The sequence below is a fragment of the Drosophila miranda genome (assembly GCF_003369915.1).
Source record: "Drosophila miranda strain MSH22 chromosome Y unlocalized genomic scaffold, D.miranda_PacBio2.1 Contig_Y7_pilon, whole genome shotgun sequence".
Classification (NCBI taxonomy): domain Eukaryota; kingdom Metazoa; phylum Arthropoda; class Insecta; order Diptera; family Drosophilidae; genus Drosophila; species Drosophila miranda.
The window spans coordinates 91562-372522 of NW_022881652.1; the positions used below are offsets into that span (position 1 = coordinate 91562).

Genomic DNA, 280961 nt, shown 5'->3' on the forward strand with positions numbered 1-280961 from the left:
TTTTGTTAACAGGAGGACAACTACAACAAAGCACCGGCCGGCATGGCAAACGCAATGCAGAACATTGCGCCGCATACCGGCCGGCTCCGTTGTCCCCCTGTGCAGGATTAGTGGCACCATCTGGGAACTTTAGTGGCGATGGCTGGACTTGGAGATGGCGTGCATCGTGGGCATTGATGGTGTTGTTGGCGAGCGGCTCTGGTCCGGTCGCCCACGTTGGATCTGTCGCTGGTTGGTGTTGGCTGCTGCACTCGAGTGGAACTGGTCCACTGTCCTTGTGTTGGCATTGGCATCGTGTGATTGATGCCAACGAGTCGAGTTATTGGCCGCATCCGAGTGGCTGCTGGTCCGGCCACCAGGATGCGTTGTCAGGGGGATTGGCCTGGCCTCCTCGGCCACGTTCATCGTCGGTTTTTAATGGCGTTTTAAATGGCTGCCGGTCCGGCCATCCAGATGAGATGTTTGTTTTTGGCGTTTGATTTTTAATTTATGTTTATTTGCAGGTACTGCAATTTATGGCTGCGGCGTCAAAGTGCGTATTTGGTGCTGGTCGTGGTGATGGCTGTGTGGATGCTGCTGCTGCTGTTGTTGTCCGTTGTGGCGGCACACCTCCCGTGCTCTCGTCCCTTGCCTGCAGCAGGTTTGTCAATGTCGTTGTAATTGCTGCCAACTTTTCTTCCAGTTCTTTAATTTTTCTGGCATATCTTTCTAGGTTATGGGCACAGCTCCCATCGCACTGGGCGCCTGGCTGCTGCTGTAGCTGGTGTTGGCGTGGCTCCAGAGCACGATTTGGGATCGGCTGCATCGGCAGGACCCGTTGGTGTTGGCGCCCCTCGGCCAGTGGCTGGGGATGTTGGTCGCGATGCTGTAGCTGTTGCCGATGCTGCCGACCCGGTTGGTGTTGGCGTTGCTGCTGCGGCTGTAGGTGGAGTGGCTGTGTGGGTGGCTGCTGCTGCTGCAACTGTCGCTGTAGTGGCTGCTGGTGACGTTGTGATGGCTGCTGGAGACGATGTGCTGGCTGTTGCTGCTGGAGTGGCTGCTGCATTGGCTGTGGCTGTTGCCGTATTGGCTGAGGCTGCTGCTGCTGCTGCCGTTGACGCTCCTCCTCCCTGACGACCCTGTGGGCCAGGAGCCGCTGCCTGGCTGCCTTGTAGGCGCTGATGTGGGCGCCCTGGCAGTTGGCGCATTTGGGATTGTCGGCCCTTGGCTTGCTGCACTCCGTCGTCAGGTGTCCACCCGCGCATTTCATGCAGACAGCAGCTCGTCTACAGTATGCGCGGGTGTGACCAAACACCTGACATCGATGGCACTGGGCGGGGTCACGGGAGACTCCAAGTCACTCAACTGTGACGGGCCTCCCACCCAGGCGTCGCAGCGTCAACACCCCGCATTGGCCACGGTCCGGTTTGGGGGCAATCTCAGCCTCTCAGAGATTGAATTGACGGCTGCGATCGAATCGATCGGTGATTGCCCTTACAAACCGAACCGTGAACCCCTCGTTCAGCATAATGCTGCGAATCCAATCCGGCGGCATGGAGTGGGAGAGTCCTCGGATGAGGATCCTCAAGCCACGTTCCTGGCTGGGCTGATGCCCGAATTCGCCGTGCCGGATGTCATTGTCGGTGGTAGTGGCAGGGGTGTTTGTGATGGTGATGGCGGTGGTGGTGTTGGTGTTTGTATTGGCGGGTGTATTTGTATTTGTAATTGCGTTGGCGTCATTATTTGTATTGATATTGTCAGTATTGTCTATGTGAATGGCTGGTGATTGTCTATGTATTGGCTGTTGTCGATGTTGGTGATGGCTGTGGGTCTGGCTATTTGCATTTATAGTAGTGGCAGAGGCTGGGGCAGGGGCATGTGTTGGCTGTGTAGATTGCGTCAGAGAGGCAGGAGCGGCAACTGTGTTGGTGTTGGCGGTTTTTGTTGTCCGTTTCTGCTGCGTTTGCTGTTGCTGCCGCAGCTCGTGCTGCCTCAGCTGCTCCTGGACAATGGCCTCCAGCTCCTCCATGGTTTGCCTCTTCTTCTTTGGCCTTTTGATTGGCGGTCGCTGCTGGTGATGGTGTTTGTCGTAGTATTGGTGCTGACTGGGCTATGGCTCGGATCGACCCGCTGCTCGAACTCGAACCAAGTTCGACTCGCAACGTGTTCGATCCGTTCGTGTGTGTGTGTGTGGCTGCCCGTTGGCCGTTTTGGCGCTCTGCTCCTGCGCGTCGGTTTGCTGGCTCTCCTCCGTCTTCTCCCTCTCCCGTTACTCTCGAACGATTTTGTATGTCCGAGAGCGTGAGAGGCGGGAAAAGCGGCAGCGAGAGCGGCGTCCTATCGGCCTTTCCCTTTGCGTTTGGCGGGGTTTTTGGATTTGGCGGGGTTACGGGATTTGCAGTTTGTATTGGTGCTGCTGTTGCTGCTGATTTGATGGGGCTCGAGGGGGGAGTGGCTGTGGCCGTGCATAAATCGGCCATGGCAATGGCTGGGTACTCACTCGATTTATGGCTGTGGCGTCGGCGCTCTGCACTGGCTGGGGCGTTGGTGTTGGCGTCTGCGCCGAGGGCTCTGCTGCTACTGCTGCTATTGGAGGTGTTGGTGTTGGTGTTGTTGGCTGCTGCTGCTGCTGCTAGGGCGCCTCTGCGGGCCGCTCTGCCGCCGTCGCTGTGTCGTCTGGTTGACCCTCGTCTGGCCATTCCTCTGGTCATGGCTGGCTGTTGGTTTGTGTGTTGGCGATCTGCTGCCTGTTTGTTGTTTTTAATTGAAAAGTCTCTTGTGTGTGTGTGTTTGTGTTTAATGTATTTATTGGCACTTTTATTCACTGCTTCTCATCTATCACAGTTATCTCTTTTTGGTTTGTGATGTGGACGGGAACAAAAGCTTGTCATAGATAGTAATGGGTGTGGTGGAGGAAGGGCGGCACGGCACGGCACGGCACACAACAGACACCACAAAAAGAACAGGGCAAAACAGAAAAAACGTCAATGGCGACACGGCACAGAAAAAACAAAAGCCACCACGACACGAAACGGTTATGGCACGTCCGACGATCGGGTGGACGAGATGAGAGTGGCGGACGAGGTTCATGGTGGAACTCTCACATGTCCGCCAACTCCCATACTCTCCCCCTCAACTCGAAAGGCCCGATCGCCGATCGTCATTTACCGGTGCTGTCACCCCCGGTTCCACTTTCACTCACCCCAATATTGAGTGAGATGAAAGTAGTCCGAGGGCAGCAGCACCGATAAGAAGGCAATGGAAATTTAATGGCTTTTCTGATTTAGTGGCTGTCTGTGTTGTCGTTGGTTAATGGCTAGTGTTCTTGTGTGTTCTTTGTGCTGTTTGTGTTGGCTGCTCTGTTGTCGGGGGATGGGATGGGATGGGAAGGGGAAAGTTTGCCTGCTCCCGTATAACCGCCCGGATACTTTAAACTTCCGGATCTTACGATCCGGGCGCGAGCCGCTCCGAAGAGTCGACCGCATAGCATCTTGTGGGCGGTTGTAATGGCTTTATTGGGGCGTTTGGCAGAGTGGCGAAGGATGGCAGTGTTCATTTTATTCCTGCACATTTGGCATTTAGTGACGTTTGAAGTGGGTGGGCGGTGGGTGAGGAATTGGCTGGGCATAATTGCCGAAGTTGGCGGCCGATAACACACTGGCATTGAGAAATGCAATTTGAATTGGCTTTTTGTGTGTTATCGGCTCGGGTGTTTTTTTATTTGGCGTGGTATTTTTGGGTCAATATTGGCGTTGCCACTTGTCAGGTATTGGGGAATGGGTGATAGTTGGGAAAGAAGAAGAAGAGGGAAAGGTAATTATGCTATGTAACGAACCTTAAGAAGGTTCGCCTTTTTATATCTCCAGTTTCCCTTAAATATATCGTTACTTAGCCTTAAGAACAGAGAATGCATACGATAAATGTACCACCAATAAAGAAACTCATTCCCCATATCGTTTCGCCTACCGTTTCACGACAGCCAATCCCACATTCTCGTACCAACACATTACCCCCACCTCTAACGAAAAGCTCCCGAAGCACTGACAAGTAGCCGGTAAGAACGCCCCCCACACCAACACATTGCCACGCGTTTAGCCATAAGCTCCCGAGACACGAACCGTTAGCCGGCGACAACTCCCCACCGGGCCAACACATTACCCCCACCTCTAAACTTAAGCTCCCGAAGCACAGACTAGCCGATAAGAACCCCCGCCCCTTCCCTTCGCAGCCAATCCGAAGCCGACGAAGACGAAGACACGTAGATACTGATAAGTTAGAGATCGGCGGCAGCGAAGTTTTCCCGAGCGCGCAAGCGCCGAGCAGACTTCACTTACGCGGAGACCCGGGCCGAGTATAGACGTTGTCCCGCGTGACAACTAAGATACAAGTTAAGAATCCTTCCGGGAACGTGACGAAACAACAAAAAAATATTCAATGTAACAAATTACCTGTATAACCAGCAAGCAAATAAATCATTATTGTAACGAGAACCAACCCCGTGTAAGTCATTTTTGGGGATCCAAACCCCTCCCCGGTCACCAACAACTACTCGCCAGCGAGCCACACTCACCTCCACTAACCCCCGATCAATCCTCGAAACCCCCCCCTCACGCAGGTGTGACACGCCCTGCGCCCCTCTCTCGACCCCCACAGGTGTGACTCGCCCTGTGACCACCCTTTCCCGACCCACGCAGGTGTGCCTCGCCCTGCGTCCGCCTCTCTCTCGACCCACGCGGGTGTGCCTCGCTCCGCGCCTTTCTTCTCGACCCTCACGTCCGCCCAGTAAGACGAGCCGACCCCCCTTTCGGAGTTCCTGCGAACTAAAAATGTCTTGTAGGAAGACCCCTGGACAGGACTGAGCTTACCAGCCTGGAAGAGGAGACATTACAAGTGGCGCCCGAGCAGGGACCCGAAGGAAACTCTAACGAGGGGTTCGTGGGTTAAAAACCCACGGCAGTCGGGAGTGCAAGAGACAGACCAAAAAAAAGAAGGGGGGAAAGATAACCCCCCCGCGTGTACGCCTACGTGCATACGCGGCCGAACGCTCGACCGCAGAAAAAAAACCCACCCCACTACCGCGGCGCGTAACCGTGCTCAAATCCCCACAATTCTAACGGTGAGGATCGCGAACGAGTCTACGTACGTGTACTAAGTGACAGTGAAAAGAAAAGGGAACACAGTATCTCAAGATCCCGGACGCTGAACCAGTCCGTAGGAACAGCGACGCAACGACCAAGAGAAGCATGGAGCCCTATACGGGGGAACAATCAGGTGAATACGACGGGGACGAATTGATCGTTAATCCGGGGGTCAGCACCGGCTGGATCCACAAACGCCGCCGGGAAGAACTGGAAGCCTTCGCGGAAGAATTCGGGTTCGACCGCGAAGGGACAGTTGAGGACCTACGGAAAAGGTTCGCCACGCTGGTCGAAGGACCCCTCGAACAAGAGGCCTGGATTCGACTGGCGGAACTCGAACGGCAATACGCCAAACCACCGGGACGCGCAAAGTGTGGACGTTGACATGCAATGACTGCATCTTTCAAGAGGCGATGCAGTTACTGCACCGTCAAGTGGCCCGTGTGACACCAGCAGAAGGCTGTTACGCGCGGATCCCAGGCAAAACGCAGCCCTCCTCCCGCCCAACCGACCGAGGGGCGCTGCCGCATGACGCGCGGTGCGTAGCCGAACCAAACGCGAACATGCAAGAAAGATAGCTATTAGACTAACATTCGAGGAAAATTAGTACTGAACTTACTAAGAAACTAAGCATGCAATCAAAGTACAAATACCACTACAGTTACTAATTAATAGAACGGTGTGTAAGGATTAATAATTTAATAAGGGGAAGAGAATTAGTGGTGGATATAATATGGTAGAGGGAATTCTGTACTGATTCTATACGGTCCTGGTGTACTTTGTACTGAGGGCACCATACACAGGAGCCGTATTCTAAGATCGGACGAACAAGCGAGGTATAGAGAGTCTTTGTTATATAGGGGTCGTCAAATTCCTTCGACCACCTCTTTATAAACCCAAGCACGCTCATGGCCTTATTTACCATGGTAGAAATGTGTTCGGAAAACTTTAACTTGGGGTCTAACATAACACCCAGATCATCCACCAGGGTAATTCTCTCAAGAGAACCACCAAATAGGGTGTAAGGAGCCAACAAAGGGCTAGAACGATGAAATGTCATAACTTTGCATTTCGAGGCATTAAGGTGTAACAAGTTTGCACAACACCATGACTGAAAGTTATTGAGATCGGATTGCAAGCGAGAATGAAATGAAATGTCCTTGTACTGGACACAGAGTTTAACATCATCCGCATACATAAGTACTCGAGAGTATGTTAATACTGAAGGTAAGTCATTAATAAAGAGTGTGAAGAGTAAGGGGCCTAGATGGCTGCCTTGTGGTACTCCCGAAGAAACCTTTACTGGGAAAGAGAGGGAGTTTTTGAAGAGGACTCTTTGAGACCTAGAACAAAGATAGCTAGAAATCCATCTCAGGAGGTTGGGCGGAAACCCTAAAAGGTCAAGTTTATGCGCTAAAAGGGAATGGTTTACAGAGTCGAATGCTTTACTAAAGTCGGTGTAAATAACATCCGTCTGTAAGTTACATTGAAAGCCTTTAATAATGAAAGAGGTAAACTCTAACAAGTTCGTGGTGGTTGATCGCCGCCTTATAAATCCATGCTGAGTTGGAGATATAAGTGACTTGCAGAGATGTTGCAAGTGCGGAGTTAAAACCTTCTCAAACATTTTAGGAATAGCGGATAACTTTGCTATACCTCTATAATTTTTTGCATCAGACTTGCTACCTTTTTTATGGAGAGGAATTATAAACGATTCCTTCCAGATCGGGGGGAAGCAAGAAGAATCAATGGATAGGGTGAATAGTTTAAGCAAAGGTCCACACAGAGCCTCGGCACAGTACCTGAGTACACAACCTGGAACCCCGTCTGGACCCGGTGAAAACACCGGCTTAACTAGTCGAAGATCATGAAGTAGGGAACATTCATTTAACAAGGGACTGAAAATGCCGTTCGACCTCGGTAAACCGTATGGGTACGGATGACCAGAGTAGCTTTCCTCAGAATAGGTGGTTTGGAAGAATTGGGCAAAAAGATCGGCAATTGCCTGATCATTATTTGCCGACGTATTACAAAATGATAGCGAGGATGGGTGTGCGGACGTTCTACGCTTACTGTTTACGAAGCTGTAAAACTGTTTAGGGTCCTGAGAAAAACGTATCCTGCATCGAGATAGGTAGTTCTTATAGCATTGAGCATTAAGAACTGAAAAGTTTGACCGAGCTAATACATAGCGAGAGTGAGAAGTAGGAGAACCCACTTCTTGAAATTTTTTATAAAGTCTTGATTTTAAGTTTTTTAGACTGGATAACTCTTTGGTAAACCAAGGGGGTTTTCCAGATCTAGTCGGACAAGAAAGCGGGACACAAGAATCGAAAAATGTGCCAAGAGCATTGTAAAAAATGTTTGTGCCTTTTATGATATCAGTGCACAAGTACAAAGCGGACCAATCAAAATCCCTAATGAGGTTATTAAGCTTCGCAAACTCGGCTTTACGAAAGCAGCGGACACGTTCGGGCAGCCTACTCGACCGATCCAATACAGTTGGTCCTATATCTAGCGACACCTCGAAAGTAGGGTGGTAGGCGTCTTCAGGTATAGTGAGCGGAAGGGCTCGGGTTAACAACACTATGGTCGGATCCAATACAAAGCACAGATCAAGCAATCGACCCAAGGAATTTTTCACATGGTTGACTTGAGACAGGGATAGGTCAAGCAAGCCGTCAACAAAGTCATGTCGTGACATGGGCACTAGGATACTAGACTCGTTTACCGAAGACCAAACAGTTCCTGGCAAGTTGAAGTCACCAAGAACTATCATACGATCTTTATCAGATAGCGAGGAAGAAACAGCGGTTAAAGCGGACAAGTGCTGCTCATAAATTGAAATATCCGAAGAAGGTGGGATATACGAGCAAGTAATGAATATAGCGAAAGCGGGAAGAATCAGTTTTACACACAGGAATTCCAGTTCCTGTTGAACTTGGACTGTGAAGTGTTCCGACGTGAAGTAAGAGTCCACTGCAATTAGAACCCCCCCTGCCCGTCGAGACGAACGGTCCTTTCTAAAAGTTGTGTACCGACCTGCCAAAACCTCGGAACTAAGAATGTCCGGCTTTAACCAGGTTTCAGTAAACACAATAACGTGGGAAGCAAATGCAACACTATCCCGGAAAAGAATGCTGAGCTTACTACGCAAGCCTCTTACATTCTGATAGGTTACTAAAAGAGAAGTTAGTTTTTTGGAAAGGTGGAAGCAAGACGGGAAGTTGAGGTTGAGGTTGAGGGTGGCACACTGGAAAGGTTTGGAAGGGATATGGGGGGCCTATTCTTCTTCTTAGCCTTAAACTCCTTCACCACCAAATGCTCCGGCCAAAATTTGGCGGAGCAAATGGTGTCAAATTGAGTTGGGGAGATGCTTATCTTAAACGAGGCTATCTCCCTGGCATAAGAGAAGTTAAATTTCTCCACCTTTAAACCCACGGCTTTTATTTTGCTTTGAATAAAAGCAATTACATCATTAGATGTGAGGTCAGGGGCCAGCCGTGAAACAAAAACTTGTCGTTTTGGTGGGACTCCCACCAGTGGTTTAGTCACCACAGGCCTAGTACCTGTGGTGGCAATATCCGGAGGTCCGGAACGTCTATTTACTGGTGGGATCGGTATAGACAGGACAACTAGCGAACTTGCGGACACCACGGACACGGACGCTGCAGACGTACTTGGCTGCACATTCTCCGAGGCGATGAACTCGGCTACCGAATCTGCGTCGCCAGCAGCTGTCGTTGCCCTTGGAGTGGCAAACGAGATCAACTGCTGCACACTTGGAGTGGTCGGAGTCAGTTTTTCGGCGGCGCACGGCTGAGTGACGGTTGGCAATTGCAGATCCCGCGGAGTGACCTTTTTGCGCCTCGGAGACTCATTCAGCAGTTTTAAACCGCTAAACTGAGCCTCCATGGCTAGGAGCCGATCGTATTGGTTTTTAAAACCAACGGTCAGCTCCTTAAAGCCACTCCGCGTCTGCCTCATGAAAGCCACCATGTCTTTCTCCACCGCACGGCATGCCTCGCAACTGTAATGCAAGCCATTACGTTTGGCTATAGCATCACTCACGAGGCCAGAAAATCCAGCGCATTTTGCGTGCACTACGCTGTCGCAGAGCCAGCAGGGGACATTCGGCTGATCGTGGGTGATCTGCTTCTTACAGCTTTTTTTGGCACAGACCACAGCGTATTTCATTTTATTTTATTATTTATTTATATATATACTATTATTTGCAAAACAAATTGGTATCAGACCAATGTGCCAGACAACGCTCAAAGCGGAATTGGTAAAAAAAAGAGAGCAGAGTGGAGAGCGGTTATAGCGAGAGCTACTAAGCAGAGAGCGCTATTGCTCAGAAAGTTTAAAGAGCGAGAGAGAAAGAACAGTTATTGAAGTTGAGGTGATAGCGAGAGAGTGATAAAACAACAAAAGCTACCAGACGAGAGCGGACTGCAATGCAATGTAATGCGTACTCACTCACTGCAACAACACAAACACAAGCACAAGCACAAGCCGACGCCGAAAGATAAAAAGTTAAATAATGTTTTAACAACCCGCCGCAACCCTCTACTTCCGGGCAGGCGGAGAGACGGAAGGCAGACACCAAAAGCGGTCTGCAGATCCCTGGGGCCCCCGAAGGCAGACCAACCGGCCCGCCCATCGTGGTGACCGCAGCCGCCCCCCCAAGACCCCCGTCCCCAGAGGTCCGCCCCTCTCCCATGAGGAGGCTCCTCCCTGAAAGCGATAGACCCCGGGGAGGTAACGACGCGTTGGAAGCCCATCGATACAGTCAAGCTGCCCAGATGGCGGAACGGATTAGGAGGTTGGGGATCCAATTCGACGGACAGGATGATCCGTTGTCTTTCATCGAGCTGTTGGAAGAGCGCGCGCTTTCGTACGGGATAGACACCAACCACTTGCCTCGAGCTATGGCGGAAATCCTTATCGACCGAGCCAACCGCTGGTTCCGCACCAGCAGGCTGCAAGGCGCCTCGTGGGTCAACTTCCGGCAAGAATTTTTGGCCTTTTTCCTCCCGCCGCGGTATTTTGAACAGTTAGAGGATCAGATCCGAGCCCGCAAGCAAGCGACGGGCGAGTCATTCAAGGACTTCATAATCGAGCTCAGGTTGCTCATGCACCACGCCGGGTACGATGATGCCCAAGAGCTCAACAGGATTTACGATAATACTCTGCCGGCATATCAACTGTACGTGCGAAGACACGAACTGCGAAGTTTGGCCCAACTAACGATGTTGGCTACGGAGTTCGAATCCATCCAAGAGCGGAATAACCCCACTGCTCCCACTGCCCCTCGGCCCGGCCCAAGATACACTAGACCGACGACGCACCAGACGCAAAACGAGGTCGAAGCAAACCGGACCTCCTTTCGGAAGCCCCAATGGGACACGGCAGGACCGGCAAGGAGACCATCGTCAAACCGCCCCGACACTCCAGCGCCGGAAGTCGCTCACCGCATCGCCAACCCACGGATGGCCTGTCGCCGCTGCGGCGAAGCCGGCCATGCCTCCCACAATTGCCCCAACCCCTCTATCCTGTTCTGTTGGGAATGCGGTAAGCGAGGCGTAAGGACCATCGATTGCTGCCGCCAAGACTCGTCGGGAAACGACCAGCGTCCCCGACTGGCACGGGAACAGCCGGTAACGACGCCTCCCCAAACCCAGAACTAAGCCACCCACTACAGATACAGGACGGCCGGATAGTGGCGAGGGTGACGATAGGAGGACGGGCCACAGAGGCCACTGTGGATACCGGGGCGTCCCGGAGTTTCGTCAGCGCCAACCTCGCCCGGCATCTCGGCAACGACGCCGGCCTCAGGGAAGCGTGCGTCCAGATCCGCCTGGCAGTCGGGTCGGTACGCGAAGTAACGCAAATTCTGTTGGCGTTCGTTAAACTGGACAAGCGCGAGGTACAGATACCGCTCCTAGCGTTACCAAACATGCTAGAGCAGGTCATCGTGGGGATGGACTTCCTCTGCGCCATCGAAACAACGATACAGTGTGGCACCACCCTCCTCCAACTCCGCGACAGTCGCCTCGCGACAAATACACCGGTAGTTACCGCCAGCCAGGTGCACACCCCGGAACACGCGCCTACGAAACCCAAGGCGACGAACGATACGCCACGCAAACAAGGAATCAGGAACACGAAGCCCAGGACCCCGACGGAACGCCCTGACCCCAGGTCATCCAACCAGGGCAAAATCTCGGGTAAGGCAACAAGGGACGCGAACAGACCCACCAGGACCCCCGGTCCAACGTCCTCGACGAGTGGTGGAGAGCCCGGAGCAACGATCGAACCCCCACGGCGGCGACGATCGTCCAGCGGCCCAGCGCCGAATACAACGACCACGTTAGCCGCCCCGGCGAGCGAGCGCGGTAGCGCAGCCCTTTCGATAACGGAAACTCCCACATCCGAAATCGTCCTTACTGCCCGAAGTTTTCCCAGCCGAGAACCGGGAATATGAGCGACCGGGGCCCCGACGCGCCCGTGGCCGGAGATCAACTCATCAGCACCAACGCCACGGGGCGCTGCCGGAGCCACCCTCCCCGCGTCGCCGAAGGTTTCACAATAGAAGGCACCAGAGCGGAAATCTGCGTCACCCGAACGAGCCACTGGTCTAGTACTAGCGGCATCATCGAGACCCGCATGTTCGTGCATCACGCCGAATACGACACGACCCATGTATTCAGCCGGAGTCCCGAAAATGCCCTGCCTACACCCGAAACTACCCCGGTGGTCGCTAATATGAGGGAGTACCCTCGTGGTATCGAACCGCCAAGCGCGTTCGACATGACCATACTCCCCGAGGGCCGAGACCAGACCCCCGCTCCCGGAACCAGCCGGCTAAGCGAAGAGGAGCCAGAAAGGGTCCCCGACCCCTGGCCTCCCGACGTGGCGCCGCAAATCCAGGAATTCCTGGACGAAGAGCTGCCGAAGCTCGCAGGCCTACGAGGGACCACGGACCTCACGGAGCACACGATAGTTATGAGGGACCAGCGTCCCATAAAGCAACGGTAATACCCAAAGAACCCGGCTATGCGTCGGATCATCGACGAGCAGGTCGACCAGCTGATAGCAGAAGGCCTGATCGAGCCCTCGCGAAGTCCCCACAGCGCCCCCATTGTCCTCGTCCATGTGTGTGGACTATCGACAACTAAACGAACATTCGATCCCGGACGCATACCCGTTGCCGAGGATCAACTATATACTGGAAAGACTCCGAAACGCGCGGTTCATCACCACGCTGGATCTGAAGAATGGATACTGGCAGATACCGATGGCCCATGACAGTAAGGAGGCCACGGCGTTCACGGTGCCCGGAAGAGGCCTCTATCAGTGGAAGGTAATGCCTTTCGGGTTACATTCCGCGGGAGCCACGTTCCAGCGTACCCTCGACACGGTCATCGGCGCAGACATGGAACCCTTCGCTTTCGCGTATCTGGACGACATCGTCATCGTCGGCAAGGATTTCGCGGAACATTTGCGCAACGTCAAGAGAGTCTTCTCGCGACTGCGCCGGGCCAATCTGCGGATCAACGCAGACAAATGCGTATTTTTTCCAGCGCCGCATAAAATACCTGGGTCACATGGTCAGCGCAGAAGGCATTCATACCGACCCTGACAAGATAGCGGCCGTCAAAGACCTGAGACCGCCCACTAACCTGAGGGAATTGCGGCAATGCATAGGCATGGCGGGCTGGCATCGTCGATTCGTCCCCAATTTCGCCACCATAGTGCAACCGATGTCATTGCTACTAAAGAAGGGGAGAGCATGGGCATGGGGACAGGAACATCAGGACTCCTTCGACGAACTCAAAGTGCGACTCACCACCGCCCCGGTGCTCGCCTGCCCGGACTTCAACGTCAAATTCTCCCTGCAGACCGACGCGAGCAACGTGGGTGTGGGCGCGGTCCTCACCCAAGAGATCGAAGGGAAGGAACGCGTCATCGCCTACGTCAGCCGGCGCCTTAACAAGGCAGAGGAGAATTATTCGGCCACCGACAAGGAATGCCTATGGGCAATCCGGAAATTGCGCTGTTACTTGCAAGGATACCGGTTCGACGTGGTGACCGACCATCTCGCGCTGAAATGGCTAAACACCCTTGAGAGCCCTTACGGGAGAGTGGCGAGATGGGCGCTGGAGCTGCAGCAGTACCAATACGACGTACATTATCGGGCCGGCAACCAGAACGTGGTCGCCGACGCGCTCTCCAGGCAACCTTTGGAATCCCTTTCACGCGTCGAAGAAGAGGGCACGACCTGCCCGTGGCTCAGAAGAAGGATCCAACAAGTTCACGACGAGCCCCAAAAATACCCGGACTACACGTACGAAAACGGGCAGCTTTACCGAAACCTGGGGCACGGAGCCGACGATGACGACCACGTGCCGTGGAAGCTCTGTGTGCCCAAGGACTGCCGAGCGAGAGTCCTCCGAGAGTGCCACTACCAACCGACGGCAGGCCACCTCGGCGTACGAAAAACTATCACGAGGATATCCCAGAGGTATTATTGGCCGGGATTTTATCGCGACGTGAGGCGATATATCCGCGGTTGCGTGAGCTGCCAGAAGGTAGCCAAGGCTACCCAACGCAAGCCAGTGGGCAGGATGCTCACTCGCAAGGCCGAGGAACCCCTCGCCACCCTGTGCGCCGACTTCGTCGGACCGTTACCCCGATCCAAACGGGGGAACGCCATCCTGCTAGTTTTCTTTGACACCTTCTCCAAATGGGTCGAACTGGTGCCCCTTAAGAAGGCAACGACGGCTAGCCTCGAACGAGCTTTCAGGGAACGCATACTGAGTAGCTTCGGTGTTCCGAAGTTGTTTGTCTGTGACAACGGCACCCAGTTCACCAGTCGGTCGTTCAAGACCTTCCTGCACACCGCCGGCGTGGAACTCCAACACACCGCGCCCTATTGTCCGCAAGAGAACCCGACGGAAAGGGCAAACCGGACCGTGAAGACGATGATCGCCCAATTCGTGGACGATCACCAAAACACGTGGGACGAACTCTTGCCAGAAATGACGCTGGCGATCAACTCTAGCGTCTCGGAGACTACCGGTTTCAGCCCGGCATTCCTCGTACACGGAAGAGAGCCCCGACTGCCCGGCGCCTTATACGACGAGGTCACGCCGGGGACGGGAAGCGCCCAGGAAACTCCTATGGGTAAGGCCGACAGGCTAAAAGAAGTGTTCGCCATCGTCAGAAACAACATTCAAAGGGCCAGCCAAGAACAAGGGAGGCACTACAACCTTCGCCGACGACAGTGGCGTCCCACGATCGGTTCGCTAGTACTTCTACGGCAGCATCACCTCTCAAACGCCGCCGAAGGCTTCGCGGCAAAACTGGCCCCTAAATTTGACGGCCCCTATCGCGTGAAGGGTTTCCCGTCGCCAAACATCGTTCAGCTGCAGCACCCGAGCAGCCGGAAACGGAAGGTCGCCAACATCAACGATCTGAGAGAATTCCACGACCGCGAACCCGACGAACGTGCCGGGGAGGCGGACGACCCAGGTACGGCCGAACAAGCGCCGGACCACGACAGGGGCACAGGTACCGGCTGAAACGAAGGGAAAAGGGGGGGAAGGGGCGCCCGTGCCGGGGAAAAACCCGAGCGAGGCAAGCGACGACTGCCCGGATCCCGAAAAGTACCGACACTAGGTCGACCGACGGCGTAGCCCGCGACAAGCGTCTCCGGCAGTCCGAGACCCCACCATCACCGATCAGTGCCATTCCGCCACCACAGCCGAACGGTCGAATCGATCCCAACCCAAACGCATCCGAAGATAACACAAAACCACACAACATGAAGGACCTACTGATTTTCCTCACTCTGCTAACCTCGACGCGCGCGCTGGTCAAGTTGAATGACTACACTGACGCGGACTATATCCCAATAGCGGACGGGGGCGTCCCCGTTTGGGCCATTTGGGCCAACCACGGATACCTGCACCACACTACGAACGTGACTTCATACGAAGATTACGTCGCCGAAATGGAACAAGCCGCGGAGCTGTTTAGCCTAGACCGGATGGCGCAAGTGATAGCAGCCGACCTGGACCACATCAAGAACCTGGTGGCCACGCTAAGGGTCCACCATCGGGGAACAAGGAGTATAAACCTGCTCGGAACAGCATTGAAGGTAGTGGCCGGAATGCCCGACTTCGACGACTGGGAGCAGGTCAAATTCCAACAAAAGCAGCTGGCGGAGTCCAGCCGTGGCCAAAACGAAATCAACTCCAGTATTCAAACCCGGATCAACGAGCTGACCCGCCTCGTGAACCACATCGCCAAGGAGGACAACGCCGACCGGGCCGAAGCCATAATAGCCCGGAACAGGATCATAATAACGGATCTGGAAGACCTCATCCTGGCCTTAACCCTTGCCAAGATCAACGTGATCAGCCCCGCCCTTCTGGACGGCGCTGACATTAAGGAATTGGGCGAGCAACACCTCGCTAACATCAGCCTAGTGGAGCTACTAGAAGTGTCAAATATTTGCGTCTTCCAGAGCGCAGACCTACTCCACTTTCTCATCAAGTTTCCCCAACCGAAGCTGGCCTGTAGGAAAATGCTTATTTTCCCGGTCCAACATCAGAACAAGATACTGGATTCAACGAGGGAGACATCGTGGCAGAATGCGGGCCCCAAACCCTTAGCATCGGGGATTGCGAAGCCACCATCGGCGCTACGTTTTGCAGAGAACGCGAGGGGATCACCTGCGCTCAGCAGATGGTGACCGGGTCCGTCGCGCACTGCGCGACTTCGCCCGGTCACTTGGATCCGATCGTCGTGGTGGACCACGGCACCATCATCGTCAACGACGCAAGGTTCACCGTTGTAGATGAGGCGGGGACCACCCAAGTGTAGCAAGGTAATAATTAGTGAGGCATTCAACTAGTATTTAAAATAGCATACAGCGCGCATTGGTATTTACCGCACCATCGATACACTCGGTGGGAAATACCAATAGTGAGATATCGGATAAGAAACATCGAGAAGAGAGTGAGGGCACTTTGTAAATGGCGATTGTGAGAGACGGACGCGCAGCTAATAAAAAAGAGTTACATTAAATCACCGGACGGCCTACAATTTCAGAAGTGGGATACGATCAATCGCCGCCAGTGAAAAATAGCGAAAATTTTTATTATCTCGTCCGTCGAAGACGCCATCGCTGAAAAAAAACATGTCGGACTTGGTCGGCACGGAGGAGTTCTCGGCCGCCCAGCTGCGCGAATGGCTGGAGTACCTCAATCTACCAAAAGGTGGAAGCAAAGCTGCCATGGCAGCGAGACTTAACGAAATACCAGTAGAGCTGCGGGGACAGGGACCACCGGCAGCCGAAACATGCGAGAACGAGAGGGAAGATGAGGCGGCCGCAGATCAAGACTCGACGAAGAGCGAACGCAAAGAGAAGAACGAAAAAGCACCGCAAGCGCCTGGGCACAACAACAACCATGGCGAATATCGAGCAGAGGTTGAAATGTTAAAACTGCAAATCGAGCTGCTGAAGCTGCAGAGCGAGAGGGAGAAGGAAGGGAGAGGAGAGAACACAACACCAGCCGCCAGCAATGACGCTGGCGTCATGTTGCTAAATGCCGCCAAAGACATGTTGCCAACATATCATGGCAACATTTCTGGAAACAACGATGACGTCACAACTTGGATCGCGCAGTTTAAGGCCGTCGCAAAAGTGAACAAACTGAAGGATGAGAAGCTACTAATGCTGCTAATGTCGAAGCTTAAGGACAAAGCATTGGTGTGGCTGCATTCGAGTCCGGAGCACATGTCGCTGCCAATCGATCAATTGTTGAACGTCATGGAAGACACTTTCCATCCCAAGGAAAGCAAACTGTTGCTCCGTCGCAAGTTCGAGTCCCGTTCATGGGCACGTGGCGAGGAGTTCTCGATGTACTTCAACGCCAAAGTGTCGCTGGCATCCCGCATAGTCATTGACGACGAGGAGTTTATTGACGGAGTCATCGAAGGTATCCCAGATGTAGGCCTGCGTAGGCAAGCCCACATGCAGTGCTTTGGCGCTCCATATCAACTACTCAAGGCGTTCGAGAAGATCATGCTGCCAAAGAAGTACGGTTCAACTGAAGGGGCAAACACTGGAGCCTCGCCAACACCCATTCGCTGCTACAACTGCAACTCTTTGGGCCACGTGGCAGGGGAGTGCCGCAAGCCCAAGCGCGAAAGAGGAGCGTGCTACGGATGCGGCAGCATGAGTCACCAGGTGTCACACTGTGACGAAAAGAAGTACAAGGTACATAACGATTATATATACAAATTTAATATATACATTAGCAATTACAATAACAAATGCTTGTCCTTAAATTGCCTCATCGACTCAGGGAGCCCAATAAGTTTTATGAAGTTATCGTGTCTAGAGCACCAGTCGGAAAATAACCTAAATAAAGTGGAAGAGCGCTCACGATTAAGTTCGAACGAAATCAAAGAAGATGATTTAAGTTTATATAAGTTTAACAAAGACAAGAAAAACAGAGAAATTGAATTTATTTTGAATAAAAATGCGGATTACGCTTATGTTGGACTAAATAATAGCAAACTTAACATCTTTGGTAAAATACCCAGTTTTGTAATTATTAACAAAAATCGAATCAACTTTGAATTACTAGTAGTGGCAGACGAGTCGATGGGCTATGAGGCTGTGTTAGGTAGGGATTTTATGAATTTATGCAAATTTAAAATTGTAAGTGACATTTGCAAGGAGAAGGAGAGTGAGACAAAAAACGAGTGTGAAATAAAAAATGAGTGTTTAGAAAAAAATGAGTGTTTAGAAGAAAATGAGTGTTTAGGAGAAAATGAGTGTTTAGAAGAAAATGAGTGTTTAGGAGAAAATGAGTGTTTAGAAGAAAATGAGTGTTTAGGAGAAAATGAGTGTTTAGAAAAAAATGAGTGGAAAATAGAGAATGAGTGTTTAGGAGAATATGAATGTGAAGTTAAAGATGAGGGTGTTAAAGAGAATAAGCATGAAGTAGAAAGTGGAGGCAAGGTAGAAAATGAGTGTTCTGCAATGGTTGAGTGTCTGGAAGACAGCGATACCTGCGAGAGCGTAAAAACCAATTTCAACGAACTACCAAGCCAGTATCCAGACAAAGAAAACGACTGGGAGTTGAAAGTAGGGACAGATTGTAGCCAAGAACTCGCAGGACGACTTAAATACATGTTTAGGACAGCGTATGTAAACGCAGAAAGACCAAACTTACCACAAACCAAGTGGGAAATGAAGTTGAATTTCGAACACGAAAAACCGTTTCATTGCCCACCTAGAAGACTGTCGTATAGCGAAAAAGCCCAAGTACAGAAAATGATAGACGAATACACAGAAAAAGGTTACATCAGAACCAGTGAGTCAGAATACGTTTCGCCTATAGTACTGGTAAAAAAGAATTCGGGAGAGTTGAGACTGTGCGTCGATTATCGCACACTTAATAAAGGTATGATAAAGGACAATTACCCAACACCTCTGATAGACGACCTACTAGATAAACTGTCAGGGAAAAGACTTTTCACCAAGTTAGACCTGAAGAATGGATACTTCCACGTATTTATGCATAAAGATTCAGTTAAATACACATCGTTCACGACCCCCATGGGACAATACGAATGGTTGAGGATGCCGTTCGGGTTACGAAATGCATCGGCGGTGTTTCAAAGATTCACAAACAACATTTTTGCAGATATGGTAAAGGAAGACAAAGTTATAATATACATGGACGATATTATGGTAGCAACTAAAGATAGTGATAGTCACATGGAAATTTTACAAGAAGTGATGAGACGATTGGTAGAGAATAAACTTGAATTAAGGATTGATAAATGCGAATTCTTACAGTCAGAAGTTAAGTACCTGGGCTATTCCATATCGGGTAACGGAATTAAACCAGATACGAAGGGATTACAGGCAGTAAAAGGGTTCCCAGTCCCCACGAAAACGAACGAAGTGCAGAGTTTCTTAGGGTTATGTTCTTACTTTAGACGGTTCGTAAAAGATTTTTCTACGAAAGCTAAGCCCCTTTATGATTTGGTCAAAAAAGACAGGAAGTTTGAATTCGGTATCGTAGAACTAGAATGTTTCGAACAACTCAAAAGTAATTTGTTGGAAGCACCGATCTTGGCACTTTACAATCCCAGAGATCCGACAGAATTACATTGCGATGCAAGTTCGTTAGGTTTCGGGTCAATTCTAATGCAGAAGAAGGGTGATGGCAGAATGCACCCGGTGTTTTATTTCTCCAAGCGGACAACAATTACCGAAGCAAAATACCACAGCTTTGAACTGGAGACACTAGCGATAATTTATGCACTACAACGGTTTAGAGTATACGTGCAAGGCATACCCTTCAAAATAGTGACAGACTGCAACGCGCTAACTATGACTCTAAACAAAAAAGAACTCAATCCACGCATTGCCCGCTGGGCGTTAGAGTTACAAAATTATGACTACAAGTTAGAACACAGGTCAGGAAGTAGAATGCAACACGTAGATGCGCTAAGCAGAGCCGTTCAGATACTCACGGTAGACACAAACACCTTTGAAGAAAATTTAATTATATGCCAAAACAGGGATAAAAAACTGATGGAGCTGAGAGAAACGTTACAGAAATCAGAACACAAACATTATGAGATGAGAAACGGAATAATATACAGGAAAAAAGATAACAATACTATCCTATTCTGCGTACCCGAGGAAATGGAAGGCCACGTACTCTATAAGTACCACGATGAACTAGGGCACGTCGGTATAGACAAGATGACCGACGCTATATCGAAAAGCTACTGGATCTCAAACGTAAGGTATAAAGCCAAGCGACACATTGAAAACTGTCTAAAATGCATAGCGTACTCAGCAAAACACGGAAAAGAGGAAGGGTTTTTACACAACATACCAAAAGGGTCAGGACCATTCGAGGTAGTACATATCGACCATTTCGGGCCAGTCGACAAAGGCAGGGCCAACAAACATGTTTTAGTAGTAATAGACGCGTTCACCAAATTCGTAAGACTTTATACGACCAAAACCACTAGCACAAAGGAAGCAGTAATTGCAATGAAAGATTATTTCCGAGCTTACAGTAGACCCAGATGCATTGTGTCAGACAGAGGAAGCTGTTTCACGTCAAAAGAGTTTGAAGAATTCTTAGAACAGAGCAATGTTAAACACGTAAAGATAGCAACAGGGTCGCCACAGGCCAACGGGCAGGTAGAAAGGGTGAACAGAAGTTTGGGACCCATGATTGCAAAGCTTGTTGACCCGGAAAAAGGATTACATTGGGATATGGTAGTGGAAACAGTAGAACACGCGATGAACAACACAATTCAAAGAACAATTAATGAACACCCGAGCAGAATGTTGTTTGGGGTCGTACAAAAAGGAAAGGTTTCAGATTTACTAAAAGATCATCTAGACGAACTAACCGAACAGCGGGCAACAAGGGATATAGAAAAGATTAGAGCAGTAGCAGGCACTCATCAGGAAAAAATACAGTCTTATAACAAACAAGCAACAAATTCAAAGCGAAGGGAGCCACACGTGTACGTAGATAATGATCTAGTTATGGTGAGAAATTTCGACACTCATACAGGGGTGTCTAAAAAGCTTATCCCGAAGTTCAAAGGACCTTATAAGATATCAAAGGTGTTAAAAAATGATAGGTATTTGCTAGAAGATGTAGAGGGGTTTCAACAATCAAGGATCCCGTATAAAGGAGTTTGGGCGGTGGCAAATATGAAGCCGTGGATTGAAAATGGTAATAATGCAAATGTCACAGGGAATCAAAATGAAGAAAATGATTGTAACACGTAAACTTAGAATATTAAGAGTAAACCACACCCAACTGTAATAAATCAACCTATCTAGAAACTAAATTAAATGTAAGGAGTTCAGGAGCACTCCGGTCAGGATGGCCGAATTGTAGCAAGGTAATAATTAGTGAGGCATTCAACTAGTATTTAAAATAGCATACAGCGCGCATTGGGATTTACCGCACCATCGATACACTCGGGGGGAAATACCAATAGTGAGATATCGGATAAGAAACATCGAGAAGAGAGTGAGGGCACTTTGTAAATGGCGATTGTGAGAGACGGACGCGCAGCTAATAAAAAAGAGTTACATTAAATCACCGGACGGCCTACACAAGCAATCTCGGGATCGTACCTAGTTACGTATTCCCACCGGGTCTCGTTTAACGGGACCTGGTACGTGAATCACCTCGGCGACTCCAAAAGAAAGGCGGTGGTACCGGCGATGACTCGAATAAACGTAACGGCACACAAGGAAAAGCTAAGCTTGCCGTTCCTACGGGAGTTAAGCCTACAAAATTCAAACTACATCGACGACCTGAACGAGACGGTGACGATAGGGAGCGCCGCCTCCTATTTGTTCACCCTCGTCGTCGCCATCCCTCTCTGCGCCATCATCTGGGTGCTATACCGCCGCCTCAAATCCCAAGGCCTTCGGAACGAGCATACAGCACGAGACGTGGAGGCCGCCCCCCGTAACCCCCCGGCCAATGACGAACCGGCCAGAACAACAGAGACGGCGCACGGTACTGTTGCCCCCGGCAGAGCCTTCCCGCGGCGATACATGCCCAGAGGCCGGCCGAGCCCAGCGATAAGAGCTGGTCCTACACCTGGCCCATCGGCGCCCGAAATCCTATCGGAGCCCGCGTGCGACGCATAGCTGCGCTGCCCGTAAAACGAAAGTTACGAAGGGAAAAGACGACGAAAATGAAATATCCACAAAAAAAAAAAATAAATAAATAAAGAAAGAACGAAACAAAAATATATAAATGTCAATTCGGCAGATTCATGCATTACACTCATTACACACATTCATAAACCCATGCCCCAAACGTCCATAATCGTCCCACGGATCCATTTACCATAGCTTAGATTAAAGAATTGCAAGCCCGCTGACGCCGGCTCCCGTGGGTGGCGCCGGCAGCGGAGGGAAATGCATGACGTTAGAAATACAAGAAATAAGTCAGATTCCGAACGCCGAGCGAGCAAGGCGATTTTGATAAAACCCTCCTATACCAGAAACAAAACAATGTAAGTTTTCGTCACGCCCCCTGGGAGGCCCTAGAATTAAGAAGATTAATATAGATTAAATAGAAAATAGACACTCTCCCCCTCCCCGAACTCTACGCACCGAAGAACCAGCCATGAACGCCACCGAGAACACCCCAGCTAAGGCGCACCAGAGAGCCGCTGCATCAGCAGAGTCACCCGAAGTCGTAGACCTCACGGATTTCTCCGACGCCGAGGAACCGGAGTCCGCTGCCAAGGCGGACGAGGAAGCCGCCCCGAAGCCAGGAGTAGCCGAAGAACCCCACACCTCCGATGGGGACATGTACGCAGATATGGAGCTAGACGCCGACGAGGCAGGGGCAGCCGACCACGAGGGTCCCCGAGACAGCCCCCCGCTGTTCTCCCGCCGACCATCCGGGTTCCGTCGAGAGAACCTGTGGTCGCCGCCGCCGTATAAACGACGAGCCGCGCCCTGCTCCCCGGAGCCAGGGTCACCGTCATTCGAAGAGGAGTTCGAAGATGCCGGTTCTAGCCAGCACAGCTTCCCGGAACCAGAAACGCCATCATACGCGCCGATGTTCGAACAGAAGTTTGAAGATGCCGGTTATCACCAGAGCCGCGATCCCCGAACCGGCCGTGGCATTTACCGCCCCGAGAGGGGGCTGGAGCGTTACACTCCGAAACCATACAACGCGTACTACGACGACGGGGAGAGAGAAGAGGAGGAACCCTACGGTCGGCAATTCATAGCCGAAACAGAGACCTTTCACCACACGGTCACGCCATGGGGGTTACGCGTCACGCGTAACCACCAGATGTCCGTAGACGTCTTTGTCCCTCCCGGCCGGAATGTCAACGCGTTCTTCAGGACATTCCGAGAAGCCGCGGAACCAATCGACTAGCGCTCCGAACCGGCCGCCCCAGCCAGGGCAAGCCCCCCGCACGCCGAAGCGCGACCGCCAACGCCCGCATCGGATCCTCCCCGATGCCCCAATCCTCCCGAAGAGTCGGCGGCTGCCACGCCCACGCACGCCGAAGCGCGACCGCCAACGCCCGCATCGGATCCTCCCCGATGCCCCAATCCCCCAGAAGAGTCAGCGGCGACCACACCAACGCACGCCGAAGCGCCCAACGCGGAGGCAGCGCAAGGCCCTCCCACTGAATGGCCCACCGGGGCTACAGAAGAGGGAAACGCCGCTCCGGTTCGACAAGCGGAGCTGACCGAACCGGAGGAGCAGTGGGAAACGGGGCCGGACAGCGGGTACCCCACCATAACCCTACGGAGGGTAAAACAACCCGTTGCGGAGGAGACGGCGCCGACCCCCCAAACTGGGGAGTGGGAAGGACAAGACGAGTTGCTGGTGGACTGCGACTTGGATGAAATACTACGATTTCTTCAAGACGAATCTACGCGGGAGGGGCAAAGTCCAGCGGACTTCTCCCTGATCGAAGAGCTGAACCAGCCCACCCAGTGGGTAATCGCGCCGGCAGATTGGCAGGTGAACATCCCAGGCCGGGCCCTACCGGCGGGCCTCATCGAGGAGATACACCAGCGGCTGCTGGAAGCGGAGAGGCTCCGCTTCCGAAGCTGGTCCTGGGATCAGTGCTACCGGGTCCACAAGCGATCCCGGGCCGCGCCTGTCTGCGTCGACCTCCTCCCGGAAGAAAGGGGGGGGTGTAACGAACCTTAAGAAGGTTCGTCACAGCGCGCTACATCGCGGGATCGTCACCGCCTCATTTTTCCCCTTTTTATATCTCCAGTTTCCCTTAAATATATCGTTACTTAGCCTTAAGAACAGAGAATGCATACGATAAATGTACCACCAATAAAGAAACTCATTCCCCATATCGTTTCGCCTACCGTTTCACGACAGCCAATCCCACATTCTCGTACCAACACATTACCCCCACCTCTAACGAAAAGCTCCCGAAGCACTGACAATTAGCCGGAAGAACGCCCCCCACACCAACACATTGCCACGCGTTTAGCCATAAGCTCCCGAGACACGAACCGTTAGCCGGCGACAACTCCCCACCGGGCCAACACATTACCCCCACCTCTAAACTTAAGCTCCCGAAGCACAGACTAGCCGATAAGAACCCCCGCCCCTTCCCTTCGCGGCTTCGGGACGCTCCGCGAAGCGGCAGCCAATCCGAAGCCGACGAAGACGCAGACACGTAGATACTGATAAGTTAGAGATCGGCGGCAGCGAAGTTTTCCCGAGACCCGGGCCGAGTATAGACGTTGTCCCGCGTGACAACTAAGATACAAGTTAAGAATCCTTCCGGGAACGTGACGAAACAACAAAAAAATATTCAATGTAACAAATTACCTGTTTAACCAGCAAGCAAATAAATCAAATAAATTCCCGACCCACGCAGGTGTGCCTCGCCCTGCGTCCGCCTCTCTCTCGACCCACGCGGGTGTGCCTCGCTCCGCGCCTTTCTTCTCGACCCTCACGTCCGCCCAGTAAGACGAGCCGACCCCCCTTTCGGAGTTCCTGCGCAGAACATTGCGCCGCATACCGGCCGGCTCCGCTGTCCCCCTGTGCAGGAATTAGTGGCACCACCTGAGATCTTTAGTGGCGATGGCTGGACTTGGAGATGGCGTGCATCGTGGGCAAAAGTTGGAGATGGCGAGTGGCTCTGGTCCGGCCGCCCACGCTGCATCTGTCGTTTGTTGGTGTTGGTTGCTGCACTCGAGTGGCACTGGTCCGGCCACCCAACTGCATTGTCGTTGTTCATCCCGAACGCAGGCTTCGTCTACAGCGAACGAAGGTTTGGCTTCACGCTGCGCGCTGCATGGAAGAAGCCTGTCTATGCGGCGCAGAACGCGAGGATTGGCAGCACTTCCTATGTGCTTGTCCCCTCTATGAAGACTTGCGAGACCTCGATGGACTTGGAGTGCAGTACACGGATGGCGACTGGACCTTCTCCGATGTGACGGCTTCTCAGGAGAGAATGCGGACTCTCGACGGGTTCGCCGGACTGGCGTTCTCCAGGCGACAGCAGCTGCTGAACGCGCAAGCGGCGCACGGGCTGGGTGGATTCCCTATCCAGGCCGGTCGGGGCTAAAAGGGAGGATCGAGCTGAGTCCTTAAGATCGGTACCACGGGTTGTGCAGTTCCAAGGCTGCACATTGAGGTCGGCCCCCTAGTGGGAGTATCGTGGTGGCTGTGGTTGATACCCAAACGTTACGCGGGGAGAGCCGCTAGGCTCCTCGTGGAGTTGCGCTCTCAACCGGGTGCCGAGACCCATAGATCGGAAGACGTGTTAGATACACCTCGCCCCTCACCAAGGGGGATTGTATGCCCAACCAGGATACTTTCAATTGGTACCGGAAGAGTCGCTATGTACATAGCTATAGCTTCTTTTTAGGGGCGCTAACTGGCGCATCGTACCAGGTTCCTGCGTATGTAGCGGTGGTGCGTGATGGCGTGATATATGTATATATATCGCACTAATCGAGGCTAAGCTGCAAATAAACATTAGACGCCGTGGTTGAAATCCCTCCCTGAGGAACCGCCACGTAAAATAAAGCTGAGAGATCAGATTCATTCTGTTGGCATTGGCATCGGTGTGTGATGCCAACGTATCGTATTATTGGCCGCATCCAAGTGGCGAACTGGTCCGGCCACCAGGATACGTTGTCGATTCTGTTGATTGGCCGCATCCAAGTGGCTCTGGTCCGGCCACCAGGATGCGTTGTCAGTTGTATTGGCCTGGCCTCCTCGGCCACGTTCATCGTCGGTTTGTAATGGCGTTTTGAGTGGCTGCTGGTCCGGCCACCCAGATGAGGAGGTGTTTGTTTTGGCGTGTGGTTTAATTTGTCTTTATTTGCAGGTGCCTGTCGTCGATTTGGATGTAGTTGCTGGCGACCCTTGTCTGGGTTGTGTTGGCGTGCAGACGTTTGCAGGTGAGTATTTGCGTATTGGCTGTCTGCTTCTCCCTCCTGTTTCTTCTTCTTTTGCAGCTCTGTCTGATGATTGGCAGGTAAGTGTGGATTTCATGTGCTTTGGCCGTTTTTCGTGTTGTCGTGTATTGACTGTTTTTTTTTTTTTGTTGCAGTGGCTGTCTCTGGATTGACGATTGGGCACATTAACAGGCGCCGCCCGATCGCATGCCCTCGCGTGCGCTGGCGATTTGGGCCCTCCATATATTTCGCCCAGACCATCCAGCACCTCAAATGGATCGTGATCGTCGTCGCCATCGTCTAATTCAGTCGCGTCGCATTCAATGTCGGACTCTGAATCCGATATGGCTGCTGCTGTATTGGCGGCGACTGATGGTATTGGCAGAGGGGCAGGAACTGCTGCTGCTGTTGGTTGGAGTGGGGGCATGGCTGTTGTGCCCTTGCCATTTGCTGCAGCCAATTTGGTGAGTTGCTCTGCCATCTGGTTAATCCTCCTTTCCAACTCTTTTATTTGCTGTTCGTATAATTGCAGATTTTGAGCGCAGCTGCCATCACACTGGACGTCTGGCCTCTGCTGCTGCTGGTGTTGGCGTGGCGTCGGAGCATCATTCGCAATCGGCTGCATCGGCTGGACCCTCTGGTGTTGGCGCCCCCTGGTCGATGGCTGGGGATGTTGGTCGCCATACCGATGCTGCTGCCGATGCTGCCGATCCAGTTGGTGTTGGCGTTGCTGCTGCGGGTTATGGAGTGGCTGTGGATGTGGCTGCTGCTGGCGGCGTTGGATTGGCTGTTGTCGCTATTGGATTGGCTGTGGCTGCTGATTGCGACGCCCCTCCCCCCTGGCGACCCTGTGGGTCACGAGTCGCTGCCTGGCTGCCTTAAAAGATGGGCATCCCTTGTATGAGCTGATGTGCTGGCCCTGGCAGTTGGCGCATTTGGGAGCGACGTTCCTTGGCTTGATGTACTCCGTCGTCAGGTGTCCACCCGCGCATTTCATGCAGACAGCAGCTCGCCTACAGTATGCGCGGGTGTGGCCAAACACCTGACATCGATGGCACTGGGCGGGGTCACGGGAGACTCCAAGTCTCTCAACCGTGACGGGCCTCCCACCCAGGCGTCGCAGCTTCAATACCACGTATTGGCCACGGTCCGGTTTGGGGGCGATCTCAGCCTCAAAGAGGTTGAATTGGCGGCTGCGATCGAATCGATCGGTGATCACCCTTACAAACCGAACCGTGAACCCCTCGTTCAGCATACTGCTGCGAATCCAATCCGGCGGCATGGAGTGGGAGAGTCCTCGGATGAGGATCCTCAACCCACGTTCCTGGCTGGGCTGATGCCCGAATTCGCCGTGCCGGATGTCATCGTCGGTGGTAGTGGCAGGGGTGTTTGTGATGGTGATGGCGGTGGTGGTGTTGGTGTTTGTATTGGCAGGTATTTGTATTTGTATTGGCGTCATTATTATCTCTATTGTTAATTGTGGTATTGTCTGTTTGAATGGCTGGTAATTGTCTATGTATTGGCTGTTGTCGATGTTGGTGATGGCTGTGGGTCTGGCTATTTGCATTTATAGTAGTGGCAGGGGCATGGGCAGGGGCAGGGGCATGTGTTGGCTGTGCAGATTGCGGCAGAGTGGCAGGATCGGCAACTGTGTTGGTGTTGGCTGCATCTGCCGTCCGTTTCTGCTGCTTCTGCTGTTGCTCCCTCAGCTCGTGCTGCCTCAGCTGCTCCTGGACAATAGCCTCTAGCTCCTCCATTGTCTGCCTTTTTTTCTTCAGCTTCCTAATTGGCGGCCGCTGCTGCCGCTGCTGGTGATGGCGGCTCCGTCGTCTAGCCTGCTTCCTCTCACCCTCACCCTCATCGTCACTCCCACTGTCGATGAGGGCGCGGCGTCGTTTTGGTGTTGGTGGGATTTGTTGTGATTGTGGTTGTGTAGTTGCTGCTGATTGCCGCTGTATTGGTGCAGGCTGGGCTATGGTTCGGATCGACCCGCTGCTCGAACTCGAACCAAGTTCGACACGCAACGGGTTCGATCCGGTCGTGTGTGTGTGTGTGGCTGCCCGTTGGCCGTTTTGGCGCTCTGCTCCTGCGCGTCGGCTAGCCCGCTCTCCTCCGTCTTCTCCCTCTCCCGTTACTCCCGAACTGTCCGAGAGTGTGAGAGGCGGGAAAAGTTGCGTCTTTTCGGCCTTTCCCTTTGTGTTTGGCGGGATTTTGGGATTTGGCGGGGTTGCGGGATTTGCAGTTGGTATTGGCGCTGCTGTTGCTGCTGATGTGATGGGGCTCGAGGGGGAGTGGCTGTGGCCGTGGATATATCGGCCATGGCAATGGCTGGGTACTCACTCGATGGATGGCTGTGGCGTCGGCGCTCTGCATTGGCTGGGGCGTTGGTGTTGGCGCCTGCGCCGAGGGCTCTGCTGCTGCTGCTGCTATTGGCGGTGTTGGTGTTGGTGTTGTTGGCTGCTGCTGCTGCTGCTAGGGCGCCTCTGCGGGCCGCTCTGCCGCCGTCGCTGTGTCGTCTGGTTGACGGTTTGTGTTGTGTGGTTTGTTGTTGGTTTGTGTGTTGGCGATCTGTTGCCTGTTTGTTGTTTTTAATTGAAAAGTCTCTTGTGTGTGTGTGTTTGTGTTAAATGTATTTATTGACACTTTTATTCTCTGTTTTCTCGTCTATCACAGTTATCTCTTTTTGGTTTGTGATGTGGACGGGAACAAAAGTTTGTCATAGATAGTAATGGGTGTGGTGGAGGAAGGGCGGCACGGCACGGCACGGCACACAACAGACACCACAAAAAGAACAGGGCAACACAGAAAAAACGTCAATGGCGACACGGCACAGAACAATCAAAAGCGACACGACACGAAACGGTTATGGCACGTCCGACGATCACAACCTCTCGAGCGGGTGGACGAGATGAGAGTGGCGGACGAGGTTCATGGTGGAACACTCATATGTCCACCAACTCCCATACTCTCCCCCTCAACTCGACCGGCCCGATCGCCGATCGTCATTTACCGGTGCTCTCACCCCCGTTTCCACTTTCACTCACCCCAATATTAAGTGAGATGAAAGTAGTCCGAGGGCAGCAGCACCGATAAGTAGGCAATGGAGAATTGGAGTTGCCGTTTGCTTTAGTGGCTGTCCGTGTTGTCGTTGGTTAATGGCTAGTGTTCTTGTGTGTTCTTTGTGCTGTGTGTATTGGCTGCTCTGTTGTAAGGGGATGGGATGGGAAGGGGGGGGGATAGATGCCTGCTTTCGTATAACCGCCCGGATACTTTAAACTTCCGGATCTTACGATCCGGGCGCGAGACGCTCCGAAGAGTCGACCGCATAGCATCATATGGGCGGTTGAAATGGCTTTATTGGGGCGTTTGGCAGAGTGGCGGAGGTTGGCAGTGTTAATTTTGTTCCTGCTCAACTGCTATGGGTATGTATTGTAGTTTGAAATGGGTGGGGGTGAAAAGGGGAATGGCTGGGCGTAATTGCCGAAGTTGGCGACCGATAACACACTAGCATTGAGAAATGCAATTTGTAGTGACTTTTTGGTGTGTTATCGGCGCGGTATTTTCCTAATTGGCGTGGTATTTTTTTGGGTCATTAATGGCCTTGCCACTTTTCAGATATTGGGGAATGGGTGATAGTTGGGAAGGAAGAAGAAGAAAGAAAGGTAAATATGCTAAAATAAATAACTAAAATTAATTAAATTACATTACAGATAAGGACAATCTATCTACAATTACTACAAATAAGGACTACAAAACTACAGAGATATTGTAACGGACCTGCTTCTTGGTTCGCTTGAGTTTGCTGGGCTCGCTCAGGGAGCCCCCAACGACAAATGATAAGACCTTCCTTTTCTTTAATCGAATTTCTCTTTATTCGTAGTTATATTAGGACTTAGGGCTAGATGCTACAATTCAGCTTATCTATGGATCTCCACCACGCGTGGGCTCTCGTCGGGTGTGGCAGCGTTGAGGCTATTGATTGGGACAGTTTGACCTCCGCTATTGCTTTGGCCCGCCACGCAAATCCGCACTCTACGTCTCGCGCTCCCCTCGTAGCTTCCGCCGGCAACTGTGGATCACCTCTTAACTTAGACTCACTCTGGGGGCAGGCGGGGCCCGTCTTCCTGTTGCTATTCACTTCACTGCACTTCTTTGAACCGTACCGGGTACTACTCTTACGTTTCGGCGGGGTTTCAACGTGCGCGCGCGATCACTTCTCCACGGCAAAAGAGAGCCGCTTCGGTGCCGCAGCCTCCTTTTATAGCCCCTTGACGGGCCCCGGCTCGGCGTTGGTAGTTTTCCATCGCCGTCTCCTGGTTTCCACGGCCTTCGTAACGGGGCCTGGCCGGTGGCGTGATCCCATGCCCATATTTGGTCATGCGTCGGATCGCTGCCGGCCCGATCCCGCCGTCTCCTCTGCCTCTCGCGTTTCTCTCGCTCCGAGAGCGGGACACTTCTCCTCTCGGGGCTCTTGGCCTCTTCGCCGCATCCGGATATCCGTGGGTATCTGGTCTGACCTTCGCCTCATCCAGCCAGCCATCAGCCTTTATCCGACCGTCCCACCGTCTTTATCCGGTTATGCTTTGGTCGAATTCGGCCTGTGGGAACCGCGGTTCCTCACACCCCCGGAATACTCCCGTTTTCCGCGACCTTGCGACGGAGTGTGCTTTCCCCATTCAAACGGCCCCATTTTACGCGCGCTCCTTACTGCATCTGGGATCACGGGCGCCCTGGCGCCCTGGCGCCCTCTGGCGCCTTTGCTCGGGCGGCGCTGCCAGCCCTTGCAATTTTCTGGCTGGGGCCGAGTCCCCGCCTATCGATAAGGTGTAGGGGCGTTTAGGCGATCCACTCGATATCTCTCCCCAGTAAGTATTTCACTTTTCTCTTTTTCGTCTTCTCTTTATTCATTTATACCTTTTTATACCCTTTTTATACCCGATACTCAAAATGAGTATTGGGGTATATTAGATTTGTGGTAAAAGTGGATGTGTGTAACGTCCAGAAGGAATCGTTTTCGACCCCATAAAGTATATATATTCTTGATCAGCATCAATAGCCGAGTCGATTGAGCCCTGTCTGTCTGTCCGTCTGTCCGTCCGTCCGTCCGTCCGTCCGTCTGTCCGTCCGTCCGTCCCCTTCAGCGCCTAGTGCTCAAAGACTATAAGAGCTAGAGCAACGATGTTTTGGATCCAGACATCTGTGATATGTCACTGCTACAAAAATATTTCAAAACTTTGCCCCGCCCACTTCCGCCCCCACAAAGGACGAAAATCTGTGGCATCCACATTTTTAAAGATACGATAAAACCAAAAACGCAGAATCGTAGAGGATGACTATATGTTCTAGAGTGTAAAATCTCAACCAGATCGTATAATTATTATAGCCAGAATCAAGAAAACAATTTCATTCTTTCCCCCTCGTTTTCCCTTACTTCTGTTCGCGGAACACCTCCGTGCGTGTGGCCGACATCGCAATGCGGTACCGGGTACCCCGCTCGCTCACCAGCTTCTTCACCCTCCTACCCACGAGGCGAATCTGGGTCTGCGCGCGGACCACCGCCGCCGGCCACTCCTCCCGCGGGATCGCCGTCCAGTGGACCGTGGCTGCCGGTGCCGAGCTCTGCCGTTGCAGGGCCGGTCGCTTCGGTCCTGCACAGGGCTCCGGGCAGGAGCCGTTCTCTGCCGTTCGCATCGCCGCCTCCGCCGTCGCCGTGGCTGCCGCTGCTTCGGCCGTCGCCGTCGGGACCGCCGTCGCCATTTCCGCGGCCTGCGTCTCTGCTGTCACCTTCGCCGCTTCTGCAGTCCGCGTCCCTGCCTCCGCCGTCGCCATTGCTGCCTCCGCCGTCGCCGTGGCTGCCGCTGCTTCGGCCGTCGCCGTCGGGACCGCCGTCGCCGTCTGGGCCGCGCTCCTCCGTACTGGCGGCTCTTTCCGCCTGTCGCCGCCGCGCCTCCATCCGCTCGTCCCTCCGCCGCCTGATCGCCCACGCCCTCTCCAGCACTTGGTGCATCCGGCGCTGCTCCTCCGGCGTCGCCTCCTGAAACCTCCGCCTCACCGCCTCGATTTTGTCGCGCAGGGTCAGCGGCCTTCCATTCCTCGTCTCCGGCTCCGCCCCTTGCTGCCGTCTCCATCTGGCCTTCTCCTGAGCCTGACCTCGTCGTCGTCCTCCTCCTCCTCATCCGATGGCACCGTCGGCGACACCGAGTCGTGCCCCGATGGCGCCGGTGACACCAACGGCTAGGCCAGCAGTTGAAGGAACTGGGAGCCATCGCACCAATCCTCCTCGTCGCTACGCGAGAGCAGAGACGCCCGTCGCTGACGAGAAGTACAGGGGCGATAGCCCCCTTCTCCCACGATCGCCTGTTGCTCCTCCAGGAAGGCCCTAATATCCTCCATCTTCTTCCTGCCATCCTCGTGGTTGAGCCCGCGTTTCATCTCCATTTTTTTGTTCTTGCTGCTTTTCTTGCGTTCTTTCTGGTGATAATTACCTTCAAGTGTTCGCTGTTCCGTTTTCCACCCGCCTATATACACGCGTTGCATTGCCAATCGTTCCCTCTACCGGTGCCGGTGCTCCGTGTTTCGGTCTCTTCTGCCTGGTTCTAACGGTTGTTGCGTTTGTACTCATGGCCCTCAGCCTCGTCTCTCTGCCGGCCGCGCTCTCTAACGGCATCTTTCCCCTGGTTGTGTGAGTGCCGTCGCGCTCTCCGCTCTCTATCCGATTTCGCCTTATCCCTTTTTTTTGGATACTGTTGTGTTCTCGCCGCGTTTCTCTGTTGGCTCATGGATAACACTTTTCCATCTTTGATGGACCCACCCCCTTCCCGTTCATGATTATTTTGCTTTTTATTCCCCCATTTTATTTTTGCTTATTCACAATTTTTATTTAGCCCTTTATTATTGTTTATTTTAATTGCTATTTAATGGATTAATGGATTGCTAATTATTTACTTTTAATCGTTATAAATATTGCTATTTATTCTTACATGCTACCGCCGACCTGTCTTCTTCATCCCGTGCTGCTCGGACCCTCCTTGGCCTGGGTGAGTTCTCCCGACCCGGATGACTTTTACTCAATCCTTTCTCCCTTTCCAGCTCGCCCTCTGCCCTCAATGCGGGCCGCTTGCCGCGATTCCGCTCGTGAACAATGGGTCCTCCGACCCTCCGCCCGGGCTGGAATCTTGGGCTCACATCCCAGGGCAACTCCTATGCGCCACCGGCCGGACTCTTTTGACAGGTGGCTCCCTCACACAGTGGCTCGGACCCGAGGATCATCCGGCTCCTCGCCCGGTAGTCCACGCATGAGCGGCACCCGTCGTTCCGGCCCGACGCTCGTAGTTGCCCCGTGAGTCCGCGTTGAGGCGTGAGCCTGGCCCCTGGGTTTTTCCTGGTCATCCACTGTCTGAGATTACACTCCCCGACCCTGGATTCGCCTCCCAGCTTTGGGTGACGCGTTTCCTGTTCAGGTTTGCTGAGCTTTTCCTCTTCTCGTTTTATTTTCCTTTCTTTTTACTAATTTTCGCTTTTTTTCAGATTTCTCCAACCACAGTCTTCCTGTTCACCTTTTTTTTTTTAATCTAAGTGCACAAGTCCATCACCCTGCGTGCTGCCGAGTCTCGTGCGTGTCCTGCGCGGCACCCTTCCCCAGTGTCCTGCGTGGCACTCTACCGTTCCTGGTCCTGCGTGACCCTTTAATATTTGTGGACGTTGACATGCAATGACTGCATCTTTCAAGAGGCGATGCAGTTACTGCACCGTCAAGTGGCCCGTGTGACACCAGCAGAAGGCTGTTACGCGCGGATCCCAGGCAAAACGCAGCCCTCCTCCCGCCCAACCGACCGAGGGGCGCTGCCGCATGACGCGCGGTGCGTAGCCGAACCAAACGCGAACATGCAAGAAATATAGCTATTAGACTAACATTCGAGGAAAATTAGTACTAAACTTACTAAGAAACTAAGCATGCAATCAAAGTACAAATACCACTACAGTTACTAATTAATAGAAAGGTGTGTAAGGATTAATAATTTAATAAGAGGAAGAGAATTAGTGGTGGATATAATATGGTAGAGGGAATTATAATCCGAGCATAAGACCCTAAACGGTTCATGCAAGGAATAATTCGATCTACAAAGTGGAAGGAACAACGGTATAAAATTTCTAGTCAGTCTAATAGGAATCGTGAAGTTTATGCGGCTCAACAGATCAGGGCTGTCTATGTCACCCCTGATCAAGTTGTGCATAAATATCACACCAAGCATTTTTCTACGGTTAACTAAGGATGGGAGGTTTACTAATATTAGTCTACTAGAGTAAGATGGGAGTCTTACACCCGCATCCCAGTTAAGGCCCCGCAGAGCAAAGAGTAAAAAGTTTTTCTGTACTGATTCTATACGGTCCTGGTGTACTTTGTACTGAGGGCACCATACACAGGAGCCGTATTCTAAGATCGGACGAACAAGCGAGGTATAGAGAGTCTTTGTTATATAGGGGTCGTCAAATTCCTTTGACCACCTCTTTATAAACCCAAGCACGCTCATGGCCTTATTTACCATGGTAGAAATGTGTTCGGAAAACTTTAACTTGGGGTCTAACATAACACCCAGATCATCCACCAGGGTAATTCTCTCAAGAGAACCACCAAATAGGGTGTAAGGAGCCAACAAAGGGCTAGAACGATGAAATGTCATAACTTTGCATTTCGAGGCATTAAGGTGTAACAAGTTTGCACAACACCATGACTGAAAGTTATTGAGATCGGATTGCAAGCGAGAATGAAATGAAATGTCCTTGTACTGGACACAGAGTTTAACATCATCCGCATACATAAGTACTCGAGAGTATGTTAATACTGAAGGTAAGTCATTAATAAAGAGTGTGAAGAGTAAGGGGCCTAGATGGCTGCCTTGTGGTACTCCCGAAGAAACCTTTACTGGGAAAGAGAGGGAGTTTTTGAAGAGGACTCTTTGAGACCTAGAACAAAGATAGCTAGAAATCCATCTCAGGAGGTTGGGCGGAAACCCTAAAAGGTCAAGTTTATGCGCTAAAAGGGAATGGTTTACAGAGTCGAATGCTTTACTAAAGTCGGTGTAAATAACATCCGTCTGTAAGTTACCTTGAAAGCCTTTAATAATGAAAGAGGTAAACTCTAACAAGTTCGTGGTGGTTGATCGCCGCCTTATAAATCCATGCTGAGTTGGAGATATAAGTGACTTGCAGAGATGTTGCAAGTGCGGAGTTAAAACCTTCTCAAACATTTTAGGAATAGCGGATAACTTTGCTATACCTCTATAATTTTTTGCATCAGACTTGCTACCTTTTTTATGGAGAGGAATTATAAACGATTCCTTCCAGATCGGGGGGAAGCAAGAAGAATCAATGGATAGGGTGAATAGTTTAACCAAAGGTCTACACAGAGCCTCGGCGCAGTACCTGAGTACACAACCTGGAACCCCGTCTGGACCCGGTGAAAACACCGGCTTAACTAGTCGAAGATCATGAAGTAGGGAACATTCATTTAACAAGGGACTGAAAATGCCGTTCGACCTCGGTAAACCGTATGGGTACGGGTGACCAGAGTAGCTTTCCTCAGAATAGGTGGTTTGGAAGAATTGGGCAAAAAGATCGGCAATTGCCTGATCATTATTTGCCGACGTATTACAAAATGATAGCGAGGATGGGTGTGCGGACGTTCTACGCTTACTGTTTACGAAGCTGTAAAACTGTTTAGGGTCCTGAGAAAAACGTATCCTGCATCGAGATAGGTAGTTCTTATAGCATTGAGCATTAAGAACTGAAAAGTTTGACCGAGCTAATACATAGCGAGAGTGAGAAGTAGGAGAACCCACTTCTTGAAATTTTTTATATAGTCTTGATTTTAAGTTTTTTAGACTGGATAACTCTTTGGTAAACCAAGGGGGTTTTCCAGATCTAGTCGGACAAGAAAGCGGGACACAAGAATCGAAAAATGTGCCAAGAGCATTGTAAAAAATGTTTGTGCCTTTTATGATATCAGTGCACAAGTACAAAGCGGACCAATCAAAATCCCTAATGAGGTTATTAAGCTTCGCAAACTCGGCTTTACGAAAGCAGCGGACACGTTCGGGCAGCCTACTCGACCGATCCAATACAGTTGGTCCTATATCTAGCGACACCTCGAAAGTAGGGTGGTAGGCGTCTTCAGGTATAGTGAGCGGAAGGGCTCGGGTTAACAACACTATGGTCGGATCCGATACAAAGCACAGATCAAGCAATCGACCCAAGGAATTATTCACATGGTTGACTTGAGACAGGGATAGGTCAAGCAAGCCGTCAACAAAGTCATGTCGTGACATGGGCACTAGGATACTAGACTCGTTTACCGAAGACCAAACAGTTCCTGGCAAGTTGAAGTCACCAAGAACTATCATACGATCTTTATCAGATAGCGAGGAAGAAACAGCGGTTAAAGCGGACAAGTGCTGCTCATAAATTGAAATATCCGAAGAAGGTGGGATATACGAGCAAGTAATGAATATAGCGAAAGCGGGAAGAATCAGTTTTACACACAGGAATTCCAGTTCCTGTTGAACTTGGACTGTGAAGTGTTCCGACGTGAAGTAAGAGTCCACTGCAATTAGAACCCCCCTGCCCGTCGAGACGAACGGTCCTTTCTAAAAGTTGTGTACCGACCTGCCAAAACCTCGGAACTAAGAATGTCCGGCTTTAACCAGGTTTCAGTAAACACAATAACGTGGGAAGCAAATGCAACACTATCCCGGAAAAGAATGCTGAGCTTACTACGCAAGCCTCTTACATTCTGATAGGTTACTAAAAGAGAAGTTAGTTTTTTGGAAAGGTGGAAGCAAGACGGGAAGTTGAGGAAGAGGAAGTTGAGGTTGAGGTTGAGGGTGGCACACTGGAAAGGTTTGGAAGGGATATGGGGGGCCTATTCTTCTTCTTAGCCTTAAACTCCTTCACCACCAAATGCTCCGGCCAAAATTTGGCGGAGCAAATGGTGTCAAATTGAGTTGGGGAGATGCTTATCTTAAACGAGGCTATCTCCCTGGCATAAGAGAAGTTAAATTTCTCCACCTTTAAACCCACGGCTTTTATTTTGCTTTGAATAAAAGCAATTACATCATTAGATGTGAGATCAGGGGCCAGCCGTGAAACAAAAACTTGTCGTTTTGGTGGGACTCCCACCAGTGGTTTAGTCACCACAGGCCTAGTACCTGTGGTGGCAATATCCGGAGGTCCGGAACGTCTATTTACTGGTGGGATCGGTATAGACGGGACAACTAGCGAACTTGCGGACACCACGGACACGGACGCTGCAGACGTACTTGGCTGCACATTCTCCGAGGCGATGAATTCGGCTACCGAATCTGCGTCGCCAGCAGCTGTCGTTGCCCTTGGAGTGGCAAACGAGATCAACTGCTGCACACTTGGAGTGGTCGGAGTCAGTTTTTCGGCGGCGCACGGCTGAGTGACGGTTGGCAATTGCAGATCCCGCGGAGTGACCTTTTTGCGCCTCGGAGACTCATTCAGCAGTTTTAAACCGCTAAACTGAGCCTCCATGGCTAGGAGCCGATCGTATTGGTTTTTAAAACCAACGGTCAGCTCCTTAAAGCCACTCCGCGTCTGCCTCATGAAAGCCACCATGTCTTTCTCCACCGCACGGCATGCCTCGCAACTGTAATGCAAGCCATTACGTTTGGCTATAGCATCACTCACGAGGCCAGAAAATCCAGCGCATTTTGCGTGCACTACGCTGTCGCAGAGCCAGCAGGGGACATTCGGCTGATCGTGGGTGATCTGCTTCTTACAGCTTTTTTTGGCACAGACCACAGCGTATTCCATTTTATTTTATTATTTATTTATATATATATACTATAATTTGCAAAACAAATTGGTATCAGACCAATGTGCCAGACAACGCTCAAAGCGGAATTGGTAAAAAAAAGAGAGCAGAGTGGAGAGCGGTTATAGCGAGAGCTACTAAGCAGAGAGCGCTATTGCTCAGAAAGTTTAAAGAGCGAGAGAGAAAGAACAGTTATTGAAGTTGAGGTGATAGCGAGAGAGTGATAAAACAACAAAAGCTACCAGACGAGAGCGGACTGCAATGCAATGTAATGCGTACTCACTCACTGCAACAACACAAACACAAGCACAAGCACAAGCCGACGCCGAAAAATAAAAAGTTAAATAATGTTTTAACACAAATCAAAAGGCATGAACTCGCGTAATAGAATAGGTTTCCAGATTGTTGTCTGGTTAGGAAGTAAATTTAGAATTTAGTTAGGAAAACACCGGCTGTTTATTCAAAACAAAAGGAAAAAATGCGGAGCGCAAAACAAAAACACGTCTGATCACTACGAAAGATACGAAAGATACTTTAGGGCGACCTATTACAGCCATTCTCCTTCACCCCTGTGTCTCTCGCTCCTCGGGTTGGGGTTTCAGATCTCGTATGTGTGCCGTTCTCTTCTTCCTGTCGCCCTCCTTTCTTAGGTTGCAGATAACCGGGGATATAAAGTCCTCTATCTGGTATGGCCCATCGTACCTTGGTGCCAGCTTCGCGGCGAATCCCTCCGCTTCATTGGAAAGGTGGTGCTGTTTGGCCCACACGACCTCTCCCACTTTGGGTCTCCACGGTCTTCTTCTCAGGTTGTAATGCCTGGCCTGATCCTGGGCTGCCCTTTCCAAGTTGCGTCGAACCAACTGAAACAGCTCCTTTAATTTCTTCGCATTTTCTTTCGGCGTCTCTGTGCCTTGTCCGGTGCCTACCGTCTTTTCGTCATATAGGGCCTTTGGCCCTTGCACCACGAACGCCGGTGAATATCCCGTTGTATCCGACACTCCCGAATTCATGGCCAGCATCAGCTCCGGCCATTTTTCATCCCAACACCTTTGATCACCCTCGGTGAACTGAGCTATCATGGTCTTTACCGTTCTGTTCGTTCGCTCTGTCGGATTCTCTTGCGGCGTGTATGGCGCCGTAAACTGGTGGCGAACTCCTAGCTGCTCCAGGAATCTTGTAAATGCCCTGCTTGCAAACTTCACCCCATTGTCCGTAATGAAGACTTTGGGCGTGCCAAAACGGGCTATTATGCGCTCTCGACAGTGCCTCTGCTGTGGCCTTCCTCAGCGGCACCAACTCGGTCCACTTGGAGAATCGATCCACCAGCACCAACAGCATCGAGTTCCCATGTTTCGACCTCGGCAGAGGACCCACAAAGTCCGCGCATACCGTTGCCCATGGTTCTTTCGGCACCTGTGTCAACATTTCTCCTGCCGCTTGTAGCTGACTTGGCTTAAAGCGAAGACATAGTTCGCACTTCCGCACGTAGGCCCTCACGTCCCTGTACATCCCTGGCCAGTAATATCTTGCCGCCACCCGTGCCGCGGTTCTCCTTCCGCCGGCGTGGGCTGCTTCCGGGCTATCGTGGCTTTCCTTTAAAACCCTTTCTCGGGCATATTTCGGCACACATAACTTCCACGAGGCGACTTCTTCGCTCCCTGCCCGGTGAGGAATGTGCCGGTACAAGTTTCCCCCCTTATCCACATAGTCGGGGTACTTCGGGGATTCTTTTCTGATCTTTTCTACCATGCCCTCTAACCACTTGCAGGGCGGCTCGCCTACTGGTTGTGTTCCCTCCTCATTTCTTGTCCGACGGCCTCGCTCCTCCACCGGTTGTCGGGAGAGTGCGTCGGCTACCACGTTGAGCTGTCCTTTCCTGTACGCGACTTCAAAGTCGTACTGCTGTAGCTCTAATGCCCATCTCGCCACTCTTCCCGACGGACTTTCTATGCTATTTAGCCATTTCAGAGCCATGTGGTCCGTGACCACCTTGAAGCGATATCCTTCCAAGTATGGCCTCAACCGGCGGATGGCCCATACAATGGCCAGACATTCTTTCTCGGTCGCCGAATAGTTCCTTTCGGGTCTATTTAGCGTCCTGCTAGCATATGATATTACCCGTTCGCCCCTTTCCGTCTCCTGCGTGAGAATCGCACCCAGCCCGTAATCACTGGCGTCTGTCTGCAGAATGAACTTCTTCGAGAAGTCGGGGCACGCCAGCACGGGGTCCGCCACTAGTCGTCTTTTCCCCTCCTCGAACGCTTCTTGCCGTTCTTGTGTCCAGACCCATTACGTCTTCTTCTTGAGGAGCCCGGACAGGGGCTGCACGAGGGTGGCGAAGTCGGGCACGAACCTCCGGTACCATGAGGCCACTCCCAAGTACTGTCTCAGCTCCTTGACATTTGTCGGCGGTTTCAATTCGGCTATGGCTGCGACTTTCTCGGGGTCTGTACATATCCCCTCGCCGGTCACCTTGTGGCCTAGATACCGCAGCTCTTTCCTAAAGAACTCGCACTTGTCTGCGTTCAGCCGCAGGTTAGCCAAGCGCAGCCGTCGAAACACCTCTTTCAGGTTTCTTCGGTGTTCTTCCTCTGTTCGCCCGATGACCACTATGTCATCCTGGTACGCGAACGCGTGCGGCATCATTTCTGGCCCAATCACTTGGTGTTGTAGTGTAACCCAAACGGCATCACCTTCCATTGGTATAGCCCCTGTCCGGGCACCGTGAACGCCGTGATCCGCCAGCTGCTCTCGGCCAGGGGGATCTGCCCATATCCATCCTTCAGATCTAGGCTACTTATGAATTTCGCTTCCCGCAGTTGATCGAGGATGTAATCGATACTGGGCATTGGGTACGCGTCCTTTACTGATCTCGCGTTAACTTGACGAAAGTCCACGCACAATCTCCATTTGCCATTTTTCTTCTTTACCATCACTATAGGCGAACTGTAGGGGCCCTTTGACGGCTCTATACATCCCATTTCTAATAGTTCGTCCACTTTCCGGTTAATCTCGGCCTGCATTTTGGGGTTCTTCGGGTAATATCTTTGTTTAATCGGTTGCGGGTCACTCATGGTGATTGTGTGCACCGCATCATTAGACACCCCCTCGATCTTGGAAAATGCCTCTAACTCTCGGGCTAAGAATTCCTCCACTGGCTCTTCCCTCGCCCCCTCATTCTGCCTCATGCCCGCTGACACCCCTCTGGCGGCCACTCTTAGGGTCGTGTCCGATTCGTTGTCGGACTCCGGAGCCGTGTCTCCAGCTTCGGCCTTCGCCACGGACAGTCTTTACTCCTGGTCTCCTCGTTCCCGATCTTGGGCAGGGATCACCACCCTGTGCCCTGTACAGGTCACCACTGCCCCGACCGCGCGGAGAAAATCCCATCCCAACACTAACTCATCAATCACACCCGGCAATACGAGTAGCACCATTGGGATCTCCTTATTCCCAAAGCATACCTTCGTTTCAATCTGGCACGTGACCTCCTGGCTATGGCCATCCGCCAACCTCACCCTTTTCCTTGCCGCCGCCTCCCGGCCTTCACCCTTTAGTCGGTCCGCCAGCTCGCGGCTCACGAAACTGCTGGTAGCTCCTGTATCCACCGTGGCTTGCAGCTCCATGCCCGCGACCTCCACTACTGCGGATAACTGTTCCTCCTCGCTGGTCAGCCTGCCGACTAGGCTTGAGGGACCGTTTCTTGCGACCCTGGCACGGCCCTCCGCGGCGTGCGTCGCGGGGCGTTTCCCGTCTTCCTGCAGCATTGCCATGCCGAGATGCCCACTTTTCCGTGTCTCCAGCAGTAGGTGAGAGGTCGGCCGTTGCACTCCCGGCTCCAATGATCCGCGCTCCCACACCTTCGGCACGCCTGGGCCGGATTCTTGACATATCCGTTCTCGATATTGCCGTTGGTCGGTGTCGGCATAAGGACACGCGCTCCCCTTTCCTCCCTTGCTGCTCCGTCCAGCGGGCCGTCTTTGCATCGCCGACATGCCGTCGTCTCCGCTGGCTTGTGGAAGGGATTCGCTGCCCGGGCTTTCACGGTTGGATTCTCCCGTTGGAACTCTAGGCGGTCCCTCTCCAACGCCTCGAACTCGTCTGCCAGTTCCATCATGGTGTCGAGGTCCTTGCACCGGTGCGGCCTCATATACGCTCTCAGATCGGGCATGCTATTCTCACGAATCAGCTCCGTCTGCTCCTCTTGGGGACATTTCAGGGGTCGCATAAGTGTCTGCATCTCTACCATATACTCTCTGAATGGCTCGCCCCATTTCTGTTTCCGCATCCTCACTTCCTGCAGCAACTTCTCAAAGTATCCCCGCGGCAGAAAGTAAGCCTGGAAGCTCGACGAGAACTCTTTCCACGTTCTCCACTGTCGATTGTTCGCCACGAACCACATCAGCGCCCGCCCTTTTAGCAGCTCCGGCATCGCCCTTGGGATCAGATCCGGATCCAGACCGTACGTCTCGGCGGACCACTCGACCTGCTCCAAGAACTCGAGAGGCTTCGTCGTCCCGTCGAACCGGAACGACCACTCTCTCACCTGTTTCGCCACTCTAGCGTAGTCCAGGTGTGCTGGCCGTATTGTGACTGGTTCGGTTCTCCCTCTTTCGGTCTCTCGGCTTCGATCCCTTCCTTGGTGGCGGGGCCTGCTAGGCGTCCCCGTGTGCGAGCGTTCCGGTATTGGCACTGAGAGACTCGCGATCAATTCCCTCTGTATGTCGACTAGGGACCTCCACAGCGCCGCCGCGGCTGCGCCGGGTGGGGGTGCCAGGTGCTCGTACGCGGCTTGGTTGTCGGCCGCCCGGGGTGTCGGCGAGGACCTGTCCGCCCGACACTCCCATACCTCAATCAGATCGGCCCACTCCGACTCATCTTCGTGTTCCCTCATCCACTCCTTAAATGTTCTTCTCATTTCGTCCACTGTGCCCTCCAGCCGCACGCCGAAGGCGTGGCCGCATTGGACAAGCTCCTCCTTTCTCAACCGGTGGATCCATTGTCCCTTCCCCATTCTCTCGTCTATATTTCTCCTCCCTTTGTCCTACTATTTGTCGTTGTAGGCCCCACGTTGGGCGCCAGTTGTAACGGACCTGCTTCTTGGCTCGCTTGAGTTTGCTGGGCTCGCTAAGCGGTCGGCCGATTCGTCGCAACGTATTTTTATTGTTGCCCCCAACGACAAATGATAAGACCTTCCTTTTCTTTAATCGAATTTCTCTTTATTCGTACTTATATTAGGACTTAGGGCTAGATGCTACAATTCAGCTTATCTATGGATCTCCACCACGCGTGGGCTCTCGTCGGGTGTGGCAGCGTTGAGGCTATTGATTGGGACAGTTTGACCTCCGCTATTGCTTTGGCCCGCCACGCAAATCCGCACTCTACGTCTCGCACTCCCCTCGTAGCTTCCGCCGGCAACTGTGGATCACCTCTTAACTTAGACTCAGTCTGGGGGCAGGCGGGGCCCGTCTTCCTGTTGCTATTCACTTCACTGCACTTCTTCGAACCGTACCGGGTACTACTCTTACGTTTCGGCGGGGTTTCAACGTGCGCGCGCGATCACTTCTCCACGGCAAAAGAGAGCCGCTTCGGTGCCGCAGCCTCCTTTTATAGCCCCTTGACGGGCCCCGGCTCGGCGTTGGTAGTTTTCCATCGCCGTCTCCTGGTTTCCACGGCCTTCGTAACGGGGCCTGGCCGGTGGCGTGATCCCATGCCCATATTTGGTCATGCGTCGGATCGCTGCCGGCCCGATCCCGCCGTCTCCTCTGCCTCTCGCGTTTCTCTCGCTCCGAGAGCGGGACACTTCTCCTCTCGGGGCCCTTGGCCTCTTCGCCGCATCCGGATATCCGTGGGTATCTGGGCTGACCTTCGCCTCATCCAGCCAGCCATCAGCCTTTATCCGACCGTCCCACCGTCTTTATCCGGCTATGCTTTGGTCGAATTCGGCCTGTGGGAACCGCGGTTCCTCACAATATATACAAGGTAAAACAAACAATAATTACAATACATTTACACAACAATAAACATACTTAAATATCATTTATTTTTAACAGGAGGACAACTACAACAAAGCACCGGCCGGCATGGCAAACGCAATGCAGAACATTGCGCCGCATACCGGCCGGCTCTGTTGTCCCCCTGTGCAGGATTAGTGGCACCATCTGGGATCTTTGGTGGCGATGGCTGGACTTGGAGATGGCGTGCATCGTGGGCAAAGGTGTTCATTGACGAGCGGCTCTGGTCCGGCCGCCCACGTTGCATCGGTCGTTGGTTGGTGTTGGCTGCGGCACTCGGGTGGCACTGGTCCGGCCACCCAACTGCATTGTCGTTGTGCTGGCGTTGACATCGAGATGTGATGCCAAAGATTTGTGTTATTGGCCGCATCCAAGTGGCGAACTGGTCCGGCCACCAGGATACGTTGTCGTTTTTGTTGTTGTTGGCCGCATCCTAGTGGCTGCTGGTCCGGCCACCCAGGATGCGTTGTCAGTAGTATTGGCCTGGCCTCCTCGGCCACGTTCGTCTTCGGATTGTTGGTGTAATTTTGAGTGGCTACTGGTCCGGCCACCCAGTTGAGGAGGTGTTTGTTTTGGGGTTTGATTTTTAATTTGTGTTTATTTGCAGGTGCCTGTCGTCGATTTGGATGTTGTTGCTGGCTACCCTTGTCTGGTTTGTGTTGGCATAGGAGACGTTTGCACGTGAGTATTTGTGTTTTTTATTGGCAGCCTCGTTCATGATTCTCCTGATTCTCCTTCTTTTGCAGGATTTGCTGGCGTCCGGCGGCTCAACACCAGGCCATCCCGCCCTCACATAATTGGCATGAGAGACGGGTGTGACCCAGTGGAGCGGCAACAGGCGCCAGCATCTGCGTCGTCGTTTGGAATGGCAGCTGTGAGCAGGTATTTGCGTGACGTCATTGTGATGGTGTGGTGGCAGCGTCATCAAAAAGAGGCCTCCTTTTCCGCCCAATTGGCAGGAAATTGTCAATGTTGGTGGCGAGGCAGCTTCTTGTTGGTCAGCTCTGTCTGGTGATTGGCAGGTAAGTGTGGATTTTGTGTGTTTTGACAGTCTTTCTTTGTTGTCCGTATTGACGTCTTTTTCTTTGTTGCAGTGGCTGGCCTCTGGATCGACGATTGGGCACATCAATGGGCGCCGCCCGATCGCATGCTTTTGCGTGCGCTGGCGATTTGGGCCCTCCACACTTGGCCCAGACCCTCCAGCTCGTCGAATGGATCGTGGTCGGTCCATTCGTCGTCATCTTCGTCGTCAATTGCTTCGCAGTCCATATCGGATTCGGAGTCCGATATGGCTGCGGCGTCATGGTGCGTATTTGGTGCTGGTCGCGGTGATGGCTGTGTGGATGCTGCTGCTGCTGTTGTTGTCCGTTGTGGCGGCACTCCTCCCGTGCTCTCGTCCCTTGCCTGCAGCAGGTTTGTCAGTTTTGTTGAAATTGCTGCCAGTTTTTCTTGCAGCTCTCTAATTCTTCTGGCATCTCTTTTCAGGATATGGGCACAGCTCCCATCGCACTGGGCGCCTGGCTGCTGCTGTAGCTGGGGTTGGCGTGGCTCCGGAGCACGATTTGGGATCGGCTGCATCGGCTGGACCCTCTGGTATTGGCGCCCCCTGGTCGATGGCTGGGGATGTTGGTCGCGATGCTGTAGCTGTTGTCGATGCTGCCGACCCGGACCGCGTTGGCGTTGCTGCTGCGGCTGTGGGTGGAGTGGCTGTGTGGGTGGCTGCTGCTGCAACTGTCGCTGTAGTGGCTGCTTGTGACGTTGTGATGGCTGCTGGAGACGATGTGCTGGCTGTTGCTGCTGTATTGGCTGCTGCATTGGCTGTGGCTGTTGCCGTAGTGGCTGAGGCTGCTGTGTAGTGGCCAGTGAAGCAAACCCAGATTAAATTCCCTAATAATTTCCCAGATATAAAGCAGATTCAAATCACGCGCCAACTTGATTAGTTCGAACACCAAGGCTTTAAAAACAGCTACTTCGAATATGGAGCTTTAATTGCTCGAATGTTCTTGTTCGTCTCTCGAGACCGAATTCCATGGAAGGGTCCCGTTAAAGCTCGTCTATGCCGCTTAAGCCGACAGCGACGGTGAACACGCGGATCAATTCCATTTTTCTCCCAAACCACTTCGGTTGTGCCTATGCCAATAGTGCCAAACTCTAGTGGAAGTTCACGTGTCCCTGTATTACATAATACATACCAAATTACATAACTGCAAGTCGGCGGAGAATCGACTAAAAAGCTATATCAAGCTGTATTGTGTGATGAAAGTGCAAAGTGCTACGTAGAGAAAAAGAAGGTGATTATAGAAGAAAGCAGGTTTGGTACATTCACTGAATTCCGAATCTATTACAGAATCTCTTGGTCACTGGAGGTCTGCCGTGCTTTGGCGCTCTCACGCCTAACCCCACCACGCAACCTCCAGTGTCTTATTTTTGGCCGCTTCGAATTACCAGCGTTTCCGTTGTACGGACGATCTGTATCGACTTTTGAATGCCCTCTACGCGTATCTTGCGAGATGCAACTCAACATCCTTGATGCGGAATCGACAACGCCTAGGAATTAAAGTGGAAATTTATGTCAGCTAAAATTGTGCAGAAGATGTGAATACAAGATCAGGAATCGGAATCTAGGGTGACCTGTGTCGTGGACAACATGTGATCATCGATTCGTGAGTACGAACATACCCGCGAAATAGCAGGGTATAGCAGCGGTGCAGCGTAATGAAAGGGAGAGCGTGATAGCTCACACGCCAAGAGCGAGCTTTAGTTAAATTTTTATAATATGGTGAGAACCAGGAAGTATAGGGATAGGAAAGACCCCAACCCCATCCGGCGAGCTGAGCCCAGAGCGCAGTATAGTGCACTAACCCCGATTCCCTTTCCTGCTGAGGCTGCATTGCCAACAAGATTTAACCAGCCCGTAGCCGTAACATTATAAAATGGCGCCCAACGTGGGGCCGAAGACGAAACGACGTGTTATAATCGGAAAAGTGTAGAAAAGATACGATTATTTCCAGATGAGGATAATTCCGAACGGTTGGAGTAACCTTCGTGCTTCACGGTTAAGCTGTGTTAATACATCCATTAGCCTGTTAATTAGAAAATTCGGTATATCGTGTAGACGTGTAGTCAGCTTTTGGAATGGAGATTTCAATTCGACTGAGTAGGGATTGGTCTACCAAGAAATGACGGCGTGAACTGTATAGATGTCTGAAGAAAATATTTTAATAGAATAAAGATGTTAGTGCCGTGTATCTGAGCTGTGGAATTTGCGATTGCAATTCAGGATTTTGTATTGATCGACCCAACCAGACGCACGACCACTTTCAACTTTATAGGAACATGACTTGTTCGGTACTTGTAATGGCGGGTCTTAGAGAAACTTTGAGTTCCCGACGAGTATCAGACATAGTCTAATAGGAACCTTTAATATCCATTTAATTCAATAATCATAGAGGCAGAAGAGAGGAGTTACACATAGCTGATTGAAAAAAAAAAAAAAAAAAAAAAAATTAAGTGGAAATATGGCCAGTAAAGATAATAGCTTTGAAACTGCATTAAATCAGCATGGCTATTGTCGCATTTGCCACGATTAACTTGAGAAAGATCAATTGTTTGCCACGACACCGTGTCCACATCAATTTCACCATTCCTGTTTGACCGAGATGCTTAAGAAACAGAATACTTCCTTAATATGGAATGAAACCGCAACCAATGCTTTTGAAGAATTGAAACGAAGATTAACATTAGCTCCAATCCTCAGAACTCCTGATTTTTCTAAGAAATTCATTGTGTGATGCTAGTTCTTTTGGTCTCGGGTGCGTCCTAGCTCAAGAGAATAAAGAAGGCTTCGAAATGCCAATTGGATACATGTCGGTTAAGTTATCCAAAGCTCAACGGAATTATTCCGTTACAGAACTAGAATGTCTAGCAGTTATTAAGGGAATTAAGAAATTTCGAGCTTACATAGAAGGCCAGGAATTCTTAGTAATAACCGACCATGCAGCATTGCAGTGGTTGATGCGACAAAAGGATTTGTCTGGAAGGCACGCGCAATGGGCTATACAGTTACAGGGTTTTGATTTTCGCATTGAACACCGGAAGGGTTCACAAAATGTTATTGCTGACACTCTGTCAAGGCAAAATGAATCGTCAGTAGATGAGTTTATAGATCTAGGGCCGATCATCGATTTAGAGTCCGAGCATTTCACTTCGTTGGAATATCTGGATTTAATTGAACGCATTCAGCAGAACCAAGAGAAACTTCCAGATTTAAAAATAACAGATGGCTATGTATACAAACGCACCGAAGCTTCGATTGGAGATTCTGAATCTGACCACCAGTCGTGGAAATTATGGGTACCGTCTGGCCTAGTCAGTAGTGTTATCAAACAAGCCCATGATTCTCCTAGCACATCACATGGCGGGATGGGTAAAACCGTTGAAAAACTTAAGAGATACCTGTTCTGGCCCAAGATGTTGGTTCAAATCCGAGAGTATGTGAATAATTGTGTCATTTGTAAACAGACCAAAAGTCCCAATATAGTATTACGACCACCATTGGGAAAGCCAATGCAATCAGAGAGACCGTTTCAACGACTCCACATGAATCTGTTAGGTCCATACCCTCGTTCAAAGGCAGGGAATATCGGATTATTAATAATCGTGGATCATTGTACAAAATTCCATTTCCTCTGTCCATTGAAACGATTCACTTCCGGAAAGATTTGCGAGTACTTAGAAAATTCCATCTTCTTGGAGTGCCGGAATCCATCTTAACGGACAATGGTTCTCAATTTCGATCAGGATTCTTTGAGGCTTTTCTAACTCGATTTTCAATTAAACATATTTGTACCGCTTTTTATTCGCCTCAAGCGAATGCAAGCGAGCGCTTAAACCGATCGGTTTTGGCGGCGATCCGTGCGTACGTGGGGAAAGATCAAACTACCTGGGATCAACGACTGAATGAGATTAACGGTGCTATTCGATCCAGTCTACATACAACCACCGGATATTCTCCTTACTTCCTTACGTTTGGGCAAAACATGATTTTGAATGGCAAGGATTACGAATTGCTCAGGAAACTTAACTTGCTATCAGATGATTCTAGAGTTAATTACCCCGATGCTCTGCAGTTGACAAGGTATGCAGCAAAGGTCAACAATGCAAAGGCTCATGCAACCAACGCGAGGGTATACAATTTGAGGAGTAGAAACATACAATTCAACGTCGGAGATCAGGTTTACGTTCGCAATTTCTCCCAAAGCAACGCGTCTAAACAATTCAGCCATAAATTAGCGCAGAGGTTTGTGACAGCAACAGTAACGAAAAAGCTAAGTCCTGTTTATTACGAATTATCGAACGAGAAAGGAAAGAAAATGGGAGTATACCACGTGAAGGATATTCAAACCCGCTAATTCACTGTCCTTCTTTTCCTTTCGATTACGATCCCTGTCCATCACTCCGGGACATAATCTGGTGGTGGAGAGTGTAGTGGCCAGTGAAGCAAACCCAGATTAAATTCCCTAATAATTTCCCAGATATAAAGAAGATTCAAATCACGCGCCAACTTGATTAGTTCGAACACCAAGGCTTTAAAAACAGCTACTTCGAATATGGAGCTTTAATTGCTCGAATGTTCTTTTTCGTCTCTCGAGACCGAATTCCATGGAAGGGTCCCGTTAAAGCTCGTCTATGCCGCTTAAGCCGACAGCGACGGTGAACACGCGGATCAATTCCATTTTTCTCCCAAACCACTTCGGTTGTGCCTGTGCCAATAGTGCCAAACTCTAGTGGAAGTTCACGTGTCCCTGTATTACATAATACATACCAAATTACATAACTGCAAGTCGGCGGAGAATCGACTAAAAAGCAAGATCAAGCTGTATTGTGTGGTGAAAGTGCAAAGTGCTACGTAGAGAAAAAGAAGGTGATTATAGAGGAAAGCAGGTTTGGTACATTCACTGAATTCCGAATCTATTACAGAATCTCTTGGTCACTGGAGGTCTGCCGTGCTTTGGCGCTCTCACGCCTAACCCCCCCACGCAACCTCCAGTGTCTTATTTTTGGACGCTTCGAATTACCAGCGTTTCCGTTGTACGGACGATCTGTATCGACTTTTGAATGCCCTCTACGCGTATCTTGCGAGATGCAACTCAACATCCTTGATGCGGAATCGACAACGCCTAGGAATTAAAGTGGAAATTTATGTCAGCTAAAATTGTGCAGAAGATGTGAATACAAGATCAGGAATCGGAATCTAGGGTGACCTGTGTCGTGGACAACATGTGATCATCGATTCGTGAGTACGAACATACCCGCGAAATAGCAGGGTATAGCAGCGTAATGAAAGGGAGAGCGTGATAGCTCACACGCCAAGAGCGAGCTTTCGTTCGAAGAGAATTCGGACATATGCGTGCGTATGCACACACATATAAACGTGGATTAATTTGATCATCGACATTCTCTTTTCCTTTGCTTGCATTCTTGTGTTTGCACTTCAATTAAATTTGACTTTAAATGTAAAATCATATAAACATATACAGTTATATTAAGGAATATCTTTCCTATAGAATTAATTTCTTTATCATATGTCTTAAGTCCTTTCCTAATCCACTCAATGTTAAGCCTTGATTCACTCTGGCAATGTCGGCCAAAATATCATTCTTTAATTCTTTACTATTTTATATAATTAATATTGTTCCACAGCTACCGAAGCAGTTCATTGGGCCCAACGAGCTCGTCAAGGAAAGTGTTTGAATTTGGTAATGATCATTAGTTTCGTATTGAATGGAATGTTGACCTTCGTGAGTAAAAAGGCTCAGTTTGCTATGAATTGTGTTTTTTATCTTAAGTTAATTAACCTTTTGTTATATATGAATCTTTTGAATCTTGATTAATCGAACTATTTTGAATTGACATGAATTTGGAATAAATAACAACCATTCTGTCTAAGTACATAATGCCAATGATGCATCGAGTGTAATAATGCGCGGTAGTTACGTTAGGGGCCATGCCAACATCGTTCCACGCATTGCCGAAGGTAGGGAGGGTATAGAGGAACTAGTGATCTCCTTCACCTAGGATCCCTAAATTAAATACGCGACTACCGGATTCCTTCTTGCCATCTATGCCGACCGGGGATTGATTACATTTGTTTTTTTTTTGTTTTGATCAAAGTAGATTCTGTGTCAGTGCACTTAAATTTTTATAATATGGCGAGAACCAGGAAGTATAGGGATAGGAAAGACCCCGACCCCATCCGGCGAGCTGAGCCCAGAGCGCAGTTTAGTGCACTAACCCCGATTCCCTTTCCTGCTGAGGCTGCATTACCAACAAGATTTAACCAGCCCGTAGCCGTAACATGATAGCTGCTGCTGCCGTCGATGCTCCTGGACAGCGACCCTGTGGGCCAGGAGCCGCTGCCTGGCTGCCTTGTAGGCGCTGCAGCCCTTGTAGGCGCTGATGTGGGCGCCCTGGCAGTTGGCGCATTTGGGAGCGACGTTCCTCGGCTTGCTGCACTCCGTCGTCAGGTGTCCACCCGCGCATTTCATGCAGACAGCACCTCGTCTACAGTATGCGCGGGTGTGGCCAAACACCTGACATCGATGGCACTGGGCAGGGTCACGGGAGACTCCAAGTCTCTCAACCGTGACGAGCCTCCCACCCAGGCGTCGCAGCTTCAATACCTCGTATTGGCCACGGTCCGGTTTGGGGGCGATCTCAGCCTCAAAGAGGTTGAATTGACGGCTGCGATCGAATCGATCGGTGATCGCCCGAGTATACCGGACCGTGTACCCCTCGGCCTGCATGCAGTCCCGGAACCAGTCAGAGGGCGTGGAATGGGGAAGACCTCGGATGAGGATCCTCAATCCTCTGTCCTCCACAGGCTGATGCCCGAACTCGCCGTGCCGGATGTCATTGGCAATGGCAAGGGTGTGTGTATTGGGAGTGGCAGTAGTTGTGTTGGTGTTGGTTATGGCGATGGTGCTGGTGTGAGTGGCGGTGACGGTGTTGGTGTTTGTATTTGTGTTTTGTGTTTGCTGCCGCTGCTGGTGATGGCGGCCCCGTCGTCTGGCCTGCTTCCTCTCACCATCACCCTCATCGTCACTCCCACTGTCGAAGAGGGCGCGGCGTCGTTTTGGTGTTGGTGGGATTGGTGGCCACCGGATATTCTCCTTACTTCCTTACGTTTGGGCAAAACATGATTTTGAATGGAAAGGATTACGAATTGCTCAGGAAACTTAACTTGCTATCAGATGATTCTAGAGTTAATTACCCCGATGCTCTGCAGTTGGCAAGGTATGCAGCAAAGGTCAACAATGCAAAGGCTCATGCAACCAACGCGAGGGTATACAATTTGAGGAGTAGAAACATACAATTCAACGTCGGAGATCAGATTTACGTTCGCAATTTCTCCCAAAGCAACGCGTCTAAACAATTCAGCCATAAATTAGCGCAGAGGTTTGTGACAGCAACAGTAACGAAAAAGCTAAGTCCTGTTTATTACGAATTATCGAACGAGAAAGGAAAGAAAATGGGAGTATACCACGTAAAGGATATTCAAACCCGCTAATTCACTGTCCTTCTTTTCCTTTCGATTACGATCCCTGTCGATCACTCCGGGACATAATCTGGTGGTGGAGAGTGTAGTGGCCAGTGAAGCAAACCCAGATTAAATTCCCTAATAATTTCCCAGATATAAAGAAGATTCAAATCACGCGCCAACTTGATTAGTTCGAACACCAAGGCTTTAAAAACAGCTACTTCGAATATGGAGCTTTAATTGCTCGATTGTTCTTTTTCGTCTCTCGAGACCGAATTCCATGGAAGGGTCCCGTTAAAGCTCGTCTATGCCGCTTAAGCCGACAGCGACGGTGAACACGCGGATCAATTCCATTTTTCTCCCAAACCACTTCGGTTGTGCCTGTGCCAATAGTGCCAAACTCTAGTGGAAGTTCACGTGTCCCTGTATTACATAATACATACCAAATTACATAACTGCAAGTCGGCGGAGAATCGACTAAAAAGCAAGATCAAGCTGTATTGTGTGGTGAAAGTGCAAAGTGCTACGTAGAGAAAAAGAAGGTGATTATAGAGGAAAGCAGGTTTGGTACATTCACTGAATTCCGAATCTATTACAGAATCTCTTGGTCACTGGAGGTCTGCCGTGCTTTGGCGCTCTCACGCCTAACCCCCCACGCAACCTCCAGTGTCTTATTTTTGGCCGCTTCGAATTACCAGCGTTTCCGTTGTACGGACGATCTGTATCGACTTTTGAATGCCCTCTAAGCGTATCTTGCGAGATGCAACTCAACATCCTTGATGCGGAATCGACAACGCCTAGGAATTAAAGTGGAAATTTATGTCAGCTAAAATTGTGCAGAAGATGTGAATACAAGATCAGGAATCGGAATCTAGGGTGACCTGTGTCGTGGACAACATGTGATCATCGATTCGTGAGTACGAACATACCCGCGAAATAGCAGGGTATAGCAGCGTAATGAAAGGGAGAGCGTGATAGCTCACACGCCAAGAGCGAGCTTTCGTTCGAAGAGAATTCGGACATATGCGTGCGTATGCACACACATATAAACGTGCATTAATTTGATCATCGACATTCTCTTTTCCTTTGCTTGCATTCTTGTGTTTGCACTTCAATTAAATTTGACTTTAAATGTAAAATCATATAAACATATACAGTTATATTAAGGAATATCTTTCCTATAGAATTAATTTCTTTATCATATGTCTTAAGTCCTTTCCTAATCCACTCAATGTTAAGCCTTGATTCACTCTGGCAATGTCGGCCAAAATATCATTCTTTAATTCTTTACTATTTTATATAATTAATATTGTTCCACAGCTACCGAAGCAGTTCATTGGGCCCAACGAGCTCGTCAAGGAAAGTGTTTGAATTTGGTAATGATCATTAGTTTCGTATTGAATGGAATGTTGACCTTCGTGAGTAAAAAGGCTCAGTTTGCTATGAATTGTATTTTATATCTTAAGTTAATGAACCTTTTGTTATATATGAATCTTTTGAATCTTGATTAATCGAACTATTTTGAATTGACATGAATTTGGAATAAATAACAACCATTCTGTCTAAGTACATAATGCCAATGATGCATCGAGTGTAATAATGCGCGGTAGTTACGTTAGGGGCCATGCCAACATCGTTCCACGCATTGCCGAAGGTAGGGAGGGGATAGAGGAACTAGTGATCTCCTTCACCTAGGATCCCTAAATTAAATACGCGACTACCGGATTCCTTCTTGCCATCTATGCCGACCGGGGATTGATTACATTTGTTTTTTTTTTGTTTTGATCAAAGTAGATTCTGTGTCAGTGCACTTCAATTTTTATAATATGGCGAGAACCAGGAAGTATAGGGATAGGAAAGACCCCGACCCCATCCGGCGAGCTGAGCCCAGAGCGCAGTTTAGTGCACTAACCCCGATTCCCTTTCCTGCTGAGGCTGCATTGCCAACAAGATTTAACCAGCCCGTAGCCGTAACATGATAGCTGCTGCTGCCGTCGATGCTCCTGGACAGCGACCCTGTGGGCCAGGAGCCGCTGCCTGGCTGCCTTGTAGGCGCTGCAGCCCTTGTAGGGCGCCCTGGCAGTTGGCGCATTTGGGAGCGACGTTCCTCGGCTTGCTGCACTCCGTCGTCAGATGTCCACCCGCGCATTTCATGCAGACAGCAGCGCGTCTACAATATGCGCGGGTGTGGCCAAACATCTGACATCGATGGCACTGGGCGGGGTCACGGGAGACTCCAAGTCTCTCAACCGTGACGGGCCTCCCACCCAGGCAACGCAGCTTTAACACATAAAATTGGCCACGGTCCGGTTTGGGGGCGATCTCAGCCTCGAAGAGGTTGTATTGGCGGCTGCGATCGAATCGATCGGTGATCACCCTCACAAACCGAACCGTGAACCCCTCGTTCAGCATACTGCTCCGAATCCAATCCGGCGGCGTGGAGTGGGAGAGTCCTCGGATGAGAATCCTCAACCCACGATCCTGGCTGGGCTGATGCCCGAATTCGCCGTGCCGGATGTCATCGACGGTGGTTGTGGCAGGGGTGTTTGTGATGGTGATGGCGGTGGTGGTGTTGGTGTTTGTATTGGCAGGTGTATTTGTATTTGTATTGGCGTCATTATTATCTCTATTGTTAATTGTGGTATTGTCTGTGTGAATGGCTGGTGATTGGGCATTTGTTGGCTGTGTTAATTGCGGCATAGTGGCAGGATCGGCAACTGTGTTGGTGTTGGCTGCATGTGCTTCTGCTTCTGCTGTTGCTCCCTCAGCTCGTGCTGCCTCAACTGCTCCTGGACAATAGCCTCTAGCTCCTCCATTGTCTGCCTTTTTTTCTTCGGCTTCCTAATTGGCGGCCGCTGCTGCCGCTGCTGGTGATGGCGGCCCCGTCGTCTAGCCTGCTTCCTCTCACCCTCACCCTCATCGTCACTCCCACTGTCGATGAGGGCGCGGCGTCGTTTTGGTGTTGGTGGGATTGGTGGCATTTGTGCAGGCTCAGCATTGGCCCGGATCGACCCGCTGCTCGAGCTCGAACCAGGTTCGACTCGCAACAGGTTCGATCCGGTCGTGTGTGTGTGTGTGGCGGCCCGTTGGCCGTTTTGGCGCTCTGCTCCTGCGCGTCGGTTTGCTGGCTCTCCTCCGTCTTCTCCCTCTCCCGTTACTCTCGAACGGTTTTGTATGTCCGAGAGCGTGAGAGGCGGGAAAAGCGGCAGCGAGAGCGGCGTCCTATCGGCCTTTCCCTTTGCGTTTGGCGGGATTTTTGGATTTGGCGGGGTTACGGGATTTGCAGTTTGTATTGGCGCTGCTGTTGCTGCTGATTTGATGGGGAACTCTCACATGTCCGCCAACTCTCATACTCTCCCCCTCAACTCGAAAGGCCCGATCGCCGATCGTCATTTACCGGTGCTCTCACCCCCGGTTCCACTTTCACTCACCCCAATATTGAGTGAGATGAAAGTAGTCCGAGGGCAGCAGCACCGATAAGTAGGCAATGGAAGATTGTAGTGGCCGTTTGTTTTAGTGGCTGTCTGTGTTGTTGTTGGTTAATGGCTAGTGTTCTTGTGTGTTCTTTGTCTCCGTGTATTGGCTGCATTTAGCATTTGAAGTGGGTGGGGGGTGGGGAGGAATTGGCTGGGCATAAATTGCCGAAGTTGGCGGCCGATAACACACTGGGCATTGAGAAAGGCAATTTGAATTTGTAGTGACTTTTTGGTGTGTTATCGGCCGGGTATTTTTCTAATTGGCGTGGTATTTTTGGGTCATTAATGGCGCTGCCACTTGTCAGGTATTGTGGAATGGGTGATAGTTGGGAAAGAAGAAGAAGAGGGAAAGGTAATTATGCTAAAATAAATAACTAAAATTAATTAAATTACATTACAGCTAAGGACAATCTATCTACAATTACTACAAATAAGGACTACAAAACTACAGAGATATATACAAGGTAAAACAAACAATAATTACAATACATTTACACAACAATAAACATACTTAAATATCATTTATTTTGTTAACAGGAGGACAACTACAACAAAGCACCGGCCGGCATGGCAAACGGAATGCAGAGCATTGCGCCGCATACCGGCCGGCTCCGTTGTCCCCCTGTGCAGGATTAGTGGCACCACCTGAGATCTTTAGTGGCGATGGCTGGACTTGGAGATGGCGTGCATCGTGGGCATTGATGGTGTTGATGGCAAGTGGCTCTGGTCCGGTCGCCCACGTTGCATCTGTCGCTGGTTGGTGTTGGCTGCTGCACTCGAGTGGCACTGGTCCGGCCACCCAACTGCATTGTCCTTGTGTTGGCATTGGCATCGTGTGATTGATGCCAACGAGTCGAGTTATTGGCCGCATCCGAGTGGCTGCTGGTCCGGCCACCAGGATGCGTTGTCAGGTGGACCTCGGCCACGTTCATCGTCGGTTTTTAATGGCGTTTTAAATGGCTGCTGGTCCGGCCATCCAGATGAGGTGTTTGTTTTTGGCGTTTGATTCTTAATTTATGTTTATTTGCAGGTACTGTCGGCGTTTGGATGTTGTTGCTGGCGACCTTTGTCCGGTTTGTGATGGCGTGAGAGACTTTTGCAGGCGAGTATTTGTGTTTTAATTGGCAGCCTTTTTTTTCCTGATTCTCCTTTTGCAGGATTTGCTGGCGTCTGGCGGCTCAACACCAGGCCATCCCGCCCTCACATAATGGCTGGAGCATACAACGTATAGCGATACGCTATCATAACGAGCTGATCTTCTTGTAGCGACCAGAGGAGCACGCGCTGGTTCCGGCTTCTATTTGTCGTGTGCAAGGGGGGGGGGGGGGGTGAGGATTTACCACTGTGCTACCTGCTCGCATTGGATACCTATAATAATATTGATTTCGCGTGCTGTTTTCCTCCCTAACACATGATCGATCGGACTGGACATACAGAAGAGAAATTACCAAGAGTGACAAGCTATGCCCACATAGAGGTTGCTCTGCAAAGAAAACAGAACATGCTGAAGTACGGGTTGCGCTGCTGAGTAGCTGTAGGTGCAGCAGCGTTTTGCCCACCCTACCTTGACCATCTGGGCCGCAAAGCCATAGTAGTGGCCGATGATCCCTAAAACCCCCAGACTCACTTCATTTCCATAATCCACTCGGCATGGCGCCCTAAAATAATTTAGTTCACTATCGATTTAATTTTAAAACTTATTTATTGTTTCACACAGAGGCATTTCCCTACTCTATTTAAACTCCCAATTGACTCCAAAACTAATTTAGCGAACAACAGAATTCAATAATATTTCAGGTTGGAAATTAAACAAATACTAATAATAATTAAAACAGAAGAATTATAAATAAATAGAAAAATACCAAAAAAAAAGAATTAATTATGTATATAATATAAAATAAACAGTATATGTATATAGGAGGTAGCCGCTAAACTGGCATACAATTTTAAAAGAGCATTTATGCCAACAACAAAAAACCCACGGTTACTGTTCTTGCTATCTCTTCCGGCATGTGGATCTGCCCAACTGTTTTACCTCTCCCCTTCCTTCCTTTCCTATAACTCTCCTCTCACGCTCATGTATGCATTTTATTTAGAGTAAAGCAATATTCTTTCACTTACGTGCCATCCATCTCCAAAAGCGCTTTTGTCGAAGACGATCCGCTTGCTGTAATTGCTGTAAATGTAATTTTATTGGGAGAGCACAACAACAAAAAGAGAAAAGAAGAGAAAGAACAAGGCGCGCAGAGGCTTTCGGGGGACTGCTTTTTTTTCTTTGCTTTTGTGCATTGATATTGTATTTCTTTTCCCTTATGCCTTTCTTTTCTTTGGGCTCCACATAGGGCTAGCCCTTACGGTTTAAGGGAAAAGAAAAGCAAGACTGAATTAACGGCGCTGCACTGCCGAAAGGGGAGCAAGGTATTTGTATTCGTACTCACTAAGACTTTGCCTACTGGCTCATGGGTATAATTTTGATCTGGGATTTTATTCCCTCTATTTTTTTTTCACTAAGCCAGGTCGGCCGAGGGCAAGATATTTACGCAAAAAAAAAATTGGGGCAAAAAAAAAATGTTCGATATTCCGCTTTAGTTTCGCAGCTTCCCGGCGCCGACGATGCTGCTGATGCACTGAGTCGGATCCACAGCTGGAGCGGCGGACTCTTCTCTGCCTTGTGCTTCTCTGCGCCAGCGGCGAATTCGATCGGTTCTTGTGCTTTTTTTCGGGAGCGCAGTCTCTTCTCTTCCCTTTCTATGGCCAGCTGGTTGTGGCTGTGGCCGGCTCGGTCATCGATCCCAATTATCTTTTTCCGCTATTCTCCCTTGGAAATCTGCTTGGCACAAAGTGCCAATTCTGTAATAGAATAAAACCCATGTTCCATTTAACACTACTTAGCGACACCTAAGCCCCAATGTCCAACTTACCGCTATGTGGCGATTGGCACTCTTGTTATATTAACTTGCATATGGCCGTCCGAAACAAAAAAAAAGAGACCACTTTCGGATGCCTTGCCTCCGGCGTGGGGTCAGAATGGAACGCCCCCTTAATGGGGTGGCAAATTTCTTTTCGATTTCTTTATGGTATAATTGGAAAGCAACACGATTCCCCTTTTTTTCTTTTTATACCCGATACTCAAAATGAGTATTGGAGTATATTAGATTTGTGGTAAAAGTGGATGTGTGTCACGTCCAGAAGGAATCGTTTCCGACCCCATAAAGTATATATATTCTTGATCAGCATCAATAGCCGAGTCGATTGAGCCCTGTCTGTCTGTCCGTCCGTCCGTCTGTCCGTCCCCTTCAGCGCCTAGTGCTCAAAGACTATAAGAGCTAGAGCAACGATGTTTTGGATCCAGACTTCTGTGATATGTCACTGCTACAAAAATATTTCAAAACTTCGCCCCGCCCACTTCCGCCCCCACAAAGGACGAAAATCTGTGGCATCCACAATTTTAAAGATATGAGAAAACCAAAAACGTAGAATTGTAGAGAATGACCATATCTTTAGACTGCGGAATCTGAATTGGATCGTATCGTTATTATAGCCAGCATCAAGAAAACAATTTCATTTTTTCTCGCCCTGTCCCTCTCTAACACACACGTAGCATAGGCGGCTTTGCTTAGAGTAAAACATTAGCGCCTAGATCTCAGAGACTACAAAAGCTAGAGCAACCAAATTTGGTATCCACACTCCTAATATATCGGACCGAGACGAGTTTGTTTCAAAATTTCGCCACACCCCCTTCCGCCCCCGCAAAGGACGAAAATCTGGGGATATTCAAAAATCTCAGAGACTATTAAGGCTAGAGTAACCAAATTTGGTATCCGCACTCCTGTTAGATCTTACTATAAAACGTGTATCTCAAAATTTCGCCCCACCCCCTTCCGCCCACACAATATTGCACATTCGAGAAAACTAAAAACGCAGAATCATAGACAATGACCATATCTATCAGATTGCTGAATCTGGATCAGATCAGATCATTTTTATAGCCAATAGGAACAAATCAATTTTCAGTGGCTACGCAGCGCCCGACGTCACGCTCAGACTGATTTTCTGTCTCTCTCGCACGCACTCTTTGTCGTGTCGTTTAATATTAGCGGCGTCTGCCGGAGGAGAGCCATACTGACTTAGTATCGGGTATAACCGTAGAGTTGCGGTGTCCGCAGAAACTCACAACGTTCCCCCTCGTTTTTCTTTGATTTGGCACTGGCGCGAGGTTTAGTTTTGTTTTTCCCTCTTTCCACCAAAAACACTACCTTCTGAAGTGGGGCCCAAAATCGAAAAGGGACCCGTAGCTGGGCTTGCATCCACGAAACCTCCTAACAGCGAAAGTGCCAACCACCATTTCCCTCGAGTTAACATAACCGCTGCCTGCTCTCTCCCGAGTCCGACCGTCTGCCCAAAAAGTACCCGCCGATCACGAGCAATAGGGGCGCTAAACGCAATTACGATATTCCCTGGATTTAAAATTTTTGATTAGTTTTTTTGTTTTTCCGTTCTTTTACTTTTTTTTCTGTTGTTGTAGTAATACTTTTGTAGCTGGTTCAAGCGTCACTACATGGCATGAGAGACGGGTGCGACCCAGTGGAGCGGCAACAGGCGTCAGCATCTGCATCGTCGTTTGGAATGGCAGCTGTGAGCAGGTATTTGCGTGACGTCATTGTGATGGGGTGGTGGCAGCGTCATCAGAAAGAGGCCTCCTTTTCCGCCCAATTGGCAGGAAATTGTCAATTTTGGTGGCGAGGCAGCTTCTTGTTGGTCAGCTCTGTCTGGTGATTGGCAGGTACGTGTGATTTTCATGTGTTTTGGCCGTCTTTCGTGTTGTCGTGAATTGATGGTTTTTTTTTTTTTCAGTGGCTGTCTCTGGATCAACGATTGGGCGCATTAACAGGCGCCGCAGCGATCGGCTGGACCCGTCGGTATTGGCGCCCCCTGGTCGATGGCTGGGGATGATGGTCGCCATACCGATGCTGCTGCCGATGCTGCCGATCCGGTTGGAGTTGGCGTTGCTGCTGCGGATTATGGAGTGGCTGTGGATGTGGCTGCTGCTGGCTACGTTGTATTGGCTGTTGTCGCTGTTGGATTGGCTGTGGCCGCTGATTGCGACGCTCCTCATCCCTGGCGACCCTGTGGGCCACGAGCCGCTGCCTGGCTGCCTTGTAGGCGCTGCAGCCCTTGTAGGCGCTGATGTGGGCGCCCTGGCAGTTGACGCACTTGGGAGCAACGTTCCTTGGCTTGCTGCACTCCGTCGTCAGATGTCCACCCGCGCATTTCATGCAGACAGCAGCTCGTCTACAGTATGCGCGGGTGTGGCCAAACACCTGACATCGATGGCACTGGGCAGGGTCACGGGAGACTCCAAGTCTCTCAACCGTGACGAGCCTCCCACCCAGGCGTCGCAGCTTCAATACCTCGTATTGGCCACGGTCCAGTTTGGGGGCGATCTCAGCCTCAAAGAGGTTGAATTGACGGCTGCGATCGAATCGATCGGTGATCGCCCGAGTATACCGGACCGTGTACCCCTCGGCCTGCATGCAGTCCCGGAACCAGTCAGAGGGCGTGGAATGGGGAAGACCTCGGATGAGGATCCTCAATCCTCTGTCCTCCACAGGCTGATGCCCGAACTCGCCGTGCCGGATGTCATTGGCAATGGCAAGGGTGTGTGTATTGGGAGTGGCAGTAGTTGTGTTGGTGTTGGTATTGGCGAGGGTGCTGGTGTGAGTGGCGGTGACGGTGTTGGTGTTTGTATTTGTGTTTTGTGTTTGCTGCCGCTGCTGGTGATGGCGGCCCCGTCGTCTAGCCTGCTTCCTCTCACCCTCACCCTCATCGTCACTCCCACTGTCGATGAGGGCGCGGCGTCGTTTTGGTGTTGGTGGGATTGGTGGCATTTGTGCAGGCTGGGCATTGGCACGGATCGACCCGCTGCTCGAACTCGAACCAGGTTCGACTCGCAACAGGTTCGATCCGGTCGTGTGTGTGTGTGTGTGTACGTGGCGGCCCGTTGGCCCGTTCTTTCTCGTCGGCTTGCCGGCTCTCCTCTGTCTTCTCCCTCTCCCGTTACTATCGAACTGTTTTGTGCGTCCGAGAGCGTGAGAGGCGGGCTATGGCCGTGGATATATCGGCCATGGCAATGGCTGGGTACTCACTCGCTGGATCGCTGTGGCGTCGGCGCTCTGCATTGGCTGGGGCGTTGGTGTTGGCGCCTGCGCCGAGGGCTCTGATGCTGCTGCTGCTATTGGCGGTGTTTGTGTTGTTGGCTGCTGCTGCTGCTGCTAGGGCGCCTCTGCGGGCCGCTCTGCCGCCGTCGCTGTGGCGTCTGTTCGACCCTCGTCTGGCCATTCCTCTGGTCATGGCTGGCTGTTGGTTTGTGTGTTGGCGATCTGCTGCCTGTTTGTTGTTTTTAATTGTGTGTGTGTTTGTGTTTAATGTATTTATTGGCACTTTTATTCTCTGTTTTCTCGTCTATCACAGTTATCTCTTTTTGGTTTGTGATGTGGACGGGAACAAAAGCTTGTCATAGATAGTAATGGGTGTGGTGGAGGAAGGGCGGCACGGCACGGCACGGCACACAACAGACACCACAAAAAGAACAGGGCAACACAGAAAAATCGTCAATGGCGACACGGCACAGAACAATCAAAAGCGACACGACACGACACGGTTTTCAAACGTCCGACGATCGCGACCTCTCGAGCGGGCGGACGAGATGAGAGTGGCGGACGAGGTTCATGGTGGAACTCTCACATGTCCGCCAACTCCCATACTCTCCCCCTCAACTCGAAAGGCCCGATCGCCGATCGTCATTTACCGGTGCTCTCACCCCCGGTTCCACTTTCACTCACCCCAATATTGAGTGAGATGAAAGTGGTCCGAGGGCAGCAGCACCGATAAGTAGGCAATGGAGAATTTGCATTGGCCGTTTGTTTTAGTGGCTGTCTGTGTTGTCGTTGGTTAATGGCCAGTGTCTTATGCTTGTGCTGTTTGTGTTGGCTGCTCTGTTGGCGGGGGAGTCGACCGCATAGCATCTTGTGGGCGGTTTAAATGGCTTTGTTGGGGCATTTGGCAGAGTGGCGAAGGTTGGCAGTGTACATTTTATTCCTGCACAACCGCATTTGGCATTTAGTGGCATTGAAGTGGGTGGGGGTGGGTGGGTTCAGGAAATGGCTGGGCGTAAATTGCCGAATTTGCGACCGATAACACACTGGTCATTGAGAAATGCATTTAAAGTTTGAAATGGCTTTTTGGTGTGTTATCGGTCAAAGTCTGGTATTTGCGTGGTATTTGTGGTAATACCACGTGTCAAGGGGAATTATGGGAATGGCAAATAGGTTGGGAAGAAGATAAAACTAATTAGAAAACTACGAAAATTTACAATTAACTACAGAGAAAACTACATTCATTTACAAAAACTTATTCCTAATATCACAGGCTAGTAACTAAAACTATGGACAAACTATCTACGGACATGCAAAAACTACAGAAACAACAGGATTGACATCTACAACAAGAACATTGATGCAGACAAGGTAAAATAAACGATAATTGACATACATTTACAACATATAAACATATTAATTATATTTATTTTATTTCTAACAGGAGGACAAACAACAACGGAGCACCGGCGGGCATAACAAACGCAATGCGAACATTACGCTGTATACCGGCCGGCTCTGTTGTCCCCCTGTGTGTTGTTTATTGGCTGGATGTGTGTATTGGCGTGCATCGTGGGCAATGATGGTGTTGTTGATGGCGAGCGGCTCTGGTCCGGCCGCCCACGTTGCATCTGTCTGTGGGTTTGGTGCAGCAGACCGAGTGGCACTGGTCCGGCCACCCGAAGATGCATTGTCCAGTGTGTTGGCGTTGGCATCGATGTGTGATGCCAACAAATTGTAGTATTGGCCGCATCCAAGTGGCGAACTGTTCCGGCCACCAGGATACGTTGTCGGTTTTAATTGTTGGCCGCATCCGAGTGGCTGCTGGTCCGGCCACCCAGGATGCGTTGTCAGTAGAATTGGCCTGGCCTCCTCGGCCACGTTCGTCGTCAATTTGTAATGGCGTTTTGAGTGGCTGCTGGTCCGGCCACCCAGTTGAGGAGGTGTTTGTTTTGGCGTTTGAATTTTAATTTGTGTTTATTTGCAGGTGCCTGTCGTCGATTTGGATGTTGTTGCTGGCTACCCTTGTCTGGTTTGTGTTGGCATAGGAGACGTTTGCAGGTGAGTATTTGTGTTTTTTATTGGCAGCCTCGTTCATGATTCTCCTTTTTCTTCTTCCTTTTGCAGGATTTGCTGGCGTCCGGCGGCTCAACACCAGGCCATCCCGCCCTCACATAATTGGCATGAGAGACGGGTGTGACCCAGTGGAGCGGCAACAGGCGCCAGCATCTGCGTCGTCGTTGGAATGGCTGCTGTCTGTTTGGAGTGGCGTGACGTCATTGTGATGGTCGGTGGCAGCGTCATCAGAAAGGGGCCTCATATTCCGCCCATTTGGCAGGAAATTGTCAATGTTGGTGGCGAGGCAGCTTCTTGTTGGTCAGCTCTGTCTGGTGATTGGCAGGTAAGTGTGGAGATTTTGTGTGTTTTGGCAGTCTTTCTTTGTTGTCCGTATTGACGTCTTTTTCTTTGTTGCAGTGGCTGGACAAAAAGTCCCTTCCTCCCCCCGACCACCGCCACTACTACTATCGACAAGCTTTCTGCTCCCCAATAAATGTCATTAATTTTAAACGCCAATAAATAACATTAACTTATAAAAACACAAACCTAACGAGAGACAAACTGTGTAAAGAGACAGAAATGGCCAATAAATACATTAAACACAAACACACACACACAAGAGACTTTTCAATAAGGGAAAACAACAAACAGACAGCAAATCGCCAATACACAAACTAACAACAACTATGACGAGAGGAATGGCCAGACGAGGGTCGAACAGACGCCACAGCGACGGCGGCAGAGCGGCCCGCAGAGGCGCCCTAGCAGCAGCAGCAGCAGCCAACAACACCAACACCAACACCGCCAATAGCAGCACCAGCAGCAGAGCCCTCGGCGCAGGCGCCAACACCAACGACGATGCCAATGTAGAGCGCCGACGCCACAGCGACGGTGGCTGCATCAGCAGCAGCAACAAAAACGCCAACACAGACTGCACCGATCGTGAGTACGCAGATGCCGCCAATACACACACAGACACAGCCATTCCCCCCCCCCCCCCACCACCGCCTTGCCAATAATACCCAAAGAAAGGCGCCAAACACAAAAGAAAGGCCCAACAAGACGCCACTTTTCCCGCCTCTCACGCTCTCGGACGCACAAAACAGTTCGTGAGTAACGGGAGAGGGAGAAGAGAGCCGGCAAGCCGACGAGAAAGAGCGGGCCAACGGGCCGCCACGCACACACACACACACACGACCGGATCGAACCTGTTGAGAGCCGAACCTGGTTCGAGTTCGAGCAGCGGGTCGATCCGTGCCAATGCCCAGCCTGCACAAATGCCACCAATCCCACCAACACCAAAACGACGCCGCGCCCTCATCGACAGTGGGAGTGACGATGAGGGTGATGGTGAGAGGAAGCAGGCCAGACGACGGGGCCGCCATCACCAGCAGCGGCAGCAAACACAAAACACAAATACAAACACCAACACCGTCACCGCCACTCACACCAGCACCATCGCCATAACCAACACCAACACAACTACTGCCACTCCCAATACACACACCCTTGCCATTGCCAATGACATCCGGCACGGCGAGTTCGGGCATCAGCCTGTGGAGGACAGAGGATTGAGGATCCTCATCCGAGGTCTTCCCCATTCCACGCCCTCTGACTGGTTCCGGGACTGCATGCAGGCCGAGGGGTACACGGTCCGGTTTACTCGGGCGATCACTGATCGATTCGATCGCAGCCGCCAATACAACCTCTTCGAGGCTGAGATCGCCCCCAAACCGGACCGTGGTCAATTCGATGTGTTGAAGCTGCGACGCCTGGGTGGGAGGCCCGTCACGGTTAAGAGACTTGGAGTCTCCCGTGACCCTGCCCAGTGCCATCGATGTCAGGTGTTTGGCCACACCCGCGCATATTGTAGACGAGCTGCTGTCTGCATGAAATGCGCGGGTGGACACCTGACGACGGAGTGCAGCAAGCCGAGGAACGTCGCTCCCAAATGCGCCAACTGCCAGGGCGCCCACATCAGCGCCTACAAGGGCTGCAGCGCCTACAAGGCAGCCAGGCAGCGGCTCGCCAGGGAGGAGGAGCGTCGCAATCAGCAGCCACAGCCAATCCAACAGCGACAGCAGCCAATCCAACGTAGCCAGCAGCAGCCACATCCACAGCCACTCCATAATCCGCAGCAGCAACGCCAACACCAACCGGATCGGCAGCATCGGCAGCAGCATCGGTATGGCGACCATCATCCCCAGCCATCGACCAGGGGGCGCCAACACCAGAGGGTCCAACCGATGCAACCGATCGCGAATGATGCCCCGACGCCACGCCAATCCCAGCTACAGCAGCAGCCAGGCGCCCAGTGCGATGGGAGCTGTGCCCATAATCTAGAAAGATATGCCAGAAAAATTAGAGAGCTGGAAGAAAAGCTGGCAGCAATTACAACGAAACTGACAAACCTGCTGCAGGCAAGGGACGAGAGCACGGGAGGAGTGCCGCCACTACGGACATCAACAGCAGCAGCAGCATCCACACAGCCATCACCAGCACCAAATACGCACTTTGACGCCGCAGCCATATCGGACTCCGAATCCGATGTGAAGCAATTGACGACGAAGATGATGACGAATGGACCGACCACGATCCATTTGACGATCTGGAGGGTCTGGGCCAAGTGTGGAGGGCCCAAATCGCCAGCGCACGCGAAAGCATGCGATCGGGCGGTGCCTGTTAATGCGCCCAATCGTCGATCCAGAGACAGCCACTGCAACAAAGGAAAAAGACGTCAATACGGACAACAACGAAAAAAGGCCAAAAAACATGAAATCCACACTTACCTGCCAATCACCAGACAGAGCTGACCAACAAGAAGCTGCCTCGCCATCAACATCATCAATTTTCTGCCAAGGGGACGGAAAAGGAGGCCTCATCTGATGACGCTGCCGCCTGACCATGGCCGTGACGTCACGCCAATCCGAACCAACAGCTGCCATTTCCAACGACGACACAGATGCTGGCGCCTGTTGCCGCTCCACTGGGTCACACCCGTCTCTCATGCCAATTATGTGAGGGCGGGATGGCCTGGTGTTGAGCCGCCGGACGCCAGCAAATCCTGCAAAAGAAGGAGAATCAGGAGAGAGGCTGCCAATAAACACAAATACTCACCCGCAAACGTCTCTTACGCCAACACAAATCAGACAAGGGTCGCCAGCAACAACATCCAAACGCCGACAAGTACCTGCAAATAAACAAATTAAAATCACACGCCAAAGCAAACACCTCCTCAACTGGGTGGCCGGACCAGCAGCCACTCAAATCGCCATTACAAACCGACGATGAACGTGGCCGAGGAGGCCAGGCCAATCCAACTGACAGCGCATCCTGGGTGGCCGGACCAGCAGCCACTCGGATGCGGCCAACAACAAAAACGACAACGTATCCTGGTGGCCGGACCAGTTCGCCACTTGGATGCGGCCAATATCATGATTCGTTGGCATCACTTTTCGATGTCAACGCCAGCACAACGACAATGCAGTTTGGTGGCCGGACCAGATATCTCTGTAGTTTTGTAGTCATTATTTGTAGTAATTGTAGATAGATTGTCCTTAGCTGTAATGTAATTTAATTAATTTTAGTTATTTATTTTAGCATATTTACCTTTCCCTCTTCTTCTTCTTTCCCAAATATCACCCATTCCACAATACCTGACAAGTGGCAACGCCATTAATGACCCAAAAATACCACGCCAATTAGAAAAATACCCGAGCCGATAACACACCAAAAAGTCACTACAAATTCAAATAGCATTTATCAATGCCGGTGTGTTATCGGTCGCCAACTTCGGCAATTAATGCCCAGCCAATTCCTCACCCACCTCCCCACCCACTTCAAACGTCACTAAATGCCAAATGCGGTTGAACAGGACTAAAATGAACACTGCCATCCTTCGCCACTCTGCCAAATGCCCCAACAAAGCCATTTAAACCGGCCACAAGATGCTATGCGGTCGACTCTTCGGAGCGTCTCGCGCCCGGATCGTAAGATCCGGAAGTTTAAAGTATCCGGGCGGTTATACGGGAGCAGGCAAATTTCCCCCTTCCCATTCCATCCCCCGCCAACAGAGCAGCCAACACAAACAGCACAAACATAAGACACTGGCCATTAACCAACGACAACACAGACAGCCACTAAAACAAACGGCCAATGCAAATTCTCCATTGCCTACTTATCGGTGCTGCTGCCCTCGGACCACTTTCATCTCACTCAATATTGGGGTGCGTGAAAGCATTGATGGAGCCAAAAAGCGAATGTCAACACTATCAATCATCGCTTTGACAGTTTGAGTGCTTGTTTTAGTATTTGTGCTATTGATTATGTGACGTACTCCTCCTCCACACTGGCACACGTGGAAAGCTCACACTCGTACGTGCATCGGGGGCTCATCAATTGATACACTTACAACAAATTGTTTGTACGGGCACACGTGGGCGTGGCCCTGCCCTGCGGATTGGCTGTGGCTTGGCTTGGGGCTGGGTCGGGGGCCACTTGATTGATGGAGCCACCGACCCGAGCCATTTTAAACCAGAAAATGGGTCTCGCCTGGGAGACCGAACAGAGGGATACCCTTTCGAGGTGGATTTCGTTGTAGTGCGTTTCGTTTCGACCCTTTGGTGGTGTACCCCTCGCCAAGGGTATGCCGAACAAATTGATTGTGCAGTCATTCACACTCATGTACTCATGGGTGTACGTCTGTGCTGATTATAGTAATTTAATTTCTTCGAACAACAAAACAAATTTGAACAACAATTTAAAAACAAAGAAACAAAACAAAATTGAAATAGGGGCAAAGGGATGACGGGAAAAAGGAAGGCCACTCCCCACTAACGTGGCGTAGTGCTGAACGGGCTGGGACTAGCCCGGAACGTGGTCAACTGGCGGTGCTTCTGGTAGTCCTCACGCTCCTTACGGAGGCGCTGCTCCTCCTGCTGCTGGCGACGGGCCTCCTGCTTCTGCGAGGTCTGGGCATTGAAGTTGCTGGGCAGAGGCTTCAGAGCTGGACGCGAGGACTCAAACTCCAGCCGCTGGCGGCGCCTCATCTCCGCCGGAGCAGAGTTCTTGAGCACGTTGGGGGTGACCGGCTGGGTGACACGGTGGACGACGGGCTTGGCCGCCTGGCGCTCGTGGATCTGGGGAAAGTTGGGCACTGGACGGCTGTGGAACTCGCGCTGCTTGCGCTCCGCCTCGAGGCACTTGCTCAGCTGCTGCTTCCTCTTGCCCTCGTAGATGTCCTTGAAGCGGTAGACCCGGGGGGTGTGGCAGCCGGCCTTGGCCACCTCCTTCTCCTTGAAGGCCTGTGGCATGGGCTGATCCACACTGGCGTCGCCCCAATCGAATTTTATTTTCACATCAGACATTTTTACTTTTTTCACAACGATTTTACAGATTTTTTTTTTATTTTTTTTTTCGAGATGTGCTTCCTTCCAAAGCCCGACTGTTTATGACGAACGGGTGGGGTTCCTGTAACGTCCAATTAAAGGCCTACTTCGAGGCCTGCACTGAAAAAGACGTCAATACGGACAACAACGAAAAACGGCCAAAACACATGAAATCCACACTTACCTGTCAATCACCAGACAGAGCTGACCAACAAGAAGCTGCCTCGCCATCAACATCATCAATTTTCTGCCAAAGGGACGGAAAAGGAGGCCTCATCTGATGACGCTGCCGCCTGACCATGGCCGTGACGTCACGCCAATCCGAACCAACAGCTGCCATTTCCAACGACGACACAGATGCTGGCGCCTGTTGCCGCCCCACTGGGTCACACCCGTCTCTCATGCCAATTATGTGAGGGCGGGATGGCCTGGTGTTGAGCCGCCGGACGCCAGCAAATCCTGCAAAAGAAGGAGAATCAGGAGAGAGGCTGCCAATAAACACAAATACTCACCCGCAAACGTCTCTTACGCCAACACAAATCAGACAAGGGTCGCCAGCAACAACATCCAAACGCCGACAAGTACCTGCAAATAAACAAATTAAAATCACACGCCAAAGCAAACACCTCCTCAACTGGGTGGCCGGACCAGCAGCCACTCAAATCGCCATTACAAACCGACGATGAACGTGGCCGAGGAGGCCAGGCCAATCCAACTGACAGCGCATCCTGGGTGGCCGGACCAGCAGCCACTCGGATGCGGCCAACAACAACAAAAACGACAACGTATCCTGGTGGCCGGACCAGTTCGCCACTTGGATGCGGCCAATATCATGATTCGTTGGCATCACTTTTCGATGTCAACGCCAGCACAACGACAATGCAGTTTGGTGGCCGGACCAGTGCCACTCGAGTGCAGCAGCCAACACCAACCAACGACAGATGAACGTGGGCGGCCGGACCTGAGCCGCTCGTCAATGAACACCTTTGCCCACGATGCACGCCATCTCCAAGTCCAGCCATCGCCACCAAAGATCCCAGATGGTGCCACTAATCCTGCACAGGGGGACAACAGAGCCGGCCGGTATGCGGCGCAATGTTCTGCATTGCGTTTGCCATGCCGGCCGGTGCTTTGTTGTAGTTGTCCTCCTGTTAAAAATAAATGATATTTAAGTATGTTTATTGTTGTGTAAATGTATTGTAATTATTGTTTGTTTTACCTTGTATATATCTCTGTAGTTTTGTAGTCCTTATTTGTAGTAATTGTAGATAGATTGTCCTTAGCTGTAATGTAATTTAATTAATTTTAGTTATTTATTTTAGCATATTTACCTTTCCCTCTTCTTCTTCTTTCCCAACTATCACCCATTCCCCAATACCTGACAAGTGGCAACGCCATTAATGACCCAAAAATACCACGCCAATTAGAAAAACACCCGAGCCGATAACACCAAAAAGTCACTACAAATTCAAATAGCATTTATCAATGCCGGTGTGTTATCGGTCGCCAACTTCGGCAATTAATACCCAGCCAATGAGGGGGAGAGTATGGGAGTTGGTGGACATATGAGTGTTCCACCATGAACCTCGTCCGCCACTCTCATCTCGTCCGCCCGCTCGAGAGGTCGCGATCGTCGGACGTTTGAAAACCGTGTCGTGTCGTGTCGCTTTTGATTGTTCTGTGCCGTGTCGCCATTGACGATTTTTCTGTGTTGCCCTGTTCTTTTTGTGGTGTCTGTTGTGTGCCGTGCCGTGCCGTGCCGCCCTTCCTCCACCACACCCATTACTATCTATGACAAGCTTTTGTTCCCGTCCACATCGCAAACCAAAAAGAGATAACTGTGATAGATGCGAAAGCAGTGAATAAAAGTGCCAATAAATACATTAAACACAAACACACACACAAGAGACTTTTCAATTAAAAACAACAAACAGGCAGCAGATCGCCAACACACAAACCAAAAGCCAGCCATGACCTGAGGAATGGCCAGACGAGGGTCAACCAGACGACACAGCGACGGCGGCAGAGCGGCCCGCAGAGGCGCCCTAGCAGCAGCAGCAGCAGCCAACAACACCAACACCAACACCGCCAATAGCAGCAGCAGCAGCAGCAGCAGAGCACTCGGCGCAGGCGCCAAAACAAACGCCCCAGCCACGCCAGAGCGCCGACGCCACAGCCATCCATCGAGTGAGTACCCAGCCATTGCCATGGCTGATATATCCACGGCCACAGCCACTCCCCCCTCGAGCCCCATCACATCAGCAGCAACAGCAGCGCCAATACCAACAATACCAACCGCAAATCCCGCAACCCCGTCAAATCCCAAAAACCCGCCAAACACAAAGGGAAAGGCCGAAAAGACGCCGCTCTCACTGCCGCTTTTCCCGCCTCTCACGCTCTCGGACGCACAAAACAGTTCGTGAGTAACGGGAGAGGGAGAAGACAGAGGAGAGCCGGCAAGCCGTCGAAAAAGAGCGGGCCAAAGGGCCGCCACGCACACACACACACACACGACCGGATCGAACCCGTTGCGTGTCGAACTTGTTTCGAGTTCGAGCCGCGGGTCGATCCGGGCCAATGCTGAGCCTGCACATATGCCACCAATCCCACCAACACCAAAACGACGCCGCGCCCTCATCGACAGTGGGAGTGACGATGAGGGTGAGGGTGAGAGGAAGCAGGCTAGACGACGGGGCCGCCATCACCAGCAGCGGCAGCAAACACAAAACACAAATACAAACACCAACACCGTCACCGCCACTCACACCAGCACCCTCGCCAATACCAACACCAACACAACTACTGCCACTCCCAATACACACACCCTTGCCATTGCCAATGACATCCGGCACGGCGAGTTCGGGCATCAGCCTGTGGAGGACAGAGGATTGAGGATCCTCATCCGAGGTCTTCCCCATTCCACGCCCTCTGACTGGTTCCGGGACTGCATGAGGCCGAGGGGTACACGGTCCGGTATACTCGGGCGATCACCGATCGATTCGATCGCAGCCGTCAATTCAACCTCTTTGAGGCTGAGATCGCCCCCAAACCGGACCGTGGCCAATACGAGGGATTGAAGCTGCGACGCCTGGGTGGGAGGCCCGTCACAGTTGAGAGACTTGGAGTCTCCCGTGACCCTGCCCAGTGCCATCGATGTCAGGTGTTTGGCCACACCCGCGCATACTGTAGACGAGCTGCTGTCTGCATGAAATGCGCGGGTGGACACCTGACGACGGAGTGCAGCAAGCCAAGGAACGACGCTCCCAAATGCGCCAACTGCCAGGGCGCCCACATCAGCGCCTACAAGGGCTGCAGCGCCTACAAGGCAGCCAGGCAGCGGCTCCTGGCCCACAGGGTCGCTGTCCAGGAGCATCGACGGCAGCAGCAGCACCCTCAGCCACTACGGCAACAGCCACAGCCAATGCAGCAGCCAATACAGCAGCAACAGCCAGCACATCGTCTCCAGCAGCCATCACAACGTCACCAGCAGCCACTACAGCGACAGTTGCAGCAGCAGCCACTCACACAGCCACTCCACCCACAGCCGCAGCACCAACGCCAACGCGGTCCGGGTCGGTAGCATCGACAACAGCTACAGCATCGCGACCAACATCCCCAGCCTTCGACCAGGGGGCGCCAATACCAGAGGGTCCAGCCGATGCAGCCGATCCCAAATCGTGCTCCGGAGCCACGCCAACCCCAGCTACAGCAGCAGCCAGGCGCCCAGTGCGATGGGAGCTGTGCCCATATCCTGAGAAGAGATGCCTGAAGAATTAGAGAGCTGGAAGAAAAACTGGCAGCAATTTCAACAAAACTGACAAACCTGCTGCAGGCAAGGGACGAGAGCACGGGAGGAGTGCCGCCACAACGGACAACAACAGCAGCAGCAGCATCCACACAGCCATCACCACGACCAGCACCAAATACGCACCATGACGCCGCAGCCATATCGGACTCCGAATCCGATATGGACTGCGAAGCAATTGACGACGAAGATGACGACGAATGGACCGACCACATCCTACAAAAGGAAGAAGAATCAGGAGAGAGGCTGCCAATAAACACAAATACTCACCCGCAAACGTCTCTTACGCCAACACAAATCAGACAAGGGTCGCCAGCAACAACATCCAAACGCCGACAAGTACCTGCAAATAAACAAATTAAAATCACACGCCAAAGCAAACACCTCCTCAACTGGGTGGCCGGACCAGCAGCCACTCAAAACGCCATTACAAACCGACGATGAACGTGGCTGAGGAGGCCAGGCCAATCCAACTGACAGCGCATCCTGGGTGGCCGGACCAGCAGCCACTCGGATGCGGCCAACAACAACAAAAACGACAACGTATCCTGGTGGCCGGACCAGTTCGCCACTTGGATGCGGCCAATATCATGATTCGTTGGCATCACTTTTCGATGTCAACGCCAGCACAACGACAATGCAGTTTGGTGGCCGGACCAGTGCCACTCGAGTGCAGCAGCCAACACCAACCAACGACAGATGCAACGTGGGCGGCCGGACCAGAGCCGCTCGTCAATGAACACCTTTGCCCACGATGCACGCCATCTCCAAGTCCAGCCATCGCCACCAAAGATCCCAGATGGTGCCACTAATCATGCACAGGGGGACAACAGAGCCGGCCGGTATGCGGCGCAATGTTCTGCATTGCGTTTGCCATGCCGGCCGGTGCTTTGTTGTAGTTGTCCTCCTGTTAACAAAATAAATGATAGTTAAGTATGTTTATTGTTGTGTAAATGTATTGTAATTATTGTTTGTTTTACCTTGTATATATCTCTGTAGTTTTGTAGTCCTTATTTGTAGTAATTGTAGATAGATTGTCCTTAGCTGTAATGTAATTTAATTAATTTTAGTTATTTATTTTAGCATATTTACCTTTCCCTCTTCTTCTTCTTCTTTCCCAACTATCACCCATTCCCAAATACCTGACAAGTGGCAGCGCCATTAATGACCCAAAAATACCACGCCAATTAGAACGAGGGGGAACGTTGTAAGTTGCTGCGGACACCGCAACTCTACGGTTATACCCGATACTAAGTCAGTATGGCTCTCCTCCGGCAGACGCCGCTAATATTAAACGACACGACAAAGAGTGCGTGCGAGAGAGACAGAAAATCAGTCTGAGCGTGACGTCGGGCGCTGCGTAGCCACTGCAAATTGATTTGTTCCTATTGGCTATAAAAATGATCTGATCTGATCCAGATTCAGCAATCTGATAGATATGGTCATTATCTATGATTCTGCGTTTTTAGTTTTTCTCGAATGTGCAATATTGTGGATGCAACAGATTTTCGTTCTTTGTGTGGGCGGAAGGGGGTGGGGCGAAATTTTGAGATACACGTTTTATAGTAAGATTTAACAGGAGTGCGGATACCAAATTTGGTTACTCTAGCCTTAATAGTCTCTGAGATTTTTAAATATCCCCAGATTTTCGTCCTTTGCGGTGGCGGAAGGGGGTGTGGCGAAATTTTGAAACAAACTCGTCTCGGTCCGATATATTAGGAGTGTGGATACCAAATTTGGTTGCTCTAGCTTTTGTAGTATCTGAAATTTTAGAATAGTTTTTCTAAATAACGATACCGAAACAACTTGGGTGACTGCAATTTTGTATTTTAATACGACGAAAAAAAAGGAGTGCGTGCGTTCGATTTCATGGATTGTTCTCGATTTCTTTCATATATTAAACAATTTCTTCTGTGTCTACCTTACCTACGGTGGCAAAGCGGGGCGAATTCGCCAACAGCGAGAGAGCGAGACTTCATGAAATACTATCCTAATAACAATTATTATTATCCAAATGGCGCTACACCGGCCCCGTTGAAGGCCTGGAAGGCTTCAAACCATTGGCAGAAGCGCCAACTTGTGGATTGGCCTCCTGAACGTGGCTCCGCTGCTCGTCCTTAAGTCGACCACTCTGACCCTTCCGTCCTGCCCGGCGGCTGTTCCGACCACCCTTCCGAGGAGCCACTGTTGAGGGGGCAGGTTGTCCTCGGCGACGATTACGAGGTCGCCTTCCTTTATGTTTGGCTCCTCCTGGTGCCACTTGCATCTTATTTGCAATCCCAGCACATACTCCCGGGACCATCGCTGCCAGAACATTTGCCTGGCTGACGAGACAAGCCGCCATCGCTTTAAGCAGCTCAGACCCTCCTCGTCCGGGGTCCTGGGTGCTGGGGGTGCGATGAGCGGCCCGCCTGTCAGCAGGTGCCCGGGAGTCAGCGCGTCTCCGTCGCTTGGGTCTGGGCTTAGGGGTCCTAGCGGGCGCGAGTTGAGTACCGCCTCGATCCCGCCCAGCACGGTCTCCAGCTCCTCTGCGGTGAGGAGAGCGCTTCCGACTGCCCGTAGGAGTTGGCCCTTGGCAGACTTCACACCGGCCTCCCAAAGTCCGCCCATGTGCGGTGCTCGAGGCGGTATGAAGGCAAACTCGCACCCGCTTCTTGACGCTAATTCGCGTATCGCGTCCGCTTCCGCCTCTATCTTCCTCCGCAGTTCGCTGAAGTGGCGACTTGCTCCGACGAAATTTGTCGCGTTGTCGCAGTTCACGCGTTTCGGACATCCTCGACTACCGACCAACCTTTGGAATGCCAACAAGAAGGAATTAGTCGTCAAATCGGAGACAATTTCTAAATGAACCGCCTTGGACGCAAAACAGACAAATAACGCTATGTAGGACTTATAAGGGGGCCTTCCACGAATTTTCAGAGTCGTATAGACTGGGCCACAAAAATCAACGCCACATTCTGAAAATGGGCGGAGAGCACGGAGCCGGTCTGCGGGTAAGTTGCCCATCATTTGGGTCTGGAGTAGCGGCTTGCATTTAAAGCAACGAATACACGACCTAACTGTCGCCCTGCAGACCGCCTGAGCATTCACTATCCAAATGCGCTGTCTAAGGATACTCACGAGTGCTCGTGGGCCGGCATGAAAATTCGTTTGATGCAGATAGCGAACGTATGTCTGCACAAACTGCGAGCGTTTTGTCAATAACAAGGGAAACTTGTCATTATATGACATAGGAGCGTTAACTAGTCGCCCCCCAACTCGCAACAACGAAAAAGAGCACCATGTCCCAGCCTCTTCATGGATGAAGGGATTCAAGCGCTGAAGACTGGGGCCTAACTTGGTGCCTTTACGAACCCTTTCAATATCTTCTTGAGACTCATTTTTCTGTGTTATTTCGACTATTTTTAGAAACGCCTCGTCGTATTCTACGGATGACGGAATTTTTCCAAAGTTGAGACTTTTGTTTTTGCATTTTCGGATGAAGCGGAACACGAAAACGAACACTCTTAGCAGTTTGAGGTGTGACGAGTATCCCTCGATTACATCCACTAAGTAATTTGGCTTGGCCGCGACGGTCAGTCCGACCGATTTCTTCCGACTTTCCATCTGTATCTCTTCTTCGGAAAGCTCGAAGTGTGGATTTCTGGGCCAGCTCTCTTCTTCAAACTTTAAGAACTCTGGTCCACCAAACCAGATCGACTGCACGATTTCCCCTACGTCACAACCTCTCGAAACTATGTCTGCTGGGTTCTGTTTTGTTGGCACATGCCGCCACGTAGCTTCACTTGACCACTCTTGAATCTCCGCTACTCGGTTCGCAACGAATGTTGACAACGACGAAGGGTGGGATCTGATCCAAAGAGTAACTTCTGAATCTGACCAGAATATCATTTTATCAATTGGAACCTTGAGCAGTGATTTGATTCGGTGACAAAGGTCTGCTAGAAGGTGAGCGGCACATAACTCAAGCCTTGGGAGCGTTTTCGTCTTGAGTGGCGCTACTTTGGACTTTGCAGTCAACAAGGAGACCTTGAAACCTTCTGCAGTCTTTCTACGGATATAGATGCAGGCTCCATAAGCTCTCATGGATGCGTCGGCAAAGGCATGTACTTGAATCGGTGACATGGGATCAGTATGCACAAATCGAGGTATGGTAATCTTCTCCAACTGACCCAAGGATTCTTTTAATAAGTTCCATGCTGTTTCCAAGTTCATTGGAATTGACTCATCCCAATCTAGCTTGTTGAGCCAAAGCTCCTGCAGTAGGATCTTTCCCTTAATTACTAAAGGACTTAACAAGCCAAGGGGGTCAAACAGCTTTGATGTCACCGATAATATGTTCCGTTTTGTCGCTCGGAGACCCATAACTGACGTGTCAATTTGGAACTTAAAGACGTCTTCGTGTGGCAGCCACGATATTCCTAACGCCTTAGTTGACTCTGAGTCCGAGATCGTTTTCGGTTTAACTGTGCTCTCGGATGCGGTGACCTCAGGTGAGTTCGAAAACCATTTAGTCAATTCAAGCCCAGCGGTTTGAAGAACCTGAGCCACATCAGACTTAATTGTCTTCAACTCCTCTACGCAACCAGCACCAGTCAACATGTCATCAACATAGAAGTCGGAGTCAATAACTTCAGCAGCTTTATGGAGTGAGAGTTTTGCAGACTCACTCAACCTCTTCAAACACCGAATAGCCAAAAATGGGGCTGGTCCAGTCCCATATGTTACGGTGTTGAGCTGGTATATTCTCAAGGACTCAGACGGGTCTCTTCTCCACACTATGAGCTGGAATTGTCTATCCGCATCAGCGAACAAGACTTGGCGATACATCTTTTTGACATCGGCTGTCAAGGCGTACCTGTGTAGTCTTAATCGGAGCAATGTCGAATACAGCTCATCCTGTATCGTAGGACCGACCATCAATATGTCGTTCAAGGCCACCTGAGAGGACGTTTTACAAGACGCATCGAAAACGACGCGGAGCTTGGTCGACGTGCTTTGAGGCCTCAACACACACTGATGTGGAATGAAATAATGTGGAGTTTTGGGGATTGTGTTGTCTCTGGTAGACATGTGACCCAAGGAGAGGTACTCTTCCATGAGCTCCAAGTACATTTTCTTCAACTCGGGGTCATGAGACAATCTTTTTTCAAGCGATCAAAACCGCCGTTTAGCCACTTCAAAGGAGTTGCCTAAGATACTGGGATCTGATTTGAACGGCAGTCTTACTTCAAACCGACCTGAAGGCACGACCTGAGTAGTCCTTCTATAATGCTTTTCACATAACTTGTGTTCAGGAGATAAAGACTTTTTAGAAGACGGCAATTCTTCCAGTGACCAAAACTTTTGTAATGTATTGTCGATGTGGATCACTGACTCTTCTCGACAACTCAAACAATTCCTAGCTTCTTGGGTGGCAGTCACCTTTGGAGTGTATCTGCCCGACACAATCCAGCCGAGAAGCGTTTTCTGCAGAGTTGGATAGTCAGGACCTTGTCGAATCTGACCAACAGATAAAAGTTCGAAAAATGTTTCTGCACCTATCAAAATATCTATCTTCTGTGGCTTGAAGAAATATGGGTCTGCAAGTGGTAAGTTCTTCGGGATTTTCCAGTCACTCACGTTAAGTGTCTGATCAGGGTGATACCCCGAAATGGACTTTAGAATCCAGAAATCAACCGAAAACTCACTACCAGTAATTCGCGACTTCACCCCCGTGTGTATCTTTTTCTTGACTTGTGAATTGGATTCACCAATACCAAGCAAGTTGATACACGACTCCTCCCTACGGATCTGTAAGCGCTGTGCTAAGTCCTCAGTTAGCAGAGCTCGGGCCAAAACATGTTCACCATTATTTGTTCGGACGCTTACGATCGACGTAGCCAGAATAACTCTATCCATAGCTGTCGCATGGAGAGCATGCGAAGTGGAAGGTTGATTCTGATTGGGAGGAGGAGAAGAATTCTCTGGGGGTGATGGTAACGCTAGACTTTTATTCGCCACTGTGTATCTATGCAATAAGGTATGGTGTGAGCAGCCACACACTCGACACTTCTTAGCTTTGTATCGTACTACAGAGTGGCCTGGCTGCAGACAATTGATGCACAAGGATGCAGTTTTTGCGAATTCGAACCTTTGCATTACTGCCAGCCGACCAAATGGACTGCAATCTGTCAACAAATGGCCTTTCGCATTGCAGTAGCTGCATTGTTGGTTTTTGGTATTCGCGGTGGAACACGCGAATGAGCTCTCTGCTCCTGCTTTGGTTTGTCCGAATTTTCGGCCGAAAGATGCTGATGTCTGCGATTAAGCAACTTTTCACAGTCCGTCCAAAGTGGCAGTTTGTCATAATCGAGCTGTTCTTCCCATTTCTCTTTGGTCACCGGATCGACTCTGCTCAAGACGAGATGAATAATCATCGCATTCGAGATCTTGTTATCATCGCCTATCGACAACAACGAACCATATATGGATGACGCGGTATCGATAAGGTTTCTTAAGGACGATGCTGATTGCTGGGTCATTTTGGGAAGACTAAATAGGGCATCAATGTGATTTTTAAAGATCAGACAATCATTATCGTAGACCCGTTTTAAGCTAGCCATTGCTTTCTCGTAGTTGGTCTTGGTTACTTGGAAAGCCCTAACTGTTCCCAACGCTTCACCGGAGAGACACGAAAGCAAATGGTTGAACTTTCGATAATTGGAATGCTTTGGTCATTGTGAACTAGAGTCTCAAATAAACCTATGAAGTTTTTAAAGTCCGAAAAGTTGCCGCTGAACTGCGGCAGAGCTAACTTCGGAAGGCGAGCACGAGTTGGGCCACCATAAGCTGGTACTGCCGGTATTGTCTCATCAGCTGTCTTTAATGCGCAAATGAGAGACATTAATTTTGCCTTTGTGACAATTGAGAGTTCTTCCAACTCGACTCCAAATTCATCGTCAATGTCTATATATTCAATCTTCTCTTGAAGTTCGCGTGCCGTGTCAATGCTACGCATCAGCGTTTCGAGTCTGCACTCGAGCTCCGTCAATACCAGCGGAATATCCCCCGCTTCTAAACGGTCCGCTAATAAACGAATGCCTTTGACACGGCAACTGCGCTTTTTCTTCAGCTCTTCAAGGGCAATATTGTTGGATTTTGAGGTCATATTGATTCTCAATACAAGCAACTGAAGGCGAAAGATCGTTTCTAATAATCGTATTTAATGCCGAGGCACTCAATGAAATAATGGGTAATTGTACCCACACGAGGTGAAAAACCAATATACCCGAAAAATTTAGGGTAGAGCGTCGCTTGGCTGGCGCGTACACGAAAACCACACAAGAATAGCAACGAACTGCACTGGTGACAAGCGAAAACGAAAAATTTCACCGCTGCAGTTCTGAAGAATGGATGTTGTGTATACGTATGCACCGACAACGATCGACGCTAAATTGATTTGCGAGGCACGACTTTGTCTTAATTGATAGTTGGATCCTACTGACACCAAACGAATATACCCGACGAAAACAGGGTAGCGCGTCACTTGGTGTTTGGTTTGGATCAAGCGCGCCAAACAAAAGAACAACGATAAGCAACGGTGAAGAGCGAAAGCGAGACGAAAAAATTCACCGCTGCAGCTGCGTATTGGTATGCGTGCTTGGCCAACGACCCAACAATACATATATTTGACACAACGAAAACGAGAAAGGGGAAAGGGGTGACAGCGATTGCAGTTAAAATGAGTTATGTGTAGTTATTGCGTCCAAGAGGGTTAGATGTACATATGTATGTAGGTTAGGTTAGGTTAAGGCGGTAGCCGGGAGGGGGGGGGGGGGGGGGATAAGAGCCTCCCGCCCCCAAGCTCACTTGGACCTATAAAAGGTCCGTTGTGTTGCCGCATGGGCATGTGCCCCTTCGCGTTGCCCGAACCGTGAGAGCATACTACTGCAGGTTAAGGGCAGTCCCATCCGGTGGCTTGGATGGTTTGATTACGGACAGGTCCGAAATGTCCGTGAGGAAAGCGGCCCCGAGAATCCGAAGACGACGATTTCCAAGGGCTGGGCAGTGGCAGAAGAAGTGGGGGACCGATTCCTCCTCCTCCTCGTCGCGACAACTCCTGCAGAAGTCGTTATGAGGGATTGACAGTCTAGAGGCGTGAGTGCCGATCTGCCAGTGTCCCGTAATGGCTCTAGTAACTGCAGAGCACTGTGCTCTGCTGAGTTTATACAGCTCTGCTGAGCGCTTCTTCGATCGATATGGCCATATCAATCTTGAGACTTTACAGGAAACGGTTTGCTGCCATCTCCTATTGGCATTTTGCTCGAACAATTCGTGCGTAAGGAGCCTGCACGTAGCCAAGGGCATCGCTACTTGCTCCCTCTCCGGTAGGAGAGGAATCGTAGTACCCTGCCTGGCTAGCTCGTCGGCGGCGTCATTCCCCTCGATGTCCCTGTGGCCGGGGACCCATATAAGGAAGAGATCTAACTGTTCTGCGACCTCGTGCAGAGACCTGCGGCAGTCATTTACAGTCGCTGAGTTCGACGATATTGAGCCTAGAGCTTTGATAGCTGCTTGGCTGTCCGAGAAGACGCACACTAAGTGCGTATCTAGAAGTAATTTGGAGACGATCGAAATGGCCTCCTTGATGGCTTCAACCTCCGCTTGGAACACACTACAGTGATCCGGGAGCCTGAAGCAATGACTGATGTTCAGCTCGCTGCAGTAGACTCCGCCTCCCACGCGGCCGTCTAGCTTTGAGCCATCAGTGTAGAAGTGGACCGCATTTGCAGGTCCTGGTTCGCCCATCTCCCAGTCCTCCCTAGATGGGATTGATACCTGGAAGGGCGTCGAGAGGTGATCACTGGGGATACAGTAATCTGTCCTCTCTGGTAATTGCGGGAGTCTCATCAGGATTCCCGAGTGCCCAACCGCGGATGCTTTCCACAGTCTGGCTTCTCTCATTCTGAGGGCGGAAAGTGTTGCCACCTTCTTTCCCATGAGATCCACAGGGAGGAGGTCCAGCACTGTATCCAGGGCTTCCCCTGGAGTAGTGCGTAGCCCGCCAGTTATGCATAGCTCTGCCATGCGTTGAACTCTGCTGAGTTTATTGAGGCATGTCCTTCTGTCCAAGGCTGGCCACCATACCACCACTCCATAGAGCATGATTGGTCGTATGATGGCGGTGTAGAGCCACCGAACTATATAGGGGGTCATTCCCCATTTTAGTCCGATGGCTTTCCTGCAAGTATAGAGGGCCACTGTGGCCTTCTTTACTCTATCCTCTATGCTCAATTTCCAATTGAGCTTTCTATCGAGGATTAGGCCAAGATACTTGGCGTTGTTGCTGAAGACTAGCGTTTCCCCACATAGTCTTGGGGGAATCAGTACCGGAACTTTGTACTTCCTAGTGAAAAGCACCAGTTCCGTTTTAGACGGGTTGACGCCTAACCCGCATTTGTCTGCCCATTTCGACATTTTCGTGAGAGTACTTGTCATGCACTCACACAATGTCTGCGGAAATTTTCCGGAGAATGCTATGGCAACATCGTCCGCGTACGCCACCACACGGCAGCCACCCCCCTCTATCTCCCGCAGCAGTGTGTTCACTGCCACGTTCCATAGGAGGGGCGAGAGGACTCCGCCCTGCGGTGTGCCTCTGCTGACAAATCTGGTACACGTTGACGTCCCCAGTGATGCCTCAACCGTCCTGCATTGTAGCATCTGATCGATCAGGCTCACCGTCCTGGAGTCAACGCCCAGATCCGTCAGTGCGCCCGTGATGGCGGTCGGAAGGATGTTGTTAAAGGCGCCTTCTATGTCGAGGAAGGCTACTAGGGTGTACTCCTTAAAATTAAGGGATGCTTCGATGATCGATGTGATCGAGTGTAGGGCCGTTTCGGTGGATCTACCCTTCCGAGAGGCATGCTGGGAGTCTGAGATCAGACGGGACGGAATGCACGCCGTTAGATGCAGCCCCAGGAGCCGCTCCATCGCCTTTAGAAGAAAAGACGATAGACTTATGGGTCTGAAATCTTTTGGGGCAGTGTGCGAGGGCTTGCCTGCCTTGGGTATGAATACGACTTTGGTCTGAAGCCAGGTGTCAGGAATGCACCCGTGGGAGAAGATTCCCTCGTAAATTATTTTGAGCCAGTTAATGGCTTTATGTCCCGCGTGAATCAGTTGGGCAGGGAAAATGACGTCTGGCCCCGCGGACTTGTAGGGTTTAAAGCTTCTGATCGCCCAGGAAATGTTCTCCTGGCTTAGCAGTCCCAAGATGGCATTTGAGGCGACAGAAGGAGGCGCGAGGTAGTTGGGTCTGTTTTCATCGCAGCCAGGGAAGTGGGTATTTAGGAGAAGATTTAGCGACTCCTCGCTGGACGTAGTCCACGACTGGTCGGTGTTCTTCAAGTAGCCCAGGGTGGGTGTTGTCTTCGAGAGAACTCTGCGCAAGCGTGAGGCTTCTGAGTTACTCTCGATTTCGCTGCAGAACTTACGCCAGGAGGCGCGTTTGGCTTTTCTAAGTTCTTTGTTGTAGGTTGACAGACTGGCCTTGTATTCGGCCCAGTTTTGCTCAACGTTTTCAGCCTTAGCTTTATTGAAGAGTCTCCGGGAGGCTTTCCGGAGTTCACCCAGTTTCGGATTCCACCATTCAGGTTTCTTCCGGCCTCTGTTCTTGCCAGAGGGGCATGCTTTGTCGAGCGCCTTATTGCAGGCGTCGGTAAAGATCTTAAGAAGACGAGTCGTGGCCTCCGTGGAGAACTCCTCCTCAGATGGGGGCTCAGGGAGAACACGACAGAGGTAATCAGAGTACCGAGTCCAGTTTGTCCGCCTGATGTTTCGGAATCGGACTGGCTTCGGTACTGAGAAGGAGAAGACAGTTTCCACGTACCTGTGGTCCGAGAACAAGTGCTCTTCCAGGACCCTCCAGGATACAATGTTACGCTGTATCTCATGAGAGGCAAGCGTGAGGTCCAGGACCTCCTTGCGGTTTTTAATGATAAAGGTGGGATCACTACCCCGGTTTAGTAAGACCATCTGAGTGGTCAGTAAGTAACTGAAAAGGTACTCACCCCTTTCGTTTGTGTCAGTGCTTCCCCACTGACAGTGATGTGCATTGGCATCGCACCCCACAATTAGGCCGATGTCCTTGGCCGAGCAGTCTGCGATTAGAGCCCGGAGAGGCGCGTGTGGAGGGGGGTCTGGTTGTTCATGCCCCATGTATGCGGAGCAGATCCTCAGTGAGCGCTCCTGGCCTTCGAGGCTCACTGCGGTGTGGTCTTCATTGCTGAAATTTGGGAGCAAAAATAGGTGCAACTCTCTTTTTGCAAGAATGCAGGTACGAATTTTACCTGCGGTTTCAGCTACATATAGCTTGTAGTCAGAAGTCCTCAGACCGGAGACCCTGTTTCCGAGGATCCAGGGCTCCTGAATGAGGACTATGTCGGCTCCACCCTTGGCCAGGTGGAGCAGTAGAGCAGCGCATGCTGCCTTACAATGGTGGAGGTTTATCTGCAGGAGCGTCAACGACATTCCTGAGACTCGCCTCCACCATTTTTGCTTCTAGATCGCTGTCAGGGGACTCCGGCTCCTCCCCGACAACGATGTGGCTGAGACCTCTGGCTATGTCGCTCTCGTCGAACGCGTAGTCGTCCAAGATATCGTCCGACATCATGGACGCCGCATCCGACGCCGGGTTGTCTTCCTCGCACGAGGCCCCCTCTTTCGGGATCTCCGGCAGCTCCGGGTCTGGCTCGACCTCCGCTTGCCTGCACTTGCGATCGGACTTGTAAGTGGATATGGTGACCTTCTTGTAGCCATAATCCACTACACCGTCCGACTTTGCGAGGAGATCAATGGATTCCTCATTTAGGACGAGGATAATCTGGCGCCTCTGCCCTTGGATATCCTCCACCTTTGCCACCTTCCAATCGGCTGTAGGAAGGTGGGGGTTGCAGACCTGCAGTAACCTGAGGATCTTCTCAGGCTCGGCAGGCTTAGCCGAGACCCACGCTCTGGCTCTCGGGCGACTAGGGACATCTTCCCACTTCACGGCCTCCAGTTTCGCCCCTGGATAGACCTCTTTTAGGGCCGCCACCGCCTTCATGTAGAGGGCCGCAGAGCGAGCGTCTTGGCAGGCGATGGCTTTCACCTTGCCTTGATGCCACCCTGCGTTCTCACACTTTGGCGGTGGTCCGCCGTTCTCCTCCAGTTCCAGTAGGAACCGGTCCTGGAGCTCGTTCTCCACCAGGTGCCACTTATCGCGAGGGACATGGCCGTCCTCGGCGCCCCTGTCCAGGACACCGATCAGGGTCCTGCCCCTCGCCACCTCAGCGAACGACCGGTTCGTGAGGTGGGTCTTCACCCGCTTGGCTTGCTGGGCTTGGCCTGGCTGATTTGCGGGGTCCTCCGCTGAGCGTTGCCGCTTGTTGGCGGCCTTGGCTGCGCCCTTTCCGGCTTGGCTGGAACAGTGGAAGGATTGAGCAGGCCCACAGCCTCTGCTCCTTTCCTTCGGCTGACGCCTTGAAGTTCGGGTCTTCGTTGGACAGGATGAAAGCCGCTCGTCTCCTGTCCTGGTACGACGGCTTTCCACCCCGTGGTGCAGAGACGCTGCCCGCCGGGGCTCCCATGGGTTCTTCGGTCCCGGTGCGCTTACCAGCCGCGATTACGCTGTGCTTGGCAGCCACCCCGGTATACGCTTCGCCCTTGGAGCCACCCGACTTGGAACGACCCGATTGGCTTTTCGGGCCCCCCCTCGCTGCGGCTGCTGCCTGAAGACGGTGGACCGACTCAGTCTCCTTCCCCGTCTTCTTTGGACCCGGTTTCCCAGGCGCTGGTGCAGAGGGATTGGCTTGTCCCTCCGGTACTTTAAGAGGAGTACCGAGCTCCTTTGCGGCTTTGTTGGTTTTTATTTGTTTATTATTTGGCATAGTAGTTCCCACGAGTAGGCGGGAAGGGGATGGTCACCCGAGGCATAGCCCGCTTGCCCCGGGAAGCCTGACTTAAACTGGAGGTCGGCAGGTATCCAGAGTCCGCATATTAGCGACCGGGCACCCCCCCGGCCATGCATCCCTCGGCATATAACAGTGTCACCTTGGATTGGGGTAATTTCACTGAGAGTTTTCTTCTCTCCGCCCGACTACCATTCGCCAGCATCCTAGCAGAGACATGACCGTGCTAGGACCTGTTTCCAGCCGCCCTCACGGGGAGAGTATAGTCGCACTTCCACCGGTGTGCACAGTTACGGCGGGTGACGGTTCGCTCGCAACCCTCTGTGTCCTAGGGGGGGGGGGGGGGGGGGGTGTGAGACGCAGACCGCACCGGGTATTACTAACCGGAGCGGCTGCGCCTCAGTTCCGAGTTCACAGTTGTGCGAGCCGACCCGTCATCCGTTTGTCCCCCTGTAGCACCCGATGGCTGACGGCCTATGTATGTATGTATTAATATATATATGCTCAACTCTAACTACAGCATGCAATCTGGCTCTACTATGTCATACGTATGTGCCAAGAATTGAAAGCGAGGTGCAATTGTTTCACCACAAGACAATAATTGCGAGTTTTTTAATCTTTTCGTCTTCACTCGAGCTTTCAATTTTTTGCACAAATACCTCTTGAGAAGATTGGAAATTCCAGGTGCTGTACTCTCCTCTTCTTATACTGGATGCTCCACTTGGATCTTCTTGGGTAGATGGTATATGTGTATCTCCTTTTGTATATAGCTGCAGACAGGGTATTGCACGACCGACGCGGTGATTTTTAGTTTTGTTTGTTGAATTATTTGCACACACGTCGCGGTCAATTTGGCAATTTAGCTGCAGCACATATGCATGTACATGTAGGTATAATAGATTTTGGCTATTTATCTTTTCTCCACTGTGTCACTGTCACTTTTGCCTTCCACTTGAATTAATACGTTTAAATTGCAAGTCCACCCCGGGGCGCCATGAAATTTTAGAATAGTTTTTCTAAATAACGATACCGAAACAACTTGGGTGACTGCAATTTTGTATTTTAATACGACGAAAAAAAAGGAGTGCGTGCGTTCGATTTCATGGATTTTTCTCGACTTCTTTCATATATTAAACAATTTCTTGTGTCTACCTTACCTACGGTGGCAAAGCGGGGCGAATTCGCCAAGAGCGAAAGAGCGAGCTTTTATTGCGCTCCCGCTTTGCCCTAGCCTAACTTACACTAGACTTCATGAAATACTATCCTAATAACAATTATTATTATCCAAATGGCGCTACAGTCTCTGAGATCTTGGCGCTAATGTTTTACTCTAAGCAAAGCCGCCTATGCTACGTGTGTTAGAGAGTGACAGGGCGAGAAAAAATGAAATTGTTTTCTTGATGCTGGCTATAATAATAATACGATCGAATTCAGATTCCGCAGTCTAAAGATATGGTCATTCTCTACAATTCTACGTTTTTGGTTTTCTCATATCTTTAAAATTGTGGATGCCACAGATTTTCGTCCTTTGTGGGGGCGGAAGTGGGCGGGGCGAAGTTTTGAAATATTTTTGTAGCAGTGACATATCACAGAAGTCTGGATCCAAAAATCGTTGCTCTAGCTCTTATAGTCTTTGAGCACTAGGCGCTGAAGGGGACGGACAGACGGACAGACGGACAGACGGACGGACGGACAGACAGACAGGGCTCAATCGACTCGGCTATTGATGCTGATCAAGAATATATATACTTTATGGGGTCGGAAACGATTCCTTCTGGACGTTACACACATCCACTTTTACCACAAATCTAATATACCCCAATACTCATTTTGAGTATCGGGTATAAAAATACCCGAGCCGATAACACACCAAAAAGTCACTACAAATTCAAATTGCATTTATCAATGCCGGTGTGTTATCGGTCGCCAACTTCGGCAATTAATGCCCAGCCAATTCCTCACCAATTGGCCGCCTGGCGCTCGTGGATCTGGGGAAAGTTGGGCACTGGACGGCTGTGGAACTCGCGCTGCTTGCGCTCCGCCTCGAGGCACTTGCTCAGCTGCTGCTTCCTCTTGCCCTCGTAGATGTCCTTGAAGCGGTAGACCCGGGGGGTGTGGCAGCCGGCCTTGGCCACCTCCTTCTCCTTGAAGGCCTGTGGCATGGGCTGATCCACACTGGCGTTGCCCCAATCGAATTTTATTTTCACATCAGACATTTTTACTTTTTTCACAACGATTTTACGGATTTATTTTTTTTTTTTTTTTTTCGAGATGTGCTTCCTTCCAAAGTTCGACTGTTTATGACGAACGGGTGGGGTGCCTGTTACGTCAAATTAAAGGCCTACTTCGAGGCCTGCTTTGCGATTGGGGTACCTTTTATTTGAATCAGCTCGTAGGAGAATATGAATATGTTATGTAGATTATTAATCAAATTTGCAATTCATGAAGTTTTCACATTATTTCGGCCACAAGCCACACTTTCCTACACATCATTTACATACAGGGATATTCAAAACAACATTTATCCAGAGGAAAAGCGAACCAAATCAAACACAAAATCAAATTCCACGGCAGATTGGTAGAGTCGCAGATGTGACGTACTCCTCCTCCACACTGGCACACGTGGAAAGCTCACACTCGTACGTGCATCGGGGGCGCATCAATTGATACACTTACAACAAATTGTTTCTACGGGCACACGTGGGCGTGGCCCTGCCCTGTGGATTGGCTGTGGCTTGGCCTGGGGCTGGGTCGGGGGCCACTTGATTGATGGAGCCACCGACCCGAGCCATTTTAAATCAGAAAATGGGTCTCGCCTGGGAGACCGAACTGAGGGATACCCTTTCGAGGTGGATTTCGTTGTAGTGCGTTTCGTTTCGACCCTTTGGTGGTGTACCCCTCGCCAAGGGTATGCCGAACAAATTGATTGTGCAGTCATTCACACTCATGCACTCATGGGTGTACGTCTGTGCTGATTATAGTAATTTAATTTCTTCGAACAACAAAACAAATTTGAACAACAATTTAAAAACAAAGAAACAAAACAAAATTGAAAAAGGGGCAAAGGGATGACGGGAAAAAGGAAGGCCACTCCCCACTAACGTGGCGTAGTGCTGAACGGGCTGGGACTAGCCCGGAACGTGGTCAACTGGCGGTGCTTCTGGTAGTCCTCACGCTCCTTACGGAGGCGCTGCTCCTCCTGCTGCTGCGTCTGGGCATTGAAGTTGCTGGGCAGAGGCTTCAGAGCTGGACGCGAGGACTCCAACTCCAGCCGCTGGCGGCGCCTCATCTCCGCCGGATCAGAGTTCTTGAGCACGTTGGGGGGACCGGCTGGGTGACACGGTGGCCGACGGGCTTGGCCGCCTGGCGCTCGTGGATCTGGGGAAAGTTGGGCACTGGACGGCTGTGGAACTCGCGCTGCTTGCGCTCCGCCTCGAGGCACTTGCTCAGCTGCTGCTTCCTCTTGCCCTCGTAGATGTCCTTGAAGCGGTAGACCCGGGGGGTGTGGCAGCCGGCCTTGGCCACCTCCTTCTCCTTGAAGGCCTGTGGCATGGGCTGATCCACACTGGCGTCGCCCCAATCGAATTTTATTTTCACATCAGACATTTTTACTTTTTTCACAACGATTTTACGGATTTTTTTTTTATTTTTTTTTTCGAGATGTGCTTCCTTCCAAAGCCCGACTGTTTATGACGAACGGGTGGGGTTCCTGTAACGTCCAATTAAAGGCCTACTTCGATGCCTGCTTTGGGGTACCTTTTATTTGAATCATGCTCGTAGGAGAATATGTTATGTAAAGTGCCTCGGACTGACAGCTGAGAGAAGCCTGTGGTATGTCCGGCTGCACTTTCCACCGACAAAGGGACCTCGATGGAAGACTGGACGTGGGGCTGGAGCTGGGGCTCGCAGTCGGTTGGCGCTGTCAGTTTGCTGTCCAACTGTCTGTCCCCGTCAGTCCGGGACGTCTATGTGGTGCCAATCGTTGATCCAGAGACAGCCACTGCAACAAAGGAAAAAGACGTCAATACGGACAACAACGAAAAACGGCCAAAACACATGAAATGCACACTTACCTGCCAATCACCAGACAGAGCTGACCAACAAGAAGCTGCCTCGCCATCAACATCATCAATTTTCTGCCAAAGGGACGGAAAAGGAGGCCTCATCTGATGACGCTGCCGCCTGACCATGGCCGTGACGTCACGCCAATCCGAACCAACAGCTGCCATTTCCAACGACTACACAGATGCTGGCGCCTGTTGCCGCTCCACTGGGTCACACCCGTCTCTCATGCCAATTATGTGAGGGCGGGATGGCCTGGTGTTGAGCCGCCGGACGCCAGCAAATCCTGCAAAAGAAGGAGAATCAGGAGAGAGGCTGCCAATAAACACAAATACTCACCCGCAAACGTCTCTTACGCCAACACAAATCAGACAAGGGTCGCCAGCAACAACATCCAAACGCCGACAAGTACCTGCAAATAAACAAATTAAAATCACACGCCAAAGCAAACACCTCCTCAACTGGGTGGCCGGACCAGCAGCCACTCAAAACGCCTTTACAAACCGACGATGAACGTGGCCGAGGAGGCCAGGCCAATCCAACTGACAGCGCATCCTGGGTGGCCGGACCAGCAGCCACTCGAATGCGGCCAACAACAACAAAAACGACAACGTATCCTGGTGGCCGGACCAGTTCGCCACTTGGATGCGGCCAATATCATGATTCGTTGGCATCACTTTTCGATGTCAACGTCAGCACAACGACAATGCAGTTTGGTGGCCGGACCAGTGCCACTCGAGTGCAGCAGCCAACACCAACCAACGACAGATGCAACGTGGGCGGCCGGACCAGAGCCGCTCGTCAATGAACACCTTTGCCCACGATGCACGCCATCTCCAAGTCCAGCCATCGCCACCAAAGATCCCAGATGGTGCCACTAATCCTGCACAGGGGGACAACAGAGCCGGCCGGTATGCGGCGCAATGTTCTGCATTGCGTTTGCCATGCCGGCCGGTGCTTTGTTGTAGTTGTCCTCCTGTTAAAAATAAATGATATTTAAGTATGTTTATTGTTGTGTAAATGTATTGTAATTATTGTTTGTTTTACCTTGTATATATCTCTGTAGTTTTGTAGTCATTATTTGTAGTAATTGTAGATAGATTGTCCTTAGCTGTAATGTAATTTAATTAATTTTAGTTATTTATTTTAGCATATTTACCTTTCCCTCTTCTTCTTCTTTCCCAAATATCACCCATTCCACAATACCTGACAAGTGGCAGCGCCATTAATGCCCCAAAAATACCACGCCAATTAGAAAAATACCCGAGCCGATAACACACCAAAAAGTCACTACAAATTCAAATAGCATTTATCAATGCCGGTGTGTTATCGGTCGCCAACTTCGGCAATTAATGCCCAGCCAATTCCTCACCCACCTCCCCACCCACTTCAAACGTCACTAAATGCCAAATGCGGTTGAACAGGACTAAAATGAACACTGCCATCCTTCGCCACTCTGCCAAATGCCCCAACAAAGCCATTTAAACCGGCCACAAGATGCTATGCGGTCGACTCTTCGGAGCGTCTCGCGCCCGGATCGTAAGATCCGGAAGTTTAAAGTATCCGGGCGGTTATACGGGAGCAGGCAAATTTCCCCCTTCCCATTCCATCCCCCGCCAACAGAGCAGCCAACACAAACAGCACAAACATAAGACACTGGCCATTAACCAACGACAACACAGACAGCCACTAAAACAAACGGCCAATGCAAATTCTCCATTGCCTACTTATCGGTGCTGCTGCCCTCGGACCACTTTCATCTCACTCAATATTGGGGTGAGTGAAAGTGGAACCGGGGGTGAGAGCACCGGTAAATGACGATCGGCGATCGGGCCGGTCGAGTTGAGGGGGAGAGTATGGGAGTTGGTGGACATATGAGTGTTCCACCATGAACCTCGTCCGCCACTCTCATCTCGTCCGCCCGCTCGAGAGGTCGCGATCGTCGGACGTTTGAAAACCGTGTCGTGTCGTGTCGCTTTTGATTGTTCTGTGCCGTGTCGCCATTGACGTTTTTTCTGTGTTGCCCTGTTCTTTTTGTGGTGTCTGTTGTGTGCCGTGCCGTGCCGTGCCGCCCTTCCTCCACCACACCCATTACTATCTATGACAAGCTTTTGTTCCCGTCCACATCACAAACCAAAAGAGATAACTGTGATAGACGAGAAAACAGAGAATAAAAGTGCCAATAAATACATTAAACACAAACACACACACACGCAAGAGACTTTTCAATTAAAAACAACAAACAGGCAGCAGATCGCCAACACACAAACCAACAGCCAGCCATGACCAGAGGAATGGCCAGACGAGGTTCAACCAGACGACACAGCGACGGCGGCAGAGCGGCCCGCAGAGGCCCCCTAGCAGCAGCAGCAGCAGCCAACAACACCAACACAAACACCGCCAATAGCAGCAGCAGCAGCAGAGCCCTCGGCGCAGGCGCCAAAACCAACGACAACGCCAGTGCAGAGCGCCGACGCCACAGCCATCCATCGAGTGAGTACCCAGCCATTGCCATGGCCGACATATCCACGGCCACAGCCACTCCCCCTCGAGCCCCATCACATCAGCAGCAACAGCAGCGCCAATACCAACTGCAAATCCCGCAACCCCGCCAAATCCCAAAATCCCGCCAAAGACAAAGGGAAAGGCCGAAAAGACGCCACTTTTTCCGCCTCTCACACTCTCGGACAGTTCGGGAGTAACGGGAGAGGGAGAAGACGGAGGAGAGACGGCTAGCCGACGCGCAGGAGCAGAGCGCCAAAACGGCCAACGGGCAGCCACACACACACACACGACCGGATCGAACCCGTTGCGTGTCGAACTTGGTTCGAGTTCGAGCAGCGGGTCGATCCGAACCATAGCCCAGCCTGCACCAATACAGCGGCAATCAGCAGCAACTACACAACCACAATCACAACCAATCCCACCAACACCAAAACGACGCCGCGCCCTCATCGACAGTGGGAGTGACGATGAGGGTGAGGGTGAGAGGAAGCAGGCTAGACGACGGGGCCGCCATCACCAGCAGCGGCAGCAGCGGCCGCCAATTGGGAAGCCGAAGAAAAAAAGGCAGACAATGGAGGAGCTAGAGGCTATTGTCCAGGAGCAGCTGAGGCAGCACGAGTTGAGGGAGCAACAGCAGAAGCAGCAGAAACGAACGGCAGATGCAACCAACACCAACACAGTTGCCGATCCTGCCACTCTGCCGCAATCTGCACAGCCAACACATGCCCCTGCCCCTGCCCCTGCCACTACTATAAATGCAAATAGCCAGACCCACAGCCATCACCAACATCGACAACAGCCAATACATAAACAATTACCAGCCATTCACACAGACAATACCACAATTAACAATAGAGATAATAATGACGCCAATACAAAAACAAATACAAATACACCTGCCAATACAAACACCAACACCACCACCGCCATCACCATCACAAACACCCCTGCCACTACCACCGACGATGACATCCGGCACGGCGAATTCGGGCATCAGCCCAGCCAGGAACGTGGCTTGAGGATCCTCATCCGAGGACTCTCCCACTCCACGCCGCCGGATTGGATTCGCAGCAGTATGCTGAACGAGGGGTTCACGGTTCGGTTTGTAAGGGTGATCATATCACCGATCGTATCACCACACATACGATTAAAAAGGGCTCTCAAAATACTTACCGCCAGCCATTCAGACACACACACACAAACATCCATTACACTTGGGCGGCCGGACCTGTGCCGTTCGAGTAGGTGTATCGTTGTCCGCCATTGCCCACAGCTGGTGGCCGGACCAGTGCCACTCGCTCTACACTAGGGCCACAATTGCCGACGCACACACACACTCACATCCATTTCACTTTGGCGGCCGGACCCCTGTCGCCACAGTAATATGTGTGCCGTCTACTCCTGGCTCCCAGCTGGTGGCCGGACCAGTGCCACTGGTTCTCCAAGAGAGCAGCCACAGCCACAACGACGACGAGGTGCTAATTGCACCTACTTCTGACGACTTCGGATGACGCCAATTTCGACAACCAGGGGGGACGACGGGGTCGGCCGGTATGCAACGCAATGTCTTTACAAGCATTGTGTTTTGCTATGCCGGCCGATGCTCCGCTGTTTCTTGTCTTCCCTGTAATTATAGAAAAAGATATAGACATTATATTAAATTGTTATGTTTATTGTAATATTGTAAACGTAAATCAATTGTACCTGTTTTGTCTCGTCTTTGTTCCAGTATAGTATCTCTTTTATTACCTGTTTTTCCGTCGTCTTCACTCCAGTCTACAAAGTCTACTTATCTGTATTGTTATTTCTGCAAGTGCTTGTCTCTTTTTTATACCCGATACTCAAAATGAGTATTGGGGTATATTAGATTTGTGGTAAAAGTGGATGTGTGTAACGTCCAGAAGGAATCGTTTCCGACCCCATAAAGTATATATATTCTTGATCAGCATCAATAGCCGAGTCGATTGGGCCCTGTCTGTCTGTCCGTCTGTTCGTCTGTCCGTCTGTCCGTCCGTCCGCCTGTCCGTCTGTGGCTTCCACAATTTTAAAGATATGAGAAAACCAAAAACGTAGAGAATGACCATATCTTTAAGACTGCGGAATCTGAATTGGATCGTATTATTATTATAGCCAGCATCAAGAAAACAATTTCATTTTTTCTCGCCCTGTCTCTCTCTAACACACACGTAGCATAGGCGGCTTTGCTTAGAGTAAAACATTAGCGCCTAGATCTCAGAGACTAGAAAAGCTAGAGTAACCAAATTTGGTATCCACACTCCTTATATATCGGACCGAGACGAGTTTGTTTCAAAATTTCGCCACACCCCCTTCCGCCCCCGAAAAGGACGAAAATCTGGGGATATTCAAAAATCTCAAAGACTATTAAGGCTAGAGTAACCAAATTTGGTATCCGCACTTCTGTTAGATCTTACTATAAAACGTGTATCTCAAAATTTCGCCCTACCCCCTTCCGCCCACACAAAGAACGAAAATCTGTTGCATCCACAATATTGCACATTCGAGAAAACAAAAAACGCAGAATCATAGATAATGACCATATCTATCAGATTGCTGAATCTGGATCAGATCAGATCATTTTTATAGCCAATAGGAACAAATCAATTTTCAGTGGCTACGCAGCGCCCGACGTCACGCTCAGACTGATTTTCTGTCTCTCTCGCACGCACTCTTTGTCGTGTCGTTCAATATTAGCGGCGTCTGCCGGAGGAGAGCCATACTGACTAAGTATCGGGTATAACTGTAGAGTTGCGGTGTCCGCAGCAACTCACAACGTTCCCCCTCGTTATTTAGTGTATTTCCTCTTATTTTCCACGCAAAGCACCTGCATTGTTTACCTTTTTCTCTTTATCTATTCCTCAATTTTTCAATTCCTCAGAATCAATACGGAGGTCTTTACTATGCGATAATACCGACAGGTGTCGCCGAGAGTACCTAGGCTATCGCCGGACAGTACTTACGGGACCCCGCCGGCCTGAGAGTTACTACGAAGCGGAAAGGGGGACTATGCTATGCGGGAATACCGACAAGTATCGCCGAGAGTACCTAGGCTATCGCCGGACGGTACTTACGGGACCCTGTCGGCCTAAGAATTACTACGACGCGGAAAGGGGAACTTTGCTATGCGGAAATACCGACAAGTATCGCCGAGAGTACCTAGGCTATCGCCGGACGGTACTTACGGGACCCTGTCGGCCTAAGAATTACTACGACGCGGAAAGGGGAACTTTGCTATGCGGGAATACCGACAAGTATCGCCGAGAGTACCTAGGCTATCGCCGGACGGTACTTACGGGACCCTGTCGGCCTAAGAATTACTACGACGCGGAAAGGGGAACTTTGCTATGCGGAAATACCGACAAGTATCGCCGAGAATGCCTAGGCAATCGCCGGATAGCAGTTACGGGACGCCGCCGAACTAAGAATTACTACGGGGGTCGGGGATATCGACAGGCATCGCCGAGAATGCCTAGGCAATCGCCGGATAGCACTTACGGGACGCTGTCGAACTAAGAATTACTACGGGGGTCGGAGGTACCGACGCGTATCGCCGAGAGCGCTTATGCAATCGCCGGATAGCACTCACGGGACACTATCGGGCTAAACATTACGGCGAAAATCTTTATCATACGGGGCAGGTATGCATATCACTCGCATGCCACAACAAAAATGAACAACGGACGCTGCCGCCATCAAAGCCATTAAATAAAACATAAACGAATAAAAATGCTGCCATACACACTTGCAAAATCATACGGCCTGACAAATTCAAATCGAATGCAGTGCGTTGGTGATTGCTAGAATAGCCAAAAACAGACACACACACACAAACACCCATTACACTTGGGCGGCCGGACCTGTGCCGTTCGAGTTATGTGTGTCGTGTCCGCCATCGTCCTTAGTTGGTGGCCGGATCCAGTGCCATGGCATTCAGAGTGCCCTATGGTCCTGGAAAAGGAAAAATCCATCAGCCACACATACGATTAAAAAGGGCTCTCAAAATACTTACCGCCAGCCATTCAGACACACACACACAAACATCCATTACACTTGGGCCGGACCTGTGCCGTTCGAGTTATGTGTGTCGTGTCCGCCATCGTCCTTAGTTGGTGGCCGGACCAGTGCCACTCGCTCTACATTAGTGCACACACACTCACATCCATTTCACTTTGGCGGCCGGACCCGTGTCGCCACAGTAATATGTGTGCCGTCTACTCCTGGCTCCCAGCTGGTGGCCGGACCAGTGCCACTGGTTCTCCAAGAGGGCAGCCACAGCCACAACGACGACGAGGTGCTAATTGCACCTACGTCTGACGACGCCAATTTCGACGACCAGGGGGGACGACGGGGTCGGCCGGTATGCAACGCAGTGTCTTTACAAGCATTGTGTTTTGCTATGCCGGCCGATGCTCCGCTGTTTCTTGTCTTCCCTGTAATTATAGAAAAAGATATAGACATTATTTTAAATTGTTATGTTTATTGTAATATTGTAAACGTAAATCAATTGTACCTGTTTTGTCTCGTCTTTGTTCCAGTGTAGTATCTCTTTTATTACCTGTTTTTCCGTCGTCTTCACTCCAGTCTACTACTTATCTGTATTGTTATTTCTGCAAGTGCTTGTCTCTTTTTATTTAGTATATTTCCTCTTATTTTCCACGCAAAGCACCTGCATTGTTTATCTTTTCTCTTTATCTATTCCTCAATTGACTACGTGTTGCAACACTGCACTTTCTGAATTTTCGATCTCATTTCTTTAACCCTTCTTCCCCCCCCCCCCCCCCCCCCCCATTGTTATTTTCGTAATTAGTGCGGTTCTCCGACACCCCACTACAAAATTATTACAATCTGTGATAAATCTTCGGCGGCAACAGTGCTGACAATTGATTATCGGTTTCAAATCGACTTTCAAATCAGCATCAGTAGCCGCCACACCACCACTACGGCCTAAATTGAGCCAAAAATGCTAGTCTTCGCATAAAACAACTACGCCCCCTATAAACAGTCTGACAGAAAGTACATGCTACATTCCTAGTCGTCTGCCCTCAGCAGGCGGAAAGGGTAGTAGAGGGGACTGAAGACCACATACCGCATTACAGCCAACAAAACATCAAGTTGACGAACTCACAGGGGATTGCAAATCAAATTTTAAGTTAGGGAGAATTACAAAGAAGAGACAGCATACTTTTGAGCGTGGCCCCACTTCACTTTCTTGACTGACACCACACACACACACACACTTGCAAATGGAAAGTCGTGTCGTGAACGTTGTGGAGTCGAGACGTGTCTGAGGTTTAGTCCCTCCGTCAAAGTGCCGAATATTTTGTCCCTCTCTTTTCCCTTGGCCTGGCCAAGAAGCCCAGCCTGACGCCGACCACCGGTTCTCAGGCGCCATCGCAGACCATCGCAAAGTCGAGGCCCACCGGGCTCGAGACGATTTTTGAACGGCCCGGCAATGAGGACGACGGGCCCACCAGCAGCCATGCCGTGGCATTCGGCGAGTGCCAGCGCCGCGTCCTCGCCCTGGGTACGGGCGAAAAAAAACAACCCTGTCGCAGAAGATCTGCCTGAAGGTGCGCAACACCTTGGGCGAACGCAGCACCCGGCACATGATGACACTGCGGGCGTCCCGCACTACTTTGGACAGCGTAATGCTCGGGGGCTCGGACGATGAAGGCGAGTCGGTCGGAGTCGCTCCCGTAGCTGCTCCCGAAGTCGTTCCCGCTGTAGGAAATGCCGGTACAAATCAGCCGCCACCATTCGTGCTGCGCACCAGCAGGAGGCTCAAGAGTCTGCCTCCGTTTTAGATTGTTGCACCTTCCACCCTCCAAATGATAGAAAAGAATAAAGAAAAGAAAAGCAAAGAAAAGAAAAACCCTCTACAGAATGTCTCTTTTGCTCTCATTTTAAATTGAAGCGCCTCTTTCGGCGGAACCTACCCCAAGAGCGGAAAGCGGAGATCAATTAGAATTGTGAACCCCAAAGCGAGCGATTGATACGATACACTCACGAGTACTCATGCCCAAGCCCGAGTACTCTGTCCAGCATCTACATCGGGGAATCAACATAAATGGGTGGCTCCGCGGACGGTGTTCCAGCAGTCGCGCTTGGGCGGTCCGAGTGAGCAGTAACGGATCTTCTGCAGAAATCAGTGCATAGATACAGTATCTGAAGGATCAAAAAGTGTTGAAAATCAATTAAAAGGTGATCATCCATCCCACGACAAGGAGAGGGGGCAGGGGGCGAATGGCGCCACCCAGATTTCTGTACGGGCCTCTGAAAGGGAATCGAATCGAATCGAATCGGTCCAAATTGGCGTTGGAATGTCCAATAATAAACGGTAGATTCTATTACTCGTTAACCCCGCGGGTCAATGAGAGAGAACTATGGCAAAAGATACAAAGTAGCTGCTGTACCCTTGCCACAGCCACAGATACAGATACATGCCTCTGAGAGTGTGGCAGTAATTGAATTAACCTTTGCGTGCCGTCTGTCTCTGTCCGTGTCTGTGAATAAATCGCGGGTCTTGGCTCGAGTAACACTATTCCTCCGTCCTTCGTCGTACCGATAGATGGACGAGGCTTCTAGCACGACGACAACCGATGGCAAGTCCCTGGATGAGGCGCCGGTGGCCGCAGGACTGGAGCCCACACAGCCGATCGGCTTCCTGCAGCTCTTCCGCTTCTCCACCTGCGGGGAGATCGCGTGGCTCTTCTTTGGGTTCCTCATGTGCTGCGTCAAGGCGTTGACCCTGCCCGCAGTGGTTATCATTTACAGCACGTTCACAGCAGTGAGTACCGGGCACAGATACTCCCGCAGATGCAGATTCAGATACTCCAACCACAATCTCTCTCCCTTCGATTCTCGATTCCGTAGCCCTCTCCGCTGCCACGAACATCACCACGCTGTCGTTTCCCTTCACGATGGCCAACAGCAGCGGCGGCGGGTACACCATTCCCACGGGGACCCTGAGCATCCTTCCCATCGCGGCGAACGCCCAGCTGCCGACCATCACGACAACGGCCAGTGGCTACGAGCCCAATGACGTCATCACCACGATCCCCGTCTCGCTCTCCATTCAGCGCTTTCCCTCGTCCCTGTCCATCGCGGACCTGGCCCAGGAGCAGGACGGCTACAGCAACAATGGCTCCAGCAACGGCATGACCGTGGGGCCGGGTGCGGGCGGCGGCGGCGGCATCACCACCACGGCCCTCCTGTCCGTGAAGCCCCTGAACGGCAGCGGCAACGGCAACATTTCGCGGAACAACAGCTTCAGTCTGAGCTTCAACCTGCAGGACCCCACAGTGCGCTCCTCGGTGCGTTCGGCAGGAGCCCCCACAATGGATACAGTGGACAACTCTTCATCCGGTGGCATGATCGCCCTGCCCCAGAGCGGCGCCACGGCAACGGCAACGGCCACGAGTTCTACCTCAACCCTCGCCAAACACAGTCCCGAGGCCAAGACAGGAGAGGTCTATGTCTGAGCGGAGGAACAGGACACCTATTCCGACCCATCCACTGGATTATAGCTTTCGTCGTAGGGTTAAGCACCCCCTTACAGAACCACTGATACGATATTATCATCTAGGAAAGAGAACAAAACAAGAGTAATCCTCTCTTCGGATTGTACATACATATGCACACATCAATATACATACATATATAGCCCACAGACGATATCGTATCGTAATGGATCGTATCGTACGGCACACGCGAGTCTTTCTCGATAGTTGGGCGAATAAATTACGAATAAAATCTTTACCAAGAGGATCTCCATTATATTACCCGTGCAAACATTGGACCGTGTAAATACTTTGGAACCCTCCCCCTCTCCACAAAAAAACATAATATGTGATATGCGATTATTGTATGTGTTTTTTTTTTTTGTTCCAGCTATAAAATTTGTGCATCTTTAGGATTAATGTGGAACCAATCCATGTAGAGGATGGTAGAAGAACACAGATCTAAGAAATTCTAGGCTCCTTTGTACAGATACAGATACAGTTACAGATGATCGACGAGGCAGATGAAGCGGTGTGACACGTCGGGCGACTAACGAGCCCCTTAACTTGTTTGCCGCCCAACCAAACTGTTAAAAATTCTTAATTAACGCCAATAAGGAAAACATTAAAATGCCGACGCCAAGCCAAGCAGCCATTTTCCCAACTCGCCCCACACACATTCACATTCCCCTTCGTCTGTGTAAAGTGCGGTGGTTTCGTCCACCGCACCCAGCTAAATGCCAAAGTTGCAGCGGTTTAACAACTTCTGTCAACGCGGCTTCGTCTGTGTAAAGTGCGGTGGTTTCGTCCACCGCACCCAGCTAAATGCCAAAGTTGCGGCGGTACGCACCCAGCCAACTACAGGGCCTATGCTGATGCTGATATGAGGATCAGCCTTGCGCCGCCACTTATATGAAGCCCACTCCGAGGACGGGAACGGACTGAAAAGACGCAATCCATTTTAAAAGAAAACACATGTTAATGTTAAGTCTAGTGTTACCTTAACTTTTGTAAGGAAGCGATCCTGGGCTGGGGTACATACATATCTCAGTCTACTCCAGGGTCGAAATTACAGCAATAATTTGCCGGGACTCCGTATTTCGGACCGACGATGGGGGACGGGGCCGCAGTCCCGCGGACGGGGGCGATCGTAGCGTGGGACGGGGCAGTTGGTTTCACCGAGAACACTCCGGTTATCGCCGAATAGCGCCTTCAGGGCCCCACCGAACTCAGAATCAATACGGAGGTCTTTACTATGCGATAATACCGACAGGTGATAATACCGCCGGATAGCACTTACGGGACGCCGCCGAACTAAGAATTACTACGGGGGTCGGTTATATCGACAGGTATCGCCGAGAGCGCTTAGGCAATAGCCGGATAGCACTCACGGGACACTATCGGGCTAAACATTACGGCGAAAATCTTTATCATACGCGGCAGGTATGCATATCACTCGCATGCCACAACAAAAATGAACAACGGACGCTGCCGCCATCAAAGCCATTAAATAAAACATAAACGAATAAAAATGCTGCCATACACACTTGCAAAAGCATCCGGCCTGACAAATTCAAATCGAATGCAGTGCGTTGGTGATTGCTAGAATAGCCAAAAACACACACACACACACAAACACCCATTACACTTGGGCGGCCGGACCTGTGCCGTTCGAGTTATGTGTGTCGTGTCCGCCATCGTCCTTAGTTGGTGGCCGGATCCAGTTCCATGGCATTCAGAGTGCCCTATGGTCCTGGAAAAGGAAAAATCCATCAGCCACACATACGATTAAAAAGGGCTCTCAAAATACTTACCGCCAGCCATTCAGACACACACACACAAACATCCAATACACTTGGGCGGCCGGACCTGTGCCGTTCGAGTTATGTGTGTCGTGTCCGCCATCGTCCTTAGTTGGTGGCCGGACCAGTGCCACTCGCTCTACATTAGGGCCACAATTGCCGACGCACACCCACACTCACATCCATTTCACTTTGGCGGCCGGACCCGTGTCGCCACAGTAATATGTGTGCCGTCTACTCCTGGCTCCCAGCTGGTGGCCGGACCAGTGCCACTGGTTCTCCAAGAGGGCAGCCACAGCCACAACGACGACGAGGTGCTAATTGCACCTACTTCTGACGACTTCGGACGACGCCAATTTCGACGACCAGGGGGGACGACGGGGTCGGCCGGTATGCAACGCAATGTCTTTACAAGCATTGTGTTTTGCTATGCCGGCCGATGCTCCGCTGTTTCTTGTCTTCCCTGTAATTATAGAAAAAGATATAGACATTATTTTAAATTGTTATGTTTATTGTAAAATTGTAAACGTAAATCAATTGTACCTGTTTTGTCTCGTCTTTGTTCCAGTGTAGTATCTCTTTTATTACCTGTTTTTCCGTCGTCTTCACTCCAGTCTACTACTTATCTGTATTGTTATTTCTGCAAGTGCTTGTCTCTTTTTATTTAGTATATTTCCTCTTATTTTCCACGCAAAGCACCTGCATTGTTTACCTTTTCTCTTTATCTATTCCTCAATTGACTACGTGTTGCAACACTGCACTTTCTGAATTTTCGATCTCATTTCTTTAACCCTTTCTTCCCCCCCCCCCCCCCCCCCCCCCCCCCATTGTTATTTTCGTAATTAGTGCGGTTCTCCGACACCCCACTACAAAATTATTACAATCTGTGATAAATCTTCGGCGGCAACGGTGCTGACAATTGATTATCGGTTTCAAATCGACTTTCAAATCAGCATCAGTTGCCGCCACACCACCACTACGGCCTAAATTGAGCCAAAAATGCTAGTCTTCCATAAAACAACTAAGCCCCCTATAAACTGCCCGCCCACATGTACATGCTACATTCCTAGTCGTCTGCCCTCAGCAGGCGGCAAGGGTAGTAGAGGGGACTGAAGACCACATACCGCATTACAGCCAACAAAACATCAAGTTGACGAACACAGAGGGGATTGCAAATCAAATTTTAAGTTAGGGAGAATTACAAAGAAGAGACAGCATACTTTTGAGCGTGGCCCCACTTCACTTTCTTGACTCACATCACACACACACACACACTTGCAAATGGAAAGTCGTGTCGTGAACGTTGTGGAGTCGAGACGTGTCTGAGGTTTAGTCCCTCCGTCAAAGTGCCGAATATTTTGTCCCTCTCTTTTTCTTTTTCCCTGTCGCAGAAGAGCTGCCTGAAGGTGCGCAACACCTTGGGCGAACGCAGCACCCGGCGCATGATGACACTGCGGGCGTCCCGCACTACTTTGGACAGCGTAATGCTCGGGGGCTCGGACGATGAAGGCGAGTCGGTCGGAGTCGCTCCCGCAGTCGCCGCCGTAGCTGCTCCCGAAGTCGTTCCCGCTGGAGGAAATGCCGGTACAAATCAGCCGGCACCATTCGTGCTGCGCACCAGCAGGAGGCTCAATAGTCTGCCTCCGTTTTAGATTGTTGCACCTTCCACCCTCCAAATGATAGAAAAAGAATAAATAAAAGAAAAGCAAAGAAAAGAAAAACCCTCTACAGAATGTCTCTTTTGCTCTCATTGTAAATTGAAGCGCCTCTTCCGGCGGAACCTACCCCAAGAGCGGAAAGCGGAGATCAATTAGAATTGTGAACCCCAAAGCGAGCGATTGATACGATACACTCACGAGTACTCATGCCCAAGCCCGAGTACTCTGTCCAGCATCCACATCGGGGAATCAACATAAATGGGTGGCTCCGCGGACGGTGTTCCAGCAGTCGCGCTTGGGCGGTCCGAGTGAGCAGTAACGGATCTTCTGCAGAAATCAGTGCATAGATACAGTATCTGAAGGATCAAAGTGTTGAAAATCAATTAAAAGGTGATCATCCATCCCACGACAAGGAGAGGGGGCAGGGGGCGAATGGCGCCACACAGATTTCTGTACGGGCCTCTGAAAGGGAATCGAATCGAATCGCTCCAAATTGGCGTTGGAATGTCCAATAATAAACGGTAGATTCTATTACTCGTTAACCCCGCGGGTCAATGAGAGAGAACTATGGCAAAAGATACAAAGTAGCTGCTGTACCCTTGCCACAGCCACAGATTCAGATACATGCCTCTGAGAGTGTGGCAGTAATTGAATTAACCTTTGCGTGCCGTCTGTCTCTGTCCGTGTCTGTGAATAAATCGCGGGTCTTGGCTAGTAACACTATTCCTCCGTCCTTCGTCGTACCGATAGATGGACGAGGCTTCTGGCACGACGACAACCGATGGCAAGTCCCTGGATGAGGCGCCGGTGGCCGCAGGACTGGAGCCCACACAGCCGATCGGCTTCCTGCAGCTCTTCCGCTTCTCCACCTGCGATGAGGCGTTGACCCTGCCCGCAGTGGTCATCATTTACAGCGAGTTCACAGCAGTGAGTACCGGGCACAGATACTCCCGCAGATGCAGATTCAGATACTCCAACCACAATCTCTCTCCCTTCGATTCTCGATTCCGTAGCCCTCTCCGCTGCCACGAACATCACCACGCTGTCGTTTCCGTTCACGATGGCCAACAGCAGCGGCGGCGGGTACACCATTCCCTCAACCCTCGCCAAACACAGTCCCGAGGCCAAGACAGGAGAGGTCTATGTCTGAGCGGAGGAACAGGACACCTATTCCGACCCATCCACTGGATTATAGCTTTCGTCGTAGGTTTAAGCACCCCCTTCCAGAACCACTGATACGATATTATCATCTAGGAAAGAGAACAAAACAAGAGTAATCCTCTCTTCGGATTGTACATACATATGCACACATCAATATACATACATATATAGCCCACAGACGATATCGTATCGTAATGGATCGTATCGTACGGCACACGCGAGTCTTTCTCGATAGTTGGGCGAATAAATTACGAATAAAATCTTTACCAAGAGAATCTCCATTATATTAACCGTGCAAACATTGGACCGTGTAAATACTTTGGAACCCTCCCCCTCTCCACAAAAAACATAATATGTGATATGCGATTATTGTATGTGTTTTTTTTTTTTGTTCAAGCTATAAAATTTGTGCATCTTTAGGATTAATGTGGAACCAATCCATGTAGAGGATGGTAGAAGAACACAGATCTAAGAAATTCTAGGCTCCTTTGTACAGATACAGATACAGTTACAGATGATCGCCGAGGCAGATGAAGCGGTGTGACACGTCGGGCGACTAACGAGCCCCTTAACTTGTTTGCCGCCCAACTAAACTGTTAAAAATTCTTAATTAACGCCAATAAGGAATACATTAAAATGCCGACGCCAAGCCAAACAGCCATTTTCCCAACTCGCCCCACACACATTCACATTCCCCTTCCCAACCACTACCGACAAGCTTTATTTCCTCTTTCTCGACAATGTAAATTAAAATTCTGTGCGCCACTAAACATATATTCAAATCACAAACCACAAAGAGAATCATAAAACACAAAGATTTCTTAAACCACACACAACTACTGTCAACGCGGCTTCGTCTGTGTAAAGTGCGGTGGTTTCGTCCACCGCACCCAGCTAAATGCCAAAGTTGCGGCGGTTTAACAACTTCTGTCAACGCGGCTTCGTCTGTGTAAAGTGCGGTGGTTTCGTCCACCGCACCCAGCTAAATGCCAAAGTTGCGGCGGTACGCACCCAGCAAACTACAGGGCCTATGCTGATGCTGATATGAGGATCAGCCTTGCGCCGCCACTTATATGAAGCCCGCTCCAAGGACGGAAACGGACTGAAAAGACGCAATCCATTGTAAAAGAAAACACATTTTAATGTTAAGTCTAGTGTTATCTTAACTTTCTTTACTCAAAATACTTGCATAAAAAAATACCGAATACCTACCACTACTGTAACTAGTGTTACCATCCCATGGCATGTATTATTTGAATTTAGTACATATACAAATAAGTAGATGGCGTATAGGAGCGGTGGCGCTGGAGTTCCTCGGCTGCTGTTTCCCCTCCTTGTAGCGTGGGTATTGGGATCGCTCTCGGCTACCATTTCCCCTTCGGGATCGCTCCAGCCCTGGCTCTCTCTTGGCTGCGATTTCCCCTTCGTGTGACGTCGGTATTAATGCTAGTGATGCTCGTCGTGGTTCCTGTGGGATCTGGTTCCGGTGTTGCTCCCCCCATTGTTTTAAATGAAAAACTCTCTCTCAGTTTCGCGACGGCGGCCTCTCTCTCGGTCTCCCTTGTAGGCGTTGGCTTCGGGCTGGCCGGGGAGAGTTGTTGATCACATCGGCGTCACTGGTCGGAGTGGGAGAGATCCGACTATTCCCCTCCTCGTGGCTCTTGTTCTGGCTGCTGTTTACACTCCTTGTAGCGTGGGTATTGAGACTCAATACATCACCGAAATGCTGGCCAGCCATGGACACACAGCCATGGACACACGGCCACTTTTGTACGCGGTATGACACGTCGGGCGACTAACGAGTCCCTTAACTTGTTTGCCGCCCAACTAAACTGTTAAAAATTCTTAATTAACGCCAATAAGGAAAACATTAAAATTCCGACGCCAAGCCAAGCAGCCAATTTCCCAACTCGCCCCACACACATTCACATTCCCCTTCCCAACCACTACCGACAAGCTTTATTTCCTCTTTCTCGCCAATGTAAATTAAAATTCTGTGCGCCACTAAACATATATTCAAATCACAAACCACAAAGAGAATCATAAAACACAAAGATTTCTTAAACCACACACAACTACTGTCAACGCGGCTTCGCCTGTGTAAAGTGCGGTGGTTTCGTCCACCGCACACAGCTAAATGCGAAAATTGCGGCGGTTTAACAACTTCTGTCAACGCGGCTTCGTCTGTGTAAAGTGCGGTGGTTTCGTGCACCGCACCCAGCTAAATGCCAAAGTTGCGGCGGTACGCACCCAGCCAACTACAGGGCCTATGCTGATGCTGATATGAGGATCAGCCTTGTGCCGCCACTTATATGAAGCCCGCTCCGAGGACGGGAACGGACTGAAAAGACGCAATCCATTGTAAAAGAAAACACATGTTAATGTTAAGTCTAGTGTTACCTTAACTTTTGTAAGGAAGCGATCCTGGGCTGGGGTACATATCTCAGTCTACTCCAGGGTCGAAATTACAGCAATATTTATAATTTGCCGGGACTCCGTATTTCGGACCGACGATGGGGGACGGGGCCGCAGTCCCGCGGACGGGGGCGATCGTAGCGTGGGACGGGGCAGTTGGTTTCACCGAGAACATTCCGGTTATCGCCGAATATCTCCTTCAGGGCCCCACCGAACTCAGAATCAATACGGAGGTCTTTACTATGCGATAATACCGACAGGTACCGACAGGTACCGACTAGCGCCGGACAGTACTTACGGGACCCCGCCGGCCTGAGAGTTACTACGAAGCGGAAAGGGGGACTATGCTATGCGGGAATACCGACAAGTATCGCCGAGAGTACCTAGGCTATCGCCGGACGGTACTTACGGGACCCTGTCGGCCTAAGAATTACTACGACGCGGAAAGGGGACTTTGCTATGCGGAAATACCGGCAAGTATCGCCGAGAGTACCTAGGCTATCGCCGGACGGTACTCACGGGACCCTGTCGACCTAAGAATTACTACGACGCGGAAAGGGGAACTTTGCTATGCGGAAATACCGACAAGTATCGCCGAGAGTACCAAGGCTATCGCCGGACGGTACTTACGGGACCCTGTCGGCCTAAGAATTACTACGACGCGGAAAGGGGAACTTTGCTATGCGGGAATACCGACAAGTATCGCCGAGAGTACCTAGGCTATCGCCGGACGGTACTTACGGGACCTTGTCGGCCTAAGAATTAATACGACGCGGAAAGGGGAACTTTGCTATGCGGAAATACCGACAAGTAATGCCTAGGCAATCGCCGGATAGCAGTTACGGGAAGCCGCCGAACTAAGAATTACTACGGGGGTCGGGGATATCGACAGGCATCGCCGAGAATGCCTAGGCAATCGCCGGATAGCACTTACGGGACGCTGTCGAACTAAGAATTACTACGGCGGTCGGGGGTACCGACGCGTATCGCCGAGAGCGCTTATGCAATCGCCGGATAGCACTCACGGGACACTATCGGGCTAAACATTACGGCGAAAATCTTTATCATACGAGGCAGGTATGCATATCACTCGCATGCCACAACAAAAAGGAACAACGGACGCTGCCGCCATCAAAGCCATTAAATAAAACATAAACGAATAAAAATGCTGCCATACACATTTGCAAAAACATACGGCCTGACAAATTCAAATCGAATGCAGTGCGTTGCTGATTGCTAGAATAGCCAAAAACAGACACACACACACAAACACCCATTACACTTGGGCGGCCGGACCTGTGCCGTTCGAGTTATGTGTGTCGTGTCCGCCATCGTCCTTAGTTGGTGGCCGGATCCAGTGCCATGGCATTCAGAGTGCCCTATGGTCCTGGAAAAGGAAAAATCCATCAGCCACACATACGATTAAAAAGGGCTCTCAAAATACTTACCGCCAGCCATTCAGACACACACACACAAACATCCATTACACTTGGGCGGCCGGACCTGTGCCGTTCGAGTTATGTGTGTCGTGTCCGCCATCGTCCTTAGTTGGTGGCCGGACCAGTGCCACTCGCTCTACATTAGGGCCACAATTGCCGACGCACACACACACTCACATCCATTTCACTTTGGCGGCCGGACCCGTGTCGCCACAGTAATATGTGTGCCGTCTACTCCTGGCTCCCAGCTGGTGGCCGGACCAGTGCCACTGGTTCTCCAAGAGGGCAGCCACAGCCACAACGACGACGAGGTGCTAATTGCACCTTCTTCTGACGACTTCGGACGACGCCAATTTCGACGACCAGGGGGGACGACGTGGTCGGCCGGTATGCAACGCAATGTCTTTACAAGCATTGTGTTTTGCTATGCCGGCCGATGCTCCGCTGTTTCTTGTCTTCCCTGTAATTATAGAAAAAGATATAGACATTATTTTAAATTGTTATGTTTATTGTAATATTGTAAACGTAAATCAATTGTACCTGTTTTGTCTCGTCTTTGTTCCAGTGTAGTATCTCTTTTATTACCTGTTTTTCCGTCGTCTTCACTCCAGTCTACTACTTATCTGTATTGTTATATCTGCAAGTGCTTGTCTCTTTTTATTTAGTATATTTCCTCTTATTTTCCACGCAAAGCACCTGCATTGTTTACCTTTTCTCTTTATCTATTCCTCAATTGACTACGTGTTGCAACACTGCACTTTCTGAATTTTCGATCTCATTTCTTTAACCCTTTCTTCCCCCCCCCCCCCCCACCCCCTTGTTATTTTCGTAATTAGTGCGGTTCTCCGACACCCCACTACAAAATTATTACAATCTGTGATAAATCTTCGGCGGCAACGGTGCTGACAATTGATTATCGGTTTCAAATCGACTTTCAAATCAGCATCAGTTGCCGCCACACCACCACTACGGCCTAAATTGAGCCAAAAATGCTAGTCTTCCATAAAACAACTAAGCCCCCTATAAACTGCCCGCCCACATGTACATGCTACATTCCTAGTCGTCTGCCCTCAGCAGGCGGCAAGGGTAGTAGAGGGGACTGAAGACCACATACCGCATTACAGCCAACAAAACATCAAGTTGACGAACTCAGAGGGGATTGCAAATCAAATTTTAAGTTAGGGAGAATTACAAAGAAGAGACAGCATACTTTTGAGCGTGGCCCCACTTCACTTTCTTGACTCACATCACACACACACACACACTTGCAAATGGAAAGTCGTGTCGTGAACGTTGTGGAGTCGAGACGTGTCTGAGGTTTAGTCCCTCCGTCAAAGTGCCGAATATTTTGTCCCTCTCTTTTTCTTTTTCCCTTTCCCCCCCCTGCTGGCTGCGGGCCTAGTCGAGGTTACAAGTGTTTCGTTGCTGCAGATTATATGTTTGTAAATTAATGTGCCATCAAATGTACTAGTGTGTGTTTGAGTGTCGTTTAAAGTTGAATTGTAAAACAAACACAAAAATGTACATAAATTAAATTAAGACATATACTGCCCACAAATATTAATAAAGCAACGCGCTTGGTTGCTGGCGGCTCACACCCCAGCCTCTCAGCCCCTCCCCTGTGGAGCACTGAGAGCCCTCAACCCAAAGAGGCTCGTTGCTCGTTGCTCGTTTGAGAAGTCGAAAGGTTTACCCAGGAGACGGAAAAGCCGGAAAAAGATACGAGAAATAACTGCAAAGAAAAAACTTGAAGGCAAAGCTAAAGGTAAAGGAAGTACTCGGTTCTGCGGCCATCGGACAGTCGTAACTCATTTCTCATTTCGTCTCATTTCAGCCGGGAGTATACCGGGGGATACAGGATCTGTGGCAACCGCGACTATGGTTCGGCGCCAAATGCCGCCGCGCGCCTGCAAGAGCAAGAGCCAGAGCGCCGCCAGGCCCAGTCTTAGTCCCAGCCGCCTGGCCTAGAAGCCCAGCCTGACGCCGACCACCGGTTCTCAGGCGCCATCGCAGACCATCGCAAAGTCGAGGCCCACCGGTCTCGAGACGATTTTTGAACGGCCCGGCAATGAGGACGACGGGCCCACCAGCAGCCATGCCGTGGCATTCGGCGAGTGCCAGCGCCGCGTCCTCGCCCTGGGTACGGGCGGAAAAAAAGAACCCTGTCGCAGAAGAGCTGCCTGAAGGTGCGCAACACCTTGGGCGAACGCAGCACCCGGCACATGATGACACTGCGGGCGTCCCGCACTACTTTGGACAGCGTAATGCTCGGGGGCTCGGACGTTGAAGGCGAGTCGGTCGGAGTCGCTCCCGCAGTCGCTCCCGTAGCTGCTCCCGAAGTCGTTCCCGCTGGAGGAAATGCCGGTACAAATCAGCCGGCACCATTCGTGCTGCGCACCAGCAGGAGGCTCAAGAGTCTGCCTCCGTTTTAGATAGACCTTCCACCCTCCAAATGATAGAAAAAGAATAAAGAAAAGAAAAGCAAAGAAAAGAAAAACCCTCTACAGAATGTCTCTTTTGCTCTCATTGTAAATTGAAGCGCCTCTTTCGGCGGAACCTACCCCAAGAGCGGAAAGCGGAGATCAATTAGAATTGTGAACCCCAAAGCGAGCGATTGATACGATACACTCACGAGTACTCATGCCCAAGCCCGAGTACTCTGTCCAGCATCCACATCGGGGAATCAACATAAATGGGTGGCTCCGCGGACGGTGTTCCAGCAGTCGCGCTTGGGCGGTCCGAGTGAGCAGTAACGGATCTTCTGCAGAAATCAGTGCATAGATACAAAATCTGAAGGATCAAAGTGTTGAAAATCAATTAAAAGGTGATCATCCATCCCACGACAAGGAGAGGGGGCAGGGGGCGAATGGCGCCACACAGATTTCTGTACGGGCCTCTGAAAGGGAATCGAATCGAATCGCTCCAAATTGGCGTTGGAATGTCCAATAATAAACGGTAGATTCTATTACTCGTTAACCCCGCGGGTCAATGAGAGAGAACTATGGCAAAAGATACAACGTAGCTGCTGTACCCTTGCCACAGCCACAGATACAGATACATGCCTCTGAGAGTGTGGCAGTAATTGAATTAACCTTTGCGTGCCGTCTGTCTCTGTCCGTGTCTGTGAATAAATCGCGGGTCTTGGCTCGAGTAACACTATTCCTCCGTCCTTCGTCGTACCGATAGATGGACGAGGCTTCTGGCACGACGACAACCGATGGCAAGTCCCTGGATGAGGCGCCGGTGGCCGCAGGACTGGAGCCCACACAGCCGATCGGCTTCCTGCAGCTCTTCCGCTTCTCCACCTGCGGGGAGATCGCGTGGCTCTTCTTTGGGTTCCTCATGTGCTGCGTCAAGGCGTTGACCCTGCCCGCAGTGGTCATAATTTACAGCGAGTTCACAGCAGTGAGTACCGGGCACAGATACTCCCGCAGATGCAGATTCAGATACTCCAACCACAATCTCTCTCCCTTCGATTCTCGATTCCGTAGCCCTCTCCGCTGCCACGAACATCACCACGCTGTCGTTTCCCTTCACGATGGCCAACAGCAGCGGCGGCGGGTACACCATTCCCACGGGGACCCTGAGCATCCTTCCCATCGCGGCGAACGCCCAGCTGCCGACCATCACGACAACGGCCAGTGGCTACGAGCCCAATGACGTCATCACCACGATCCCCGTCTCGCTCTCCATTCAGCGCTTCCCCTCGTCCCTGTCCATCGTGGACCTGGCCCAGGAGCAGGACGGCTACAGCAACAGTGGCTCCAGCAACGGCATGACCGTGGGGCCGGGTGCGGGCGGCGGCGGCGGCATCACCACCACGGCCCTCCTGTCCGTGAAGCCCCTGAACGGCAGCGGCAACGGCAACATTTCGCGGAACAACAGCTTCAGTCTGAGCTTCAACCTGCAGGACCCCACAGTGCGCTCCTCGGTGCGTTCGGCAGGAGCCCCCACAGTGGATACAGTGGACAACTCTTCATCCGGTGGCACGATTGCCCTGCCCCAGAGCGGCGCCACGGCAACGGCAACGGCCACGAGTGCTACCTCAACCCTCGCCAAACACAGTCCCGAGGCCAAGACAGGAGAGGTCTATGTCTGAGCGGAGGAACAGGACACCTATTCCGACCCATCCACTGGATTATAGCTTTCGTCGTAGGTTTAAGCACCCCCTTCCAGAACCACTGATACGATATTATCATCTAGGAAAGAGAACAAAACAAGAGTAATCCTCTCTTCGGATTGTACATACATATGCACACATCAATATACATACATATATAGCCCACAGACGATATCGTATCGTAATGGATCGTATCGTACGGCACACGCGAGTCTCTCTCGATAGTTGGGCGAATAAATTACGAATAAAATCTTTACCAAGAGAATCTCCATTATATTACCCGTGCAAACATTGGACCGTGTAAATACTTTGGAACCCTCCCCCTCCCCCTCTCCACAAAAAACATAATATGTGATATGCGATTATTGTATGTGTTTTTTTTTTTTTTGTTCAATTTATAAAATTTGTGCATCTTTAGGATTAATGTGGAACCAATCCATGTAGAGGATGGTAGAAGAACACAGATCTAAGAAATTCTAGGCTCCTTTGTACAGATACAGATACAGTTACAGATGATCGACGAGGCAGATGAAGCGGTGTGACACGTCGGGCGACTAACGAGCCCCTTAACTTGTTTGCCGCCCAACTAAACTGTTAAAAATTCTTAATTAACGCCAATAAGGAATACATTAAAATGCCGACGCCAAGCCAAGCAGCCATTTTCCCAACTCGCCCCACACACATTCACATTCCCCTTCCCAACCACTACCGACAAGCTTTATTTCCTCTTTCTCGCCAATGTAAATTAAAATTCTGTGCGCCACTAAACATATATTCAAATCACAAACCACAAAGAGAATCATAAAACACAAAGATTTCTTAAACCACACACAACTACTGTCAACGCGGCTTCGCCTGTGTAAAGTGCGGTGGTTTCGTCCACCGCACCCAGCTAAATGCGAAAATTGCGGCGGTTTAACAACTTCTTTCAACGCGGCTTCGTCTGTGTAAAGTGCGGTGGTTTCGTCCACCGCACCCAGCTAAATGCCAAAGTTGCGGCGGTTTAACAACTTCTGTCAACGCGGCTTCGTCTGTGTAAAGTGCGGTGGTTTCGTCCACCGCACCCAGCTAAATGCCAAAGTTGCGGCGGTACGCACCCAGCCAACTACAGGGCCTATGCTGATGCTGATATGAGGATCAGCCTTGCGCCGCCACTTATATGAAGCCCGCTCCGAGGACGGAAACCGACTGAAAAGACGCAATCCATTGTAAAAGAAAACACATGTTAATGTTAATTCTAGTGTTACCTTAACTTTTGTAAGGAAGCGATCCTGGGCTGGGGTACATATCTCAGTCTACTCCAGGGTCGAAATTACAGCAATATTTATAATTTGCCGGGACTCCGTATTTCGGACCGACGATGGGGGACGGGGCCGCAGTCCCGCGGACGGGGGCGATCGTAGCGTGGGACGGGGCAGTTGGTTTCACCGAGAACACTCCGGTTATCGCCAAATAGCGCCTTCAGGGCCCCACCGAACTCAGAATCAATACGGAGGTCTTTACTATGCGATAATACCGACAGGTGTCGCCGAGAGTACCTAGGCTATCGCCGGACAGTACTTACGGGACCCCGCCGGCCTGAGAGTTACTATGAAGCGGAAAGGGGGACTATGCTATGCGGGAATACCGACAAGTATCGCCGAGAGTACCTAGGCTATCGCCGGACGGTACTCACGGGACCCTGTCGGCCTAAGAATTACTACGACGCGGAAAGGGGAACTTTGCTATGCGGGAATACCGACAAGTATCGCCGAGAGTACCTAGGCTATCGCCGGACGGTAATTACGGGACCCTGTCGGCCTAAGAATTACTACGACGCGGAAAGGGGAACTTTGCTATGCGGAAATACCGACAAGTATCGCCGAGAGTACCTAGGCTATCGCCGGACGGTACTCCCGGGACCCTGTCGGCCTAAGAATTACTACGACGCGGAAAGGGGACCTTTGCTATGCGGGAATACCGACAAGTATCGCCGAGAGTACCTAGGCTATCGCCGGACGGTACTTACGGGACCCTGTCGGCCTAAGAATTACTACGACGCGGAAAGGGGAACTTTGCTATGCGGGAATACCGACAAGTATCGCCGAGAGTACCTATGCTATCGCCGGACGGTACTTACGGGACCCTGTCGGCCTAAGAATTACTACGACGCGGAAAGGGGAACTTTGCTATGCGGGAATACCGACAAGTATCGCCGAGAGTACCTAGGCTATCGCCGGACGGTACTTACGGGACCTTGTCGGCCTAAGAATTAATACGACGCGGAAAGGGGAACTTTGCTATGCGGAAATACCGACAAGTATCGCCGAGAATGCCTATGCAATCGCCGGATAGCAGTTACGGGACGCCGCCGAACTAAGAATTACTACGGGTGTCGGGGATATCGACAGGCATCGCCGAGAATGCCTAGGCAATCGCCGGATAGCACTTACGGGACGCTGTCGAACTAAGAATTACTACGGGGGTCGGGGGTACCGACGCGTATCGCCGAGAGCGCTTAGGCAATCGCCGGATAGCACTCACGGGACACTATCGGGCTAAACATTAGTAATAAATAAGAAAATCTTTATTTTTGGTGCCCAACGTGGGGCCACCTTGTGTTGTACATCGGATTGACTCCGATTAATTAATACCAGGAGGACTCACACATTACATTGACCACAATTGTCTTCTTTCCCATCTGTCTTATTTACAACCTTGTATTGTCTGAGTGAATAGCGTAGGGTAGCTGTCCGTAAAGTTTACGCTGGTTAGCGTATAGCTTTGATGGCAAATATCTGTTTCACTACAAAGTTTTCTGCGAGCATGGAAGCATGACAAAAACTTGGAATGCAGGCAAATTAGCCTCAGAGGCGATAACCTGTCCAGTGAGATGTGGGTTCGAGCGGGATTTCTATATTTTCAACAAGTGAAGGGACGACTGGGATAGAATGCATAGGAATTCAGAATGGGTCGGCTGCGAGCAGTTGCCTTCTGACCACATTTACCTAGCGATAGTTTTCACTTAACTTTATCTTTTATTTGTTTTGATGTTTTTGTTGAAAAGCCATTCTGACGATTGTAAATCAAGTTGATTCAACCTTAGGGATGAATCTCTGACCACGGCAGATGGACTGGAACGGAAACATGGCAGTTCTTCTATTTGTTTGTGATCGAGAAATTGAGTCGAGTAGGAAACAAGGAGAGTTTTTTTGTCATGAAATGCCTCCTGTCCACGATTCATTTGTGTTGGTCAGTTTCATAAATTTGCTATTAGACGTTACCAAAAAAAAGCGGACAATTGGTGTGCAGCTTCTGCAGGGAGCTATTGGGAGTCGGGAGATCATTCTTTTCTTTTGATGGTATAATTTCAAAGAATTAAATTTCTTTATATATTTGTTTTATAGAAACATTTTTATATTTTCTTCTATATTTTTTTTTATAATTTTTTTTATATCTTATTTTTGTTATATTTTTTTTATATATACTCACATACATATGTACATTCATTATACAGGCTACATAAATAGATTTGATACATTTATTGGGGGGTTATTCCGCAATATGATGTAATTAATTCTGGGAAGAAATTAAATAGTTCTATGGGTCTGGATAGATCGCCACGAAAAGGGGTGCCTCCTCGAAGCATAGAATGCAGCTTATGCAAGTCCGAGTTGGGAACTGGGGAAAATTATAAAACGAAGTGCGGGCATCCGTTTCATAAGGCATGTATAAAAACGCATTTCACTGTTAAAACAACTTGCCCAACTTGTGATTCGGTTTGCATAGCTCAAACCATTACAAATCCAGCTAGCACATCTGTGTTAACGAGGCAGCAATCTAGACTCGTACCAATCCCAAGAGCAGATAGCTTATCAGATTTGGCCGAAACGAGAAGTGAAGAGCTAAGTGCGAGCGAGAACCCGTCCATCCTCGAGATGAGCCAGACGTCTGCCGAAATTGCAGCCGCTGTCAAGGCTATGCAGAACGAGCTGTTAACTCAGTTGACAGAACAAATGGCGAATCTCATTCAAACCAATGTAGAAGCTCACATAAATAATATGGAGCAGCAAAGACAAACGCCAAATCCAAATACTAGCAGGAATACTTCTTTGGAGCAGCTACTAGGAATCAATGGGCAGCAACCAGATCCGGGGTTACCTCCGCGTGCTACCAGCGCCCGATCGGTAGGTTCAGAATTGGCCCAAAGACCAGACAAAGTAGGCCACATAATTTCGAACTGGAAATTAAGATTTTCAGGAACCACCGATACAATAGGAATCGATAGCTTTATCTATAGAGTTGAGGCCCTTACTCATCAGACGTTAGAGGGAAATTTCTCACTTCTGTGTGGTAATGCGAATTCGCTATTTGATGGCAAGGCATCTGATTTCTTTTGGCGATATCACAAGTCGGTAGGAGTAGTTCGTTGGCAGGAGCTTTGTGCTGCGTTGAGGAAGCAATTCCGAGACTCCAGAACGGATGTGGATATCCGCCAAATGATAAGGGATAGAAAACAGAGGGAAAAAGAAACGTTCGAAAGTTTCTACGATGCCATCCTAAAGCTAACTGATAGACTCGACCAGCCTCTTAGTGAGAAGACGCTGATTGAAATTGTGAGGCGTAATTTACGTCCGGAAATTCAGGATGAAATTCTTAACATACGGGTAGATTCGATGGAAACCTTGAGGGATATATGCAGGAAAAGGGAATGCTTTTTAGAAGAAGTCCGTAAGAATCATGGTTATCAGAAACCATCGGTCTTTAAGAAGCAGATATCAGAGCTCTGGGAGGAAGCGAACATCGATGATGCCGTAGAATTTTCTGAAGGAGAGGTAGAGGATGAGATAGGCGCTTTTGCTCTCGTATGCTGGAATTGCAGGAAGGAGGGGCATAGGTATCAAGACTGCGCGGAAAAAAGGAAAATTTTTTGCTATGGATGCGGTATTCCTAATGCCTATAAACCTTCATGTGCGCGATGCCAAAAAAACGCGCAAAGGAGCACTGCAGCATCTCGTCCACTGACCAGTGTTCCCAACCGGCAAGCGGCGACAAAGGAGTGAGGATATATAGCAGTGGTGGGGAGCGGGAAATGACACACTCCCTTTCGGCTGGTCAGCCAGAGTATTTTTGGCATACTAAGCTGGAAAATATTAGGAAGATTGGGTTTCCGAGCTTTGGCGACAAAGCAAAGACAAGTTCTCGCAGCAGTCGGCGGTTAAAAAAATTCTGGGAGTCAGTAAAGTACATAAATAGCATTAGAAGAAACAAAGGGGACAAACGCCCTTATGCTGAAGTTGGTCTTCTGGATAATAAGCGAGTGGGTTTGCTCGATACAGGGCTGCTCTGACTTACATCGGAGGGAAACTGGCCAAAAAATATATTATCAGCAGGAAGCCGTTTAAAAAGGTGCTGTCCAAGGCATGCACCGCTGATGGAAGTCATCAGAAAATAGTTGGTAAATTTAGGACTAGTATAGAGTATAAAGGTATAAGTAAAGAATTAGATATATACATAATCCCTTCGTTAAGTCAGGATGTTTATTTAGGAATTGATTTTTGGATGTCGTTCGGTCTTTTGCCCCCACCCTTAGAGGTGGCGGAAATATCAGCCGCCACAGAGCAGCACGTTCTGACAGACATTCAGGAATTGAAATTGCAGGGAATGGTCCAACGTTTTCCATCATTTGCGACATCGGGTCTCGGGAAAACTTCGGTGTTGTCACACTCAATAGACACTGGAAACGCGAAGCCCGTTAAGCAGCGTCATTTTCCAGTTTCCCCGGCAATTGAGACGTTATTGTACACTGAGATTGACAGGATGCTTCAACTAGAAGTGATTGAAGAATCTGAGAGTCCTTGGTCCTCGCCAGTAGTACTTGTCCGGAAACCGGGAAAAGTCAGAGTTTGTTTGGACAGCAGAAAAGTGAATGAGGTTACGGAAAAAGATGCGTACCCCCTTCCCCAAATAGATGGCATTCTCAGCCGTTTACCGAAGGCAGTGTTCATAAGTAGTCTCGACCTGTAGGATGCATATTGGCAGATCCCCTTGGATCCGGCATCTAGGTGTAAAACTGCATTCACGGTTCCAGGGAGGCCCTTGTATCATTATAAAGTCATGCCGTTTGGTCTCTGTAATGCCTCTCAAACCATGACACGCTTAATGGATAAAGTCATTCCTGCGTCGCTTAGAAACGAAGTCTTCGTTTATTTGGACGACTTATTGCTGGTGTCAGATACGTTTGAGAGACATTTACTCGTTTTGGACACCGTGGCCTCGCGGATTCGGGAAGCTGGCTTGACCTTAAATATCGAGAAAAGTAAATTCTGTGTGCGCTCTGTGAGATACCTAGGGCATATAATAGGAGAGGGTGGTATTCGCACTGACCCCGAAAAAGTCTCGGCTATTTCGGATTTTCCATTGCCGACGTCGTTGAAAGCGTTGAGAAGCTTTCTGGGATTGGCAGGGTGGTATCGAAAATTCATAAACAACTTTGCGTCTGTATCCGCCCCGTTGACCGACCTATTAAAGCCGAAGCAAAAATTCGTGATGACAACAGAAGGCAAGGAAGCTTTTGAGCGGTTAAAGGGCATGCTTTGCAGTGCTCCGGTCTTGTAAAGTCCGGACTTCAGCAAACCATTTTTTATACATTGCTACGCCAGTAAAAGCGGGGTAGGCGGAGTACTGGTACAGAAGTCGGTCGAAGGGGAAGAACTGCCGATAGCCTTTGTTTCGAAGAAGCTTAACAAAGCCCAAAGAAACTATACGGTTACAGAGCAGGAATGTCTCGCTGTTCTGGTGAGCATAAAAAGATTCAGAGCCTATGTAGAGGGTCAGGAGTTCACTGTAATTACGGATCACGCCTCGCTGAAATGGCTCATGTCTCAAAGTGATTTGAATTCGAGGTTAGCGAGATGGACTTTAAAACTGCAAGGTTTCCGGTTCAGTATCCAACACAGAAGAGGGAAGCTGAATGTTGTTCCGGATGCCTTGTCCAGGGTCCCATATGACCAAGTGGCTGCAGTGGATTTCAGCAATGGCTTGCTGGTGGACATTGAGTCAGCTCATTTCAAATCGGGAGAATATTTGGAACTGATGGAGGGAATTAAGAGCAATATGGCTCAACTCCCCGACCTTAAAATAGTTGATTCTCTGATCTATCGGCGATCCGAGCATGTAAAAGGAGACATCCTTAACGACGCGTTTGCTTGGAAGTTGTGGGTACCCAGGGGGATGGTCAAAGAAGTGCTTAAGAGAGCACACGATGATCCGCTGGCTTCCCATGGTGGAGTCCACAAGACACTCGAGCGGATTCGGCGTTATTATTTCTGGCCCGGACTCGTCAATGACGTAAAAGACTACGTGGCAGCCTGCGAGCAATGTAAAATGTCAAAAGCTCCAAACGCTCCGTTACGTCCACCGATGGGAAAAGCGGCCGAGTCGCAAAGGTTCTTCCAGCGTCTCTATATTGATTTCTTAGGTCCGTATCCTAGGTCTCGCAGTGGAAATATAGGAATTTTTATTGTCCTGGACCATTATTCGAAATTTGTTTTCCTCAAGGCTGTAAAAAAATTAAATGCGGATGTTGTGCTGAGGTATTTAGAGGAGGAGTTATTCCATACTTTCGGAGTTCCAGAGGGAATTGTATCTGACAACGGATCGCAATTTCGATCCGAGAAGTTTCAAGGCCTGCTCAGAAGGCATCGAATAACGCACACGCTAACAGCTGTCCACGTTCCCCAAGCCAATGCTTCGGAGCGAGTCAACCGTTCGGTCATCGCTGCCATTAAGTCGTATAATCGCAGTGACCAGAAAGACTGGGATGAGAGTCTTAGCAAAATATGCTGTGCGTTGAGGTCGGCGGTTCACTCAGGGTTAGGATCCACGCCCTACTATATGGTTTTCGACCAGCAGATGGTGTCTTCAGGCGCAACGTATTCTTTGCTGAGGAAATTGGGGATGTTAGAGGACAAGGCAGCTACCTTCACACGTGAGGATTCATTGGATATCGTCAGAAAGAGAGCGTGTGAAGTGATGCGGACGCAATGGGAGCGAAATCGACGGCATTATGACCTGAGGACACAGGAAGTATCGTACCAGGTGGGGCAGGAAGTGCTACGGCGAAATTTTAAACAAAGCAATTTTCAAGCCGGCTACAACGCTAAGCTAGGGCCAATGTTTCTTAAGGCGCGAGTTAGACGGAAAGTGGGGAACTCGATTTATGAGCTGGAAGATCTGCAAGGAAAGCTCATCGGAAGGTACCACGGGAAGGATATCCGGCAAGTGTAGCTACAAGCCAGTCAGCCTTGTGGATTCCTCAAGGCAGGCAATATCCCCAAGTCTGACTTTGGCAGGGGGTATTTTGTAAGAGGCTTGTAGCTGAGGGCGTAAACTAAATTGACCGCCAACGGCGTTGTATGGGCAGCCGTAGTCTCGCTGCTACAGGGGGTTTTGGAGTCAGGGGCTCTTAAACGGTGCTCTGAAAGGTTGGCTCCCTCTGGGGGTGAGTTAACGCTGATGGCAGGGGAAGAGAAAGAGGAGAAAGCGATGACATTCGAACGTCATCCAGCGGATCCGACCGGTCTCATAGTAGATGGGAGCGTGTCCATCTTCCTTTTGGAATTTGGATGTCGAGCGACCAACATCGCCCCGAACAGGCTAAGCAAAAATCATTAATGAAAAAGTTCCAAAGTCAAGAAAAGAATATTGTCAAAGCGCGAGTGGTATCCAGCAGCAGCAAAGCAAAAGTCGCGGGACTACGATAACTGAAGCTAGGTCGGCCACTGGGGCCAAGATTGACGGGTAAGAGGAACAAAAAGTGGGATACCACAGATCTATCGGGGCCGAATACGTTAGACGGTTCTTTCTCCCTGCACTAGATTTGGCGCCTAGCAATTTGGGCTGGCGAAGCAGCGGCGCTCCAAGCAGCTGATCCGTCGCAGCACAGAGCGAGGGAGCAGAGACGCAGAAAAAATTCAGAGAGGCTCGACCTTCGCGGGCAGCCGGATCGACGTCGGTGAGGCGGCGGCCACAAAGCGGGACGGTCGATAATCCGCGATAGCGGAAAGTTCAGCACCGGCGAAATACGAACGGAGAAAAAGGAGGAAAATAGCGCAAATCCTACCTAAACGTGCCGTGTGGCAAATACAGTTAACAAGGCCCAATTAAGATCCGCAGCACATAGGGAAGGAAAGAGTTAGTGTGTTGTTGGAGTTCAATACTCAGAGCTGCAAGGGTAATGCCCCAAAAAAATAAAGAGGGCGAGCGGAGCCAAAGGTGATGCGCGCATAGGCAGAGAGTGAAAGCGGGGGAGAGAGAGAACACGCAAGCAGCAAAGGCAGAGCCCAATAGGAGAGCGAGCGAGCTATAAAAACGCTCGCCAGCAACGGAGCCGAAGGGGGCTGGCGATAAGCCGAGAGAAGTAACATAAGTTAACATAAGAGTAAGCAGAATAGTACCGAGCAGCAGAACAGCTATTTAAGTTTACATACATATACATAAAAAGGAAATGCAGAAATGAAGAACAGCAGTGAGGGAGCATAGAGTAGGAAAAGAAGGGCAAGAGGAAGAGTGAATATGAAACTAAAACAAATCCATAAATAGATAACCTTCCATGCACAGATCAAAACAAAAAAAAATAACAAGAACCAATATGTTTATAACCGAAATGCAATAATAATACACCCGAACCCAAAATATCATATTAACCACAGTTTTGCAGCAACCATCAGAAAGCGCTTTCGACGGTGGATCCGCAGTAAAAGTGAGTTTATTTACTAGGTATTTGATTACAATCATTTGGGCATGGAAGAAATTTTCTATGGGTGTTCCGACCAAATTGCCTCACCGTTTCGTAGCCCGTAAGAATCAACATTTATATTCTATCTTTAAATTTTAATCTTTACCATTGCACATTTATTCAAATACTAGTTTATAAGTTTACCTGATCCTAGTTCAAGGGAACCAGGCCCAGGTAGCCTATGGGAGGGAACATATACCCCGTATTTTCATGTATAATTTAGTTCCAATAAATATCATTATAATGTTTAACTAAACAATTCTTATGATCTCCCCTTCCAAGCCCCTGTAGCGCGTGTCGGCACACCAAGGGGTCATGGCCGACAGATAGATGTATGGAATGGCATGACCAAGGTAGGGTGGGCAAGGAGTCCTCGAAACAGCTGAGGATCGTCCGTCTGTCTTTTAGGTAATCGTCCGTGTTATGTGGTCATTTGTAGTGAACTCTGTCCGGTGAGGTGTATGGCTTGTTTTTTTTCTTGCACGTTAAGTTTAAAATAAAGAAAGTAAAGGGCCTCGGACTATGACAATAAAACAACTCCACCCCCTTGCTGACGAGCCAGCAGCCGAAACAATACGTGCCGGTCATAGCCGAGTAATACCATCTCGCCCAAGTACTCGTTACCCATTACACATTACGGCGAAAATCTTTATCATACGGGGCAGGTATGCATATCACTCGCATGCCACAACAAAAAGGAACAACGGACGCTGCCGCCATCAAAGCCATTAAATAAAACATAAACGAATAAAAATGCTGCCATACACACTTGCAAAATCATACGGCCTGACAAATTCAAATCGAATGCAGTGCGTTGGTGATTGCTAGAATAGCCAAAAACAGACACACACACACAAACACCCATTACACTTGGGCGGCCGGACCTGTGCCGTTCGAGTTATGTGTGTCGTGTCCGCCATCGTCCTTAGTTGGTGGCCGGATCCAGTGCCATGGCATTCAGAGTGCCCTATGGTCCTGGAAAAGGAAAAATCCATCAGCCACACATACGATTAAAAAGGGCTCTCAAAATACTTACCGCCAGCCATTCAGACACACACACACAAACATCCATTACACTTGGGCGGCCGGACCTGTGCCGTTCGAGTTATGTGTGTCGTGTCCGCCATCGTCCTTAGCTGGTGGCCGGACCAGTGGCACTCGCTCTACATTAGGGCCACAATTGCCGCCGCACACACACACTCACATCCATTTCACTTTGGCGGCCGGACCCGTGTCGCCACAACACACAGGGGGACAGCAGAGCCGGCCGGTATACAGCGTAATGTTCGCATTGCGTTTGTTATGCCGGCCGGTGCTTCGTTGTAGTTGTCCTCCTGTTAGAAATAAAATAAATATAATTAATATGTTTATATGTTGTAAATGTATGTCAATTATCGTTTATTTTACCTTGTCTGCATCAATGTTCTTGTTGTAGATGTCAATCCTGTTGTTTCCGTAGTTTTTGCATGTCCGTAGATAGTTTGTCCATAGTTTTAGTTACTTGCCTGTGATATTAGGAATAAGTTTTTGTAAATTAATGTAGTTTTTTCTGTAGTTAATTGTACATTTTTCGTAGTTTCTGATTAGTTTTACCTTTTCCGTCCTCTTCTTCCCAACCTATCTGCCATTCCCATAATTCCCCTTGACACGTGGTATTACTAAAAATACCACTCAAATACTAGACTTTGACCGATAACACACCAAAAAAGCCAATTCAAATTCAAATTGCATTTATCAATGCCCAGTGTGTTATCGGCCGCCAACTTCGGCAATTACGCCCAGCACCGGTAAGTGACGATCGGCGATCGGGTCTTTCGAGTTGAGGGGGAGAGTGTGAGAGTTGGCGGACATGTGAGAGTTCCACCATGAACCTCGTCCGCCACTCTCATCTCGTCCACCCGCTTGAGAGGTTGTGATCGTCGGACGCATATTAATTGAACCATCGCCGACGCCATTAAAATAAACTGACATTGCAAGTTTGTTTGTTCGTTGCCATCATCGTTGCCCGTGTCGTTTGTCGTTTTGACTGTTTGTCGTTTATCGTTTGCCGTGTCATTTGTGCTCTGGTGCCAAAAAAATAAAGACAGTGAAGGCCAGACGACGCCAAGCCAAGCCAGGCAGCAGCCATTTTGTGTCGCCCCCCCCCCCCTCACCATTCGCCGCTGTACATGACCATTCCAAACGCGGAAAAGTGCTCCTCGCCAATCCACCACGCCCCAGCCCTTCTTTCACACCACCCACTACTATCTCCGACAAGATTTAGTTCCTGTGCTCTTCTCGCCAATTAAACAAAAACCAACAATACCACTAACAAGCCATTACAAACATCACAAACATCACAAACTAAAAGAGAAAAGAGCTCTTCTCGCCAATTAAAAATCAACAACACTAACAAGCCATTACAAACATCACAAACTAAAAGAGCCTGCAAATAAAATACAATCAAAATCAGCCAAAACAAAAATAAACTAACTTACCAAATTCAACGCAAACCTCTAAATAAATTAATTTAGCCTGCAAATAAAATGTAGCTAAAATTAGCCAAAGGAAAAGCGCAAATATACTTACTTACCAAACTCAACGCAAACCTCCCAATGGACCAATCGAACCTGTCAATAGAAAATAATTAAAATCAGTCAAAACAAAGGTTAAAAATCCAATAAATATAACAACACAAATTACCTAACTGGATTCCTGACACTTGATCACCAAACCTACAAAACATAAACCTGAAAATAAAATAATATTAAAATCAGCCAGGAGTTTCATATCATCCACAGAAAGAAGCATATGCGCCGCCGTTCTTCTTAGAGTTGCATCGGTTGGATTCGGCCAGGAAAAGAGGGACGAGGCGATGCCGCGCTTGCGTTGCCGATGCTTGGAGGTCTCCCTGTCGTCCATACCTCCGTTTCGCACCGGATGAGGGGTCCAGGAGCGGCGTTACACAATTTTTATGCCCAAGTCAAAAAAAAAAGAAAACACAAGCCAATCTTAACTTTGTTTACAAAAGCCAGTAATCGATAACTGTATAGTATTTTTCTGTATTTTTTTTATAAATGTTACCGTAATGTTAAAAAAATACCTAAATGTTAAAAAAATTGTAAATGTTTCCATAAATAATGTTATATGTTGCCAATAGTAATAAGAACATTAATAAAGAAAGCTTCAGGTCACTCTAAAGTGCCCTGAGCCAGTCAAACCATTAAAAAAGGAGGAGCATCGAACGGGCAGTGGACACATTCAACCAGGTGGCAGCGAAGTGGAGCGGCTGGCCTGCTGATAATCGTCTATCGGTTGATATGGGTTGAACATTTCAAGTGTTCCACTGGGGAGAACCCGCTTTGCACCCGGTTCCTTGTTTTGTGTTAATGCAATAGAGGTGTTTTTACCTAGATAACATTCTATTTTGTTTCAAGTATGGCACTGCACATACACACAAGCCATGGTTCGACGATAATTTACAGATAGTTTCCACTCATCATATCCTCAGAATGGATTAGTGCTTTGGGTACATTCAAGTCTTTATTACGTCGCATACAAAAGTGTTTACAGTTTCAGTTTAGCCGCATTTATGGCATAGCTGCAGGATGATCGAAATGGTGTTATATAACGAAACGGCTGGGTGCAGTGATCCATATGGATTTCTACTTCTTACGCTCTGCCTTCTCCATGGCGCGCATCATTTTGGCATCATGCTTGTCGTGATGCTCCCTTATGGCACGCTGGAGCTCCTCGCGATGACCTGCAGCGGTGTGCATGAAAGGAGCGAGTGGAATCAATGAGCTGTGTCCCAAAGGAACGAAACGGAGTGGAGACAATGTGCTACCTTGTCCGTTTTGCTTGTTAAACTGCTTGATGAGGCGACGCTTCTGGAGGACTCCGGAAGGCTCTGAATGTGCGCGTACAGCTGCGCCAGTGCAGTTGAAGTGGTTTGAAAGAGTAACGTATAAAAAAAAGGTATAAATACTGGGATCCACAAAAGGGAACATTTGGAAAAGTACCAAGAAGGGATATTGGTCTCCCTATGTTACTCAACTTTGCCGCCTCAATTCAAGTTAAAAGGTAAACGAAGGAGAGCGGGTTTTTTTTCTGTTTTTTGAGTTGAAACTTGTAAAATAATTACGGCGTCAATTCGAAAATGGAGGATTCTCAAGTTTAACGCTGTACTGGGGGGTCTCAGACTGTGCAAATCTAGCCTCGGTCTCTTGGAAGAAAAACTGTTGGCGAAGACAGACGTGCTATTTTTGTCCAGTCCAAGTATAAAGAAAAAAAAAAGAGGAATAAAAACCGGGAAAAGATCTTAACAGCTGAATACAGCAAAAAGAAAGAAATATTGTGCGTTTATAAAGGAAAAGTGTGTTAAGTTCCACTCTCAATTGGTATGTATTTCAGCGTCGCTAATATACACCACATACACTCGTGGTGTAGGGTAGTGCTTTTTTTTTTTATTGTAGGAAATTAATTTTTCAGATTGGCGGTTAGTACCGGCTTAAACTTCCCCGATATTAGGGCCTCCGCCCGCGGCAAGGGACTTATGCTCCTCGCCCAACTACAGCTCCGTACCAAAAATTCCCAGCGCTAGGCCGAGCAGCACAAAGCGGGAGGCGTAAAAGATCGGCTCATCAGTCGCTTTGCGGGCGCGAGCCACTTATGTGTCACGGACCCGCGATATATTGGAGGCCGTCCAATTCTGCGGAAATTATTAAAGCTATGTAAACGGTCAGCCAATTTCTACCCGAAATATAGCTCTGGGTCTCGACCTATTTTCTTTTCCCCATACGAAGTGCCGAGGAGTGCCCAGATGTGAAGCCGGCGGCAACGACTGTCGTTTTTTTTTATATCCATCAGTGTAACCGCTGATTCCTATTTTTATGCTATAGTGTCATTAGTGTAATTAGCTTAGTAAATTTCTTTTGGTTGTGTTTTTAAATTCTGTTCGGAAGAAATAGCAAGTGGAATGTGTGACAGGGCGAAAGTGAACAACGGTTAAACGGCAGAGGAGAGCGTGAGTTTTTTTTTGTAAAAGTATTTCTCCAGCTTTTGTTTTAGGAACGTTGCCGCAGTCCATGGAAGCGCTTTCATCGCTGTTTCAACGCATTTATTAAAACAAATCAAAGGAAGGCCGTAAGTGATCCCAAAACATAAAGATAAAATATTGGAGTTTGTTTGTTATGAGCAACTATTTATTGCATGACCGAAAAAAAAAAAACCTCACGTAGTCAGGGGCTTCGTCGCTTAAGAGAGGCTGTGCGCTCTCCCTTATGCCCTGCTGGCAACCATAAGCGCTTACGCCGCGCATAAGAACCAGCCCTCTTAAGAACAAGGCACAAAAGGGAAGATGCGGCGCACAGTTTTTACATTCCCTTTTGCATATTTATTTATTATTATCTATTTGCCTAACATAAAAGCTGGAGATATGTACCCTTCCCTTCTTTCAATTTGTAAATTTCAATCTAAAGTGTATTATTAAGAGTTAATCATTTATTAGTTTACTAGTGCGATGCATGTGCTATTGCTCAATATGAAATATAGGATTTAACATGAATCGGGGCTAGAGTTCTATATGCGGGGACCATGCTGGGCAAAGGAAGGTAATGAGGTTGGATAGGAGGCTGTAAGAGCCTTCTTTATGGGATCACCGGATGAACCGGGAGCAGTGATCATGGTAGGGTGGGCATGAGTGGTCACAACAACACCGTGGCACGACTTGTATGTGTGTATGTGTCCGTGTGTGTGTAGTTAGGTGTATTTGCTCTTGTACATATTTGTGTCGATACTTCGCTTGCACGTGAAATTTTAATGAACGTTACTGTGTCAGTATTATGATTGTTGGAGTAGAGCTGTGTCCCGTCCGTTCTGGGAAATAAAAAAACCCCCCCATTTCTTGCCGATGAGACGGAAGCCGGAACAAGCACGTGCCCGGACGGGAGACGAACCATCACCTGCTCAGCCTTCCGTGAAGGTTTGGTAATATCCAATATGCTACAGTTAGTTTATTTTTTGGCGCCCAACGTGGGGCCCCAGTTGTCGCAACTGACAACAAACCGGCAAGGCCCAAATGATTGTGAAAATTGTGGAATGTAGATGTGACCTTACATTCCCAACCAGTATCGGGACAGATGTGTCATTCTAGTTGTCATTCTGTTTTGTTTGTTTTGGCTTTATCACTTTATGCTGGATCAGCGCAGTGTGTTATTAAACTATTGCCACCGTTGTAAGTGACCAAGCGGGCTCCTAGGATGCAGGCCGGAATGATGAGTACATATAACACCGGTACCACCCCGATGCATCGAGCTTATTACTATTCGTTTCGTTCTTTCTTTCTTTATTCGTTTGTCTTCCTTTCCTTCCTGTTCCTTCTGGCCAATGCTGGAGGAATGCTCCTTTTTTTCCGGTTTGGATTATCCGATCAGGAACGGTGGGTGAAAGGCCTCAATTTGCCAGGAAGGAGTTGTGAATGGACTCATACTCATCGGGCTGGGTATCTGGTATCGCTGGATGGAAACGTGGTATAAAACTATTACCCACCGCGAAAGACCCGGACCGCCTATAGCTACGAGTTGTGGGTTATTATTAATTTCTTTATGCATGTAGTTGAGTAAATGTAGTACATGGGAAACATCATACACATACACAGACATAGATATTGTTTTTTTTGTTGGATACTGTATTTTTTTTTTTTTTTTTATTAATTTCTTAAATTTTATTTATCTATTTAATTACTTTATTATTATATTTTATATTTTATATTATGCCCGTATTTGGCAGTTGCGAGAATTTAGCAGACGAAGAATTACAAGAAAGTGTTTGCTTCATCTGCCAGGCTCAGGTGGAATATTTGGCTCAGCTCCTTACCACGTCTTGTGGTCACACTTTCCATAGGGCCTGTTTTGGCGCACAAGTGGGTTCTAAGAAGGTTTGTCCTGTCTGCAAAACGTCTTTTCAGTCATCGACGTTGAATTTATTAGACGAAACTGCTGGGGATACCGTCGGAACCTTATTGGTACCAAAAATGCCTGATACAAGGAGTAAAGCCCATGTGGGGGCTCCACAGGGAGCTTCGACGTCTGCTTCGGCCAATCAGCCGAAAACTAGGGAAGCTGGTCCGCCAGTGGTGGTAGCTCCGCCGCCTAGTAACGAGCTTCAGCGAATGATAGCCGAAGCCATGGCTGAAGCCTCGTTGACACAAACCGAGATGCTAAGCAATGCGATCGCTAATGGTTTTCAAGGTATTCTCAGCTCTCTCATGGGCCAATTGGCAAATACAGCGGATGTTCCTTCGAGGGATAACCAAGCTGGAGAAGGATCGGCAGGACGGCCGACACCTTTGCCCGGGTTTCAGGGTTTCGAAACAGCCAGCAGGAATTCCCCCATGAGTGTGGATATTCGACCAGAGCGTGTTATTCAAATTTTAGTCAATTGGAAGCTTAGGTTCTCTGGGCGGACTGGAATTTCCATCGACGATTTCATTTATCGGGTAGAAGCGCTCACGATCCAAACATTGGACGGGAATTTCGAGTTGCTTTCGAGATACGTGATCAATCTCTTTGAGGGAAGTGCCAGTGACTGGTATTGGCGCTACCATAAGAGTGTTAGGACGGTCGTTTGGGCCGACCTTAAATCTTCATTGTTAGTACGATTCAAGGATGCGAGGACAGACGTCAACATTCGAGCTGCAATAGACCGAAGGAAGCAGAAGGAGAACGAATCATTTGATGAGTTCTACGAAGCGATTGTCCGACTGGCAGATACCCTGACAACGCCCTTGTCAGAAGGTTCCCTGATGGAGTCACTCCGATCCAATTTATTGCCGGAGATACAGCATGAACTGCTATATGAAAAGATCTTTAGCATTGCACAGTTAAGACACTTGGTGAAGACTCGGGAACTGTTCATGCAAACTGTTGGTAAAGATCCGGTGGCTAGACCACGACCAGCACCAAGACGGTTGGTTCACGCGGTAGAAAGCCCAGGGCAAGAGGAGTCAGACGAAAGTGATGGGGAGATAGCAGCGTTCAACTTAGTCTGTTGGAACTGCCGTGGTAATGGTCATCGCTACCAGGATTGCGTAGCAGAGCGAGTAGTTTTTTGCTATGGGTGTGGCCAGCCTGACACTTACAAGCCGTCCTGCCAAAAATGCCAAGCAACAAAAAACACCCAAGTGCGTGCACCCTTGAAAAGTGCACGCAGACCATCAGCGTCCAAAGCGACGAACACCGAGTAGCGATAGAAGCTGCTACGCAATTCCCAATCCCAATAGTAAACAATAATTTAACCATAGTTAATAAGAAAATAACACAGGAAGAAAAAGAGGATAGGGAGTCTAAACGGAAGGCACGAGCTAAAGTACGTCGGGAAGAATTTGTCAGAAATCTTAGGTTAGAGAAAAAAGCTCTGGTATCGTCAATAATATCAGAAGATCTCAGGCCATATGCAGAGGTCACATTATTAGACAGAAAGCTTGTTGGATTAATGGATACAGGGGCATCTATTAGTTGCATTGGTGGAGATTTGGCCAGCGAGCTGCTTGAAAGCCAATTTCAATTTAAGCCCATGACATCCACAGTTCGGACAGCGGGTGGGCAGTCTCAGAGAGTGGTGGGGAAGCTTAAAGCGGAAGTGGGCTATAAAGGTGTTACCAGGTCTGTTACCCTATACATCGTTCCAACCCTAACGCAGCCTCTGTATCTGGGCATTAACTTTTGGACCGAATTTGGCTTATTGCCAGCCGATTTGTATCCACAAGGAAGTGCTAATGACACGGTGAACCATTGCGATGAGGTGTGGAAGCCAGAAAACCAACGTCCTTTATCGGAGGTGCAACGAGAACAACTGAATAGAACCATTCAGTGTCTTCCGTCTTTCGCGGATAATGGTTTAGGAAAAACCACGTTGTTGTCCCATGTAATAGATGTAGGGGAGGCAAAGCCCACAAAACAACGACACTATGCAGTGTCCCCAGCTATCGAGAAATTAATGTATGAGGAGTTGGATCGCATGTTAGCGCTAGGGGTCATCGAAGAATCCAACAGTGCGTGGTCTTGTCCGGTAGTACTCGTCCGGAAGCCGGAGAAGGTTCGTCTTTGTATAGACAGCCGCAAGCTGAACGAGGTGACTCGGAAGGATGCGTATCCCATGCCGCTCATAGATGGGATCTTAAGCCGGTTACCAAAGGCAGAATACATAACTAGCCTCGACCTGAAAGATGCCTACTGGCAAATACCGCTAGAAGAAGGTTCTAGGGATAAAACAGCATTCACAGTGCCTGGACTGCCGCTTTACCAGTTTAAAGTTATGCCGTTCGGGCTTACCAATGCGCCGTCTACTATGTCCAAACTTATGGACCGCATTATTCCAGCCAATCTTCGAAACGAAGTGTTTATATACTTGGATGACCTGCTTATAGTGTCAGACAGCAGAGAAGCTGTCTGCAGCGGGGCTTACAATTAATATACAGAAGAGCAAGTTCTGTGTGCCTGAGGTCTGCTATCTGGGGCATGTAGTGGGTCACGGTATTATAGGCATGGACTTGGACAAAATAGAGGCCATTAAGGAGTATCCTGCTCCGAAGTCGGTGAAACAGTTGCGTCGATTCTTGGGTATGACGGGATGGTACCACAAATTTATAAAGAATTTTGCGGCTATTGCGGCGCCTCTGATGGACGCCCTGAAGCAGAAACGCCAGTTCATTTGGTCCGAAGAAGCAGAAGCTGCATTCACAGCTCTGAAGAACTCAATGTGTGAAGCTCCCGTCTTACACACACCGAATTTTGAAAAGCCTTTCTTTATCCACTGCGACGCTAGTCACTCAGGAGTAGGAGGGGTACTGATGCAGATAAACGAAGAGGGCGATGAAGTACCAATTGCCTTTATGTCACGAAAATTGAATAAGTGCCAACGTGCTTACTCGGTGACGGAAAAGGAATGCTTAGCTGCCATTCTGAGCATCAAGAAATTTCGCGCTTATGTAGAGGGACATCAATTTACGGTGATAACCGACCATGCCTCCTTGAAGTGGCTGATGTCCCAATCAGATCTGGGTAGCAGACTGGCCAGATGGGCTTTGAAGCTTCAGGGGTATTCCTTTAATATTAGCCACCGAAAAGGGTCTCGAAACATCGTTCCAGACGCATTGTCTCGGGTCTTTTCCTCAGATTTGTCAGAGATCGAACCAGAAGAAAGGATCGATTTGGAGTCGGAGCACTTTAGTTCGACGGATTACGTTTCCCTTAGGGCTAAAGTAGCGAGTAGTCAGGCTCAGATGCCAGATGTAAAGGTGGTAGGCAGGCATATATATCGTCGCACCGAGCACGCAACAGGCGAAAGGGTAGCGGATGAACTCTGTTGGAAAATTTGGATTCCCAAGGGGCTCATAGATTCGGTCCTGAAAATGGCTCACGAGCCCTCCCTACCTGCACACGGAGGCATAAATAAAACGCTCGAAAAGGTTCGGCGCTACTATTATTGACCGACGTTGTTAAAAGATTTCAAAGAGTTCATAAACCGGTGTGAAATTTGTAAGTGTACTAAGCATCCAAATAGACCTTTAAGACCGCCACTAGCAAAAACGGGGGAAACAGAACGGTTCTTCCAGAAGCTCTACGTAGATTTTCTGGGACCGTATCCTAGAAGTCGTAGTGGGAATGTCGGGATATTTGTGGTGCTAGATCATTTTTCCAAATTTCCGTTTATTAAACCCGTAAGAAAATTTACCGCCGACGCCATCGTACCATACATTGAGGAACAATTATTTCACTGCTTTGGAGTGCCGGAAAAGCTAGTCTCGGACAACGGCGTCCAATTTAAGTCCCATGCATTCAACTCCTTGCTTCAGAAGTATGGCATAGAGCACGCTTACACCGCCGTTTACGCTCCGCAGGCTAACGCGTCCGAGCGAGTTAACAGATCTATCTTGGCAGCAATCAAAGCCTACATAAATACTGACCAAGGTAACTGGGATAAGCAGCTCAGCAGTGTAGCATGTGCGTTAAGATCGGCTGTGCACAGTGCCGTAAAGGCGAGTCCATACCAGTTGGCGTTTGGGCAACAGATGATCACGAATGGTACCACGTATCAGTTGTTGAGGCAGCTAGAGATGTTAGAAGATCGTTGGGTGCATTTTTCTAGGGACGACTCATTTGACCTGATGCGTGGCACGGCAAAGGCGGCAATGAGGGCTCAGCACGAACGAAATGAAAATACGTATAACCTTCGAAGTAAGGAGGTATCATTCAGAGTGGGACAGGAGGTTTATCGTCGAAATTTCCAGCAAAGTAATTTCGTGAAAGGATTTAATGCCAAGTTGGCTCCCGTTTTTGTGAAGTCCCGGGTAAGGCGACAGTTGGGTCAAGCCTATTACGAGCTAGAGGATCTGCAAGGACGTCTGATCGGCAAATTCCATGCCAAAGATATCAAACAGTAGCACCATGGTTAAAAATCGCTCTAAGTGGGAATCACCCTTTTGGTCCTTCTCCCCAAAGTGTGATTTTGGTAGGGGGGATTTGAAGTGGTTTGAAAGAGTAACGTATAAAAAAATGGTATAAATACTGGGATCCACAAAAGGGAACATTTGGAAAAGTACCAAGAAGGGATATTGGTCTCCCTATGTTACTCAACTTTGCCGCCTCAATTCAAGTTAAAAGGTAAACGAAGGAGAGCGGGTTTTTTTTCTGTTTTTTGAGTTGAAACTTGTAAAATAATTACGGCGTCAATTCGAAAATGGAGGATTCTCAAGTTTAACGCTGTACTGGGGGGTCTCAGACTGTGCAGATCTAGCCTCGGTCTCTTGGAAGAAAAACTGTTGGCGAAGACAGACGTGATATTTTTGTCCAGTCCAAGTATAAAGAAAAAAAAAAGAGGAATAAAAACCGGGAAAATATCTTAACAGCTGAATACAGCAAAAAGAAAGAAATATTGTGCGTTTATAAAGTAAAAGTGTGTTAAGTGCCAATCTCAATTGGTATGTATTTCAGCGTCGCTAATATACACCACATACACTCGTGGTGTAGGGTAGTGCTTTTTTTTTATTGTAGGAAATTAATTTTTCAGATTGGCGGTTAGTACCGGCTTAAACTTCGGGCAATCGTTTGGGTACCTGTCTGAACCCCAATACGAAAGCTCGTAACAACAATTTCCCCGATATTAGGGCCTCCGCCCGCGGCAAGGGACTTATGCTCCTCGCCCAACTACAGCTCCGTACCAAAAATTCCCAGCGCTAGGCCGAGCAGCACAAAGCGGGAGGCGTAAAAGATCGGCTCATCAGTCGCTTTGTGGGCGCGAGCCACTTATGTGTCACGGACCCGCGATATATTGGAGGCCGTCCAATTCTGCGGAAATTATTAAAGCTATGTAAACGGTCAGCCAATTTCTACCCGAAATATAGATCTGGGTCTCGACCTTTTTTCGTTTCCCCATACGAAGTGCCGAGGAGTGCCCAGATGTGAAGCCGGCGGCAACGACTGTCGTTTTTTTTTATATCCATCAGTGTAACCGCTGATTCCTATTTTTATGCTATAGTGTCATTAGTGTAATTAGCTTAGTAAATTTCATTTGGTTGTGTTTTTAAATTCTGTTCGGAAGAAATAGCAAGTGGAATGTGTGACAGGGCGAAAGTGAACAACGGATAAACGGCAGAGGAGAGCGTGAGTTTTTTTTTTGTAAAAGTATTTCTCCAGCTTTCGTTTTAGGAACGTTGCCGCAGTCCATGGAAGCGCTTTCATCGCTGTTTCAACGCATTTATTAAAACAAATCAAAGGAAGGCCGTAAGTGATCCCAAAACATAAAGATAAAATATTGGAGTTTGTTTGTTATGAGCAACTATTTATTGCATGACCGAAAAAAAAAAAAACCTCACGTAGTCAGGGGCTTCGTCGCTTAAGAGAGGCTGTGCGCTCTCCCTTATGCCCTGCTGGCAACCATAAGCGCTTACGCCGCGCATAAGAACCAGCCCTCTTAAGAACAAGGCACAAAAGGGAAGATGCGGCGCACAGTTTTTACATTCCCTTTTGCATATTTATTTATTATTATCTATTTGCCTAACATAAAAGCTGGAGATATGTACCCTTCCCTTCTTTCAATTTGTAAATTTCAATCTAAAGTGTATTATTAAGAGTTAATCATTTATTAGTTTACTAGTGCGATGCATGTGCTATTGCTCAATATGAAATATAGGATTTAACATGAATCGGGGCTAGAGTTCTATATGCGGGGACCATGCTGGGCAAAGGAAGGTAATGAGGTTGGATAGGAGGCTGTAAGAGCCTTCTTTATGGGATCACCGGATGAACCGGGAGCAGTGATCATGGTAGGGTGGGCATGAGTGGTCACAACAACACCGTGGCACGACTTGTATGTGTGTATGTGTCCGTGTGTGTGTAGTTAGGTGTATTTGCTCTTGTACATATTTGTGTCGATACTTCGCTTGCACGTGAAATTTTAATGAACGTTACTGTGTCAGTATTATGATTGTTGGAGTAGAGCTGTGTCCCGTCCGTTCTGGGAAATAAAAAAACCCTCCCATTTCTTGCCGATGAGACGGAAGCCGGAACAAGCACGTGCCCGGACGGGAGGCGAACCATCACCTGCTCAGCCTTCCGTGAAGGTTTGGTAATATCCAATATGCTACACAGTGTCCGTGTAATTGCTGTTGTTTGCCGCTGCCGTGGCGGCACGATCTACAAAAGTGTACACCGTGTTGACCGTCGAGTCGTCCGAGATGGATTCTTCAAGGGTTTGCTCCGGTGACATGGTTTTTTTGCGTTTGCGCTCAAGAAAGTACGCCCGAATATCGGTGGCTAGCTTTCCGGGAACTTCGAAGATTTCCAGACCCTGCTGAATCATGTAGGACACAATGCTGGACATCTTCTTCGCCGTATAGTGGGGCGCCTCAGGCGGCATTTGCCTGGGGCAAATCAGGTGCGGTGTAAACAAGATGGCCAAATTCTCCGCGGACATCTTGTTGCTCTCCTCACGCGCTGCCACCGAATGGAGCATTTTAATAATGTGCTGCAGTAACTCGCGATGCTCTTCGGGGAGCAGGAGAAGGAGCAGCTGCACCGCGTTGAGAAGATGTTGTTGGCGCTCTGCGGTAGCCGCCACCTGACCCCTCATTAATGCCTGGCTAAGCGGTGCTATCTGAAGATGTGCTGGATAGTGGGCGTCTGTAAGCAAAGGCGCTGGCAGCTCGGCCAGAAAGCTCTTAAAAACAGTGGCACAGTCGTGAGCCGAGAATCCTGTCAGTTCCAAATCCAAGGGCTGGTCGTGCTGTATGTGCATTCGTAGCTCGTTCTGCCTGGAAACGGCTCCTGTCTTGCGAAATAGTCCCTCCTGGGTGAGATCTGCAGAATAGCATTTCCGCATTTAGAATAATTCAATTTTCCGGACTCTCCCTGTCACTTACTCTTCTCCAGCATAAGAAACTCTTTGAGCTCCTCCAGGTGCATCAGAAAGCCTGCATCAATTTGTTGCTGCAGCGTTTCAGTGGGACTGTTGCCCGCCGACTTACTGCCTGCCCCAGCCGTGCAGCCTGTGGCAGGTCCGCGATTCTTCTTGGAGAGGCGATTCCACTTCTTTATCTTGCCCTTATCTTCGTAGACGATTTCATGGCACGGCATGTCGAACCTGCAACCCATAAATCGGTAAGCACTATATTTCGATGGGATGGCAGCGTCGCTCGTGGCAACTTACTCGTCGGTGTTTAGTTCCAGCTCGAAGGAGAGGTGCATGCGCACCAGAGACTTGTATTTTTCATAATTGCTGTTGCGCATGCGTGTCGCTAGGTCGCGGTCATTAAATTCATTGATGTTGTCTTATTCCATGTCCATTGTTATACGCAAGGGCGTATACAGGGCGACAGCAGTAGCCAAAGCAACAAAACAACAACAGCACAAACGAAAAGGACTTCCGTAGATTCGAATCCCAGCACTCACACGCTCACTTTAACAAATATTACTTTTCTAAAAGTACATTATAGAAGGTTTGTGGCCTGACAGCATATTTGTTGATAGCTTTGCTGGTGGAATTTAATTGCGGAAAATTGGGCGAGACGCGCTGCAAAAATTGAAATATTGAACTGGCAGAGCTGTCACTGGCGTCCAAAGAACATTTTGTGCGAAAACGCCATGTCAATGTTAAAGAATTATAAGCTGTACACTAATGCTTCTTTATTTACAGCTGAAATTAGTTAGTAAATCTCTTAAAGAACTCGAAATTACAAATTTCGGACCAGCCGATTGAGGCGCCCATACACATGGCGCCAAAGCTGGCCGATAAACCGGCTATATACTGTGGTAGGACCGATCCCTTGGACATGTTGTGTTCTGTTCTGTTCTGTTCTCCGTGATGCAAAAAATGGAACTGAAACTGACACGCAGACCGTTATTTGGCTTGACAAATTGCCCTGCATGAGATAACCAAAGCGTCGACGCTGGCGTACAACTGGCACGCTGGCAGAGGGGGAAATACTTGAAGTTGGAGAGAGTCGTAAATCAGATTCTACAGTTTCCCTTTAGAACGGCGGCGGAGGCAGAGGTGTGGAAAGCGCGCTTTAACGTAAGCAAAAGTCCCCAAAAAGCAATCGGAATCTGAAACAGCTAATTAAATGACTGCTGATATGCCACCGCCACCTCCACCCACCCCCAATACACTCACCCCGCCTATTGTTATAAGAACAATCAAGTGCCTCTATAACAATCCGTTCGCTGCCAGTCGGCTATCTGGAGCTACTGATTATACTTTTGCGCGGAACTTAGGCACTTTATATTTCATCTTGCTACGCTACGAAAATGGTATTTATTACACACAGATTGAATCAGTATCGGATCACCGCAAAATTATATATCTGCTATAGGAAACATCTGCCAGAACTATAATTTGTACTGGATCGTGCTTTAATATCACTATACGCTCATACATAAGTACCAAATATAGATGGTTGGGTATGTTGCGTGGGGAGCCCAACATCCATTTTGAAAGATACAGATTTATTGGTCATCTGACTTTAGGAGCACATGCATGCAGGATACTTCCATAATAGCATAATAGATAATAGCATTACCTACCAAAATAATTGAATGGGCGTAAATCGCCTGGAGAGCATCTAATCTGGCTCTTAACACACATCATCGTACTCATCACGCCGAAAACACATGTAGGTAGGTTTCTAAGCTGTGACAAAATTCCTATTCCAACGGTCACATGGCGGTCAAGTTATCAGGAAAGTGGCGTCCTCATTGATGTTGATCGTTTGGATTTGAATTTGTATACGCGTGGGGAGGAGCATCGAACGGGCAGTGCACACATTCAACCAGCAGCATCCACACAGCCATCACCACGACCAACTGCAAATACGCACCATGACGCCGCAGCCATATCGTACTCCGAATCCGATATGGACTGTGAAGCAATTGACGACGAGGATGACGACGAATGGACCGACCACGATCCATTCGACGATCTGGAGGGTCTGGGCCAAGTGTGAAGGGCCCAAATCGCCAGCGCACGCGAAAGCATGCGTTCGGGCGGCGCCTATTGATGTGCCCAATCGGCGATTCAGAGACAGCCACTGCAACAAAGAAAAACAGTCAATACACGACAATACGAAAAACTGCCAAAACACACGGAATCCACACGTACCTGCCAATACACAGACAGAGCTGCCCCTCCAACAGCTGCCACCAACACTGACAATTTCCTGCCAAATGGGCGGAAAAGGAGGCCTCTTTTGATGACGCTGCCACCACACCATCACAATGACGTCACGCCATTTCAAACATACAGCTGCCATTCCAACGACGACGCAGATGCTGGCGCCTGTTGCCGCTCCACTGGGTAACACCCGTCTCTCATGCCAATTATGTGAGGGCGGGATGGCCTGGTGTTGAGCCGCCGGACGCCAGCAAATACTGCAAACGAAAAAGGAGAATCAGGAGAGAGGCTGCCAATAAATACATATACTCACCTGCAAACGTCTCTCACGCCAACACCAACCAGACAAGGGTCGCCAGCAACAGCATCCAAACGCCGACAAGTACCTGCAAATAAACACAAATTAAAACGAGGGGGAACGTTGTGAGTTGCTGCGGACACCGCAACTCTACAGTTATACCCGATACTAAGTCAGTATGGCTCTCCTCCGGCAGACGCCGCTAATATTAAACGACACGACAAGGAGTGCGTGCGAGAGAGACAGAAAATCAGTCTTAGCGTGACGTCGGGGGCTGCGTAGCCAGTGCAAATTGATTTGTTCCTTTTGCCTATAAAAATGATTTGATCTGATCCAGATTCAGCAATCTGATAGACATGGTCATTATCTATGAGTCTGCGTTTTTAGTTTTCTCGAATATGCAATATTGTGGATGCAACAGATTTTCGTCCTTTGTGGGGGCGGAAAAGGGTGGGGCGAAATTCTGAGATATACGTTTTATAGTGAGATCTAACAGAAGTGCGGATACCAAATTTGGTTACTCTAGCCTTAATAGTCTCTGAGATTTGTGGATGCCCCAGATTTTCGTCCCTTGCGGGGGCGGAAGGGGGTGTGGCGAAATTTGGACACGAAACGGTCAAGGTCCGATATCACAGGATTGTGGATACCAAATTTGTTTGCTCTGGCTCTTATAGGTTCTGAGATCCTTGAACTCATATTTCGCAATTGGCAAAGCCGACCATGAAACCTGTGTGTTAGAGAGAGACAGAGCGAGAAAGAATGAAATTGTTTTCTTGATTCTGGCTATAATAATTATACGATCTGGTTCAGATTTTACACTCTAGAACATATAATCATCCTCTACGATTCTGCGTTTTTAGTTTTATCGTATGCCACAGATTTTCGTCCTTTGTGGGGGCGGAAGTGGGCTGGGCGAAGTTTTGAAATATTTTTGTAGCAGTGACATATCACAGAAGTCTGGATCCAAAACATCGTTGCTCTAGATCTTATAGTCTTTGAGCACTAGGCGCTGAAGGGGACGGACGGACGGACGGACGGACAGACGGACAGACAGACAGGGCTCAATCGACTCGGCTATTGATGCTGATCAAGAATATATATACTTTATGGGGTCGGAAACGATTCCTTCTGGACGTTACACACATCCACTTTTACCACAAATCTAATATACCCCAATACTCATTTTGAGTATCGGGTATAATCACACGCCAAAGCAAACACCTCCTCAACTGGGTGGCCGGACCAGCAGCCACTCAAAACGCCATTACAAACCGACGATGAACGTGGCCGAGGAGGCCAGGCCAATCCAACTGACAGCGCATCCTGGGTGGCCGGACCAGCAGCCACTCGGATTCGGCCAACAATTAAAATCGACAACGTATCCTGGTGGCCGGACCAGTTCGCCACTTGGATGCGGCCAATAAAACAATTCGTTGGCATCACACACCGATGTCAATGCCACTCCATCCCACGATCGCATCTCGGGTGGCCGGACCAGTGCCACTCGGTCTGCTGCACCAAACCAACAGACAGATGCAACGTGGGCGGCCGGACCAGAGCCGCTTGCCATCAACAGCACCATCATTGCCCACGATGCACGCCAATACTCACATCCAGCCAATAAACAACACACAGGGGGACAACAGAGCCGGCCGGTATACAGCGTAATGTTCGCATTGCGTTTGTTATGCCGGCCGGTGCTTCGTTGTAGTTGTCCTCCTGTTAGAAATAAAATAAATATAATTAATATGTTTATATGTTGTAAATGTATGTCAATTATCGTTTATTTTACCTTGTCTGCATCAATGTTCTTGTTGTAGATGTCAATCCTGTTGTTTCCGTAGTTTTTGCATGTCCGTAGATAGTTTGTCCATAGTTTTAGTTACTTGCCTGTGATATTAGGAATAAGTTTTTGTAAATTAATGTAGTTTTTTCTGTAGTTAATTGTAAATTTTCGTAGTTTTCTAATTAGTTTTACCTTCTTACTCTTCTTCCCAACCTATTTGCCATTCCCATAATTCCCCTTGACACGTGGTATTACCGAAATACCACGCAAATACCAGACTTTGACCGATAACACACAAAAAAGCCAATTCAAATTTAAAATGCATATATCAATGCCCAGTGTGTTATCGGTCGCAACTTCGGCAATTATGCCCAGCCAATCCCTCACCCACCCCATCCACCCACTTCAAAGCAACTAAATGCCAAATGCGGTTGTGCAGGAGCAAAATTAACACTGCCAACCATCGCCACTCTGCCAAACGCCATTTCAACCGCCCACAAGATGCTATGCGGTCGACTCTTCGGAGCGTCTCGCGCCCGGATCGGAAGATCCGGAAGTTTAAAGTATCCGGGCGGTTATACGGGAGCAGGCAAATTTCCCCCTTCCCATCCCATCCCCCGACAACAGAGCAGCCAATACACAAGGAACAGAGAACATGAGACATGAGCCATTGACAAGCAACAACACACACAGCCACTAAATCAGGAAAGCCATTAAATTTCCATTGCCTACTTATCGGTGCTGCTACCCTCGGACTACTTTCATCTCACTCAATATTGGGGTGAGTGAAAGTGGAACCGGGGGTGAGAGCACCGGTAAATGACGATCGGCGATCGGGTCTTTCGAGTTGAGGGGGAGAGTATGGGAGTTGGCGGACATGTGAGTGTTCCACCATGAACCTCGTCCGCCATTCTCATCTCGTCCACCCGCTCGAGAGGTTGTGATCGTCGGACGTGCCATAACCGTTTCGTGTCGTGTCGCTTTTGATTGTTCTGTGCCGTGTCGCCATTGACGTTTTTTTCTGTGTTGCCCTGTTCTTTTTGTGGTGTCTGTTGTGTGCCGTGCCGTGCCGCCCTTCCTCCACCACACCCATTACTATCTATGACAAACTTTTGTTCCCGTGCACGTCACAAATCAAAAAAAAGTGATCTACGCCCCCTTTCCTGTCGCTCGACCTCATTGGTGGATCTGACAAGTGACATGCCATCAACTTCAGCTGCCGCTGCAGCCAAGTTGATGCAGGCCCCGTCCGCTGCACTGTTAACCAAGCCATTGCTAGCCCCCCCGCTGCCATGCCAACCAGAGCCTCTGCTGCAGCTGCCTGTGCTGCCAAAGCCACCGCCCCTACTCGCGTAGCTGCCGCCGCAGCTAAACGCCCCCCAGCTGCTACAGTTCCTACTACTGCTAGTGCTGCTCGTGTAGCTGCCCACGCTGCTCAACGTTCTCCAGTTTCTACTGGTGCCCTTGCAGCACCTGTGCAGAGCCAGCCGACTCTGTGCGAGATCCTCAGGGAGCAGCGGGAGAAACTGGCAATGGAAAGGAAAGCAACTGCCAAGCTGATGGCAGAGTATGAGGCCCGGAACAAGAAGCGGACGACCACCTTGGGCTCGCCGATTATAAAGGCGTCGGCCCAGAAGATTAAGCGGACAGCAATCACCAAGGAGAAGCCTGACTCTAGCCAGAGGAATATCACGAACTACTTCGATATACTCTCGGATGCTGACGACGTAGCAAATGACGACATGGATGTTGACACTGACTGCAGCGAGGGAGAGACGGAAGCCGAGGAACCTGTTCCCACAAACAGGCCCTCTACTTCTCACACCACCCCCCCCGCCTGCCCCTACCACTGCGCACGCACCCAATGCTGCTGCTACAGCTGACGCCAGAATTGTGCGGCCAGCCCCTATATACATTCCCAATGTCTGTAAAATCGTTCCCCTGCTCCAATGCATTGACAATGCCATTGGCGCACATATGACACTAAGACTGCCAACAATGGATCTCTTAAAGTCATGTGCCATACAATAGATGGCTATAGGGCCCTAATTCGGCTCTTATCTGAGGGGGAAGGTGTGGATTACCATACGTTTCGCCTGCGAAGCGAAAGGGGTATGCGTATCGTCATACGTCACCTGCACCGCTCCACACCCACAGACTGGGTGCGCGAACAGCTCGGAAGACTTGGATACAAGGTGAGGCATATTGCCAATATACTTAAACGATATACAAAGGAGCCATTGGACCTATTCGAGGTCGAGCTTGAGCCCCAGGAGAATAACAGCAGTATTTATGAGCTAACGGCAATTTGCAGCCAAAGGATCAAGGTCGAGAAGCCCATACGCGCGCCAGGCGTTCCCCAGTGCCACAAGTGCCAGATGTCTGGGCACTCCAAGAACTACTGCAACCGAGCAGTCATATGCCTGAAGTGTGGGGAGAAGCATGACCCCAAGGACTGCCCCAAGAAGCGGGAGGATGTGCCGAAATGCTCCAACTGTAATGGTCCCCATGTTGCCAGCTACCGTGGCTGCATCAAATACAAAGAGTACTGCAACAGAAGGAATAACGGATTAGAAAAGACCAACAGGATGTTGAGTAAACTTTCAATGCCTACCTTACCCGCCGCTCAGGGTTTGCGGCGTCCCCGCCAGCCACCCGTCATGAACCAGCAGGGCTTTCCAGCACTGCAGCAGCCGGGCCACCGGCGATCGCGCTCAGGCGCAAGAGCTCCTGCTCCTCCAGCTCAGATGAGCAGCTATGCCGATGCACTCCGCACAAGGCAGCCAGCGAGTCATTCCCAGCCTCTTCCAGGGAGGCAAGTATGGCAGTCAGTGCTAGCATCCAGGCTAATTCTTATGCCAGTAATGTATAATACTAGCACTAATTACTCCAATTGACAAGCAATAGCTCTGGCTGCCCCGGACCAGTGGGCAGAGGAGAAACGAAAACAAACAAAACAAATAGAAGTCAAGATATAGAAAAAGAAAAATATGTACATATATAATCTCCCTTTTCTGCCAATGTAAGGCAACCACAATGTTTCCCCTTAGTCGATAATTTAAATTTAAAATTAATTTATAGTCAAGAGTATTATGCTTTAGCTCTACCCACTCCCTCTCCCCCCTCTGGCAAACGGACTGCTGCCAAAGTGGAGAGATTACCTCAGAATTATGATTGCGCCAGCAGCACTGCCGGCAGAGGAGAATTCGTGCTGTAAAAAAGCACTGTATTTGTTGCCTACGACTGCTAACAGCAGCTCGTAGGCGGCTATTTACAGACCATCTATAATAAGCAACAGCCCTAATACATTGTACTTAATATGCTAATATAAGTATCGGTACAATAAAGACCCCATAGCGTAACGTAACACTGGCTCCCCTAACCTGCTGGATCAGGCCAAGGCGCCGCCGCTGCATACGACACACAAATGCCGCCAAACATGCACACACGCACTTATGACAAAAAGAGAGATGCTTGCTCTCTCCCGCCGAAACAAACCACAAACACGAACAGCAAACCAAACGAAGCTACCCTGACCTACGCCAATACCAAAACAAAAACAAACACATTGACTTATGCCGAAACTATAAACGGCATACAGCAAAACAATGACCAGCAACAGCAACAACGTTTGACGACAGCTAAAAGCACCAACACTAGCAGAAGCAGAAAATGCTTGCTGCCTACTTTGACTCAGGCGGACGAGCATAATGCACTGACAAGGCCTAATACCAGAATAAAGCTGGTAAAAGAATGGCTAAATAGCGTGCCCCCGCTATTGGACAATGAGATGCCCTCGCCCCTGCCCCTTACCCCTATAGCAAAGGCCAACTTGACTACAAATTCGTTTCGCTCGCCGCTCAAACGAAGATGCGCGGCGATCGAAACGGATTCAGATAATGACGACTTTACCTGCCTGACACTGGACACGCCTATGTTTAAGAGCCAATTTGCCAAAAGACTGCATCATAAGACCCGACAGATAGAGTCAGAGCAAGAGACGCCGACGATTGGTCAAATATGCACACCGCCAAATAAACAGTGTGAGGTCCAACAACATAGGGAGCCACAAAGCATGGAGTCTGAACGTCAACAGATGGAGACGGACAACCATCAGCCGCAACATCAGCCAGCCATTAATGTAAATTTAACGCCCGTCCAACCGCCAATACGTAGTACCAAGGTCACTACACTCTTCCTGCCCCTGGTGCCTGCAATTGTACCCCTCATAAATAAATTGACCATCAATCCAAATGTGGGGAAATTTACGACGAAATCCATGGCCAACAGTGGACTCAAGTCCAGTGCGATGACATGGCAACATACAACGCCATACAGAACGCCCTTGCTGAAGATAGCACCCAACTCCATACACACCAGCCGCGCAGCGACAGGGGCTACCGTGTAATAGTGCGGCATTTACACCACACTACGCCAAGCAGCTGGATTACTGAGGAGCTGGAACGGCTGGGATTTACTGCCCGGCTTATCCGAGGATTAAAGCACCGTTTTAATGGGAGGCCTCTAAACATATTTGAGGTTGAAATTCAGCCCAAGGCGGATGGCGGCCATGAGGCAATACTTGCCATTAAACAACTGGCCAACCAATGCGTCTCGGACGCACAGACAGGGGGCCAAACCAGCAGCACCAACACCAGCTGCAGCAGCAACGCCCAACACCCGCAGGTGTAGTGGTCGCTTGTCGGGCGGATAGGAAAGCATATTTGTGTTCTTCGCCTGAAAGTATGCCCGATGGTATTTGTACAATTTATATATTTATGTATATAATATATATATAAATATATTTATATATATTGTATTATTTATACAAGTATATATCACACCTCACCGAGATACTTATTAATTATTAAGTTTAGTCCCCATAGTTAGTGTATAGTTAGGTTGGCTTAATTTCTTGTTGTGGTGTTACATGTTAAATGTTCCTGGTCGTGTGAGGGCTAGCGCCATCTAGGGTTGACATGAAGAATATGCTTAAAAACGAACAAAAAATCTCCCCACCATGTCCATAACCATTCAAAGTGAATGGCGAAGGATCGTGCAAAGGCAGATCCGGAGAACAAAATTTTTGTTGGTCAGTAGATCCGCCCAAATCTTTCTTTCTCCTCGTGGCCGTACAAGCATTCAGTTGCGCGGTGAGAAAAAAAAAATAATACAAATAAAATTAAACCGCCGTAAATAACCGTGGTGTGAAACCAAAGTGCACTCGATCGGGAAAAAAGAACCCAAGAAAGCAGATTGGGCTCTAATCGAAAACGTGAGTACCGGCCTTCGACAGTGCTAGGAGCCTCGAAGTTAGATTTTCCGACTTTTTCTGTAGTTTCCGCTTGGAGGTGAGCAGCCCCAACACAAAAAAAAAAAAAAAAAAAAACACCTGGAGAAAGAAGGAATTAGCACCTCAACCCCATCCCCCTATTTTCGCAGTGCCAGTTCCAACCGGGTAAATATGTGCATGGAGTAACTGTTAGAAAAAGTAGCCTGATCAGTATTTTCAAATTCCACATTAGAATCGGCACTTAGTTTGGGAATTATCCAAAAGCTGCAGCCCGAGCTTTAAGCCCCCGCACTACGAACCAGCTGATCCACCAAGTCGCGGGCAGTGAACTTTGGCTGCGCGAGACGAGGACAGCCGTCTGAACGGGCTTAGTGCGGCGAAGTGGCGTAACCGTTTCGCATTCAAAACCGGGCCAAGAAACGGAAACCGGTGCTTGCAGTCAGCGTAGGCCCGAAGCCGCTTAAATGTTCCTACCGGGCGGGAAAAAATAGTGCACCACGTGTGTACATAACCTCCCGGCGACCCCTAGTGGTATCGCCACTCTTGTTCTTCTCGTGATTCGGCCTTACTGTTCCAAACGTTTATTTAAAGTGCAGTGGAGGCCAGCGTTTGTTTTATGTGCACGTTAGTGTCATTATGTAGGCTGAATGAAAACTGTAAGAGATGTGCTCACATACATATGTATACACCGCCCACTGAAAGCCACTGAGGCCAGTAAGATCCCACCGTGACTCGCATTCCCTTGAACCTCGCAGTCCGTTGATATGTCTGTTTTTGTGTAGTTGGATATACTTAGTGTTAATTGTAACAGAAAAAAAAACCAGAAAAAAAACCCACCAACACATGGAAAGTTTGAAAATGCATTTGATAAAAGCTTAAAAGTTTGAGCTTAAAAGCGTCCGCTCGGCCGGGTCCCCTCCGCGAGCTTATGCCATGCAGAACGCGCTGTACGATTTTGTTTTTGGTTTGCAGGTAAAAGTTTAATGCACCCACACACAGCCACACGCCCAGCTACGAAAGATCTTTCGCCGCGGGAACACAAACAAGAACTGAGTGAGCTTTATAATATACCAACAACATTACATTTTATTGCCTCCCAAAATTCCGCGAGCGTGGCAAAAGCTTCGTTCTTTTTTGCTAGAGCTGTTTGTCGGTCGTTGACCTCACACTTTTAAAGTAGTCACAGCTGATTGGCCTTCTGCCTTTACAATACGCTTGGTAGAACGAATAGTATGTCCAACTACTCCCTGAAGCCGATGTGCTGGGACATGTGTACCTATATTGCGCTATAGTATTATCTTTCTATCTAAGGAAAAATCATTAGTTTATATCGCACTATAAAATATCGTATATGCACTTATAACTATTTACACTTATCGTATTTATTTATCTAAATATTCCCTAGTAATAATAGCTATATCTCTTGTGACGCTTTTCGTTCCTCCTTTTGTCCATTTAGCCTTGTCTTGGAGTTCTCGGTTAGTGTTTCTTTTTTCTTGTAACATGAATATAGTATCTGAATATAGTTTCTAATAAAATGATTGTTAAGATGAATATGTGCTAGACGTTACCGCAGTTGGGGGAACCATGCCGCTCGTGAGCGAAATAGGATGACCAATACCGGACACTCCAGGGATGCTGATATTATTATTGGCTCTTTCAGGATCATGGTAGGGTGGGCGTGGCACGACTCCGTGCCAGCAAAACAGAGATGTCCGCCGCGGTGGTAGATCCCTACTCCTTCTCTGCACTATCTTTGCCCCACTATACTTTCCGTACCCCTAACGATCCTTTCCTTGTCTGTCCCCCTCCCATTCCCAAAAAGAGTACGCGAATTTTAATAAAATAATACCAGCAGGAGCGAAGCAACCTAACTGGAGGGTTACCCCAAAGGACCCATCCCCATTTCCGACCAGAGATCAGCCGTGGAAGCGAGCGCGTACTCCTTCTCAGTTAGCCGACCACCAGCTTCATCGTGCGAAGATTCTCTTCGTTACTCGTTACAGTAATAATTATTTTATTTGGCGCCCAACGTGGGGCCGAAAGGCCTGAAGGTCAGGGTTGACGTAATTGTAAACGTTACAAAGCGGAGTTACATTAACTTATATGGTTGTGTGTGACCCCAGCCAAACTTGACCCCGAAGCAGAAAAATTGTTGAGAAAGTCCATAACACCTGCGAGCAGGGCATAGTCATGCACTGGCTTAAGACTTTTGTTCCCTGTTTCCCACCCCCCTTCCTTAAAGCCTTCCTTTTGTCCTGGAATTGGATCCTGTGATGGTGGATGCTTATTAGTTTCCGATAACGGTTAGCCCGCATCGGAGTATGATCCATAACCCTTGCTCGATGGTAAGCTGCTCTGGAATCGATAATAGCTTCACCATAGCTTTATTGCCGAGCAGTATATGCCATAGCAGTGAAATCTAGATGGATTCACTGGTATGTGGAAGTTGGCTGGACACAGGGTTATTAGTGGAGTAAATCTACGACCTGCCGCTATACAGAAGCATATTAGTGAATACATTCGCCCGTATCCCTTGGAAATTGACAGGTACCTTGGGTAGCTTTGGTTCAGTTGTCGCCGGAGTCAGCTAGAAGAATCAAAATTATTTTTTTGTTGCCGCTCAACTCGAATCGGGGTTATTAGGGTGCCTCCGTCTTTTGTTTCTCTCTCTACTTTCTAGTGATTGGTCTATTCGTGCGCCGATTTATACAGCAGGTTATCGCCGGCCGAACGTGGTACCCCTGGTGCTGGTGCGTTTCTTCGTGCTACGGTTCCGGCCCGGACCGATAATGGCTGCGAAAAAGGTATAGGTCGTAGCACGCAGAGACTATTACAAACTCCCCGTAGCCGCTTCGGTAATGTTCCTCGATGGGCGGCTGACGAACACCGTCGTGATCCTGGTATGGGCACGCGGGCAAGAACGTCGTCCGTCCCTATGTTTAGGCGTTCGCCGCAGACAGGAAGGGGCCTAGAGCTACTACTTGGGTCACGATTGCCGAAGATACCTTTTCTTTATTTCCCCCTTTTTCGCTCTACCACGCATAGTTATTGGCAACCTTTCGGAGAGAAAGGGTTGCATGGTTTCCCCCAAAATCTCTCTATCAAAGATCGTTTTTTTTGCTTTCCCCGTTATTATTGTTTCTTTTTTTTGTTAATATTTGTCTGAACTTGATTTATAGGAACGTGCTTAAAGCTAGTTAATATATAGGATAACTTTACAATGCCGGTAGACCGAAGCCCGGATTATAGGATTCAGCCAAAAGAGAGCGAAACCTTTTGCTGTGTATGCACGCAAGAAGTCGAATACCCAGGCCAACTATTAGCTACCAGCTGTAACCATTATTTCCATCACCCCTGCTTTAGTGCACGTTCAGGAAATAAGAAAGTCTGTCCAGTGTGCAGAAGCAGCTCAAGCCTCAGGCAGCCAACCAGGGGCAGTTGCAGTGACCAGATCCCGTTCGAAAACACTTAAATCACAGCAAAACCAATTATCCGCTGCCAATATGCAGAGTGGGGTCCGAAGTGTTAGTCAACCCGAAGGGCCTAGTGTGTCCGGTCCAATGGCCGCTCCAGATCGTCCTAGAGGCCAACCGCCAAATTCTGCGGCAGCAGTGGTGTCAGCTTCAGCAGCTCGAACGGGTCTGCCAGCCACGGATGGTAGCTTGCAACAGACCATTGCGGACGCAGTGACAGTCGCACTAGCACAGCACACTCAAATGCTAGCTAACGCGATTGAAGCGGGGTTTCAAAGATTGTCGCTCCAGAATGCAGCTCCAGTTCCAACGGAAAGGGTACACCCAGCCCATAGGCAGTCCTCTCCCGTTAGGTCAAATCAATCCTTTGAGCAACTCTTTAGGTTATCCGCCAGGGAAAACGCAGCATTGCCAAACTCAGCGTCCGAGCGACCGACTAACTTGTCAGCCCCACCCGAGTCGCAGCAATCACATCAGTTGCGCGCGGATCGGATTAGCCAGATAATCGCGAACTGGAAGTTGAGATTCTCAGGGCGCTCATCTATGTCAATAGATGATTTTTTGTATCGCGTCGAAGCTCTGACCACCCAGCCATTAGATAGCAATTTTGAATTGTTATCTCGCTACGCGAGCAACCTGTTCGAAGGAAGCGCGGGTGAATGGTACTGGAGGTATCATAAAAGCGTACCAAGAGTGCGCTGGATTGATCTCTGTATTGCTCTGAGATCGCAGTTTTCGGACGGCAGAACAGATTTAGAAATCAGAACCGCGATCACCCAGAGGAAGCAGAAAGTCAACGAACCGTTTGACAGTTTTTATGAGGCCATAGTGGCGCTTGCAGACAAGCTCGTGCAGCCGATGACCGAGCAGTCCTTGTTAGAGGTGTTGCGAGCAAATCTGCTCAATGAGATACAACATGAGATTTTATATGTGCCCATACCGAACATTGTGCAGTTGCGACAAGTGGTCCGCAAGCGTGAAAGGTTCATCGAAAATACTGCTAAGCCAATCCCGGCTACTCGACGATTTGTTCCTCGCAATCAGGTGAACGAAATGTCCATCCAGACAGAAGGTCTGGCAGAAGCCGATTCGGAAGAAGCTGACGCTTTTGATATCGACGCGATGACGCTTTCTTGCTGGAATTGCAATAAACAAGGCCACCGATATCAAGAGTGCGAAGCAGAGCGTAAAGTATTCTGTTATGGATGTGGTAAGCGGGACACATATAAACCATCGTGCCGAAAATGTAGCTCGTCAAAAAACGAGTTGGCTCGTGCACCGATATCGAGTGCACGCAAGTTAGTGTCGAAGGCAACGAATACGGAGTAACCGGGGCTACGTCAAGCTCACTCCCCCTACCTCCTGACATGATAACGACCACTATGATACCAGTACAGGACGACGATCAGGAAACGACCCCTGCGCCTAGCAAAACTCGAGACCGTAAGCGTAGGAAGCTGTTCCGCACGCAGAGTAAAAATGCGCGCAGAGCATTATTAGCCTCTGTTATTAGTAATATCACTGACCTACGACCCTACGCCAATGTCACTCTGTTTGGCAAGACGATAAGTGGATTAATGGACACAGGCGCCTCAATCAGCTGCCTTGGGGGTAAATTTGCAGAAGAGTTATCTCGAACAAACCCTGAGGTCAAGCCGATGAAGTCAGCCGTGCGAACCGCAGATGGGAAAAAGCAAGTTATTCTAGGTAGGATCTCCACACTCATTTGCTTTCGTGGAAATTCCAAACGAATATGTCTTTATCTTGTACCATCGTTATCGCAGGAGTTATATCTAGGAATAGACTTTTGGAGAAGCTTTAATCTACTGCCGTTCTTCTTAATGAGCAAAGCGAATAACAACAGTTTGGCGGCTATAAACTTTGACAACCCGATGCAAATACCTTTGTCGGAATTACAGCAGAAGGAACTAGTAGCGATAGTACAGATGTTCCCTTCGTTTGCCGAAAAAGGATTAGGAAAGACAAACTGGCTTACACATGACATAGAAATTTCCGAGACGCGGCCCATAAAACAACGCCACTACGCAGTGTCGCCTGCAGTCGAAAAATGTATATACGAAGAGTTGGACCGAATGTTAGGCCTTGGGGTGATTGAAGAATCAGATAGCCCGTGGTCTTCCCCGGTAGTAATTGTGCGTAAGCCAGGTAAGGTTCGCCTTTGCCTTGATAGCCGGAAAGTTAACGGAGTAACAGTCAAAAATGCTTACCCTATGCCCCTCATTGATGGCATTTTAAGTAGACTTCCAAAAGCGCAGTTCATTTCAAGCATCGATCTTAAAGATGCTTACTGGCAGATTCCGCTTACTCCAAGGGCTCGGGAGAAGACGGCTTTTGCTGTGCCTGGGAGGCCGCTATATCAATTCACGGTGATGCCGTTTGGTTTATGCAATGCCCCACAGACCATGTCCAAACTGATGGATAAAGTTATCCCACCATCTTTGCGAAATGAGATTTTCATTTATCTCGACGACTTATTGGTGATTTCGGAGTCCTTCGAGAAGCACATGTCCGTGTTGAAAGCGCTGGCCGACCGACTGTCTCAAGCTGGACTGACGATAAACGTAGAGAAGAGCAAATTTTGCCTGAAGGAAGTGAAATACCTGGGCCACGTGATAGGGTATGGGATGATACAAACGGATCCCGAAAAAGTTGCTGCTATTCGGGAGTTTCCAGTGCCACGATCGGTGAAGCAAGTGCGACGATTTTTGGGAACCACTGGATGGTACCATAAATTTATTAAAAACTATGCCGGAATTGCTGCCCCAATATCAGATACACTAAAGCAACGTCGATCGTTTGTATGGACCAACGAAGCGCAAAGGGCGTTTGAAAGTTTAAAAGACCAAATGTGCGAGGCACCAGTCCTACATAGCCCCGACTTTACCATTCCATTTGCCATTCATTGCGATGCCAGCCACACCGGAGTTGGCGGCGTGTTAATGCAAACGGATAGCGATGGTAATGACATCCCAATCGCATTCATGTCTCGCAAGCTGAATCAGTGTCAGCGAAACTATTCAGTCACGGAGAAAGAGTGTTTGGCAGCCATAATGTGTGTGAAGAAGTTTCGAGGTTATGTGGAAGGACACGAGTTCTCCATCCATACCGACCATGCATCATTGAAGTGGCTAATGTCACAATCGGACCTAAGTTCTAGATTGGCAAGATGGGCTCTCAAATTGCAGGGGTTCAACTTCAAAATTTTCCACCGCAAAGGTAGCCAAAATGTTGTCCCAGACGCTCTGTCGCGGGTGCACACCGAAGATCTATCGGCATTCAGCTGCGATGGATTGGTAGACTTGCAGTCTGATTGCTTCAAGTCGGCAGAATATTTGGAACTAATTCGAAAAATTAAAGGCAACCAGACACAGATGCCAGACATTAAGGTGATCGATAATCTCATATATCGGCGAGCAGAACACGCGGCTGCTGATCAGATCGCTGACGACCTGTGTTGGAAGCTGTGGGTTCCAACGGAGCTGGTGTCCGATGTACTAAAACAGAGTCACGAACAGTCGCTTGCAGCTCATAGCGGCATTAATAAAACGTTGGAGAGAGTTCGACGTTATTATTATTGGCCAAGTTTAGTAACCGATGTGAGAGCGTTCATAAACAGCTGTTCGGTCTGCAAGTGCACCAAGTACCCGAATCGTTCGTTACGACCCCCATTAGCTCCAGTGAAGGAAACTCAACGAGTGTTTCAGAAGTTGTTTGTGGATTTCCTGGGTCCATATCCACGAAGCAAATCCGGAAATATCGGTATCTTCGTTGTTTTGGACCATCTTTCAAAATATCCGTTTTTAAAACCGTAAAGAAATTTACAGCGGAGGCGATAACTCGATTCATGGAAGAGGACCTATTCCATTGCTTCGGGGTACCCGAAGTGGTTGTGTCCGACAATGGAGTACAATTTAAGTCCCATCACTTCAATTCGCTGTTGAAAAAGTACAATGTGCAGCATTTTTATACGGCTGTGTACGCACCTCAAGCCAACGCATCGGAACGCGTTAACAGATCCGTTATTGCCGCCATTAAAGCTTACATCAAGCCAGATCAAACTAATTGGGATGAGCAGCTTAGTTCTATTAGTTGTGCCTTACGATCTAGTCTGCATTCAGCCATAAACGACAGCCCCTATCGGGTTACATTTGGACAGCACATGATCACCAATGGAGACACCTATCAGCTCTTACGAAATTTGCAGGTCTTAGAAGATCGTACCGTGAGTTTTGGCCGGGAAGATTCGTTTGATGTGATTCGAAAAACAGCCCAACGAACGATACAAAAACAACACCAACGAAACGAACAGCAGTACAACCTTCGAAGTCGTGAAGTGGCGTTCAAAGTTGGCCAGGAGGTCTACAGACGCAACTTTCAGCAGAGCAATTTCGTTAAAGGTTTCAGCGCAAAACTAGCTCCTACTTTTGTAAAAGCTAGAATAAAACGTAGGCTTGGTCACAGTTATTACGAGTTGGAAGATCCTCAAGGTAGACTTATCGGAAAATACCACGCTAAAGACATAAAGCAGTGACCATCCTAATACAGGTTAACGGTTTTCCTCCAAGCGTCTATCACCCTTTGATGTGATTAACACCAAAGTGTGATCTTGGCCGGGGGGATTTGTAGTGGTCGCTTGTCGGGCGGATAGGAAAGCATATTTGTGTTCTTCGCCTGAAAGTATGCCCGATGGTATTTGTACAATTTATATATTTATGTATATAATATATATATAAATATATTTATATATATTGTATTATTTATACAAGTATATATCACACCTCACCGAGATACTTATTAATTATTAAGTTTAGTCCCCATAGTTAGTGTATAGTTAGGTTGGCTTAATTTCTTGTTGTGGTGTTACATGTTAAATGTTCCTGGTCGTGTGAGGTCTAGCGCCATCTAGGGTTGACATGAAGAATATGCTTAAAAACGAACAAAAAATCTCCCCACCATGTCCATAACCATTCAAAGTGAATGGCGAAGGATCGTGCAAAGGCAGATCCGGAGAACAAAATTTTTGTTGGTCAGTAGATCCGCCCAAATCTTTCTTTCTCCTCGTGGCCGTACAAGCATTCAGTTGCGCGGTGAGAAAAAAAAAATAATAAAAATAAAATTAAACCGCCGTAAATAACCGTGCTGTGAAACCAAAGTGCACTCGATCGGGAAAAAAGAACCCAAGAAAGCAGATTGGGCTCTAATCGAAAACGTGAGTACCGGCCTTCGACAGTGCTAGGAGCCTCGAAGTTAGATTTTCCGACTTTTTCTGTAGTTTCCGCTTGGAGGTGAGCAGCCCCAACACAAAAAAAAAAAAAAAAAAAAACACCTGGAGAAAGAAGGAATTAGCACCTCAACCCCATCCCCCTATTTTCGCAGTGCCAGTTCCAACCGGGTAAATATGTGCATGGAGTAACTGTTAGAAAAAGTAGCCTGATCAGTATTTTCAAATTCCACATTAGAATCGGCACTTAGTTTGGGAATTATCCAAAAGCTGCAGCCCGAGCTTTAAGCCCCCGCACTACGAACCAGCTGATCCACCAAGTCGCGGGCAGTGAACTTTGGCTGCGCGAGACGAGGACAGCCGTCTGAACGGGCTTAGTGCGGCGAAGTGGCGTAACCGTTTCGCATTCAAAACCGGGCCAAGAAACGGAAACCGGTGCTTGCAGTCAGCGTAGGCCCGAAGCCGCTTAAATGTTCCTACCGGGCGGGAAAAAATAGTGCACCACGTGTGTACATAACCTCCCGGCGACCCCTAGTGGTATCGCCACTCTTGTTCTTCTCGTGATTCGGCCTTACTGTTCCAAACGTTTATTTAAAGTGCAGTGGAGGCCAGCGTTTGTTTTATGTGCACGTTAGTGTCATTATGTAGGCTGAATGAAAACTGTAAGAGATGTGCTCACATACATATGTATACACCGCCCACTGAAAGCCACTGAGGCCAGTAAGATCCCACCGTGACTCGCATTCCCTTGAACCTCGCAGTCCGTTGATATGTCTGTTTTTGTGTAGTTGGATATACTTAGTGTTAATTGTAACAGAAAAAAAAACCAGAAAAAAAACCCACCAACACATGGAAAGTTTGAAAATGCATTTGATAAAAGCTTAAAAGTTTGAGCTTAAAAGCGTCCGCTCGGCCGGGTCCCCTCCGCGAGCTTATGCCATGCAGAACGCGCTGTACGATTTTGTTTTTGGTTTGCAGGTAAAAGTTTAATGCACCCACACACAGCCACACGCCCAGCTACGAAAGATCTTTCGCCGCGGGAACACAAACAAGAACTGAGTGAGCTTTATAATATACCAACAACATTACATTTTATTGCCTCCCAAAATTCCGCGAGCGTGGCAAAAGCTTCGTTCTTTTTTGCTAGAGCTGTTTGTCGGTCGTTGACCTCACACTTTTAAAGTAGTCACAGCTGATTGGCCTTCTGCCTTTACAATACGCTTGGTAGAACGAATAGTATGTCCAACTACTCCCTGAAGCCGATGTGCTGGGACATGTGTACCTATATTGCGCTATAGTATTATCTTTCTATCTAAGGAAAAATCATTAGTTTATATCGCACTATAAAATATCGTATATGCACTTATAACTATTTACACTTATCGTATTTATTTATCTAAATATTCCCTAGTAATAATAGCTATATCTCTTGTGACGCTTTTCGTTCCTCCTTTTGTCCATTTAGCCTTGTCTTGGAGTTCTCGGTTGGTGTTTTTTTTTTCTTGTAACATGAATATAGTATCTGAATATAGTTTCTAATAAAATGATTGTTAAGATGAATATGTGCTAGACGTTACCGCAGTTGGGGGAACCATGCCGCTCGTGAGCGAAATAGGATGACCAATACCGGACACTCCAGGGATCCTGATATTATTATTGGCTCTTTCAGGATCATGGTAGGGTGGGCGTGGCACGACTCCGTGGCAGCAAAACAGAGATGTCCGCCGCGGTGGTAGATCCCTACTCCTTCTCTGCACTATCTTTGCCCCACTATACTTTCCGTACCCCTAACGATACTTTCCTTGTCTGTCCCCCTCCCATTCCCAAAAAGAGTACGCGAATTTTAATAAAATAATACCAGCAGGAGCGAAGCAACCTAACTGGAGGGTTACCCCAAAGGACCCATCCCCATTTCCGACCAGAGATCAGCCGTGGAAGCGAGCGCGTACTCCTTCTCAGTTAGCCGACCACCAGCTTCATCGTGCGAAGATTCTCTTCGTTACTCGTTACACAGGCCCTTGTATAGCCGAGGTGCGCAAGCCAATCCGGCCGAAAACCATTTGGCCAGGATCCAGCAGAAGCTAAGTGATGAGCAGCAGCAGCAACAAAAACAAAAACAGCAGCAGCGCGGACACAATTTGGGTCGGCAGCACCAGCAGCAGCACCAGCATCGCGGCCATCATTCCCAGCCACAGGCCAAGGGGCGCCAATGCCAGCGCGATCAACGGGTGCAGCCAACTCCAAAACGTTTCCAGACACCGAGAAATCCCCAGCATCAGCAGCAGCCAGCCATCCAATGCGATGGCAAGTGTGTGGAAATCCTGAAAGAGTACGCCGTCAAAATTGAAAACTTAGAGAAAAGACTGCAAGAACTTACCACATTAATTACAAACCTGACGGAAGCAAAGGGCAGTGGCTCAGCAGTGGCCAATCCTCCAACACAGACACCAGCAGCAGCACCAACACCTACAAGACCCGCCGCCAATACACAACCTGACGCCGCAGCCGTATCGGAGGACTCTGATATGGACTGCGAAGCACTCAGCGACGATGGCGACGACCTGTGGACGGACGACGATTCATTTGACGACGAGATAGCGGAGATCATAGACGCCTACGATAGCTACTACTCTGACGTCTTTTGATGAGCCCAAAAGTCGGTCCTGAGGCAGCCACTAAAAACAGATGGAAACCATTAACTCACATAACCACGAAAAATGAAAAATGACCAATACGTACTCACCTTACACGCCATCGGCAGAGCTGCCCCACCAGCAGATGCCACGACAAATAGACCAAACCTTTGCTGCTAATTTGACGACATTCTTGGAATATATTGACTACTCTCCTGACAATTCACCGCACAGGTCCAGAGCAGCCACTGAAATAAAACAAAGTGACGTCAATTCGCATACCAACAAAATATGGACAAAACTCACAATAATCACACGTACCTGCCACGCCTCCGACAGATCTGCCCCTCCAGCAGCTGCCCCGTCATCAACACCACACTCTCGTTAGGTTTGTGTTTAACAATTATTGTTTTTTTTTATTGGGGAGCAGAAAGCTTGTCGGTAGTAGCAGTGGTGTCGGTGGTGGGGAGGAAGGGACTTTTTGTCATGTCAGCGGGGGCACGGCACGGCACGGCACACAACAGACACCACAAAAAAGAGAGTACAGGGCAAGACAGCAAGACAACGGAAATGGCGATGGCGACACGAAAAACGACACGACACGGCTTTCAAAAACGTCCGACGATCACAACCTCTCGAGCGGGCGGACGAGATGAGAGTGGCGGACGAGGTTCATGGTGGAACACTCATATGTCCACCAACTCCCACACTCTCCCCCACACTCGAGAGACCCGATCGCCGATCGTCATTTACCGGTGCTCTCACCCCCGGTTCCACTTTCACTCACCCCAATATTGAGTGAGATGAAAGTAGTCCGAGGGCAGCAGCACCGATAAGTAGGCAATGAAAATGTTAATGGCTGTTTGCTTTAGTGGCTGTGTGTTTCGTGTTGATGTTGGTTAGTGGCCCGTGTCCTATGTGAAGTGGTTTGAAAGAGTAACGTATAAAAAAAAGGTATAAATACTGGGATCCACAAAAGGGAACATTAGGAAAAGTACCAAGAAGGGATATTGGTCTCCCTATGTTACTCAACTTTGCCGCCTTAATTCAAGTTAAAAGGTAAACGAAGGAGAGCGGTTTTTTTTTTTTTTTTTTTTTGAGTTGAAACTTGTAAAATAATTACGGCGCCAATTCGAAAATGGAGGATTCTCAAGTTTAACGCTGTACTGGGGGGTCTCAGACTGTGCAGATCTAGCCTCGGTCTCTTGGAAGAAAAACTGTTGGCGAAGACAGACGTGCTATTTTTGTCCAGTCCAAGTATAAAGAAAAAAAAAAGAGGAATAAAAACCGGGAAAAGATCTTAACAGCTGAATACAGCAAAAAGAAAGAAATATTGTGCGTTTATAAAGTAAAAGTGTGTTAAGTGCCAATCTCAATTGGTATGTATTTCAGCGTCGCTAATATACACCACATACACTCGTGGTGTAGGGTAGTGCTTTTTATTGTAGGAAATTAATTTTTCAGATTGGCGGTTAGTACCGGCTTAAACTTCGGGCAATCGTTTGGGTACCTGTCTGAACCCCAATACGAAAGCTCGCAACAACAATTTCCCCGATATTAGGGCCTCCGCCCGCGGCAAGGGACTTATGCTCCTCGCCCAACTACAGCTCCGTACCAAAAATTCCCAGCGCTAGGCCGAGCAGCACAAAGCGGGAGGCGTAAAAGATCGGCTCATCAGTCGCTTTGCGGGCGCGAGCCACTTATGTGTCACGGACCCGCGATATATTGGAGGCCGTCCAATTCTGCGGAAATTATTAAAGCTATGTAAACGGTCAGCCAATTTCTACCCGAAATATAGATCTGGGTCTCGACCTATTTTCGTTTCCCCATACGAAGTGCCGAGGAGTGCCCAGATGTGAAGCCGGCGGCAACGACTGTCGTTTTTTATACCCGATACTCAAAATGAGTATTGGGGTATATTAGATTTGTGGTAAAAGTAGATGTGTGTAACGTCCAGAAGGAATCGTTTCCGACCCCATAAAGTATATATATTCTTGATCAGCATCAATAGCCGAGTCGATTGAGCCCTGTCTGTCTGTCCGTCTGTCCGTCCGTCTGTCCGTCCGTCCGTCCGTCCGTCCGTCCGTCCGTCCCCTTCAGCGCCTAGTGCTCAAAGACTATAAGAGCTAGAGCAACGATGTTTTGGATCCAGACTTCTGTGATATGTCACTGCTACAAAAATATTTCAAAACTTCGCCCCGCCTACTTCCGCCCCCACAAAGGACGAAAATCTGTGGCATCCACATTTTTAAAAATACGATAAAACCAAAAACGCAGAATCGTAGCGGATGACTATATGTTCTAGAGTGTAAAATCTCAACCAGATCGTATAATTATTATAGCCAGAATCAAGAAAACAATTTCATTCTTTCTCGCTCTGTCTCTCTCTAACACACAGGTTTCATGGTCCGCTTTGCCAATTGCAAAATATGAGTTCAAGGATCTCAGAACCTATAAGAGCCAGAGCAAACAAATTTGGTATCCACACTTCTGTGATATCTGACCTTGACCGTTTCGTGTCCAAATTTCGCCACACCCCCTTCCGCCCCCGCAAAGGACGAAAATCTGGGGCATCCGCAAATCTCAGAGACTATTAAGGCTAGAGTAACCAAATTTGGTATCCGCACTTCTGTTAGATCCCACTATAAAACGTATATCTCAGAATTTCGCCCCACCCCCTTCCGCCCCCACAAAGAACGAAAATCTGTTGCATCCACAATATTGCACATTCGAGAAAACTAAAAACGCAGAATCATAGATAACGACTATATCTATCAGATTGCTGAATCTAGATCAGATCGGATCATTTTTGTAGCCAAAAGCAAGAAATCAATTTGCAGTGGCCACGCAGCGCCCGACGTCACGCTCAGACTGATTTTCTGTCTCTCTCGCACGCACTCTTTGTCGTGTGGTTCAATATTAGCGGCGTCTGCCGGAGGAGAGCCATACTGACTTAGTATCGGGTATAACTGTAGAGTTGCGGTGTACGCAGCAACTCACAACGTTCCCCCTCGTTTTTATATCCATCAGTGTAACCGCTGATTCCTATTTTTATGCTATTGTGTCATTAGTGTAATTAGCTTAGTAAATTTCTTTTGGTTGTGTTTTTAAATTCTGTTCGGAAGAAATAGCAAGTGGAATGTGTGACAGGGCGAAAGTGAACAACGGTTAAACGGCAGAGGAGAGCGTGAGTTTTTTTTTTTGTAAAAGTATTTCTCCAGCTTTCGTTTTAGGAACGTTGCCGCAGTCCATGGAAGCGCTTTCATCGCTGTTTCAACGCATTTATTAAAACAAATCAAAGGAAGGCCGTAAGTGATCCCAAAACATAAAGATAAAATATTGGAGTTTGTTTGTTATGAGCAACTATTTATTGCATGACCGGAAAAAAAAAACCTCACGTAGTCAGAGGCTTCGTCGCCTAAGAGAGGCTGTGCGCTCTCCCTTATGCCCTGCTGGCAACCATAAGCGCTTACGCCGCGCATAAGAACCAGCCCTCTTAAGAACAAGGCACAAAAGGGAAGATGCGAGGCTGGTCGCTCTGACGTTCTTTTATGCTTTCTACTTGCGGTTGCTTTCGCTAATGCACTTGAATAACTGACCTGCCATAACGATCGCGGCGCACAGTTTTTACATTCCCTTTTGCGTATTTATTTATTATACCCGATACTCAAAATGAGTATTGGGGTATATTAGATTTGTGGTAAAAGTGGATGTGTGTAACGTCCAGAAGGAATCGTTTCCGACCCCATAAAGTATATATATTCTTGATCAGCATCAATAGCCGAGTCGATTGAGCCCTGTCTGTCTGTCCGTCTGTCCGTCCGTCCGTCCGTCCGTCCCCTTCAGCGCCTAGTGCTCAAAGACTATAAGAGCCAGAGCAACGATGTTTTGGATCCAGACTTCTGTGATATGTCACTAATACAAAAATATTTCAAAACTTCGCCCCGCCCACTTCCGCCCCCACAAAGGACGAAAATCTGTGGCATCCACATTTTTAAAGATACGATAAAACCAAAAACGCAGAATCGTAGCGGATGACTATATGTTCTAGAGTGTAAAATCTCAACCAGATCGTATAATTATTATAGCCAGAATCAAGAAAACAATTTCATTCTTTCTCGCTCTGTCTCTCTCTAACACATGACCATGAAACCATGGTCGGCTTTGCCAATTGCAAAATATGAGTTCAAGGATCTCAGAACCTATAAGAGCCAGAGCAACCAAATTTGGTATCCACACTCCTGTGATATCGGACCTTGACCGTTTCGTGTCCAAATTTCGCCACACCCCCTTCCGCCCCCGCAAAGGACGAAAATCTGGGGCATCCACAAATCTCAGAGACTATTAAGGCTAGAGTAACCAAATTTGGAATCCGCACTTCTGTTAGATCTCACTATAAAACGTTTATCTCAGAATTTCGCCCCACCCCCTTCCGCCCCCACAAAAGACGAAAATCTGTTGCATCCACAATATTGCACATTCGAGAAAACTAAAAACGCAGAATCATAGATAATGACCATATCTATCAGATTGCTGAATGTGGATTAGATCGGATCATTTTTGTAGCCAAAAGCAAGAAATCAATTTTCAGTGGCTACGCAGCGCCCGACGTCACGCTCAGACGGATTTTCTGTCTCTCTCGCACGAACTCTTTGTCGTGTGGTTCAATATTAGCGGCGTCAGCCGCAGGAGAGCCATACTGACTTAGTATCGGGTATAACTGTAGAGTTGCGGTGTCCGCAGCAACTCACAACGTTCCACCTCGTTATTATTATCTATTTGCCTAACATAAAAGCTGGAGATATGTACCCTTCCTTTCTTTCAATTTGTAAGTTAAATTTCAATCTAAAGTGTATTATTAAGAGTTAATCATTTATTAGTTTACTACTACTAACATGAATCGGGGCTAGAGTTCTATATGCGGGGACCATGCTGGGCAAAGGAGGGTAATGGGGTTGGATAGGAGGCTGTAAGAGCCTTCTTTATGGGATCACCGGATGAACCGGGAGCGGTGATCATGGTAGGGTGGGCATGAGTGGTCACAACAACACCGTGGCACGACTTGTATGTGTGTATGTGTCCGTGTGTGTGTAGTTAGGTGTATTTGCTCTTGTACATATTTGTGTCGATACTTCGCTTGCACGTGAAATTTTAATGAACGTTACTGTGTCAGTATTATGATTGTTGGAGTAGAGCTGTGTCCCGTCCGTTCTGGGATGATTTCTTGCCGATGAGACGGAAGCCGGAACAAGCACGTGCCCGGACGGGAGACGAACCATCACCTGCTCAGCCTTCCGTGAAGGTTTGGTAATATCCAATATGCTACAGTTAGTTTATTATTTGGCGCCCAACGTGGGGCCCGAGTTGTCGCAACTGACAACAAACCGGCAAGGCCCAAATGATTGTGAAAATTGTGGAATGTAGATGTGACCTTACATTCCCAACCAGTATCGGGACAGATGTGTCATTCTAGTTGTCATTCTGTTTTGTTTGTTTTGGCTTTATCACTTTATGCTGGATCAGCGCAGTGTGTTATTAAACTATTGCCACCGTTGTAAGTGACCAAGCGGGCTCCTAGGATGCAGGCCGGAATGATGAGTACATATACCACCGGTACCACCCCGATGCATCGAGCTTATTACTATTCGTTTCGTTCTTTCTTTCTTTATTCGTTTGTCTTCCTTTCCTTCCTGTTCCTTCTGGCCAATGCTGGAGGAATGCTCCTTTTTTTTCCGGTTTGGATTATCCGATCAGGAACGGTGGGTGAAAGGCCTCAATTTGCCAGGAAGGAGTTGTGAATGGACTTATACTCATCGGGCTGGGTATCTGGTATCGTTGGATGGAAACGTGGTATAAAACTATTACCCACCGCGAAAGACCCGGACCGCCTATAGCTACGAGTTGTGGGTTATTATTAATTTCTTTATGCATGTAGTTGAGTAAATGTAGTACATGGGAAACATCATACACATACACACACATAGATATACCCTATTATTCCCTTTGCCTTAAGCATGGTCCTAGCAGATTGTTTTTTTTTTGTTTGATACTGTATTTTTTTTTTTTTATTAATTTCTTAAATTTTATTTATCTATTTAATTACTTTATTATTATATTTTATATTTTATATTATGCCCGTATTTGGCAGTTGCGAGAATTTAGCAGACGAAGAATTACAAGAAAGTGTTTTTTCCGGTTTGGATTATCCGATCAGGAACGGTGGGTGAAAGCCCTCAATTTGCCAGGAAGGAGTTGTGAATGGACTCATACTCATCGGGCTGGGTATCTGGTATCGTTGGATGGAAACGTGGTATAAAACTATTACCCACCGCGAAAGACCCGGACCGCCTATAGCTACGAGTTGTGGGTTATTATTAATTTCTTTATGCATGTAGTTGAGTAAATGTAGTACATGGGAAACATCATACACATACACACACATAGATATACCCTATTATTCCCTTTGCCTTAAGCATGGTCCTAGCAGATTGTTTTTTTTTTGTTTGATACTGTATTTTTTTTTTTTTTATTAATTTCTTAAATTTTATTTATCTATTTAATTACTTTATTATTATTATTTATATTTTATATTATGCCCGTATTTGGCAGTTGCGAGAATTTAGCAGACGAAGAATTACAAGAAAGTGTTTGCTTGATCTGCCAGGCTCAGGTGGAATATTTGGCTCAGCTCCTTACCACGTCTTGTGGTCACACTTTCCATAGGGCCTGTTTTGGCGCACAAGTGGGTTCTAAGAAGGTTTGTCCTGTCTGCAAAACGTCTTTTCAGTCATCGACGTTGAATTTATTAGACGAAACTGCTGGGGATACCGTCGGAACCTTATTGGTACCAAAAATGCCTGATACAAGGAGTAAAGCCCATGTGGGGGCTCCACAGGGAGCTTCGACGTCTGCTTCGGCCAATCAGCCGAAAACTAGGGAAGCTGGTCCGCCAGTGGTGGTAGCTCCGCCGCCTAGTAACGAGCTTCAGCGAATGATAGCCGAAGCCATGGCTGAAGCCTCGTTGACACAAACCGAGATGCTAAGCAATGCGATCGCTAATGGTTTTCAAGGTATTCTCAGCTCTCTCATGGGCCAATTGGCAAATACAGCGGATGTTCCTTCGAGGGATAACCAAGCTGGAGAAGGATCGGCAGGACGGCCGACACCTTTGCCCGGGTTTCAGGGTTTCGAAACAGCCAGCAGGAATTCCCCCATGAGTGTGGATATTCGACCAGAGCGTGTTATTCAAATTTTAGTCAATTGGAAGCTTAGGTTCTCTGGGCGGACTGGAATTTCCGTCGACGATTTCATTTATCGGGTAGAAGCGCCCACGATCCAAATATTGGACTGGAATTTCGAGTTGCTTTCGAGATACGTGAGCAATCTCTTTGAGGGAAGTGCCAGTGACTGGTATTGGCGCTACCATAAGAGTGTTAGGACGGTCGTTTGGGCCGACCTTAAATCTTCATTGTTAGTACGATTCAAGGATGCGAGGACAGACGTCAACATTCGAGCTGCAATAGACCGAAGGAAGCAGAAGGAGAACGAATCATTTGATGAGTTCTACGAAGCGATTGTCCGACTGGCAGATACCCTGACAACGCCCTTGTCAGAAGGTTCCCTGATGGAGTCACTCCGATCCAATTTATTGCCGGAGATACAGCATGAACTGCTATATGAAAAGATCTTTAGCATTGCACAGTTAAGACACTTGGTGAAGACTCGGGAACTGTTCATGCAAACTGTTGGTAAAGATCCGGTGGCTAGACCACGACCAGCACCAAGACGGTTGGTTCACGCGGTAGAAAGCCCAGGGCAAGAGGAGTCAGACGAAAGTGATGGGGAGATAGCAGCGTTCAACTTAGTCTGTTGGAACTGCCGTGGTAATGGTCATCGCTACCAGGATTGCGTAGCAGAGCGAGTAGTTTTTTGCTATGGGTGTGGCCAGCCTGACACTTACAAGCCGTCGTGCCAAAAATGCCAAGCAACAAAAAACACCCAAGTGCGTGCACCCTTGAAAAGTGCACGCAGACCATCAGCGTCCAAAGCGACGAACACCGAGTAGCGATAGAAGCTGCTACGCAATTCCCAATCCCAATAGTAAACAATAATTTAACCATAGTTAATAAGAAAATAACACAGGAAGAAAAAGGGGATAGGGAGTCTAAACGGAAGGCACGAGCTAAAGTACGTCGGGAAGAATTTGTCAGAAATCTAAGGTTAGAGAAAAAAGCTCTGGTATCGTCAATAATATCAGAAGATCTCAGGCCATATGCAGAGGTCACATTATTAGACAGAAAGCTTGTTGGATTAATGGATACAGGGGCATCTATTAGTTGCATTGGTGGAGATTTGGCCAGCGAGCTGCTTGAAAGCCAATTTCAATTTAAGCCCATGACATCCACAGTTCGGACAGCGGGTGGGCAGTCTCAGAGAGTGGTGGGGAAGCTTAAAGCGGAAGTGGGCTATAAAGGTGTTACCAGGTCTGTTACCCCATACATCGTTCCAACCCTAACGCAGCCTCTGTATCTGGGCATTAACTTTTGGACCGAATTTGGCTTATTGCCAGCCGATTTGTATCCACAAGGAAGTGCTAATGACACGGTGAACCATTGCGATGAGGTGTGGAAGCCAGAAAACCAACGTCCTTTATCGGAGGTGCAACGAGAACAACTGAATAGAACCATTCAGTGTCTTCCGTCTTTCGCGGATAATGGTTTAGGAAAAACCACGTTGTTGTCCCATGTAATAGATGTAGGGGAGGCAAAGCCCACAAAACAACGACACTATGCAGTGTCCCCAGCTATCGAGAAATTAATGTATGAGGAGTTGGATCGCATGTTAGCGCTAGGTGTCATCGAAGAATCCAACAGTGCGTGGTCTTGTCCGGTAGTACTCGTCCGGAAGCCGGAGAAGGTTCGTCTTTGTATAGACAGCCGCAAGGTGAACGAGGTGACTCGGAAGGACGCGTATCCCATGCCGCTCATAGATGGGATCTTAAGCCGGTTACCAAAGGCAGAATACATAACTAGCCTCGACCTGAAAGATGCCTACTGGCAAATACCGCTAGAAGAAGGTTCTAGGGATAAAACAGCATTCACAGTGCCTGGACGGCCGCTTTACCAGTTTAAAGTTATGCCGTTTGGGCTTACCAATGCGCCGTCTACTATGTTCAAACTTATGGACCGCATTATTCCAGCCAATCTTCGAAACGAAGTGTTTATATACTTGGATGACCTGCTTATAGTGTCAGACACCTTTGAAAGGCATCTGAGTGTGTTAAAAGTAGTAGCAGAGAAGCTGTCTGCAGCGGGGCTTACAATTAATATACAGAAGAGCAAGTTCTGTGTGCCTGAGGTCCGCTATCTGGGGCATGTAGTGGGTCACGGTATTATAGGCATGGACTTGGACAAAATAGAGGCCATTAAGGAATATCCTGCTCCGATGCGGTGAAACAGTTGCGTCGATTCTTGGGTATGACGGGATGGTACCACAAATTTATAAAGAATTTTGCGGCTATTGCGGCGCCTCTGACGGACGCCCTGAAGCAGAAACGCCAGTTCATTTGGTCCGAAGAAGCAGAAGCTGCATTCACAGCTCTGAAGAACTCAATGTGTGAAGCTCCCGTCTTACACACACCGAATTTTGAAAAGCCTTTCTTTATCCACTGCGACGCTAGTCACTCAGGAGTAGGAGGTACTGATGCAGATAAACGAAGAGGGCGATGAAGTACCAATTGCGTTTATGTCACGAAAATTGAATAAGTGCCGACGTGCTTACTCGGTGACGGAAAAGGAATGCTTAGCTGCCATTCTGAGCATCAAGAAATTTCGCGCTTATGTAGAGGGACATCAATTTACGGTGATAACCGACCATGCCTCCTTGAAGTGGCTGATGTCCCAATCAGATCTGAGTAGCAGACTGGCCAGATGGGCTTTGAAGCTTCAGGGGTATTCCTTTAATATTAGCCACCGAAAAGGGTCTCGAAACATCGTTCCAGACGCCTTGTCTCGGGTCTTTTCCCCAGATTTGTCAGAGATCGAACCAGAAGAAAGGATCGATTTGGAGTCGGAGCACTTTAGTTCGACGGATTACGTTTCCCTTAGGGCTAAAGTAGCGAGTAGTCAGGCTCAGATGCCAGATGTAAAGGTGGTAGGCAGGCATATATATCGTCGCACCGAGCACGCAACAGGCGAAAGGGTAGCGGATGAACTCTGTTGGAAAATTTGGATTCCCAAGGGGCTCATAGATTCGGTCCTGAAAATGGCCCATGAGCACGCCCTATCTGCACACGGAGACATAAATAAAACGCTCGAAAAGGTTCGGCGCTACTATTATTGGCCGACGTTGTTAAAAGATGTCAAAGAGTTCGTAAACCGGTGTGAAATTTGTAAGTGTACTAAGCATCCAAATAGACCTTTAAGACCGCCACTAGCAAAAACGGGGGAAACAGAACGGTTCTTCCAGAAGCTCTACGTAGATTTTCTGGGACCGTTTCCTAGAAGTCGTAGTGGGAATGTCGGGATATTTGTGGTGTTAGATCATTTTTCCAAATTTCCGTTTATTAAACCCGTAAGAAAACGGACAACGGCGTCCAATTTAAGTCCCATGCATTCAACTCCTTGCTTCAGAAGTATGGCATAGAGCACGCTTACACCGCCGTTTACGCTCCGCAGGCTAACGCGTCCGAGCGAGTTAACAGATCTATCTTGGCAGCAATCAAAGCCTACATAAATACTGACCAAGGTAACTGGGATGAGCAGCAAAGGAGAGTAGCATGTGCGTTAAGATCGGCTGTGCACAGTGCCGTAAAGGCGAGTCCATACCAGTTGGCGTTTGGGCAACAGATGATCACGAATGGTACCACGTATCAGTTGTTGAGGCAGCTAGAGATGTTAGAAGATCGTTGGGTGCATTTTTCTAGGGACGACTCATTTGACCTGATGCGTGGCACGGCAATGAGGGCTCAGCACGAACGAAATGAAAATACGTATAACCTTCGAAGTAAGGAGGTATCATTCAGAGTGGGACAGGAGGTTTACCGTCGAAATTTCCCGCAAAGTAATTTCGTGAAAGGATTTAATGCCAAGTTGGCTCCCGTTTTTGTGAAGTCCCGGGTAAGGCGACAGTTGGGTCAAGCCTTTTACGAGCTAGAGGATCTGCAAGGACGTCTGATCGGCAAATTCCATGCCAAAGATATCAAACAGTAGCACCATGGTTAAAAATCGCTCTAAGTGGGAATCACCCTTTTGGTCCTTCTTCCCCAAAGTGTGATTTTGGTAGGCGGGATTTGAAGTGGTTTGAAAGAGTAACGTATAAAAAAAAGGTATAAATACTGGGATCCACAAAAGGGAACATTTGGAAAAGTACCAAGAAGGGATATTGGTCTCCCTATGTTACTCAACTTTGCCGCCTTAATTCAAGTTAAAAGGTAAACGAAGGAGAGCGGTTTTTTTTTTTTTTTTTTTTTTTGAGTTGAAACTTGTAAAATAATTACGGCGTCAATTTGAAAATGGAGGATTCTCAAGTTTAACGCTGTACTGGGGGGTCTCAGACTGTGCAGATCTAGCCTCGGTCTCTTGGAAGAAAAACTGTTGGCGAAGACAGACGTGCTATTTTTGTCCAGTCCAAGTATAAAGAAAAAAAAAAGAGGAATAAAAACCGGAAAAAGATCTTAACAGCTGAATACAGCAAAAAGAAAGAAATATTGTGCGTTTATAAAGTAAAAGTGTGTTAAGTGCCAATCTCAATTGGTATGTATTTCAGCGTCGCTAATATACACCACATACACTCGTGGCGTAGGGTAGTGCTTTTTATACCCGATACTCAAAATGAGTATTGGGGTATATTAGATTTGTGGTAAAAGTGGATGTGTGTAACGTCCAGAAGGAATCGTTTCCGACCCCATAAAGTATATATATTCTTGATCAGCATCAATAGCCGAGTCGATTGAGCCCTGTCTGTCTGTCCGTCCGACCGTCCGTCCGTCCCCTTCAGCGCCTAGTGCTCAAAGACTATAAGAGCTAGAGCAACGATGTTTTGGATCCAGACTTCTGTGATATGTCACTGCTACAAATATATTTCAAAATTTTGCCCCGCCCACTTCCGAAAATCTGGGGCATCCACAAATCTCAGAGACTATTAAGGCTAGAGTAACCAAATTTGGTATCCGCACTTCTGTTAGATCTCACTATAAAACGTTTATCTCAGAATTTCGCCCCACCCCCTTCCGCCCCCACAAAAGACGAAAATCTGTTGCATCCACAATATTGCACATTCGAGAAAACTAAAAACGCAGAATCATAGATAATGACCATATCTATCAGATTGCTGAATCTGGATCAGATCGAATCATTTTTGTAGCCAAAAGCAAGAAGTCAATTTTCAGTGGCTACGCAGCGCCCGACGTCACGCTCAGACTGATTTTCTGTCTCTCTCGCACGCACTCTTTGTCGTGTGGTTCAATATTAGCGGCGTCTGCCGGAGGAGAGCCATACTGACTTAGTATCGGGTATAACTGTAGAGTTGCGGAGTTGCAACTCACAACGTTCCCCCTCGTTTTTATATCCATCAGTGTAACCGCTGATTCCTATTTTTATGCTATTGTGTCATTAGTGTAATTAGCTTAGTAAATTTCTTTTGGTTGTGTTTTTAAATTCTGTTCGGAAGAAATAGCAAGTGGAATGTGTGACAGGGTGAAAGTGAACAACGGTTAAACGGCAGAGGAGAGCGTGAGTTTTTTTTTTGTAAAAGTATTTCTCCATCTTTCGTTTTAGGAACGTTGCCGCAGTCCATGGAAGCGCTTTCATCGCTGTTTCAACGCATTTATTAAAACAAATCAAAGGAAGGCCGTAAGTGATCCCAAAACATAAAGATAAAATATTGGAGTTTGTTTGTTATGAGCAACTATTTATTGCATGACCGGAAAAAAAAAGCCTCACGTAGTCAGGGGCTTCGTCGCTTAAGAGAGGCTGTGCGCTCTCCCTTATGCCCTGCTGGCAACCATAAGCGCTTACGCCGCGCATAAGAACCAGCCCTCTTAAGAACAAGGCACAAAAGGGAAGATGCGAGGCTGGTCGCTCTGACGTTCTTTTATGCTTTCTACTTGCGGTTGCTTTCGCTAATGCACTTGAATAACTGACCTGCCATAACGATCGCGGCGCACAGTTTTTACATTCCCTTTTGCATATTTATTTATTATTATTATCTATTTGCCTAACATAAAAGCTGGAGATATGTACCCTTCCTTTCTTTCAATTTGTAAGTTAAATTTCAATCTAAAGTGTATTATTAAGAGTTAATCATTTATTAGTTTACTAGTGCGATGCATGTGCTATTGCTCAATATGAAATATAGGATTTAACATGAATCGGGGCTAGAGTTCTATATGCGGGGACCATGCTGGGCAAAGGAGGGTAATGGGGTTGGATAGGAGGCTGTAAGAGCCTTCTTTATGGGATCACCGGATGAACCGGGAGCGGTGATCATGGTAGGGTGGGCATGAGTGGTCACAACAACACCGTGGCACGACTTGTATGTGTGTATGTGTCCGTGTGTGTGTAGTTAGGTGTATTTGCTCTTGTACATATTTGTGTCGATACTTCGCTTGCACGTGAAATTTTGATGAACGTTACTGTGTCAGTATTATGATTGTTGGAGTAGAGCTGTGTCCCGTCCGTTCTGGGAAATAAAAAAAAAACGCCCCCATTTCTTGCCGATGAGACGGAAGCCGGAACAAGCACGTGCCCGGACGGGAGACGAACCATCACCTGCTCAGCCTTCCGTGAAGGTTTGGTAATATCCAATATGCTACATATGTTTGTGCTGTGTGTATTGGCTGCTCTGTTGTCGGAGGATGGGATGGGAAGGGGAAAGTTTGCCTGCTCCCGTTTAACCGCCCGGATACTTTAAACTTCCGGATCTTACGATCCGGGCGCGAGACGCTCCGAAGAGTCGACCGCATAGCATCATGTGGGCGATTGTATTGGCATTGTTGGGGCATTTGGCTGAGTGGCGAAGCTTGGCAGTGTGGATTTTGATCCTGCTCAACTGCTATGGGTATGTATTGAAGTTTAAAATGGGTGGGGGTGAAAAGGGGAATGGCTGGGCGTAATTGCCGAAGTTGGCGACCGATAACACACTAGCATTGAGAAATGCAATTTGAATTGGCTTTTTGGTGTGTTATCGGCGCGTTATTTTCCTAATTGGCGTGGTATTTTTTGGGTCATTAATGGCCTTGCCAGTTGTCAGGTATTGGGGAATGGGTGATAGTTGGGAAGGAAGAAGAAGAAAGAAAGGTAATTATGCTAAAATAAATAACTAAAATTAATTAAATTACATTACAGCTAAGGACAATCTATCTACAATTACTACAAATAAGGACTACAAAACTACAGAGATATATACAAGGTAAAACAAACAATAATTACGATACATTTACACAACAATAAACATACTTAAATATCATTTATTTTTAACAGGAGGACAACTACAACAAAGCACCGGCCGGCATGGCAAACGCAATGCAGAACATTGCGCCGCATACCGGCCGGCTCCGTTGTCCCCCTGTGCAGGATTAGTGGCACCACCTGAGATCTTTAGTGGCGATGGCTGGACTTGGAGATGGCGTGCATCGTGGGCTAAGGTGTTCATTGGCGAGCGGCTCCGGTCCGGCCGCCCACGTTGCATCTGTCGTTGGTTGGTGTTGGCTGCTGCACTCGAGTGGCACTGGTCCGGCCACCCAACTGCATTGTCGTTGTGCTGGCGTTGACATCGAAATGTGATGCCAACGATTTGTGTAATTGGCCGCATCCAAGTGGCGAACTGGTCCGGCCACCAGGATACGTTGTCGATTTTAATTGTTGGCCGCATCCGAGTGGCTGCTGGTCCGGCCACCCAGGATGCGCTGTCAGTTGGAAACCATTAACTCACATAACCACGAAAAATGAAAAATGACCTGGCCTCCTCGGCCACGTTCGTCTTCGGATTGTTGGTGTAATTTTGAGTGGCTACTGGTCCGGCCACCCAGTTGAGGAGGTGTTTATTTTGGCGTTTGATTTTTAATTTGTGTTTATTTGCAGGTGCCTGTCGTCGATTTGGATGTTGTTGCTGGCTACCCTTGTCTGGTTTCTGTTGGCATAGGAGACGTTTGCAGGCGAGGCAGCTTCTTGTTGGTCAGCTCTGTCTGGTGATTGGCAGGTAAGTGTGGATTTTGTGTGTTTTGGCAGTTTTTCGTGTTGGCGTGAATTGACTGTTTTTCTTTGTGTTTTAGTGGCTGGCCTCTGGACTTTTGTTGGAGTTGACGGTGGTAGTGCTGCTGATGAGGCCTCCAAATTTCGCCCATTATGCCTCGAGAGAGTTGCAGGAGTGGCGAGGCAGCTGCTGGAGGGGCAGATCTGTCGGTTTAATAGCAGGTGAGTATGTTTGTTGGTCATTTGCAGATTGTTGTTAATTGTGTTTAATTTTTGTCCGTCGCATTCGAAGTCGCCACTGGATTGTCCATTTAGGAACCTACGTAGGTCATCGTAAGGCTCTTCGTCGGTCCATTGGCTGTCGTCGTCCATGTCCATATCCGGCTCAGTGTCCGATATAGCTACTGCTGTTTCTGTATTGGCTGCTGGTTGTGATGGCGGCGGGTGTGTAGGTGCTGTTGCCTGTAGTCGTCGTCCTTCCCAGCAACAGCAGCCCCATATCCACGCCCCCAAGCAGCAGCAGCCATCTCAAAAGAAGCGGCCACAACACCAACCCCAACTGCAACAGCAGCATTCAAGCGGCCGACAGGGGGCCAAACCAGCAGCACCAACACCAACACCAGCTGCAGCAGCAACGCCCAACACCCGCAGGCCCTTGTATAGCCGACACAATTTGGGTCGGCAGCACCAGCAGCAGCACCAGCATCGCGGCCATCATTCCCAGCCACAGGCCAAGGGGCGCCAGACACCGAGAAATCCCCAACATCAGCAGCAGCCAGCCGTCCAATGCGATGGCAAGTGTGTGGAAATGCTAAAAGAGTACGCCGTTAAAATTGAAAATTTAGAGAAAAGACTGCAAGAACTTACCACACTAATTACAAACCTGACTGAAGCGAAGGGCAGTGGCTCAGCAGTGGCCAATCCTCCAACACAGACACCAGCAGCAGCACCAACACATCCAAGACCCGCCGCCAATACACAACCTGACGCCGCAGCCGTATCGGAGGACTCTGATATGGACTGCGAAGCACTCAGCGACGATGGCGACGACATGTGGACGGACCACGATTCATTTGACGACGAGATAGCGGAGGAGATCATGGACGCCTACGGTAGCTTCTACTCTGACGTCTTTTGATGAGCCCAAAAGTCGGTCCTGAGGCAGCCACTAAAAACAGATGGAAAACATTAACTCACATAACCACGAAAAATGACCAATACGTACTCACCTGACACGCCATCGACAGAGCTGCCCCACCAGCAGATGCCACGACAAATAGACCAAACTTTTGCTGCTAATTTGACGACATTCTTAGAATATATTGACGACTCTCCTGACAATTCACCGCCCAGGTCCAGAGCAACCACTGAAATAAAACAAAATGACGTCAATTCGCATACCAACAAAATATGGACAAAACTCACAATAATCACACGTACCTGCCACGCCTCCGACAGATCTACCCCTCCAGCAGCTGCCCCGTCATCAACACCACACATTTGATGCCAATTGGACGACATTTTAGGGTTTATTGACGACGCTCCTGACAATCCACCGCACAGGTCCAGAGCAGCCACTGTAAACAAACCAAAAATGACGTCAATACACACATCAACACAAAATGGTACAAACACACACAAAACATACGTACCTGCCACGCCTCCGATAGAGCTGCCTCTCCAGCAGTTGCCACACCAAATTCACCATCCAATTCCTGCCAAATGGGCGAAATTTGAAGGCCCTATCGCCGTCGCCAACAACATCCAGTCCACAGGCTGCCGCTAAAAGGAGAAAAACATCAATACACACTTCAACACAAAATGGTCCAAACACACACAAAACATACGTACCTGCCACGCCTCCGATAGAGCTGCCTCTCCAGCAGTTGCCACACCAAATTCACCATCCAATTCCTGCCAAATGGGCGAAATTTGAAGGCCCTATCGCCGTCGCCAACAACATCCAGTCCACAGGCTGCCGCTAAAAGGAGAAAAACATCAATACACACTTCAACACAAAATGGTCCAAACACACACAAAACATACGTACCTGCCACGCCTCCGATAGAGCTGCCTCTCCAGCAGTTGCCACACCAAATTCACCATCCAATTCCTGCCAAATGGGCGAAATTTGAAGGCCCTATCGCCGTCGCCAACAACATCCAGTCCACAGGCTGCCGCTAAAAGGAGAAAAACATCAATACACACTTCAACACAAAATGGTCCAAACACACACAAAACATACGTACCTGCCACGCCTCCGATAGAGCTGCCTCTCCAGCAGTTGCCACACCAAATTCACCATCCACTTTCTGCCAAATGGGCGAAATTTGAAGGCCCTATCGCCGTCGCCAACAACATCCAGTCCACAGGCTGCCGCTAAAAGAAGAAAAACATCAATTCAATTCACGCATCAACACAAAATAGCCAATACTTCTACTAATCACACTTACCTGACAGTACACTCACAGATCAGCCTCTCCAGTACCTGCCTCGCCACCAACCGCAACATTGTGTTGCAAGTTGGGCCCAATTTGGACGCCTCTCCGATTACGCTGCCGTCAACCGATGGCCGTGACGTCACGCCATCATCATCATTGTTTGTTATGAGCAACTATTTATTGCATGACCGGAAAAAAAAAACCTCACGTAGTCAGGGGCTTCGTCGCTTAAGAGAGGCTGTGCGCTCTCCCTTATGCCCTGCTGGCAACCATAAGCGCTTACGCCGCGCATAAGAACCAGCCCTCTTAAGAACAAGGCACAAAAGGGAAAATGCGAGGCTGGTCGCTCTGACGTTCTTTTATGCTTTCTACTTGCGGTTGCTTTCGCTAATGCACTTGAATAACTGACCTGCCATAACGATCGCGGCGCACAGTTTTTACATTCCCTTTTGCATATTTATTTATTATTATTATCTATTTGCCTAACATAAAAGCTGGAGATATGTACCCTTCCTTTCTTTCAATTTGTAAGTTAAATTTCAATCTAAAGTGTATTATTAAGAGTTAATCATTTATTAGTTTACTAGTGCGATGCATGTGCTATTGCTCAATATGAAATATAGGATTTAACATGAATCGGGGCTAGAGTTCTATATGCGGGGACCATGCTGGGCAAAGGAGGGTAATGGGGTTGGATAGGAGGCTGTAAGAGCCTTCTTTATGGGATCACCGGATGAACCGGGAGCGGTGATCATGGTAGGGTGGGCATGAGTGGTCACAACAACACCGTGGCACGACTTGTATGTGTGTATGTGTCCGTGTGTGTGTAGTTAGGTGTATTTGCTCTTGTACATATTTGTGTCGATACTTCGCTTGCACGTGAAATTTTAATGAACGTTACTGTGTCAGTATTATGATTGTTGGAGTAGAGCTGTGTCCCGTCCGTTCTGGGAAATAAAAAAAAAACCCCCCCATTTCTTGCCGATGAGACGAAAGCCGGAACAAGCACGTGCCCGGACGGGAGACGAACCATCACCTGCTCAGCCTTCCGTGAAGGTTTGGTAATATCCAATATGCTACATATGTTTGTGCTGTGTGTATTGGCTGCTCTGTTGTCGGGGGATGGGATGGGAAGGGGAAAGTTTGCCTGCTCCCGTTTAACCGCCCGGATACTTTAAACTTCCGGATCTTACGATCCGGGCGCGAGACGCTCCGAAGAGTCGACCGCATAGCATCATGTGGGCGATTGTATTGGCATTGTTGGGGCATTTGGCTGAGTGGCGAAGCTTGGCAGTGTGGATTTTGATCCTGCTCAACTGCTATGGGTATGTATTGAAGTTTAAAATGGGTGGGGGTGAAAAGGGGAATGGCTGGGCGTAATTGCCGAAGTTGGCGACCGATAACACACTAGCATTGAGAAATGCAATTTGAATTGGCTTTTTGGTGTGTTATCGGCGCGTTATTTTCCTAATTGGCGTGGTATTTTTTGGGTCATTAATGGCCTTGCCAGTTGTCAGGTATTGGGGAATGGGTGATAGTTGGGAAGGAAGAAGAAGAAAGAAAGGTAATTATGCTAAAATAAATAACTAAAATTAATTAAATTACATTACAGCTAAGGACAATCTATCTACAATTACTACAAATAAGGACTACAAAACTACAGAGATATATACAAGGTAAAACAAACAATAATTACGATACATTTACACAACAATAAACATACTTAAATATCATTTATTTTTAACAGGAGGACAACTACAACAAAGCACCGGCCGGCATGGCAAACGCAATGCAGAACATTGCGCCGCATACCGGCCGGCTCCGTTGTCCCCCTGTGCAGGATTAGTGGCACCACCTGAGATCTTTAGTGGCGATGGCTGGACTTGGAGATGGCGTGCATCGTGGGCTAAGGTGTTCATTGGCGAGCGGCTCCGGTCCGGCCGCCCACGTTGCATCTGTCGTTGGTTGGTGTTGGCTGCTGCACTCGAGTGGCACTGGTCCGGCCACCCAACTGCATTGTCGTTGTGCTGGCGTTGACATCGAAATGTGATGCCAACGATTTGTGTAATTGGCCGCATCCAAGTGGCGAACTGGTCCGGCCACCAGGATACGTTGTCGATTTTAATTGTTGGCCGCATCCGAGTGGCTGCTGGTCCGGCCACCCAGGATGCGCTGTCAGTTGGAAACCATTAACTCACATAACCACGAAAAATGAAAAATGACCTGGCCTCCTCGGCCACGTTCGTCTTCGGATTGTTGGTGTAATTTTGAGTGGCTACTGGTCCGGCCACCCAGTTGAGGAGGTGTTTATTTTGGCGTTTGATTTTTAATTTGTGTTTATTTGCAGGTGCCTGTCGTCGATTTGGATGTTGTTGCTGGCTACCCTTGTCTGGTTTCTGTTGGCATAGGAGACGTTTGCAGGCGAGGCAGCTTCTTGTTGGTCAGCTCTGTCTGGTGATTGGCAGGTAAGTGTGGATTTTGTGTGGTTTGGCAGTTTTTTGTGGTGGCGTGAATTGACTGATTTTCTTTGTGTTTTAGTGGCTGGCCTCTGGACTTTTGTTGGAGTTGACGGTGGTAGTGCTGCTGATGAGGCCTCCAAATTTCGCCCATTATGCCTCGAGAGAGTTGCAGGAGTGGCGAGGCAGCTGCTGGAGGGGCAGATCTGTCGGTTTAATAGCAGGTGAGTATGTTTGTTGGTCATTTGCAGATTGTTGTTAATTGTGTTTAATTTTTGTCCGTCGCATTCGAAGTCGCCACTGGATTGTCCATTTAGGAACCTACGTAGGTCATCGTAAGGCTCTTCGTCGGTCCATTGGCTGTCGTCGTCCATGTCCATATCCGGCTCAGTGTCCGATATAGCTACTGCTGTTTCTGTATTGGCTGCTGGTTGTGATGGCGGCGGGTGTGTAGGTGCTGTTGCCTGTAGTCGTCGTCCTTCCCAGCAACAGCAGCCCCATATCCACGCCCCCAAGCAGCAGCAGCCATCTCAAAAGAAGCGGCCACAACACCAACCCCAACTGCAACAGCAGCATTCAAGCGGCCGACAGGGGGCCAAACCAGCAGCACCAACACCAACACCAGCTGCAGCAGCAACGCCCAACACCCGCAGGCCCTTGTATAGCCGACACAATTTGGCTCGGCAGCACCAGCAGCAGCACCAGCATCGCGGCCATCATTCCCAGCCACAGGCCAAGGGGCGCCAGACACCGAGAAATCCCCAACATCAGCAGCAGCCAGCCGTCCAATGCGATGGCAAGTGTGTGGAAATGCTAAAAGAGTACGCCGTTAAAATTGAAAATTTAGAGAAAAGACGGCAAGAACTTACCACACTAATTACAACCCTGACTGAAGCAAAGGGCAGTGGCGCAGCAGTGGCCAATCCTCCAACACAGACACCAGCAGCAGCACCAACACATCCAAGACCCGCCGCCAATACACAACCTGACGCCGCAGCCGTATCGGAGGACTCTGATATGGACTGCGAAGCACTCAGCGACGATGGCGACGACATGTGGACGGACCACGATTCATTTGACGACGAGATAGCGGAGGAGATCATGGACGCCTACGGTAGCTTCTACTCTGACGTCTTTTGATGAGCCCAAAAGTCGGTCCTGAGGCAGCCACTAAAAACAGATGGAAAACATTAACTCACATAACCACGAAAAATGACCAATACGTACTCACCTGACACGCCATCGACAGAGCTGCCCCACCAGCAGATGCCACGACAAATAGACCAAACTTTTGCTGCTAATTTGACGACATTCTTAGAATATATTGACGACTCTCCTGACAATTCACCGCCCAGGTCCAGAGCAACCACTGAAATAAAACAAAATGACGTCAATTCGCATACCAACAAAATATGGACAAAACTCACAATAATCACACGTACCTGCCACGCCTCCGACAGATCTACCCCTCCAGCAGCTGCCCCGTCATCAACACCACACATTTGATGCCAATTGGACGACATTTTAGGGTTTATTGACGACGCTCCTGACAATCCACCGCACAGGTCCAGAGCAGCCACTGTAAACAAACCAAAAATGACGTCAATACACACATCAACACAAAATGGTACAAACACACACAAAACATACGTACCTGCCACGCCTCCGATAGAGCTGCCTCTCCAGCAGTTGCCACACCAAATTCACCATCCAATTCCTGCCAAATGGGCGAAATTTGAAGGCCCTATCGCCGTCGCCAACAACATCCAGTCCACAGGCTGCCGCTAAAAGGAGAAAAACATCAATACACACTTCAACACAAAATGGTCCAAACACACACAAAACATACGTACCTGCCACGCCTCCGATAGAGCTGCCTCTCCAGCAGTTGCCACACCAAATTCACCATCCAATTCCTGCCAAATGGGCGAAATTTGAAGGCCCTATCGCCGTCGCCAACAACATCCAGTCCACAGGCTGCCGCTAAAAGGAGAAAAACATCAATACACACTTCAACACAAAATGGTCCAAACACACACAAAACATACGTACCTGCCACGCCTCCGATAGAGCTGCCTCTCCAGCAGTTGCCACACCAAATTCACCATCCAATTCCTGCCAAATGGGCGAAATTTGAAGGCCCTATCGCCGTCGCCAACAACATCCAGTCCACAGGCTGCCGCTAAAAGGAGAAAAACATCAATACACACTTCAACACAAAATGGTCCAAACACACACAAAACATACGTACCTGCCACGCCTCCGATAGAGCTGCCTCTCCAGCAGTTGCCACACCAAATTCACCATCCACTTTCTGCCAAATGGGCGAAATTTGAAGGCCCTATCGCCGTCGCCAACAACATCCAGACCACAGGCTGCCGCTAAAAGAAGAAAAACATCAATTCAATTCACGCATCAACACAAAATAGCCAATACTTCTACTAATCACACTTACCTGACAGTACACTCACAGATCAGCCTCTCCAGTACCTGCCTCGCCACCAACCGCAACATTGTGTTGCAAGTTGGGCCCAATTTGGATGCCTCTCCACTTACGCTGCCGTCAACCGATGGCCGTGACGTCACGCCATCATCATCACAAAACAGCAGCAGCAATCCAACGACGAGGCCAGCCAATACAGACGACTCTGGCCAGCGCTCCATCTCCATCTACATCGACAGTGCATCCTGGGTGGCCGGACCAGCAGCCACTCGGATGCAGCCAATCCGCACTCATTTGCGGCCATTTCCACTGGTCAACGCACCCTGATTGGCCGGACCAGTGCCAATCCCCAGATCTCCAGGTAGAAGCAACGTGGGCGGCCGGACCAGAGTCGCGCCAGTCACCATTCACGCCAACTCCTGGATCCAGCCTCTGCCAATTCTGATGCCGCAGATGCGTGATCTGCTGCATCACACACACGTGCACATATAGCGCTGAGGCGGATGCGCCCTGTGCCATCCACACTGCTCCAGACGACGAAGATGATCCTCCAGTACCTGAAATAGAAAATAAATAGAATTAAATTAGTCTATAAATGTCATTAATGTTGCAATTTGTCGAATACTCATCTCTTTGTGACCACCTGTTTGTATATAATGTCAATTGCCCGCAAAAATTCAAAAGAACATTATTGTTGTAAGTTAAGCTTAAATGTAAATTGCCAATGTAAGGGTAATAAGAAAAAGCTGAAATAAATTCCGCCAGTAGCAAATCTGGCGGGCGAGTGTGCGCAACTTGGTCGTGCACTCGCATTAAATTACATTACAAAAAAAAAAATTAATAACAGAATTTAAGTCCACTCATACCTTTTCTCCAGTTTATGGCTCCATCGGCGAAAGCGCTTTCCTCGATGAATACCTAAAGCTGCTGTGGCGGAAGAACACTTAAATGGGCACAAGGTTGGGGGAAATCATATTTGCAGATCGGCGAGAGTCACGAGAAGCCACTACCGGAATCAAATCTAACTCTCTTCTAATTAACTCCGCACAGAAATCATAATTAATTACACATTTACAAACACGAATACAATTACTCCGTCAATCCGTTGCTTCCTCTTTTTATACCCGATACTCAAAATGAGTATTGGATTTGTGGTAAAAGTGGATGTGTGTAACGTCCAGAAGGAATCGTTTCCGACCCCATAAAGTATATATATTCTTGATCAGCATCAATAGTCGAGTCGATTGAGCCCTGTCTGTCTGTCCGTCTGTCTGTCCGTCCGTCCGTCCGTCCGTCCGTCCGTCCCCTTCAGCGCCTAGTGCTCAAAGACTATAAGAGCTAGAGCAACGATGTTTTGGATCCAGACTTCTGTGATATGTCACTGCTACAAAAATATTTCAAATTTCGCACCGCCCACTTCCGCCCCCACAAAGGACGAAAATCTGTGGCATCCACATTTTTAAGGATACGATAAAACCACAAACGCAGAATCGGTGAAGATGACCATATCTTCTACAGTGCAAAATCTGAACCAGATCGAATAATGATTATAGCCAGAATCAAGAAAACAATTTCATTCCTTCTCGCTCTGTCTCTCTCTAACACACAGGTTTCATGGTCGGTTTTGTCAATTGCAAAATATGAGTTCAAGGATCTCAGAACCTATAAGAGCCAGAGCAACCAAATTTGGTATCCACACTCCTGTGATATCGGACCTTGACCGTTTCGTGTCCAAATTTCGCCACACCCCCTTCCGCCCCCGCAAAGAACGAAAATCTGGGGCATCCACAAATCTCAGAGACTATTAAGGCTAGAGTAAACAAATTTGGTATCCGCACTTCTGTTAGATCTCACTATAAAACGTATATCTCAGAATTTCGCCCCACCCCTTTCCGCCCCCACAAAAAACGAAAATCTGTTGCATCCACAATATTGCACATTCGAGAAAACTAAAAACGCAGAATCATAGATAATGACCATATCTATCAGATTGCTGAATCTGGATCAGATCAGATAATTTTTATAGCCAAAAGGAACAAATCAATTTGCACTGGCTACGCAGCGCCCGACGTCACGCTCAGATTTTCTGTCTCTCTCGCACGCACTCTTTGTCGTGTCGTTTAATATTAGCGGCGTCTGCCGGAGGAGAGTTATACTGACTTAGTATCGGTGGAGTTGCGGTGTCCGCAGCAACTCACAACGTTCCCCCTCGTTTTTTCTATTCTCTTTCTCCCGACTGTTATCTATGTTTCCTTTCCACCTCCTGGGCGAAAGGGAACAGCACAAATTCTTTTCCCCTGCTTCTGCAGGTGAAAGGTACGCGAAAGCAAAGAAAAGGCCAAACGGCCAATCTCCGACGGTGCTAGATCGACACTTTCTCTCCGCCGATCTGCTCGCGACCAAGGGACGGGCCCTCCTTATCTGCCGCGTCGCGCTCGACTACTAAAGTGCCGACGCCAACGCCTCGGGAAGCTAGCCGCTTGGGGGGACCGAGCGCTCCTCAAATGTCTTCTCCCTCTGCTTCCACGCTCGCTTCTCCGATGGCTGAGCGCTTTCCTGACAATCCCAAAGGTTTAAACGCCACTTTGTTAGGCTTGCGGCTGCTGTTGTTTGCTGGCTGGCTTCCTTGGACGATCGAATCCGCACTGCTTAACTCGATTTACTAAGCGCCAAGACTACAAATGGGACAACTCTTTATTCTCCTTTAGCCCTTCTCTTCTCTTCCCGCAGCACTTACCCCAACCGGACTCAGCGCTATACGGCCTCTGACGACTGAAAAGCCCACTCGCCTTCAACCAAGAATCTCGCAGTCGAATCTTGGATTTAGATATTTAGATTCCCTAGAGTTTTTCTCTTCACTAAATTCTTGGTTTTTCCTTTTCGTCGGACCGATACGCAACCGACTCAATGGACTTTCACGAGGGAATAGCCGATAGGGGCGCCAACGTTCTGGCGGCAAATCCTCTAACAGGTCCCTGGATGCATTTTCAACAGAGATAGCCTGACGTTTTGACCTGTTACCGTCTTTTTGGTTTTCCCTTGACCTGTCGTTCGCCTGCCACTCTGAGAACTAGATGGCGCCACAAAAACTAAGCATTCCCTGCTACAAGCGCTACACCCCGTAGATGTTGTGCCGCTGCTGGCGAGGCTGTGCCGCAATCTGCTGCTGGCGGCGATTGCGTCCTCCACTGCTGCGGTGGCCAAACTCCCTATCATCGTAGCCGCCGCCGACGCCCCGCCCCATGATGCGCAGCTCCGGATCGGAATGGGCACGCCCCATGGAGGGACCGAACCCGGAGTCATTGCCCGATCGCTGTGTCATCTTCATGGATCGCCGGAACGAGGGTGGCGGCTGGGAGCGGGCATACCGCTGTCCCCTCACCGACCGCTGCCTGGAGCGGGCATTCCTCGGCCGCTTGGCCGTCCGCGTGCACACATAGCAGCAGATGCGCCAGTAGAGAAAACTATGAAAGAGAGAAGTGGTGTGGAGTGGAGTCATTAGCGGCGGAGTCACGCAGCTGTGGAGATGTCAGCGCGCAGAGGCTCACCGGAATGACGTGGCCATCACATCCCCAATGTTGGACAGGCAGATGAGCATCAGCGGGATGCCGACGATGGCATAGAAATCGTTGTCACCTTGCCCCAGTCGGATTTTAAGGTCTTTTAAGGCTTTATTTAGCTGTCACAAAGTTGAAAAGAGTAAACGTGTACATTTCCAAGGGCTGGAAACAAAAGTTTCACACCATATTTTGGGTGGCATCATTTTTTGGTCGTGGCTCACCCAATTCCTGGCTCAGATGCTGCTTGGAGGCCGCCTGCTGCTCCAAATAGAGACTCAGGCTGCCGCCAATCACCTCCAGATTGTCCTGCATGCGATCCTTGAACTGATGCAGGCACCTTCGCCGTTCGATGGTGCCATGAAGCTGCTCCGTTTCATTGGTGGCCAGATCTGCCACGGTCAGGATTTTGTGCGCCTGCGTCGTGAGCGTCTCCTCCGTTTTCATGTGCGAGGCCACCAGCTGTTTCTTCTCCTTGTAGCGGCGCTTGGTCTTCGTGAGGACCTTCTTTGTCAGCAGTAGACTCCCCTTGGTGTCGGTTAGGTGCTGCTCCGTTTTCTTCAGCTCCTGGGTCTTCTCCACGAGACTCAGGCTCACCTCGTTGAAGGTCTTCTCCTTCGACTGCAGCTCATCTTTGAGGGCCTTCAGCAGCAACATCTTCTCGTTGAGCTCTCGATTCTGCGAGTCCATTTTCATGGTCATCTCCCCGTAGGTCTCCTCCGCCAGATAGATGCCATTCTTGTCTCGCGCTGCGAGGTGATCTCGCTTCAGTTTGTCAATCTCCTCGGTATACTCCTTGAGGACCGTTTTCTTGGTTAGCTTCTGATTGACTTCTGGCTTATTCTGGATATTCTTCGCCCGATGCGCGTACTCCAGCGTGCTGAGTGTCTCGTCAATGTCCTTGTGCCCTGGCGAGATGGTGGCAATGATCGAGGTCTTTGTCCGGCCGCCCAGCGACTCCTGCAGCAGGCACGTCAGCTTCGATTTGCGGTACGGGACATGGGGGCCCGATCCACCAGAGCGGTAATCACACGGCCCAGCGTCAGGAGGCTCTGGTTGATTTTGACCGTCTCGCGCACGCGTATCCCCTTCTCGTTGCCCGCCTTGGAGACGTTCTCGCTGCCCGCCAGATCCACCAGATTGAGTTTTCCGATCTTCAGCATATCCTCGCCATCGATGCCGTTCTCACGAATGTGCACCACTATGGAGAAGACGGTGTGGCTGCGCGAGGACTGCGCGTTCATCAGGGTGGTCGCGGTCTTGCGTCGCTCCTTGCCCTTCTCCAGGAGCTTGTAGACATCGTCCTTGCTCTGGACAGTGATCTCCTCGAGGCCCTGGATGATCACCGAACCCTTCTTTGTGCTGTCGTCGAAGATGCGTGTCTTTGTGGAGTCATCGGTGGAGAGGAGGTCGCACAGCTCCTCGTTGTACAGCTCCAGTTAGGAGATGCGCATCGTAATCTCAACTTCCATCATGCGGAGTTCGTCGAAAAGGTGACTCAAGGCACGCGGTATGATGCCCACATCAGAGTCCTACGAAAGGGCCAAAAGCCAAAGACAAAAGGCAGGTAGAGCAGCAATTAAAGTTTGAACCGCCTCCCTCGTCCGATTCTAGGAATTAGAAAACCAGTTCCCCTCTACTCACATCTTCCCAAGAGGACTTCAACTCCGCGGTCTCATTCCCCACCATCGTGTGCGTCTTGCCAGTAGCCGTCTGTCCGTACGCGAACAGCGTGCAATTGTAGCCGCTTAGCACCTCTTCGATCAGGGGCGACACCACCACTTTATCGTCGGCGCATTGCTTGGACTCGGGGCCGAAGCTCCGATCAAACGTAAACTTCTTCGTCAACTTCGAGTCGAGGGTGTGGCGTGTGAGGATCTCGCGTGGATTGAGCACATCCACAACCTCTGCGGAGCGTATGCATCGCTCGCGTGCATTCAGCGGCCTGCAGGGATGGAAATCGTACTTATTGGGCGATCTACTACCCGTAGATGGGGCACTCACCTAACGCGCACATAGACCTGAATGTTTTGATTCGGTTTGCGTGCCTGCTGCTGCTGAAAAATCACTTTTTAGCGCGTAAAAATGATGCCACCCAAAATATGGTGTGAAACTTTTGTTTCCAGCACTTAGAAATGTACACGTTTACTCTTTTCAACTTTGTGACAGTTAAATAAAGCCTTAAAAGACCTTAAAATCCGACTGGGGCAAGGTGACAACGATTTCTATGCCATCGCCGGCATCCCGCTGATGCTCATCTGCCTGTCCAACATTGGGGATGTGATTTTTATACCCGATACTCAAAATGAGTATTGGGGTATATTAGATTTGTGGTAAAAGTGGATGTGTGTAACGTCCAGAAGAAATCGTTTCCGACCCCATAAAGTATATATATTCTTGATCAGCATCAATAGCCGAGTCGATTAAGCCCTGTCTGTCTGTCCGTCCGTCCGTCCGTCCGTCCGTCCGTCCTCTTCAGCGCCTATTGCTCAAAGACTATAAGAGCTAGAGCAACGATGTTTTTGATCCAGACATCTGTGAAATGTCACTGCTACAAAAATATTTCAAAACTTCGCCCCGCCCACTTCCGCCTCCACAAAGGACGAAAATCTGTGGCATCCACATTTTTAAGGATACGATAAAACCACAAATGCAGAATCGTAGAAGATGACTATATGTTCTAGAGTGTAAGATCTCAACCAGATCGTATAATTATTATAGCCAAAATCAAGAAAACAATTTCATTCTTTCTCGCTCTGTCTCTCTCTAACACACAGGTTTCATGGTCGGCTTTGCCAATTGCAAAATATGAGTTCAAGGATCTCAGAACCTATAAGAGCCAGAGCAACCAAATTTGGTATCCACACTCCTGTGATATCTGACCTTGACCGTTTCGTGTCCAAATTTCGCCACACCCCCTTCCGCCCCCGCAAAGGACGAAAATCTGGGGCATCCACAAATCTCAGAGACTATTAAGGCTAGAGTAACCAAATTTGGTATCCGCACTCCTGTTAGATCTCACTATAAAACGTATATCTCAGAATTTCGCCCCACCCCCTTCCACCCCCACAAAGAACGAAAATCTGTTGCATCCACAATATTGCACATTCGAGAAAACTAAAAACGCAGAATCATAGATAATGACCATATCTATCAGATTGCTGAATCTGGATCAGATGGGATCATTTTTGTAGCCAAAAGCAGGAAATCAATTTGCAGTGGCCACGCAGCGCCCGACGTCACGCTCAGACTGATTTTCTGTCTCTCTCGCACGCACTCTTTGTCGTGTGGTTCAATATTAGCGGCGTCTGCCGCAGGAGAGCCATACTGACTTAGTATCGGGTATAACTGTAGAGTTGCGGTGTACGCAGCAACTCACAACGTTCCCCCTCGTTTGATTTGTAAACTTGCTTCTGAGCCCGGCAAATCTTTGGCAATCGAAGATCAGGTGTTCGGCTTATTCAGTTACATTGCACGTTTCGCAGATATTTGAGTCAATTGCTATGATTCTGTGTAGGAAGACTTTGTCGTATGTGTGTCCCGTCATAAGTCTGTTAATGGTCTTGATGCTTTTAGCATTCCATTTAAGAGAAAAATTCCAGGGTTTACTGGGTATGTCTGGAAATATGTCTATGAGGCTGGATCCCTTCGTCCTACACTTCGTCCTGTAGTCCTCATTCCATTTGTATACTAAAAAGTTCCTAATTTCTCTTTGAGCCTCCTTGTAGCTGTATTTTATATTTATTGTAAACCCCTCACTTGTAGCAGCCTTTGCTGCTATGTCTTTTCGTTGATGGCCACACCCTTGTGACCAGGGACCCATAGAATGTCAAGTTTCTGAATGTCTGATTGGTTAATTATGTTGTGAATATCATTCTCTAGGTACGAGTCTGTATTCTTATTTTTAATTAAATTAATAGCTCCTAATCCATCACTTAAAATCAAAGCCTTTTTGTAATTATATTTAAGACATAGTTCGCAGGCCTTTTTAAGGCCTACGAGTTCGGCACCTACTGAGGATAATCTGTTTTCTATTTTGTACTTGTGAATATTTCCACTACGCCATTCTACTATTCCTATGCCACATGTACTTTCTGTAACTGAGGCATCTGTTGATAGAATGTTCCAGTCGTCCTTGTTCAGAATCTCATAAAATATAGTTTTTATTTCTTCATTCGAGTATTCTTCTTTACCCTTAGTTACAAATTTATCTAATACATGGATTTTGTTACATGTGTTAACACTATCACATTCTTGAGTGTTTACAAAGATGGAATTAAATTCTCTTAAAGTACGTGTGTAACTCGTATCCGCTTTTGAGCGTATTAGCTCGTCAAACATTGTTGGATTGAACCTTTTTTTTTTAAGCAGTTCTTTGGCTGTAAGCCATTTCGCCCTGAAAACAGGAGGCATTACACCAGCGAGGACAAAAATTTCGTGTTTGCTTGTGTCAGGTGGCACCCCAACACACCTTCTGAGTGATTTAGCTTGCGCTATTTCTATATCTTTACTTGCTCCAGATCCCATGTCTGAAAAACTTGTGATAGCATATTCTTGTTTTGTTCTAATAAAAGATTTGAAGATGTTGGTACTTGTTTTAGGTTTTAGACCAGATTTGATAGTAGTCGAAAGCTGTTGCATTTTTTTGTTTGTTCTTTAACCATTTTTACATGACTGACATTTGACATGTTTGCGCTAATCAGTCTGCCTAAAAAACTGATATCTTTTCGATTTGGTATAGGCACATTTCTAACAGAAATATTTACCGCTCTGACCTGTCTTTTTCCTACATTCATTGCTGCAGATTTGCTTGGATTGATGCTAAAACCGAGATCACCACATAGAAGGTTAAAGTCATTTAGTTTTTTATTAAGGTTTTCAACCGCTACAGTAAACTCTCTGTTGTGAGAGATTATAACGAAGTCATCTGCAAAGTGCATCATATGAGTATTTCTATCACAGATCTGATGTAGTCTTTTTGTGTATACATTAAAAAGGAGGGGCGACAGACAAGAGCCCTGTGGGATTCCTCCCTGAACTACCTGAACAGCTTCCCCTATTTTCAGTAGTCTCATAGACATAAAACTGATGATCCAGTCAATGTATGCTTTAGGAAAACACTCATTTTCCATTAGTCTTTTTAAGAATTTCAGGTTGACACAATTGTAGGCATTGTTGAGGTCAACAACCACAAGAGTAAGGTGTTCCTTGTTCTTTTTCTTTGCCGCTACCACATTGATGACATCATTTATGAACATCGCTGCAGACTTGTTTTTTTGGTATGCATAAGATCTGTAGCGTATAATCTTGTTTTCTTGTATATGCTTTTCCAGCCTGGCTTTCACCATGCCATTTACTGTCTTGGCTAGAACCGAAATGAGGATTATGGGTCGAAAATGTTTTAAGTCAGTCAGATCCATGTTTTTTTTCGGTATTGGTACAATTCTGATAGATCTCCATTCGACTGGAAAATCGCACATAGCCACTCGACGGTTGTAAAAATGTACAAGTTCTGTCCTTATACTAGTGTTAAGAGCACTCAGCATCTCGTATGTGATGTGATCTATTCCTCCTGCCGTTTTTCTGTTTCTGACTAACACAGCCTCTAACTCTTCCAAGGAAAAGAAAGGATTTTCATTGTTTCTTGGTACATTTCTTCGTCTACATCCTTTGCTTCTGAGGTTATTTGTTCGTAAAGGAATTCCAAGTATGGCCCAGCTTTGTCAGGGTCGAAAATTTCTGGGGTGTCCTCTTGACAGTTTTTTAGATTTCTGAGGAATCTCCAGGCTTCTCTCTTGAGTTCGATTTTACATTTAACTCTGTTAACTTCCTGGCATAGCTAGTTCTTTTGGCAATTTTAACAGATTTTTTCCATTTAACCTTGAGGTTAACAGCAGAACAATAATTTTGAAAGGAGGGTTCTGAAGCTGCCTTCTTCTGCGACTCTGCAAACTCCCTGAATAATTTGGCTAAATTCTCGTCCCACCATAATTTTGGACATTTGTTTTTGATTTCATAAGTAGCTGCTTTTATTTCCTGTTGGATGTTCTTCGCTAAATTATCCATATCTTTGTCGGCCTCAAACTGGCTTAGCTTTTTCAGTAGCCTGTTTTTGGCAAGGAAAGTTTTGAGTTTGTGTTGATATCCTGCTGTTTCAAAGGTTATTGGGTGATGGTGGCTGCCTCCTAGGTAAAACTATTCGCATTTCCAATTATCTATATGAATACCCTTTGTGAAAGCTAAATCGAGTACAGACCCTGATGTTGAGTCGATGTGTCTTCTGAATGTGAGACAGTGGTCATTTGCTAGACTGTAGCCAGCATTTGACATAGCTTGCATGAGAAAAGTTCCCTTTCCACTGTTGGTTCTGTCTCCAGAAAAGGTATGTCTTGCGTTAAAATCTCCTGCAATTATGACTTTTCCGAATGCATCTAAATATTCAAGGAGATTGTTAATCGCTTGCTTGAAGGATGCAAGAGACAACAAAGGTTCAAAATATACTGAGGTGATAAAAAATTTATCTTTGTTGTTGATGGTACTAGGTACCAATCTTGATCTACAAAAGAAGTTTTTTTACAATTCTTAGGCCGACAGGGTCCCGTGAGTACCGTCCGGCGATAGCCTAGGTACTCTCGGCGATACTTGCCGGTATTCCCGCATAGCAAAGTTCCCCTTTCCGCGTCGTAGTTATTCTTCGGCCGACAGGGTCCCGTAAGTACCGTCCGGCGATAGCCTAGGTACTCTCGGCGATACTTGTCGGTATTCCCTCATAGCATAGTCCCCCTTTCCGCTTCGTAGTAACTCTCAGGCCGGCGGGGTCCCGTAAGTACTGTCCGGCGATAGCCTAGGTACTCTCGGCGACACCTGTCGGTATTATCGCATAGTAAAGACCTCCGTATTGATTCTGAGTTCGGTGGGGCCCTGAAGGCGCTATTTGGCGATTTGGTGTTCTCGGTGAAACCAACTGCTCCGTCCCACGCTACGATCGCCCCCGTCCGCGGGACTGCGGCCCCGTCCCCCATCGTCGGTCCGAAATACGGAGTCCCGGCAAATTATAAATATTGCTGTAATTTCGACCCTGGAGTAGACTGAGATATGTACCCCAGCCCAGGATCGCTTCCTTGCAAAAGTTAAGGTAACACTAGACTTAACATTAACATGTGTTTTCTTTTACAATGGATTGCGTCTTTTCAGTCCGTTCCCGTCCTCGGAGCGGGCTTAATATAAGTGGCGGCGCAAGGCTGATCCTCATATCAGCATCAGCATAGGCCCTGTAATTGGCTGGGTGCGTACCGCCGCAACTTTGGCATTTAGCTGGGTGCGGTGGACGAAACCACCGCACTTTACACAGACGAAGCCGCGTTGACAGAAGTTGTTAAACCGCCGCAACTTTGGCATTTAGCTGGGTGCGGTGGACGAAACCACCGCACTTTACACAGACGAAGCCGCGTTGACAGAAGTTGTTAAACCGCCGCAATTTTCGCATTTAGCTGGGTGCGGTGGACGAAACCACCGCACTTTACACAGGCGAAGCCGCGTTGACAGTAGCTGTGTGTGGTTTAAGAAATCTTTGTGTTTTATGATTCTCTTTGTGGTTTGTGATTTGAATATATGTTTAGTGGCGCACAGAATTTTAATTTACATTGGCGAGAAAGAGGAAATAAAGCTCGTCGGTAGTGGTTGGGAAGGGGATTGTGAATGTGTGTGGGGCGAGTTGGGAAAATGGCTGCTTGGCTTGGCGTCGGAATTTTAATGTATTCCTTATTGGCGTTAATTACGAATTTTTAACAGTTTAGTTGGGTGGCAAACAAGTTAAGGGGCTCGTTAGTCGCCCGACGTGTCATACCGCGTACAAAAGTGGCCGTGTGTCCATGGCTGGCCAGCATTTCGGTGATGTATTGAGTCTCAATACCCACGCTACAAGGAGTGGAAACAGCAGCCGAGAGAGAGAGCGATCCCAATACCCACGCTACACGAAGGAGAAGCAGCAGCCAGAACAAGAGCCACGAAGAGGGGAATAGTCGGATCTCTCCCACTCCGACCAGTGACGCCGATGTGATCAACAACTCTCCCCGGCCAGCCCGAAGCCAACGCCTACAAGGGAGACCGAGAGAGAGGCCGCCGTCGCGAAACTGAGAGAGAGTTTTTCATTTAAAACAATGGGGGGAGCAACACCGGAACCAGATCCCACAGGAACCACGACGAGCATCACTAGCATTAATACCGACGTCACACGAAGCGGAAATCGCAGCCAAGAGAGAGCCAGGGCTGGAGCGATCCCATACCTTTGTCACACGAAGGGGAAATGGTAGCCGAGAGCGATCCCAATACCCACGCTACAAGGAGGGGAAACAGCAGCCGAGGAACTCCAGCGCCACCGCTCCTATACGCCATCTACTTATTTGTATATGTACTAAATTCAAATAATACATGCCATATTTTACATTTTACATGTAGTTGCAGTGTTTTTGGCTGAACAATGGGAAGGTAACACTAGTTACAGTAGTGGTAGGTATTCGGTATTTTTTTATGCAAGTATTTTGAGTAAAGAAAGTTAAGGTAACACTAGACTTAACATTAACATGTGTTTTCTTTTACAATGGATTGCGTCTGTTCAGTCCGTTCCCGTCCTCGGAGCGGGCTTCATATAAGTGTCGGCGCCAGGCTGATCCTCATATCAGCATCAGCATAGGCCTGTAGTTGGATGGGTGCGTACCGCCGCAACTTTGGCATTTAGCTGGGTGCGGTGGACGAAACCACCGCACTTTACACAGACGAAGCCGCGTTGACAGAAGTTGTTAAACCGCCGCAACTTTGGCATTTAGCTGGGTGCGGTGGACGAACCCACCGCACTTTACACAGACGAAGCCGCGTTGACAGAAGTTGTTAAACCGCCGCAATTTTCGCATTTAGCTGGGTGCGGTGGACGAAACCACCGCACTTTACACAGGCGAAGCCGCGTTGACAGTAGTTGTGTGTGGTTTAAGAAATCTTTGTGTTTTATGATTCTCTTTGTGGTTTGTGATTTGAATATATGTTTAGTGGCGCACAGAATTTTAATTTACATTGGCGAGAAAGAGGAAATAAAGCTTGTCGGTAGTGGTTGGGAAGGGGAATGTGAATGTGTGTGGGGCGAGTTGGGAAAATGGCTGCTTGGCTTGGCGTCGGCATTTTAATGTATTCCTTATTGGCGTTAATTAAGAATTTTTAACAGTTTAGTTGGGCGGCAAACAAGTTAAGGGGCTCGTTAGTCGCCCGACGTGTCACACCGCTTCATCTGCCTCGTCGGTCATCTGTAACTGTATCTGTATCTGTACAAAGGAGCCTAGAATTTCTTAGATCTGTGTTCTTCTACCATCCTCTACATGGATTGGTTCCACATTAATCCTAAAGATGCACAAATTTTATAGCTTGAACAAAAAAAAAAAAAACACATACAATAATCGCATATCACATATTATGTTTTTTGTGGAGAGGGGGAGGGGGAGGGTTCCAAAGTATTTACACGGTCCAATGGAGATTCTCTTGGTAAAGATTTTATTCGTAATTTATTCGCCCAACTATCGAGAAAGACTCGCGTGTGCCGTACGATACGATCCATTACGATACGATATCGTCTGTGGGCTATATATGTATGTATATTGATGTGTGCATATGTATGTACAATCCGAAGAGAGGATTACTCTTGTTTTGTTCTCTTTCCTAGATGATAATATCGTATCAGTGGTTCTGGAAGGGGGTGCTTAAACCTACGACGAAAGCTATAATCCAGTGGATGGGTCGGAATAGGTGTCCTGTTCCTCCGCTCAGACATAGACCTCTCCTGTCTTGGCCTCGGGACTGTGTTTGGCGAGGGTTGAGGTAGCACTCGTGGCCGTTGCCGTTGCCGTGGCGCCGCTCTGGGGCAGGGCGATCGTGCCACCGGATGAAGAGTTGTCCACTGTATCCACTGTGGGGGCTCCTGCCGAACGCACCGAGGAGCGCACTGTGGGGTCCTGCAGGTTGAAGCTCAGACTGAAGCTGTTGTTCCGCGAAATGTTGCCGTGGCCGCTGCCGTTCAGGGGCTTCACGGACAGGAGGGTCGTGGTGGTGATGCCGCCGCCGCCGCCCGCACCCGGCCCCACGGTCATGCCGTTGCTGGAGCCACTGTTGCTGTAGCCGTCCTGCTTCTGGGCCAGGTCCACGATGGACAGGGACGAGGGGAAGCGCTGAATGGAGAGCGAGACGGGGATCGTGGTGATGACGTCATTGGGCTCGTAGCCACTGGCCGTTGTCGTGATGGTCGGCAGCTGGGCGTTCGCCGCGATGGGAAGGATGCTCAGGGTCCCCGTGGGAATGGTGTACCCGCCGCCGCTGCTGTTGGCCATCGTAAAGGGAAACGACAGCGTGGTGATGTTCGTGGCAGCGGAGAGGGCTACGGAATCGAGAATCGAAGGGAGAGAGATTGTGGTTGGAGTATCTGAATCTGCATCTGCGGGAGTATCTGTGCCCGGTACTCACTGCTGTGAACTCGCTGTAAATGATGACCACTGCGGGCAGGGTCAACGCCTTGACGCAGCACATGAGGAACCCAAAGAAGAGCCACGCGATCTCCCCGCAGGTGGAGAAGCGGAAGAGCTGCAGGAAGCCGATCGGCTGTGTGGGCTCCAGTCCTGCGGCCACCGGCGCCTCATCCAGGGACTTGCCATCGGTTGTCGTCGTGCCAGAAGCCTCGTCCATCTATCGGTACGACGAAGGGCGGAGGAATAGTGTTACTCGAGCCAAGACCCGCGATTTATTCACAGACACGGACAGTGACAGACGGCACGCAAAGGTTAATTCAATTACTGCCACACTCTCAGAGGCATGTATCTGAATCTGTGGCTGTGGCAAGGGTACAGCAGCTACTTTGTATCTTTTGCCATAGTTCTCTCTCATTGACCCGCGGGGTTAACGAGTGATAGAATCAACCGTTTATTATTGGACATTCCAACGCCAATTTGGAGCGATTCGATTCGATTCCCTTTCAGAGGCCCGTACAGAAATCTGTGTGGCGCCATTCGCCCCCTGCCCCCTCTCCTTGTCGTGGGATGGATGATCACCTTTTAATTGATTTTCAACACTTTGATCCTTCAGATACTGTATCTATGCACTGATTTCTGCAGAAGATCCGTTACTGCTCACTCGGACCGCCCAAGCGCGACTGCTGGAACACCGTCCGCGGAGCCACCCATTTATGTTGATTCCCCGATGTGGATGCTGGACAGAGTACTCGGGCTTGGGCATGAGTACTTGTGAGTGTATCGTATCAATCGCTCGCTTTGGGGTTCACAATTCTAATTGATCTCCGCTTTCCGCTCTTGGGGTAGGTTCCGCCGAAAGAGGCGCTTCAATTTACAATGAGAGCAAAAGAGACATTCTGTAGGGGTTTTTCTTTTCTTTGCTTTTCTTTTCTTTATTCTTTTTCTTTCATTTGGAGGGTGGAAGGTGCAGCAATCTAAAACGGAGGCAGACTCTTGAGCCTCCTGCTGGTGCGCAGCACGAATGGTGCCGGCTGATTTGTACCGGCATTTCCTCCAGCGGGAACGACTTCGGGAGCAGCTACGGGAGCGACTTCGGGAGCAGCTACGGGAGCGACTGCGGGAGCGACTCCGACCGACTCGCCTTCATCGTCCGAGCCCCCGAGCATTACGCTGTCCAAAGTAGTGCGGGACGCCCGCAGTGTCATCATGTGCCGGGTGCTGCGTTCGCCCAAGGTGTTGCGCACCTTCAGGCAGCTTTTCTGCGACAGGGTTCTTTTTTTTCGCCCGTACCCAGGGCGAGGACGCGGCGCTGGCACTCGCCGAATGCCACGGCATGGCTGCTGGTGGGCCCGTCGTCCTCATTGCCGGGCCGTTCAAAAATCGTCTCGAGACCGGTGGGCCTCAACTTTGCGATGGTCTGCGATGGCGCCTGAGAACCGGTGGTCGGCGTCAGGCTGGGCTTCTTGGCCAGGCGGCTGGGACTAAGACTGGGCCTGGCGGCGCTCTGGCTCTTGCTCTTGCAGGCGCGCGGCGGCATTTGGCACCGAACCATAGTCGCGGTTGCCACATATCCTGTATCCCCCGGTATACTCCCGGCTGAAATGAGACGAAATGAGAAATGAGTTACGACTGTCCGATGGCCGCAGAACCGAGTACTTCCTTTACCTTTAGCTTTGCCTTCAAGTTTTTTCTTTGCAGGCATTTCTCGTATCTTTTTCCGGCTTTTCCGTCTCCTGGGTAAACCTTTCGACTTCTCAAACGAGCAACGAGCAACGAGCCTCTTTGGGTTGAGGGCTCTCAGTGCTCCACAGGGGAGGGGCTGAGAGGCTGGGGTGTGAGCCGCCAGCAACCAAGCGCGTTGCTTTATTAATATTTGTGGGCAGTATATGTCTTAATTTAATTTATGTACATTTTTGTGTTTGTTTTACAATTCAACTTTAAACGACACTCAAACACACACTAGTACATTTGATGGCACATTAATTTATAAACATATAATCTGCAGCAACGAAACACTTGTAACCTCGACTAGGCCCGCAGCCAGCAGGGTGGGGGGGGTGGGGGGGGAAGGGAAAAAGAAAAAGAGAGGGACAAAATATTCGGCACTTTGACGGAGGGACTAAACCTCAGACACGTCTCGACTCCACAACGTTCACGACACGAATTTTTTATTTGCAAGTGTGTGTGTGTGTGTGTGGTGTGAGTCAAGAAAGTGAAGTGGGGCCACGCTCAAAAGTATGCTGTCTCTTCTTTGTAATTCTCCCTAACTTAAAATTTGATTTGCAATCCCCTGTGAGTTCGTCAACTTGATGTTTTGTTGGCTGTAATGCGGTATGTGGTCTTCAGTCCCCTCTACTACCCTTGCCGCCTGCTGAGGGCTGACGACTAGGAATGTAGCATGTACATGTGGGCGGGCAGTTTATAGGGGGCGTAGTTGTTTTATGCGAAGACTAGCATTTTTTGCTCAATTTAGGCCGTAGTGGTGGTGTGGCGGCAACTGATGCTGATTTGAAAGTCGATTTGAAACCGATAATCAATTGTCAGCACCGTTGCCGCCGAAGATTTATCACAGATTGTAATAATTTTGTAGTGGGGTGTCGGAGAACCGCACTAATTACGAAAATAACAATGGGGGGGGGGGGGGGGGAAGAAGGGGTTAAAGAAATGAGATCGAAAATTCAGAAAGTGCAGTGTTGCAACACGTAGTCAATTGAGGAATAGATAAAGAGAAAAGGTAAACAATGCAGGTGCTCTGCGTGGAAAATAAGAGGAAATATACTAAATAAAAAGAGACAAGCACTTGCAGAAATAACAATACAGATATGCATACCTGCCCCGTATGATAAAGATTTTCGCCGTAATGTTTAGCCCGATAGTGTCCCGTGAGTGCTATCCGGCGATTGCCTAAGCGCTCTCGGCGATACGCGTCGGTACCCCCGACCCCCGTAGTAATTCTTAGTTCGAAAGCGTCCCGTAAGTGCTATCCGGCGATTGCCTAGGCATTCTCGGCGATGCCTGTCGATATCCCCGACCCCCGTAGTAATTCTTAGTTCGGCGGCGTCCCGTAAGTGCTACCCGGCGATTGCCTAAGCATTCTCGGCGATACTTGTCGGTATTTCCGCATAGCAAAGTTCCCCTTTCCGCGTCGTAGTAATTCTTAGGCCGACAGGGTCCCGTAAGTACCGTCCGGCGATAGCCTAGGTACTCTCGGCGATACTTGTCGGTATTCCCGCATAGCAAAGTTCCCCTTTCCGCGTCGTAGTAATTCTTAGGCCGACAGGGTCCCGTAAGTACCGTCCGGCGATAGCCTAGGTACTCTCGGCGATACTTGTCGGTATTCCCGCATAGCAAAGTTCCCCTTTCCGCGTCGTAGTAATTCTTAGGCCGACAGGGTCCCGTGAGTACCGTCCGGCGATAGCCTAGGTACTCTCGGCGATACTTGCCGGTATTTCCGCATAGCAAAGTCCCCTTTCCGCGTCGTAGTAATTCTTAGGCCGACAGGGTCCCGTAAGTACCGTCTTGCGATAGCATAGGTACTCTCGGCGATACTTGTCGGTATTCCCTCAAAGCATAGTCCCCCTCTCCGCTTCGTAGTAACTCTCAGGCCGGCGGGGTCCCGTAAGTACTGTCCGGCGATAGCCTAGGTACTCTCGGCGACACCTGTCGGTATTATCGCATAGTAAAGACCTCCGTATTGATTCTGAGTTCGGTGGGGCCCTGAAGGCGCTATTCGGCGATAACCGGAGTGTTCTCGTTGAAACCAACTGCCCCGTCCCACGCTACGATCGCCCCCGTCCGCGGGACTGCGGCCCCGTCCCCCATCGTCGGTCCGAAATACGGAGTCCCGGCAAATTATAAATATTGCTGTAATTTCGACCCTGGAGTAGACTGAGATATGTACCCCAGCCCAGGATCGCTTCCTTGCAAAAGTTAAGGTAACACTAGACTTAACATTAACATGTGTTTTCTTTTACAATGGATTGCGTCTTTTCAGTCCGTTCCCGTCCTCGGAGTGGGCTTCATATAAGTGGCGGCGCAAGGCTGATCCTCATATCAGCATCAGGATAGGCCCTGTAGTTGGATGGGTGCGTACCGCCGCAACTTTGGCATTTAGCTGGGTGCGGTGGACGAAACCACCGCACTTTACACAGACGAAGCCGCGTTGACAGAAGTTGTTAAACCGCCGCATCTTTGGCATTTAGCTGGGTGCGGTGGACGAAACCACCGCACTTAACACAGACGAAGCCGCGTTGACAGAAGTTGTTAAACCGCCGCAATTTTCGCATTTAGCTGGGTGCGGTGGACGAAACCACCGCACTTTACACAGGCGAAGCCGCGTTGACAGTAGTTGTGTGTGGTTTAAGAAATCTTTGTGTTTTATGATTCTCTTTGTGGTTTGTGATTTGAATATATGTTTAGTGGCGCACAGAATTTTAATTTACATTGGCGAGAAAGAGGGAATAAAGCTTGTCGGTAGTGGTTGGGAAGGGAATGGAATGGTTGAATGTGTGTGGGGCGAGTTGGGAAAATGGCTGCTTGGCTTGGCGTCGGAATTTTAATGTATTCCTTATTGGCGTTAATTACGAATTTTTAACAGTTTAGTTGGGTGGCAAACAAGTTAAGGGGCTCGTTAGTCGCCCGACGTGTCATACCGCGTACAAAAGTGGCCGTGTGTCCATGGCTGGCCAGCATTTCGGTGATGTATTGAGTCTCAATACCCACGCTACAAGGAGTGGAAACAGCAGCCGAGAGAGAGAGCGATCCCAATACCCACGCTACACGAAGGAGAAGCAGCAGCCAGAACAAGAGCCACGAAGAGGGGAATAGTCGGATCTCTCCCACTCCGACCAGTGACGCCGATGTGATCAACAACTCTCCCCGGCCAGCCCGAAGCCAACGCCTACAAGGAAGACCGAGAGAGAGGCCGCCGTCGCGAAACTGAGAGAGAGTTTTTCATTTAAAACAATGGGGGGAGCAACACCGGAACCAGATCCCACAGGAACCACGACGAGCATCACTAGCATTAATACCGACGTCACACGAAGGGGAAATCGCAGCCAAGAGAGAGCCAGGGCTGGAGCGATCCCATACCTTTGTCACACGAAGGGGAAATGGTAGCCGAGAGCGATCCCAATACCCACGCTACAAGGAGGGGAAACAGCAGCCGAGGAACTCCAGCGCCACAGCTCCTATACGCCATCTACTTATTTGTATATGTACTAAATTCAATATATTCAAATATATGTACTAAGGTAACACTAGACTTAACATTAACATGTGTTTTCTTTTACAATGGATTGCGTCTTTTCAGTCCGTTCCCGTCCTCGGAGCGGGCTTCATATAAGTGGCGGCGCAAGGCTGATCCTCATATCAGCATCAGCATAGGCCCTGTAGTTGGATGGGTGCGTACCGCCGCAACTTTGGCATTTAGCTGGGTGCGGTGGACGAAACCACCGCACTTTACACAGACGAAGCCGCGTTGACAGAAGTTGTTAAACCGCCGCAATTTTCGCATTTAGCTGGGTGCGGTGGACGAAACCACCGCACCTTACACAGGCGAAGCCGCGTTGACAGTAGTTGTGTGTGGTTTAAGAAATCTTTGTGTTTTATGATTCTCTTTGTGGTTTGTGATTTGAATATATGTTTAGTGGCGCACAGAATTTTAATTTACATTGGCGAGAAAGAGGAAATAAAGCTTGTCGGTAGTGGTTGGGAAGGGGAATGTGAATGTGTGTGGGGCGAGTTGGGAAAATGGCTGCTTGGCTTGGCGTCGGCATTTTAATGTATTCCTTATTGGCGTTAATTAAGAATTTTTAACAGTTTAGTTGGGCGGCAAACAAGTTAAGGGGCTCGTTAGTCGCCCGACGTGTCACACCGCTTCATCTGCCTCGTCGATCATCTGTAACTGTATCTGTATCTGTACAAAGGAGCCTAGAATTTCTTAGATCTGTGTTCTTCTACCATCCTCTACATGGATTGGTTCCACATTAATCCTAAAGATGCACAAATTTTATAGCTTGAACAAAAAAAAAAAAAAACACATACAATAATCGCATATCACATATTATGTTTTTTGTGGAGAGGGAGAGGGGGAGGGTTCCAAAGTATTTACACGGTCCAATGTTTGCACGGGTAATATAATGGAGATTCTCTTGGTAAAGATTTTATTCGTAATTTATTCGCCCAACTATCGAGAAAGACTCGCGTGTGCCGTACGATGCGATCCATTACGATACGATATCGTCTGTGGGCTATATATGTATGTATATTGATGTGTGCATATGTATGTACAATCCGAAGAGAGGATTACTCTTGTTTTGTTCTCTTTCCTAGATGATAATATCGTATCAGTGGTTCTGGAAGGGGGTGCTTAAACCTACGACGAAAGCTATAATCCAGTGGATGGGTCGGAATAGGTGTCCTGTTCCTCCGCTCAGACATAGACCTCTTCTGTCTTGGCCTCGGTACTGTGTATGGCGAGGGTTGTGGTAGCACTCGTGGCCGTTGCCGTTGCCGTGGCGCCGCTCTGGGGCAGGGCGATCGTGCCACAGGATGAAGAGTTGTCCACTGTATCCACTGTGGGGGCTCCTGCCGAACGAACCGAGGAGCGCACTGTGGGGTCCTGCAGGTTGAAGCTCAGACTGAAGCTGTTGTTCCGCGAAATGTTGCCGTTGCCGCTGCCGTTCAGTGGCTTCACGGACAGGAGGGCCGTGGTGGTGATGCCGCCGCCGCCGCCCGCCCCCGGCCCCACGGTCATGCCGTTGCTGGAGCCACTGTTGCTGTTGCCGTCCTGCTTCTGGGCCAGGTCCACGATGGACAGGGACGAGGGGAAGCGCTGAATGGAGAGCGAGACGGGGATCGTGGTGATGACGTCATTGGGCTCGTAGCCACTGGCCGTTGTCGTGATGGTCGGCAGCTGGGCGTTCGCCGCGATGGGAAGGATGCTCAGGGTCCCCGTGGGAATGGTGTACCCGCCGCCGCTGCTGTTGGCCATCGTAAAGGGAAACGACAGCGTGGGGAGGTTCGTGGCAGGGGAGAGGGGTACGGAATCGAGAATCGAAGGGAGAGAGATTGTGGTTGGAGTATCTGAATCTGCATCTGCGGGAGTATCTGTGCCGGGTACTCACTGCTGTGAACTCGCTGTAAATGATGACCACTGCGGGCAGGGTCAACGCCTTGACGCAGCACATGAGGAACCCAAAGAAGAGCCACGCGATCTCCCCGCAGGTGGAGAAGCGGAAGAGCTGCAGGAAGCCGATCGGCTGTGTGGGCTCCAGTCCTGCGGCCACCGGCGCCTCATCCAGGGACTTGCCATCGGTTGTCGTCGTGCCAGAAGCCTCGTCCATCTATCGGTACGACGAAGGACGGAGGAATAGTGTTACTCGAGCCAAGACCCGCGATTTATTCACAGACACGGACAGAGACAGACGGCACGCAAAGGTTAATTCAATTACTGCCACACTCTCAGAGGCATGTATCTGTATCTGTGGCTGTGGCAAGGGTACAGCAGCTACTTTGTATCTTTTGCCATAGTTCTCTCTCATTGACCCGCGGGGTTAACGAGTGATAGAATCTACCGTTTATTATTGGACATTCCAACGCCAATTTGGACCGATTCGATTCGATTCGATTCCCTTTCAGATGCCCGTACAGAAATCTGTGTGGCGCCATTCGCCCCCTGCCCCCTCTCCTTGTCGTGGGATGGATGATCACCTTTTAATTGATTTTCAACACTTTTTGATCCTTCAGATACTGTATCTATGCACTGATTTCTGCAGAAGATCCGTTACTGCTCACTCGGACCGCCCAAGCGCGACTGCTGGAACACCGTCCGCGGAGCCACCCATTTATGTTGATTCCCTGATGTGGATGCTGGACAGAGTACTCGGGCTTGGGCATGAGTACTCGTGAGTGTATCGTATCAATCGCTCGCTTTGGGGTTCACAATTCTAATTGATCTCCGCTTTCCGCTCTTGGGGTAGGTTCCGCCGAAAGAGGCGCTTCAATTTACAATGAGAGCAAAAGAGACATTCTGTAGAGGGTTTTTCTTTTCTTTGCTTTTCTTTTCTTTATTCTTTTTCTTTCATTTGGAGGGTGGAAGGTGCAACAATCTAAAACGGAGGCAGACTCTTGAGCCTCCTGCTGGTGCGCAGCACGAATGGTGCCGGCTGATTTGTACCGGCATTTCCTCCAGCGGGAACGACTTCGGGAGCAGCTACGGGAGCGACTGCGGGAGCGTCTCCGACCGACTCGCCTTCATCGTCCGAGCCCCCGAGCATTACGCTGTCCAAAGTAGTGCGGGACGCCCGCAGTGTCATCATGTGCCGGGTGCTGCGTTCGCCCAAGGTGTTGCGCACCTTCAGGCAGCTCTTCTGCGACAGGGTTCTTTTTTTTTCGCCCGTACCCAGGGCGAGGACGCGGCGCTGGCACTCGCCGAATGCCACGGCATGGCTGCTGGTGGGCCCGTCGTCCTCATTGCCGGGCCGTTCAAAAATCGTCTCGAGACCGGTGGGCCTCGACTTTGCGATGGTCTGCGATGGCGCCTGAGAACCGGTGGTCGGCGTCAGGCTGGGCTTCTTGGCCAGGCGGCTGGGACTAAGACTGGGCCTGGCGGCGCTCTGGCTCTTGCTCTTGCAGGCGCGCGGCGGCACTTGGCGCCGAACCATAGTCGCGGTTGCCACAGATCCTGTATCCCCCGGTATACTCCCGGCTGAAATGAGACGAAATGGAAAATGAGTTACGACTGTCCGATGGCCGCAGAACCGAGTACTTCCTTTACCTTTAGCTTTGCCTTCAAGTTTTTTCTTTGCAGGCATTTCTCGTATCTTTTTCCGGCTTTTCCGTCTCCTGGGTAAACCTTTCGACTTCTCAAACGAGCAACGAGCAACGAGCCTCTTTGGGTTGAGGGCTCTCAGTGCTCCACAGGGGAGGGCTGAGAGGCTGGGGTGTGAGCCGCCAGCAACCAAACGCGTTGCTTTATTAATATTTGTGGCAGTATATGTCTTAATTTAATTTATGTACATTTTTGTGTTTGTTTTACAATTCAACTTTAAACGACACTCAAACACACACTAGTACATTTGATGGCACATTAATTTACAAACATATAATCTGCAGCAACGAAACACTTGTAACCTCGACAGCCGCAGCCAGCAGGGGGGGGGGGGGGGGGGGGAAGGGAAAGAAAAGAGAGGGACAAAATATTCGGCACTTTGACGGAGGGACTAAACCTCAGACACGTCTCGACTCCACAACGTTCACGACACGACTTTCCATTTGCAAGTGTGTGTGTGTGTGTGGTGTGAGTCAAGAAAGTGAAGTGGGGCCACGCTCAAAAGTATGCTGTCTCTTCTTTGTAATTCTCCCTAACTTAAAATTTGATTTGCAATCCCCTGTGAGTTCGTCAACTTGATGTTTTGTTGGCTGTAATGCGGTATGTGGTCTTCAGTCCCCTCTACTACCCTTGCCGCCTGCTGAGGGCAGACGACTAGGAATGTAGCATGTACATGTGGGCGGGCAGTTTATAGGGGGCGTAGTTGTTTTATGCGAAGACTAGCATTTTTGGCTCAATTTAGGCCGTAATGGTGGTGTGGCGGCAACTGATGCTGATTTGAAAGTCGACTTGAAACCGATAATCAATTGTCAGCACCGTTGCCGCCGAAGATTTATCACAGATTGTAATAATTATGTAGTGGGGTGTCGGAGAACCGCACTAATTACGAAAATACCAATGGGGGGGGGGAGAAGGGATTAAAGAAATGAGATCGAAAATTCAGAAAGTGCAGTGTTGCAACACGTAGTCAATTGAGGAATAGATAAAGAGAAAAGGTAAACAATGCAGGTGCTCTGCGTGGAAAATAAGAGGAAATATACTAAATAACAAGAGACAAGCACTTGCAGAAATAACAATACAGATAAGTAGTAGACTGGAGTGAAGACGACGGAAAAACAGGTAATAAAAGAGATACTACACTGGAACAAAGACGAGACAAAACAGGTACAATTGATTTACGTTTACAATATAACAATAAACATAACAATTTAAAATAATGTCTATATCTTTTTCTATAATTACAGGGAAGACAAGAAACAGCGGAGCATCGGCCGGCAGTGGCACTGGTCCGGCCACCAGCTGGGAGCCAGGAGTAGACGGCACACATATTACTGTGGCGACACGGGTCGGCCGCCAAAGTGAAATGGATGTGAGTGTGTGTGTGCGTCGGCAATTGTGGCCCTAATGTAGAGCGAGTGGCACTGGTCCGGCCACCAACTAAGGACGATGGCGGACACGACACACATAACTCTAACGGCACAGGTCCGGCCGCCCAAGTGTAATGGATGTTTGTGTGTGTGTGTCTGAATGGCTGGCGGTAAGTATTTTGAGAGCCCTTTTTAATCGTATGTGTGGCTGATGGATTTTTCCTTTTCCAGGACCATAGGGCACTCTGAATGCCATGGCACTGGATCCGGCCACCAACTAAGGACGATGGCGGACACGACACACATAACTCGAACGGCACAGGTCCGGCCGCCCAAGTGTAATGGGTGTTTGTGTGTGTGTGTCTGTTTTTGGCTATTCTAGCAATCACCAACGCACTGCATTCGATTTGAATTTGTCAGGCCGTATGATTTTGCAAGTGTGTTTGGCAGCATTTTTATTCGTTTATGTTTTATTTAATGGCTTTGATGGCGGCAGCGTCCGTTGTTCATTTTTGTTGTGGCATGCGAGTGATATGCATACCTGCCCCGTATGATAAAGATTTTCGCCGTAATGTTTAGCCCGATAGTGTCCCGTGAGTGCTATCCGGCGATTGCCTAAGCGCTCTCGGCGATACGCGTCGGTACCCCCGACCCCCGTAGTAATTCTTAGTTCGACAGCGTCCCGTAAGTGCTATCCGGCGATTGCCTAGGCATTCTCGGCGATGCCTGTCGATATCCCCGACCCCCGTAGTAATTCTTAGTTCGGCGGCGTCCCGTTAGTGCTATCCGGCGATTGCCTAGGCATTCTCGGCGATACTTGTCGGTATTTCCGCATAGCAAAGTTTCCCTTTCCGCGTCGTAGTAATTCTTAGGCTGACAGGGTCCCGTAAGTACCGTCCGGCGATAGCCTAGGTACTCTCGGCGATACTTGTCGGTATTCCGCATAGCATAGTCCCCTTTCCGCTTCGTAGTAGCTCTCAGGCCGGCGGGGTCCCGTAAGTACCGTCCGGCGATAGCCTAGGTACTAGCAAAACACAATGCTTGTAAAGACATTGCGTTGCATACCGGCCGACCCCGTCGTCCCCCCTGGTCGTCGAAATTGGCGTCATCCGAAGTCGTCAGAAGTAGGTGCAATTAGCACCTCGTCGTCGTTGTGGCTGTGGCTGCCCTCTTGGAGAACCAGTGGCACTGGTCCGGCCACCAGCTGGGAGCCAGGAGTAGACGGCACACATATTACTGTGGCGACACGGGTCCGGCCGCCGAAGTGAAATGGATGTGAGTGTGTGTGTGCGTCGGCAATTGTGGCCCTAATGTAGAGCGAGTGGCACTGGTCCGGCCACCAACTAAGGACGATGGCGGACACGACACACATAACTCGAACGGCACAGGTCCGGCCGCCCAAGTGTAATGGGTGTTTGTGTGTGTGTGTAACGTGCAACGAGTCCTGTTCGAAAACGGGCGTTACGATTTGAGAGAGCTGGGCACGCTAATAATCATCCGGCTCTAGCTCGTCGGCTTTGGGGGTGGAGTTGTTGCTCCCTCAGATCAACCCAGACTCGAGGCTTCAATTACCAATAATATTGCCAGAATTTAGCGAGCTGCGACTTGTGCTAGAACGGTAGATTTGACGAGAAGAAGATACGAAGCTAAAGAGGATAGAGAACAGGAAGAGAGAGGGAAGCGAAAGGAAAGAAGGATAAAGAGGAAAGGGAAGTGAGAACCAAGGAAAACGGAGAGACATCGGTGTATATGTCCGCAGATGTTATGCGGAGTCTGAACGCACCCTGCCTTTGGTCATCCTCACGGAATAGCCGTTCTTCGATGACCCCTTTTGACCTTTTACGAAAACGCGCGAGCTAGCATTGAGTCCATTTTGTTCTTTTATCTAAACTTCAACATTATTTCCTCAACACAAAAATTAAATCCGATATGGCAACATAGTAAATGATTTTAATAACTACTAAAAATAGGTAATTCGTAATGGTTGGGTATATAAAGATATTTGATAATGTATTGAGTATATATATAATAAGACTGTAATTCGAGTTAAATTCTAATTATATTCATAAATTTCGCTTTTCGCATAACATGGGAAAATCAGTGAATACTTTAAGTTCGTTACTTTCGCTTTTCGCACAAATGTGGAAAAATCATTAAATCTTTTAACTTCGGAATGAGTCGAAAATCAAAGAGGCGGTCTGGCTGACAAAACGTGATCTCCTATGCGGAGTTCAGTCGATGACTGGATGCAGATGGCATCTCTAATTAGCCAACGATCAGATCGCTCAAGGCAAAGCCTCAATAGGCAGGGGCCAGAGGTTTCAAATTCGCGAGGTTGGGCAAGGATCAGTTGGTTTTCAAAACTACGTACATTTCAACTTTTGGAAGGTATGCTTACTCACTCACTGTTCAATTTCCAACGACGAAAGATCGATCTTCCGGCGTAGGCTGAAAACAAGCGTTAATTCGGAAAGGTGGTTTACAGTACGAAGACTCCATCTCTTGCTACAACTCAGAATTCCCAACTTCGACCTACTCCTTGTATGTGGAGCCACAGAACTTTTGGGGGAATTTTCTCCCTGACAATTCAATCCGAACTTAACTGACAACAATAGCTTGTGAATATTTGTAAAGATTGCTTAAGCATGATATGAGTTTAACGAATGTGTAACGAAAATGAATTAAACTAGCGATGTCTTAACAATACTTATAACTGCAAATTCTGAACACATTTCCCGAACTCCCAGGGGGAACTTGAACGTTAATGAGGTTGGCTGATAATTATTCTTCATGAATATACAAATTTTGTGAGATTTTTATACTTTAAACATTAGGATGGTAATAGACGAGGCTAGCCTCCGCTGAACCCTATGATTTGGTGAACTGTGCTCCCTGAAGCTGCTGGAAGAGGAATCCTGGACAGAGTCGGGGCGAAGAGGACAGCCGAAGGCGGAGAATTCTGCCTCTGTTTGGCCGACGATTGGGCAACCAGGAAGACGATGGCCGCAGTTGGCTTCATCACTGCAGCATGGTCTGCGCTCGGGCAACCGAGAAAACGAAGGCCGCAGGTGGCTTTAGCATTGCAGCATCCCTGATCTGCTCCTGCTTCTTCTTCACGCGCCTTGGCGCGCGCTGCTGTTTAACCCTGTCTAGGGTGCTCCTCGCAGGCGAAGGGTCCCAAGCGGGAAGGCGTTTGCTTATTCCAGCCCCCGGCTGACTGCGCTCTGCGGCTTACTTAGCCGGCGACTGGACGATGGGGTGCGTTTAAATAGCGTGGGTCGCTGCCCACGAAAGCGAAAGACCGTCCGGTCTTTGAAGCTGTGGCGTCTTTCCTCCGAGCAGGATCTGTCGCCCCGTCACTCCACTTGTACGAGCAAGGGAATCAGCGGTTGCGTGAGCTGCAGAAAATCAGATGAAAACCTGTTCTGTGGATTTTTCCAATCGCACTCACCCAAAATATCGCGATCAACCGAAAGGTATGTCTTTTCCGTACCGTGTCGAGTTGTTTCACAATGGAATTTTCCTATGATGGCACTTCTTACAAAAGATTCGTTTGCGCGCACACCCGTTCTCGACGAGATCTTTAACCGGAAAAGGAATTTGACATGGCCTGTCAGATGTCCAAAGCATCTCTGCGCGTTAACAGGTCAAAGTAACCCTGCGCCTGTTAACAGGTCAAAGTAACCCTGTGCCTGTCAAAGGGTGGCAGCATGCATCCCTGGCCCCGAGATCGATATCATGGTCTTGACTTTCAATTTTTCTTTCAAATCTTAGCCGACTAATCCTTCCCGCCAAACCTATCGACTTCTTCTACGTCGCTTCAGGCCCGCTACAAAGCCCCCCCACCAGATCAGACTAGGGGTGGTTACATCTCCTAGGCTGATACCGCATGAAGCGACTCATCATTGTCGTATTTGACCTACGGCGAAATCTACTTGTCTTGAGCGCAGGTTGTATCGCTTCTCGTTTTGATCGTGCATCTTCTGCATTTGTACACAGGCGCCCTTGCGTATGATTTCAAGCGAGTCGGGTCTGTTGAATACCAAGGATCGATCGTCTAGTAACTTTAATTTCCTGAGTAGCGAATATGTCGACCCGGCGGTGACCATATGCTGGCCAAACACCATGTAGTACGGGGCAGTCCCTATACTAGCATGAGACGCGGATCTTAGCGCACATGAAATGCGACTTAGGTGCTCGTCCCAATACTTCTGATCGGTTCGTAGGTACGCCCTGATCCCGCTAATCACTGACCGGTTCACACGCTCAGAGGCGTTCGCTTGCGGTGAATGCACGGCCGTTAAAGTGTGTGTTATTTCAAACCGACTTAAAAGCTTTCGAAACGTTTCGGATCGGAGCTGGGATCCATTATCAGATACGATTGTTTCGGGAACACCAAACGTCATGAATAATTCAGTTTCGAGATACTTAACCACCACGTCAGCGCTTATTTTCTTGACGGGCTTCAGGAAGATGTATTTCGAGAAGTGGTCCAGTACGATAAAAATGCCTATGTTTCCGCCTCTCGACCTGGGATAAGGTCCCAGGAAATCCACGAACAGTCTTTGAAAGAACCGCTGACTCTCCGGCGCTTTCCCTAACGGAGGTCGAAGAACATAATTCGGGGCTTTGGTCGTCTTACACACGAGACAAGCATTGATGTGTGCTTTTACGTCGGATACTAGACCAGGCCAGAAATAATGTCGCCTTATGCGTTCAATAGTCTTGTGGATTCCTCCGTGGGACGCAAACGAATTGTCGTGAGCGCGCGCAAGCACGTTGGGAACCATTATCTTTGGTATCCACAGCTTCCAAGCGTACTCGTCGTGAACTTGTTCTCCGGTCAGATGTTCAGCGCGACGGTACACAAATCCCTTATCCGTTTTTAAGTCAGGCAGCTGGTCCTGGTTAGCCTGGACCTTCTGTACTAAATCCGTATATTCGGACGATAAGAAGTGTTTAGAAGATAAATCGACCAACGACCCATCAGGTGAATCCAAAGCTGCTACTTCAGCTTCGTTGACCCGGGACAAAAAATCGGGTACTACGTTCTGCGCACCTTTACGATGTTCGATCTTGAATCGATACCTCTGCAGAGCAATGGCCCAACGAGCTAACCGGGAACTTAGATCTGTGTTGGACATAAGCCATTTTAACGAGGCGTGATCGGTTATGATCGTGAACTCATGACCTTCCACGTATGCTCTGAAGTTCTTCAAAGATACTATTGCCGCCAAGCATTCCTGCTCCGTCACAGTGTAATTACGTTGCGCTCTGTTCAACTTCTTTGAAACGAAGGCAATAGGGCATTCGTCTCCCTCTTTTGACAACTGTACTAATACTCCTCCCACTCCTGTTTTGCTGGCGTCGCAATGAATGTAGAAAGGTTTTATAAAATCTGGACTTCTCAGTACCGGGGCTTCACAGAGACATTGCTTCAAGGCGTCAAAAGCTTTTACCGCTTCATCCGTCAAAGTGAATTTCCGTTTGGTGGTCATGACGTCCGTTAATGGAGCAGAGAGCGAAGCGAAGTTTGGTACGAATTTACGATACCATCCACATAAACCCATAAAACTTCTCAGTCCCTTTAGAGTTTTGGGTAAGGGATAACTGGTGATCGCCTTGATCTTCTCGGGATCTGTCGGGATACCCCCATCTCCTATGACATGACCTAAGTAACGCACTCGTCGCATGCAGAAATGACTTTTAGCAGTATTGATCGTCAATCCTGCTTGTTTCAGATGCCTAGATATCTCTGACAAAACCTCTAGGTGCTTTTCAAAATTCGAGGAAACAACTAATAAATCGTCTAAATAAACGAATACTTCGTTCCGCAACCGGGCTGGAACTACTTTATCCATTAAGCGAGACATGGTGCTGGTGGCATTACACAATCCAAACGGCATTACCTTGAATTGGTACAGAGGCCTACCCGGAACCGTAAACGCGGTCTTATCACGAGACTTGAGCTGTAACGGTACTTGCCAGTAGGCGTCCTTCAAATCGAGACTCGTGATGTATTCTGGCTTCGGCAGTCGGCTAAGAATGCCACTAATCTGAGGCAAAGGATAAGCGTTTTTTTCTGTGAAACCGTTTACCTTTCGACAATCTAAGCAGATCCGAACCTTTCCGGGCTTAGTAACCATTACTATCGGTGAGGACCACGGACTGTCCGATTCCTCAATCACACCTAACTGTAACATCCGGTCTATTTCGGTATACATGGCCTTTTCAACGGCTGGCGAAACAGGAAAATGCCTTTGTTTTACTGGCTTGGCATTTCCTACGTCGATCACGTGTGTGATTAAGTTCGTTTTACCTAAGCCATTTACAGCGAACGAGGGATAAGCGTCTATGACCTTGGACAGTTGGTCCTTTTGTGTTCTGGTTAACGAATGTTGTTCCTCACTATCCTTCGTTGGCGGAGCCTCTATTTCTGATACCCGCAACCTACTAGGCAGTAAATCGTATAAATTCCAGAAATCAATTCCGAGATATAGGTCATGTTTCAATGAAGGAATCAAATAAATCTCTAGTGACTTTTTATCACCTCCGTATTCGATGTCTATCCTCATTTTCCCTGCTATCCGTTGTGCTCTTCCATCAGCGGTTTTAGCCTTTTCCGTGATTCTCTTGTAAGGTACGTTTCCGCACATCACTTCGCTCGCTAAGTTACCTCCTATACAGCTGATGGACGCTCCTGAATCCAGCAAACCGTATACTGTGCGGTCTAACAGTTGAATCGGTAAAAACGGACGAGGATCTCTAGCCATTTCAGAGAGAGCGCTTAGATACGCCACACCTGATTTACTTTTCTTTACTTCTTGCCAGAATCGAATCATTCGCTTCTTTCCCCGAGATTTATTCTTCCCTACGGTCTCTGGTAATTCACAGCCAGTTAAAATTTTTTTTGATCCGAGTTTGCAATCCAACGCTAAATCATTGTTGCTTTTTTGAAAGTCCGGTGTAATCAGTGATGTCACTGTTGTTGGCTCCGAAGTTAATCGGTGTTTGTGCCTTGATGGCGAAGCACACTCGAAGTCTTCAGTTTGTACTGCGACTTCGGCGTGCTGGACTTGGAGTTTTTTGTACACTTTTCGCAACTTGGTTTATAAGTGTTCGCGGCTCCACAGCCGTAACAAAAAACTTTTCGTTCTGAAACGCAATCTTGATATCTGTGACCGGTCTGATGACAGTTCCAGCAGATTAACGAGATGGCTTCTACCGCCAACTCCCTCTCGGTGTCTGAGTCTTCTCGTAGCTCCCGATCTAGCAGTAGTTCTGATACTTCACGTCGAAATGGAACAGCTTTGGTATACCCATTCGTACTTTTGACGTCTTCTAAAAACATCTCCCGCCTGCGGCACACTTCCCTGAGCTCCTGTACACTTTTTAAATCGATATTCAACAGCTCATGGCGAATTTCCGGACGCAGGTTGTTCTTTAATACACGGACCAACTTCCGAATGGTCCAGGGTACTTCCAACTGATCGGTCAAGTTAGAGATGCTATCGTAAAAACTATCGTAAGTCTCGCTTGCCCTTTGCTTTCGGTTTCGGATCAGCTCTTCGATGTCGACGTCATCTTTTTCTTGGCGAAACTGAAGTCGTAAGGCAGCACATAAAGTATTCCATTGAACTTCAACTACGGCCTTGTGATGTCGCCAGTAGAACTCGTTAGCTTTGCCTTCAAACAAAACACTCACATTCCGGCAAAGCACGGAAAAATTTCCTTCCAAAGTTTGATGGGTCAATGCCTCTACTCTATATATGAAGTTATCTATCGATACTCCGACTCCCGAGAACTTAATTTTCCAGCCATTAAGTATATGGACTACTTTGTCCGGTCTCTGGGATAAATCAGAAAAACCGCTTCTCAATAGTGACGGATGAGCTATGCTTTGGGGTTCTAGTCTATGGCCAGGACTAGTTCCCTCACCATAGTTGGTTGCTTGCAACTGCTCGGACAACGGCGTTGAAGAACGGTCTAAAGCTGCGGTGACAGTGGACTGACTTGAGGTTCGGGTTAACTGTTGCATTGAATCAACTACCGAGCTTTGAATCAGTTCTGCCATTCGTTTGCTTAGTGAAGTGAGCAATCTCTGTTCCATTGCCACCAGATCTATATTTTTAGAAGAACTCGCTTCTTCTCCCCCTTTGGCACGTTCCTTAGACTGAGCGCGAGTATTTTGCGCTACTACCTTCGGCACCGCCCCGCTTACAGTTCTACACCTGCCTTTACATACCGGGCAAACATTGCTAGTCTTTAAATGGGTGGTCATACAGGGAAGATGGAACACGTGCTCGCAAACCGATCTGAATACCTCATCCGTGGTCAGTATGGCTTTCTGGCACAGCGCGCACAGCGGGCTGACGCCTTCAGATCTGTCCAAACCCATGGCCAGAAATACTATACTCAAAGTCGTGCCTATAATTCTTCCTAACTTTGTTGTATTCACCTACAATTCCGATAATAACTTTAATACCAATGATGAACTCAATTGACTAACTTGAACTCACTTGAACTAACTTTAACTAACTTGGACTAGCTTGAACTCAATGCAGCTACGCAGCGAATCGTAAGGTCCTAATCATACAACCGATATCTCCCTCACCACGGAAAAAGATTAGAGTTACTACTCTCAAGTAAATCGCTTGGTCGTGGGCAGTCAGGAATCTCCAGACTTATTCCTCAAAACGAACGATGTTCCCGTCAGCAGCTCACACCGCAGCGGACAGACAACTGTTCAACAACGGTTTGTCGGTTTTCCAGCTTTCGATGGCTACCTCTAATGCTTCTTCAGAAAAATCAACCGAAGATTTTCTCCAGCGACCGTGGATAAAGAGACTCTCGAAAGCTGTCTATTTATTTTCCGACGCGGCAGCGTAAAAGAACCAATCTAACATTGAACACCAATAAGCCAATGACGCGGCACTCTCTACAGGGTCAGGTGGTCAACCGGAGTCGATCTCGTCCTGCAATTCCTCTGCTTAAAGTGGCCTAACGTCGCTTGCATATTTGGAAAAATCGTCACCGAATCAGTAATCCGCGGTCAGAAGGGAATACGGGTATTCTCTCTATCTGTCTTCCAAGCGGACTCTAACACGGCAATAACTCCTCCGGAAAATAAAAGCGGAAAATTTAGAAAAGGGAAAAAATGAAAGAATCTATATAATCATCCAGGAGTCCCCGTGGAATATTTCGAAGTACCCACTGGTGCCCCACGTTGGGCGCCACTTTTAATATTATTAATAATTATAACTGTAACGTGCAACGAGTCCTGTTCGAAAACGGGCGTTACGATTTGAGAGAGCTGGGCACGCTAATAATCATCCGGCTCTAGCTCGTCGGCTTTGGGGGTGGAGTTGTTGCTCCCTCAGATCAACCCAGACTCGAGGCTTCAATTACCAATAATATTGCCAGAATTTAGCGTGCTGCGACTTGTGGTAGAACGGTAGATTTGACGAGAAGAAGATACGAAGCTAAAGAGGATAGAGAACAGGAAGAGAGAGGGAAGCGAAAGGAAAGAAGGATAAAGAGGAAAGGGAAGTGAGAACCAAGGAAAACGGAGAGACATCGGTGTATATGTCCGCAGATGTTATGCGGAGTCTGAACCCACCCTGCCTTTGGTCAACCTCACGGAATAGCCGTTCTTCGATGACCCCTTTTGACCTTTTACGAAAACGCGCTAGCTAGCATTGAGTCCATTTTGTTCTTTTATCTAAACTTCAACATTATTTCCTCAACACAAAAATTAAATCCGATATGGCAACATAGTAAATGATCTTAATAACTACTAAAAATAGGTGATTCGTAATGGTTGGGTATATAAAGATATTTGATAATGTATTGAGTATATATATAATAAGACTGTAATTCGAGTTAAATTCTAATTATATTCATAAATTTCGCTTTTCGCATAACATGGGAAAATCATTGAATACTTTAAGTTCGTTACTTTCGCTTTTCGCACAAATGTGGAAAAATCATTAAATCTTTTAACTTCGGAATGAGTCGAAAATCAAAGAGGCGGTCTGGCTGACAAAACGTGATCTCCTATGCGGAGTTCAGTCGATGACTGGATGCAGATGGCATCTCTAATTATCCAACGATCAGATCGCTCAAGGCAAAGCCTCAATAGGCAGGGGCCAGAGGTTTCAAATTCGCGAGGTTGGGCAAGGATCAGTTGGTTTTCAAAACTACGTACATTTCAAATTTGGAAGGTATGCTTACTCACTCACTGTTCAATTTCCAACGACGAAAGATCGATCTTCCGGCGTAGGCTGAAAACAAGCGTTAATTCGGAAAGGTGGTTTACAGTACGAAGACTCCATCTCTTGCTACAACTCAGAATTCCCAACTTCGACCTACTCCTTGTATGTGGAGCCACAGAACTTTTGGGGAATTTTCTCCCTGACAATTCAATCCGAACTTAACTGACAACAATAGCTTGTGAATATTTGTAAAGATTGCTTAAGCATGATATGAGTTTAACGAATGTGTAACGAAAATGAATTAAACTAGCGATGTCTTAACAATACTTATAACTGCAAATTCTGAACACATTTCCCGAACTCCCAGGGGGAACTTGAACGTTAATGAGGTTGGCTGATAATTATTCTTCATGAATATACAAATTTTGTGAGATTTTTATACTTTAAACATTAGGATGGTAATAGACGAGGCTAGCCTCCGCTGAACCCTATGATTTGGTGAACTGTGCTCCCTGAAGCTGCTGGAAGAGGAATCCTGGACAGAGTCGGGGCGAAGAGGACAGCCGAAGGCGGAGAATTCTGCCTCTGTTTGGCCGACGATTGGGCAACCAGGAAGACGATGGCCGCAGTTGGCTTCATCACTGCAGCATGGTCTGCGCTCGGGCAACCGAGAAAACGAAGGCCGCAGGTGGCTTTAGCATTGCAGCATCCCTGATTTGCTCCTGCTTCTTCTTCACGCGCCTTGGCGCGCGCTGCTGTTTAACCCTGTCTAGGGTGCTCCTCGCAGGCGAAGGGTCCCAAGCGGGAAGGCGTTTGCTTATTCCAGCCCCCGGCTGACTGCGCTCTGCGGCTTACTTAGCCGGCGACTGGACGATGGGGTGCGTTTAAATAGCGTGGGTCGCTGCCCCACGCAATAAGCGAAAGACCGTCCGGTCTTTGAAGCTGTGGCGTCTTTCCTCCGAGCAGGATCTGTCGCCCCGTCACTCCACTTGTACGAGCAAGGGAATCAGCGGTTGCGTGAGCTGCAGAAAATCAGATGAAAACCTGTTCTGTGGATTTTTCCAATCGCACTCACCCAAAATATCGCGATCAACCGAAAGGTATGTCTTTTCCGTACCGTGTCGAGTTGTTTCACAATGGAATTTTCCTATGATGGCACTTCTTACATAAGATTCGTTTGCGCGCACACCCGTTCTCGACGAGATCTTTAACCGGAAAAGGAATTTGACATGGCCTGTCAGATGTCCAAAGCATTTTTGCGCGTTAACAGGTCAAAGTAACCCTGCGCCTGTTAACAGGTCAAAGTAACCCTGTGCCTGTCAAAGGGTGGCAGCATGCATCCCTGGCCCCGAGATCGATATCATGGTCTTGACTTTCAATTTTTCTTTCAAATCTTAGCCGACTAATCCTTCCCGCCAAACCTATCGACTTCTTCTACGTCGCTTCAGGCCCGCTACATGTGTGTCTGTTTTTGGCTATTCTAGCAATCACCAACGCACTGCATTCGATTTGAATTTGTCAGGCCGTATGATTTTGCAAGTGTGTATGGCAGCATTTTTATTCGTTCATGTTTTATTTAATGGCTTTGATGGCGGCAGCGTCCGTTGTTCATTTTTGTTGTGGCATGCGAGTGATATGCATACCTGCCCCGTATGATAAAGATTTTCGCCGTAATGTTTAGCCCGATAGTGTCCCGTGAGTGCTATCCGGCGATTGCCTAAGCGCTCTCGGCGATACGCGTCGGTACCCCCGACCTCCGTAGTAATTCTTAGTTCGACAGCGTCCCGTAAGTGCTATCCGGCGATAGCCTAGGTACTCTCGGCGATACTTGCCGGTATTTCCGCATAGCAAAGTCCCCTTTCCGCGTCGTAGTAATTCTTAGGCCGACAGGGTCCCGTAAGTACCGTCCGGCGATAGCCTAGGTACTCTCGGCGATACTTGTCGGTATTCCCGCATAGCAAAGTTCCCCTTTCCGCGTCGTAGTAATTCTTAGGCCGACAGGGTCCCGTAAGTACCGTCCGGCGATAGCCTAGGTACTCTCGGCGATACTTGTCGGTATTCCGCATAGCATAGTCCCCCTTTCCGCTTCGTAGTAACTCTCAGGCCGGCGGGGTCCCGTAAGTACTGTCCGGCGATAGCATAGGTACTCTCGGCGATACTTGTCGGTATTCCCGCATAGCAAAGTTCCCCTTTCCGCGTCGTAGTAATTCTTAGGCCGACAGGTACCGTCCGGCGATAGCCTAGGTACTCTCGGCGATACTTGCCGGTATTTCCGCATAGCATAGTCCCCCTTTCCGCTTCGTAGTAACTCTCAGGCCGGCGGGGTCCCGTAAGTACTGTCCGGCGATAGCCTAGGTACTCTCGGCGACACCTGTCGGTATTATCGCATAGTAAAGACCTCCGTATTGATTCTGAGTTCGGTGGGGCCCTGAAGGCGCTATTCGGCGATAACCGGAGTGTTCTCGGTGAAACCAACTGCCCCGTCCCACGCTACGTTCGCCCCCGTCCGCGGGACTGCGGCCCCGTCCCCCATCGCCGGTCCGAATTACGGAGTCCCGGCAAATTATAAATATTGCTGTAATTTCGACCCTGGAGTAGACTGAGATATGTACCCCAGCCCAGGATCGCTTCCTTACAAAAGTTAAGGTAACACTAGACTTAACATTAACATGTGTTTTCTTTTACAATGGATTGCGTCTTTTCAGTCCGTTCCCGTCCTCGGAGCGGGCTTCATATAAGTGGCGGCGCAAGGCTGATCCTCATATCAGCATCAGCATAGGCCCTGTAGTTGGCTGGGTGCGTACCGCCGCAACTTTGGCATTTAGCTGGGTGCGGTGGACGAAACCACCGCACTTTACACAGACGAAGCCGCGTTGACAGAAGTTGTTAAACCGCCGCAACTTTGGCATTTAGCTGGGTGCGGTGGACGAAACCACCGCACTTTACACAGACGAAGCCGCGTTGACAGAAGTTGTTAAACCACCGCAATTTTCGCATTTAGCTGGGTGCGGTGGACGAAACCACCTTGTGTGTGGTTTAAGAAATCTTTGTGTTTTATGATTCTCTTTGTGGTTTGTGATTTGAATATATGTTTAGTGGCGCACAGAATTTTAATTTACATTGGCGAGAAAGAGGAAATAAAGCTTGTCGGTAGTGGTTGGGAAGGGGAATGTGAATGTGTGTGGGGCGAGTTGGGAAAATGGCTGCTTGGCTTGGCGTCGGCATTTTAATGTGTTCCTTATTGGCGTTAATTAAGAATTTTTAACAGTTTAGTTGGGCGGCAAACAAGTTAAGGGGCTCGTTAGTCGCCCGACGTGTCATACCGCGTACAAAAGTGGCCGTGTGTCCATGGCTGGCCAGCATTTCGGTGATGTATTGAGTCTCAATACCCACGCTACAAGGAGTGGAAACAGCAGCCGAGAGAGAGAGCGATCCCAATACCCACGCTCTACGAAGGAGAAGCAGCAGCCAGAACAAGAGCCACGAAGAAGGGAATAGTCGGATCTCTCCCACTCCGACCAGTGACGCCGATGTGATCAACAACTCTCCCCGGCCAGCCCGAAGCCAACGCCTACAAGGGAGACCGAGAGAGAGGCCGCCGTCGCGAAACTGAGAGAGAGTTTTTCATTTAAAACAATGGGGGGAGCAACACCGGAACCAGATCCCACAGGAACCACGACGAGCATCACTAGCATTAATACCGACGTCACACGAAGGGGAAATGGTAGCCGAGAGCGATCTCAATACCCACGCTACAAGGAGGGGAAACAGCAGCCGAGGAACTCCAGCGCCACCGCTCCTATACGCCATCTACTTATTTGTATATGTACTAAATTCAAATAATACATGCCATATTTTACATTTTACATGTAGTTGCAGTGTTTTTGGCTGAACAATGGGAAGGTAACACTAGTTAAAGTAGTGGTAGGTATTCGGTATTTTTTTATGCAAGTATTTTGAGTAAAGAAAGTTAAGGTAACACTAGACTTAACATTAACATGTGTTTTCTTTTACAATGGATTGCGTCTTTTCAGTCCGTTCCCGTCCTCGGAGCGGGCTTCATATAAGTGGCGGCACAAGGCTGATCCTCATATCAGCATCAGCATAGGCCCTGTAGTTGGCTGGGTGCGTACCGCCGCAACTTTGGCATTTAGCTGGGTGCGGTGGACGAAACCACCGCACTTTACACAGACGAAGCCGCGTTGACAGAAGTTGTTAAACCGCCGCAACTTTGGCATTTAGCTGGGTGCGGTGGACGAAACCACCGCACTTTACACAGACGAAGCCGCGTTGACAGAAGTTGTTAAACCACCGCAATTTTCGCATTTAGCTGGGTGCGGTGGACGAAACCACCTTGTGTGTGGCTTAAGAAATCTTTGTGTTTTATGATTCTCTTTGTGGTTTGTGATTTGAATATATGTTTAGTGGCGCACAGAATTTTAATTTACATTGTCGAGAAAAGGAAATAAAGCTTGTCGGTAGTGGTTGGGAAGGGGAATGTGAATGTGTGTGGGGCGAGTTGGGAAAATGGCTGCTTGCCTTGGCGTCGGCATTTTAATGTATTCCTTATTGGCGTTAATTAAGAATTTTTAACAGTTTAGTTGGGCGGCAAACAAGTTAAGGGGCTCGTTAGTCGCCCGACGTGTCACACCGCTTCATCTGCCTCGTCGATCATCTGTAACTGTATCTGTATCTGTACAAAGGAGCCTAGAATTTCTTAGATCTGTGTTCTTCTACCATCCTCTACATGGATTGGTTCCACATTAATCCTAAAGATGCACAAATTTTATAGCTTGAACAAAAAAAAAAAAACACATACAATAATCGCATATCACATATTATGTTTTGTGTGGAGAGGGGGAGGGTTCCAAAGTATTTACACGGTCCAATGTTTGCACGGGTAATATAATGGAGATTCTCTTGGTAAAGATTTTATTCGTAATTTATTCGCCCAACTATCGAGAAAGACTCGCGTGTGCCGTACGATACGATCCATTACGATACGATATCGTCTGTATATATATGTATGTATATTGATGTGTGCATATGTATGTACAATCCGAAGAGAGGATTATTCTTGTTTTGTTCTCTTTCCTAGATGATAATATCGTATCAGTGGTTCTGGAAGCGGGTGCTTAAACCTACGACGAAAGCTATAATCCAGTGGATGGGTCGGAATAGGTGTCCTGTTCCTCCGCTCAGACATAGACCTCTCCTGTCTTGGCCTCGGGACTGTGTTTGGCGAGGGTTGAGGTAGCACTCGTGGCCGTTGCCGTTGCCGTGGCGCCGCTCTGGGGCAGGGCGATCGTGCCACCGGATGAAGAGTTGTCCACTGTATCCACTGTGGGGGCTCCTGCCGAACGCACCGAGGAGCGCACTGTGGGGTCCTGCAGGTTGAAGCTCAGACTGAAGCTGTTGTTCCGCGAAATGTTGCCGTTGCCGCTGCCGTTCAGGGGCTTCACGGACAGGAGGGCCGTGGTGGTGATGCCGCCGCCGCCGCCTGCACCCGGCCCCACGGTCATGCCGTTGCTGGAGCCACTGTTGCTGTAGCCGTCCTGCTCCTGGGCCAGGTCCACGATGGACAGGGACGAGGGGAAGCGCTGAATGGAGAGCGAGACGGGGATCGTGGTGATGACGTCATTGGGCTCGTAGCCACTGGCCGTTGTCGTGATGGTCGGCAGCTGGGCGTTCGCAGCGATGGGAAGGATGCTCAGGGTCCCCGTGGGAATGGTGTACCCGCCGCCGCTGCTGTGGCCATCGCCCGGTACTCACTGCTGTGAACTCGCTGTAAATGATGACCACTGCGGGCAGGGTCAACGCCTTGACGCAGCACATGAGGAACCCAAAGAAGAGCCACGCGATCTCCCCGCAGGTGGAGAAGCGAAAGAGCTGCAGGAAGCCGATCGGCTGTGTGGGCTCCAGTCCTGCGGCCACCGGCGCCTCATCCAGGGACTTGCCATCGGTTGTCGTCGTGCCAGAAGCCTCGTCCATCTATCGGTACGACGAAGGACGGAGGAATAGTGTTACTCAAGCCAAGACCCGCGATTTATTCACAGACACGGACAGAGACAGACGGCACGTAAAGGTTAATTTAATTACTGCCACACTCTCAGAGGCATGTATCTGTATCTGTGGCTGTGGCAAGGGTACAGCAGCTACTTTGTATCTTTTGCCATAGTTCTCTCTCATTGACCCGCGGGGTTAACGAGTAATAGAATCTACCGTTTATTATTGGACATTCCAACGCCAATTTGGAGCGATTCGATTCGATTCCCTTTCAGAGGCCCGTACAGAAATCTGTATGGCGCCATTCGCCCCTGCCCCCTCTCCTTGTCGTGGGATGGATGATCACCTTTTAATTGATTTTCAACACTTTGATCCTTCAGATACTGTATCTATGCACTGATTTCTGCAGAAGATCCGTTACTGCTCACTCGGACCGCCCAAGCGCGACTGCTGGAACACCGTCCGCGGAGCCACCCATTTATGTTGATTCCCCGATGTGGATGCTGGACAGAGTACTCGGGCTTGGGCATGAGTACTCGTGAGTGTATCGTATCAATCGCTCGCTTTGGGGTTCACAATTCTAATTGATCTCCGCTTTCCGCTCTTGGGGTAGGTTCCGCCGAAAGAGGCGCTTCAATTTACAATGAGAGCAAAAGAGACATTCTGTAGAGGGTTTTTCTTTTCTTTGCTTTTCTTTTCTTTATTCTTTTTCTTTCATTTGGAGGGTGGAAGGTGCAACAATCTAAAACGGAGGCAGACTCTTGAGCCTCCTGCTGGTGCGCAGCACGAATGGTGCCGGCTGATTTGTACCGGCATTTCCTCCAGCGGGAACGACTTCGGGAGCAGCTACGGGAGCGACTGCGGGAGCGACTCCGACCGACTCGCCTTCATCGTCCGAGCCCCCGAGCATTACGCTGTCCAAAGTAGTGCGGGACGCCCGCAGTGTCATCATGTGCCGGGTGCTGCGTTCGCCCAAGGTGTTGCGCACCTTCAGGCAGCTCTTCTGCGACAGGGTTCTTTTTTTTTCGCCCGTACCCAGGGCGAGGACGCGGCGCTGGCACTCGCCGAATGCCACGGCATGGCTGCTGGTGGGCCCGTCGTCCTCATTGCCGGGCCGTTCAAAAATCGTCTCGAGACCGGTGGGCCTCGACTTTGCGATGGTCTGCGATGGCGCCTGAGAACCGGTGGTCGGCGTCAGGCTGGGCTTCTTGGCCAGGCGGCTGGGACTAAGACTGGGCCTGGCGGCGCTCTGGCTCTTGCTCTTGCAGGCGCGCGGCGTCATTTGGCGCCGAACCATAGTCGCGGTTGCCACAGATCCTGTATCCCCCGGTATACTCCCGGCTGAAATGAGACGAAATGAGAAATGAGTTACGACTGTCCGATGGCCGCAGAACCGAGTACTTCCTTTACCTTTAGCTTTGCCTTCAAGTTTTTCCTTTGCAGGCATTTCTCGTATCTTTTTCCGGCTTTTCCGTCTCCTGGGTAAACCTTTCGACTTCTCAAACGAGGGAAAAAGAGAGAGACACAAAATATGCGGCACTAAACCTCGAACACGTCTCGACTCCACAACGTTCACGACACGACTTTTCCTTTGGACAGAGACCCAGACTCGAGACCAATCCACGATCGGGGCAAAAGGCTCCAAAAGTACGAATTGTCAAGAGGGGGGAGGGGGGACTCGTCAAGTGTGTGTAATAGTGTGTCAAGTGTGTGTGTGTGTGTGTGTGGTGTGAGTCAAGAATGTAAAGTGGGTCCACGCTCAAAAGTATGCTGTCTCTTCCCTTTGTAGTTCCCCCTAACTTAAAAATTTGATTTGCAATCCCCTGTGAGTTCGTCAACTTGATGTTTTGTTGGCTGTAATGCGGTGTGTGGTCTTCAGTCCCCTCTACTACCCTTGCCGCCTGCTGAGGGCAGACGACTAGGAATGTATCATGTACATGTGGGCGGGCAGTTTATAGGGGGCGTAATTGTTTTATGCGAAGACTAGCATTTTTGGCTCAATTTAGGCCGTAGTGGTGGTGGTATGGCGGCAACTGATGCTGATTTGAAAGTCGATTTGAAACCGATAATCAATTGTCAGCACCGTTGCCGCCGAAGATTTTTATCACAGATTGTAATAATTTTGTAGTGGGGTGTCGTAGAACCGCACTAATTACGAAAATAACAATGGGGGGGGGGGGGGAAGAAGAGGTTAAAGAAATGAGATCGAAAATTCAGAAAATGCAGTGTTGCAACACGTAGTCAATTAAAGAATAGATAAAGAGAAAAGGTAAACAATGCAGGTGCTTTGCGTGGAAAATAAAAAAAAGAGAGACAAGCACTTGCAGAAATAACAATACAGATAAGTAGTAGACTGGAGTGAAGACGACGGAAAAACAGGTAATAAAAGAGATACTACACTGGAACAAAGACGAGACAAAACAGGTACAATTGATTTACGTTAACAATATTACAATAAACATAACAATTTAAAATAATGTCTATATCTTTTTTTTTCTATAATTACAGGGAAGACAAGAAACAGCGGAGCATCGGCCGGCATAGCAAAACACAATGCTTGTAAAGACATTGCGTTGCATACCGGCCGACCCCGTCGTCCCCCCTGGTCGTCGAAATTGGCGTCATCCGAAGTCGTCAGAAGTAGGTGCAATTAGCACCTCGTCGTCGTCGTTGTGGCTGTGGCTGCCCTCTTGGAGAACCAGTGGCACTGGTCCGGCCACCAGCTGGGAGCCAGGAGTAGACGGCACACATATTACTGTGGCGACACGGGTCCGGCCGCCAAAGTGAAATGGATGTGAGTGTGTGTGTGCGTCGGCAATTGTGGCCCTAATGTAGAGCGAGTGGCACTGGTCCGGCCACCAGCTGGGAGCCAGGAGTAGATGGCACACATTTTACTGTGGCGACACGGGTCCGGCCGCCAAAGTGAAATGGATGTGAGTGTGTGTGTGCGTCGGCAATTGTGGCCCTAATGTAGAGCGAGTGGCACTGGTCCGGCCACCAGCTGTGGGCAATGGCGGACAACGACACACCTACTCGAACGGCACAGGTCCGGCCGCCCAAGTGTAATGGATGTTTGTGTGTGTGTGTGTATTTCCATTCCAGGTACACATGGCACTCTGAATGCCACGGCACCTGGTTCCAGCAACCAGTTGAGGGCAATGGCGGACATGACACACCTACTCGATCGGCACAGGTCCGGCCGCCCAAGTGTAATGGATGTTTGTGTGTGTGCGTCTGTGTAGCGGAGAGTATTGTCGGTGTCATTTTAATCGTAATTGCAGCTGATTAATTTCTTGCTTTTCCTTTGCAGCTCCTTTGGTACTCTGAATGCCGTTGGCACTGGATCCGGCCACCAACTAAGGACGATGGCGGACACGACACACCTACTCGAACGGCACAGGTCCGGCCGCCCAAGTGTAATGGGTGTTTGTGTGTGTGTGTGTATTTCCATTGCAGGTACACATGGCACTCTGAATGCTTTGATGGCGGCAGCGTCCGTTGTTCATTTTTGTTGTGGCATGCGAGTGATATGCATTTGTCATTTAATCCAATGCAGTGGCAGAGATGTGTCCAATTAGTACACAGCGTTCCAGGATATCTGGTTGTCAAGATGGTACCTCATGTTGCGGGCGTAGGCCTTAATGTCATCCATGGAGTCGTCATCTTTCCACATCTCATCGTCATCATTTTCTTCATCCATTTCAGGATCCGTCTCTGGAATGGCGGCTGGCGTTGGCCCTAACGGTTTTTGTGGTGGCTGTGATCGTGGTGGTTTCTTTGACCGCCTGGCTGCTGGAGCTGGGGCAACCACTGTTGCTGCAACTGCTGGAGTTGCCGTCACTGCCTGGGATTGGATGAGCGAGGTGAGTAGTGACATCGTCACTTCCAGCCTCTTTTCCAATCGCGTCATCCTCTGCGTATTCTCCAACAGTGCCTGGCTGCAGGATCCTTCGAAAGATTGGCGTTTCGGCTGCATCTTCTGCCGGGAGCGGTTGTTGGCAAACTGCTGCTGCTGCTGCTGTCACTGTTGTTGTTCGCGCTGCGGCTGCTGTTGCAGCTGCTGTAGCTGCTGCTGTTGTGGTGCCTGGGAACGGCTCAATGGCTGCTCTGGACGTCGTCGCCCAGTGCGTGGGCCAGAGGCAGCAGGCGTCTGTTTTTTTGTCTGAATTGGCTGCTGCTGCTTCTGCTTCTGCTGATGTTGTTGTCCTCTTCGTCGCCCAGAAGAGGAGACATTGAGTGGCGTCCATGCTGCCTGCTGCTGCTGCTGTCCGCGCCAGGGATTGGCTGGCGTTTGAGCTGGCTGTTGCTGCTGCTGCTGTCGGCGCCCTGGATGTGCTGGTGTTGTTTTTGCTGGTGGCTGCTGCTCTGGCAATGGCTGCAGAAGCGAGCTGCGCTTGCGACGCAAACTCCTGCATGGCCACTCGGTGCGACAGAAGGCGGCCCCTTGCTGCCTTGAATGCCGGACATCCCTTGTAGGCGCTGATGTGGGCGCCCTGGCAATTGGCGCATTTAGGGGCGTCTGCCCTTGGCTTGGCACATGCCGTGGACGCGTGGGCACCCGCACACTTCATACAGACGAATGAGCGCCTGCAGTAGGTGCGGGTGTGCCCAAAAGCCTGACATCTGTGGCACTGGGCTGGGTCCATCGGCTTGGCCTGCCTCTCAACGATCACCAACTGGTTGCCCAGCTGGGTTAATTGGAGGACATCGTGGTGGCTTTCATCCGGCTTGGGGGCTATCTCCAACTCGAACTGGTCGAGTGGCTGTCCATCGGATCTCGCTTTGAAGGCTCTAATAAATTTAACTGAATAGCCCAGTTCGGCCATCTGATTTGTTATTAGTTGGGTGCTTGTGGAGTGGTGGAGATCTCGCACGACGATCCGTAGCCCACGGTCACTCTTGTGCTAGTGTGTGTAGTGGCCAGTCATCGCCTCGTTGCCGCCGCCATCGCCCAGGATTGCCATGATGGCATCCCTGGTAGCCATGTCGCGGGCCTGGATACGGACACCATTGCGGCTGATGAGCTTGGTGTGATAGCTACTGTTGCCCACCCTCGGGTCATTCTGCAGCTTGTCCAGAATGGGCATAATGTCGGGGACAGCTGGCAGAATGATGGGGGGGGGGAATAATTGTCGTTGGTTGGTGCTGTCGCTGCAGCATCCGAATTTGTCTGGCATTGGGCATACTCAGGGAGGGCAGCTGGAGCAGCCCAACGCCGCCGCCGCTGCTGCTGCTGTGGGTTCCTGTGCCGCAACTACTAGTTGCATTTGCAGGTGAGTGAGGTAGAGCTAGTGGAGCATTGGCAGTGGCAGGGGCAGGGGCAGGGGCGGGGGCGGGGGCAGGGGCATTTTGTGTTATTGGCGGTTTTGCTGGTTTGATTGTTGGTGATGATGGGGATGGTTTTGAATTTGGGGGATATGGGATTTGCTTGCCTGTTGGTTGGTACTTTCCCGGAGTCGTCGTTTGGCCGATGCATGATTGGCATCCAAATTGTCGTCGTCATCGTCGTCATCAAACTCAACAACCATGACATCACTGTCATCGGTATTGGCTGTTTGTTGCCGTTGGCTGATGTTGTTGTTTTTGATGTTGATGTGATTGCTGCTGCTGATGTTCCTCTGTCGGCGGTGGTGGGGGGGGTCCGCCTGTTAACATTGCTGTTAACAGGCATCGTCGTCTGGCTGCCGACGTAATTGTAGTTGTCGTTTTTGTGTTTGATGTCGCTGTTTGTGTGCTGATGTATGTCATCATTGTATTTGTGGTTGTGGTTGTGGTATTGGCTGTGTGCATTGCATTTGGAACCGCTGCTGTGGCCGATCGAGCGGGGTTTGTGCCATGGCTGCGGTTCGAGTTCGAACTCTCTCCCGAACGGGCACTCGAACACGAATCTTTTGTTGGCTGCTGTTCGTGCAGAGGCTGCTCGAGTGCCCTCTCGTACTGTCGCTGGTACGAGGTCGTTACCCGCTCTCTTTGCGCCTTCTCTCGCTTCTTGCTGTTTCCGGCTCTCTCCACACCATGCATCGGCATACGGTGCATCGATACGTGTCTGTGTGTGTTGGAGTGTGGGAAGCGGAATTATTGGCGCGCTTGGTACCGCTTGGCTTGGCTTGGCTTGACATTGCGGTGCTTTGGCTGACGCCGCTGCCGCTGCGGACGCCGCCAATGCCTCAAGCCGGCGACTACCGCTGCTGCTGCTGATGGTCTGCTGCTGCTGCTGCTGCTGCTGCTGCTGCTGGCGTTCCTGGGTATGGACCGCCTCCACCCAGTCGCCGATCTGGAACTGCTCCTGGCTGGTGAGATTGGGAATGGCCGCCCAGCTGTTGGGGCAGGGCAGGTCGGGGTCGGGGATGGGGCTTGTGACCGGAGTGGCCGTGATGGTGGTGTCGGCATGGTATGTGGTCCTCACATACCCGGTAATGGTGGCTGGAGCCGGTCCAGGAATTGGAGGAAGTGCCTCCAACCAGGTGGCGGAGTCGGTGGATTGGCGTCTCAGTATCGCTGCGTTTGCCACGGTGCCGGTGCGCTGTCGGCGCTGTCGGAGCTGGCAGTGGAAATGGCTGATTTGGGGCGATCCCTGGCTGTGACGCCGTGTGGTCCTCGTCGTCGTCGTCCTCTTCTGGCAGTGGATCCGCGTGGCATAGCTGCGCTGGATTGGCTTTGGTTGGATGGGAAAATGGAAAAAGAGAGACACAAAATATTCGGCACTTTGACGGAGGGACTAAACTAAACCTCGAACACGTCTCGACTCCACAACGTTCACGACACGACTTTTCCTTTGGACAGAGACCCAGACTCGAGACCAATCCACGATCGGGGCAAAAGGCTCCAAAAGTACGAATTGTCAAGATGGTGGAGGGGGGACTCGTCAAGTGTGTGTAATAGTGTGTCAAGTGTGTGTGTGTGTGTGTGTGTGGTGTGAGTCAAGAAAGTAAAGTGGGGCCACGCTCGAAAGTATGCTGTCTCTTCTTTGTAATTCTCCCTAACTTAAAATTTGATTTGCAATCCCCTGTGAGTTCGTCAACTTGATGTTTTGTTGGCTGTAATGCGATGTGTGGTCTTCAGTCCCCTCTACTACCCTTGCCGCCTGCTGAGGGCAGACGACTAGGAATGTAGCATGTACATGTGGGCGGGCAGTTTATAGGGGGCGTAATTGTTTTATGCGAAGACTAGCATTTTTGGCTCAATTTAGGCCGTAGTGATGGTGGTGTGGCGGCAACTGATGCTGATTTGAAAGTCGATTTGAAACCGATAATCAATTGTCAGCACCGTTGCCGCCGAAGATTTTTATCACAGATTGTAATATTTTTGTAGTGGGGTGTCGGAGAACCGCACTAATTACGAAAATAACAATGGGGGGGGGGGGAAGAAGGGGTTAAAGAAATAAGATCGAAAATTCAGAAAGTGCAGTGTTGCAACACGTAGTCAATTGAGGAATAGATAAAGAGAAAAAGGTAAACAATGCAGGTGCTTTGCGTGGAAAATAAGAGGAAATACACTAAAATAAACGAGGGGGAACGTTGTGAGTTGCTGCGTGCACCGCAACTCTACAGTTATACCCGATACTAAGTCAGTATGGCTCTCCTGCGGCAGACGCCGCTAATATTGAACCACACGACAAAGAGTGCGTGCGAGAGAGACAGAAAATCAGTCTGAGCGTGACGTCGGGCGCTGCGTAGCCAGTGCAAATTGATTTCTTGCTTTTGGCTACAAAAATGATCCGATCTGATCCAGATTCAGCAATCTGATAGATATAGTCATTATCTATGATTCTGCGTTTTTAGTTTTCTCGAATGTGCAATATTGTGGATGCAACAGATGTTCGTTCTTTGTGAGGGCGGAAGGGGGTGGGGCGAAATTCTGAGATATACGTTTTATAGTGAGATCTAACAGAAGTGCGGATACCAAATTTGGTTACTCTAGCCTTAATAGTCTCTGAGATTTGTGGATGCCCCAGATTTTCGTCCTTTGCGGGGGCGGAAGGGGGTGTGGCGAAATTTGGACACGAAACGGTCAAGATCAGATATCACAGGAGTGTGGATACCAAATTTGGTTGCTCTGGCTCTTATAGGTTTTGAGATCCTTGAACTCATATTTTGCAATTGGCAAAGCCGACCATGAAACCTGTGTGTTAGAGAGAGACAGAGCGAGAAAGAATGAAATTGTTTTCTTGATTCTGGCTATAATATTTATACGATCTGGTTGAGATTTCACACTCTAGAACATATAGTCATCCTCTACGATTCTGCATTTTTGGTTTTATCGTATCTTTAAAAATGTGGATGCCACAGATTTTCGTCCTTTGTGGGGGCGGAAGTGGGCGGGGCAAAGTTTTGAAATATTTTTGTAGCAGTGACATATCACAGATGTCCGGATCCAAAACATCGTTGCTCTAGCTCTTATAGTCTTTGAGCACTAGGCGCTGAAGGGGACGGACGGACGGACGGACGGACGGACGGACGGACGGACGGACGGACAGACGGACAGACAGACAGGGCTCAATCGACTCGGCTATTGATGCTGATCAAGAATATATATACTTTATGGGGTCAGAAACGATTCCTTCTGGACGTTACACACATCCACTTTTACCACAAATCTAATATACCCCAATACTCATTTTGAGTATCGGGTATAGAAAGAGACAAGCACTTGCAGAAATAACAATACAGATAAGTAGTAGACTGGAGTGAAGACGACGGAAAAACAGGTAATAAAAGAGATACTACACTGGAACAAAGACGAGACAAAACAGGTACAATTGATTTACGTTTACAATATTACAATAAACATAACAATTTAAAATAATGTCTATATCTTTTTTTTCTATAATTACAGGGAAGACAAGAAACAGCGGAGCATCGGCCGGCATAGCAAAACACAATGCTTGTAAAGACATTGCGTTGCATACCGGCCGACCCCGTCGTCCCCCCTGGTCGTCGAAATTGGCGTCATCCGAAGTCGTCAGAAGTAGGTGCAATTAGCACCTCGTCGTCGTCGTTGTGGCTGTGGCTGCCCTCTTGGAGAACCAGTGGCACTGGTCCGGCCACCAGCTGGGAGCCAGGAGTAGACGGCACACATATTACTGTGGCGACACGGGTCCGGCCGCCAAAGTGAAATGGATGTGAGTGTGTGTGTGCGTCGGCAATTGTGGCCCTAATGTAGAGCGAGTGGCACTGGTCCGGCCACCAGCTGGGAGCCAGGAGTAGATGGCACACATTTTACTGTGGCGACACGGGTCCGGCCGCCAAAGTGAAATGGATGTGAGTGTGTGTGTGCGTCGGCAATTGTGGCCCTAATGTAGAGCGAGTGGCACTGGTCCGGCCACCAGCTGTGGGCAATGGCGGACAACGACACACCTACTCGAACGGCACAGGTCCGGCCGCCCAAGTGTAATGGAATTTTGTGTGTGTTTTTTTTTTTTTTTTTTTTTTTTTTTTATTGGGAAAACAATTTATATTTATAAAATAACAATTATGGCTGGGAAGCGGGGGGGGGGGGGGGGGGGGGGGGGGGGGGGGGGGGGGGGGGGGGGGTCGGTGAGGGTGTCCACACTCACTTCTGCAAGCGTCTCCCCTAGCCTCGTTCGTTCTTGCGAGAAGCGGGGGCATACAAAGAAGACGTGCTCTGCATCCTCGTCGACTCCAGGCCCGCAGCAGCTGCAATACGGGTCGTCAGCATGCCTAAAGCGATGCAGGTACTGCTTGAAGCAGCCATGCCCCAGGCCCAGTCAGCAGTTGGCCCAAATAATGGTCCATTTGGCCGTGCCTTCTTCGCAGCCATGGGCTAAGCTGGGGAAGGAGACGTCTGGTCCACCTCCCTTTTGCCGCTTGGTCCCAGCGCCGTTGCCACTGGGCTATAGTGCGCTCTCGCCGCTCGCTGGCTACCTCCACTCCGCTCTGCCGCTCAGCTGCCAGGAGATCCAGTGGGACCATGCCTGCCACAATAAGTGCGGCGTCTTCAGACACCGTCCGGAAGCAGCATGTAACCCTCAGGGCACAGCGTCGGTATGCGCTTCTGCAGTCTCTGCTGTATGTGGAAACCATCATTGCTGGTGCCCACACTGCTGATCCATATAAGATTATGGAGGTGACCACCCCAGCGATGAGCTGCCTGCTACGCTGCCGTGGTCCCCCTGTATTGGCCATCATCCTGCTTATGGCCGCCGTTGCTGCAGTCGCTTTTGCGCTGGCGTATTCCAGGTGGGCCTTGAAGTTCAGCCTCTGGTCCATCATTACCCCTAGGTACTTTAGCGCAGGCTTGGTCCTGATGATCGTGCTACCGACTCTCACGCATGCCTGCTCGACCTTTTTTCTGCTGCTCATTAGCACAGCCTCCGTCTTCTTCTCCGCCAATGCTAGCCCGTTGGCTGCGAGCCAGGCAACTATCATCCCGACTGCTACGTTGGTTTTCTCCTCTACGTCTCTTACGTGTTTCGACACTGTCACCAGTGCTATGTCGTCGGCGAAGCCCACCAGGGTGCACCCTTCCGGTAATGTAAGCCGCAGGATATCGTCATAAATCACGTTCCACAGTATCGGCCCTAGGACCGAGCCCTGTGGGACGCCTCCGGTGATTTGGTGATGTTCTGCTCCTTCTTCCGTGTCGTAGATCAGGACGCGGTCCGTGAAATAGCTTCGCAGAGTCCGTGTGATTTGCTCAGATATACCCCTCCTGGTCAGGGCCTCTAGGATGCTCTTCCAGCTGGCAGAGTTGAAGGCGTTTCGTACGTCTAGTGTACATACTAGACAGTACTTTTTGTCGCCTCCAGCCCATCGCGTTCCTGCCATGGCTTCCCTGCCAAGGTTTGTCACCATCTCGATGGCGTCAGTGGTGCTCCTCTGCTTGCGGAACCCGAATTGGAGGTCGGAAAGTCCGCGACGCTCAGCCAGTTCCGCCTCCAGTTGGTTACATACCATCCTCTCGAAAATCTTGCCCATGGTATCCAGCATGCACAGCGGCCGGTATGACGATGGGTCGTTGAGCTCTTTGCCTGGCTTGGGTATCAGAACCAGCCTTTGCCGTTTCCATGCTCGTGGGACTGTCCGCTCCGCTAGGCACTGGGTGTACATTGTGGCGAATGCTTCCGGATGGGCTCTAGTTATGTATTTTAGTGCTGCATTAGGGACTCCATCTGGACCTGCCGCTTTCCCGATCTTCAGCTTACCCGTGGCCTCCAGTACTTCTCTGGCAGTGATGATGGTGGTGGTGTCCCTCAGGCTAGCTCCTTCTACCCTAGCTTCCTCTTGTAAGGGTGGTTGTCTAGGGAATAGGGTGCCGACTATCTCTCTCATATGCACCGGATCCTTGGGCATAGGCTGTCTGTTTAATCTCCCCATGACTAGTTTGTATGCTCCACCAAAAGTTTCCGCATCGGCCGCATCGCAGAGCTCCTTGAAGCATTTGAGTTTGCTGCTTCTGATGGCCTCCTTCAGCTCTTTTCTTTTGGCCTTGAATGCCGCGCCATTTCTGCCAAATTGGGCGGAGCCTCTTGCTCGCTGGTAGGCACGCCGAGCTGCGCAGCACTCCCTCCTGGCCTTGGCAATGTGCTCATTCCACCACGGTACTGGCCGGTGCCTGCTTCCTCCGATCTTTCTTTTTTTTCATGGCTGCATCACAGGCCGCTTTGACGGTCCTGTAAACGGCAAGCGCAGATGCTTCAGCATCCCCGGCGGCTAGGTTTTCTGCTGCCGAGAGGAGCGCGGCTCTGCTCAGGCTTTCCTCCTTGTACCCGGCCTGGAGCGCCCGCTGTATCCTTGTTGTGTTCCTGGGTGCAAAGGTTTCCGTCATTACGGCTAAGTGGTCGCTATGGGTGTAAGCACTCAGCACTTGCCACTTCGCGTGGCGTGCGAGCTCTGGGCTTGCAAAGGTGAGGTCTATAATAGACTCCCGCCCTGCTTTGCTGAACGTTGGTGTGGTTCCTGTGTTGAGGAGACAAAACTGGTTGATGGTTAAGCTCCTGCAGCTCAACCTAAACCACTGCCGAGCTGCTCAGGATCTGTTGGCGCAAACAGTCCTGGAGCAGAAGATCGACATAGCGCTACTCAGCGAGCCGTACGGCAAAAAACACGAAGGAGTCTGGCAGCAAAGCTCAGACGGAGGAGCAGCAATCTGGAGCTGTGGCCCACAACCAGGCCAGCTTACCCACAGAGCATCCAGAGTGGGATATGTGAGAGCTAAGCACAGCGGCACTTTTGTCTACAGCTGCTACATAGCACCAAGGTTCACGCAGCAGGAGTATGAGGCGATCATCAGCTCAGGGCAGCTGCGGCTGAGGGCCGAGTGGGCTGCTGAGCGGACGTCTCCTGGCTTGCCAGCGCATAGTATGCACATTGGCGGGTTGTTGCACTGGTTGTGCTTGTGCCCCTCCCCACCACATTTGTAGCATGCATTGCTTGACACAGGCCGCTTGGATCTGCACCTGGCTGCAGTGTGTCCATTGGCCATGCACTTGAAGCAGCGGGTTGGCGCAATCCGTTGCCGCACGCGGCAGACAACCCAGCCGATTCGAATTTTTCCGAGCTCCAGGAGCTTCTTTGCGAGTGCGGGCTGAAGGTTCAGCGTAGCTACCTGCGTTGCGCCATATGCTTTCCGCATGTACGGCACTGCTCCTTGTGTTAAGTCGCCGTCGATCGCTGCAGCTATGGCCTCACATACCTCGTCGCCTGTCGTGAGCTCGTCTATGTTGAGTACCTCAACCGCGACTGTCTCTGCAGCTCCTGGGTGGCGGGGTCTGAGGATTGTTGCATCCTTAGAAGCAGCTGGCCCGAGGCTGTCTTCCTGATGCCCTGAACCTTGTTTTTGAGGCTCTGGAGCGTTGGTGCTGCCTTCACCAGTTTGAGGATATCGGCGTATGATGCCTCCTCGGTGCATTTGACCAGCACTGCGTCTGGTCGGCCTTTCTGCTTGCGTTTCGCACGCCTGCCTCTCACCTCACTCCACTTCTGTGTAGGGTTGGTGTCTTCCGCCTTGCCGCACTGCATCTTGGTTTCCTCTTGTCGAGTGGCGTCAGCTTGGTGTCCTTGCCTGGGCCTTCCACGCGCGCTCTACTCCTCAGTTCGGGGTTTTGCTTCGCTCTTGTGAGCTCCTGATGCCGTTTGCGTCGCCTTAGTCGCACTGGGCTTGGTCATCCTGGGTAGGGGGCCAGTTGGGCCTGCAGTGTGATCATGGCACTGGCATCCTCCTGGCGCTGCCCTTTTATCCTCTGGCGCCTGCAGATGGGATTTGACTTCCACTTGCAACTCCTTCATGCGTGCTACCATCTTCTTGATGGCCATGTTGATTGACCTCTGGCCCTTCTCGTTCATCTGGTAGAGTAGGTCGTCCAGGATTGCGCCAATCTCGTCTATGTCCTGTAAGCAGCTCCTGCTTCGCTTGGGGGGGGTTGTAGGGGGGTGTAGGGGGATGGTGTAGGGGGATGGTGTAGGGGGGTCCCTCGGCCTCTTCAGAGTATCAGTGCCCTTGCCGCCGTCCTGCGTGGCCCCACTGGCAAAGCTGTGCAACGAGCTCTGCTTCATTGGCGGTGTTAAAGCTGCTTGTGGCGGTGTTCGGGCCACCTTTGAGGCTTTTTGGAAAGCCATTGCTCCTTGGCTTGTAGCGAATTTTGCTTCGTCGGCCAAGTGTGCCACCGGCGAAGCAGGATTCGGGGGAACATCTCTCAGGGCCTCCAGGGTCCGCGCCCCGGCCACGGGATTCCTCCACGCGTGTGAATTTGGGATGGAACTTATGCGTAGGTGTATGTGAGGTTTGCAAGTGATCCCGCCTAGGAGTTAGGCAGTACCTTCCCTCAGGTGCGGTCGCTGACAGAAGCTAGCTGCTGTGGGCGCAGTTATCTTCCGCAGCGGTCTCTGTCGAGGGCTGGATGCTTTGGCACCTAGTGCCCCTTCACCGCACTGCAGTCGATCAGCTGGTTAGTGGCCTGCACTATCCAGCCCTGGTACCCCAGTCGATCAGCTGCGAGGCCTGGAGTGAAGAAGAAGAACGGGAGAACCGGCCCAAAGGAGAGAAAGGATGAAAAAAGGTGGGAATCTCCAAGTGACGAGTGAAAAGCGCCGTCCAAAGCACTCACGGTGGGCCCCAGCGCCCCTGCCCTCTTTGGGTGACCGTGGAAGTGCAACGCGCAGCCCGGATCAGAAGCCAGTCGGGGTGAGACTCGATCCTCCCAGGTGAGCACGCGGTGTCAGCAAGAGCTTGAGCTAATTTCGGGTATTTTTTTCCAGGTATCTTTCGCAATTTGTCTGTGTCTTGCAGAGCAGCTGTTTGGCGCGTCCGCACTCGAAAAATTCGCGGGTGTGTGCGTCGGCAATTGTGGCCCTAATGTAGAGCGAGTGGCACTGGTCCGGCCACCAGCTGTGGGCAATGGCGAACAACGACACACAATGCAGTGGCAGAGATGTGTCCAATTAGTACACAGCGTTCCAGGATATCTGGTTGTCAAGATGGTACCTCATGTTGCGGGCGTAGGCCTTAATGTCATCCATGGAGTCGTCATCTGTCCACATCTCATCGTCATCATTTTCTTCATTCATTTCAGGATCCGTCTCTGGAATGGCGGCTGGCGTTGGCCCTAACGTTTTTTGTGGTGGCTGTGATCGTGGTGGGGCAACCACTGTTGCTGCTGCCATTGTTGGTGGATTTTCCGATGTTTCTGGAACTGCTGGAGTTGCCGTCACTGCCTGGGATTGGATGAGCGAGGTGAGTAGTGACATCATCACTTCCAGCCTCTTTTCCAATCGCGTCATCCTCTGCGTATTCTCCAACAGTGCCTGGCTGCAGGATCCCTCGAAAGATTGGCGTTTCGGCTGCATCTTCTGCCGGGAGCGGTTGTTGGCAAACTGCTGCTGCTGCTGCTGTCGCTGTTGTTGTTCGCGCTGCGGCTGCTGTTGCAGCTGCTGTAGCTGCTGCTGTTGTGCCTGAGAACGGCTCAATGGCTGCTCTGGACGTCGTCGCCCAGTGCGTGGGCCAGAGGCAGCAGGCGTCTGTTTTTTTGTATGTATTGGCTGCTGCTGCTTCTGCTTCTGCTGATGTTGTTGTTGTTGTCCTCTTCGTCGCCCAGGAGAGGAGACATTGAGTGGCGTCCATGCTGCCTGCTGCTGCTGCTGTCCGCGCCAGGGATTGGCTGGCGTTTGAGCTGGCTGTTGCTGCTGCTGCTGTCGGCGCCCTGGATGTGCTGGTGTTGTTTTTGCTGGTGGCTGCTGCTCTGGCAATGGCTGCAGAAGCGAGCTGCGCTTGCGACGCAACTCCTGCATGGCCACTCGGTGCGACAGAAGGCGGCCCCTTGCTGCCTTGAATGCCGGACATCCCTTGTAGGCGCTGATGTGGGCGCCCTGGCAATTGGCGCATTTAGGGGCGTCTGCCCTTGGCTTGGCACATGCCGTGGACGCGTGGGCACCCGCACACTTCATACAGACGAATGAACGCCTGCAGTAGGTGCGGGTGTGCCCAAAAGCCTGACATCTGTGGCACTGGGCTGGGTCCACCGGCTTGGCCTGCCTCTCAACGATCACCAACTGGTTGCCCAGCTGGGTTAATTGGAGGACATCGTGGTGGCTTTCATCCGGCTTGGGGGCTATCTCCAACTCGAACTGGTCGAGTGGCTGTCCATCGGATCTCGCTTTAATGGCTCTAATAAATTTAACTGAATAGCCCAGTTCGGCCATCTGATTTGTTATTAGTTGGGTGCTTGTGGAGTGGTGGAGCTCTCGCACGACGATCCGTAGCCCACGGTCACTCTTGTGCTAGTGTGTAGTGGCCAGTCATCGCATCGTTGCCGCCGCCATCGCCCAGGATTGCCATGATGGCATCCCTGGTAGCCATGTCGCGGGCCTGGATACGGACACCATTGCGGCTGATGAGCTTGGTGTGATAGCTACTGTTGCCCACCCTCGGGTCATTCTGCAGCTTGTCCAGAATGGGCATAATGTCGGGACAGCTGGCAGAATGATGGGGGGGGAAATAATTGTCGTTGGTTGGTGCTGTCGCTGCAGCATCCGAATTTGTCTGGCATTGGGCATACTCAGGGAGGGCAGCTGGAGCAGCCCAACGCCGCCGCCGCTGCTGCTGCTGTGGGTTCCTGTGCCGCAACTACTAGTTGCATTTGCAGGTGAGTGAGATAGAGCTAGTGGAGCATTGGCAGTGGCAGGGCAGGGGCAGGGGCAGGGGCAGGGGCAGGGGCGGGGGCGGGGGCAGGGGCATTTTGTGTAATTGTCCGCTGATGTTGTTGCTGGTTTGATTGTTGGTGATGATGGGGATGGTTTTGAATTTGGGGGATATGGGATTTGCTTGCCTGTTGGTTGGTACTTTCCCGGAGTCGTCGTTTGGCCGATGCATGATTGGCATCCAAATTGTCGTCGTCATCATCGTCATCAAACTCAACAACCATAACATCACTGTCATCATCGTCATCATCATCAACCTCGGCGCGGACGCGCTTCAGTGGCGAACGGGCCGCTGCAGCAGAGGTGGATGGGATATCATCGGTATTGGCTGTGTTTGTTGCCGTTGGCTGATGTTGTTGTTGTTGATGTGTTTGCTGCTGCTGCTGTTGTTCCTCTGGCGGCGGTGGTGGGGGGGGTCCACCTGTTAACATTGCTGTTAGCAGGCATCGTCGTCTGGCTGCCGACGTAATTGTAGTTGTCGTTTTTGTGTTTGATGTCGCTGTTTGTGTGCTGATGTATGTCATCATTGTATTTGTGGTTGTGGTTGTGGTATTGGCTGTGTGCATTGCATTTGGAACCGAGTTCGAACTCGCTCCCGAACGGGCACTCGAACACGAATCTTTTGTTGGCTGCTGTTCGTGCAGAGGCTGCTCGAGTGCCCTCTCGTACTGTCGCTGGTACGAGGTCGTTACCCACTCTCTCTTTGCGCCTTCTCTCGCTCCTTGCTGTTTCCGGCTCTCTCCACACGATGCATCGGCATACGGTGCATCGCAACGTGTCTGTGTGTGTTGGAGTGTGGGAAGCGGAATTATTGGCGCGCTTGGTACCGCTTGGTACCGCTTGGCTTGGCTTGGCTTGACATTGCGGTGCTTTGGCTGACGCCGCTGCCGCTGCCGACGCCGCCAATGCCTCAAGCCGGCGACTACCGCTGCTGCTGCTGCTGCTGCTGGCGTTCCTGGGTATGGACCGCCTCCACCCAGTCGCCGATCTGGAACTGCTCCTGGCTGGTGAGATTGGGAATGGCCGCCCAGCTGTTGGGAAAAAGGGAAAAAGAGAGAGACACAAAATATTCGGCACTTTGACGGAGGGACTAAACTAAACCTCGAACACGTCTCGACTCCACAACGTTCACGACACGACTTTTCCTTTGGACAGAGACCCAGACTCGAGACCAATCCACGATCGGGGCAAAAGGCTCCAAAAGTACGAATTGTCAAGAGGGGGAGGGGGGACTCGTCAAGTGTGTGGAATAGTGTGTCAAGTGTGTGTGTGTGTGTGTGTGGTGTGAGTCAAGAAAGTAAAGTGGGGCCACGCTCAAAAGTATGCTGTCTCTTCCCTTTGTAATTCCCCCTAACTTAAAAATTTGATTTGCAATCCCCTGTGAGTTCGTCAACTTGATGTTTTGTTGGCTGTAATGCGGTGTGTGGTCTTCAGTCCCCTCTACTACCCTTGCCGCCTGCTGAGGGCAGACGACTAGGAATGTAGCATGTACATGTGGGCGGGCAGTTTATAGGGGGCGTAATTGTTTTATGCGAAGACTAGCATTTTTGGCTCAATTTAGGCCGTAGTGATGGTGGTGTGGCGGCAACTGATGCTGATTTGAAAGTCGATTTGAAACCGATAATCAATTGTCAGCACCGTTGCCGCCGAAGATTTTTATCACAGATTGTAATATTTTTGTAGTGGGGTGTCGGAGAACCGCACTAATTACGAAAATAACAATGGGGGGGGGGAGAAGGGGTTAAAGAAATGAGATCGAAAATTCAGAAAGTGCAGTGTTGCAACACGTAGTCAATTGAGGAATAGATAAAGAGAAAAGGTTAACAATGCAGGTGCTTTGCGTGGAAAATAAAAAAAAAGAGACAAGCACTTGCAGAAATAACAATACAGATAAGTAGTAGACTGGAGTGAAGACGACGGAAAAACAGGTAAAACAGGTAATAAAAGAGATACTACACTGGAACAAAGACGAGACAAAACAGGTACAATTGATTTACGTTTACAATATTACAATAAACATAACAATTTAAAATAATGTCTATATCTTTTTTTTCTATAATTACAGGGAAGACAAGAAACAGCGGAGCATCGGCCGGCATAGCAAAACACAATGCTTGTAAAGACATTGCGTTGCATACCAACCGACCCCGTCGTCCCCCCAGGTCGTCGAAATTGGCGTCATCCGAAGTCGTCAGAAGTAGGTGCAATTAGCACCTCGTCGTCGTCGTTGTGGCTGTGGCTGCCCTCTTGGAGAACCAGTGGCACTGGTCCGGCCACCAGCTGGGAGCCAGGAGTAGACGGCAACCATATTACTGTGGCGACACGGGTCCGGCCGCCAAAGTGAAATGGATGTGAGTGTGTGTGTGCGTCGGCAATTGTGGCCCTAATGTAGAGCGAGTGGCACTGGTCCGGCCACCAGCTGGGAGCCAGGAGTAGATGGCACACATTTTACTGTGGCGACACGGGTCCAGCCGCCAAAGTGAAATGGATGTGAGTGTGTGTGTGCGTCGGCAATTGTGGCCCTAATGTAGAGCGAGTGGCACTGGTCCGGCCACCAGCTGTGGGCAATGGCGGACAACGACACACATAACTCGAACGGCACAGGTCCGGCCGCCCAAGTGTAATGGATGTTTGTGTGTTTGTGTGTGTGTCTGAATGGCTGGCGGTAAGTATTTTGAGAGCCCTTTTTTTTCATATGTGTGGCTGATGGATTTTGTTCCTTTTCCAGGACCATAGGGCACTCTGAATGCCATGGCACTGGATACGGCCACCAACTAAGGACGATGGCGGACACGACACACATAACTCGAACGGCACAGGTCCGGCCGCCCAAGTGTAATGGATGTTTGTGTGTGTGTGTGTGTATTTCCATTCCAGGTACACATGGCACTCTGAATGCTTTGATGGCGGCAGCGTCCGTTGTTCATTTTTGTTGTGGCATGCGAGTGATATGCATTTGTCATTTAATCCAATGCAGTGGCAGAGATGTGTCCAATTAGTACACAGCGTTCCAGGATATCTGGTTGTCAAGATGGTACCTCATGTCATCCATGGAGTCGTCATCTGTCCACATCTCATCGTCATCGTTTTCTTCATCCATTTCAGGATCCGTCTCTGGAATGGCGGCTGGCGTTGGCCCTAACGTTTTTTGTGGTGGCTGTGATCGTGGTGGTTTCTTTGACCGGCTGCTGGAGCTGGGGCAACCACTGTTGCTGCTGCCATTGTTGGTGGATTTTCCGATGTAACTGCAACTGCTGGAGTTGCCGTCACTGCCTGGGATTGGATGAGCGAGGTGAGTAGTGACATCGTCACTTCCAGCCTCTTTTCCAATCGCGTCATCCTCTGCGTATTCTCCAACAGTGCCTGGCTGCAGGATCCCTCGAAAGATTGGCGTTTCGGCTGCATCTTCTGCCGGGAGCGGTTGTTGGCAAACTGCTGCTGCTGCTGCTGTCGCTGTTGTTGTTCGCGCTGCGGCTGCTGTTGCAGCTGCTGTAGCTGCTGCTGTTGTGGTGCCTGGGAACGGCTCAATGGCTGCTCTGGACGTCGTCGCCCAGTGCGGGGGCCAGAGGCAGCAGGCGTCTGTTTTTTTTTTTTTCGAGGTAATTTTGATGCAAGTGCACGCCCACGTTGCGCACACTCGCCCGCCAGTTTTGCTACTGACGGAGTTTATTTCCAGCTTTTTCTTATTACCTAGGACATGGCAATTTACATTTAAGCTTAACTTACAACAATAATGCGATTTTAAAATTGGCGGGCTGTTAACATTAACTTACATTGACATTAGCATTACATTAACATTAACATTATAGCATGAAACTAATGGTCTGGCAGCCCTTATGTGTCAATCACAGGATTAACGTACATAAATCAGCAAGTGGTCACAAACAGATAAGTATTGACAATATTTGAACAATTATTTACATTTTAATCTAATTTAATTATATTTTATTTCTATTTGCAGGTACTGGATCATCGTCGTCGTCTGGAGCAGTGTGTTTGGCACGGTGCGCAACCGTACGGCGCTGGATGAGCGCGTGTGTAAGGTGCGGCAGGAGACGTGGACAATGCACAGCGCCGTGCAGAGTGGATGGAGCGATCGCCGTGGTCCTCCAGGTGGCCCGGGATTCGGCCAAATTTGTGTGGCGATGGTTGCCAGCAGCCATGAAGTGCAGGAAAACCACCCCTGCGTGGATTCGGATGCGCCATGTGTGCAGCGCATGCGTGTCCAAATTTGCATTCATGGCCAACCAGCAGCCGTGATGACTCTCGTCCGCGGAGCCCTTCTGGAGGCCGGATGCCGTGGTGACGCCCATGAGGAAGGATCAGAGGAGCAACTAGGAGTGTCGCCCGGTGTCGCAAGCGTGTTTGTACACGCTTCAGGTGAATTTTGTGCCGTTTTAAATTGCTCTGTGGAGGGGATAATTTTGCAAATTTTAATGTCATTTTTACATTTACCAGGTACAACGACAATGTCCACCACAGGAATATTGGACTTGTGCGGCCGGATTGCGGCGTCCCAATAATCGGCGACTTGCTGCACCAAAGTGCGAAATGACTGTGGCGGTGTGTGCAATGTGCCGGCCGGCATCATCGTCGTTGTTGTGGTCGTCGTCATCTGAGATGGATTGGACATCGATGATGATTTGGACGTCGTCGTCGTCGTCATCGGTAATGATTTGGACGTCGTCGTCGTCGTCGTCGTCGTCGTCGACCACCCGTTCAAGGCGCCGTCGGACTTGCTCCAGTCCGTGGTCCAGAAGTGCCTCTTGCGGATTGCGTCGATGGCTGTCGTCCAGGGTGCGTGAGCTGCTGCTTGCAGCCCGTGTCTGGCAACGATAATGTGACGTCTGCAGGTTGCTGCTCGCCAGAATTTGCTGTGTCTGCTGCTGGGTCCGCTGCTGTGTCTGCTGCTGGGTCCGCTGCTGCGTCTGCTGCTGCATCTGTTGCTGAGTCTGCTGCTGCGTCTGTTGCTGAGTCTGCTGCTGGGTATGCTGCTGCGTCACTGGATCGGGATCCCCCTCGTAATCTGGCAGGATTATCCTTTGGACAGATAGTGGCTGGCCAAAGATAAGAGCCACTATTCTTTCTCGGGGAGTTTGGCCGCTGAGGTATCGTTTCCTGAAGCAATTTATCATCGAACCGTTGAACCTTTCGGGGTTCGGATTGATGATATTTTGTTGTTGGATTCTTCTTAATTGCCTGGCGTCTGATTCCTCCTGTCTCTTTCTTTTCAGCTCCTCCTCTTCGAGACGGACCAGCGCTGGAAGCGATTCCTCGGAGATGGCCGGATCTGGATGTTGTTGTTGATGGCTGCTCCGATCCTGATTTTGAGGCTGCAGCGGGCGGAAGTGTTGGAGCAGCTGTTGCAGATATCATGGCCTCTGCAATCGCTGTGGCTCATACGGCTGCAGTAATAGTTTCCGAGCCTCCGGATTGACATGGCAAGCCAAGGAGTTGGCGAAGCGCCCACTTGCCGCATGGAACACTTCGTCAATTGTGTCTAGATTGTGAGTCTGCCTTATGGCATCGTTCCTGGTGAACCTTGTCGCCTTCATTGCCCGTCTAATGATTTTATTTTGTAGGCTTTGCACCCGTCGCAGCTGGGAATCGGATGTAAGTGCGCCCCAAACCGGAAGACCATATTGCCAAATGGGCATGATGAGCTGCTTGATGACGATAGCCTTGATTTCGTTAGGCAGCCGGCTTTTTGGGCCAGCAAGCCACTCCAGTTTGGCCGCTCTTGATCGGAGTTTTGTGCAGAGCGTCGTGATGTGTGAGCTTAGGGTGAGTTTTTTGTCCATTTTTATGCCCAGATATGTGTGTGATTTGTCAAGTGGCACAGCCTGTCCATTTATAGTCGGCGTTTGCCTTAAGTCCGTTGATCTAATTGTCCTCAGTGTGAATATTACATGTCCGGTTTTTTTTGCATTTATGTTAATGCACCACTTCTTGGCCCATATAGAGAAGTGTTGAAGGTACCGCTGGTTATTTTTGACTGCCACATTTGGGATTGCAGATGCGCTCATTATCACCGTGTCGTCGGCATACGTGGACAGCAGCATTGATTACCGTTCTGGATGGAAGCCAGTGCTGTCAGGGATGAGGTGAGGCATGGGCATGTCCGAGGCATAGATCGTGTATAGTATTGGCCCAAGTACACTACCCTGCGGGACTCCAGCTCATATTTTTCCGATTCTTTTTTTTTTTTTTTTTCGAGTTAATTTAGATGCAAGTGCACGCCTACGTTGCGCACACTCGCCCGCCAGTTTTGCTACTGACGGAGTTTATTTCCAGCTTTTCTTATTACCTAGGACATGGCAATTTACATTTAAGCTTGACTCACAACAATAATGTGATTTTAAAATTGGCGGGCTGTTAACATTAACATTAACATTAACATCTAGAAACATGTTTACATTCTATCAGTCAGGCAGCCTTATTTTGACATTCGCAACAATTGACGTACATTTATACAAACAGGTGGTAAGTACAAAGAAACTTGGTTACTCAAAGATAAGTATTAGAGAAAAATGGTCAATTATTAATAGTTTAATCTAATTTCATTCTAGTTTCAGGTACTGGTGCAGCATAATTCGATCTTCGTCGGGAGCAGCGTATTATGCATTTTGCGCAACTATTTGATGCTGGATGTGCGCGTGTGTAGGTATGTTGCAGCAGACACGTGGATAGGGCACATAGCCGTGCGGAGTAGATGAGGCCGCCGTCGTGGGACCCCAGACGGCCAAGGATTTGGCCGGGAGTGTGCGAGGACGATAGCTGGTGGCCATGAAGTGCTGCAAAAACATTTTTGCCCGGATTTGAATGCGCTTTGTGTGCAGCGCAAACATTTTCGAATTTGAACTCATGGCCAACCGGCAGCCGTGATGACTCTCGTCCGCGGAGCCCTTCTGGAGGCCGGATGCCGTGGTGACGCCCATGAGGAAGGATCAGAGGAGCAACTAGGGGTGTCGCCCGGTGTCGCAAGCGTGTTTGTACACGCTTCAGGTGAATTTTGTGCCGTTTTAAATTGCTCTGTGGAGGGGATAATTTTGCAAATTTTAATGTCATTTTTACATTTACCAGGTACAACGACAATGTCCACCACAGGAATATTGGACTTGTGCGGCCGGATTGCGGCGTCCCAATAATCGGCTACTTGCTGCACCAAAGTGCGAAATGACTGGCGGTGTGTGCAATGTGCCGGCCGGCATCATCGTCGTTGTTGTGGTCGTCGTCATCTGAGATGGATTGGACATCGATGAGGATTTGGACGTCGTCGTCGTCGTCATCGGTAATGATTTGGACGTCGTCGTCGTCGTCGTCGTCGTCGTCGTCGACCACCCGTTCAAGGCGCCGTCGGACTTGCTCCAGTCCGTGGTCCAGAAGTGCCTCTTGCGGATTGCGTCGATGGCTGTCGTCCAGGGTGCGTGAGCTGCTGCTTGCAGCCCGTGTCTGGCAACGATAATGTGACGTCTGCAGGTTGCTGCTCGCCAGAATTTGCTGTGTCTGCTGCTGGGTCCGCTGCTGTGTCTGCTGCTGGGTCCGCTGCTGCGTCTGCTGCTGCATCTGTTGCTGAGTCTGCTGCTGCGTCTGTTGCTGAGTCTACTGCTGGGTATGCTGCAGCGTCACTGGATCGGGATCCCCCTCGTAACCTGGCAGGATTATCCTTTGGACAGATAGTGGCTGGCCAAAGATAAGAGCCACTATTCTTTCTCGGGGAGTTTGGCCGCTGAGGTATCGTTTCCTGAAGCAATTTATCATCGAACCGTTGAACCTTTCGGGGTTCGGATTGATGATATTTTGTTGTTGGATTCTTCTTAATTGCCTGGCGTCTGATTCCTCCTGTCTCTTTCTTTTCAGCTCCTCCTCTTCGAGACGGACCAGCGCTGGAAGCGATTCCTCGGAGATGGCCGGATCTGGATGTTGTTGTTGATGGCTGCTCCGATCCTGATTTTGAGGCTGCAGCGGGCGGAAGTGTTGGAGCAGCTGTTGCAGATATCGTGGCCTCTGCAATCGCTGTGGCTCATACGGCTGCAGTAATAGTTTCCGAGCCTCCGGATTGACATGGCAAGCCAAGGAGTTGGCGAAGCGCCCACTTGCCGCATGGAACACTTCGTCAATTGTGTCTAGATTGTGAGTCTGCCTTATGGCATCGTTCCTGGTGAACCTTGTCGCCTTCATTGCCCATGATTTTATTTTGTAGGCTTTGCACCCGTCGCAGCTGGGAATCGGATGTAAGTGCGCCCCAAGCCGGAAGACCATATTGCCAAATGGGCATGATGAGCTGCTTGATGACGATAGCCTTGATTTCGTTAGGCAGCCGGCTTTTTGGGCCAGCAAGCCACTCCAGTTTGGCCGCTCTTGATCGGAGTTTTGTGCAGAGCGTCGTGATGTGTGAGCTTAGGGTGAGTTTTTTGTCCAATTTTATGCCCAGATATGTGTGTGATTTGTCAAGTGGCACAGCCTGTCCATTTATAGTCGGCGTTTGCCTTAAGTCCGTTGATCTAATTGTCCTCAGTGTGAATATTACATGTCCGGTTTTTTTTTGCATTTATGTTAATGCACCACTTCTTGGCCCATATAGAGAAGTGTTGTAGGTACCGCTGGTTATTTTTGACTGCCACATTTGGGATTGCAGATGCGCTCATTATCACCGTGTCGTCGGCATACGTGGACAGCAGCATTGATTCCCGTTCTGGATGGAAGCCAGTGCTGTCAGGGATGAGGTGAGGCATGGGTATGTCCGAGGCATAGATCGTGTATAGTATTGGCCCAAGTACACTACCCTGCAGGACTCCAGCTGATATTTTTCCGATTCTTGACAGATCATCGTCTCCGCAGCTCACGCAAAAAGTGCGTTCAGCCAGGTAGCTCTCCAGAATGCAGTACAAATTTAAAGGCAGCAGCTTCTTCAACTTGTACAGCAGCCCTTCATGCCATACTCGGTCAAAAGCTTCGGATATGTCCAGAAAAATTGCCGAGCAAACTTGTTTTTTCTCATACTGCCTTGAGGATATATTGTGTGACTCGAGCCAGCTGCTGCTCAGTGCCATGCTCCCGCCGAAATCCAAATTGGTAATTGGGTACGGCCTTGGCAAAATTCTCCACCTCAAACAATCTCGCCATCAGCAATTTTTCAAAGATCTTTGAAAGGCCAGATAATAGACTGATTGGCCGGTAGGAACACATGTCGGCTGTGTTTTTGCCCGGCTTTAAAATCATTTTAATCTGAGCATGTTTCCACTGACTTGGAAAGTGGCCCAGTCTGAAAATGGAGTTATAAATTAATATTAAATATAATAGCGCTTTTTTTGGCAAATTTTTAATCAGTTTGTTATTGATTTTGTCGCCCCCAGGTGATTTGGACAGCTCCAATGCATCAACAATCTGCATCAGCTCAGGCAGTGTGACTGGTCTGAAGGGAATCCTGATTTCCTGGTCTGGTTGTAGCTGCTTCTGCCGTTTTGACTGCTCACGCTCTCTGTTGATTGCGGTCCGCTCTTCATCTGAATTGGATAGTATCGAGCTGAATCTCTCCTCCAGGTGAGTAGCAAAGGCATCGGCTGTCTCGGCTGTTGACTTTGTCCACGAGACACTTGCCTTGCCTCCAGTCATAGTTGGCAGCCTCAGTGGCCAGTTTGGCTGCGGCTGTCTTTTGATTGTGCTGGTCAGTTTCCAAAGTTTCTGCATTTGATAGCGGTCTTTGTTGTCAATCCCTGTGAGCAGTTTGTTGATATTTTTGTTTTTCAGGATAGTGAGCCCCTTATTAAGACGATTTTGCGCCGCCCTGTAGTTTCGTCTGGCTTCGATGGTGCGAGTCGCCAGCCAGATCCTCTTGCACTGCTGTTTGTTGGAAAGCAGCTCGCTAGTAGCCACGTCCAGCTTAAGGTGATGGTGCCGGTGATGTTGCTGTGACCGCTGCTGATGTTGATGCTGTCGCTGCTGTGGCCATCTTCGATGTGAGTTTGGATGCTGCTGTTGATGTTGTGTTGTTGCTGCTGCTGCTGCTACCCGTATATTGTCCAAAAACAAGTCAACGACGTCATCAATGTCCTGCGCTATTCTAATCTCGGTGTTGAGATTGATCAACCGTTCCAGCGACTTTTGAAACAGGCTGATATTGGCACGTGCTGGGAGCAGATGTTTCCTGGCTGGGGGCGTAGGATGTCTACGTCCACCGCTGCCGATCGTCAACTCCACCCTGAGTTTTGGCCTCATCTGGCCGGCGACCTCTCATCTGGCTGCGGGCCTAGTCGAGGTTACAAGTGTTTCGTTGCTGCAGATTATATGTTTGTAAATTAATGTGCCATCAAATGTACTAGGGTGTGTTTGAGTGTCGTTTAAAGTTGAATTGTAAAACAAACACAAAAATGTACATAAATTAAATTAAGACATATACTGCCCACAAATATTAATAAAGCAACGCGCTTGGTTGCTGGCGGCTCACACCCCAGCCTCTCAGCCCCTCCCCTGTGGAGCACTGAGAGCCCTCAACCCAAAGAGGCTCGTTGCTCGTTTGAGAAGTCGAAAGGTTTACCCAGGAGACGGAAAAGCCGGAAAAAGATACGAGAAATGCCTGCAAAGGAAAAACTTGAAGGCAAAGCTAAAGGTAAAGGAAGTACTCGGTTCTGCGGCCATCGGACAGTCGTAACTCATTTCTCATTTCGTCTCATTTCAGCCGGGAGTATACTGGGGGATACAGGATCTGTGACAACCGCGACTATGGTTCGGCGCCAAATGCCGCCGCGCGCCTGCAAGAGCAAGAGCCAGAGCGCCGCCAGGCCCAGTCTTAGTCCCAGCCGCCTGGCCAAGAAGCCCAGCCTGACGCCGACCACCGGTTCTCAGGCGCCATCGCAGACCATCGCAAAGTCGAGGCCCACCGGTCTCGAGACGATTTTTGAACGGCCCGGCAATGAGGACGACGGGCCCACCAGCAGCCATGCCGTGGCATTCGGCGAGTGCCAGCGCCGCGTCCTCGCCCTGGGTACGGGCGAAAAAAAAAGAACCCTGTCGCAGAAGAGCTGCCTGAAGGTGCGCAACACCTTGGGCGAACGCAGCACCCGGCACATGATGACACTGCGGGCGTCCCGCACTACTTTGGACAGCGTAATGCTCGGGGGCTCGGACGATGAAGGCGAGTCGGTCGGAGTCGCTCCCGTAGCTGCTCCCGAAGTCGTTCCCGCTGGAGGAAATGCCGGTACAAATCAGCCGGCACCATTCGTGCTGCGCACCAGCAGGAGGCTCAAGAGTCTGCCTCCGTTTTAGATTGTTGCACCTTCCACCCTCCAAATGAAAGAAAAAGAATAAAGAAAAGAAAAGCAAAGAAAAGAAAAACCCTCTACAGAATGTCTCTTTTGCTCTCATTGTAAATTGAAGCGCCTCTTTCGGCGGAACCTACCCCAAGAGCGGAAAGCGGAGATCAATTAGAATTGTGAACCCCAAAGCGAGCGATTGATACGATACACTCACGAGTACTCATGCCCAAGCCCGAGTACTCTGTCCAGCATCCACATCGGGGATCAGTCCGAGTGAGCAGTAACGGATCTTCTGCAGAAATCAGTGCATAGATACAGTATCTGAAGGATCAAAGTGTTGAAAATCAATTAAAAGGTGATCATCCATCCCACGACAAGGAGAGGGGGCAGGGGGCGAATGGCGCCACACAGATTTCTGTACGGGCCTCGGAAAGGGAATCGAATCGAATCGCTCCAAATTGGCGTTGGAATGTCCAATAATAAACGGTAGATTCTATTACTCGTTAACCCCGCGGGTCAATGAGAGAGAACTATGGCAAAAGATACAAAGTAGCTGCTGTACCCTTGCCACAGCCACAGATACAGATACATGCCTCTGAGAGTGTGGCAGTAATTAAATTAACCTTTACGTGCCGTCTGTCTCTGTCCGTGTCTGTGAATAAATCGCGGGTCTTGGCTTGAGTAACACTATTCCTCCGTCCTTCGTCGTACCGATAGATGGACGAGGCTTCTGGCACGACGACAACCGATGGCAAGTCCCTGGATGAGGCGCCGGTGGCCGCAGGACTGGAGCCCACACAGCCGATCGGCTTCCTGCAGCTCTTTCGCTTCTCCACCTGCGGGGAGATCGCGTGGCTCTTCTTTGGGTTCCTCATGTGCTGCGTCAAGGCGTTGACCCTGCCCGCAGTGGTCATCATTTACAGCGAGTTCACAGCAGTGAGTACCGGGCGATGGCCACAGCAGCGGCGGCGGGTACACCATTCCCACGGGGACCCTGAGCATCCTTCCCATCGCGGCGAACGCCCAGCTGCCGACCATCACGACAACGGCCAGTGGCTACGAGCCCAATGACGTCATCACCACGATCCCCGTCTCGCTCTCCATTCAGCGCTTCCCCTCGTCCCTGTCCATCGTGGACCTGGCCCAGGAGCAGGACGGCTACAGCAACAGTGGCTCCAGCAACGGCATGACCGTGGGGCCGGGTGCGGGCGGCGGCGGCGGCATCACCACCACGGCCCTCCTGTCCGTGAAGCCCCTGAACGGCAGCGGCAACGGCAACATTTCGCGGAACAACAGCTTCAGTCTGAGCTTCAACCTGCAGGCAATTGTGGCCCTAATGTAGAGCGAGTGGCACTGGTCCGTCCACCAGCTGTGGGCAATGGCGGACAACGACACACATAACTCGAACGGCACAGGTCCGGCCGCCCAAGTGTTTATGTGTGTGTGTCTGAATGGCTGGCGGTAAGTATTTTGAGAGCCCTTTTTTTTCGTATGTGTGGCTGATGGATTTTTTTCCTTTTCCAGGACCATAGGGCACTCTGAATGCCATGGCACTGGATCCGGCCACCAACTAAGGACGATGGCGGACACGACACACATAACTCGAACGGCACAGGTCCGGCCGCCCAAGTGAAATGGATGTTTGTGTGTGTGTGTGTGTATTTCCATTCCAGGTACACATGGCACTCTGAATGCTTTGATGGCGGCAGCGTCCGTTGTTCATTTTTGTTGTGGCATGCGAGTGATATGCATTTGTCATTTAATCCAATGCAGTGGCAGAGATGTGTCCAATTAGTACACAGCGTTCTAGGATATCTGGTTGTCAAGATGGTACCTCATGTTGCGGGCGTAGGCCTTAATGTCATCCATGGAGTCGTCATCTGTCCACATCTCATCGTCATCATTTTCTTCATCCATTTCAGGATCCGTCTCTGGAATGGCGGCTGGCGTTGGCCCTAACGTTTTTTGTGGTGGCTGTGATCGTGGTGGGGCAACCACTGTTGCTGCTGCCATTGTTGGTGGATTTTCCGATGTTTCTGGAACTGCTGGAGTTGCCGTCACTGCCTGGGATTGGATGAGCGAGGTGAGTAGTGACATCATCACTTCCAGCCTCTTTTCCAATCGCGTCATCCTCTGCGTATTCTCCAACAGTGCCTGGCTGCAGGATCCCTCGAAAGATTGGCGTTTCGGCTGCATCTTCTGCCGGGAGCGGTTGTTGGCAAACTGCTGCTGCTGCTGTCGCTGTTGTTGTTCGCGCTGCGGCTGCTGTTGCAGCTGCTGTAGCTGCTGCTGTTGTGCCTGAGAACGGCTCAATGGCTGCTCTGGACGTCGTCGCCCAGTGCGTGGGCCAGAGGCAGCAGGCGTCTGTTTTTTTGTATGTATTGGCTGCTGCTGCTTCTGCTTCTGCTGATGTTGTTGTTGTTGTCCTCTTCGTCGCCCAGGAGAGGAGACATTGAGTGGCGTCCTGGATGTGCTGGTGTTGTTTTTGCTGGTGGCTGCTGCTCTGGCAATGGCTGCAGAAGCGATCTGCGCTTGCGACGCAACTCCTGCATGGCCACTCGGTGCGACAGAAGGCGGCCCCTTGCTGCCTTGAATGCCGGACATCCCTTGTAGGCGCTGATGTGGGCGCCCTGGCAATTGGCGCATTTAGGGGCGTCTGCCCTTGGCTTGGCACATGCCGTGGACGCGTGGGCACCCGCACACTTCATACAGACGAATGAACGCCTGCAGTAGGTGCGGGTGTGCCCAAAAGCCTGACATCTGTGGCACTGGGCTGGGTCCACTGGCTTGGCCTGCCTCTCAACGATCACCAACTGGTTGCCCAGCTGGGTTAATTGGAGGACATCGTGGTGGCTTTCATCCGGCTTGGGGGCTATCTCCAACTCGAACTGGTCGAGTGGCTGTCCATCGGATCTCGCTTTAATGGCTCTAATAAATTTAACTGAATAGCCCAGTTCGGCCATCTGATTTGTTATTAGTTGGGTGCTTGTGGAGTGGTGGAGATCTCGCACGACGATCCGTAGCCCACGGTCACTCTTGTGCTAGTGTGTGTATCATCATCGTCATCAAACTCAACAACCATAACATCACTGTCATCATCGTCATCATCATCATCCCCCTCGGCGCGGACGCGCTTCAGTGCCGAACGGGCCGCTGCTGCAGCAGAGGTGGATGGGATATCATCGGTATTGGCTGTGTTTGTTGCCGTTGGCTGATGTTGTTGTTGTTGATGTTGATGTGTTTGCTGCTGCTGATGTTCCTCTGGCGGCGGTGGTGGGGGGGGTCCGCCTGTTAACATTGCTGTTAACAGGCATCGTCGTCTGGCTGCCGACGTAACTGTAGTTGTCGTTTTTGTGTTTGATGTCGCTGTTTGTGTGCTGATGTATGTCATCATTGTATTTGTGGTTGTGGTTGTGGTATTGGCTGTGTGCATTGCATTTGGAACCGAGTTCGAACTCGCTCCCGAACGGGCACTCGAACACGAATCTTTTGTTGGCTGCTGTTCGTGCAGAGGCTGCTCGAGTGCCCTCTCTTTGCGCCTTCTCTCGCTCCTTGCTGTTTCCGGCTCTCTCCACACGATGCATCGGCATACGGTGCATCGATACGTGTCTGTGTTTGTTGGAGTGTGGGAAGCGGAATTATTGGCGCGCTTGGTACCGCTTGGCTTGGCTTGGCTTGACATTGCGGTGCTTTGGCTGACGCCGCTGCCGCTGCCGACGCCGCCAATGCCTCAAGCCGGCGACTACCGCTGCTGCTGCTGCTGCTGCTGGCGTTCCTGGGTATGGACCGCCTCCACCCAGTCGCCGATCTGGAACTGCTCCTGGCTGGTGAGATTGGGAATGGCCGCCCGCTGTTGGGGCAGGGCAGGTCGGGGTCGGGGATGGGGCTTGTGGCCGGAGTGGCCGTGATGGTGGTGTCGGCATAGTGTGTGGTCCTCACATACCCAGTAATGGTGGCTGGAGCCGGTCCAGGAATTGGAGGAAGTGCCTCCAACCAGGTGGCGGAGTCGGTGGATTGGCGTCTCAGTATCGCTGCGTTTGCCACGGTGCCGGTCGCTGCGCTGTCGGCGCTGGCCTCGCCGTCGGCGGCGCTGTCGGAGCTGGCAGTGGAAATGGCTGATTTGGGGCGATCCCTGGCTGTGACGCCGTGTGGTCCTCGTCGTCGTCGTCCTCTTCTGGCAGTGGATCCGCGTGGCATAGCTGCGCTGGATTGGCTTTGGTTGGATTTGGTAATAAATTTTTCGACCGACGCGAGTGGAGTTTTTGTCAAGCCAAATTATTCACACAGTTTTTTATTGGATTTTTTTTCAATATATACCCGCTTTGGGTTGAGGGCTCTCAGTGCTCCAACAGGGGAGGGGCTGAGAGGCTGGGGTGTGAGCCGCCAGCAACCAAGCGCGTTGCTTTATTAATATTTTTTTGGGCAGTATATGTCTTAATTTAATTTATGTACATTTTTGTGTTTGTTTTACAATTAAACTTTAAACGACACTTCAAACACACACTAGTACATTTGATGGCACAATAAACTTTACAAACATATAATACTGCAGCAACGAAACACTTGTAACCTCGAAATAGGCCCGCAGCCAGCAGGGGGGGGGGGGGTGGGGGGGAAAGGGAAAATGGAAAAAGAGAGACACAAAATATTCGGCACTTTGACGGAGGGACTAAACTAAACCTCGAACACGTCTCGACTCCACAACGTTCACGACACGACTTTTCCTTTGGACAGAGACCCAGACTCGAGACCAATCCACGATCGGGGCAAAAGGCTCCAAAAGTCCGAATTGTCAAGAGGGGGGAGGGGGGACTCGTCAAGTGTGTGTAATAGTGTGTCATGTGTGTGTGTGTGTGTGTGTGGTTTGAGTCAAGAAAGTAAAGTGGGGCCACGCTCAAAAGTATGCTGTCTCTTCCCTTTGTAATTCCCCCTAACTTATAAATTTGATTTGCAATCCCCTGTGAGTTCGTCAACTTGATGTTTTGTTGGCTGTAATGCGGTGTGTGGTCTTCAGTCCCCTCTACTACCCTTGCCGCCTGCTGAGGGCAGACGACTAGGAATGTATCATGTACATGTGGGCGTACAGTTTATAGGGGGCGTAATTGTTTTATGCGAAGACTAGCATTTTTGGTTCAATTTAGGCCGTAGTGGTGGTGGTGTGGCGGCAACTGATGCTGATTTGAAAGTCGATTTGAAACCGATAATCAATTGTCAGCACCGTTGCCGCCGAAGATTTTTATCACAGATTGTAATAATTTTGTAGTGGGGTGTCGGAGAACCGCACTAATTACGAAAATAACAAAGGGGGGGGGGGGGGGGGGGTTAAAGAAATGAGATCGAAAATTCAGAAAATGCAGTGTTGCAGATAAAGAGAAAAGGTAAACAATGCAGGTGCTTTGCGTGGAAAATATAAAAAAAAGAGACAAGCACTTGCAGAAATAACAATACAGATAAGTAGTAGACTGGAGTGAAGACGACGGAAAAACAGGTAATAAAAGAGATACTACACTGGAACAAAGACGAGACAAAACAGGTACAATTGATTTACGTTTACAATATTACAATAAACATAACAATTTAAAATAATGTCTATATCTTTTTTTTCTATAATTACAGGGAAGACAAGAAACAGCGGAGCATCGGCCGGCATAGCAAAACACAATGCTTGTAAAGACATTGCGTTGCATACCGGCCGACCCTGTCGTCCCCCCTGGTCGTCGAAATTGGCGTCATCCGAAGTCGTCAGAAGTAGGTGCAATTAGCACCTCGTCGTCGTCGTTGTGGCTGTGGCTGCCCTCTTGGAGAACCAGTGGCACTGGTCCGGCCACCAGCTGGGAGCCAGGAGTAGACGGCACACATATTACTGTGGCCAAAGTGAAATGGATGTGAGTGTGTGTGTGCGTCGGCAATTGTGGCCCTAATGTAGAGCGAGTGGCACTGGTCCGGCCACCAGCTGTGGGCAATGGCGGACAACGACACACCTACTCGAACGGCACAGGTCCGGCCGCCCAAGTGTAATGGATGTTTGTGTGTGTGTGCGTCGGCAATTGTGGCCCTAATGTAGAGCGAGTGGCACTGGTCCGGCCACCAGCTGTGGGCAATGGCGGACAACGACACACATAACTCGAACGGCACAGGTCCGGCCGCCCAAGTGTTTGTGTGTGTGTGTCTAAATGGCTGGCGGTAAGTATTTTGAGAGCCCTTTTTTTTCGTATGTGTGGCTGATGGATTTTTTTCCTTTTCCAGGACCATAGGGCACTCTGAATGCCATGGCACTGGATCCGGCCACCAACTAAGGACGATGGCGGACACGACACACATAACTCGAACGGCACAGGTCCGGCCGTGTGTGTGTGTGTGTATTTCCATTCCAGGTACACATGGCACTCTGAATGCTTTGATGGCGGCAGCGTCCGTTGTTCATTTTTGTTGTGGCATGCGAGTGATATGCATTTGTCATTTAATCCAATGCAGTGGCAGAGATGTGTCCAATTAGTACACAGCGTTCCAGGATATCTGGTTGTCAAGATGGTACCTCATGTTGCGGGCGTAGGCCTTAATGTCATCCATGGAGTCGTCATCTGTCCACATCTCATCGTCATCATTTTCTTCATCCATTTCAGGATCCGTCTCTGGAATGGCGGCTGGCGTTGGCCCTAACGTTTTTTGTGGTGGCTGTGATCGTGGTGGGGCAACCACTGTTGCTGCTGCCATTGTTGGTGGATTTTCCGATGTTTCTGGAACTGCTGGAGTTGCCGTCACTGCCTGGGATTGGATGAGCGAGGTGAGTAGTGACATCATCACTTCCAGCCTCTTTTCCAATCGCGTCATCCTCTGCGTATTCTCCAACAGTGCCTGGCTGCAGGATCCCTCGAAAGATTGGCGTTTCGGCTGCATCTTCTGCCGGGAGCGGTTGTTGGCAAACTGCTGCTGCTGCTGTCGCTGTTGTTGTTCGCGCTGCGGCTGCTGTTGCAGCTGCCGTAGCTGCTGCTGTTGTGCCTGAGAACGGCTCAATGGCTGCTCTGGACGTCGTCGCCCAGTGCGTGGGCCAGAGGCAGCAGGCGTCTGTTTTTTTGTATGTATTGGCTGCTGCTGCTTCTGCTTCTGCTGATGTTGTTGTTGTTGTCCTCTTCGTCGCCCAGGAGAGGAGACATTGAGTGGCGTCCATGCTGCCTGCTGCTGCTGCTGTCCGCGCCAGGGATTGGCTGGCGTTTGAGCTGGCTGTTGCTGCTGCTGCTGTCGGCGCCCTGGATGTGCTGGTGTTGTTTTTGCTGGTGGCTGCTGCTCTGGCAATGGCTGCAGAAGCGATCTGCGCTTGCGACGCAACTCCTGCATGGCCACTCGGTGCGACAGAAGGCGGCCCCTTGCTGCCTTGAATGCCGGACATCCCTTGTAGGCGCTGATGTGGGCGCCCTGGCAATTGGCGCATTTAGGGGCGTCTGCCCTTGGCTTGGCACATGCCGTGGACGCGTGGGCACCCGCACACTTCATACAGACGAATGAACGCCTGCAGTAGGTGCGGGTGTGCCCAAAAGCCTGACATCTGTGGCACTGGGCTGGGTCCACTGGCTTGGCCTGCCTCTCAACGATCACCAACTGGTTGCCCAGCTGGGTTAATTGGAGGACCTCGTGGTGGCTTTCATCCGGCTTGGGGGCTATCTCCAACTCGAACTGGTCGAGTGGCTGTCCATCGGATCTCGCTTTAATGGCTCTAATAAATTTAACTGAATAGCCCAGTTCAGCCATCTGATTTGTTATTAGTTGGGTGCTTGTGGAGTGGTGGAGATCTCGCACGACGATCCGTAGCCCACGGTCACTCTTGTGCTAGTGTGTGTAGTGGCCAATCATCGCCTCGCTGCCGCCGCCATCGCCCAGGATTGCCATGATGGCATCCCTGGTAGCCATGTCGCGGGCCTGGATACGGACACCATTGCGGCTGATGAGCTTGGTGTGATAGCTACTGTTGCCCACCCTCGGGTCATTCTGCAGCTTTTCCAGAATGGGCATAATGTCGGGGACAGCTGGCAGAATGATGGGGGGGGGGAAATAATTGTCGTTGGTTGGTGCTGTCGCTGCAGCATCCGAATTTGTCTGGCATTGGGCATACTCAGGGAGGGCAGCTGGAGCAGCCCAACGCCGCCGCCGCTGCTGCTGCTGTGGGTTCCTGTGCCGCAACTACTAGTTGCATTTGCAGGTGAGTGAGGTAGAGCTAGTGGAGCATTGGCAGTGGCAGTGGCAGTGGCAGGGGCAGGGGCAGGGGCGGGGGCAGGGGCATTTTGTGTAATTTTCCGCTGATGTTGTTGCTGGTTTGATTGTTGGTGATGATGGGGATGGTTTTGAATTTGGGGGATATGGGATTTGCTTGCTTGTTGGTTGGTACTTTCCCGGAGTCGTCGTTTGGCCGATGCATGATTGGCATCCAAATTGTCGTCGTCATCATCGTCATCAAACTCAACAACCATAACATCACTGTCATCATCGTCATCATCATCATCCACCTCGGCGCGGACGCGCTTCAGTGGCGAACGGGCCGCTGCAGCAGCAGAGGTGGATGGGATATCATCGGTATTGGCTGTGTTTGTTGCCGTTGGCTGATGTTGATGTGTTTGCTGCTGCTGATGTTCCTCTGGCGGCGGTGGTGGGGGGGGGTACGCCTGTTAACATTGCTGTTAACAGGCATCGTCGTCTGGCTGTCGACGTAACTGTAGTTGTCGTTTTTGTGTTTGATGTCGCTGTTTGTGTGCTGATTATGTCATCATTGTATTTGTGGTTGTGGTTGTGGTATTGGCTGTGTGCATTGCATTTGGAACCGAGTTCGAACTCGCTCCCGAACGGGCACTCGAACACGAATCTTTTGTTGGCTGCTGTTCGTGCAGAGGCTGCTCGAGTGCCCTCTCGTACTGTCGCTGGTACGAGGTCGTTACCCGCTCTCTCTTTGCGCCTTCTCTCGCTCCTTGCTGTTTCCGGCTCTCTCCACACGATGCATCGGCATACGGTGCATCGATACGTGTCTGTGTTTGTTGGAGTGTGGGAAGCGGAATTATTGGCGCGCTTGGTACCGCTTGGCTTGGCTTGGCTTGACATTGCGGTGCTTTGGCTGACGCCGCTGCCGCTGCCGACGCCGCCAATGCCTCAAGCCGGCGACTACCGCTGCTGCTGCTGATGGTCTGCTGCTGCTGCTGCTGCTGCTGGCGTTCCTGGGTATGGACCGCCTCCACCCAGTCGCCGATCTGGAACTGCTCCTGGCTGGTGAGATTGGGAATGGCCGCCCGCTGTTGGGGCAGGGCAGGTCGGGGTCGGGGATGGGGCTTGTGGCCGGAGTGGCCGTGATGGTGGTGTCGGCATAGTGTGTGGTCCTCACATACCCAGTAATGGTGGCTGGAGCCGGTCCAGGAATTGGAGGAAGTGCCTCCAACCAGGTGGCGGAGTCGGTGGATTGGCGTCTCAGTATCGCTGCGTTTGCCACGGTGCCGGTCGCTGCGCTGTCGGCGCTGGCTTCGCCGTCGGCGGCGCTGTCGGAGCTGGCAGTGGAAATGGCTGATTTGGGGCGATCCCTGGCTGTGACGCCGTGTGGTCCTCGTCGTCGTCGTCCTCTTCTGGCAGTGGATCCGCGTGGCATAGCTGCGCTGGATTGGCTTTGGTTGGATTTGGTAATAAATTTTTCGACCGACGCGAGTGGAGTTTTTGTCAAGCCAAATTATTCACACAGTTTTTTATTGGATTTTTTTTCAATATATACCCGCTTTGGGTTGAGGGCTCTCAGTGCTCCAACAGGGGAGGGGCTGAGAGGCTGGGGTGTGAGCCGCCAGCAACCAAGCGCGTTGCTTTATTAATATTTTTTTGGGCAGTATATGTCTTAATTTAATTTATGTACATTTTTGTGTTTGTTTTACAATTAAACTTTAAACGAGACTTCAAACACACACTAGTACATTTGATGGCACAATAAACTTTACAAACATATAATACTGCAGCAACGAAACACTTGTAATCTCGAAATAGGCCCGCAGCCAGCAGGGGGGGGGGGGGGGGTGGGGGGGAAAGGGAAAATGGAAAAAGAGAGACACAAAATATTCGGCACTTTGACGGAGGGACTAAACTAAACCTCGAACACGTCTCGACTCCACAACGTTCACGACACGACTTTTCCTTTGGACAGAGACCCAGACTCGAGACCAATCCACGATCGGGGCAAAAGGCTCCAAAAGTACGAATTGTCAAGAGGGGGGAGGGGGGACTCGTCAAGTGTGTGTAATAGTGTGTCAAGTGTGTGTGTGTGTGTGTGTGGTGTGAGTCAAGAAAGTAAAGTGGGGCCACGCTCAAAAGTATGCTGTCTCTTCCCTTTGTAATTCCCCCTAACTTATAAATTTGATTTGCAATCCCCTGTGAGTTCGTCAACTTGATGTTTTGTTGGCTGTAATGCGGTGTGTGGTCTTCAGTCCCCTCTACTACCCTTGCCGCCTGCTGAGGGCAGACGACTAGGAATGTATCATGTACATGTGGGCGGGCAGTTTATAGGGGGCGTAATTGTTTTATGCGAAGACTAGCATTTTTGGCTCAATTTAGGCCGTAGTGGTGGTGGTGTGGCGGCAACTGATGCTGATTTGAAAGTCGATTTGAAACCGATAATCAATTGTCAGCACCGTTGCCGCCGAAGATTTTTATCACAGATTGTAATAATTTTGTAGTGGGGTGTCGGAGAACCGCACTAATTACGAAAATAACAATGGGGGGGGGGAAGAAGGGGTTAAAAAAATGAGATCGAAAATTCAGAAAATGCAGTGTTGCAACACGTAGTCAATTGAGGAATAGATAAAGAGAAAAGGTTAACAATGCAGGTGCTTTGCGTGGAAAATATAAAAAAAAGAGACAAGCACTTGCAGAAATAACAATACAGATAAGTAGTAGACTGGAGTGAAGACGACGGAAAAACAGGTAAAACACGTAATAAAAGAGATACTACACTGGAACAAAGACGAGAAAAAACAGGTGCAATTGATTTACGTTTACAATATTACAATAAACATAACAATTTAAAATAATGTCTATATCTTTTTTTTCTATAATTACAGGGAAGACAAGAAACAGCGGAGCATCGGCCGGCATAGCAAAACACAATGCTTGTAAAGACATTGCGTTGCATACCGGCCGACCCCGTCGTCCCCCCTGGTCGTCGAAATTGGCGTCATCCGAAGTCGTCAGAAGTAGGTGCAATTAGCACCTCGTCGTCGTCGTTGTGGCTGTGGCTGCCCTCTTGGAGAACCAGTGGCACTGGTCCGGCCACCAGCTGGGAGCCAGGAGTAGACGGCACACATATTACTGTGGCGACACGGGCCCGGCCGCCAAAGTGAAATGGATGTGAGTGTGTGTGTGCGTCGGCAATTGTGGCCCTAATGTAGAGCGAGTGGCACTGGTCCGGCCACCAGCTGGGAGCCAGGAGTAGATGGCACACATTTTACTGTGGCGACACGGGTCCGGCCGCCAAAGTGAAATGGATGTGAGTGTGTGTGTGCGTCGGCAATTGTGGCCCTAATGTAGAGCGAGTGGCACTGGTCCGGCCACCAGCTGTGGGCAATGGCGGACAACGACACACATAACTCGAACGGCACAGGTCCGGCCGCCCAAGTGTTTGTGTGTGTGTGTCTGAATGGCTGGCGGTAAGTATTTTGAGAGCCCTTTTTTTTCGTATGTGTGGCTGATGGATTTTTTTCCTTTTCCAGGACCATAGGGCACTCTGAATGCCATGGCACTGGATCCGGCCACCAACTAAGGACGATGGCGGACACGACACACATAACTCGAACGGCACAGGTCCGGCCGCCCAAGTGTAATGGATGTTTGTGTGTGTGTGTGTATTTCCATTCCAGGTACACATGGCACTCTGAATGCTTTGATGGCGGCAGCGTCCGTTGTTCATTTTTGTTGTGGCATGCGAGTGATATGCATTTGTCATTTAATCCAATGCAGTGGCAGAGATGTGTCCAATTAGTACACAGCGTTCCAGGATATCTGGTTGTCAAGATGGTACCTCATGTTGCGGGCGTAGGCCTTAATGTCATCCATGGAGTCGTCATCTGTCCACATCTCATCGTCATCATTTTCTTCATCCATTTCAGGATCCGTCTCTGGAATGGCGGCTGGCGTTGGCCCTAACGTTTTTTGTGGTGGCTGTGGTCGTGGTGGTTTCTTTGACCGCCTGGCTGCTGGAGCTGGGGCAACCACTGTTGCTGCTGCCATTGTTGGTGGATTTTCCGATGTAACTGCAACTGCTGGAGTTGCCGTCACTGCCTGGGATTGGATGAGCGAGGTGAGTAGTGACATCGTCACTTCCAGCCTCTTTTCCAATCGCGTCATCCTCTGCGTATTCTCCAACAGTGCCTGGCTGCAGGATCCCTCGAAAGATTGGCGTTTCGGCTGCATCTTCTGCCGGGAGCGGTTGTTGGCAAACTGCTGCTGCTGCTGCTGTCGCTGTTGTTGTTCGCGCTGCGGCTGCTGTTGCAGCTGCTGTAGCTGCTGCTGTTGGGGGGCCTGGGAACGGCTCAATGGCTGCTCTGGACGTCGTCGCCCAGTGCGTGGGCCAGAGGCAGCAGGCGTCTGTTTTATTTTTTTTCGAGGTAATTTTGATGCAAGTGCACGCCTACGTTGCGCACACTCGCCCGCCAGTTTTGCTACTGACGGAGTTTATTTACAGCTTTTTCTTATTACCTAGGACATGGCAATTTACATTTAAGCTTAACTTACAACAATAATGCGATTTTAAAATTGGCGGGCTGTTAACATTAACATTACATTGACATTAGAATTACATTAACATTAACATTATAGCATGAAACTAATGGTCTGGCAGCCCTTATGTGTCAATCACAGGATTAACGTACATAAATCAGCAAGTGGTTACAAACAGATAAGTATTGACAATATTTGAACAATTATTTAGATTTTAATCTAATTTAATTATATTTTATTTCTATTTGCAGGTACTGGATCATCGTCGTCGTCTGGAGCAGTGTGTTTGGCACGGTGCGCAACCGTACGGCGCTGGATGAGCGCGTGTGTAAGATGCGGCAGGAGACGTTGACAATGCACAGCGCCGTGCAGAGTGGATGGAGCGATCGCCGTGGTCCTCCAGGTGGCCCGGGATTCGGCCAAATTTGTGTAGCGATGGTTGCCAGCAGCCATGAAGTGCAGGAAAACCACCCCTGCGTGGATTCGGATGCGCCATGTGTGCAGCGCAAGCGTGTCCAAATTTGCATTCATGGCCAACCAGCAGCCGTGAAGACTCTCGTCCGCGGAGCCCTTCTGGAGGCCGGATGCCGTGGTGACGCCCATGAGGAAGGATCAGAGGAGCAACTAGGGGTGTCGCCCGGTGTCGCAAGCGTGTTTGTACACGCTTCAGGTGAATTTTGTGCCGTTTTAAATTGCTCTGTGGAGGGGATAATTTTGCAAATTTTAATGTCATTTTTACATTTACCAGGTACAACGACAATGTCCACCACAGGAATATTGGACTTGCTGCGGCCGGATTGCGGCGTCCCAATAATCGGCGCCTTGCTGCACCAAAGTGCGGAGTGACTGTGGCGGTGTGTGCAATGTGCCGGCCGGCATCATCGTCGTTGTTGTGGTCGTCGTCATCTGAGATGGATTGGACATCAGTGATGATTTGGACGTCGTCGTCGGCGTCATCGGTAATGATTTGGACGTCGTCGTCGTCGTCGACCACCCGTTCAAGGCGCCGTCGGACTTGCTCCAGTCCGTGGTCCAGAAGTGCCTCTTGCGGATTGCGTCGATGGCTGTCGTCCAGGGTGCGTGAGCTGCTGCTTGCAGCCCGTGTCTGGCAACGATAATGTGACGTCTGCAGGTTGCTGCTCGCCAGAATTTGCTGTGTCTGCTGCTGGGTCCGCTGCTGTGTCTGCTGCTGGGTCCGCTGCTGCGTCTGCTGCTGCATCTGTTGCTGAGTCTGCTGCTGCGTCTGTTGCTGAGTCTGCTGCTGGGTATGCTGCTGCGTCACTGGATCGGGATCCCCCTCGTAATCTGGCAGGATTATCCTTTGGACAGATAGTGGCTGGCCAAAGATAAGAGCCACTATTCTTTCTCGGGGAGTTTGGCCGCTGAGGTATCGTTTCCTGAAGCAATTTATCATCGAACCGTTGAACCTTTCGGGGTTCGGATTGATGATATTTTGTTGTTGGATTCTTCTTAATTGCCTGGCGTCTGATTCCTCCTGTCTCTTTCTTTTCAGCTCCTCCTCTTCGAGACGGACCAGCGCTGGAAGCGATTCCTCGGAGATGGCCGGATCTGGATGTTGTTGTTGATGGCTGCTCCGATCCTGATTTTGAGGCTGCAGCGGGCGGAAGTGTTGGAGCAGCTGTTGCAGATATCGTGGCCTCTGCAATCGCTGTGGCTCATACGGCTGCAGTAATAGCAGTAATAGTAATAATAGTTTCCGAGCCTCCGGATTGACATGGCAAGCCAAGGAGTTGGCGAAGCGCCCACTTGCCGCATGGAACACTTCGTCAATTGTGTCTAGATTGTGAGTCTGCCTTATGGCATCGTTCCTGGTGAACCTTGTCGCCTTCATTGCCCGTCTAATGATTTTATTTTGTAGGCTTTGCACCCGTCGCAGCTGGGAATCGGATGTAAGTGCGCCCCAAACCGGAAGACCATATTGCCAAATGGGCATGATGAGCTGCTTGATGACGATAGCATTGATTTCGTTAGGCAGCCGGCTTTTTGGGCCAGCAAGCCACTCCAGTTTGGCCGCTCTTGATCGGAGTTTTGTGCAGAGCGTCGTGATGTGTGAGCTTAGGGTGAGTTTTTTGTCCAATTTTATGCCCAGATATGTGTGTGATTTGTCAAGTGGCACAGCCTGTCCATTTATAGTCGGCGTTTGCCTTAAGTCCGTTGATCTAATTGTCCTCAGTGTGAATATTACATGTCCGGTTTTTTTTGCATTTATGTTAATGCACCACTTCTTGGCCCATATAGAGAAGTGTTGTAGGTACCGCTGGTTATTTTTGACTGCCACATTTGGGATTGCAGATGCGCTCATTATCACCGTGTCGTCGGCATACGTGGACAGCAGCATTGATTCCCGTTCTGGATGGAAGCCAGTGCTGTCAGGGATGAGGTGAGGCATGGGCATGTCCGAGGCATAGATCGTGTATAGTACTGGCCCAAGTACACTACCCTGTGGGACTCCAGCTGATATTTTTCCGATTCTTGACAGATCATCGTCTCCGCAGCTCACGCAAAAAGTGCGTTCAGCCAGGTAGCTCTCCAGAATGCAGTACAAATTTAAAGGCAGCAGCTTCTTCAACTTGTACAGCAGCCCTTCATGCCATACTCGGTCAAAAGCTTCGGATATGTCCAGAAAAATTGCCGAGCAAACTTGTTTTTTCTCCTACGCCTTGAGGATATATTGTGTGACTCGAGCCAGCTGCTGCTCAGTGCCATGCTCCCGCCGAAATCCAAATTGGTAATTGGGTACGGCCTTGGCAAAATTCTCCACCTCAAACAATCTCGCCATCAGCAATTTTTCAAAGATCTTTGAAAGGCCAGATAATAGACTGATTGGCCGGTAGGAACACATGTCGGCTGTGTTTTTGCCCGGCTTTAAAATCATTTTAATCTGGGCATGTTTCCACTGACTTGGAAAGTGGCCCAGTCTGAAAATGGAGTTATAAATTAATATTAAATATAATAGCGCTTTTTTTGGCAAATTTTTAATCAGTTTGTTATTGATTTTGTCGCCCCCAGGTGATTTGGACAGCTCCAATGCATCAACAATCTGCATCAGCTCAGGCAGTGTGACTGGTCTGAAGGGAATCCTGATTTCCTGGTCTGGTTGTAGCTGCTTCTGCCGTTTTGACTGCTCACGCTCTCTGTTGATTGCGGTCCGCTCTTCATCTGAGTTGGATAGTATCGGGCTGAATCTCTCCTCCAGGTGAGTAGCAAAGGCATCGGCTGTCTCGGCTGTTGACTTTGTCCACGAGACACTTGCCTTGCCTCCAGTCATAGTTGGCAGCCTCAGTGGCCAGTTTGGCTGCGGCTGTCTTTTGATTGTGCTGGTCAGTTTCCAAAGTTTCTGCATTTGATAGCGGTCTTTGTTGTCAAAGACCGCTTGGTTGCTGGCGGCTCACGCCCCAGCCTCTCAGCCCCTCCCCTGTGGAGCACTGAGAGCCCTCAACCCAAAGAGGCTCGTTGCTCGTTGCTCGTTTGAGAAGTCGAAAGGTTTACCCAGGAGACGGAAAAGCCGGAAAAAGATACGAGAAATGCTTGCAAAGAAAAAACTTGAAGGCAAAGCTAAAGGTAAAGGAAGTACTCGGTTCTGCGGCCATCGGACAGTCGTAACTCATTTCGTCTCATTTCAGCCGGGAGTATACCGGGGGATACAGGATCTGTGGCAACCGCGACTATGGTTCGGTGCCAAATGCCGCCGCGCGCCTGCAAGAGCAAGAGCCAGAGCGCCGCCAGGCCCGGTCTTAGTCCCAGCCGCCTGGCCAAGAAGCCCAGCCTGACGCCGACCACCGGTTCTCAGGCGCCATCGCAGACCATCGCAAAGTCGAGGCCCACCGGTCTCGAGACGATTTTTGAACGGCCCGGCAATGAGGACGACGGGCCCACAAGCAGCCATGCCGTGGCATTCGGCGAGTGCCAGCGCCGCGTCCTCGCCCTGGGTACGGGCGAAAAAAAAGAACCCTGTCGCAGAAGAGCTGCCTGAAGGTGCGCAACACCTTGGGCGAACGCAGCACCCGGCACATGATGACACTGCGGGCGTCCCGCACTACTTTAGACAGCGTAATGCTCGGGGGCTCGGACGATGAAGGCGAGTCGGTCGGAGTCGCTCCCGCAGTCGCTCCCATAGCTGCTCCCGAAGTCGTTCCCGCTGGAGGAAATGCCGGTACAAATCAGCCGGCACCATTCGTTCTGCGCACCAGCAGGAGGCTCAAGAGTCTGCCTCCGTTTTAGATTGTTGCACCTTCCACCCTCCAAATGAAAGAAAAAGAATAAAGAAAAGAAAAGCAAAGAAAAGAAAAACCATCTACAGAATGTCTCTTTTGCTCTCATTGTAAATTGAAGCGCCTCTTTCGGCGGAACCTACCCCAAGAGCGGAAAGCGGAGATCAATTAGAATTGTGAACCCCAAAGCGAGCGATTGATACGATACTCGCTCTCGGCTACCATTTCCCCTTCGTGTGACAAAGGTATGGGATCGCTCCAGCCCTGGCTCTCTCTTGGCTGCGATTTCCCCTTCGTGTGACGTCGGTATTAATGCTAGTGATGCTCGTCGTGGTTCCTGTGGGATCTGGTTCCGGTGTTGCTCCCCCCATTGTTTTAAATGAAAAACTCTCTCTCAGTTTCGCGACGGCGGCCTCTCTCTCGGTCTCCCTTGTAGGCGTTGGCTTCGGGCTGGCCGGGGAGAGTTGTTGATCACATCGGCGTCACTGGTCGGAGTGGGAGAGATCCGACTATTCCCCTCTTCGTGGCTCTTGTTCTGGCTGCTGCTTCTCCTTCGTGTAGCGTGGGTATTGGGATCGCTCTCTCTCTCTCGGCTGCTGTTTCCACTCCTTGTAGCGTGGGTTTTGAGACTCAATACATCACCGAAATGCTGGCCAGCCATGGACACACGGCCACTTTTGTACGCGGTATGACACGTCGGGTGACTAACGAGCCCCTTAACTTGTTTGCCGCCCAACTAAACTGTTAAAAATTCTTAATTAACGCCAATAAGGAATACATTAAAATTCCGACGCCAAGCCAAGCAGCCATTTTCCCAACTCGCCCCACACACATTCACATTCCCCTTCCCAACCACTACCGACAAGCTTTATATCCTCTTTATCGCCAATGTAAATTAAAATTCTGTGCGCCACTAAACATATATTCAAATCACAAACCACAAAGAGAATCGTAAAACACAACACACAACTACTGTCAACGCGGCTTCGCCTGTGTAAAGTGCGGTGGTTTCGTCCACCGCACCCAGCTAAATGCGAAAATTGCGGCGGTTTAACAACTTCTGTCAACGCGGCTTCGTCTGTGTAAAGTGCGGTGGTTTCGTCCACCGCACCCAGCTAAGTGCCAAAGTTGCGGCGGTTTAACAACTTCTGTCAACGCGGCTTCGTCTGTGTAAAGTGCGGTGGTTTCGTCCACCGCACCCAGCTAAATGCCAAAGTTGCGGCGGTACGCACCCAGCCAACTACAGGGCCTATGCTGATGCTGATATGAGGATCAGCCTTGCGCCGCCACTTATATGAAGCCCGCTCCGAGGACGGGAACGGACTGAAAAGACGCAATCCATTGTAAAAGAAAACACATGTTAATGTTAAGTCTAGTGTTACCTTAACTTTTGTAAGGAAGCGATCCTGGGCTGGGGTACATATCTCAGTCTACTCCAGGGTCGAAATTACAGCAATATTTATAATTTGCCGGGACTCCGTATTTCGGACCGACGATGGGGGCCGCAGTCCCGCGGACGGGGGCGATCGTAGCGTGGGACGGGGCAGTTGGTTTCACCGAGAACACTCCGGTTATCGCCGAATAGCGCCTTCAGGGCCCCACCGAACTCAGAATCAATACGGAGGTCTTTACTATGCGATAATACCGAGAGGTGTCGCCGAGAGTACCTAGGCTATCGCCGGACAGTACTTACGGGACCCTGTCGGCCTAAGAATTACTACGACGCGGAAAGGGGAACTTTGCTATGCGGAAATACCGACAAGTATCGCCGAGAATGCCTAGGCAATCGCCGGATAGCACTTACGGGACGCCGCCGAACTAAGAATTACTACGGGGGTCGGGGATATCGACAGGCATCGCCGAGAATGCCTAGGCAATCGCCGGATAGCACTTACGGGACGCTGTCGAACTAAGAATTACTACGGGGGTCGGGGGTACCGACGCGTATCGCCGAGAGCGCTTAGGCAATCGCCGGATAGCACTCACGGGACACTATCGGGCTAAACATTACGGCGAAAATCTTTATCATACGGGGCAGGTATGCATATCACTCGCATGCCACAACAAAAATGAACAACGGACGCTGCCGCCATCAAAGCCATTAAATAAAACATAAACGAATAAAAATGCTGCCATACACACTTGCAAAATCATACGGCCTGACAAATTCAAATCGAATGCAGTGCGTTGGTGATTGCTAGAATAGCCAAAAACAGACACACACACACAAACACCCATTACACTTGGGCGGCCGGACCTGTGCCGTTCGAGTTATGTGTGTCGTGTCCGCCATCTTCCTTAGTTGGTGGCCGGATCCAGTGCCATGGCATTCAGAGTGCCCTATGGTCCTGGAAAAGGAAAAATCCATCAGCCACACATACGATTAAAAAGGGCTCTCAAAATACTTACCGCCAGCCATTCAGACACACACACACAAACATCAATTACACTTGGGCGGCCGGACCTGTGCCGTTCGAGTTATGTGTGTCGTGTCCGCCATCGTCCTTAGTTGGTGGCCGGACCAGTGCCACTCGCTCTAAATTAGGGCCACAATTGCCGACGCACACACACACTCACATCCATTTCACTTTGGCGGCCGGACCCGTGTCGCCACAGTAATATGTGTGCCGTCTACTCCTGGCTCCCAGCTGGTGGCCGGACCAGTGCCACTGGTTCTCCAAGAGGGCAGCCACAGCCACAACGACGACGAGGTGCTAATTGCACCTACTTCTGACGACTTCGGACGACGCCAATTTCGACGACCAGGGGGGACGACGGGGTCGGCCGGTATGCAACGCAATGTCTTTACAAGCATTGTGTTTTGCTATGCCGGCCGATGCTCCGCTGTTTCTTGTCTTCCCTGTAATTATTGAAAAAGATATAGACATTATTTTAAATTGTTATGTTTATTGTAATATTGTAAACGTAACTCAATTGTACCTGTTTTGTCTCGTCTTTGTTCCAGTGTAGTATCTCTTTTATTGCCTGTTTTTCCATCGTCTTCACTCCAGTCTACTACTTATCTGTATTGTTATTTCTGCAAGTGCTTGTCTCTTTTTATTTAGTCTATTTCCTCTTATTTTCCACGCAAAGCACCTGCATTGTTTACCTTTTCTCTTTATCTATTCCTCAATTGACTACGTGTTGCAACACTGCACTTTCTGAATTTTCGATCTCATTTCTTTAACCCCTTCTTCCCCCCCCCCCCCCCCCATTGTTATTTTCGTAATTAGTGCGGTTCTCCGACACCCCACTACAAAATTATTACAATCTGTGATAAATCTTCGGCGGCAACGGTGCTGACAATTGATTATCGGTTTCAAATCGACTTTCAAATCAGCATCAGTTGCCGCCACACCACCACTACGGCCTAAATTGAGCCAAAAATGCTAGTCTTCGCATAAAACAACTACGCCCCCTATAAACTGCCCGCCCACATGTACATGCTACATTCCTAGTCGTCTGCCCTCAGCAGGCGGCAAGGGTAGTAGAGGGGACTGAAGACCACATACCGCATTACAGCCAACAAAACATCAAGTTGACGAACTCACAGGGGATTGCAAATCAAATTTTAAGTTAGGGAGAATTACAAAGAAGAGACAGCATACCAGCCAATGGGGGGCGCAACACCGGAACCAGATCCCACAGGAACCACGACGAGCATCACTAGCATTAATACTGACGTCACACGAAGGAGAAATCGCAGCCAAGAGAGAGCCAGGGCTGGAGCGATCCCATACCTTTGTCACACGAAGGGGAAATGGTAGCCGAGAGCGATCCCAATACCCACGCTACAAGGAGGGGAAACAGCAGCCGAGGAACTCCAGCGCCACCGCTCCTATACGCCATCTACTTATTTGTATATGTACTAAATTCAAATAACACATGCCATATTTTACATTTTACATGTAGTTGCAGTGTTTTTGGCTGAACAATGGGAAGGTAACACTAGTTACAGTAGTGGTAGGTATTCGGTATTATTTTATGCAAGTATTTTGAGTAAAGAAAGTTAAGGTAACACTAGACTTAACATTAACATGTGTTTTCTTTTACAATGGATTGCGTCTTTTCAGTCCGTTCCCGTCCTCGGAGCGGGCTTCATATAAGTGGCGGCGCAAGGCTGATCCTCATATCAGCATCAGCATAGGCCCTGTAGTTGGCTGGGTGCGTACAGCCGCAACTTTGGCATTTAGCTGGGTGCGGTGGACGAAACCACCGCACTTTAAACAGACGAAGCCGCGTTGACAGAAGTTGTTAAACCGCCGCAATTTTCGCATTTAGCTGGGTGCGGTGGACGAAACCACCGCACTTTACACAGGCGAAGCCGCGTTGACAGTAGTTGTGTGTGGTTTAAGAAATCTTTGTGTTTTATGATTCTCTTTGTGGTTTGTGATTTGAATATATGTTTAGTGGCGCACAGAATTTTAATTTACATTGGCGAGAAAGAGGAAATAAAGCTTGTCGGTAGTGGTTGGGAAGGGGAATGTGAATGTGTGTGGGGCGAGTTGGGAAAATGGCTGCTTGGCTTGGCGTCGGCATTTTAATGTATTCCTTATTGGCGTTAATTAAGAATTTTTAACAGTTTAGTTATGCGGCAAACAAGTTAAGGGGCTCGTTAGTCACCCGACGTGTCACACTAGCTTGAACAAAAAAAAAAAAAAACACATACAATAATCGCATATCACATATTATGTTTTTTGTGGAGAGGGGGAGGGGGAGGGGGAGGGTTCCAAAGTATTTACACGGTCCAATGTTTGCACGGGTAATATAATGGAGATTCTCTTGGTAAAGATTTTATTCGTAATTTATTCGCCCAACTATCGAGAAAGGCTCGCGTGTGCCGTACGATACGATCCATTACGATACGATATCGTCTGTGGGCTATATATGTATGTATGTATATTGATGTGTGCATATGTATGTACAATCCGAAGAGAGGATTACTCTTGTTATGTTCTCTTTCATAGATGATAATATCGTATCAGTGGTTCTGGAAGGGGGTGATTAAACCTACGACGAAAGCTATAATCCAGTGGATGGGTCGGAATAGGTGTCCTGTTCCTCCGCTCAGACATAGACCTCTCCTGTCTTGGCCTCGGGACTGTGTTTGGCGAGGGTTGAGGTAGCACTCGTGGCCGTTGCCGTTGCCGTGGCGCCGCTCTGGGGCAGGGCGATCGTTCCACCGGATGAAGAGTTGTCCCCTGTATCCACTGTGGGGGCTCCTGCCGAACGCACCGAGGAGCGCACTGTGGGGTCCTGCAGGTTGAAGCTCAGACTGAAGCTGTTGTTCCGCGAAATGTTGCCGTTGCCGCTGCCGTTCAGGGGCTTCACGGACAGGAGGGACGTGGTGGTGATGCCGCCGCCGCCGCCCGCACCCGGCCCCACGGTCATGCCGTTGCTGGAGCCACTGTTGCTGTAGCCGTCCTGCTCCTGGGCCAGGTCCACGATGGACAGGGACGAGGGGAAGCGCTGAATGGAGAGCGAAACGGGGATCGTGGTGATGACGTCATTGGGCTCGTAGCCACTGGCTGTTGTCGTGATGGTCGGTAGCTGGGCGTTCGCCGCGATGGGAAGGATGCTCAGGGTCCCCGTGGGAATGGTGTACCCGCCGCCGCTGCTGTTGGCCATCGTGAAGGGAAACGACAGCGTGGTGATGTTCGTGGCAGCGGAGAGGGCTACGGAATCGAGAATCGAAGGGAGAGAGATTGTGGTTGGAGTATCTGAATCTGCATCTGCGGGAGTATCTGTGCCCGGTACTCACTGCTGTGAACTCGCTGTAAATGATGACCACTGCGGGCAGGGTCAACGCCTTGACGCAGCACATGAGGAACCCAAAGAAGAGCCACGCGATCTCCCCGCAGGTGGAGAAGCGGAAGAGCTGCAGGAAGCCGATCGGCTGTGTGGGCTCCAGTCCTGCGGCCACCGGCGCCTCATCCAGGGACTTGCCATCGGTTGTCGTCGTGCCAGAAGCCTCGTCCATCTATCGGTACGACGAAGGACGGAGGAATAGTGTTACTCGAGCCAAGACCCGCGGTTTATTCACAGACACGGACAGAGACAGACGGCACGCAAAGGTTAATTCAATTACTGCCACACTCTCAGAGGCATGTATCTGTATCTGTGGCTGTGGCAAGGGTACAGCAGCTACTTTGTATCTTTTGCCATAGTTCTCTCTCATTGACCCGCGGGGTTAACGAGTAATAGAATCTATCGTTTATTATTGGACATTCCAACGCCAATTTGGAGCGATTCGATTCGATTCGATTCACTTTCAGAGGCCCGTACAGAAATCTGTGTGGCGCCATTCGCCCCCTGCCCCCTCTCCTTGTCGTGGGATGGATGATCACCTTTTAATTGATTTTCAACACTTTGATCCTTCAGATACTGTATCTATGCACTGATTTCTGCAGAAGATCCGTTACTGCTCACTCGGACCGCCCAAGCGCGACTGCTGGAACACCGTCCGCGGAGCCACCCATTTATGTTGATTCCCCGATGTGGATGCTGGACAGAGTACTCGGGCTTGGGCATGAGTACTCGTGAGTGTATCGTATCAATCGCTCGCTTTGGGGTTCACAATTCTAATTGATCTCCGCTTTCCGCTCTTGGGGTAGGTTCCGCCGAAAGAGGCGCTTCAATTTACAATGAGAGCAAAAGAGACATTCTGTAGAGGGTTTTTCTTTTCTTTGCTTTTCTTTTCTTTATTCTTTTTCTTTCATTTGGAGGGTGGAAGGTGCAACAATCTAAAACGGAGGCAGACTCTTGAGCCTCCTGCTGTTGCGCAGCACGAATGGTGCCGGCTGATTTGTACCGGCATTTCCTCCAGCGGGAACGACTTCGGGAGCAGCTACGGGAGCGACTGCGGGAGCGACTCCGACCGACTCGCCTTCATCGTCCGAGCCCCCGAGCATTACGCTGTCCAAAGTAGTGCGGGACGCCCGCAGTGTCATCATGTGCCGGGTGCTGCGTTCGCCCAAGGTGTTGCGCACCTTCAGGCAGCTCTTCTGCGACAGGGTTCTTTTTTTTTCGCCCGTAACCAGGGCGAGGACGCGGCGCTGGCACTCGCCGAATGCCACGGCATGGCTGCTGGTTGGCCCGTCGTCCTCATTGCCGGGCCGTTCAAAAATCGTCTCGAGACCGGTGGGCCTCGACTTTGCGATGGTCTGCGATGGCGCCTGAGAACCGGTGGTCGGCGTCAGGCTGGGCTTCTTGGCCAGGCGGCTGGGACTAAGACTGGGTCTGGCGGAGCTCTGGCTCTTGCTCTTGCAGGCGCGCGGCGGCATTTGGCGCCGAACCATAGTCACGGTTGCCACAGATCCTGTATCCCCCGGTATACTTCCGGCTGAAATGAGACGAAATGAGAAATGAGTTACGACTGTCCGATGGCCGCAGAACCGAGTACTTCCTTTACCTTTAGCTTTGCCTTCAAGTTTTTTCGTTGCAGGCATTTCTCGTATCTTTTTCCGGCTTTTCCGTCTCCTGGGTAAACCTTTCGACTTCTCAAACGAGCAACGAGCAACGAGCCTCTTTGAATTGAGGGCTCTCAGTGCTCCACAGGGGAGGGGCTGAGAGGCTGGGGTGTGAGCCGCCAGCAACCAAGCGCGTTGCTTTATTAATATTTGTGGGCAGTATATGTCTTAATTTAATTTATGTACATTTTTGTGTTTGTTTTACAATTCAACTTTAAACGACACTCAAACACACACTTGTACATTTGATGGCACATTAATTTACAAACATATAATCTGCAGCAACGAAACACTTGTAAGGGGGGGAGGGGGGGGAAAGGGAAAAAGAAAAAGAGAGGGACAAAATATTCGGCACTTTGACGGAGGGACTAAACCTCAGACACGTCTCGACTCCACAACGTTCACGACACGACTTTCCATTTGCAAGTGTGTGTGTGTGTGTGGTGTGAGTCAAGAAAGTGAAGTGGGGCCACGCTCAAAAGTATGCTGTCTCTTCTTTGTAATTCTCCCTAACTTAAAATTTGATTTGGAATCCCCTGTGAGTTCGTCAACTTGATGTTTTGTTGGCTGTAATGCGGTATGTGGTCTTCAGTCCCCTCCACTACCCTTGCCGCCTGCTGAGGGCAGACGACTAGGAATGTAGCATGTACATGTGAGATCGAAAATTCAGAAAGTGCGGTGTTGCAACACGTAGTCAATTGAGGAATAGATAAAGAGAAAAGGTAAACAATGAAGGTGCTTTGCGTTGAAAATAAGAGGAAATATACTAAATAAAAAGAGACAAGCACTTGCAGAAATAACAATACAGATAAGTAGTAGACTGGAGTGAAGACGACGGAAAAACAGGTAATAAAAGAGATACTACACTGGAACAAAGATGAGACAAAACAGGTACAATTGATTTACGTTTACAATATTACAATAAACATAACAATTTAAAATAATGTCTATATCTTTTTCTATAATTACAGGGAAGACAAGAAACAGCGGAGCATCGGCCGGCATAGCAAAACACAATGATTGTAAAGACATTGCGTTGCATACCGGCCGACCCCGTCCCCCCTGGTCGTCGAAATTGGCGTCGTCCGAAGTCGTCAGAAGTAGGTGCAATTAGCACCTCGTCGTCGTTGTGGCTGTGGCTGCCCTCTTGGAGAACCAGTGGCACTGGTCCGGCCACCAGCTGGGAGCCAGGAGTAGACGGCACACATATTAATGTGGCGACACGGGTCCGGCCGCCAAAGTGAAATGGATGTGAGTGTGTGTGTGCGTCGGCAATTGTGGCCCTAATGTAGAGCGAGTGGCACTCGTCCGGCCATTGTATTTCCGCATAGCAAAGTTCCCCTTTCCACGTCGTAGTAATTCTTAGGCCGACAGGGTCCCGTAAGTACCGTCCGGCGATAGCCTAGGTACTCTCGGCGATACTTGTCGGTATTCCCGCATAGCAAAGTTCCCCTTTCCGCGTCGTAGTAATTCTTAGGCCGACAGGGTCCCGTAAGTACCGTCCGGCGATAGCCTAGGTACTCTCGGCGATACTTGTCGGTATTTCCGCATAGCAAAGTTCCCCTTTCCGCGTCGTAGTAATTCTTAGGCCGACAGGGTCCCGTGAGTACCGTCCGGCGATAGCCTAGGTACTCTCGGCGATACTTGCCGGTATTCCCGCATAGCAAAGTTCCCCTTTCCGCGTCGTAGTAATTCTTAGGCCGACAGGGTCCCCTGAGTACCGTCCGGCGATAGCCTAGGTACTCTCGGCGATACTTGTCGGTATTTCCGCATAGCAAAGTTCCCCTTTCCGCGTCGTAGTAATTCTTAGGCCGACAGGGTCCCGTAAGTACCGTCCGGCGATAGCCTAGGTACTCTCGGCGATACTTGTCGGTATTCCCGCATAGCAAAGTTCCCCTTTCCGCGTCGTAGTAATTCTTAGGCCGACAGGGTCCCGTGAGTACCGTCCGGCGATAGCCTAGGTACTCTCGGCGATACTTGCCGGTATTTCCGCATAGCATAGTCCCCCTTTCCGCTTCGTAGTAACTCTCAGGCCGGCGGGGTCCCGTAAGTACTGTGCGGCGATAGCTTAGGTACTCTCGGCGACACCTGTCGGTATTATCGCATAGTAAAGACCTCCGTATTGATTCTGAGTTCGGTGGGGCCCTGAAGGCGCTATTTGGCGATAACCGGAGTGTTCTCGGTGAAACCAACTGCCCCGTCCCACGCTACGATCGCCCCCGTCCGCGGGACTGCGGCCCCGTCCCCCATCGTCGGTCCGAAATACGGAGTCCCGGCAAATTATAAATATTGCTGTAATTTCGACCCTGGAGTAGACTGAGATATGTACCCCAGCCCAGGATCGCTTCCTTACAAAAGTTAAGGTAACACTAGACTTAACATTAACATGTGTTTTCTTTTACAATGGATTGCGTCTTTTCAGTCCGTTCCCGTCCTCGGAGCGGGCTTAATATAAGTGGCGGCGCAAGGCTGATCCTCATATCAGCATCAGCATAGGCCCTGTAGTTGGCTGGGTGCGTACCGCCGCAACTTTGGCATTTAGCTGGGTGCGGTGGACGAAACCACCGCACTTTACACAGACGAAGCCGCGTTGACAGAAGTTGTTAAACCGCCGCAACTTTGGCATTTAGCTGGGTGCGGTGGACGAAACCACCGCACTTTACACAGACGAAGCCGCGTTGTTAGAAGTTGTTAAACCGCCGCAATTTTCGCATTTAGCTGGTTGCGGTGGACGAAACCACCGCGCTTTACACAGGCGAAGCCGCGTTGACAGTATTTGTGTGTGGTGTAAGAAATCTTTGTGTTTTATGATTCTCTTTGTGGTTTGTGATTTGAATATATGTTTAGTGGCGCACAGAATTTTAATTTACATTGGCAGCAGCCAGAACAAGAGCCACGAAGAGGGGAATAGTCGGATCTCTCCCACTCTGACCAGTGACGCCGATGTGATCAAGAACTCTCCCCGGCCAGCCCGAAGCCAACGCCTACAAGGGAGACCGAGAGAGAGGCCGCCGTCGCGAAACTGAGAGAGAGTTTTTCATTTAAAACAATGGGGGGAGCAACACCGGAACCAGATCCCACAGGAACCACGACGAGCATCACTAGCATTAATACCGACGTCACACGAAGGGGAAATCGCAGCCAAGAGAGAGCCAGGGCTGGAGCGATCCCATACCTTTGTCACACGAAGGGGAAGTGGTAGCCGAGAGCGATCCCAATACCGCTACAAGGAGGGGAAACAGCAGCCGAGGAACTCCAGCGCCACCGCTCCTATACGCCATCTACTTATTTGTATATGTACTAAATTCAAATAATACATGCCATATTTTACATTTTACATGTAGTTGCAGAGTTTTTGGCTGAACAATGGGAAGGTAACACTAGTTACAGTAGTGGTAGGTATTCGGTATTTTTTTATGCAAGTACTTTGAGTAAAGAAAGTTAAGGTAACACTAGACTTAACATTAACATGTGTTTTCTTTTACAATGGATTGCGTCTTTTCAGTCCGTTCCAGTCCTCGGAGCGGGCTTCATATAAGTGGCGGCGCAAGGCTGATCCTCATATCAGCATCAGCATAGGCCCTGTAGTTGGATGGGTGCGAACCGCCGCAACTTTGGCATTTAGCTGGGTGCGGTGGACGAAACCACCGCACTTTACACAGACGAAGCCGCGTTGACAGTAGTTGTGTGTGGTTTAAGAAATCTTTGTGTTTTATGATTCTCTTTGTGGTTTGTGATTTGAATATATGTTTAGTGGCGCACAGAATTTTAATTTACATTGGCGAGAAAGAGGAAATAAAGCTTGTTGGTAGTGGTTGGGAAGGGGAATGTGAATGTGTGTGGGGCGAGTTGGGAAAATGGCTGCTTGGCTTGGCGTCGGAATTTTAATGTATTCCTTATTGGCGTTAATTAAGAATTTTTAACAGTTTAGTTGGGCGGCAAACAAGTTAAGGGGCTCGTTAGTCGCCCGACGTGTCACACCGCTTCATCTGCCTTGTCGATCATCTGTAATTGTATCTGTATCTGTATCTGTAAAAAGGAGCCTAGAATTTCTTAGATCTGTGTTCTTCTACCATCCTCTACATGGATTGGTTCCACATTAATCCTAAAGATGCACAAATTTTATAGCTTGAACAAAAAAAAAAAACACATACATACAATAATCGCATATCACATATTATTTTTTTTGTGGAGAGGGGGAGGGGGAGGGTTCCAAAGTATTTACACGGTCCAATGTTTGCACGGGTAATATAATGGAGATTCTCTTGGTAAAGATTTTATTCGTAATTTATTCGCCCAACTATCGAGAAAGACTCGCGTGTGCCGTACGATACGATCCATTACGATACGATATCGTCTGTGGGCTATATATGTATGTATATTGATGTGTGCATATGTATGTACAATCCGAAGAGAGGATTACTCTTGTTTTGTTCTCTTTCCTAGATGATTATATCGTATCAGTGGTTCTGGAAGAGGTGCTTAAACCTACGACGAAAGCTATAATCCAGTGGATGGGTCGGAAGAGGTGTCCTGTTCCTCCGCTCAGACATAGACCTCTCCTGTCTTGACCTCGGGACTGTGTTTGCCGTTGCCGTGGCGCCGCTCTGGGGCAGGGCGATCGTGCCACCGGATGAAGAGTTGTCCACTGTATCCACTGTGGGGGCTCCTGCCGAACGCACCGAGGAGCGCACTGTGGGGTCCTGCAGGTTGAAGCTCAGACTGAAGCTGTTGTTCCGCGAAATGTTGCCGTTGCCGCTGCCGTTCAGGGGCTTCACGGACAGAAGGGCCGTGGTGGTGATGCCGCCGCCGCCGCCCGCACCCGGCCCCACGGTCATGCCGTTGCTGGAGCCACTGTTGCTGTAGCCGTCCTGCTCCTGGGCCAGGTCCACGATGGACAGGGACGAGGGGAAGCGCTGAATGGAGAGCGAGACGGGGATCGTGGTGATGACGTCATTGGGCTCGTAGCCACTGGCCGTTGTCGTGATGGTCGGCAGCTGGGCGTTCGCCGCGATGGGAAGGATGCTCAGGGTCCCCGTGGGAATGGTGTACCCGCCGCCGCTGCTGTTGGCCATCGTGAAGGGAAACGACAGCGTGGTGATGTTCGTGGCAGCGGAGAGGGCTACGGAATCGAGAATCGAAGGGAGAGAGATTGTGGTTGGAGTATCTGAATCTGCATCTGCGGGAGTATCTGTGCCCGGTACTCACTGCTGTGAACTCGCTGTAAATGATGACCACTGCGGGCAGGGTCAACGCCTTGACGCAGCACATGAGGAACCCAAAGAAGAGCCACGCGATCTCCCCGCAGGTGGAGAAGCGGAAGAGCTGCAGGAAGCCGATCGGCTGTGTGGGCTCCAGTCCTGCGGCCACCGGCGCCTCATCCAGGGACTTGCCATCGGTTGTCGTCGTGCCAGAAGCCTCGTCCATCTATCGGTACGACGAAGGACGGAGGAATAGTGTTACTCGAGCCAAGACCCGCGATTTATTCACAGACACGGACAGAGACAGACGGCACGCAAAGGTTAATTCAATTACTGCCACACTCTCAGAGGCAGGTATCTGTATCTGTGGCTGTGGCAAGGGTACAGCAGCTACTTTGTATCTTTTGCCATAGTTCTCTCTCATTGACCCGCGGGGTTAACGAGTAATAGAATCTACCGTTTATTATTGGACATTCCAACGCCAATTTGGAGCGATTCGATTCGATTCGATTCGATTCCCTTTCAGAGGACCGTACAGAAATCTGTGTGGCGCCATTCGCCCCCTGCCCCCTCTCCTTGTCGTGGGATGGATGATCACCTTTTAATTGATTTTCAACACTTTGATCCTTCAGATACTGTATCTATGCACTGATTTCTGCAGAAGATCCGTTACTGCTCACTCGGACCGCCCAAGCGCGACTGCTGGAACACCGTCCGCGGAGCCACCCATTTATGTTGATTCCCCGATGTGGATGCTGGACAAAGTAGTACTCGGGCTTGGGCATGAGTACTCGTGAGTGTATCGTATCAATCGCTCGCTTTGGGGTTCACAATTCTAATTGATCTCCGCTTTCCGCTCTTGGGGTAGGTTCCGCCGAAAGAGGCGCTTCAATTTACAATGAGAGCAAAAGAGACATTCTGTAGAGGGTTTTTCTTTTCTTTGCTTTTCTTTTCTTTATTCTTTTTCTTTCATTTGGAGGGTGGAAGGTGCAACAATCTAAAACGGAGGCAGACTCTTGAGCATCCTGCTGCACGAATGGTGCCGGCTGATTTGTACCGGCATTTCCTCCAGCGGGAACGACTTCGGGAGCATCTACGGGAGCGACTGCGGGAGCGACTCCGACCGACTCGCCTTCATCGTCCGAGCCCCCGAGCATTACGCTGTCCAAAGTAGTGCGGGACGCCCGCAGTGTCATCATGTGCCGGGTGCTGCGTTCGCCCAAGGTGTTGCGCACCTTCAGGCAGCTCTTCTGCGACAGGGTTCTTTTTTTTTCGCCCGTACCCAGGGCGAGGACGCGGCGCTGGCACTCGCCGAATGCCACGGCATGGCTGCTGGTGGGCCCGTCGTCCTCATTGCCGGGCCGTTCAAAAATCGTCTCGAGACCGGTGGGCCTCGACTTTGCGATGGTCTGCGATGGGCTGGGCTTCTTGGCCAGGCGGCTGGGACTAAGACTGGGCCTGGCGGCGCTCTGGCTCTTGCTCTTGCAGGCGCGCGGCGGCATGTGGCGCCGAACCATAGTCGCGGTTGCCACAGATCCTGTATTCCCCGGTATACTCCCGGCTGAAATGAGACGAAATGAGAAATGAGTTACGACTGTCCGATGGCCGCAGAACCGAGTACTTCCCTTACCTTTAGCTTTGCCTTCAGGTTTTTTTTTGCAGGCATTTCTCGTATCTTTTTCCGGCTTTTCCGTCTCCTGGGTAAACCTTTCGACTTCTCAAACGAGCAACGAGCAACGAGCCTCTTTGGGTTGAGGGCTCTCAGTGCTCCACAGGGGAGGGGCTGAGAGGCTGGGGTGTGAGCCGCCAGCAACCAAGCGCGTTGCTTTATTAATATTTGTGGGCAGTATATGTCTTAATTTAATTTATGTACATTTTTGTGTTTGTTTTACAATTCAACTTTAAACGACACTCAAACATACACTAGTACATTTGATGGCACATTAATTTACAAACATATAATCTGCAGCAACGAAACACTTGTAACCTCGACTAGGCCCGCAGCCAGCAGGGTGGGGGGGGGGGGGGGGGGGGGGGGAAAGGGAAAAAGAAAAAGAGAGGGACAAAATATTCGGCACTTTGACGGAGGGACTAAACCTCAGACACGTCTCGACTCCACAACGTTCACGACACGACTTTCCATTTGCAAGTGTGTGTGTGTGTGTGGTGTGAGTCAATAAAGTGAAGTGGGGCCCCCCTGGAAGAAGGGGTTAAAGAAATGAGATCGAAAATTCAGAAAGTGCAGTGTTGCAACACGTAGTCAATTGAGGAATAGATAAAGAGAAAAGGTAAACAATGCAGGTTCTTTGCGTGGAAAATAAGAGGAAATATACTAAATAACGAGGGGGAACGTTGAGAGTTGCTGCGGACACCGCAACTCTACGGTTATCCCCGATACTAAGTCAGTATGGCTCTCCTCCGGCAGACGCCGCTAATATTAAACGACACGACAAAGAGTGCGTGCGAGAGAGACAGAAAATCAGTCTGGGGCGAAATTTTGAGATACACGTTTTATAGTAAGATCTAACAGGAGTGCGGATACCAAATTTGGTTACTCTAGCCTTAATAGTCTCTGAGATTTTTTAATATCCCCAGATTTTCGTCCTTTGCGGAGGCGGAAGGGGGTGTGGCGAAAATTTGAAACAAACTCGTCTCTGTCCGATATATTAGGAGTGTGGATACCAAACTTGGTTGCTCTAGCTTTTGTAGTCTCTGAGATCTAGGCGCTAATGTTTTACTCTAAGCAAAGCCGCCTATGCTACGTGTGTGTTAGA

General features: G+C 49.6%; 21 protein-coding genes, 7 long non-coding RNA genes and 1 pseudogene across 37 annotated transcripts in view; 12 read left to right on the forward strand and 17 right to left on the reverse strand.

Annotated features, from left to right (window-relative positions):
- Positions 1-16007: 16007 nt before the first annotated feature.
- Positions 16008-17712, forward strand: LOC117195172. The gene is made up of 2 exons (XM_033399806.1): positions 16008-17409; positions 17480-17712. Exons 1-2 carry the CDS (start codon positions 16327-16329, stop codon positions 17507-17509), a joined length of 1113 nt encoding a protein of 370 aa, XP_033255697.1. The 5' UTR covers positions 16008-16326; the 3' UTR covers positions 17510-17712.
- A 4409-nt stretch (positions 17713-22121) lies between these two features.
- LOC117195173 lies at positions 22122-24146 on the forward strand. 2 transcript variants are annotated; one of them, XM_033399807.1, is made up of 2 exons: positions 22122-22223; positions 22294-24146. In XM_033399807.1, exons 1-2 carry the CDS (start codon positions 22126-22128, stop codon positions 23102-23104), a joined length of 909 nt encoding a protein of 302 aa, XP_033255698.1. In that variant the 5' UTR covers positions 22122-22125; the 3' UTR covers positions 23105-24146. The 2 variants fall into 2 exon arrangements, with proteins under 2 accessions (XP_033255698.1, XP_033255699.1); XM_033399808.1 differs by having other exon boundaries at positions 22329-24146.
- A 42402-nt stretch (positions 24147-66548) lies between these two features.
- LOC117195189 lies at positions 66549-67125 on the reverse strand. The gene is made up of 3 exons (XM_033399830.1): positions 66977-67125; positions 66645-66903; positions 66549-66556 (listed from the first exon to the last, which is right to left on the reverse strand). The coding sequence occupies exons 1-3, from the start codon at positions 67091-67093 to the stop codon at positions 66549-66551; spliced, it is 384 nt and encodes a 127-aa protein (XP_033255721.1). The 5' UTR covers positions 67094-67125.
- A 1758-nt stretch (positions 67126-68883) lies between these two features.
- On the reverse strand, positions 68884-88562 carry LOC117195180. Of its 2 annotated transcripts, none has more exons than XM_033399821.1 (2): positions 88285-88562; positions 68884-69310 (listed from the first exon to the last, which is right to left on the reverse strand). In XM_033399821.1, the coding sequence occupies exons 1-2, from the start codon at positions 88525-88527 to the stop codon at positions 69020-69022; spliced, it is 534 nt and encodes a 177-aa protein (XP_033255712.1). In that variant the 5' UTR covers positions 88528-88562; the 3' UTR covers positions 68884-69019. The 2 variants fall into 2 exon arrangements, with proteins under 2 accessions (XP_033255712.1, XP_033255713.1); XM_033399822.1 differs by lacking the exon at positions 88285-88562 and having other exon boundaries at positions 68884-69121; positions 69215-69672.
- On the reverse strand, positions 73070-73687 carry LOC117195182. The gene is made up of 3 exons (XM_033399824.1): positions 73650-73687; positions 73398-73595; positions 73070-73325 (listed from the first exon to the last, which is right to left on the reverse strand). Exons 2-3 carry the CDS (start codon positions 73477-73479, stop codon positions 73096-73098), a joined length of 312 nt encoding a protein of 103 aa, XP_033255715.1. The 5' UTR covers positions 73480-73595; positions 73650-73687; the 3' UTR covers positions 73070-73095.
- Positions 88563-88743: 181 nt separating the features above from the next.
- Positions 88744-89988, reverse strand: LOC117195181. Its single transcript, XM_033399823.1, has 2 exons — positions 89580-89988; positions 88744-89510 (listed from the first exon to the last, which is right to left on the reverse strand). Exon 1 carries the CDS (start codon positions 89915-89917, stop codon positions 89597-89599), a length of 321 nt encoding a protein of 106 aa, XP_033255714.1. The 5' UTR covers positions 89918-89988; the 3' UTR covers positions 88744-89510; positions 89580-89596.
- Positions 89989-98950: 8962 nt separating this feature from the next.
- LOC117195190 (multidrug resistance protein homolog 65-like) lies at positions 98951-105462 on the forward strand. Its single transcript, XM_033399831.1, has 4 exons — positions 98951-99097; positions 104606-104782; positions 104869-104938; positions 105437-105462. Exons 2-4 carry the CDS (start codon positions 104606-104608, stop codon positions 105460-105462), a joined length of 273 nt encoding a protein of 90 aa, XP_033255722.1. The 5' UTR covers positions 98951-99097.
- Positions 105463-110551: 5089 nt separating this feature from the next.
- Positions 110552-111019, forward strand: LOC117195185. Its single transcript, XR_004474978.1, has 2 exons — positions 110552-110635; positions 110705-111019. It is a non-coding gene; the product is annotated as an uncharacterized LOC117195185 (long non-coding RNA).
- A 1093-nt stretch (positions 111020-112112) lies between these two features.
- LOC117195184 lies at positions 112113-113330 on the forward strand. Its single transcript, XM_033399827.1, has 2 exons — positions 112113-112275; positions 112362-113330. The coding sequence occupies exon 2, from the start codon at positions 112409-112411 to the stop codon at positions 112967-112969; it is 561 nt and encodes a 186-aa protein (XP_033255718.1). The 5' UTR covers positions 112113-112275; positions 112362-112408; the 3' UTR covers positions 112970-113330.
- A 6465-nt stretch (positions 113331-119795) lies between these two features.
- On the reverse strand, positions 119796-120720 carry LOC117195204. The gene is made up of 2 exons (XR_004474981.1): positions 120592-120720; positions 119796-120530 (listed from the first exon to the last, which is right to left on the reverse strand). It is a non-coding gene; the product is annotated as an uncharacterized LOC117195204 (long non-coding RNA).
- Positions 120721-121632: 912 nt separating this feature from the next.
- Positions 121633-121985, forward strand: LOC117195202. Its single transcript, XR_004474979.1, has 2 exons — positions 121633-121771; positions 121849-121985. It is a non-coding gene; the product is annotated as an uncharacterized LOC117195202 (long non-coding RNA).
- Positions 121986-134645: 12660 nt separating this feature from the next.
- Positions 134646-135743, forward strand: LOC117195167. 4 transcript variants are annotated; one of them, XR_004474968.1, is made up of 3 exons: positions 134646-134727; positions 134817-135529; positions 135626-135743. It is a non-coding gene; the product is annotated as an uncharacterized LOC117195167 (long non-coding RNA). The 4 variants fall into 4 exon arrangements; XR_004474969.1 differs by lacking the exon at positions 135626-135743 and having other exon boundaries at positions 134817-135123; positions 135443-135601; XR_004474970.1 differs by lacking the exon at positions 135626-135743 and having other exon boundaries at positions 134801-135601.
- A 440-nt stretch (positions 135744-136183) lies between these two features.
- LOC117195166 (rho GTPase-activating protein 19-like) lies at positions 136184-137725 on the reverse strand. The gene is made up of 3 exons (XM_033399805.1): positions 137454-137725; positions 137167-137387; positions 136184-137104 (listed from the first exon to the last, which is right to left on the reverse strand). Exons 1-3 carry the CDS (start codon positions 137531-137533, stop codon positions 136389-136391), a joined length of 1017 nt encoding a protein of 338 aa, XP_033255696.1. The 5' UTR covers positions 137534-137725; the 3' UTR covers positions 136184-136388.
- A 7379-nt stretch (positions 137726-145104) lies between these two features.
- Positions 145105-158340, forward strand: LOC117195191 (transcriptional regulatory protein SEF1-like). The gene is made up of 3 exons (XM_033399832.1): positions 145105-145125; positions 146127-146182; positions 157522-158340. Exons 1-3 carry the CDS (start codon positions 145105-145107, stop codon positions 158150-158152), a joined length of 708 nt encoding a protein of 235 aa, XP_033255723.1. The 3' UTR covers positions 158153-158340.
- A 12554-nt stretch (positions 158341-170894) lies between these two features.
- LOC117195168 lies at positions 170895-171509 on the forward strand. The gene is made up of 2 exons (XR_004474971.1): positions 170895-170991; positions 171086-171509. It is a non-coding gene; the product is annotated as an uncharacterized LOC117195168 (long non-coding RNA).
- A 2723-nt stretch (positions 171510-174232) lies between these two features.
- Positions 174233-176091, reverse strand: LOC117195169. Of its 2 annotated transcripts, XR_004474973.1 has the most exons (8): positions 175785-176091; positions 175581-175710; positions 175382-175511; positions 175183-175312; positions 174984-175113; positions 174772-174908; positions 174561-174698; positions 174233-174499 (listed from the first exon to the last, which is right to left on the reverse strand). It is a non-coding gene; the product is annotated as an uncharacterized LOC117195169 (long non-coding RNA). The 2 variants fall into 2 exon arrangements; XR_004474972.1 differs by lacking the exon at positions 175785-176091 and having other exon boundaries at positions 175581-175769.
- A 3055-nt stretch (positions 176092-179146) lies between these two features.
- LOC117195171 lies at positions 179147-180754 on the reverse strand. Of its 3 annotated transcripts, none has more exons than XR_004474975.1 (8): positions 180684-180754; positions 180480-180609; positions 180281-180410; positions 180082-180211; positions 179883-180012; positions 179656-179807; positions 179460-179597; positions 179147-179398 (listed from the first exon to the last, which is right to left on the reverse strand). It is a non-coding gene; the product is annotated as an uncharacterized LOC117195171 (long non-coding RNA). The 3 variants fall into 3 exon arrangements; XR_004474974.1 differs by having other exon boundaries at positions 179671-179807; positions 180684-180753; XR_004474976.1 differs by having other exon boundaries at positions 179456-179597; positions 179671-179807; positions 180684-180753.
- A 2994-nt stretch (positions 180755-183748) lies between these two features.
- Positions 183749-184305, reverse strand: LOC117195187. The gene is made up of 2 exons (XM_033399828.1): positions 184220-184305; positions 183749-184135 (listed from the first exon to the last, which is right to left on the reverse strand). The coding sequence occupies exons 1-2, from the start codon at positions 184267-184269 to the stop codon at positions 183784-183786; spliced, it is 402 nt and encodes a 133-aa protein (XP_033255719.1). The 5' UTR covers positions 184270-184305; the 3' UTR covers positions 183749-183783.
- A 37-nt stretch (positions 184306-184342) lies between these two features.
- LOC117195186 lies at positions 184343-186300 on the reverse strand (annotated as a pseudogene).
- Positions 186301-194546: 8246 nt separating this feature from the next.
- On the reverse strand, positions 194547-195622 carry LOC117195192 (multidrug resistance protein homolog 65-like). Its single transcript, XM_033399833.1, has 3 exons — positions 195310-195622; positions 194729-194947; positions 194547-194642 (listed from the first exon to the last, which is right to left on the reverse strand). The coding sequence occupies exons 2-3, from the start codon at positions 194945-194947 to the stop codon at positions 194547-194549; spliced, it is 315 nt and encodes a 104-aa protein (XP_033255724.1). The 5' UTR covers positions 195310-195622.
- Positions 195623-202841: 7219 nt separating this feature from the next.
- Positions 202842-203396, reverse strand: LOC117195193 (protein tantalus-like). The gene has a single exon (XM_033399834.1). It carries the CDS (start codon positions 203394-203396, stop codon positions 202842-202844), a length of 555 nt encoding a protein of 184 aa, XP_033255725.1.
- Positions 203397-221868: 18472 nt separating this feature from the next.
- Positions 221869-222652, reverse strand: LOC117195174 (protein tantalus-like). Its single transcript, XM_033399809.1, has 2 exons — positions 222561-222652; positions 221869-222491 (listed from the first exon to the last, which is right to left on the reverse strand). The coding sequence occupies exons 1-2, from the start codon at positions 222595-222597 to the stop codon at positions 221893-221895; spliced, it is 636 nt and encodes a 211-aa protein (XP_033255700.1). The 5' UTR covers positions 222598-222652; the 3' UTR covers positions 221869-221892.
- A 25151-nt stretch (positions 222653-247803) lies between these two features.
- On the forward strand, positions 247804-248809 carry LOC117195175 (protein tantalus-like). Its single transcript, XM_033399810.1, has 2 exons — positions 247804-247913; positions 247983-248809. The coding sequence occupies exons 1-2, from the start codon at positions 247877-247879 to the stop codon at positions 248567-248569; spliced, it is 624 nt and encodes a 207-aa protein (XP_033255701.1). The 5' UTR covers positions 247804-247876; the 3' UTR covers positions 248570-248809.
- Positions 248810-248826: 17 nt separating this feature from the next.
- On the forward strand, positions 248827-249871 carry LOC117195177 (multidrug resistance protein homolog 65-like). The gene is made up of 2 exons (XM_033399812.1): positions 248827-248914; positions 249277-249871. The coding sequence occupies exon 2, from the start codon at positions 249277-249279 to the stop codon at positions 249628-249630; it is 354 nt and encodes a 117-aa protein (XP_033255703.1). The 5' UTR covers positions 248827-248914; the 3' UTR covers positions 249631-249871.
- Positions 249872-257936: 8065 nt separating this feature from the next.
- LOC117195176 (probable serine/threonine-protein kinase dyrk1) lies at positions 257937-262974 on the reverse strand. Its single transcript, XM_033399811.1, has 2 exons — positions 262259-262974; positions 257937-258150 (listed from the first exon to the last, which is right to left on the reverse strand). Exons 1-2 carry the CDS (start codon positions 262697-262699, stop codon positions 258004-258006), a joined length of 588 nt encoding a protein of 195 aa, XP_033255702.1. The 5' UTR covers positions 262700-262974; the 3' UTR covers positions 257937-258003.
- Positions 262975-264777: 1803 nt separating this feature from the next.
- Positions 264778-265595, forward strand: LOC117195178. The gene is made up of 2 exons (XM_033399813.1): positions 264778-264867; positions 264930-265595. The coding sequence occupies exons 1-2, from the start codon at positions 264831-264833 to the stop codon at positions 265277-265279; spliced, it is 387 nt and encodes a 128-aa protein (XP_033255704.1). The 5' UTR covers positions 264778-264830; the 3' UTR covers positions 265280-265595.
- Positions 265596-270499: 4904 nt separating this feature from the next.
- On the reverse strand, positions 270500-271447 carry LOC117195205. Its single transcript, XM_033399845.1, has 2 exons — positions 271279-271447; positions 270500-271192 (listed from the first exon to the last, which is right to left on the reverse strand). The coding sequence occupies exon 2, from the start codon at positions 271143-271145 to the stop codon at positions 270585-270587; it is 561 nt and encodes a 186-aa protein (XP_033255736.1). The 5' UTR covers positions 271146-271192; positions 271279-271447; the 3' UTR covers positions 270500-270584.
- An 813-nt stretch (positions 271448-272260) lies between these two features.
- On the reverse strand, positions 272261-272815 carry LOC117195194 (protein tantalus-like). The gene has a single exon (XM_033399835.1). The coding sequence runs from the start codon at positions 272813-272815 to the stop codon at positions 272261-272263; it is 555 nt and encodes a 184-aa protein (XP_033255726.1).
- A 4702-nt stretch (positions 272816-277517) lies between these two features.
- Positions 277518-280961, reverse strand: part of LOC117195183 — an 11509-nt gene continuing 8065 nt past the window's right edge. For both annotated transcript variants that reach the window (XM_033399826.1, XM_033399825.1), the window contains one exon: positions 277518-277543. In XM_033399826.1, coding sequence (XP_033255717.1) covers positions 277532-277543 — 12 coding nt within the window. In that variant the 3' untranslated portion in view covers positions 277518-277531. The remainder of the gene's footprint in view (positions 277544-280961) is intronic.

What these genes read in the sequence shown, in the direction of transcription:
- LOC117195194 (XM_033399835.1), bottom strand. Translation starts at nt 272,815, where the DNA reads ATGGTTCGGCGCCAAATGCCGCCGCGCGCCTGCAAGAGCAAGAGCCAG.
- LOC117195166 (XM_033399805.1), bottom strand. Translation starts at nt 137,533, where the DNA reads ATGCGCAACAGCAATTATGAAAAATACAAGTCTCTGGTGCGCATGCAC. An exon ending in CTGGAACTAAACACCGACGA is followed by an intron (nt 137,388 to 137,453) that starts GTAAGTTGCCAC and finishes TATGGGTTGCAG; the next exon opens with GTTCGACATGCCGTGCCATG. An exon ending in GTTTCTTATGCTGGAGAAGA is followed by an intron (nt 137,105 to 137,166) that starts GTAAGTGACAGG and finishes GCTATTCTGCAG; the next exon opens with ATCTCACCCAGGAGGGACTA.
- LOC117195175 (XM_033399810.1), top strand. Translation starts at nt 247,877, where the DNA reads ATGCCTGCAAAGGAAAAACTTGAAGGCAAAGCTAAAG. An exon ending in ACTTGAAGGCAAAGCTAAAG is followed by an intron (nt 247,914 to 247,982) that starts GTAAAGGAAGTA and finishes GTCTCATTTCAG; the next exon opens with CCGGGAGTATACTGGGGGAT.
- LOC117195182 (XM_033399824.1), bottom strand. Translation starts at nt 73,479, where the DNA reads ATGGCTGTGTGGATGCTGCTGCTGCTGTTGTTGTCCGTTGTGGCGGCA. An exon ending in TCGTCCCTTGCCTGCAGCAG is followed by an intron (nt 73,326 to 73,397) that starts GTTTGTCAGTTT and finishes ATCTCTTCTCAG; the next exon opens with GATATGGGCACAGCTCCCAT.
- LOC117195176 (XM_033399811.1), bottom strand. Translation starts at nt 262,699, where the DNA reads ATGATAAATTGCTTCAGGAAACGATACCTCAGCGGCCAAACTCCCCGA. An exon ending in TGGTCGACGACGACGACGAC is followed by an intron (nt 258,151 to 262,258) that starts GTCCAAATCATT and finishes CTGCCAGAAGAG; the next exon opens with GACGACGACGACGAGGACCA.
- LOC117195184 (XM_033399827.1), top strand. Translation starts at nt 112,409, where the DNA reads ATGGCCAACAGCAGCGGCGGCGGGTACACCATTCCCACGGGGACCCTG.
- LOC117195189 (XM_033399830.1), bottom strand. Translation starts at nt 67,093, where the DNA reads ATGGTCAGGCGGCAGCGTCATCAGATGAGGCCTCCTTTTCCGTCCCCT. An exon ending in CTCTGTCTGGTGATTGGCAG is followed by an intron (nt 66,904 to 66,976) that starts GTAAGTGTGGAT and finishes CCTTTGTTGCAG; the next exon opens with TGGCTGTCTCTGGATCGACG.
- LOC117195187 (XM_033399828.1), bottom strand. Translation starts at nt 184,269, where the DNA reads ATGCTCATCTGCCTGTCCAACATTGGGGATGTGATGGCCACGTCATTC. An exon ending in GTGATGGCCACGTCATTCCG is followed by an intron (nt 184,136 to 184,219) that starts GTGAGCCTCTGC and finishes TCTCTTTCATAG; the next exon opens with TTTTCTCTACTGGCGCATCT.
- LOC117195173 (XM_033399807.1), top strand. Translation starts at nt 22,126, where the DNA reads ATGCATGACGTTAGAAATACAAGAAATAAGTCAGATTCCGAACGCCGA. An exon ending in TATACCAGAAACAAAACAAT is followed by an intron (nt 22,224 to 22,293) that starts GTAAGTTTTCGT and finishes AATAGAAAATAG; the next exon opens with ACACTCTCCCCCTCCCCGAA.
- LOC117195205 (XM_033399845.1), bottom strand. Translation starts at nt 271,145, where the DNA reads ATGGCCAACAGCAGCGGCGGCGGGTACACCATTCCCACGGGGACCCTG.
- LOC117195178 (XM_033399813.1), top strand. Translation starts at nt 264,831, where the DNA reads ATGCTTGCAAAGAAAAAACTTGAAGGCAAAGCTAAAG. An exon ending in ACTTGAAGGCAAAGCTAAAG is followed by an intron (nt 264,868 to 264,929) that starts GTAAAGGAAGTA and finishes GTCTCATTTCAG; the next exon opens with CCGGGAGTATACCGGGGGAT.
- LOC117195191 (XM_033399832.1), top strand. Translation starts at nt 145,105, where the DNA reads ATGACCAGCAACAGCAACAAC. An exon ending in TGACCAGCAACAGCAACAAC is followed by an intron (nt 145,126 to 146,126) that starts GTTTGACGACAG and finishes ACGCACAGACAG; the next exon opens with GGGGCCAAACCAGCAGCACC. An exon ending in GCAACGCCCAACACCCGCAG is followed by an intron (nt 146,183 to 157,521) that starts GTGTAGTGGTCG and finishes CTCGTTACACAG; the next exon opens with GCCCTTGTATAGCCGAGGTG.
- LOC117195181 (XM_033399823.1), bottom strand. Translation starts at nt 89,917, where the DNA reads ATGTCTGATGTGAAAATAAAATTCGATTGGGGCGACGCCAGTGTGGAT.
- LOC117195180 (XM_033399821.1), bottom strand. Translation starts at nt 88,527, where the DNA reads ATGTCTGATGTGAAAATAAAATTCGATTGGGGCAACGCCAGTGTGGAT. An exon ending in CCCAGATCCACGAGCGCCAG is followed by an intron (nt 69,311 to 88,284) that starts GCGGCCAATTGG and finishes CACGAGCGCCAG; the next exon opens with GCGGCCAAGCCCGTCGTCCA.
- LOC117195174 (XM_033399809.1), bottom strand. Translation starts at nt 222,597, where the DNA reads ATGCCTGCAAAGGAAAAACTTGAAGGCAAAGCTAAAG. An exon ending in ACTTGAAGGCAAAGCTAAAG is followed by an intron (nt 222,492 to 222,560) that starts GTAAAGGAAGTA and finishes GTCTCATTTCAG; the next exon opens with CCGGGAGTATACCGGGGGAT.
- LOC117195192 (XM_033399833.1), bottom strand. Translation starts at nt 194,947, where the DNA reads ATGGACGAGGCTTCTGGCACGACGACAACCGATGGCAAGTCCCTGGAT. An exon ending in TTTACAGCGAGTTCACAGCA is followed by an intron (nt 194,643 to 194,728) that starts GTGAGTACCGGG and finishes TCGATTCCGTAG; the next exon opens with CCCTCTCCGCTGCCACGAAC.
- LOC117195172 (XM_033399806.1), top strand. Translation starts at nt 16,327, where the DNA reads ATGTCGGACTTGGTCGGCACGGAGGAGTTCTCGGCCGCCCAGCTGCGC. An exon ending in GTGACGAAAAGAAGTACAAG is followed by an intron (nt 17,410 to 17,479) that starts GTACATAACGAT and finishes GCTTGTCCTTAA; the next exon opens with ATTGCCTCATCGACTCAGGG.
- LOC117195190 (XM_033399831.1), top strand. Translation starts at nt 104,606, where the DNA reads ATGGACGAGGCTTCTGGCACGACGACAACCGATGGCAAGTCCCTGGAT. An exon ending in TTTACAGCGAGTTCACAGCA is followed by an intron (nt 104,783 to 104,868) that starts GTGAGTACCGGG and finishes TCGATTCCGTAG; the next exon opens with CCCTCTCCGCTGCCACGAAC. An exon ending in GCCAACAGCAGCGGCGGCGG is followed by an intron (nt 104,939 to 105,436) that starts GTACACCATTCC and finishes GTGCATCTTTAG; the next exon opens with GATTAATGTGGAACCAATCC.
- LOC117195193 (XM_033399834.1), bottom strand. Translation starts at nt 203,396, where the DNA reads ATGGTTCGGCGCCAAGTGCCGCCGCGCGCCTGCAAGAGCAAGAGCCAG.
- LOC117195177 (XM_033399812.1), top strand. Translation starts at nt 249,277, where the DNA reads ATGGACGAGGCTTCTGGCACGACGACAACCGATGGCAAGTCCCTGGAT.